Raw genomic sequence first — 240,929 nt, forward strand, 5'->3', positions numbered from 1 at the left:
AAGGGACAGTGATGTAGCCCACAGGCATGGGGGGGGGGGTGACACCAAGACCCACAGCCACCCCTGTGACCCAGGGGGGTGGGCCGAAATCCTGAAGTGGGGGTCGCATGGCACTTGTGGTCGCTACAGCACTCATTACCGAGGTGCCCCCACCCCAGTGTGCCGTGCCGGCACCGTGAGAACCACACAACTAAGATGGGACCGCGAGATGCTTGGCCAAACCCAAGCAGAGAGCCCAACCACGTCTTGCCGGTTTGCGGCTGGGTGGCCGCGGGCACCCTGCAGGCCGGTGTCCCTGCTGGAAAACCCCCATCAGTCCTTTCCCAACTTTGCTCGAAGCAGCACTGTTTCTTCCAAATACGGTTTTACCCAGCAGCCTGTGGTGGACAGAAGCAAACTGACCTTTGACCTTCCAGTCTCCAAGGTGCTTCCTGCCATCCACCCAGGCTCACTCTCCCTGCTCGAGGCAAGTTTCTCTCCCAACCAGCCCTTGTGAGGTCCAGGAGCCCGTGTCCGGGCAGTGGCGTGCACGCGCCCCTCCCGCCGGCCCAGAGGACCAGGGCTGGACAGGACAGGGCCGCTCAGCCCAGGGCCCTGCAGAGCTCCCGCCCCCGTCCCCCCCCCCCCCCACCCAGGGCTGGCACTAGGGAAGTCAGTTGAGGGAGGATCCCAGGGGAGCCAAGCTGCGTCCCTCGAGGATGCCCCGGCACCTGCCATCCTGGGTCGGGGCGGAGGAAGCCCGAGACCCCCCAGCCCCGCTCATTTGCACTGTTGCGCACGAACTTGCGTGGAGGGCCGCCGAGGCTTTGCCTCCGAGTCAGACCACCGAGCGAAAGCAGACATCACCCACGTCCGCGCCTACTGTTGTCAAAAAATTAAACCTAATGCAGAACGGATTTTACTATGTACGAATCGTAAAATAAAATTTGTAGAGGGGTGCTGGGGAACATCAGGGATGTGGCCTCTGACGAACCACAGATGCTAAAAGGGGAGGAAGGCAGCACGGACCGGACGAGATGGGGAGGCAGGCGTGCAGAAGTCTGAATGGGGGGCCACGCAGAAAGGGCCTCAGTGTCTATTCCTGTAGACGGGTCGGGGGGGAAGGTGCGCTCCACCATCCCGAGGCCGGGCTTCGAGCCTCTAGGCAGCACCACACGCACCTCATTCGGGTCTTGCACACGGGTCCGGGGTCACATCACCCCCACTGCACCCCCAGCACAGGGCCAGTGTGCTTCGGTGTCCCCAGTCCCAGACTCTTCCCCCCACTCCCCTCAGACCCTGGGTTTCCCACCCCCTACAAACACCCCCGGTGGCCATGCCTCCCCTTTGAGCCTCCTCCAGCTCCCCTCCCCCCACACTGTCCCGGCTGCAGCCCAGGGATGGCTCAGACCTTCAGGCCCCTCTCCAGGAAACCTGGCGCTCCCTGCTCCCCAACCACATCCCCTAAACCTGCTGCTTCTCCAACTGGGGGTCGGTTCAAGGCTCTCAGAGGCCACCCGGCCCTCTCCGGGAAGCTCTCCCTGCACACGCCCTCCCTGGGCGGGCACACGGACTCGGTGCCCCTAAACCTCTCTAGCCCAGTCTCTTCCGAGCGCCAGACCTACCCGTCCCTCGAGGCCCCCACCCCCATCTTCTCCTACTTCTGCCCAGATGCAGCAGCCGTTGCCATCAACCTTGGCTCCTCAAGCCAGTGACGCGCCCCTGCATCTGGCTCCGTGTCTGCAACTCTGCCTCCCTCCTCCCTCACCCACCACCTCCAACGTATCGGGGAGTCTGGGGACGGCTGCTTCTCCCACGGCCCCAGCCACACCCTGCCCAATGGACTGGCCCCGGCCCTGGCTGCCACGGCTCTTCCCGCTGCTGTGCTGGGGTGGCTGAGAGGCCACATGGCCTCACACCCTGCTTCGGGCCCCCAGGAGCTCCTGCTGCACAGGTGCCCTCCAGGCCCTGGTCCCCCACCACGCCCCACAACGCTACTCTGGCTGCTACCTCGCCTCCAGGGTCTGGTCCCTGGGAAGGGCTGCCCTCCACGTCACACGCCTCTCCGTTTGGGGACCTGCCCTGACCCTCCGTCCTGACACCCTGTCATCTCCCCCATAGCAGTGGTCACTCTGGGGACCCTGCCCCTTGACCCTTCCCCATGGGCGTGGCCTGCCTTGGCCACTGCCTCCTGGGCACCTGCTATCTAGCCTGGAGCTGGCAGGGGCACACAGGTCGCTAATGTCACAAGGGAACGAAAGGCCAGCAGTCAAGTGAGCAAGCCCCAAAGCCCCGTCTGTCCACACCCAGGACGCCACCCAGATCCTGACCCCATATTCTTCCGCTGGTCTCCCGCCTTCACTGCCCTCCGCATCTCACCAGCCGCGTCTCCCCAGAGCCAGCTCTGACCAGGTGGCGCCCCACCACGGCTCCTCGGCACGTGCGGCCCGCGGCCCACACTCAAGGTCACCACCAGACCCCATTCTCCTCCTAACCAGCCATCCACCCGGGCCGTCGCTATCCACCATCCTGCGTGACGCACGGACCATCCCCAGCCGCCCGCACACCCAGTGTGGGGGAGGGGACAGCCCGGCTCTAGGAATTGCTGGCAGACATTCCTGACGCTAGGGGTCAGCAGCGACTGGTTTCCAGGAGCCAGCAGGTCGGGTGACAGGAGGCTGCTGCCGTATCATGTGTTCCGGGCTGGCCCGGTGGGCCTACCCTTGGTCTCCCCAGGAGGGGCAGGGAGGGGCAGAGAGGGGCTCCCAGGGAGGCAGGTCAGGGCGAGGCAGTGCTGTCCCAGCTGGGATGGAACACGGGAGAAAGGCAGAAGCTGCCAGCGCGGGAGGGGCTCAGGTGAGGGGAGCACCGGAGAAGGCGGGTCAGGCAGCAACAAACGCTTCCAGAGCAACCTGGCGGGGGAGGTGGGGGGGAGATGGCATCATTGGCCTCTGATGGGCAGGGGGAGGCTGGGAGACTTTCTGTGACACGAGCAACCACTGTGCACAGTGCACACACACCCTCGGCCGGCCAGCCTCCCATCTGTCACCAGGGGCACCTCTGAACCCAGGGCCCTGGCCCTGCTGGTGGGCCTGCCCCTCACTGGAGACAGCGGCCCGGGGTTTCCCTGTGTCCCTCCCTGTCTGGCCGGAGCCAGCCTCTCCCTCCTCTGACAGCCACCCCACCACTCCTGGGGGCCGGAGAGCATCCCTGAGTCTGGAGAATACACACTGCAGGGGTCTCCCCGCCAGGCTGAAGGGGGCCCAGGCCTGGGAGTCTGGGTTTCATCAGCTCCGGGCAGATTCTTCTCTGCAAGTCTGAGAAATGCCCACATGGCAAGTGATCAGACCTGGCTAGCACCTTTCTTATTAGCCTGGTGGGGGTGGGGGTGGGGGCCTTCCTCACACAGGCAGGGAGGTGGCGGGGAAGGGACGGACCCAGGTCTCAGCCCCTCGGAAACTGGGCGGGGTATGAAGACCAGCCTGACCCCACAGAACCCATGCCCGATCGCCCACACGTCCCAGCACCCCCCCTCCGCCGCGACTACTCTGCCACTCGTCCATCCTGCGGCTGAGCCTCCGGAAGCCCAGACAACACGGTGAACAGCATGGGGGGAGCGGGGGGGACGGTGGCTCCACCCACAAACCTGGAAGGAAGGGACACCCGAGGCGGAGCGCTGCGCCCCTCCCCTCCCCAAGTACAATCTCCGCGGAAAAGAGCCTCCCAAGCCTCCAAGCATCGCTCTGGGAGCGGTGCCAGGTGCCGGATGGTGCTTCCTGCCCACTAGTGCCCCAGGGGTGAGTCCCCCGCCCCCCACGGGTGTGAGACCCTGACCCAGCTGCCGGCTGTCAGGGTAGCTAAGACGTTTGCGAGCCCTCACTGTGTCAACAGCTGGGATCTGCCAGTGGCCACGCTGCCCGCCTGCGGGCTCCCAGATCAAGGCGCTTGTACGGGGGGAGGGGGGGGGGGACAAGGAGCCTCCCCTCCCTGATGCTGGGTTTGCACGCGGCTCCAGGACTCAGAGGCAGCCAGGGGCTCGTTCTCTCTCAGAGTGGCTCCCGCAAACACAAGTGTGGCCACCGCCCACGTCCTGTCACCGCCCACCTTGGGGCTGTCACACTCGTCCCCCAGCCGTATGGGGCATCGTGACATGGACCCAAGGCCTGAGCACCTGGTGCCGGCACCACCCAGCCTGCCCCGGGGGGGGGGGGGGGACACCAAGCTCCTCGGTGCCGACCAGCCACAGAAGCGGCCTGGGCGCCTCCTCCGCGTGTCAGTGGGCCACAGCCCCAGTGGCCCTGCTGCCACCGTGCCACGGGAGGCCGACCCGTGCGGTGTGGAGAGTCCGCCACCAGGATGCCCACTGCACACCTTCACGAGGTCAGAAGTCAGATCAGTGGCGGTTAACAGAGAGCTAGAAACCCAAACTCGAAACTTTATGCAGCCTGAGACCCAAAATACTTTAAAAGCTTTGTGCAGCAGGAGGGACAAGAGGGGGCGTGTGCAACAGTCACTCACCCCACAGAAGTGCAACAATGCACCATATTTCCAAGGACTCCAAATACATAACCTTGTACAACCACAGAATCCGAGGACCAAATTTCTCAGAGACACAGATGACCCCGACGACCCGTGCCAGGGGCTGCCCGCCCCCCCGCCCCTCACCTCAGGACCCACATCGCTAAGGCAACCAGATTCAAAGCAGAGGCTACACGGTCACGGGAGAGCCAAGCCCCCTCGAGGCACAGGGAAAACCCCTTCCCCCTGCTTACGTGGACGTGTGTGGCCGATGCCAGACCCACCCCGTCTCAGCGCCGGCCACTTGGGCTCAAAGCCAACGGAAGACACAGGACGAAGCCTGGCCCCTCCCCAGGTCGGTGCGGTCCCACGGGTCTGTCACTGCTTTGACCGTAGCAACCCAGACGACCCCGACCCCATTCCCCGGTACGGAGGGGCCCCGCCAACCCCAGCTCCCAGAAATTCTCAGCAGCTCTCGGTCCAACGCTTGGAATCCCATCGTTAGCTGCTCTCTGGTCGGAGCCGCGGCAAGAAAGGCAGTGGACGTCCCCAACCTGTCCACAGTCCGGCGGAAGGAAGGCCCACACAGGTGAGGCCCAGGCACGGGCAGAGCGCAGAACACGCTCCTAAGACAGGATGTGCTCCTTTGAGCGGACTCTCGGGGCGGGAGCACCGTAGCACGAGCCCCTTGGCGCTGGGGCTGGGGCTGCGTATCCCTCCGTGTGTTTTCTGGGCGACCTGAGTGTCCCTCTCACACTCCCCCAGGGGCCCCTGCAGCGACACGGCCTTGCAGGCAGGCTTCTAACACTTACCAAGGAGAAAGCGAAAGGTCCCTGCGGCCCTGCAGCCTCCCCGTGGGCACGACGTGGGTGCCACTTATCGCGTGGAGATGCAAGCCAGGGCCAGACCAGCCACTTCGCTAGGTGGGGCCTGAAACGGAGGCGGCTGTAAGCTCCGGGGAAAACGGGGCTGGCTCTGCGAGCGAGCGCACACAGATCTCAGCAAGGCCGCCAGCGGGGAGACGCGAGGTGTGGGTTCAAGCACGAGCCGCGAGTACGTGGAGAGTGCGTGAGGGGCAGAGCGCCCACCCCAAGCTGTCGGCATCCTAACCCGCCCGAGGACGCTGCCTACTCAGAAAGGGGGAATCAAGGTTGCTGGTCGGACGGCCCTGAGATGGGGAGACCAGCCCTGAGGGACAAGCACGTGCAGTGGGCAAGGCCCGGGCGGACTGTCCAGGTCAGACTGAGGAGTGAGCCTCCGGGGGACCCAGGCCCCGCCGGGACGGGAAGAAGCCAGACACACGTTCTACCACCCGTGCACCGGGGTGCCATATCTGAGCCCAGAAGCACCCAGATTCAACCCCTCCCCGGGGTTCCCTGAGGCAGCAGCGAGCTAGAAGCCATCTGAAATCCTACAGTGGACAGAGCTGGGTCCCGCCCCCCCCCCTTCCCACCCCCCTGCAGAGCAGAGCGTGAGCTCCCCCTGCAGGTGTTTGCAGCCCCAGGGCCGCCATCCAGTCCGCATCCACCTCAGCTGGGAACACGGAGGGTGCCTCCCCCTGCAGAGGTGGGGCGGGGGCGGGGAGGAGAGGCAGACAGAAACACCCCCCAAGAGGCTCTGTGCTTGGACCGGAAGCCCTGGCCGGGGGGGGGGGGGGGGGGGTCTCAGCAGCAGGGGGCCAGCTGACCACCCGGACACTCCGGCTGCCCGACAGAGGACCGGGCGGGAAGGAACAAGGAAACACCATCTCTGCTGTGCGTTTACATCGGACTGTGCTCAGAGTGTGCTCCAGGGAACCCAGGGGAGGCCCCCAAGCCCCTTCAGAGGCTCCGCGAGATTCTGTCTTGACCCACATTTGCACGGAAACAGCGGGCGTAGCGAGCGGACCTCGGCACAGATCAAGGCCGCAGCACGGACCGTGGGGGTGCCCGTCCGTCCTTCTCCCCCAGCTCGCGCTGAAACGATAGAACCTGCTTCGGGTTGCAAAGGTCTGCGACGAAGCAGTAAAAATCACAAACCGTATCAAATCCCAACTGTCGCTCACGGGCTTTGTAGCGTTCCGTGCGATGAACCGGAAAGTGCACGGCCGCTGGCCTCGGGGAAAAGCCCCGGGAACCGGCGGAGCGCGGAGTCCCTGATGTTTGCAGGGACTGTCACTGCCTGAGCTGGGGGACAGGACAGAGGCCTGCACTTACCGAGACGTGGGGAGCAAGGAGACACTTCCTAGAACGTGAATGGCTAGGCCGCTCCTTTGATGAAAACAGGTGAGGGTGTCTGTCGAGACTGGAGCTTTCCAGGGAGAGCTCCAAGTCGGGGGAGCTTCTCATCACGAACAGCTTCTTCGTGTGTGGAGACTCCTCTGACAAGATGGGTGGGAACACCAATAAATGCTATTTTTTCTGTTTTTATGTTGTGAGATGGAGACGTTCCTCTCTGGGAGCCCAGGGGGCCCCACACGCAGGACGCCACGGAATTGCACGTGGTAAGAGAGTCACCCGCCCGGAGCAGACAGACGCGGGGGACGGAGGGACAGCAGCGTTTGTGAAGTTGTCCGGGGAAGGGAAGGGAAACCCGGGGGAACATAAAATCCAATTCTCTCCTGGCCTTAGACTTTCTGAAAGTCAAATGCCGAAATCAAAAGTGACAGTGACACGCCGGGGCGTATAATGTACGTGGGGGGGGGGGGGGGGCGGGACTGCATGCCCCCCTTGTATGAATCACCTCAATTTTAGAGCAAACGAGCCCACAGTGGGACCCTGAGGTGAACGCGGGGACACCGCCTCCCGCAGATGCTGGCTGTGCACCTGCAGTCCGCGGGGCCTCAGAGCAGCCGTCCCCGCCCTTCCCGGGTAACTCCCCTCTCACGGACAGGAGACTGGGGCCCAGGGAGGTGAACACGTACCATGTGAGCGTCCGGATGCTGCGACCCTCACCCGGGAAGAAGATAAACGTCCTTCCCACTCGAAGGAAAACGGGTGTGGTGGTACCCGGAGGTGGCTCTGAGGCAGGCTGGATTGGTAGCTGACCACAGGCCACCGGGAGCGAAGGAGTACCACATCACACGCTCGGCGGATCGCTCGATAAAAGAGAAAAGCAGACGGTCTGGTGTGACCGCCTCAGTCACCAAATTGTGGGAACTCTAAAGGGCTGACGGGCATTTGAGAAAACCGCCGGCTGCGGGAGGGACCGTCTGGGCGCTCGGCTCCCCTGGGACAGGCGTGCAGGGGAGGGCCACGGGGACTGGAGCCACGGAAGGCTCTAACTCCAAATTCTGCACGGTCCCCCGGGGATGCTGGGAGTGGGGACACGGGACCCGAAGTCAGCCCGGACGAGGAACTCTGCGTCACCTGAGGCCGAGCCCCTCCACACGAGGCCCCCTCCCCCCGATGCCGGTCGCGGGGCCAAAACCACAGAGGTGTATTTTCTCCCAGTTCTGGGGGCCGGAGCCTGAAATCAAGGTGCGGGCACGGCCGTCTCCCGCCGAAGGCTGCAGGGGAGGGTCTGCTCCAGGCCTCTCCTCCCGATGGCCGATGGCCGTCATGCCTGGTGTCTCCTGGTGTGCAGACGCATCACTCGGCTCTCTGCCTGTCTCTTCAGGGGCGTTTTCTTTCTTTTTTTTTTTTAAACTTGTTTTATTTTTTATTTTTTTAATTTACATCCAAATTAGCATCTAGGGCAACCATGATTTCAGGCGGAGATTCCTCAGTGCCCCTCCCCCATTTGACCCATCCCCCCTCCCACAACCCCTCCCGTAACCCTCCGTTGGTTCTCCGTATTTGAGTCTCTTCTGTTTTGTCCCCCTCCCTGTTTCTACATCATTCTTGTTTCCCTTCCCTTATGTTCGTCCGTCCTGCCTCTTCAAGTCCTCCTATGAGTGAAGTCCTAGGATATGCGTCTTTCTCTAATTTCTTAGCATAATACCCTCCAGTTCCATCCACGTAGTTGCAAATGGCCAGATTTCCTTCCTTTCGATGGCCGAGTGATACTCCATCGTGTATGCAGACCACATCTTCTTTTTTTTTTTTTTTTAATTTTTTTTTTTCAACGTTTATTTATTTTTGGGACAGAGAGAGACAGAGCATGAACGGGGAGGGGCAGAGAGAGAGGGAGACACAGAATCGGAAACAGGCTCCAGGCTCTGAGCCATCAGCCCAGAGCCTGACGCGGGGCCCGAACTCACGGACCGCGAGATCGTGACCTGGCTGAAGTCGGACGCTTAACCGACTGCGCCACCCAGGCGCCCCAAGACCACATCTTCTTTATCCATTCATCCCTCGATGGACACTTGGGCTCTTTCCACACTCTGGCTCTTGTCGATGGTGCTGCTATAAACATGGGGGTGCACGTGTGTCAGGGGTGTTTCCTTCTGGGCCCCTCCGTGTCTCACCCGTCTCTCACGAGGACGCTCTCACTGGACTTGGGGCCACCCTGATCGGGGACGATCTCACCCACATCCTTGCCTTAGCCTCACCTGTGAAGCTGTATTCCAAATAAGGGCACGTGCTTCCCCTAAGGACAGGGCCCCGCGGCTAACCAAGGCGGGAACCAGACGGGCTGCTCGCCGGCCGACGTCGGGTGCACGGAACGGCGGTCACTGCCGTCCGTGGGCGGTTCACGGTCTGGACCTCGGCGTGCCGTCCCGGCTGCGCCTCAGCTCGGACTCCACGTGTGGACGGACACGCGTCGTCATCCCAGCGGCTGACACTCAGGCCGCTCTCGCTCTTCAGCTGCTGGAGTAACACTGGCACAGACATCCACGTGCAAGCGCTCGTGGGCCGCGCGTCGGGTCTCTCCTGGCGGACACGCGGGGTGGGAGGCTGCTGGGCCACGTGGGGATGGGCGTCACCCTCTGAGGAGCCGGCGGGCGGCCAGGTGCGGCGGCTGCCCCCTTTCACGTCCCCAGCAGCCGCGCCTGACATTCTCTTTTCTGCACGTCCTCGAACACACTTGTCACCGGCTCTTCCTTCCAGCTGCCCTCGGGGGCGCGAGGCCGGTCTCGCCGCGGGTTTGATTTGTGTTTCCCTGGTGGCTTGTGATGGGACCATCTTCTGCACCTGTCAGCACGTGATCCTCTGCCCGCCCCTACAATTTTACGTTCATCGTGAAGGTGAGAAAACAGACGCTAAAGATGATCTGCGTCTAAAAGTTCCGGGAATGACCCCCGGCCCCAGGAGCCCTTGGCCTTCCCATCGCGGCCCCTCCCAGCCGCCCGACCTCAGGCGAACATCTCCAGGACCCTCTGTGCCCCTGCCAGCCCAACAGGTAACGAAGGAGTGACCTTGTCCACATCTGCGGTCAGAAGGGAAGTCGGGCCCCTGAAGCCGGCAGGTGGAGACCACTCAGCAACAGGGATGAACACCCTTTTCCCAAGGCGACAGGAGCAGAGCTGGGGACACACTTGTTCCCACACACAGAGGGACAGGAAAGGGAAGTCGTCACGGCAGACAAATGACCTTGGCGGGGCCTCCATGGCCCAGGGGAGAAAGCTCCGGTCCAAAGGCTGACTCCCTGAGCCTCCCTTGCCTGGTCTGCAAAGTGGGAGGGTCCCACTGGCCCCACAGGCACTGCCACGAGGGCCACAGCACGCTGGCTCCCACCACACCCTCCCAGGCCAGTGGCAGACACACCGTCACCCTCAAAGGCCGCTCTCCCCGGACAGCGCCCATCGCTTCCTGCCCCCGCGGCTACCCCAGGACCTGGCACATTCCTCCCACACAGCGTCATCTGTGGAACCCGGGACCCTCCTTTACCTCGGCTCAGAACAGGACTGCTGCTCGGCTGACCCCTGAGCCGATGTTGGGGGGTGGGGGGGGGGGCTGGCCCTGCCTGCCCGCCGCCCCGTGGTCGGGCCGCCCGACCCCGGGGCCTCCAGCCTGGTACACGGCCCACCCGCAGGGGTTGGCACTGGGTCTCAGAGTTGGGCGCTGGAAGGGAGGCTCCCAAGGCAGGAACCTCAGACTCATGGAACTTACAACCCAGAGGACGGTCAGCAGCCACCCCGGGTTTACACGGGCCCTGACGCGTCGCTTTTCTGTTTTTCCAGACCGTTGACTTCCCAAAATCACATTTTAACACTGAAAACGTCAGGAAGACATAACTCAGAACAGAAGACAGTTTCCCATAAGAATTCGGCTTCGTGGGGCGCCTGGGTGGCGCAGTCGGTTAAGCGTCCGACTTCAGCCAGGTCACGATCTCGCGGTCCGTGAGTTCGAGCCCCGCGTCGGGCTCTGGGCTGATGGCTCAGAGCCTGGAGCCTGTTTCCGATTCTGGGTCTCCCTCTCTCTCTGCCCCTCCCCCGTTCATGCTCTGTCTCTCTCTGTCCCAAAAATAAATAAACGTTGAAAAAAAAAATTAAGAAAAAAAAAGAATTCGGCTTCGTGAAGTGCCCAACCCTTCTCTTGCTCGTTTCATTGCAGATGAAATGTTCCACGGAAACACAGGTCCGCAGGTCAGAGTTTGGGAACATCTGCCGCATGTGAACGCTTCCAGCCCCACTTGGTCTTACAGAGGAGGAAACAGAGGGTCCAAGTGGCTAAAGGCGCGGTCAACGGCAACGTCAGGCGGGGCGCCCTCTATCTTTCCAGCTGTATCACCACCGGGCAGACAGATCCCGCCGCTCTGAGCTGGAGTGGTGTCTGCTCACACGACAAAGAGCAGACACCACTTGGGTTTCAAAATACGCTAAAAATGACCTGAGCAGAATAGGGTCAGTTTCTCCATCTAAATCCAGGTCCCATGTCAGAGTCAATTGCACAAAGGAATCCTCGCGCCGTCTTACTTTAACTGTCGTATCTAAAATGCCTCGGCTGTGATTTGTCAAGCACTCAACCCATGTTGGGTTGTCACTGACTTAGTTTGGGGGGATACTCGTCAAAAGGGCAGCGGGAACTTCCGGGACAGCCTGGGGGGCGAGGTGCTTCCCACGGTCCAGCTCGGGCGCCCACGGGGGCTGGGGTGCGCCCCTGCGGACGCCCCGTCCCGTCCTCTCCTGAGGCTGCAGCTGGCTCCGGGGCCTGAGTGGGACCCTGCTGTCTGAGAAGACAAAGGACTTGCTTGTGTACTGAACCCCACCACGTCCTTCCCTGTTCCCAGAAACACTTGTCCACGCGCGACCTTCCCGAACGCCTCCAACACCTGCTCGCTCCTTCAAAGCCAGCTGCGCCCAAACTCTACTCAAAGTCAAGGGACCTCCTTCCGTCTCTGCCACGGAGTATGTCCTGGATTGTGGCCTCCCTGCGCCAGCACTGTGCGTGCCTCAGGGGTGACGACCGTTTTATCCCCCCTCCCACCCGGGGCTGGCGCCCTCCAAACTCCGCTCTGCCCTCGACAGGGCGAGCACGGCCAGCTCCGACCGACTCCAGCGGGGCACGGGTCACCCAGGGACACCTGGGTAGCATCACCACCCCAGCCTCCCCTTGGAGTGTCTTTTTTTGAGGCAAAGCTGTCATGACATCAGATCAACCCCCTTCACGTGCACGATTCAGCAGCATTTAGCACATTAGCAGTGACACACGACGCCACCTCCAATTCCAGAATGTTCCATCGCCCCCAGAGAAACCCCATACCCACTAGCAGCCACTCCCCTTGTTCCCCGAATCCCCCACCCCCCAGCCGCTGTTCATCCACTTCCCGGGCCCACGGGTTTGCCTGCTCTGGACGTTTCAGGAAAGTGAGATCAAGCAGCTGGGGACCTTTGTGCCCGGCATCCTTCACTCATGTTTCCAGGTTTATCGGCGACACAGCATGTCACAGCTGCAGGCCAGGCGCTACTCTGTCGTGTGGATGGACCCCATCAGTGGACAGGCATCTTTTTTTTTTTTTTTTAACATTTATTTATTACTGAGAGACAGAGCATGAGCAGGGGAGGGGCCGAGAGACGGGGAGACACAGAATCCGAAGCAGGCTCCAGGCTCCGAGCGTTCAACACAGAGTCCCACACGGGGCTCAAACTCACAAACCGTGAGGCCGTGACCCGAGCTGAAGTCGGACGCTTAATCGACGGAGCCGCCCAGGCGCCCAGGACGGGCATCTGTCTTAAGGGTGCTCATGGGCAGCTGGCAGGGACAGCCCGGAGTCACGCGGTCGGTAGAGCCGAAGCCTGTCACCCCTGGCTGTCACCAGCCTGAACCCTGGCTCTCCTGGCTCCTGTCACCATCCCCGGGGGCAGGAGTCGCGGCCGGGCCATCTCCCTAGGAAGCAGCAAACGTGTGCAGGGGCTCTGTTGTGGGACACCCGGTCGACAGCATCCCCCCAGGGTCTAGCTCCTCTCGTGATGCACGACACCTGCTCAGCGTCACCTCCCTGCACCCACCTGCCAGCGAGGCCCTGCTCCCCACCATGCAGCCCCCATGCCTTCCTGTGTGCTGTGCCCTCTGTCCAGGGTGCCCTCCCCGGTCTTCTCCACACCAAATCCTGCCCGTTCCTCTGAAACCTCAGAGGGCTTGAACTATGTCCCCCAAAGTGCAATGTCTACGTCCTAACCCCTGGTACCTGTGAATGTGACCGTGTCTGGAAATAGGGTCTTTGCAGAGGTGATCGGGTTAAGATGAGATTATGCGGGAGGAGGAGGGTAGGCCCTGGTCCCATCACGGGTGTCCTAAGAGGACAGACAGATGCACAGAGCTCCGAGGAACAAGGGAGGCCCAGGTGGCGGCCCCGCCCGCAGGCGCTGGGAGAGAACACCTCCTGCCCTGTCACGCGGCCCCACGGAGTGGCCCCGTCTGGACACTCACCCCGGGGCCCTGTCACTGCAGACCGTGCATCAATGCTACTTATGTGCGGGTTTCACCTCCTACACCGGAGGAAGGCGGCCGCGGGGCAGGGGGCGAGGCTCGCCGTGTTAGGGCCCCCCATACCCCCACCCCAACACCGGAAGGCTCATGCTCCCCAGAGCATCACCGTTTTCCCTCCGCGCTTCCTTACAGCCACACCTGCTACGGAAGGCGAGTTAAACGCCACTCGGAGGCAGCGGTCGCGGCCCCTGGTTAGGCCAGGTCACTGTCCCTGTAGGGGTTTCCGTGGCTACTGTGCCTCCCGGGGGCCGGCCGCTGTCGCCACCCCACAGGAGCCCCTGCACCCCATCAGGTCAGCCCTCGCCCTAGAGGCTCATCTCAAGCAGGTGACAAGGTGCCCAGTGTCCCCACGCCCGCCACCACACGGGCTCCACCAGGGCAAGCGCGCCTGCCCCCTCACAGACGGCGCTGTCGTGATGAGGGAAGGACCCCCACTTTCCGCTGGGTCTGTCCACCCAAACTGGCTCCGGCTCCCTCCCGAGCGCCTGCCGCCTCTGGCCCCCCCCCCCGCTCCCAGCCCCTGTCTGACTGCCCCCACCCCCTCTGTGAGCCTCACCCCCCAGCCGGTCAGATGCCCCACAGCCTCCCTCCGGGCAGCGGGCAGCATCTCTGCCTCCTCCGCTCCTTCTACAAACACTGACCTTTTCCGTCCTGGGGCACCACGACTGGATGGAACGCGTAGCCCCTAAGCAGAATTTCGTCCCAATTTCCACCTTCCTGTTCCAGATCTAAATACCTTTCCCCTGTCCTTCTTATTCCAGTGGCTGTCTCCGTCCCTGCCTCCCATCTCCCCGTGCCCTGTGCCCTTGTAGCCCCTTGGCCTCGCCTGCTGCTGGGGGGTCCGGGAGAGCCCCGCGCTGTCTTCTGCATCGTGCAGTCTCCCCGGACCCCGGACGAGGGGCACACAGAGCTCGAACCGGAGTTCGTGGACACCTGCTGCGTCAGCACAGGGGACCCACGGGGCCACTCGGCGCCCACGGGGGAGCTGGCTCTGGCTCCACAGCACAGGAGGTGACCCGGTGTCCCTGCACGGCACATCTACTGGGCTCCCCCTTCTTGAAAACACCGTTTAGTGTAGTGAAAGGCACGGAACAAAACTGACCGTCTTAACCACTTCTGAGCGCAGTTGAGGAACGTCAGACGCGCCCTCATGTGGTCCCGCTGCCGTCCCCACGACGACCTTCCCCTCTTCCCAAACTTGCCCCATTAAACTCCGTCTGCCCCGCCCCCAGTGCCCCCACCTGTTTGTCTGAACCTGACTCCTCTAGGGACCCCGTGTCAGTGGGACCCCACCGCGGCTGTCCTACATGACGGCCGATTTCACCGAGCAGTGTCCCTCCCGGCTCGTCTACCTTGTAGCAGGTGTGAGGAGTCCCTCCTTTTCCAGGCGGAGGAACATTCCACTGTGTGCACGGACCACGCTTTCCTTGTTGATGGATCCGAAAACGACACTCGCGTTGCTTGCGCCCTTTGGCTGTCGTGAGAAGCGCTGCTGCGCACACGGGCAGGCAAACAGCTCTCCAGGACCCTACTTCCAAATCCTGTGGGTGTGTGGCCAGCAGGGGGACCGCTGGGTCACGGCAATCGTCGTTACTTTATTTTTTAGGAACCACCGCGCCGTTTTCCGCAACGGCCGTCAGGGCGCAGAATTCGCAGCTTCTCCCCGTCCTCGGCACACTGTGTTCTGGACGGCGGCCACCCTAGAGGCCGCGGGTGGTACCCGGAGAACCCGTGGTGTGCTCACTGGCCGTTGTACATCTTCTTCATAGAAGCCCATATTCAAGTCCGTCGCCCGTTTCTGCCTCCGATGTCTGGTTTTGCTGGTGGGTTTTCCTTCTTCGTGTTCTGGGCATTGATCTCCGGTCAAGTACGTGGTTTTCTCCCCCCCTGCAGACCGTGTCCCGGGAAGCCTGCCTTGGACCCTGTAGCTGCACCTGCCAGGCCTGTGTGCGGCTAAGCACGGGCAGACAGGGGCTCGCTCGGGACGAGCGGGTTTCCCAGTCACCACCGAGGCACCAGGGGCCCCTGCGGCCCCACCGTGGAGCCCCCAGCCCCACCGACAAGAACACCACGTTTTACAAAGTGCTTCACACCAGAATTTTCTCCTCTGACCTCACAAGGAGGCCACGCCTTCATTTCCACGTGGATTCTCATCCCCGTTTTAGGTTCAAAGCTCCCCGTTTTTAGGAGCTCACCACAGGCCAGGCTGCTACCGAGCAATGTGTGTGCAGGCTCTGTTTCAAGGGCACCTAGGTCAGCGTCTGCTGTTAGCCCTAGCCACGGGGGAAGGACAGTAGAGCCCACAGGGCTCACGTAGCCTGTCACCAGGCTCGTGGAGATGTGGCACCCAGCCTGGGCTAACCGCTCCGCTGGAGAAGGAGATAGTGAGGCACACGGACCCAGCACAGCCACCTGCGCGCGTGGTGAGGGCAACTCGTCTCATCCTTCCTCATAATCTCGTGACGCGGAGCACAGCCCACGGGGTGGCCCCAGATCGGGATCTCCCTGGTCATTTCACACTTGCTGTGGTCAGCGGAATAGCAGCCCCTAAAGTAGATCCTCACAGGGGGCGCCCGGGGGGCTCGGTCGGTAAAGCGTCTGGCTCTTGATTTCGGCTCAGGTCACGATCCGTTTGTGAGACTGAGCCCCACGTCAGGCTCTACACTGACTGACAGTCAGGAATCTGCTTGGGATTCTCTCCCTCCCTCTCTCTGTCCCTCCCCAGCTTGTTTGCTTGCTCACGCTCTCTCTCTCTCTCTCTCTCTCAAAATAAACATTTAAATAAATAGATAGATAGATAGATAGATAGATAAAATACATAAATAAAATAGATTCTCACTCCCAGAATCTGCAGGTGTGACGAAATCAGAGGTCTTGAGATGTGGCAATCGTCCTGGATCCTCTGGGTAGACCTGATGTCACCTCATGTCACAGGTGGCAGGGGAGACACGACACACACAGCAGCCAAGAGGCCGTCTGACAATGGCCACATGCCAGGGGACGCCCGGAGCGCCCAGGAGCTGGAAGGGGCAGGACCACCCTCCCCAGCGGGAGCTCAGCTCTGTGACACCTGGGTTTCAACCTAGTGATACCGAGGTCAGCTCGGGCCTCCGGAACGGTGAAATTCTCCATTTCGGTTGTTTCAAGGCCCCCAGTTCGTGGTCCTTTGTCCTCGTGGCCCTGGGACGGAGGCACTCACACGGTGCCCTACCACAAAATAAGTTTTTGAGGCCTGGAACCAAGTCGGCTCTGGGGGCCAGTTTGGACTCTGTCGTTAACTAAGCTTGAGCTGGAATCATCCACGGAGACGGGAGCTGGCACTGGGCCCCCAGACCCCTCCCCTCCCTGGCCTCAAAGCCCAGCTCCAGGGACACCGCAGGGCCAGGCGGGCTGACGGGCAGACGGGGGCGGCTGCACTTTGCTGACGCCAGGGGGACCAGGAGCCCTTGCTTACACTCAGGGACCACAAACCCACAGCAGACACCTCTCGGTTGCTATGGAGACACGGCGCTGACAGCATCCCGGGTTTGGGGGGCCTTGCTGTGACGGATGCTGTCCCCTGAGCCCCAGGACGGCCAGGGGCCAGTTCCTTCCTCGCCTAGGGCCTCAGTTTCCCTGCTGTGAAACGAGAACTCTGTTCTGCTTAGTGGCCCTCAGCCTCTGGGCAGGGCCCTGGGGGCCTCAGCCGCAGGCTGGGAGCCATACCTGCGTGGTGGCTGCAGACGCAGGGCTGTGTACAGGAGACACCCCTGAGCTAGGTCCCCACCCCAGCTCTCTGAAAGACAGTCACGGCGTCCCAGGAATTCTCCTCTCCCCCCAACCCCCCCGGACCCCGGAGAGGCTGAGGCTCCAGAGGCAGCGTGACCTCCCAGCCACTTTGCCCCCTAGCACAGCCCTAACCCCCCACAGCTCCCTGCTTCTCCCCAGCCTCTGTCTCCCCCAAGCTCTAACTTGGCCCCCTAGCACAGCTGTAACTTGGGGAGCCACCACTGGGGAGTCAGGAGGGATGAGAGTGGCACCCCAGCTCGAGTCCCTAGCCAGCACATGCCAGCCCCACTCAACCCCAGGACAGCCTCAGGTTGGGGTGAGTCCCCAGAGCCTTCTCCGTGGGTGACGGGGCCGCATCACCTCCCACCTCCGGGACAATTCCTGTGCAGTCACCAAATCTCTCTGCTTAAGCCAGATGGAGTCGGGGGCCCGACACGTGCAACTGTGTCCTCCCGAATAAACTCTGGGAGCTCTGTGCCCGGCCGGGTGGAGGCCTCTCAGCCCTCCCTCCCCGGATGCTCCCGCCGGCCCACGGGTATGGTCTGGGCCAGTGTCCCCACGCTCCTCAGTGCAGGGGGGGAGCCCGAGTCAGCACCTAGTCCTTGCAGGGAGGAGGAAGGAGATGCCCTCCCGCTCATAAAAGCCAACATGGGCGCAGGGGGACAGGAGCCTTCAGAAAACGCACCACCTCGAACGGACAGCGGCCCGCGCCACGGTTCTGAAGCGACCCTGGCTCGGCTCCGTGTAAGACGGAGACGACGTGTTCTGCCACAGGAGAAGGGGAGGGTGCTGTTACCAAGTGATGGCCTGAGAATGTTCCGGAACCCAGCGAGGCAGCAGGTGGGCTGGCCGCCCCCAGCCTGCCCCCGAGGCGGTTCCCTGGCTTCTAGGACAACACGGGATAATCCACAGGTGTGCAAAGCAAGGGGGCTGGGAGCCAATCAGGGGCCATCTGCATATGTTTGCATGCTAATCAGTCTCCCGGTTGAGGGTTCTACCCGGCGTTTTTCCCTGCAATTTCTTTAGTTCACGTGTCCCCAGGCCCTGGTGACCCTCCGGGACCACTCCGTTCACGACGCAGAGCAGTGAGGACACCCTAAGGCCTGTTCAGCCCAGGGTCTCTAGGGCCCCGACACAGACGAGCTTTGGCTGCTAACACGGCCCCACCTCGAGGACGGGGCGGCTTCCCCCCACCGCCCTCACCAGGGCCCCGAGGAGAGGGACCTCCTCGAGCCCTCCCGACCTACACACCGCCCGGGGTGAGCCCTGGACCCACAGGTGGGGGACCTTCAGGCCACCAGCACTAGCGCCAAGAATTCCAAAGCACAAACCGGTCACTTTCAGGCTCCAACAAGAAAGAAGCCACCTAAGACAACAACCGAGCACAAGGCGGCAAGTGTTCGGGTCTTAGGAGGGGTGGGAACAGAGGTCATGACGCCGGGGGCTGCCCCGGGGGCTTCCTGGAGGAGGTTCCTGGCAGGGACGACCCCCCAGTGGCCGCTTGTAAAGCTCCCCAAAGCCAAGAGCAGTGTCCCCTCGGCCACACAGGCCGGCCCCCCCCCCCCCTTGGGAGCACAGGGAACTGCAGACAGGTGTCTTACCTCCACGAGGGGCCACACGGTGCTCCCGGGGGGACCTCAGGCGGCTCTAACCGCCAGCGGCCCCGCCCGATCCTGTGACATCGAAACGCTGTAGCGAAAACGGCGAAACCGAGGACTCGGAGCCGGCGGGTCACGCGGGGGACTGGGCGGACCCTTACGAGGCACACCTGCCAGCCCCGCCCACCGCGGGGGAGGGCCGCGAGAGAGGGCCACGCGGGGAGCCCGCGCCTCGCGTTCCGTGGGCAGACAGGGTGGGGGTGGGGGGCGCCGGGCTGTGCCGGACCAGGGGCTGCTGGGAAAGACGCCAAGGGCTACGCACGGGACGCCGGAGACAGAACCGGAAGCGGAACCTGGGCTCCATTCAGGCCGCTGCGATAGGACGGGCGCCGTTAAGGGTGCTTAATGCGTCGGCACCTGCAGGGGATGAACGCAAGGCCGGGCCCCGGGCTTCCCCGGGCCTCACACTTGCCCCCGGGGGGCACCACCAGCGCTCTCTGGGCACAGGTTCTGGGCTGGTCCAGGGACACACACTCGCCCCTCGGGGTGGCGCGGGCCTGGCCGCCGCGCCCACGCCCATGGCCAGGAGCCCCTCTGGCGGTCCTCACCGGGACAGCACGCGTCCGAGCCGTAGCAGAGTGAACTTCGTGCAGAAATCAGAACTCAACACGTCTGTGCGGATTTCACGGCCCAGCTGAGCCCACCAGTTACCCAAAGCTTTTCCGCTTTTAGCCACTTGGGCTGGGAAACAGATCCAGAGCATCGTGCATGGTCCCTGTGGCCTTGAACAGGGGGCTTGCCCCCTAGTGGGCGCTGTCCTGTCATCCTCTGGCCTCAGGGGCTTGGCCAGCTGGCGACACTCACACCTCCTCCCAATCAGCTCCTCATAAGTGGAATTTAAGAAGCAAAACATTAACATAGGGGAAGGGAAAGAAAAAGACGATTAAAACAGGGAGGCAAAACCGAAGAGTGTTGTTATGTAAGGGACGAATCTCTGGTTTCTACTCCGAAACCAATACAGCACTGTATATTAAGTAACTTGAATTTAAATAAATTTTAAAAAAGAAAAAGAGGGGCGCCTGGGTGGTGCAGTCGGTTAAGCGTCCGACTTCAGCCAGGTCACGATCTCGCGGTCCGTGAGTTCGAGCCCCGCGTCGGGCTCTGGGCTGATGGCTCAGGGCCTGGAGCCTGTTTCCGATTCTGTGTCTCCCTCTCTCTCTGCCCCTCCCCCGTTCATGCTCTGTTTCTCTCTGTCCCAAAAATAAATAAACGTTGAAAAAAAAAAAAAAAAAAAAAAAGAAAAAGAAAATTTTCTGCTTTTAACGGACACCACAGAGGCCAGGAGGAAAGTGACCTCAGAAGGAACAGGGACAGGGTCGGGGATGCGAGCCCATCTCGGGGGTCAGGAGAGCAAGGGCTCATCTCCAGGAGACAGGCGGCTGCCTGCCTAGAGGGGTCCAGGCCTCACACACACAGGGGTGAGAGTGCCGGGCAGAGCCCGGAGCCCAGAGCCCCCCATCATTAAGGATCACCACACAGGGCTGGTCCTGCCTCCTCAGTGGCTCCCCACTCGCCCCAGTCCCGGCCCCCCCCCCCCCAGCTCCTGCTTAGCAGAGGGATCGGGAAGGGGCCAGCGGCTGGCCCCTTCAGGGGGCACACTCTTCCGGCTGGGGCACCAGGGCACTGGGGCGGTCTAGGGTGGGGGCTCCCCTACCCCATGAAGCGTCTCTGGGTATCAGCGGTGGAAGCTGGGTCCCCTCTCGATGTGGCCCCAGGTAGTCTCTATCCACATTGGAAGACAGTCCCCGGGCAGGCCGCACCCACCACTGAAGGCCATGTTGACAGGGACCGGAAGCAAGGTACCGTGACGTCCTCGGGGCATCCCCCCGGCGAAGAGATGCTCAGCGTTACAAGCTGTACAGATCTCCCACCCAGGGGCTAACGGCCCTCCGATTCCCACGTGGAGTGCAGACTTGAACATCCAGCATTTGGACCCAGGACACCCGACTGTCCTAGTTCATGGGGAAGGAAGCCATCGGCAAAGAGGGTGTCTGCCCCTGTCCTGGCCCGGTGGACAGGTGGGTGGGGCCGACGCCTGCAGGACCCAGCTCACGAGCAGAGAGAGGCAGGGCACTGGGCAGAAGGAGGGCGGCCCTCAGACGCTGCCAGAAGAAGGTTCCTGTGGCCAGGGCGGGGGCCCTGCTGCCTGAGGACCCAAGCCCTCACTCCTGTCGGCCAGCACCTTCTGGGCGGGGTCGCTGGGACCACACTGGAGCTGGTGGCTGTGCGCCGCTGTCCCTCCCCTGCCTTACACCTGCACAGGCGCAGGAAGGCTGACCGGACCTTCCGTGACCTGAGGTTGTCGGCGCTGGGGCCGACCGCACTGTTGGGGTGGACGCAGGGGCGGCACAAGGGGAGCACCCGGGGGTCCAGGAAGGGCCGGGCCACAAGGGGCTTGAGCAGCAGCAGTGTGCAGTAGGTCACGCACAGGACAACACAGAGCGGCATCTTGGTGACCTGTGGGAGACAGGCTCAGGCTGGGGGCCAGGCACACGCCACAGGAAGGTTCGGCCACAACTCCCGCCTCGGAGCTGTTTGCGGAGTAGTGAGAATATTCCTAAAACAGTGACTCAGGGGCGCCTGGGGGGCTCAGTCGGTTAAGCGTCCGACTTCGGCTCAGGTCATGATTTCATGGTGCGTGGGTTCGAGCCCTGCATCGGGCTCTGTGCTGACAGCTCGGAGCCCGGAGCCCGCTTCGGATTCTGTGTCTCCCTCTCTCTGCCCCTCCCCTGATCGCGCTCTGTCTCTCTCTGTCTCAAAAACATTTTTTAAAAAAATGAGAAGCACTCAAGACTAAGCACTAAGATCACGAAATAGTTCCGTCTCGGGGGGCACCCGGTCACTGCCCTGTGTCCCCAGGTGCACCCTGCCCCCACACCGCTTAGATTCCCAGCTGGCAAAGGCTGATGCCTGGGACGGGGCCTGGGGGCCCCACGCAGCCAGGAGCACTGGACGGGTTCCCTCGAGGTAGTGCCGTTACGGTCTCCCCTTTGGGGACCAGGCAGCAGAGCTCGGAGGGCTGAGAGAACTCACGGCACGGCATCGCGAGCCCGCCTCCCCCAAAGCCCATGGCGCTCGTGTCCGTCTGGACGGCCCCTTCCAGTGCAGCCGCCCCCCTCTGGGCGGGACCCCCGCCTGCACCCCATCCCACCCCTTCAGTTCAGGAGTGCGCCACCAGACCCAGAGAGACCTAGGGGGGTTCGAAGCCCACCCCCATGCAGCCCAGGACAGTCCAGTGTCTGAGGGAGTTGGGGTCACCGGAGAGGGGAAGGGGCATGTGTCCAGGCCTCTGGGGGACAGCCACCGGCCTGGCCCAGGTAAGGAGCCTCTGGGGGGGGGGGCGCTCAGAGCTGAGGGGAGGTCTCCAGGTGGCCCCTCGTCCGTTCTGGGGCCGGCCTCTCCCTGCCACGGTCTCCAGGACCCAGAGGTGGCAGCGGGGGAGGGTGTAGGTGCTGGGTTTGGAGGACCAAGGGACATCCCATCTCCCGGGCTCCTGCTGTGTGACCTGGGCCGCCTGCTCGCTGAGCCTCTCTGAGCCTCCCTCTCCAGGCACAGCGTCAGGACAGCAAACTCCTTCCCGAACTGTGGCGAGAAGGGGGACCATGCAGTCGGCACTGTCTTTTGCCCCAGAAAGTGTGACCACCTGTGTGACCAGAGCTCTGAGTCCGGGGCCACACTGCGCCCTGAGTATGGACACGCGTCTTTGCCACTCTGTTCACCTGGCTCTGTCTCTCCCTATCTGTGTCTCTCTGTATCTCCCTCTGTCTCTCTATCTCTTTCTGTCTCTCTCTGTATCTATTTTCTATCTCTCTGTCTCTTTCTCTCTATCTCTGTCTCTATTTCTATATCTCTTGGTATCTCTGTCTCTCCCTATCTCTATCTCTCTATCTCTTACTCTCTGTCTCTGTCTCTCTCTCTGACTCTATCTCTCTCTGTCTCTCTTTCCTCTCACATCTCTCTTGCTGGGTCACAGGTGTCCCCTCTGCTCAGTCCTCCCCCTGCCTCCGTCTTTCTGAGCACACCTGTCTCGGGCTGTCTCCCACGGCCTGTCTCAGAGACCCCCATGGCTTCCTCGCTCCCTGCAGTCGAAGTCACAAGCACCGCCGACCCCGCCATTCACGCCAGGCCAGTGCGCCCGGCCCACTTCCGCTCCAGGGCCCCCCCCCCCGCCACCCCCCCAGTGCTTTCTGGTACATGCCTCTCCCCTAAGCCCTGTCCTGCCTCACCTCCCCCCCGCCCCCCACAGGCTGTGTGTGTGTGCCTGCCCCGTGCCCTGTGCTCTGTGCCCTGTGCCCCGTGCTCCATGCCCCGTGCCCCTTGCTCTGTGCCCCGTGCCCTGTGCTCTCCAGTGCCAGGGCCCAGAACTGAGTGGGGGCTGAGCAGTCACCCCACCCGGTGAGTGAACACACGCACGCCTGGCTGCATCCTCTCTCTGCCCAGTTCTGCCTCTGCCCCATCTCCCCCCCCCTCTGCCTACCAACCCCTCCTTTCACACTGCCCCCCTCTGCCAGCTCCACTGGAGACCTCACGTACCTGCTTCCTGGAAGACCAGAAGTCTTTGGACCCGGCCCCTGGGGCCGCCTCTCCTGGGTCCCCACCTCCTGCCAGGCCTCACCGTCCCCTGTGGTGGGGCGGGTGGGACCGTGCGGTCCGGAACAAGGTTCTCCCGATGAGCCCATACAGGACCGTGGCCGCCAGCAGGGGAGTGAGGGCGAAGACGGGGAGTCCAGCAGGCAGATGGGCAGGGAGAGGCTGCCGGACTCTTTGTAGACGCACTGAAGGCCCTGCCTCTCACGGACGCTGGGGTTCCCCAGGAAGAACCAGAGAGGCAGTGGTCACACGTGCCCCCCCCCCCACCAGATGCCCACGATGATCCACTTGGCCCGGGGCCACGGTGCATGCAGTCTGCGCCCGCGTTGGGTGGCAGATGGCGATGTACCTGCAGCCGCAAGGTGGCCGTGTTGGGCCCTGGGGCCGCGGGATCAGGTGAGCCCTGCGCGTGCACGTGTGTGTGCATGACCAGCCTGGCCCGTCAGGTTCCCCATCTGGTCCTGTCGCAGAAGAAGTCGAGGGCCACGGGGATTTAGGGCGGTAGGTGGCAACCTCAAGGGCTGGCGGAGCAGGGTGCCGGTCCTGAGGGGAGGGTGGGAGGACGTGTGGGAGGGGCTGCCCCGAGGGCCGTGCCCCTGAGGCCCACCGGGCTCGGCCACGTCTGCCGCAGGCCCAGGGACCCCAGTGTCCTTTCACAGACCTCCGACCTCTGCGAGAGCTCCAGTGAGTTTTTAGTTGCCAGCCCCCAAAGGTCTCCAACTGCGGCAGCCAAAGACATCACACACCCCTCGTCCACCGGCTCAGAGCCTAGACCAGGGTCCCCGGCCTGCCATGCCTAGGCCACGGGATCAACCAGCGTGGGCCGGTGGCGGGGGCCCCTGGACCCCAGGCAGCGACAGCCCAGGAAAGTCAGGACCGGGCCAGAATTTGGATGTCAGAGGCCTCAATCGTGCCCCCATTCTGTGTGGCCCTGGACGAGCCACCTAGCCTCTGAGCCAGCCTGCCCAAGACCACGCAGCTAGGAAGGGGCGGAGCCGGGTTTGAACCCAGTCAGCGGGCTTCAGAGCCCACACGCTCAGCTCTGGGCTACATTGCCCCTCGGGGCTAACATCAAAGCTGGAAGGAGCCCACGAGAACGTCCAGTGCAAATGCCCACTTCCCAGATGGGGAAACCGAGGTCCAGGGGAATGTAGGATCGCTTGGCGTCTCGTGGCAAGTTAGCAGCGGGGTTGAGGGAAGAGCCCCTCTGACTCCGGGCCTCCCGGGGCCTCACCCCTGCTCCCCTCTCTGGACACGGGGAACAGGCCTTCCTGCTCAGCCGAGGCTCAGCGTCCAAGGATCCCGGGCGGGAAGTGCTGTGTGGGAGGCAGAGGCCTGAGGGCCAGGGAGCACCTTCTCTCCCCAGCAGATGCCAGGACGGAGCGGGAGGAGACGCCGATGCCCAGGAGCTGCAAGTAGGCGGTGCCCAGGCAGCCCAGAAGACCCACTGCCCAGCCAGGCCGCCAGCGACGTCGGGCAGCCCCCCGGCCGCCAGCACGGTGAGGTCCGCCAGGACCGGGCTGACCAGGTAGCAGCCGCTGGGGACGTGCACGCCCCAGACGGTCACCAGGACCACCACGGCGTTGCCCAACATGCCAGTCACGTGCACGAGGACCAACCTGTACTCAGTTGGGCCCGGGTCAGCCTCTCCAAGGGCCGGGGGCGCGTTGCGGGGATTGTCCTGGTGGCCGACCGGGCGCTGGAGCGGGCGAGAAGGGGGAGCTCCGGGAGGCATCCCCGGTCAGCGGGGCCGGGCCCGTGCACACGCAAGGCCCAGCCGACACCTGCGGTCCTATAAGCCAGGCCCCGAGGGACACCAGGGACCCTGTGCTTGTGAGGCTGCTGTTTGGCCAGACGAGGGGACAGAACGGGGAATACACATCCGAGTCTCCGCGGCCAGTCTGAGCCAACCGCGAGCCTGTTTCCTGGTGCACGAAGACAGCTGACAATCATAACTCACGCACAGGACCGTGGGCAGGATCGGTCCAGGTAATCACTCCCTGGGCCTAGCACATCCTGAGTGCTCAGAGGTCAGCTGGCCTGTGTCGCGAGGAAGCCACATGGCACCTCAGCCTCGGTGAGCTCATCTGTGAAGTGGGGAGACTCAGGGACACGGTGAGATTCTGGCGAAACGGCAGGGCATGGAAACTTCTGGACCTGGAGTCTGGTTCGATGTCTGCTACTTAACGTTAGCATTAAGGTTCCAATCTCCCTGAGCCTCGGCACCCCATCTGTCAGCGGGGTTGACAGCAGCTCCCTCCTCTCATGCCGCAGGGAGCAAGCTCGATCAGCACCCCGGGGTCGTGTGACGCCCACGCTGGGTCACCCAGGAGCCGAGCCAGAAGCCAATGACCGGCTCTTGCCCGCAAGCCCCGGGCCGGGGCTGTGGCACACTCTTCCTCCGGAAACGGCCCAGAGTCACTCTGCCCCTCCGCGGGAGGCCCCGCCCTGCTCCCCCGTCAGCCAGGCCGGCCCCCTCTAGGGCCCGGAGTGGGGGCAGGTGAGCAGCAGGGGAAGCTGAGGCAGACCACGTGCTGAGACAGCCAGCAGGCCGGGGCTTGGCCCAGTCCTGCCGGCTCTAAGTGGCCAAGAGCCCCCGCCGCAGCCCCCACGGGGCAGGGACCAGGGCACAGAATTGGGGCAGGGCCGGGTGTGCCCTAGGACGCTGCCCACACACCTGCACACGCAGACATGCACACACACACACACACACACACACGAGCTCTCACGGATCCTCCTCAGCAGATCCGGCACACACGGCCACACACACAGACACGACACACCCTGACACACCCACATGCAGCACACACGTCTTCCTGCACACACACGTGAACGACCCCCCCACACACCCTAACACCCAAAACACACAGACCCAAACGCACACGCACGTAGGTGAATCACAGCATAAGCTCACTCACCCCTCCGCCGCCGTAAATACACACACACTGCCCACACTCACGTGGCAGGTGCACACGTGCGTGGAACACACACCCACGCCTGTACTCATAGACGCCTGCACACTTGGATCCACAGGGGCCCCCAGGCCCATCGCTCTCCTGAAAACGAGCCCCCGTTCTGTTTGGCTGAAGAGATAGTCAGGCCCGGATCCCAGCACAGCTGCTGCCACCCCCAGGGCCTCAGCTGCCTTCTGGCAGCTGCCTTCTGGCCCCAGGGCCTGCTGGCCGCCCTGGGACTGCACCCACAGTCCTCACAGCTGCCCCTCCAGTGTGCGGCCCCCCCGCAGTGTGAGCTGGCCCGGTCCCTGCCTCCTCAGGTCTCAGAGGACCTCCCCAGGTCCCACCCCGCCTGCACGCCAGCCTTTCTGCACCAAACGTTCCACCAGATGGGCGACAGCCAACTCCCGGCCCAGCCTGGGGGAAACTTGAAAGCTCAGACAACTCCCCCCAGGAGTAGCCTTCCTCCTCCTTCCAGGGACAGGGAGGGGGAGACAGTCCCGGTGCCCCAGCCATTCCGCGCACGGAGGCGTCTCATCCCGCGGCTGCAGAGCTGTGCGCGGGCGAGCCTCCGGTGTGCGCTCACACACAGACACACGCGGCCCTGCCAACTTCTTCCCGCTCCCCCACACCGCCCCCCGCCCTCCCCCTGCAGGGCTGACTGCCAACCCGCAGCAGCTTCCCCAGCAGGAGACCTGAGGCACAGCCCCCGCTTCCCCTCCCAGGCCTGGGGCAGGGGGCTGCCCAAATTCATCAGGCCGAGAGGGACCCTGCTTAGCCAGCTGAGCCACTGGCGGCCTAACAGGAGGAGGTACCAATCCAGGGAGGAGGTGGGGAGGGCATGGACGGGCCCCCTTTTCCTGCGCGGCCAGGCTGGGAGTAACTGGGGAACCCTCAGGTGTCTACAATCTGCAGGTGACTCTGGTGTGGGGTCCACCCCCGCCCCAGCCCTCGAGGGCCCTTCACAGGGCTGTGGAGAGGAAGGAATGACGTGCTCAGTGAGCGCTGCCTGCAGCTCATTTCAGAACGGGGACTGTGGCTTGGGAGGGGGAATGGCTGGGTCAGGGGCGGGACTAGAGCCCAAGTCTGGGGACTCTGGGAGGCAGGGGTGCTGCCGTGTGCCCTATGGGGGGCATGGCTGCCACACCTCTTGGCTAGCCCTCAGGAGGAGAGCCCAAAGGGACCCCTCAGCTGGCCCAGGAAGCAGGGCTCCCAGACTGTTTCCCCCACATGGCCAGGGGCCTGGCTTTTCTGAGACATTTAAAATACAGATTTCAGAGGCGCCTGGGTGGCTCAGCTGGTTGATTGTCCGACTCCAACTCAGGTCATAATCTCACAGTTTGAGTTAGAGCCCCACGTCGGGCTCCGTGCTGACAGCTCAGAGCCTGGAGCCTGTTTCGGATTCTGTGTCTCCTTCTCTCTCTGCCCCTCCCCTGCTCATGCTCTGTCTCTCTCTCTCTCAAAATTAAACAAACATTTAAAAAACATTTTAAAGGCACCTGGGTGGCTCAGTTAGTTTAGCACCGACTTCAGTTCAGGTCATGATCTCACGGGTTTGGGCCCCGCATCGGGCTCTGTGCTGACAGCTCAGAGCCTGGAGCCTGCTTCAGATTCTGTATCTCTCTCTCTGTCCCTCCTCTGCTCGCACTCTGTCTCTCAAAAATAAATGTTAAAATTTTTTTTTTTAATTTTAAATGCAGATTTCCGGGGGCACCTGGCTGGCTTAGTCGGTACAGCATGCGACTCTTGATCTCGGGGTCGTGGGTTGTAGGGGTCACAAACACACACCTCAGAACCAAGGAGGGACCCTGTTAGTGTGTGTATTCCTGGCCACCAAATTGAATGACCAGCAGCAGTGCCCTTGAATGTGTGTTTTAATAGCCCTCTCCTCCAGAAAGTCCGATGACCCCTAGTGACTTTCTCTTTTATATTTTTTTCATTTTGAAACATAACATACACATGAAAAGGTGCACCAAACATAAATTATTGGTTGGATCAATAAAGTGATCGTGTAGGTAACCACTACCCCTGCCCTCCCTATGCAGATAGCCACCACTTCTCTGGCTTACAGCCCCAAATGCCATCCTTCATCTTGCCTGCCCGGGACCTTTCTATAACCAGAAGTAAACCACGCATAATTATTTGTGTGCTGCCTCTTCCCAGCATCACGCCGAGATCCATCCCCGCCGAGTGTGACTGTAGCTCGTCCGTTTCCACTGCTGTGTAATGTTCTGCCCTAGGATTCTCTGCAATATGTCCGTGCGTGACAGGCTGTCGATGGACTTCTGGGTGGTTTCCTGTTTGGGGGAATCACAGACGACACAGCTAGACGCTTCTGCACACAAACTCAGGCTGAGTGGCATTTTCATCAACGTGGCTCCAAAACTGTGATTTCCAGGACCTGGCTGAACTCGGGACCACAGAGATGAGTGGAGAGGGGAGAGGGCTGACGGGGAGGGGAAAGGGTGGCAGGAGACACCCATACGTGGCAGGCCTGGTCCCTCCTGCTTCTAAGCATGGTACCCCAGCTCCCCACTGGGACTGCCGGGAACGTCTGGGAAGGCTCTGACCCCGTGAGCCCCGGTCGCATGGCAGGCTCATTGTTCCCAGACGCAGAGCCTGTCTCCCGCCATCGCTGCTGCTGCCTCCTCCAGCGGCGGGCCACACCTCTCCTGCCCTCCTCCAGGGGGACCCACCCGAGATTTCAGCCCATGGACAGCTCCAGGCGCTGTCCTCCCTTGCTGGTGCTGAAACCACCTGCTGCCTTATCCTGCGTCCTTCCAGACGGAACCAGAGGCACGGTGACCTCAGGAGAGAACGGAATCAAATGGCGTGGAAGGCGGCAACACACCCATCTACACCAAGGCCCGTGGAAGTGAAATCGGACATCCAGACAGGGAGAGCGGCTCGCCCAATTCACACAGTTAACACTAGTAAATGAAATCGGCGCAAACAGCTAAGACTCGTGACCACTCACCACACCCCACGAGCTGTGCTAAGGGTTTGTGTGCAGAGTGTTTCGGGTCGGCCCTATGGGGCAGGACACCCTTCACAGTGGAGAAGCAGCAGAGCTGGGACAAGAACCTACATCTTCAGCCTCACGCCGGTCCTTTACTCCACTCCCCTTGCCCCTGATCCTGGGGAGTCCTCCCTCTGTCTAGGATAGGAAAGACACCACCAGAGCAGCAACAGCTCCAACACCCAGAACGCATGCAGAGAGTGCTTTCAATCTGCCTTGAATTCTCCCACCACTGGCTCGCCCGCACTGTAGACAGACCACGTTTGCAGACGTTTGCATCTCCGCCCTCTGTGAGTCCCAGGAAGCTGGCAGCCAGCAGCCTCCCACCACCCACAGCAAAGAAGCCTCCAGAGGCATCTCCTGGGGTCACATAGCAGTTACATAGCTTTTGTTTGTAATAAGACAACTCGCTGACAACTTAAATATCCATTCAGACTGGAAAGAATTTGATGCTGTGTTCCCACATCAGACTAACGGGCTGTCAAGACCGATGTCGTAGGAAGTACCAGTTGGCACGGAAAGGCGCTCACAACAGAGTGAGTGGAAGAGCATCTGTAAATAACCGGTGAGCATCGTCTCCTATTCTCAAATGTGTTCATACCTAACAGCAGCCATCTGCCGGGAGCATACCAGGGGCCAGGCACTGGGCACAGCCCATGGTACATTGTAGCTGTCACAAGCACCCCCCTATGGTGACAACTGTTATTGTCACCGTTTTTCAGAAGAGAAAGCAGAGCGTCAGAAGGCGAGCTAGTGGAGGGCAGAGTGGACACATGAACCCAAACCCATCCCTCTACAAAGTAGGTGTCCTCAGCCACAGCGCTGGGCGGCCACTCCCACCCCCGAGGCTCTGGACACGCCCAGATCCTGTCACATACCAGGGCCCAAATCGCCTTATTTATCTGTCTGTATCTATAAAGGTGGGTTTGTTCTGTAATTTAGAAAAAAATGACAAAAAAATGTTTGCCCTTTTCATGACAACCCTCCTACATTTGGTCCCGAGGAGCAGGGCAGGGTGTGGGCAGGAAAGGCCACTTTGCAGGGATTGGAGGTGAGCCACAGTGAGACTTCTAGAATGTCACCTCTAAGTCCTCAGACTTAGGGACTTGGCAATCAGTGAAAACATCCAGCTGGGGGTGGGGACTCAGGGAAGGAGGGGTTCCGAATGTGAGCTACAGATGGCACATCCCAGGGCATGCCCCATGGGCCCTGAGGAGGGAAGGTGTGTCTGAGTGAGCCCCCAAAGAAACACACAGGTGTTCAGCTGGTACGCATCAGTGCAGCTACCTCGGCCACTAAATTACCACGTGACTCCCATACTAATGTCAATATGTCAATAACCAAGGGCCCTCTACCTCAGCCGACTGGACCCTCCTTGGAAACTTCTGGACCTCTTCCATGGCCCAGGAACCAAAGGGTTAATGTCTGGCACCACAGCTGTGACCCTTCTGGCGGTGGAAAGCCATGCTGTCTGGTGCTAATCCTGGGTGTTTGGCAGTGGGTTCTGCTGATGGTAGGAGGTGCTCATAGAAGCTGGGCGACGTTTGTGCAACGGAAGATGGGACAAGGCTGCTGGCATAGAGACGTAGGCAGGCTGGTGCCAGAAGGAGGAGAAGTCACATTCAGGTGGTACTCTCATCAAGGGCTGGGGGCCTCATGGGTGCAGACCCCAGGTCCCAGGTGCGAGGCAGCATCTGTGGCCTTGGCTGTCTGGAACTGGGCTGCGAAGACAGTCGCTTCATTATCGTGCACACTTGAGGGCCCGCCGGGCTCCTCCGGGTGGTTCCTCTGTGCCTGATGACGATGGGACAGCGGTCGTCTGGTCTCCTGGCTGGTGCCTCGCAAGGAGGACTGGCAGGCTGGGGTTGGCTGGGACAGCAGAGCCCTGCCCTCCGTGCCATCTCGGGGCCTCTGCCTCTGCACGCGGCCACTCCAGCAGCGAAGCCGGACGTCCTACAATAGCTCAGGGCCCCCAAGAGCACAGACGTGGGGGCTCCAGGCCTTCCCAGCACACCTTGCCTTTCCCTCCCCCGCCAGCCCAAGCCGTGGTGGGCCAGCCCGGATGGTGGGGCTGCTCCAGAGCGCGAGTCCCAGCGGGCAGGGCTCCTTGGGGCCATCTTGGAGACTGGCGACCATAGTCCCCTTGTTTTCCAGAAAGGGCTTCACTGACAACTGGGGTGGGGAAACCCACTGGCTGGCTTGCGGCATGGAACCAGGGTGCCGTGCCCACCCCGCCACTGTGGGAAGAAGTCCTGGCCCTTGGTAAAGGCTTCAAGTTGGGAACCAAACTGATATCCATTCATGCAATCATTCGTTCATTTCTTCACTCGTTCAGCCACACCAGAGAGGAGTGGGCTGCAGCCATGGCTCAGCTGGGTCTGAGGTTGTCCCAGGATGTCTCAAGGGAGGAAAGGGAAACAGCTGGGTGGGATCAGTGCCAGGCACCCCTGGGAAGTCTGGAACAAAGCCTGGAGAGGACAGGGGTCCCCCAGGAGTCAGGCCCCCTGGCAGCGGAGACTTGATCTCTCTCGCTCCCACACTGGGTCTGTGTAGGGGCTGTGACAGGAGGGTGGGGTCCCCACCCAGAACCAGCGGCCCTTCCTGCAAGCCGCGTCCACAGTTGTCTCGCAGAAGTGAATTCCAAATACAGAAAAAAGCCCGCCAAAATTTGTGTGCTCCATTAATGTTCCAGTGAAGCCAGAGGAAGAGCTTCTAAACGAAGATGAAAGGGAATGTGTGTGGGGGTGCAAGCGTGCGAGCGCCCCTCCCCATGTGGGAATAGACAGCGTTTGAATATCCAGGAGCCTGAGGCCCGTCCTGCCTTCCGGCATCATCCACATGGCAGCCCAAGAATGAGAAGGGCTGAGGGGCTCTGGCAGGGGGAGCTGCACCCCCCCCCCCCACCTCCCTTCCCACATCCCATCCCCAGGCGTGCAGAACACCTGGGTTGGCGTGCCCTCTGGTGGCAGCTTGAGAAAACAGCAGAGGCTCATGCGGGCATTGCCACCTTGAAGTGTGAAAGTCCAGTGTTGCAACTCCCCGCCCCCCCACCGCCCGCCAACAACGGTCAAAGCCGGACGTACACATGCACGTACTGATATGCGCGCATATATACGTTTGGAGGGCAGCCGACGCTGGCAGCCGTGGGGCTATGACCTTGAGCAAAGAGAAACAACAAAGTGAACCCTGCGTGCACCCTGCGGCGGGGTGGGGGGGACAGACGGCAGCAAGCGAGGCCTTACTGAGCTGAGGAGACAGGGTCTAAACCATCTGGAGCTTGAGGGGAAAGCCTGGAGAAGGAGCCCAGAATCCTGAGCACGAACCCCTCAGGCCGCGGCTGCCCCCTGGGCTGTCTGGACCGGGGGAGAGTGTGACAACCGGCAGAGAAGGGCAGTGAGCGGGCGTTCAGCAGCAGCCTGGCAGTGGGAGCGACAGGTTGTAGACCAAGCCCATGGACACTGAGTCGGGCAGACGCAGCAGACGGTCCTCTGAGCGCGCAGGGGCTCCACTCAGGAGTACGAGCCACACTCCCGGAAACAAACCAGCCCTTGCGAAACCCAGCAGCAACGCTTAATTAACAGGGCCCGGGGATCCGCTGAGCCCGCTCGCCCAGAAGGCCTCACCCTCCCTGGGAGCGCATAAGGCCGCCCCAGCACCCCACAAAAATTTATCCACCATGTCCAACATCAAATAAAAAGGACAAGGCATGCTATAAAAGGGGACCAGATCACCGAAAATCAAGAGGAAAAGCAACAGAGCCACCCACAGGTGACTAGGTGTAGCAGCCGTCAGATGAGGTTTTAAAATCACTGACATGCGGCACCTGCGTGGCTCAGTCGGTTAAGCGTCGGACTTCACCTCGGGTCATGATCTCGTGGTTGGTGGGTTCGAGCCCTGCGTCGGGCTCTGTGTGGCCAGCTCAGAGCCTGGAGCCTGCTTCGGAGTCTGTGTCTCCCTCTCCCTCTGTGCCCTTCCGCTGCTTGTGCTCGCTGGCACGCTCTCTCTCTCTCTCTCTCTCAAAAATAAATAATTATTTAAAATCACCAACGTGAAGCTCTCTTCATGTCGCCCCCCTGCTCACGAGGGCACGTGGCTTCCTCCTCCCTCTTCAAAGGGGCAGTCAATGCCCTTTGTGGAAGCAGCTTCACCTGCACAGATATTAGAGGCATACACTTGACGTTCACATACTGCAATGTTTAACAAATCACAATATTATACATATTGTACGCTATTGCCAACAGCTGTAAACTGTTGTTTCTGTTTCTGTTTTTTTCCCTTGTTTTTTTTTTTGGTGATTACTGAGAAATCTTCTGTATCCTTGTTCGTGTCTCCCAGAGGCCACGGGCAAGAGTGCCACAGTCCGTGGTTCTTGTCCTCCAGGGGCATCGGATCCCCACGCCTGTGGAAGGGCAGCCTGCCAGCCCCACTGCCAGAGTTCCTGATGCAGCAGCTCGGGGCAGGGCCTAAGAATGTGCATTCCTCTTTTAAAGAGAAAACATAATGATAATGATGATGAAAATATAATGATACATAATATTAGCCTTGGAGCGGGGAAGGCTTTTTTTCCAAGCTTTTTAATTTTAATTCCAGTACAGTTAACACACAGCATCATATTAGTTGCAGGTGCACAATACACTGATTCAAGAATCCCATACATCACACAGCGCTCATCATGATAAGTGAACTCTTTAATTCCCGTCACCTGTTTCAACCATTTCCCCCCCCCCACCCCCGTCTGGTAACTATCAGTTTGTTCTCTATGGTTGAGTCTGTTCCTTGGTTTGTCCCTTTTTTCCCCCTTTGTTCCTTTGCTTTCTTTCTTAAATTCCACATGTAAGTGAAATAATACGGTATTCATCTTTCTCTGACTGGCTCATTTCACTTTGTCTTTTTTTTTAATTTTTTTAATGTTTATTTATTTTGGGGACAGAGACAGAGCCCGACAGAGCAGGGGAGGGGCAGAGAGAGAGGGAGACACAGAATCTGAAGCAGGATCCAGGCTCCGAGCTGACAGCACAGAGCCCGACGTGAGGCTCAAACTCACGAGCTGTGAGATCATGACCTGAGTCCAAGTCAGACACTCAACCGGCACCCCACATTTCACTTAGTCTTGAGTGCTTCTCATTTTTTTTTTAATGTTTTTATTTTGAGACAGAGAGGGACAGAGCATGAGCAGGGGAGGGGCAGAGAGAGGGAGACACAGAATCCAAAGCAGGCTCCGGGCTCTGAGCTGTCAGCACAGAGCCCGATGCGGGGCTCAAACCCACAGACTGTGAGATCATGACCTGAGCCGAAGTCAGATGCTTAACCGACTGAGCCACCCAGGTGCCCTAAGTGCTTCTCATTTAAAATTTTTTTTAATTTTATTTAAATCCAAGTAAGTTAACATATAACGTAATAATTTCAGGAGTAGAATTTAGTGATTCAACGCTTACATATAACACCCAGGGCTCATCCCAACAAGTGCCCTCCTTAATGCCCATCCCCCACCCCCCCATCAACCCTGTTTGTTCTCTGTATTTAAGAGTCTTCTGTGGTTTGCCTCCTTCTTTTTATCTTATTTTTGCTTCCCTTCCCTTGTGTTCCTGTTTCTTAAATTCCACCTGTGTGAAATCATATTTATCTTTCTCTACTTTGCTTAGCATCATATACTCTAGTTCCATCCACGTTGTTGCAAATGGCAAGATTTCATTCCTTTTGATCACTGAGTAGTTTTCCATTCTCTATATACCACATCTTTATTCATCAGTCAGTGGACACTTGGGCTCTTTCCATACTTTGTTGTCGACAGCGCTGCCGTAAACACTGGGGTGCGTGTGCCCCTTCGAAACAGCACACCTGTATCCCTTGGATAAATGCCTAGTCGTGCAATTGCTGGGTCGGAGGGCAGTTCTAGTTTTAACGTTCTGAGGAACGTCCACGCTGTTTCCCAGAGCGGCTGCACCAGTGTGCATTCCCACCAACGGTGCAAGAGGGTTCCCCTTTCTCCACATCCTCGTCATCGTCTGTTGTTTCCCGAGTGGTTGATTTTGGCCGAGACCGTGCGTTCCTAACAGGTCCCGTGTTGCTGCCGCCCAATGACTCTGCTTTGGGCCGCCCGCCTAGGGTCGTGGTTTTGGCCACAGAGCACTGCTCCCAATATGCCTGCGGTTCTCCAAAGTGGTTGTAGCCCAATAGAGACCACCACGCTTGAGAGGTTCAGACCCAGTGACCTCAGGGCACTGTCCCAGCTGTCCCAGCTCGGTGGTGGCAGCGCTCTCATGCGGTTAAGTAGCGTTAATGCAAGCCCGTTGGCTTTGACTGACCCGATGGCCCCGGCCAGATGGGATCCCGTGTGTTGGCGCACTGAACGTGGTGGGAGAACGCCTGCCAGTCAGGGTCAGAGGGGCTGCTAGTGACGCTGACTCCAGATGACCCGGGTGGATAAGACAGATGTTTGTGTTTCTCTCGCAGAACAGTCACACCCAGAGTAACTTCACCTGGAGACACCTCCTTTGTGATGTCACAGAACGCCTGGCATCTGCGGTCCACCTGCCGGGGTGAAACCCCAGCTGTGCGCCCCTACCCCTTCCACCTCCTCAACTCTAAAAAACAGATCACGGGGGCGGCGGGAGGGGGGGTGCCTCCCCAGGATCTCACGACAATGCCCAGCACAAGGCCAGCCGTGAGGGAAGAGCTCTGCGAACCGACGACCGTGTGTGCCCGTCACCGCACTCCCTCTTCCTTCTCTCGGGAGGAGGCGGCAGGTGTGAACAGCCCCACTTTACAGAGCAGGGAAACTGAGGCTCACAGGGACACTGTTCATATGCTGACACCCAGGGCCTCGGGCTCAAAGCACAGAGGTGCCGTGGTGTTTACATTCAGAGACGCCCGGGTTCTGATCCCACCTCAGCCATTTTCTGTCTTTCTTGATGCTGCTCCCCCAACACACACCCCCACCCCAGATGCTGCAAACGCTGTGATTAGCGACTCGTGCCTGACCAGGAGCTCATAGCTGTGCTGCGTAGACAGTCAAGGTTCTGGGAGAAGGTCCATCATCAACGAGGCCTGAAGAATGATCGTTAGGCGGGGAGACGTAGGAGCAGCGTCCCAGGCAGCAAGAATGACACGTGTAAACACCTGGTGGCACAGGAAGTGTGCTGCAAATTGAGGGCAAAGAAGGAACACACGTGCTGGTGGGACAGGCTGGGCAGGTCACGGAGCGGGGACAGCACACCCAAGGGTTCAGGTCTGATCTGGGGACGGGGGAGCCGCCGGAGGGGCCTCAGGCTGGAGCAGTGAGATGATAGGCAGGTGACTCTTGGTGTCCAGGAGAGGATGGGGGCAGGGCACAGTGACAACCAGGGAACCAGGTCTGGAGCTGCAGCATTAATCCTGGTAGGTGGTGACAGTGGTTGGAGAAAAGGGAGGGTGGTTGGAGATTCATCGAGGAGGTAGAATCGTGGACAGAGTCCACGGTTCTGGAGGCTGGTAGCCCAAGAACAGGGAGCTGGTGTGGTCAGGTTCTAGTGAAAGCCCTCTTCCAAGGTTGCAGATGCCACCTTCTTGTGCCCTCCCGTGGCGGCTGGAGGAGGAGACGGAGAACTCTTTGCTCTCTTTTCTTAAAAAGGCTACATTCCTTTATGTGGCTCAGTAATATTCTACTGGACGGATGGACCATATCTACCTAGCATCGCTTGATGAACACGCAGGTAGTTTCCCCTCGTGGCTGTTGTGAATAAAGCTGTTACCAACATCCATTCGTGTACAGATGTCTGTGTGCACAGGCCTCATTTCTCTTGGCTCAGCAACCCGGGAGTGGCATTGCTGGGTGATATGGTAACTCGTTTCTTCCCTGGCTCATTTGTTCAGATGACATGGGGCAAACATCTATGAGTTCACGCAACTTCACGGCGTGCCAGACTTATTTGCGGCTGAACAGCGGCAGACTGCACCAAGGAGGAGCTCCTAGTATTTATTGCAAATTTTCTGGAGGAGGAAGATGGCTGAATGAAGGCCTGCTCTGCTTAGCACATCCCCAAACCCTTAATTACACCCAGAACCCACTACAGAAGCTGCAGGACCCAGCGCAAAAGGAAAATTGGTTCCCTTGTTGGCAAACGATTAAAACTTCTAAGGCCAAGACAGCAGGGCATTCAACCAAGCCCAGGACCTTCCTCTCTAAAATGGAAAGTGCCTTCAGAGGGGGGAGCATGGGACTCTTGATCTGGAGGTCCTGAGTTTGAACCCCACCTTGGGGGTAGACATCACTTAAAAATAAAATCTTAGGGGCGCCTGGGAGGTTCAGTCAATTGTGCTTCCAACTTCAGCTCAGGTCACGATCTTGTGGTTCGTGGGTTCTAGCCCTTCATCAGGCTCTGTACTGACAGCTCAAGGTCTGGATCCTGCTTTGGATTGTGTCTCCCTCTCCCTCTGCCCCTTCACCGTTCACACCCTTTCAAAAAAAATTAATAAATTAAATTTTTTTTTATAAACTGCTGTGTTTGGCCCTCTGCAGGGTGGCCCCACCCCGAGGGGCTGTACCCACAGCTGGTGAGCTGCCAAAATGCTCCAGGTGCCACGTGACGTCCTTCTGATACACTGATCATTCTAGTACTAGGGAGAGCTGTTTATTCCCACGGAAATGAAGTTGTTTAACTCTGATATTTAATCTCAGTATCTGAGAAATGATTAATCTCTGCGTTGAGCTGATTATTTTTACGAAACCGGAAACGGTTACAATTTTTAAGCTTTGACATTTAAACTCAATACTCACAAAGGATCAGTTCTGTGTTGACTCGCTTACACTCAATGAACATAAGCGATGCAGTCCGACGGAAGCCGCGAAAACTGTCGGGGCTCTGCCGTTTCAGCTCAGTGCGGGAAACACGAGTAACTTTGCGCTGGGCGCGCACATCCGCGTGGCGGGAGCTCACGGGTCCGCGGGAAGAGGGCGAGGCCGCCGGAGCGGGAACCAGCAGCGCGGGGCGTCACGTGACCGCGCGGCGCGGCCAGCTCGCCCCGCCCCTCGCAGGCGTGGTCGGGCGGCCGGCCGCGCGTGGACTCGGAGACACGCCCCAGGGCGGGGGCTTGGGCGGCGCCTGCGCCGTGGCAGGCTCAGGCAGGCGCGCGCCGCGGGGGTGGGGCCGCGCGGAGGCGGCCGCGCGGAGGCCGGAAGGAAGCGGGCGGAGGGCGGGGCGAGGGAGGGAAGCCCGCCGGCCCGCAGGACGACCGTCGCGGCCTGATGACGTCGCACAATGGCCGGCCCCCGCGGGTAGTGGAGCCCGTTTGTTCCGCCCGCGTCGCGCCTCAAGCCGGAGCCTGTGAGGAGCGGAAGGGCCGAGGGACGTCTTCCCCGCGCCGCCCCGACGCCAGCGGAGCCGTGGCCCCCTCCCCGCCCTCGCGCTGAGGTAAGTGTCGGCGGCGGCGGCGGGGAGGCCGGGCCGGCGGGGAGGAGGCCGAGGCGGCCGGGCGGGGAGCGTGGCGGCGGCGCGGAGCAGAGGCCCGGGAGCTCCGGCGCCGCCGCCTCCGGGGAGCGCTCCGGGCTGCGTCCCCGGCCGAGCGTGGCTCTCGGGCCCTGGGAAGGGGTCCCTGAAACACACACGATCCCGCGTTCAGTCCGCTGCGAGCCGGCCCACGGGGCCCTGGAACCCACTCAGACCCCGAACTCCCCGCGGCCGCCTGTGCGCCCAGCGGTGGAGTTGATACTCCCGAAGCTGTCATTTCTCTTCCGGGACATTGGCGTGGCACATGTTTGCCGCCCACAGCAGGAGTAGCGGGGGGGAGGCACGCAGGTTCGCCCAGCGGAGGAGGCCAGCCAAGACCGGGGATGGGCTCTTCGGGAACTTTGAGCTCTCTGGAGCCTCGCGGAACTTGCTCCCTCAGCTTCACGGTGCACAGGTTGGATGTTTTGGCTGTGCCCCAACGCGCGCGCCACTCTTAGGAACAAACTTAACTCCTTAAGTTAGGAGCCCGGAGGATGCCCGGTCCTTTGGAAAAACTCACTTCCAGCCTTGCATCTGCTGAAAGTTAAGTTTTGTCGAATACTTTGTGACAGCTGATTTGCCGAGTAGTGTGGCCGATCATTTTAAGAGAGCGCTGTTCAACAAGGTCTTTGGCAGGAGTGGGGCAGTCTTCTGATCCGTTTGGGGAAAATGGAAGGGAGTGCTTGGCCTCTGTAGCACGGTCTGGGGGCAGAGCAGCGGCTCATCATTTCTTCTTTGAGACTCACCTCCCCTGTTGCCTGTGGATGGGAGTCTTGGCCCGAGAATTTTACAGCCTGAGCACGCGTGTGGAGCGCAGCCAGCCCTGTGTCCCAAAGGCTGGAACTCCTCCCTGGTTTGGGGTGGGAAGTGCTCACATGTTGTAAGAAAGCTGGGTGGAATCCTTTCAGAGGGCAAACAGGTAAGCTGTGGCCTTGCTCGTGTTTAAGAAGGTTTTTTTACTTTTTCACAGCTACAGATCGTCTCAAGGTGAGTGCTTCTTTCCTGAGGAGTTTTTAGTGGTCAGGCTTAGTCCGTTTGGGGGCGGTGTCTGTCACCAGTCTTGACATCCTTCCTTTAGATGTTGTGAACCTGTGACGTTTTGAATCAGGATTGTAACTGGATGAACCAGAACTTAGACCTTCAAATAGGGATTGCTCTATTAAAAGTTACCTTCCTGAAAGGTTACGCTTGTATTGCACGGGTGCTCCTTTGCCACAGCCTCCTGAGAACTCTTGTTTTGGCCGTAAGTACCTGCGTCGGGTGAGAAAATTAGTCCCATTCGATAGTCGTACTCTGCATTTAACCGGAAGTCCTCTTACGTGGCTTAGTCGCTCGTCTCCTGGGTTTCCTGCGATCTCTCGAGTGACCTACCTTGAGAGCACGAGCGTCTGCGGCCACTAGAGCGTGAGAAGAAAAGGTCCCAAACGTCGCTCAAAAAGAGAAGTTCCCAAAACGTTCTGCACTTTAGCGTTGCTATTGGAATCCGCGAGCAGCCCTCCAGAGTGGCTGCTGGGTGACGAGACTCCACTCACTGCACGTCTGAGTTCTGGCATCGTCTTCTAAAAATGAGTGCTTGTTTCCAGTTTCTGGTATGCAACAGGTAGTTTATCAAGTAACAAGATGTTGCCGTTTAGCCAACAAGCATTTATCAAGTGTCACCTGCCCAAAGCAGCCTGCAGTGGAAACACGGTGATGGACGGACACTTGTCATTCGGTTCTCTGGGCAAGTGCACCATCTTGGGAGTCAAAGGTTCTAAACTTTGCCAAGAATCTTCGGTTACAGGGTGATTGTGTGAGAAGAGCCGAGTAAAAACTCCGAGCCCAGGAGTTGGTGGAGACGTGGCAAGAGGACGCCCCGTGTCACCGTCGGCATCCGTAGGCTGCGTGTTCTTCCTGGCGTGTGGCCCGGGGTGTGCACTCACATGGCTGCCACGCCGAGTTCGTCTCCAAGCAGGACATAGGTGCCCCGAGAGACGGTGAGCCTGCCCAGCACGGGGCCTGGAAGGCAAGCCTTCTTCTGACCCCCCGGTGACACTTCTCCTCCGGGCAGCAGCGTGTGACTCGGGTTGTTTCTAATAGGCAGGTTCTTTGGCGTGTTTTTCTGTGCAGCGTGTTCACCTGTGAGCAGCCTCATACCGTAAAATCCCAAGGGGTTCCCCAGGTAAAGACGAGAGGCGACCCCTCAGGAAATTATCAGGGCCTTCTAAGGGGGATCGTACGTCCCAGTGTGCCTAGGACAGCACCTCCTAATGGCTGTTGTGATTGTTCATAGTGCCCCCCCCTTCAGTCTCAACCGTGACCCCGTTTAGACAGTAAAGTATGTGGAGCCGTGCTACTCAGTGCCAGCTGTCCGCTGGGCTTGGGGAGTAGAGAGGTGAGTCTGAACCCTTCTCCTCAGGTACTCCGTGCAGGGTGGGGGCGGGGCCCGCCGACAGGCTTTGCAGACCAACAGTTGTGGACAGCGTGGTAAGTATGGATTTGGAACACGGTAACCTACAGTATACTTAAGGCAACAGCTCTTAATCTGGGGGCAGCGGATGGACCCCAGGGGGTCTTGAACTCCCTAAAGTGGAGGATACGTTGCACATATTCTCGTTTTTCTAGGGACACGAGCCCTCCCTGCTCTCCTAAAGGCTGAGCACCACTACCAGAGAACACGGGGCTGCCCCCAAAGGGGCGGACTTTTTACTCCGCTCTTCTCGCACGGTCACCTGTAACTGAGGATTCTTGGCAAAGTTTAGAACCTTCGACTCCCAAGATGGTGCCCTTGCCCAGGGTGGCGGGTGCACAGGGCCTTAGTTAGCCCTGCTGCCTTCTGGTCAGCTCTGAAAACTGCCTTTGAGAGTCAGGAAGTTAGCTTTGTGTCCTTGGAGTGTTGGATTTATTTCCATAATTTACACCGTGGGGGGTGTGCCCTCAATAAGGACTTCTTAGAGTGACTTTCCTGCCACAGTGCTCCAGCATCTCCAGATGGTAATCTGAGTCTGCATGGCTCACGGGGCCAGTACAACGGTGTGCACCTTTGGGGGTTCTTTTCTTGGATTTCTGTTTAGCTCATGTGCCTAAGATTCAAACTGCAGACGAGCTTAAAATGGCTGGTGTCACAAGTTGGATCTTCATATGTTCATAACTGGTTTTTAACTAATGGACTATGTAAGTGGTATGTTCATTTTTCCACATATATGAAAATGTGGTTTTGTAGAAGGGCTAAGAAGTTATAGATGGATCAGCACAAAGCCTTAAAAGGGAGAAAATAAAAACAGGCAGACTCTACTGGTTCAGTAGCAGTCCCCAGTTTATGTGTAGGTTCTGTTCCCCCAAAAAAGAGTTTATAAAATCAGTTTGGAACTCAGGTCCCATTTCCTATAGAAACAGTGGCAAAACGTAGGGGTGGGTCCTCGGCGGGTAGCACGCGCTCACGCAGAGTTCGGGGTTCTGTAATTGACCACACACTCCGGGTGCAGTTCTGACTTGCGGTCTCTAGATACCCACTCAGTGGCCATGCGGCCTAGGTCTCCTTATCTGTGACAGGGAACATGGTTTATTTGGAAGGCTGACAGGGATTGGTCAGGTGCCTGACACGGGGGGAAGGGGGGGGTCATCTCTCAGCAGGCGGCGGTGGCTGTCAGCTTCATTGCAGAGTTGTTTCAGTGATCCAGTCTTGAATCGAGTAGACAGCTGTTTGTTGGATGAAACCATGAATGAATTAATTCCTAAGTGCTCACAGAGACTGGAAGTGTGTCTGACGGGTGATAGGAGTCTGGTTCTTAGAAGTTGGGGAGTACCTTTACTTCTCACCAGTTCAGTTCAGGTTCAAATGTGTGGAGTCTCTGTCAGGCACGTGATCAGGCTTTAGCTCATCTAATTGTTACAATCTTGCAAAATAGATACTCTTGTCCCTATATTTCAGGTGAAGAGACATACCGAGGTGTGGCCCGAGGTGTGCCCAAGGTCCTGACTCTAGGAAGCTGGGGTCCAGGTCTAACACAGAGGCCACACCGTTGCACTGGGTGTCCCATTAAGATGCAGCCCCCCAGCGGGTAAACTGCCCCCTTTTTGCATTAGTTCGGGTATTTGAAGTTAGGTGCTGTGTTTCTTCCATTTATTACTGTAGGATTTGATTTCAAGTTCCCAGAGTATAAAAGGCAGTCTGATTGGATCTAATCATGACAGCGAGACCAAAGTGCAAACCGGTTTGCATATGAGCCCCAGAAAAGAGCTGTTACCAGGTTAGGAGAGTTCGTGGCTGTGAACAGGATAGTATGTTGCAAGGCCAGTGGCGGGCTTGGAAGGTATTTTCTGCAGCCTGTCAGTTGTGTGATTTTTAATCTAGTTTGAGGGGACATTTAATTTTAGATAACAGTCAATTGATTTAAGTGGGAAGTCATTTTGTTTTCTGGGGTTGCCATCACATTATAAAATGTGAAAATCAGAATTTGTCAGGTTTCCGGTAGGGGCGTCTGAGGCTCAGTAACCAGCTCCGTGTGACCGGCTGCCCACAGGGCACAGGTCTAGATTCAGCAGCTGCCCCGGGTGGAGAGGTGTCTTGTATATAGCGTAAGAAGATCTGTGCAGAGATGGGCATAGGACTCCTGCACAAAGGAAAAGCTTACTGTCCACCAAGAAAGGGGAAGGGGCCCCGAGTGCTTGTTGCAACCTGGCCCTGTCTGACCGCTGAGCGTGGAAAGTCCTTAGCTTTCAGGCACCTTGCTTATCTTACGGGGGGCAGTAGGCGTGCTCTCTGGGGCAGGGGGGCCTACTTGATATTCAGCAGGGTCCACCATTTGAGGAGTGACTTTTAAAAAATTCTCCCCAATAGTCCCCAGTCATACCTCTGGATAGTACAGTTAGGAAGACTGAAAAGTGAATCATGCTCAAAACTGTGGCTATGAATGGATGATCAGGTTTGTAAATTTCTATTACCGGTGGTCATTTGGTTGATTTATAAAGTGGCAAATTTTAGGTGATTTGTCCTAACGTGTGCTCAATTGTAATAATTTCCATTAACTGCAAAAACAGTGTTTCTAACTATCAATTAGGGTACGAGCTCTTGGTATGCATCTTTAAACACAGGTTCTCCTTTCAAAAGTATAAATTTGAAAGATACGTGTTTAATTTTTAGTTATATAAATGCATAAGATAATTTCATATATCTTGTTTTTGAGAGAGAGCGCACTAGAGCACGAGTGGAGGAGGGGCTGAGAGAGTGGGGGACAGAGGATCCAAAGCAGGCTCTGTGCTGACAGCCAGCAGGCTGATGCAGGGGCTCAAACCCGTGAACCGTGAGAGCACGACCTGAGCCGAAGTCAGACACTTAACTGACTGAGCCACACAGGCGCCCCAATAATTTTCTGTATTTATTGAAGTATGCAGTCATATGTGTGTGCGTCCAGTACCAAATACCAAGTAGCATGATTGTGACATACATCATCTTAAATAATAACTTTGAAGACTCAGGTGAACGTTGAGCCCTTCGCCATTCCTGCTGTTGCAACAGTGACTGACTCCAGGTTGCGCCGGTGAGTGGTGTTGGTTTCCTGCACATATAGTCCGGTCCCACTGTGTGCAGTCTCCAGAATGGAACAGGGACGCCTGAGGGCTCAGTCGGTTGAGCATCCGACTTCGGCTCAGGTCATGATCTCACAGTCTGTGGGTTCGAGCCCCGCGTCGGGCTCTGGAGCTCGGAGCCTGGAGCCTGCTTCGGATTCTGTGTCTCCCTCTCTCTCTCTCTGCCCCTCCCCTGCTCATGCTCTGTCTCTCTCAAAAATAAACAAACAATAAAACAATTTTTTTTTTAAGGAAGAAATGGAACAGTATACTGTCGATGGGCATCAAGGTTGGAAAACCAAAAAATATACACTGTATTATTAAATCCAGATTGGTAAAAATAAAAGTGAGATCTTCTGAAATGACAGTCTTTTTACACGTGAAACTACTCAAACATGTAAGATTTTCTGCAAGAGTCCTTTTCCGTGATATACCTGTGTTAGGGCAGTGATTCTCCCCTTTGCTGTGAGGAAATCACAGGGCGCATGAGTGAGTGCCACCTTCGGAGCGTCTGGTGGTGGCTCCAACATACAGGTCTCTGAGCAGGCCCCGGGTCTGCATTTTTTTTTAATTTTATTTTTTTAACATTTATTCATTTTTGAGAGTGAGAGAGACAGAGCGTGAGCAGGGGAGGGGCAGAGAGAGAGAGAGAGGGAGACACAGAATCCGAAGCAGGCTCCAGGCTCCGAGCTGTCAGCACAGAGCCCGACGCGGGGCTCAAACTCACAGACCGTGAGATCATGACCTGAGCTGAAGCTGGACGCTCAACCGACAGCCACCCAGGCGCCCCCAGGTCTGCATTTTTAAAGCTTGTCCTGAGTGATCCTTTGGGACAGTCAGGGCCATGCTTACAGAAGCACGTTCGGGAACAGGAGCTAGCCCATGACCTGGGGACTCCCAAGGCCGGCCAAGGTTTCTGTTTCAGACCCTTGAGGGGTGCCTTCGGTTCTGCTGTCTCGTTCAGTCGTGCAACTTTTCTTGAATTTCAGTTCTTACTCTAAGAATTGAAAAAGCCGTCCCTTGCAACAGCTATCTTATTACTTTGTTTACCGGGTTGCACTTGTGACAAGAACACCAGGTCTCTGCCAGATCGCCGCAGATGTGAGGCGCTCACCCCCCAGCTTAGTACATGCAGCCTGGTGGAGACCCCGTGGGTGGTGCTGGCCTCCCGGCCTCCCTGCCGGCACAGCCAGCAGCAGTGGTCTGTGAACGGGGGGCCTGGGGTCTGGAGGAGCCGAGTACCGGGCCAAGTGCGGGTCCCGGGCCCTCCTGCCGGTCAGGACCGAGCGTGGGCCCGGGAAAACCGGGGCAGATTTGCTTTCCGTTTTGCTAAGTGCTGTGCACCTGCGTTCTTTTTCTTTTGCAGAATTGTGGGTACCGATGGATGTGGCCGAGAGCCCTGAACGGGACCCTCGCTCTCCAGAGGACGAAGAGGAGGAACAGCAGAGGCTCTCGGACGATGACATTCTGAGGGAGAGCGGGTCTGATCAGGACTTCGGCGGAGCTGGGGGGAGGGCTTCCGATCTGGAGGATGAAGACCACGCCGCCCCGGGACTGAGCCAGGAGGAGGAGGAGAGTCACTCTGACGAGGAGGACCAGGACCCAAGCAGAGGCCCCGCGAGCCCCCCTCGCGGGGAGGAAGAGCGCGCGAGCGACCTGAGGGACGAGGCCTCGTCGGTCACCAGGGACCTGGACGAGCATGAGTTAGACTACGATGAGGAGGTCCCCGAGGAGCCGGCCCCTGCCGGGCAGGAGGACGAGGCCGAGAAGGCTGGCGCCGAGGACGACGAGGAGAAGGGGGATGGGGCTCCTGGGGATGAGGGGGCCGCGGGTGCTCACGGCCTGGAAGACAAGGAGCCCCTGGAGACCGCCAAGGAGAAGAGCAAGGAGGACGATGATGGGGAGCTGGACGACGGGGAGCTGGATGTGAGTGGCGGGGCTGGCGGGGCTGGCGGGGCTGGCGGGCGGAGGGAGGAGGCGGGGTGCGGGGAAGTCATGACCGCTCTGGGAGCCGTCACCGTGGTAACCCGGGAGTGCCAGACCCGAAGAGGACCAGGCTAGGCCCAGAGAGCTTGGGCCTGCCGGTCAGCAGCTGGCACAAGTCCTGTGGACGCCCCCCCCCCCCCCCGCCACCGTCTACTGCTTTGGTGGGAGGGCAGACAGACGCCCGACCCCGATTGTTTCCTTGAGTTCTAGATTTGTGTGACAAGACATCGTTTCTCTCTCTGCTATCTTTAAATAATATTTGAGTTCACATTCAACTAAAACCATTGTGGATTTTCAGTTCCTGTTAGGTTCTTGAGACTGGTGGGCTCCGGAAGCTTCCTTCCAGTTTTGTCTGTTCTTTCAGGCCTTTTTATCTTTGCCCCCCAGCCCATCCTCTGAGGGTCCCGGCTGGAAGTGTCCCTGAAGGGGCCCTTAGGAATGGATAACAGGTGCATCCGAACACGCCAGCTTTTGATCAAGCCATCACACTTGGTTACAATTTATTTAAATAATTTGACTTTCAGGTTATGGAGACGGTATTGCTGACATATTATCTCAGACACGGATAGGCTGGGTTTTCATGATGCATAATCCTGCTGAAAGGACTTTAATCGTGATCTGTCTCTCTCTTTAAGTTTTTTCTTTAAGTTCCAGTTGGTGAACGTGCAGTGTGGTGTTCGTTTCAGTGTTCAGTACAGCCATCCAGCGTTTCCCTACATCACCCGGCGCTCAGCACGCCATGCGCCTCCTTGATCCCCATCGCCCGTTTCCCCCATGTCCAGCCCCCCTCCCCCCGGGAACCATCAGCGTCCCCGTCCCTTTGCTCTTTTGTTTTGTTTCTTAAATTCCACATACGAGCGAGATCATATGGTATTTGTCTTTCTCTGACTTCTCTCGCTCAGCATAATACACTCTAGTTCCATCCACGCTGTTGCAAATGGCCATCTTTGATGGCTGAATGGTATTCCATCGTGTATCACACCCCATCTCCTTTATCCATTCATCAGTCAATGGGCACTAGAGCTGCCTACACGGTTTATCGTAAATATGCCGCAATAAACATGGGGTGCACGTACCCCCTTGAATGAGTGTTTTTGTATTTTGAGGGTAGGTACTTAGTAGTGGGATTACTGGGCTGTAGGGTAGTTAGACCTGTTGTTAACTGTTTGAGGAAACTCCACGCTGTTGTCCAGAGCGGCTGCACCAGTTTACGTTCCCACCATCTGAGCAAGAGGGTTCCCATTTCTCCACATCCTCGCCCACACCTGTTGTTTCTTGTGTTGTTGATGTTAGCCATCCTGACAGGTGTGAGGTGGTATCTCAGTGTGGTTTTGATTTGTACTTCCTTGACGTGAGTGATGTTGAGCATCTTTTCATGTGTCTGTGAGCCACCTGGATGTCTTCTTTGGAGAAGTGTCTGTTCGTGTCTTCTGCCCATTTCTTCGATGGATTATTTTCTTGGTGTTGAGTTTTTTAAGTTGTTTTGTTTTATTTGTGTGTTGAGAGAGAGAGAGAGTGTGTGTGCGCGTGCCAGCAAGGGAGAATCCCAGGCGGGCACCATGCCTGGTGCGGAGCCCATCTCTGTGACCGTGAGATCACGCCCTGAGCCAAAACCACGAGGTGGGCGCTCAACCGACTGAGCCACCCAGGCGCCCCATAAATTTTATTTAAGTAATCTGCACACCCCATGTGGGGCTTGAGCTCACGGCCCTGAGATCAAGAGTCACACACCCTCTTCCTACTAGGACAGACATCCCTGTAAGTTCTTTATAGATTTTGGATACCAGCCCTTTATCCAATACGTCATTTGCAAATGTCTTTCCCGTTGCGTAGGGTGCCTTTTAGTTTTGTTGATTGTTCTCTTTGGTGTGCAGAAGCTTTTTATTTTGATGTCGTCCCAATAGTTTATTTTTGCTTTTGTTTCCCTTAGAAGACACATCTCGAAAAATGGTCCTATGGCCAATGTCACAGAAATTGCTGCCTGTGCTCTCTTCTAGGGTTTCTATGGGTTCAGGTGTCACATTTAGGTCTTTCATCTGTTTTGAGTTTGTTTGGTCTGTGGTGTAAGAAAGTGGCCCTGTTTCCCTTTGCATGTCCCTGTCCAGTTTTCCCATCACCATTTGTTGAAGAGACTGTCTTTTTCCCACAGCATGTTCTTGTGTCTTTTGTAATCATGATCTTTAAAAAGTTGAGTTTTGGGGTGGAAGAGCCTGAAGTCCTACCGAGTAATGCTTTTACTCAAAGGAGTCGAGAGAGGCCCAGAGCACATTGAAGTAACGGAGGGGAGGGGGGAGGTACCCCAGGGGAGGCGACGCTGCTTGTCTGGGAGTCATTACAGTGGAAGGTGTGTGGAATCTGTCAGAAAGGTTCTGGGTTGGAGGAGGGAAAAGGTTGCTGCTTAAATACCTAAGCGTAGTCCGCGGTAAGCACCCCACCTCCTCAGGTGCCCATTCTACCTTCACCTGTGCTGGTAGGCCGTGGTCGTGCCTGGTTTTAAACATCGCTTATCTCAGGCTCGTAAGAACAGAACTTGGTGGGGACGCGATGTGTGTGGTTACAAGCTCCAAATTTTAGCTCTTTTCTTGCAGCTCTGCTAATAACGTTTGCTTTACTTAAAGGGTATTGTCAGGGTATGATTATGCAGGCGTCCTTGGGTTTCCCAGCCATGCTGCCTTTCCGGTTTTGGAAAACGTACCTCTGCTACAGGCCTGTCCAAGGGAAGAGAGGTCTTGAAACCCGAGTTAATCCATTTGGGTGAAACTTTAGGCAGAAGATGAAGTTCTTGGCCGAGGCGCCTGTGGGTGTGGTTGTCAGTGTTGCAGAGCGAAAAGCCCCGTCTTTGTTCTGTCCTGAGAAGATGACGAGGGAGGGGCTGGTTACCAGGCGTGGCCCAGGGGTCCTTGGCGGCCCGTTCCCCACTCAGAGAGGGCCAGTTGCGGGTTCTTCCTGCCTCGACTGTTGAACGAGTCTTAGGGGGAAGTTCAGCTCCTTTCCTACCTTTCCATGATCATATGGGGCCAAGTGTCTCCCTGTGGGTCCCGGGCGGCCGTGGTGTCATCGCACCAGTTGGGCTTCCCGGCTGACCTTAGATGTGGTGGTGCGGGACCTTGGGTTGAACCGAGGCAGCCCTGGGAAATGCCCGTCGTCTGGCGGTTGGCTGGTTGCCCTAGAAAAAGCACGGGGAATAGAAGCCCAATTTGGCTTTCTTGCCCCTGGAGATCCTGAGGTTGGCCGGCCGGCTGGCTTGCCCTCCACACACCCTCCCACGAGGGGCCCCAGCCTAGGTGGAAACAGCGCGGCTGAGGAGACCGGGCGATGGCTTTGTTCGGCCACGCGGAAGCCGTCTCCTTCCCGCACCACAGACGGTGCCTCTGGGTCACCGCGCCGCAGGGACGTGACGGGGCAGAGCAGGACTCGTGCCCCGCTGGGAGACAGACCTCCGCAAGCGGAGGGCAGGCCCAGTGAATGGTGACAGGAGCACACGCGGCCTCTTCGATCGCCTCTGCTGGGTTCCTGCCCTTGTCCGTGTCCGGCTGCGCCCCGCCCTGTAACTGGCAGCTTAAGTGTCGCTTCCTCTCCGTGGGCTCTGCCTCCTCCCCCGACCGTTATCCCTGGCTGAGGACTTCGTTGTATTTGCACAGTCTGAATTTACGGGGTCATTCCCCCTCCCCCGCCTCCGGAAATACACGTCCCCTGAGTCCAGAAGCTGCCTGGCCGGCTCATCTGTGTCTCGCCAGAACTGGCCTGTTGTGGGCAGCCCCTAACTGCCTTCTGAGCAGAGAGGTGAAACCCCCGTTACTTTGGGGTACGTGCCATTGAAATGTATAGTGGCAGCGGGCAGAAGGAAGGTCTGCCCCGGAGAGCCGTTCGCACGGGGCGGCTCCTGTGCTGGGTGTCGGTGACCAGCCCTGCCTGAGCCCAGTTGGTAGGACCCGGTGTGGACGAGCGTCGGCCTGTCTGGGAGCCGCTGCTCCTGGCCTCCTCCTCCTGCTCTTGTCCTGGTCCCAGCCCTCCGTCACTCCCCGCTGGCTCCCCGCCGCAGCGTTGTCCCCACCAAGATGCCGCACTGGCGTTCCTGTGCCGTATCCCCTCCTTCTCCCAGGCCCGGGTCTCTGATGGAGGGGGAACCAGAGGTACGCGCTTGGATCTGGAAACAGCCTGCCTTCGCTGGTCCTTTGGCTTGGTCCCCTTTAGTCAACCCTTGCAGAGTCGCCTCTGGCCTCACAGAAAGCGTCCATCCCGGAGGGGTGTTTCTCCCCATTGCTTACAAGCCCTCTCATATCACAAGTGAACCACCTGGATGTTTTGTGAGCGGGAGATGCGTGGTTTGGCTTCTGCCTCGAGAATCTGCGTTCGCCGTCACCCCTAAGGGTCCCCGTACCCAGCAGGCTCCCTGTCCAGAGGCCCCTCCCGCACACCTGCCACCTCCTCCCTGCAGCCCTCCTGGCCTTGAATTGCCAGAACAGCTGAGCGGGAGAGTCTACAAGCCAAGTGCTCTTCTCGTCTTCGTGATGCCTTGTCCTGCCTTTTCTCCTCTCTTAGATGTCCAGTCACTGGGACTCGTGACTTGATATGCAGAGGAGTAAGCCCTTAAACTTCTTTTGCCTAAACCACACAATTTGTGCCCAAGATCTTGAATTGCCTTTATATGTGTTTGGTGTGCTCCCAAAATACCTTTCAGATGCAGATATGTTTCTGGAAATGCTGCTTTGCTCCTGTGGTAGGGGTGGGATTTTGCACATGGGCACCCTGGCTTGTTTGTGGAGTGGAGGCTGAGGGTCCCCGACGGCCAGTCCCTGGGGAGCCTTATTTCGTATTGAATCAGCAGTCTCTTACTTGCTCCGGAAGCCACGCTTAACCCCGGCCCTACCTGTGGCTCTGTCTCTGCCTAGGCGTCTCTCAAAAGAGTGGGTGGAGCCCGCAGAAACGGACCCCTCTGTGTGAGGTTCCTTCCTCCTGCGCCTGCCGAGTCTGGCCGTGACCATTCCTTCCATCAGGGTTCGAGGAGCGCTCAGATTCGTGGGTCTTCGATTTGCCTTTCCCGGCAAGTCCTCCCCTCTTGGGTGTGTCCGTCCTTCCTTCTACTCGTGTATTTGGTTCTGGGTTTGTATCTTACCTGCCATTTGGTTAATAGAATTTGGTGTCATCCATGTGGAAAAGGGTGGGCTATGTGTTTTGTTCCAAACCTGCTTTTGTCGATCCCTCTCACGCCGGCAGTGTGGCCTTTCAGACCGCGGGACAGCAGCCACGTCCCGTCCCCAGTGGACAGTCCACGGCGCTCCTCTCGGGCCCCCACACGTACAAAAATCCTTTGAAATGTTTTCTCGGCAGGTGGTATTTTATATTTTCTCCCGTTTAAATCTATCTGTTCCTTTTATATCTAGATACATAGTATCTCCTACGAAAGGTCTGCCTCTGGTGGCTCAGGCTTTTCACTCTGTAGGGGCCCGGCTCTCCTCTGCTGCGTGGCCTCACAGAAGCCCAGGAAGCAGCTGCCTGCCCCACATCTGAGGAGAGTGCACACCAGATCAGGCACATAGAGAGTGCAGGCCACAGTCCTTACCCTGAGCCAGGGAGTCCGGGAGCTCTGAGAGTGGACAGGTTTCCTCGCTCATCTGGTGGCAGACCTTGCCCGACACGAAGCGAGGCTGTTTGTGATCCTGTGTTTACCCCTCGTGTGGCTGGTCGTGCACACCCCCCCCCCCCACAGAAGGATGACCGCATCCATTCCGGGGTGCTCTTCTGACCCCTGCTATATCGCCTTCTAAAACCAAAACGCTTCTGAATTCCTAGACCACATCTGGCCCCGGGGGTGTTGGGTAAGGGGTCATAGACCAAGATTGTCACCCCCATTTTACAGATGCAGCACCTCTGGCACGGTGTCCGTGCCCGCCCCCCCCCCCCCCCCGTGGTGCCGTCACGTGGTGCCCACTCACCTGCCTTAGTGCTGGGGCCGCTGTGGCGGAAGTGGCTTCCTGTGTAGATAATATGCAGGCATTGGTTTGTTGTTGTGTTTTGTTTTTATTAAAGCAAGATAAAGACCTGCCCAGAGATGTCAAACTATGCTACCGTTGTCTACACGGTCAGGGGTTTTTTTGATGTTTATTCTTTTTCTTAGATGAAAGTCTTTTTTTTTAATTTTTTTAATGTTTATTTTTGAGAGAGAGACAGAGTACAAGCGGGGGAGGGGCAGAGAGAGAAGGAGACACAGAATCCAAAGCAGGCTCCAGGCTCCCAGCTGTCAGCACAGAGCCCGACGTGGGGCTCGGGCTCATGAACCAGAGATCATGACCTGCGCCGGAGTCGCATCCTTACCCACCTGAGCCCCCCAGGCGGCCCGTACGTGGTCATATTTGGCATATCACCTCCGAGGTAGTTTTCCGCTAAAATCATGACCCCTCATTGAGCGCTCACTGCTCAGGTTTTCTGTGAGGCACCCCACGGAGCACCGTGAGCGCAGCGCCTGGCACAGAGCAGCCTGTTCTGCTGGAGGACAGACAGGCCGGCTCGAGTGGGGCCTGTGTCCGCGGTCACACTGCCAGGATTCAAGTCCAGTCTCCCCCCGCAGTCCTATTTTGTAACGCTGGTAAAGTGCAGTGTGCCCTGTGTGTGTGTTTCCCTGAGTGGGCACTGGTAAGGAAAAACGAGCAGCCTGGTGTCCCTCGGTTCTGAAAACTCCAGAGAACCTTGCCCACCCCCTGAGTTCCACGTGAGGCTGTTAGTCTGTCCCGGGTGGGGGTCGCCGAGAGCCTCACGGGTGGTGTCCCAGGCGTGCACCCAGCAGGTTGTTTCTGGCCGGACCCCTAGGGCCTCTCCTTGTCCTCTGCTCTCCACTGTGTCAGCTTGTGGCCCTGTGACCAGGAGGTCTGAAAGACACGCGTGACGTGACAGCCGCAGACGACTGAGTGGTGTGGATTTGGCTGTAGAGACGTCGTTCTTGACCTGTGTTTGCATGAGACTGCACAGTTGAAGTCGTTTTAATTAACCATCGCTTGAAAAGCCATCGTACTAAATAAATGAATGGTTAGTTGAAATTTCAGCTGTTGGGGTGCCTGGGTGGCTCCGTTGGTTGAGCGTCTGGCTCTTGATTTCAGCTCAGGTCATGATCTCACAGTTTGTGAGTTCGGGCCCTACGTCAGGCTCTGTGCTGACAGCTTGGAGCCTGCTTGGGATATTTTCTCTCTCTCTCTCTCTCTCTCTCTCCCCCTCGCCCACTCTTTCTCTCTCAAAATAAGTAAATAAACTAAAAAAAGAAAAAAATTCACGGTATTCTATCGCTGAGCGGTCTATTCATCGTTCTTGTTTGTTTTATAATTAGAGAAGAGACCATACGTCCAGCACATGACAGGGAAGCCCTCTGTCTCCTTCGCAGGGGGTGTGGGGACTAGACAGGCGGCAGCCAGTAGGTAGATGCTGTCTTGTGTTCTCTGGGTCGACGTTGCGTCGTGTGTGCCTCACGTGAGGTTTGAGCGTTCTTAGCACTGAGCCTTCTCGGCGGCCGCACAGAGCACAGCTCACGTGACCGCTCGCCAGTCTTAAGAGGGGCGGGCCGGTCTCCTCCCTGCTCTGGCAAGTATTGAAAGTAGCAGCTTTGCAGAAATACCTCTTGAAATCTGACCCAGTGCCCTTACTGGGAGCCCTGACCCATGCAGGGCCACCTCCTGGGCTCCTCAGCTCAAGCCCTGGGCCTTGATTTCCAGGTAAAGCAGGAGGACTTGAGTGGGGTGTCACCTTGCAGAAGACTTTTGTTTTCCTAATGAGAAAGAAGAATGTGCCCTCGATTTGAGCAAACAGCACCTGAGGTGTTAGTGTAGCAGACATCGGCCTGAGAGCAGTTGCAGAGAGAAGGTGCCCGGGGCACCAGGGGGCTCAGTCCTTGAGCATCTGACTTCATTTCCACTCAGGTGGTGATCTCGAGGTCCGTGCTTCGTGGGATCAAGCCCCGCGTCGGGCCGTGCCGACCGTGTGGGGCCCGCTTGGGATACCCTTTCTTTCTCCCCTTCTCTGCCCCACCTCCTCAAAAATAAATGGGGAATCATCTTAAAAAAAAAAAAAAAAAAAAGATTCTAAAGGACCAGAGGAGAGAGGTGTTCCATCATGCCGCAGGAAGCAAACACATCTCTGAGACCTAGGAAATCCTCCTGCGGTTGGACGTGGGGAGATGGTGCTTAAAGGGTATGGACTTCCACTTAGAATGTGAATATGTTCTGGAGATCCAAAAAAAATTCTTGAGTAGATTATTTAATCTTCTATTTATCTAATTTTTAAACATTTATTCTTGAGAGAGAGAGACGGAGAAAGACAGGTCGCGAGCAGGGGAGGGGCAGAGAGAAGGAGACAGAATCTGAAGCAGGCTTCAGGCTCTGAGCCGTCAGCCCAGAGCCCGACACAGGGCTCGAACTCACGAACTGTGAGATCATGACCTGAGCCGAAGTCAGACGCTCAACTGACTGAGCCAGCCACCCAGGCGCCCCAATTATTTAATCTTTTAAAAGAAAGAAATCATTCTGTTGGCTCTCAAGGGATAGAACTTTCGGGCGTTTGTTCTTTTCACTATAAAATGCTTTTTTATTTTTATTGTTTTTAACGTTTATTTGTTCTGAGCGAGTGGGGGAGGGGCAGAGAGAGGGAATCCCAAGCAGGCTCTGCCCTGTCAGCACAGAGCCCAACGCAGGGCTTGATCCCACGACCGTGAGATCGCAGCCCGAGCCAACATCAGCGGTCAGATGCATAACCGACTGAGCCACCCAGGTGCCCCATAAAATGCTTTTTTAATAAGTAAATATTTTTCAGGCAGAAGTTATACAAATATTTACGCTTTAAAGATAAGCCATCGTAAGTCCAGGGTTTGACCTTAGTATTTTTCATTCAACACATGTTTGCTGACCATTTGCTATAAGCCCAACACTGTGCTTGGACCAGTGTCACGGTCCTGCCTGGTCTGAACCCCTGTTCAGTCAGGCGGGACTGTGGTGGCCGTGATCCATGCTGTGAGGACCTGTGGTGAAAGGAGCCGGGGTGGGGAGGTCCTGAGGCAGGAGACTCATCCGGCGTCTGAAAATGAGGTGAGTCGTGGTGTGTTAGTGTCGCTGGAGAAGGAAGAAGAATGCTGGCCGGCTTCTGAAAGGTCACTGCCAGGAGGGTCACTGCCAGGAGGGCCTGTGGAGAGTTGGGAGGGAGCGGGGCACCAGTGGGGAAGTGGCTCCCAGACCAGGCGGCACTTTGGATGAGGGGGAGACGCTTTGGTGATCCCCATGCCCTGCCCTGTGTGACCCCTTGGGTTGACTGTCCTAGAGCATCCTGGACAGGGTAGGAAGGGCTAGGACGGGCCAGGACAGGGTAGAACTGGCTAGGTCGGGCCAGGACAGGTTAGGACTGGCTGGGATGGGCCAGGACAGGGTAGGGTGGGCTAGGACAGGCCAGGACAGGTAGGACAGGCTAGGACGGGCCAGGACGGGCCAAGACAGGCTAGGATCGGCTAGGTCGGGCCAGGACAGGTAGGACGGGCCAGGACAGGCTAGGACAGGCCAGGACAGGGGGGCAGTGAGGAGCTCCGTCCTGGACCTCCCAGCAAAGATGTCAGCAGGGCACCTGCATACCCGCTTTGGGGCTGGGGGTGACCCCCGGGGATGGTGTCTCAACTGAGGGGCACAGGGGAGTGTCTGCAGGTCCGTGGTGACCGAGGCCCTGGGATAGCGGAGGCTGGACAGGGCTCAGAGCAGTAGTCCGGGTCATGGCTGTTCTTTGGAATTCCTGGGGGTGAAACCCACCCAGGCTCTGGTGTTTGTAAAGCTCCCACATTACACCAAAGCTTGGCAGCCAAGGTTAGGAGCTCTGGCCTGAGAAAGCAAGGTTCTGGGTCTGAGCCTGACCTCCCTCCTCCCCACCTCTAGACTCTTAAACTAGAGGACGTTGGTTTTGAGTTTTAAGAACAAAATATTTTGGCTCACAAATACCGTTTAAATGCACAAAGTTCTAAAAGTGTGAAGTGTCACCGTTTTCTGCCCAGCATTGCTGCCGGAGGGAGAACAGAGAAGCCTGCTTTGTACTGAGCGTTACGTACTTCACGGAGCGTTTTTACTTGGTGTTTTGTGTCACGCCTCGACCTTGTAGACGAGCTCTGGCGTATCCCCGTCGAGGTTTGGAAAACTGACCTGAATTGCCAAGTGGCCGAGACACCAGTCTCGTGAAAATACCCTTTGTGGTCTGGGGAAGCCGTGGCTGTTGGTGGACGCCCTCTACCTCCCCTCTCTCGTTAAGGTGATTGCCTTTTAAGTCCCGTTGTCCTCTGTTTCAGGATGACGATCTGGAGGAGGGCGAAGTAAAGGACCCCAGTGACAGGAAGGTGAGGCCGCGTCCCACCTGCCGATTCTTCATGAAAGGTAATTGTCTGTGGGGCCTTGTGTGGTCTTGGCTTTTCCTGGGACTGTGGTGGTGGCTCAGCCCCGCCCAGTGCCCGGAAGCCTGTCCAGGGCTGTTCTTGGGGCCAGACCGTGACCGTGGCAGGGTGGCACCGTCCTTTGCTGGTCCTTGCCTCCTTTGACTGACTTGGAAGGGCCAGCCTGGCCGTTTCCACTTCGTGGCTCCAGGCCCTCCGTGACGGCAGAGCTGTGACCATCCTGTTTATGAGTAGTCCTTGTCCTAAGGCAGACGCCCCGGGCACCAGGGGCCCTACCTCTGTACGGAAAGTCGCTGCTTGTTTGCTAAACGTATCCAAGTACATCCTTCATTTGGAATGGATTTCCAAATAGCAAAGAGATAAGGTAGCCTCTGAGTGCGGCAAGGTCGCTCCCTCCTGGAAGGTGAGTGGTGCCAGCCACGTGGCTGTGACAGGTCGCAGACTAACGCCACGGGTGACCTGGAACGGCGGCGAGAACCCCGGTCCGTAAGGGTCTCGCGGCCACGCGGCGGTAGTCGGGGCCTATTCCTGGTCGCTCCGCCTTCTCCTTGGACAGGTGGGAAGGCGTCTGTCTTGGTCTCAGCCTCGCGGGCCCCGGGCGCCCCGCCCCCTGGCCCGGCCCGCGCGTCTGCTCCGAATTTCACAAGAGCTTCCTGTACTTCTTTTCCAGATGTTGGGACAGCACTGTCCGCTCCTCTCCCACCAATATCACATCCCATACCACTCAGAGGCCAGGTTAAAGGTACAGAGTATACGCTTTTCCCTCTCTGCTCCAGAGGCCAGACTTGCTTCTCCTGGATCCAGGATACTGATGTGAAGCCAGAAGGAAGGGGGAGGCTCTGAGGGGCAGAGAGCGGTTGTGGATCCCAGTTCTTAGTGGCGCTCGCTGAGGCTCCCGGGACCTTTGCGGATCGCGGGGGGCAGCGGTGGGAGGTGGGACAGGAGGGGCACGGTGGAGTCCCATCTCGCCGAGAGGACAGGCTCTGCACTTGACTGGTCCTCGGAGGACCCTCTGCCTAGACCCCCCAGGGTGACGTGACGCAGAGGGTGCTTGGGGCCTGGGTCGGCTCACTCCTCAGGGTGTGGGCTCCTAGCCTGTGCCGTTTACCTGCACAGTTTTGTTTTATTTAAGTTTCTTGATTTTGAGAGAGAGAGAGAGAGAGAGAGAGCAGATCGGGGAGGGGCAGAGCAAGGGGGAGAGAGAGAAGCCCAAGCAGGCTCTGAACTGTCAGCACGGAGCCCAGTGCGGCACTCAGGGCTCAGACTCACGAGCCGCGAGATTATGACCTGAGCCGAAGTCGAGTCAGACGTTTAACCGACCGAGCCCCCCAGGCGCCCCACGTGCGTGTTGTTTCTGCCAAGCGGAGATTCTTGGACTCGTGAGTTAGACATGCCCGTGATGGGTCCTTTGCACAGCACGTGCTCTGTCCTCAGGAGGGTGGCTGGCGCTTGTCTCGTGGACAGCATAGTCGCCCTCAGGACACAGATGAGTGTGTGGTGTGTTTTAGAAAGTAAATTCTTAACAGTTCTTTACAAGCTTTAGTATTTGAAATATCAATATTTCAGAAAATTTTGAGCAGAAGACCTCTTTTCCATAATTATGTGGGAGTAAGTGGTGTCAGCCCGCCGAAACTCCTCATGGGGAGACGCACTTACGCACGTACGCAGATGCGAACGCAGTCATTTCCGGTTGGCACCGCTGTGGAATCGTTCCGAAGCCTGGCCGGCCCGTCGGGACTAGCCGCGGGCTTCCACGGCAGGAGGCGGCACCGTCCGTCCGCGCCGCGGAGGCTCCGGCCCAGGTGCTCCCGGGGGTCACAGCCCTGAGGTCGTTTCCGGAGTTTAGCGACAGAAGCACACGGACCGACGGAGTGGGTCCCGTGTTGGGACCGCGGATGAGCATCCTCGGAGGTACCTCGTGGCACGCACAGGGCACCGTCTCCGCAGATGACTCCGGGGCCACATGTCAGTGGGAGGGAGGTCCCTCCAGAATGCTCAGCTTGGGTTTCCGAGCCCAAGGCCAGTGGCAGGGCTCTCTGCAGAGAAATCTGAGGCTAGTGGCACCCGGCCTTCTCGGCAGCTTGGCTGGGCAGAGTCAGTAACTGGTCTCAGCCTCGGTTTTTGAGTATACATTTTACCTTTCCCCCTGGATTGTTGAGCTACTCTGCGGAGTAGCGGGATACAGCGTAGGAAGAAACGGTTGATTCTTTGGGCGTGCCGAAACACATCTCTCATTTTTTTTTTGTTTTTGTTTTTGTTTTTTTTTTGAGCAAGTTTTTGGGCGAAAATGTTTTTGCTTACCTGCAATTTTATAAGCTTGGTGTTCCATTGAGACAAATCGTGTAAGTTCCCTTCAGGAGCAGGAGAAGTCACTTTAGAAATAAAACAGTTTGTCGCGTTTGATGAAGATGGGGACAAAGGGGACCTTCACACCCTGCTGGTGGGGACGTGACCTGGTGCAGCTGCTGGAAGACAGTCTGGCGGCTCCTGAGGACACGAGCGTGTAGGACCATACGTGACCCCATCGATTCTGCTTCTAGATCTCCACCCGAGAGAGATGAAAACGTACGTCCACCCAAAAACTTGTGCGCAAATGGTCGTAATAGCAGTGATCGAAACAGCCCACGAGTGCACACAGCGCCCGTGTCTGTCAGCTCATAAATGGTCAGACAGCGTGGTCTGTCTGTACAGTGGAATATTACTCGGCCTCAAGAAGAGTGGAGTACTGGGACCACAGCACGGATGAACTGTGAGGACGTCATGCCGAGCGAAAGATGCCAGACACAAAAGGCCTCCTCGTGTGCAAACTGTCCAGGATAATCCACAGAGGCAGGAACTGGGTTAGCCGTTGTCTAAACTGAGGAGCCTGGAGGGAGGGGGAGTGGCTACGGGCAGTGGGGGTGATGGCTAATGAGTGCAGGGTTTCCTTCTAGGATGATGGTTGGACAACCTTGCGCGTATGTGCTGAAACCCGCGAAATTGTTCGCTTTAGATTGGGACATTACACGGCATGTAAGTTGTATCTTAATTTGAGGTTTCTTCCTGAGAAAGTTTGTTAGTTATAGTTCTATTAAAAGATACCCCCGGATTAATCATTCGTTGCCCAAATGGGTACATTGATATTTGTGACCATTGGCAAGAAAACACAGGAACATAGGTTGAAACGTCCTTAAGCACCAGCACTTTGTTTACGGTATGTTTTTACCTCTGGTGTATTTATGTTAAGTCATCGAGATGGGAAGCTCCCCCTACGGTGATGGAAATAACGTTTTCTTGAAACTAGGTCCCACGTTGGGTTTCTGATTGGGCCAGCTATCAACAGCGCCCAGCCCGTTCTGTGGGACAGGCCTCCTGGTCTCTGCTCCTTCCTGTTCTTTCTCCCTCTCCCTTTCTTCCCTGCCCCCCTCCCCTCGCCCCCCCCACGATTTGATAAAATGCACCTCGTGAAATTTACCATTGTAACTATTTTTATTTTTATTCTTATTTTTATTTATTTATTTATTTTTGAGACAAAGCATGAGCAGGGGAGGGGCAGAGAGAGGGGGAGGCACAGAATCTGAAGCGGGCTCCAGGCTGTGAGCTGTCAGCACGGAGCCCGATGTGGAGCTCGAACTCACAGAGTATGAGATCCTGACCCGAGGTGAAGTCGGATGCTCAACTGACTGAACCACCCAGGCGCCCCTGTAACTATTTAAACTTTTTAAATTTTTTTTTTGAGAGAGACAGAGACAGAGCCTGAGTGGAGGAGGGGCAGAGAGAGGGAGACGCAGAATCCGAAGCAGGCCCCAGGCTCCAAGCTGTCAGCACAGAGCCCGATACGGGGCTCGAACTCATGAACCGTGAGATCACGACCTGAGGCGGAGTCGGACGCTCAGCCGACAGAGCCCCCCGGGGGCCCCCCCATCGTAACTCTTTTTAAGTGTAGGGTTCTGTGGTGTTGAGTGCATTCACATCGGGGCCATCGCCACCATCATCTCTGAAATTCTTCATCTTGTACGAGGGAAACTCTGTAGCCATTAAACCATAACCTCCCATTCCTCCCTCCCCCAGCCCTGGCGACCGCCCTCCTACTGTCTGTGAACGTGACTCCTTCCGATGCCCCATATCAGTAGAATGGTGCGATAGCTGTCTTTATGTGGCTGTCTTATCTCACGTGGCAGCGTCCTCGAGGCCCCCCAGTGTTTTAGCGCGCGTCAGAATCTCCTTTCTTCCCAAGGTTTGTTCTCCGCTGCGTGTGCACCTACTCGTCCGACAGCGGACTTTCATCTTCCGGCTGCTGCGAACGATGCAGATGTTTCTTCGAGACCCCGCTTTGAAATTCTGGGGGTGTGTACGGTAGACTTGCTGGGCCGTGCGGTGGCTTTAGTTTCCGTTTCTTGAGGCGCCTCCTCGCTGTGTTTTGGGGCAGCCCCATCACGTTGTGCTCCCGACAGCCACGTCCTCCTCCCCTACGCTTGGTGTTTTCTGACTTTTTGAGAGACAGCGTCTCAGTGGGTGTGCTTCTGATTTCCATTTCCACGGTCCCGGGTGACGTGAGCATCTCTTCGTGTGCTTATTGGCCGTTCAAAGAGGATCCCCTCCTGGGAGAGGTGTCTGTTGCCCACTTTGGAATCTCTGCATTCTCCTTTATGTTTAAATTTTTTTTTTTTTAATGTTAGTTATTCTTGAGAGAGTGAGACAGAGCATGAGCCGGGGAGGGGCAGAGAGAGAGAGGGAGACACCGAGTCCGAAGCAGGCTCCAGTCTCCCAGCTGTCAGCACAGAGCCCGACGCGGGGCTCGAAGCCACGGACTGCGAGATCATGACCCGGGCCGAAGTCGGACGCCCAACCGACCGAGCCACCCAGGCGCCCCTCTCCGTTATGTTTAAAGCAGCAGGTCTTAAACTGCGGCCTGTGAACCCCTAGCATTTCTTCAGACTCTCTTCCAGGTCAAAACGACTTTTGTGATGCTGAGATTACTAGCAGTCAGGTGCTGGCCCCGTGCACTCAGAGTGACAATAGCAATTTCATTTAATGGTGTCTGTGATAGAGCAGTGAGAATTCTTTTACACTCAAGTACAGGTCTTTAAAACAAACAAACAAACAAACAAAAAAACACCTTAATTTCCGTGCCAGAAAATTTGCCTGTTCTAAGCATGCAATTCAGTGGGTTTTTTTTTTTAATTTACCAAGTTGTGTGGCTGTCACACAGTCCAGTCCGGGAACGTCTCCATCACCCCGGAAGACCCGCGGCCCGCAGCGCTGGTCTTTCGCACATTCGGCGAGACGATCTGGGAAGTACTCACGGAGCCCCTCTGCCGCAGTGAGGCGCGGACGTCATCCCCAGGGAGGGCGCTCGAGGTTCGCGCCATGGGCTGGGCCAGCCGGCGTCCCCGCGGGGACCGGCCACGGTGGTCCGGAAATGAGCAGAGCCTGCCGCTCCCCGGACAGCGGCTGACGGCGTCTGTCGCTAATGATGAGGTTTGGGCTCCCGGGCTCTCGAGTGGAGATCAGAGTTTGGGAGAGCCCGAACCTCCAGCCGCGGCGTTTAGCGACCGTCACGTGATGTCACCGACTCCCGTCTGGGCAGAAGGTCCGCTCACGGGTCGAGATAGACCGGTGGGCGCGAGTAGAACAGTCGGAAGTGCTCGGCGAGAGGGTGACGGACCCCCGCACGGCGGCTGGCGGCGAGAAGCCTTCGCCGGACCGGTCGGTGTAGTGTCGAGGGCGCGAGGGGTTCTTCAAAGCATGCTGAGTCCCCTCCCTCATCCGGCTGCATCGGCCCCTGAGGCTGCGTTTTCTTCGCCTGCTCCAACCGCAGCGACACTGCATGGCAGGGTGAACGCAGAAGCCGACGGGGGACAGGCTGCCTTCCGTTTAACGGCAGGATTCAAGCGGTCTGCGAAAAGGAGGGCGCCTGAGAGGCTCTGTCGGTCAGGCTTCCGACTCTTGATTTCGGCTCCCGTTGGGATCTCACAGCTCGGAGTCGGCGCCCCGAGTCGGACTACATGCTGACGGCATGAAGCCTGTTGGGGATCCTTTGTCTCCCTTCCCTCCACCCCTCTTCCGTCCCTTCCTCCCTCCCTTCCCCTGTCTCTCTCTCTCTCTCTCAAAATAAACATAAAAAAGAGGTTTGCAGAAAGAAAAGTAACGCTCATAGTAGTGTTTTTGAAATAGAGGTGTTTTTTTTTTTTAATGTTTTTTATTTATTTTTGAGACAGAGAGAGACAGAGCATGAGCAGGGGAGGGGCAGAGAGAGGGGGAGATACAGAATCTGAAGCAGGCTCCAAGCTCTGAGCTGTCGGCACAGAGCCTGATGCGGGGCTCAAACTCACAGAGTATGAGATCATGACCTGAGCTGAAGTCGGACGCTCAACTGACCGAGCCACCCAGGCGCCTCTTTCAGTGGCATTTTTTAAAACCATGAAGCACTTTAAACTTCTCTGTCCTTGTGATCCCTGTGTTTATTTTCTATTCTGAGTTATTCAGGCTAACAGGAAATGGGACCAGTGACTAAGGCCGCTGTCTTACTCAGAAATAACAAAGTAGCAGGACACTTTGCAGATACAGTGAGTGAGCGCAGCCTCTAGAAATGATACCAGCACTGCTTTGTACTGACACCGGTCAGACTGACAGTCAGAAATTTAAAAATCTGCTTGTGTTTCTGGGCCCACCACACATACACGCTCACACGTGTGCCCACAGACACGATGCTGTATTCGGACATTTCACACTGCGGGAGAAGTGGATTCCTCCTTGGTCAGGTGTGTGGTTGTGGCCAGCAGGGCCCTGGCCTGGGAGACGTGGCTTTGGTTTCCTCTCGTCTCGGGGTTTAGTTTCTTTGATTTCTGCAGATTTGTGTCTGTTTCGCCGATCGTGGCTTTGGTGGGATTGAACACGCAGGTTCCTTCTTTGTAGATCTGTTATTCGGGGGAAAAAAAAGCAAGGCTCAACACCAAGTGTATAAATGACCAGGAAAAAGCGGGGACGGCTACACCGTGGATTGATTGGTTGGTCCATCCTCCCCCAGTAAATTGGTGACTGGCTCTGGTAGGAGGCCCTGGAGGCCTGGAGGTGGCGCTAACTTTCAGAGTGTTTGCATATGTTTTGTGTATATGTTACTTTGATTTCATACATTTGCTTTTCAGTTAAGAACTAAAACGTCATGGGTGCCTTCAAAGCCCTGTGTAAGCCATCATGAAGAAACTCACGCCCTCGTCCTGACGGCGTGACCCGGCTTCCACTTTCCTTGTTTCTTTCTGGCCAGGGTCCTCCCATAATTGTCAGCCCGTGTATTCGTCCAGAGTCCAGTCCACACGAACTCTGTGTTCGTGAAGTTTCTTTTAGAAGTAGAAGGCCATGGGGGGTTAAAACAAGATTTATTCTTCCAGTTTCTAGAGAATATTTTCGCCTGAACAAAATGCTGGGGGTTTTTTTAAGTTCATTTCTTTATTTTGAGAGAGCGCAAGTGGGAGAAGGGAAGAGAGAGAGAGTCCCAGGCAGGTGCCACGCCACCCGTGCGGAGTCTCTTGCGGGGCTCGCCCCTACAAAGTACTTTTTTAAATTACGAAAGCGTTGTATACTGACAGAGTCAGGACAGTAAAAGATAGAAGTCTTTCTACCGTCCGACAATTCGGGGTGCTTCGTTCCAGGCTTTTTTCTACACAAAAATTCACTCTTAAAAAGGCTAGTGAGTGGTTGGCTCCGTCGGTGGAACGTGCGACTCTTGATCTTGGGGTCTTGCGTTCGAGTCCCATGTTGGGTATAGAGGCGACTTGAAGATAGAATCTTAGGGTAAAAAGGCCAGCGGGAGCACACAACTTCTGCCGCCCTCTTCCGTGGGTTGTGCCGACCCACACCACCCTCCGTGGGCACCCGTCCTGGTGGTGCGGGTAGGCCTCCCCTGCCTCCGCCCGGAGCAGCCTTCTCTTCGCCTCTGGTGGCCGGCAAGGGTCTCCGCCCACCCCGGAGCAGAGGGTCCAGGAGGACGGGCTCCTGTCACCTGCCGGAGACTCGGGGGGCCACCCGCTGCCGCTCTTCTCCCCCGTGCTCCCGTCTGATCTCTTCTCCCCCTTTTCTCCCCCTGCCTGTGGCGGTAGTAAAAGGTCTTTTTTGTCAGTAGGCTCATGGGAGACGTTTTTGATTTTCTTTTGGAAATATTTTAAATACAAAAAAAAAGAAAGAAAGAAAGAAAAAATCCCAGATTAACAAACCTATTTATCCGCCACCCAGTTACATATTTTAGGTTTAAAAAGTCATAGAAAAGCTGGCACCTATATTAATACTTTCCTGCGCCCGGAAAGTTTCTGCAGTAAGCCTGTGTTATCCGTTAGTCTAACTACAGGGGAGCGAGGATGCCGTGTGAGTTCTCACAGGCTTAAAAGGCAGAGAACTTGATAGCATTTGGAATTCTTTATTTCGATACAGGACTGCATAGTCTGTTTTCTTTAAACCTCTCTGAGACTCTGGGATTTTGAGCCCCCTGTAGTATAATATTTCCCAAACTCTGACTTCTGTGTGAATTTTAGGGGCGCCTGGGTGGCTGGCTCAGTCAGTTGAGCGTCCGACTTCGGCTCAGGTCGTGATCTCACGGTTCGTGAGTTGAAGCCCCATGTCGGGCTCTGTGCTGACAGCTCGGAGCCTGGAGCCTGCTTCCGATCCTGTGTCTCCCTCTTTCTCTGCCCCTAACCCACTCGCATTCTGTCTCTGTCTCTCTCAAAAATAAAAATAAACATTAAAAAAAAAAATTAAGAATTTTAAATGGGCAGCCCGGGCGGCTCGGTCGGTTAAACGTCTGACTTTGGCTCATGTCATGGTCTCGAGGTTCGTGAGTTCAGGATCCACCTCAGGCTCTGTGCTGTCAGTGAAGAGCCTGCTTCAGACCCTCTGTCCCCGTCTCTCTGCCCCTCCCCCCACTCATGCTTGCGCACACATGCATGCTCGCTCGCTCTCAAAAATATTTTAAAAAACAATTTTAAAAGTCATTTTCACATTTCCAGAGAAGTAATTTTAAGCATACTTTATTTCGCATTTAACTCAGATCAATTCGTTAGTAAGTTTTAATGCAAGTTAAAATATTCATGATGTTTAAAAGGTAAACGTAGCTTTTTTCTGAATACCAAACAATTAGTTCTCTGTAATTTGTACGAGGAAAACTATGTTTTGTCAACAGAAACATTTAAATGGAGCATCACATTTAGGAGTGAATATACGGGGGGCGCCTGGGTGGCTCTGTCAGTTAAGCATCTGATTCTTGAGTTCCGCTCAGGTCATGATCTCACGGTCTGTGGGATCGAGCCCCATGTCCCGCTCTGTGCTGACGGTGTGGAACTCTGCTTGGGATTCTCTCCCTCTCTCTCTCAAAATAAGTAAACGTTTTTAAAAAGTGAATGTATATTAAAAGATGGTTTAAATTTTAACTACGTGTGAACCTGTTGAAAACATTTTTAAATCACTTAGGTATTGTATGCTATATTTATTTTTGAGCTTGTGTGGATACTACCTGTTCAAAAAATTACATTTTTATTTATTTTTAAAATTTTTCAACATCCTCTTTATACCCAACATGGGGCTCGAACTCATGACCTTGAGATCAAGAGTTGCATGCTCCACTAACTAAGCCAGCCAGGTGCCCCCCAAAATTAATATTTTAAAAACTGATTCACTTACTGGTTAAATTGAAACGTGGGCTTCTTGCCTTCTGCTCTGGAAAATCAGGCAGTTTCCTTGAACGATATTGGTGTTCTGTCACCAAATAATTCTAAAAGATATTTTTTATAAGCACCCAGATTATTAGGGTTGTCTATGTGTTTTCTCGTTAATACATTTTTTAAGTCCAGAAATGTCCTGAAATGGTATGTGACGCTTTGGTGGGAGAAACACAGACGTCCAGAGCTGGTACAGACACCTGGAGACTGACTGGCAGAATTCTGGAAGCATCCTTCGATGCTTCTCTGTGATGGCTGTTTCAGTATGCGTGGTTTTTTGAGTCCGAATAAATCAGGGTCCTCCTTGCATACCTCTGAGCCTTTCTGGGGGTGCAGTGTCGTCCGAGCAGGAAACCCAGGGTCGCCTGTGATTGGGAAGCTCTCGGACTTTTTCTATTTTTAGGGGGAAATGAACTACTCACACAGTCACTTAGGAACAGGGGCCACGTTTCCTCCCCCACATAACCTCAGTCCCTTTCGGGAGCACTCAGGAAGTGCTGCTCTCAGGAAGCTCCTTAGCCCGGGGCCTGGTCCGGGCCTGCCTGCCAGGAACCGCGCACGCGCGCGCGTGCGTGAAGGTGGAGGCACGGGGCGGGGGGTCTTTGCTGTGCTCGGTTCAGGCGTGAAGGGTGAGCCCAGGCAGCCCAACTCTGAGCCCGACCCCGCCACCACCGCTGCCTGCTCCGGGCCCGTTCGGACTCGGGTTCACACGGCCTGTGGGGTGGCGAGGGCGCCCTGTGTGGCACCGCACGGGCCCCCGGTGAAGCTGCCGCTCCTGGAGCCGCTGTGGGCAAAGCGGGCAGGAAGCTGGCCTCGTGTGCTCCGATTGGCTCCCCTTTCTGACCTGGCTTTTGTCTCCACAGGGAACTGCACGTGGGGAATGAACTGTAGGTTTATACACCCCGGAGTCAACGACAAGGGCAACTATTCCTTAATCACCAAAGCCGAACCTTTCCCGCCTAATGGTGCCCCACCTCTTGGACCTCACCCGCTGATGCCCGCCAACCCCTGGGTGCGTGAACGCCTCTCTTTCTTTTGTTGCTAACGGACGGGACAGCTAAGCTCTCCGAACCTTCTGCTTACAGCCCATCGGTACACCTTGTGTAAAAGGCACTTCGGTGGCGTCACGGTCACTGGGTCGCCTTCCAGATGCTTCCGTGTCTCCGTGAGGAGGCAACCCTAGGCTCAGGGCAGCAGGTCAGGGGCCGCACTGAGGCTTGGAGTGCCAGGGGCGTGCGGCCGATAACCTTCTAGCTGGTGTCCTTGCTCCCGTCTCTTTGTAGATTTTGAAGTTTTGCTTGCTTTCTCAACTTTTCCCTTCTTGTTTCTTAATAGGGTGGGCCCGTAGTTGATGAAATTTTGCCTCCACCCCCTCCAGAGCCCCCCACGGAGAGTGCCTGGGAACGAGGACTCCGGCACGCGAAGGAGGTAACTGGAGGGCCTGAGGAAAATTCTTGAGCATGAGTAGCGTTGCTTCGATCCAGAGACGGTGACTGGAAACTCAGTGAAGTCTCTGAAGTGAGGGAGCGGTTTCCTAAGAGTTAAGAGAGCTCCGTCAGTCTGTCCGAGGCCCAGGCGCGCTGTCTTCCCGTGGCTCGGGTGGCGTCACACCGCACCCCGGCTGGTGCTGCGGCCCCCGGCCTCCTGGAGCCGTGGCCCGTGCGTGTGCAGGCCCGTCCCTTCCCGAGACGGCCGCTGTCCCCGCCCGTGCCCTCCCTCCAGGCTGTCCCGTGGCCCTGGCCGTCAGGCTTGTGGTCTGTCGCCACCAGACCTGCTTTCCAGGCCCTCACTTCACTTTCTCTCCAGTGAGGTGACAGGATAAAAATGAAACCATTCCCCTGCCTGGCTGAGCACGGAGCCCGCCCCCCACCCCCCCAGCCCTGGAACCGCTTTCTCTCCATGCTTGGGCCCCGTCACGAGCGAGTATCTGGGGCTCCCTGGCTCAGGAGGTGGCCGGCTCTGTTACACCTTTCCAGAAGGCGAGCCAGCTCCGTGGCACCATGTGGCGGGCCCGTCCTGCTGGTGCAGAGATGGTGTGCCTGGGCCTGGAGTCCCTCGGCCGCTCCCGCTGCCCTGGCTGGGGCGCCGTGGGGCCGCCTTCCCTGACAGCGACTAGCGTTGACTTCTTCCTTCTTACGACGGTAGGTTTTAAAAAAAGCAACCATTCGAAAAGAACAGGAGCCCGATTTTGAAGAGAAAAGGTTTACGGTGACCATCGGCGAAGACGAACGGGAGTTTGACAAGGAAAATGAAGTTTTCCGGGATTGGAATTACCGCATCACGAGGGATGTCCGAGAGACAGCGTAAGGAACCATCCCTCCTTCCCTTCTGAGGGACAGTGAAGCTGTCCCCAGCCGCGGGAGCCTCGCGCTCTTCCCTCAGGCCTCGGGGGGCCGTGCCTCCCTCTCCCCGTCCTCGGCTCGGAATGGCCTTCCCGAGATCGTGTCAGAAGCTCTGCAGGGGCTTTCCTGGGTTTTCTGCGCCGTGAAGGAAACGCCCCGGCTCTGGCAGGGCCGGGGGCCCGGGGAGGGCTCACCTCTGTGTGGCTTCCTCTGAGCTCTGCGTTTCTAGAGCTCTGCTCCGAACCCCTGGAGCCCCAGCGGTCTGCCTCTTCCCACCCTCCTCCCGCTCTCCCAGCGGCCAGGAAAACCCATGAAATTGTCACCAGAGTCCAGGAACTCGGCAGGTGTGACACTTTTCGTCGTAAATGGCCTTGTTCCTTCTCCGACACGTCCTGTTACTGGTCTGGTAGAGAAGTGCATGCGGTTGAAAGGCTTCGGGGCTCTCACAACATCCCCCCGCACCTCTTCCCGGGGGACAGTCGGCTTTGTCGTGCTCCCCTTGGAGGGGCAGACGCAGGCAGCTCTCCCCTGAGCAGCCACCGCAGCGTGGGCTCGGGTCACCGCGATCGGAGCCGGCTCTGGCGCCCAGGCAGCATCATAGCAGCGCTCCGCTCGGCCACACCTGCCGTGGGAGAGCATGCTCGCTGGGGTCTGGCCGCGGTGGCGGTGGCGGTGGGTGCAGAGAAGGGGTTCGCGGACGGGGCTTGCCTTTCAGGGTTCCGCCGGCCAGGCTGCTACTTGAAGCTCGAGGCTCGTGTTCCACATCGTGCACCCTGACCCCGGCTCTCTGCCTGCAGAGAAGGACGGGGGCGGGGGGGGGGGGGGCCTGTGCTCCACGCTATTGTCAGGGGACAGCTCAGAGTTTGCAGCGTAGAGATTTGAAGCTGTGGTTCGGACTCGTGTGTTTTCTGATTCTGGGTGTGGAGGCCTGTCAGATCCCGGACGGGAGTGTGGCAGTTGGGACTCTGTCTGCCAGCTCCCACGGCTCCCTTCGGGTCCTGAGGCCTCACGCTTTTCTTGGGGAAAGCGCAGGTGAGGCTCCCGTCCCGCCGGGCTCAAGGGGCAGGCGGACAGTCCCAGGGGCCGGGGTGACCGGCACAGAGGGTGTGCTCTCTGAGCGTGCTCGCTCTGAACGCTGGGCGAAGAGGCTCCGAACCTTGACACTCGGCCTCCCGGCCGCTGCTGGAGCGGGGGGGGCCTGGAGCGTGTGCCCGCAGGGGAGCCGGCCGGCGGGTGCGGCTCTGCAGGGCGCACGCGGGCCTCGGCCGAACCGGCGGCTGTGCCCTGGGCCTGCCCCGCATGTGGTGCCGGCGGGTGCCGCGCTCCCTCTGCCGAGGGTCCGTGGTGCGGGACCTCGCGCCTCTGAAGCCTCCGAGGACGGCCCTCGGAGCCAAGTTTTCACTCACGTTTGGTTTTTCAACGTCACTGCCCTAGAATTAACCGGGGGCTTCTGTGACACCCCTGTGTCGGGCCCCACCGGACCTCATCAGCCAGGGCCTCTGGGAACAGGGCCCCTGTGGCGAGTGTGGGTGAGAAGGCACCTCTGCCCTGTGAGTCAGGGTCCGCTAAACACAGGAGACCCCCTGGCTATTTTCATTTCATGTAAAGACTGTGCAAACAGAAGGCAGCGGCAGCTGTAGGAAGTCGGGGGGGGGGGGGGGCAGTTGGAAGTTCACACCGAGAAGCTGGAGGCCGGGCTGGGACTCAGGCCGCTGAGGAGGGGAGCGCTGGCCGGCTGTGCCGGCTCCCCTGTGGTGGGCGAGGAGGCCGGGGTGCCAGAGTCCTGCGGGCGGCAACGGGCAGAGGCCAGGACAGAGAGACCCTTCTGCCCCCGGGGCCCGGCCAGCCCCTGCGGCACCCGTCGTGGGCCAGCCTCGCGCGGGGCAGTCGGGAGAACAGGGTGCTCTCGGCAGAGGGTGTGGGGGGCTCAGTCAGATACCAAGCGGACAGCTTAAAAGCAGTTCAGGGCCGTTGATGTAAAACTCAGAACCACCAGCCGTGCTGGTGTTCCCTGCCCGGGACCCCGGGGCACAGCAAGCTCTGTGCCCAGGTGCTCTCCACCCGGCGACGCGGCAGGCCTGTGCGCCGGGTCCCCACGTGCGCCAGGTGAGGGAAGGTGGGGAAGAGGGAAGAGGGAAGGTGGGGAAGGGCGTGAGGGACTGGCAGCACCACCAGGGGCCGGCCAGGGTGTCCAGGGAAGGTGGGGCCCCGCTGGCTAACTAACAAGCCTTCTGGGCGATCCTCGTGCCCACCCACTGAGGTTTGAGAGCCGTGGACTTCAGTTCGGGGGCCCGGGCCCCCACCTGACGTCAGGGGCGGCGTGGTCAAGCTCTGGCAGCGTGGAGCTGGGCTCTCTGTTGTGGAACCAGTGGGGAAGGGTGCCCGCTCAGGAGCTCCTGAGGAAGTAGCCTGAGACAGTACGAAGCACAGGAAAACCGGTGTTTTCTTTATGCCATTTTTGGGAATTAACTTGTTTAGCAGGATCACTTAGTAAAGGTAGTGCTTTTCAGATGCCAGCCACCTTGTGGGACCTCATGCCCACAAGGTATTAAGAAATGTCACCCTGGGGGGTGGGGCGTTGGGGGCTCAGTTGGTTACGTGTCCAACTGCGGCTCAGGTCGTGATCTCGCCGTTCCTGAGTTCGAGCCCCGCGTCGGGCTCTGTGCTGACAGCTCAGAGCCTGGAGCCTGCCTCAGAGTCTGTGTCTCCCTCTCTCTCTGCCCCTCTTCCCCCCTGAAAAACAAAATGATTAAAAAAAAGAAAGAAATGTCACCCTGGAGTTCCCAGCCAGCTCAGTCAGTGCAAGTGCGACTCCTGACCTCAGGGCCACGAGTTCAAGTCCCGTGACTCCGATGTCATCTCTGTGCAGGAGGCTGGGGCGCGGTTAATGCAAGAACAGGCACTGAGCCCACAAAGGCGCCCTGACCGTTCCCTCCTTCACGTAGGGACCCTGGTGGCGGTGTCCTAAGACTCCAGGCCGTCCCACGGGAGAGAGGCCGTTCGTTACACGTTGCTTACCCGGTTTTCCAGAAACGAATTTGTCGGCACGGCCCTCCTTTGAGAGAGCACGCACCCTCACATCCGTTTGGGAAGGTGTTTCTCCCAGGGCCTGGGTTGGCCGGGAATGGTGCTGGGGCCGGGGGGGCCACGTTCTCTCTTGCTGTCGAGCAGCGGGCTGGGCCGCGGCAGGCCTCCGCAGCTGCTGACTGCTGTCTTACACGCGACCTGAGTGGTGGGCACTTACGCGCTTTGGAAGATGTCTGGCCACTTGGAGTGAAAGAGAGCTGTGTCCTCCAGCAGAGCCGGCCTCGGGTGAGTCAGTCTGCCGGGGTCCTGGCCCAGGCGGGGCAGACACCTCCCAGAAGGCAGCCCGCTGGAAGCCATCAGGCGACCCGGGAGCTCGGCCTGGCAGCCTCTCGAGGTTGTGGGCACGTTGGTTTCCCCCATCAGCTTACTCACAGGGGAGAGTTGGTCTGGAGCCAGGAAATCCCCGAAAGAATGCCTGTCTGTTGCCGGACTTACGTCAGGGTCCAGGGCACCCCCAGGGCAGGTCCTCTGGGTCAGTGGATAAGGTGGGATCTCCTTCCCTTCCTCCCCATGGTCAGTGGCTGTCCCTTCCCCATTGAGTACAAGTCTGCCTTGGCCCCTCGGGAGGCTCCTTTATCCTACATGCGGGGGTCTGTCCCTGGACCGTTTGTTTCTTCGTGAGAAAGGCAGGCGTGCAGTGTTGTGTTGTCTCAGGGTGTGTCTTTCTTGGCTGGGATTGCACGTCTCTGCCTGCCTGTGCATCCGGGGACCGGTTGTCGGGCTCCATATAGAAGCCCACCGGGGTTTTTACTGGGATTGCCCTCCATTTGCGAATTGACGGAGAGAGCTGACTTCTGGGCAGCGTCCAGTCCTGGCTGAAGACCAGAACCATGGTCTCGTGTGTCCACACGTCCTCCTTGTCTTTGAGGAGCACATTAAAGCTTTTCTCAGATAGCTTCTGCTCAGTTCTGGTTAAACGCACGCTGTTCCTCGGTGTTTCTTCTTTCTTGCCGCTGTAAAAGAGGGTTTCTCTGCTCCTTGTCCGGAGCGGTCATCTGTGCGCGTGGAGGCATCGGTCTCATGCTTCCCTGGGCCCTCTGGCTTCCTGGATCGGCTTTACCGTGCCTCCGGTTCTAGGTCTGGTGCCATTTCACTTGCGGGCGTGGGTCCTCTTCCTCCTCGCCCAGCCTCTGCCACGCCCGTGGATGGCCATGGAGGCCGTGGCCACCTTGCCTTTGCCCGGTCTTACAGAAATGCCCCTGTTCCCATCAGTAAGACGCTGGCTTGAGTTCCAACGTATGTGTGTGAGTTAAGTCTCGTTAGGAAGTGTCGTCTCCAGCTCCCTGCGGTGTTTGTCATCGGAGGTGCGATCCTCTGTGGTTCTTCTCTTCAGGTCTGCCATTATGTGTGGTGTGTTCACGAATTTCCTCCTTCTGACTCATCCTCAGGTTCCTGGAATAAATCCCACTGAGTCATAGCGTATTTTATTTTCTTAATGTGGTGTCGGATTCTGTTTGCTAACGTTTTGTGTAATATTTTTGCCTTAATATTCGTAAGTGATAAGATTTGCCTCTCACTCGCTCGTTTTTCAGACTGGAGCCTTACGCAGATCCGTACTACGACTATGAAATCGAGCGCTTCTGGCGTGGCGGGCAGTACGAGAACTTCCGGGTGCAGTACACGGAGACGGAGCCGTACCACAATTACCGGGTGAGTGTGACGGTCGTGCACGTCTCCCCGCGCTGGTCCGTTTCTTAAGATTACCCCCTTTTTCATCTATGGGACTTCTTGTGGTTTTAGTAGCACGGGCAGAGTGTACCAATTTCAAGTCGAGACTGACTGTTCGTGGAGAAACAGTTCGGATCCACAGGTTAAGTTGGTGGTGGTTTCCTTTAGTTGATCTGTGCCCTTGCTCTGGGTTTGTTGAAAACTAGGTTTGCCGACTGGATCATTGATACAGCTCTGCATGGGACTGTGTTCTGCCCTCCTGAGTGTGTTACTCCCTCAGGTTCCCTAGCGGTACCATTTATAACTATGCTGTCCTCACCCGTGTCCTCACCCACTTTAGTGACCCCCCCCCCCGCCCCCAGCTGTGCCTTGCTGGCCTGGAGGGTGGGCCCGGGCTGTGGGGGTACAGGTGCGGCCTGCCAGGCAGGGTCTCCCTGAAGATAGAAGTGACTTGTCGGAGCTGCTTTCCACCGCCTCTGTCCCCCACCACGTCCGAGGCTGCGGCCAGTGGCAGGGCAGGGGCGCACCTCATTACCTCACAGGCCACTTGAAACCCAAAACCCGTGTCCGTGCTGTGATTTGGGCTTTGTCCCATTTTAACTTTGAACATTAGAGCAGACGGATGGAGGAGACCTGAGCGATAATTCCGGAAGGCGCTCGAGGCCTTTGCCTCGGAAAGCAGGGGCACGTGCCCCGCGCTGTCCCCGCCCCTGGAAGGAGGGGGGGGCGGCCCCGGCGACTGGCGGACCGGGTAGCGGTGCCTGGAGGCCTGGAGGACGACCTGGGGAACAGAGCCGGCGCGGGAGATGGCCCCCCGCAGCCTGCCCGCCGGCCGCCGCCCAGCGCGTGTCTTTGGCTTCAGGACCGGGAGCGCGAGCGCGAGCGCGAGAACCGGCAGCGGGAGCGCGAGCGCGAGCGCGAGCGGGACCGAGAGCGGGAGCGCCGGCAGCGGGAGCGCGAGCGCGAGCGGGAGCGGGAGCGCGACAAGGAGCGGCAGCGGAGGAAGGAGGAGTGGGAGAGGGAGCGAGCCAAGCGCGACGAGAAGGACCGCCAGCACCGAGACCGCGACCGCGAGAAGGAGCGCGAGAAGGAGAAGGAGAAGCCGAAGCCCCGCTCCCCGCAGCCGCCCAGGTAGGTCGTGGGCCCCTGGGCTCCGGGAGGCCTGGCCCCCCGGTGGGGTCCCCGGAGAGGAGGGGGCGCGCCCGCCGGCCACAGCCCCAGAATCCTCGCTGGAGAAAGGTCGGTGTGTCGGGATGAGTGGGTGCCGGCCGTCCCGGAACGTGTGTGTCCCGGCGGGCTCGCACCCCAGCGCACCCCGTCACCACCCTGTGTCGGGAAAGCTCTGAATTCCCGGTCGCGCCGCTTTGGCACGGCGCCAGGGAGGTCGCTTCTCCGGCGGCCGGAGCGCCGGACCTCGAGCCCCCCGCCGTGGAGGGCCGGCCTCCCCCTCGCGCGTCCTCTGTCTTCCGGGTGGCGGCTGCGGTTTTGTGCCGGTCGCGGGAGCTGCCGGGGTGGTGGCCGGGCGGGCAGTGAGGACGTGCCCTCCCGGTTCAGGGTCCGCGCGTGCGTCTTTGAGGACCAGGGCAGACACGTGGTCCCCAGGAGAAGATCCCGGAGCTGGAGGGGGCTTTGTCTGTGTCTGTGTTGACAGCCTAACGGGAGGGAATCCACACACCCCGCAGTGCCTCTGCTTAAAGTGTACAGAATGTTGTAAGCTTGCAGAATATTCAGAACGGTGGCCCCGCCACAACTTTAAGGCCCTTTTGTGCCTCAAAAAGAAACCTCATGCCCATCAACAGTCGCCCCTCATTATCCCCAAACGCCCCCCGGCTCCTGGCAGACACGGGTGTGCTTATTCTGGACATAGAGCGTGCGGTCTTTTGTGACTGGCTCCTTCCGCCCAGCGTGATCTCTGAAGCGCATCCGCAGTGTGGTCGTGTCAGTGCCTCTGCGGCTGAAGACGACGCCGTCGTGGGGACCACGGACAACACTGCGTTTACCCGTCCTGTCCTGTCAGTGTACCTTTCGGTCGTTTCTCCCTTTGGCTGTCATGAATACGAGCGTCGTGTCCAAGCGTTTTTGCAGAAGTGGTTTTCGTTTCCCTCGAGTATACGCCTAGGAGTGCAATTGCTGGGTCACGTGATAGCTGTGTTCGGCCTTCTGGGGAGTTTCTGGAATCTTCCAAAGTGGCTGCACCATGGTACATTCCCATCGGAAATGTGTGAGGGTTCTACTTTTCTCCACATTATCTGCTTTTGCCCTTTTTTTTTTTTTTTTTTTTTTTTTATCGTCGCCATCCACTGGGTGTGAAACGGTAGCTCGTCACAGCTTGGTTTAGGTCTTCTGGTAACTAATGACCTGTTTAGTGATTGAAAGCCATTTTAGTCATGAAAACGCTGGGCCTCTTTTCATGTGCTTCTTGGTATATGCTCTTGGGAGAAATGTCTATCCAGATCTTTTGCCCATCTTTTAATTAGGCCGTCTTATTGAGTTGGAGGAGTTCCTCACGTTCTAGGTACAGACCCCTTGTCAGACACCTGACTTGCACGTGTGCTCCCCCATTCTGCGGTTGGTGGTTTTGCTTTCTTGATGACATCAGCCTTTTTCTTAATTTATTTTATTTTTTTAGCAGGAGCCTTTTATTTTATATTTTTTCCAGTTTTACTGAACTATAGTTGACATGTAACATTGTATACGCTTAAAGCGTACAATGTGATGACTGGATACATGCACGTGTTGCAGAATTGTTGCCACAATGAAGTTGGTTAACAGCAATATTGTTTCCCATAATTCCCTCACGTGTGTGGTGAGAACATCCCAGAAGTGTCTCGGCATCTCAGGTACACGGATACACGATACGGTATTTCAACCATGGGCCCACCGCGGTACCCTAGATCCCCAGCACCGACTCGTCTCACGACTGGAAATTTGTACCACGTGACCAACATCTTGCCATTTCCTCCACACCCTTCTCCCGTCTGTTTCTAGATGTTTGGTTCTTTTCGATTCTCCATGTAAGTTAGGAATATACAGTAAGAAGTCTTTTTTTGCCTGACTTCACCGAGCGTAATTTCTCAGGGTCCGTCCACGTTCTCGCAAATGGCAGGATGTCCCTCTTCCTCGCGGCTGAATGACCGTCCATGGCATGGCTCCACCACACCTTCTTCATCCGTCAGTGGACGCTCAGCTGGTTTCCGTGTCCTCCCTTCGAGAAGGAAGCTGCGGTGAACACGGGAGTGTGGACGTCTCTTCTGTTTGCGTTTCGTTTGGATGTTTACCCAGAAGTGGTTGCTGGATCGTGTGGTAGTTCTATGTTCAACTTTTTGAGGACCCTCCATACTGTTTTCCACAGCGGCCACACCCGTTTGCATTCCCGCCGACAGTGCACGAGGGGTCCCTTTCCCCACCCTCACTGACACCTGTTACCAGTTGTGCTTTTGATGACAGCCTTTTAAGAGGTGGGACGTGATACCTCATTTTGGGTTTGATTTGCCGTTGCCTGGTGATGAGTGATGTTGAGTGCCTTCTCACGTTCCTGTTGGCCATCTGGATGTCTTCTTTTGGAGAATGTCTAGTCAGGCAGTTGCCCATTTTTAAATTGGATTCTTTGGTTTTTGCCATTGAGTTGTAGGAGTTCCTTACATATTTTGGATATCAATCCCTCACCTGATAAATGGCTTGCAAATATTTTTTTCGCGCTCTTGTAGGCTGTCCTTTCACTTTGTTGATGATTTACTTTGCTTTGTGGAAGCTTTTTAGCCGGTGTGGTCCCACTGTTTATATTTGGTCTTGTTGCCCGTGGTGTGGGTGAGACTCACATCGAGGAGCTTTATTGTCGTGTTTCCAACTGGGAGCTTCTGGATTTCGCATCTTTAATCCATTTGGAATTATTTTTGTGTGCAGTGTAAGACGGGGGTCCACTTCTTTCTGTATATGGCTGTCCGGTTTTTCCAGCATGGTTTATTGGAGAGACCATCTTTTCTCCTTTGTGTGTTCTTACGTCCTTTGTTGTAATTGACCATATATGCATGGATTGACTTCTGGGCTCTCCATTCTGTCCCATTGATCTGTGTCTGGTGTTTGTTTGTTTGTCTGCCTTAAGTGGTCTCTGTGCCCATCGTGGGGCTTGAACTCACGACCCCGATTGCACGCTCCACCGTCTGAGCCAGCCAGGGGCCCTGATATGTGTCTGTTGTTATGCCAATACCATACAGTTTTGGTTACTAAAGCTTTGTGATACGGTTTGAAATCAGGAAGCGAGATTCTTGATCCAGCTTTGTTCTTGTTCAAGATTGCTTTGGCTGTTTGGGGTCTTTTGTGGTTCCGTACAATTGTTTTTTCTATTTCTGGTGAGCAATGCCCTTGGAGTTTTGATAGGGATTCCAGTCTGTACTTGGCTTTGGGGAGTGTGGACATTTCTTCTGCATCGGCTCTTGGGATCCGTGAACGCGGAATAGGTTTCCGTTAACTGTGGAGTCTTGGATTTCTTTCGTTGGTTTCGTACAATTGTCAGGATACAGTGCTTTCACCTCCTTGGCTACATTTATTCCTGAGTATTTTATTTTATTTTATTTATTTTTTTTTTTCAACGTTTATTTATTTTTGGGACAGAGAGAGACAGAGCACGAACGGGGGAGGGGCAGAGAGAGGGAGACACAGAATCGGAAACAGGCTCCAGGCTCCGAGCCATCAGGCCAGAGCCCGACGCGGGGCTCGAACTCACGGACCGCGAGATCGTGACCTGGCTGAAGTCGGACACTTAACCGACTGCGCCACCCAGGCGCCCCCTGAGTATTTTATTTTTGATGCAGTTGTAAATGGGATTATTTTCTTTGTTTTTGTTGTTGTTGTTGTTGTTGTTGTTGTTCACGTTGTTACTGTATAAAAATGCAACAGATTTTTGTATGTTGAATTTGTGTCCTTTGTACCGAATTCATTTACTAGTGACAGTTCCTTGGTGGGGGAAGCTGAGCTCTTCTTGTAGATCTCGTCCCCTGTGTCAGCGCAGCTGTGTTTCTGACAACGAGCATCAGGACCGTAGTCTTTGGTTTCACGGTCAACTCTGGCCGCAGCAGGACAGTCCGTGTGAGCACCAGCCTTGACTGTTCCCATCCTCCAGATGGCGGTGAATTGCCCTCACTAAATTTGCTGTATTTTTTCATACTTTCCTAACATTGGGCAAAGCGATGTTTCGACAGAATGTTCAGAGTGAATCACACACCCTAGATGCAGAAACAGTTCATTCTCTGGAAGACCGCTTTGACGGATCTTTATGTTGCCGAAACCGCCGTTTACCTCACCGTGAAGTTCATCACTTCATTTGAAGTGCAAAGCTTGATTTTGATCTTCCTGCTCTCGGTCCCTGGAAACCCCTCTGCCCACACCACCGCTGCACTCTTCGTCCAGCCTGGGCCCTGGCCACCCTCCGCCCCTGCTGGGCCCCCGGCGTCTCTGGGACTCTGCTCCGACATGGCTGCTCAGAGGGGCCTCCCCACCCACCCCTGTCTTCGCCCCGTGCTTGGTAGATCCTCACGGCTGTCGTCGCTCCCCGATGTCACATTGTTCTGTTCACGTGTCTGTTAGCCTGTGCTGCCTTCTAAAGTGGGATCCCCAAGGGGGCACCGTGGCAGCAGGTCCCGTCTCAGAGCCCAGCACGGAGCTGGAGCCCACAGGCCCTCGATGGTGCTGTGGAGTTGTTCTGGATTCGGTAGCAGCCTGCATTTTGCCCCGTCTGCCGCCGTGAGTGTTGTAAGGTGGACAAAATCGTAGGCTGAGTTCTGCACAGAGGACTAATTCAGTCTGCTTTCCAGATTCATGAAATGGCTGTTTTCGTGCACATCCACATCCCTGGTCTTAGAAGGAGAAACACAAGAAAGACGGACAGATGATGTGATGTCTAGGATGTGTGGACTCCCAGATCACATCAGCAAGTCTGTTCTCGTGGTTTGCTGGTTTATGAGCGAATTCACTCATGTTTACTCTGACGACCAACCGCCTCCCTCCACTCCCTCCACTGACACGTCCTGCTCATCTCCAGGAAGCCAGGTAGCTCTTCCAAGTTGGAGGTCTGTTCTTCCGGCACAAGGACCCCTTTATACCCGAGAGCATGCTTTTAGAGAGAGTCCGTTGGAGAACAGCTGCACCGGTGGCTGTGTCTGTCTGTGCTTGCGACTGACTCCTGGGACAGACGCCCGCCTGCCACTCATTCCCGGTCCCGGTGCTGCCCGACCCCTGCAGAGGAGGTGCCCACGCGAGTCCAGCGACACTGCGCTGACAGCAGTGGCGTGAGTCGGCGTGGCCCCCGGGCGCCAGACGCCTGTGCAGAGCAGCCTCACACACAGCCTGCGTTTGCACAACCCAGGATCTTCAGGTGAGGGCCGGGGTCAATGAGAACACGGCTGAGCCCGCAGGGCGGGTTCAGGAGGCTTGACTGAGTGGCTCCTTCCTAAAAGGAGGTGCGGCTTCCTCACCAGACCAGGCAGGCGTGCCCTCGACTTGTTTCCGCCTGGTTTGCTCCCTTCTGTTGGGCTCATGTTCCCCCCCTTTTCTTGCCTGGACTCTCACTTTCGCTCCTGCGGACCGTCCCCCACAGGACTTCTGACGGCAGGGACGCGTGCACCCTGTCCCTTGGTCAGGATTCAGCCTGTCCCGCTGGTGCCGGGGAGTCTTGCACCCCATCTTTGATCACTCTGGCTGGAACCCCGCTGGCCCTGCGACCAGCCCGAAGGGCTAGGGTTTCACCAGAGCAGAATTTCCAGCCCGGCCCTCCTATTTCCTTTTCCTGTGACCGGCCAGAGCCGGTGTGACTGCTTCTCCGGGAGGAAGCTGAATTTCCCTGCGGTCGTATGTTTGTGCGATCTCCCTGTCGTCGAAGAGTTTGTTCACTTAGCCCAGGACAGCTTGGGGATTTTGCAGCAGCGGCTGGACAGAAAGGGTTCTCCTCGCCTGAAATACGAGACAGACACGGTCACGTTCAGCGAGTCCGGCGGGAAGCTCTCGTCTGTGCAGCCAGGGGGCCCGCGTGCCGGAGCGGATGCTGCGCCGCCCCGGTCCTCGCAGAGCCCGGTGGACGTGGCGGGAGTAGGCGATGACCTCGGTGCGGTGGTGGCTCTCCCGTCTTGTCTGCAGCCGGCACGGGCGCTTTAAACCCAGAGCCCCCGTTACCCAGCAGAGGGCACGGGCACGCAGCACGGCGGAGCGAGCCGTGGGTGAGGGCTGGCCGTGGCGCTCTGGGCTCCCGGTTTCTTCCCCCCGCCCGTCCCGAGCTGGTCTGCTGTGACACGGCACCTGGTGAGCTGCCGGGGTTTCTTGCCAGCTTTACTCTGGGCCTCGTAGGCCAGACGCGGCGGCGCCGTGTGCGCAGGTGTGTCCCTCTCCATTTAGCTTGGCCTTCTGTAACTGTGCCTTTTGGGGTCCCTGGCCGCTCCTGCATCTGGGCTGTTTATAGACTAGACTGGAACCTCGTAAGCAGTCGTATGGGACGCCTCTATGTAAATAGAGGGAAACCCCTTTTGTGAAACCTTCTAATCTTTACAGCCGAGCCAGTGGGTGTGCTCTGGGCGGGGCTGAGGCGGGTCATGAGGATGTGCTTTGGCACAGGCACATTCAGGCCATCCCAGATAAAAATAGCAGCTGACCTCTTCCTGGAGGGATTGCCCAGACCGCCTGTTACCGCGAGAGCTGCGCACGGTTGAGGTGTGGTGCCCCTTGGGGTGACATGGCAGACTCCTCGTTTCCTGGGAGGGAACCTCTGCCCGCCTCTCCACGTTCCCCGAAGCCCACGCTCTCCTCAGGGGGGTCCTTGGCGTCTCGGGGTACGAGAGGCCTGTGCGCAGCCCATCAGTGTCCGGTCAGAGGCACATCGGGGGGTCTGTGAGCCCCCCACAGAGGCCTGCTCTGGACTCGCACCGGCCCGGAGCAGCTGGCTTGCGGCTGGGCCCCCGCCCTGCGTGTGTCTGAGCAGCTCAGGTTGCCCTTTATTCGCAAAAACCACACGTTGGGTTTCCCTCTGCTTTTGGTGACGCTCCGCTCCCGCCCGGCCAGCGCCCGTGCCCATCTGCCCGGCCTCCCGCCGCCCGGCCTCGGCCGCTGCGGTGTCTCCCCACCTTCCACGGCCTCCGTGGCACACTCTGTCGGGTTCGTGAATTTGAACGTGACAGGTCGGGGCCTGAGTGTGCCGACGACCACACCCGGACGACCTGGCCTCCCGCTCCGCTCCCAGCCGCGTGACGCTTCATGCTCCGCGACCAGCCCGGCGTGGCAGATTCCTCCGAGCCGGTTCCCAGGCACTTAGGCTCAGCTCCGAAACCGTCCCCGGTCTTGTCTCCGGGCAAGGCGCTCCCCTGGGGGTTTCCTAACCCTCATGTCCCCGTTCTGATCTCGTGTGGGGTATCTTTGAGGAAAAGCGTATCCTGGTTTTTAGCTTCTTGACTACCTACCCCCCTGAGTCATCCAGAACTTGCTCAGCTATTTGCTGAGTACGAAGAGGCAAATGATGGCAGTATGTCATGCTCTCAGGTGTGTGTGGATGTCTGGCGTGGGTGGGAGTTGGGGAGGTACGGATGGACGTGGGTGCGGCCGTGACACGGGAGAGGCGCTGGGGAGCCTCCTCGGGCATCGCTGTGTGCCCGCTTTGTCCTCTGCTCCCGCAGAAGTTCATGTCGGGGCACACAGGGCTTGTGTGTCCCTGGGTTTACTTGTCCCTGATGAGGTTCGAGTGTGTTTTCAGAGGTGGAGGGTGAACGTGACATCACCGTAGGCCCTTCCGTCTCTCCTCCCCTGGAAGACCGGGAGTGCAGCGGCCTGTGCTGCAGCATCCGGCAGGTCCTGTGCGGGCACCGCACTGGGGACACGGGTGGGGCGGGGGGGGGGGGGGGAGGAGACTCCCTTGCAGGCGGGCGTTCCGGAGGGAGGGAGCCCCTGCCCGGGCCAGCGCCCTCCCAGAAGCACATGCACCGCCGTGGGTGGCTTCTGCCTGGTGTTGAGGAGGGTGATCACGGCGCAGGCTTCCACAAAAGGCCCCACAGAGGCTCCGGGAGCACAGGCGTGCTGAGCATCTCCCACGGAAGGTATCGTGACCTTCCCAGACAGGGGTGTGAACAAGTTAGGTGACTTGCGGTTCCCTTTTCCCGGATCCTTGTTAGAGACTTAGCCCTTTGATTTGAGAAGAACTCCTTTCTGCTTTCACCTTGTTCCGCTTTGGAGCCCACTCCTGGCAGCCGCTCAGCTCGGAGTTTCCAGACACCGTTCCGTCACCCTCTTACGTCACCACCACCTCACACCCCTGTGGCCCGTGTGAGACATGAGGCGTGTCAGGAGTCGACCCGGGCCCCTGTGTCGTGTTGTGTTCTGGCGTGGGCATTTGGCAGTCCTGGTACGGCTGACCTTTGCTCCTTGGAGTGTCTCCCGAGGCCTTGAACAAAGGCTCTGTACCCGGAAGATAAGCTTGTGTTGTAGCTGTGCTGGGAAGGCCACTTCCTCGGCGGAGGGACAGGAGCCTGGCTTCCCCTCTCCCTTGGGAAGGCTTTATGCAAATTCCACGCGCGTTCCTGACTTGGGCCTGGCCTCCCCAGTCACCTGCTGACTTCGCTGTTCCTGTTCCTGGGCTGAGTCGCAAACTGGGGTGGGGGGGGGGGGCAGTTCCGCTGCTTTCTGTCTCCACGAGGTCCTTTGTCACTTTGCGACTTTGCTTGGTTTTCCAGGCCACGCGCGCTCTCTCTTCCGGGGTGTCGGCACTCTCTGAAAGGGGCTTCATCCTCAGGGGCCTGGCCTCTCTCTGAGAGCACAGGAGCCGCCGTGGGGCCCCGTGTCAGGGGCGCTGCTGCCCAGGGTTTCAGAGCCGGCCGCCCGGGCTCTGCCCCCTCACTGGCTGGGTTGTGTTGGACTCCTCTGCCCGCCCTGTGCTGCCCACCGCAGCCCAGAGCTCGGGGCCCCTTCCTCCTCTGAGGCCCCATGAGAGGTGAGAGCAGGGCACTGATAAAGACCCCGAGAGTGTGTGCAGGTCAGTATAGCAGACCGCTCCCTCTGCAGGAGTGGAAAAATCTTTAATACTTGGGGTTTTTCTGTAACAAATGTGAAACGTTATGGTGTAGGAACGTTTGGAAAACCTTACAAAGAATAGAGGAAATGGTGAAGGAGGAAAGACAGCGGGCCAGGTGGCTGCTGTCACCCCAGCCACACGTGCCCACCCGCTTGGGAGTCTGGGGATGCCTCGTCTGCCCTCTGCCGGCCGTCCCCAGCGTCCTGTGCACATTTGCCAGTGGGACTTCCTGTGAGCTCTTTATTGGGTGTTCCTCCGGTCATTTTCCCAGAAACACTTGCCATCAACACTGATGGTTCCAGGTTTGCGTCCAGGCCTGAGACCCTTTCTTCCCGGTCTGGGTCCCCAAGTCTGCGGCCCCTCTCGGCAGTGTCTGACTCGGGGGGTCTGCAGAAGGGACCCCTGGCTCAACGAGCTCCCCAAGCTGCTCCCTTCTCACCCCACCTGCGCGGCTTTCTGTGTCCGGGTCCCACAGGTGCTCCTTACGTTTTTGATGTCTTCGCTTTTTAAGCTTGAATACGTTTGAAAGGGGAACTTTACATCATTTCCATAAAGCAGGCCAGATCATTTGTCCTAGTGAGTCACTATAGAAATAAATCAGAAGTAAAAATGGTTGTTTGTGTGCTAATTACTTAAAACCAAGACCCCCATTGGCCACAGTTTGGGGATCCCTGGTTTCACGGGGTCACTACCAGGCATCCAGCCCTTCAGAAGCGAGGCCCCCACAGCGCCCCCAGGCCCCGTTCCAGCACTGTTGAAGGGGCGGCTCCTTGTGAAGCCCATAGTGTCACCCCAGTGTGAGTGAAAGGGTGTCCCTGGCAAGCAACACTGACTCTAGAAGAGGACGGGAGCCTGCTTTGGCCTCTGCTCGGTGACCTCAGTGCTGTGATGGGGACAGATCGGTGTTCTGTCCTTTCTCTGCTCACTGCAGCAGGGGCCCTCGGTGCAGTCACGGCAGCGTCACAGGCCTGTCCCTTTTTCGGCCGCTTTGCTGCCCCTGGTAGACGGGCCGCGAACCGGCCAAGCTGGGCCGTTCGATGACTCATGGAAACCCGGTGACCAAGGTGTTCTGTTTCCTGTTGCATTTTTAGAATGAGAGCAGCACAGGACATGGAAAGGTGATGGCAGCCTGGGACAGCTGGGACAGCTGGGACAGGCTGGAATCAACAGGTTTTTACTTCCTCCCGGGATTACTTTCCCCGGAGGACACGCTTACAAGCTTATGTGGCATTGTCTCTCGGGGTTTGGGGCCGACAAAACGGGGGTCTTACGCTTCAATTTAGTGTGTCCCTAGGGCAGTTTTAAATGTTGGTTTTCGCTTCTGCTGCGGGATCCTTCCCAAGTAGCAGACCTGAAACTCGCTGGTGGTTCTGCGGACATCGGCAGGTGACGGTTTTTACGTATCGTGATGTGATATACTGGATGCTGGTCACGGCAAAGCCAAGGGGAACCGAGAGGCTCGGATGCTGGTGGTGGAGAATCTGGTGGTGGAAAAAAGGCAGGACTTCTTATGAAGAAAACGGCCCCCACGAGGGAAGGCCCGGGTGAATGGCAAGATCCTCTTAGCTTAGGAACACGCCCGCGGGAGGCCCGGTGGGGGGACAGCGTCTGCAGGCACGAGGCCGAGCACCTTGGGGAACTCAGAGCGTCGGGGCTTCTGGACCGTGCACCTCCCGGGGGGACGATCCTGGAGGGAGGGGAGTAGCCGGGTTATGAGACAGCGGCCCCCCGAGAGTGAGACACGCACACCAGAAGTGGCCCCGCATCCCAGAGCCCCTGGCGGAGAAGCCGGCCAGCGCCGTGGGCCCCCTCCCCTCACGCCACCTTGTGCTCTGCCCTGCACGTCGCAGACAGAAACCGCAGCTCCGGGCACGCCAAAGAGTGGACTGTTAACACAAGAAAGAAAGGAAGGAACTCGAGATCACCCAGAAGAAAAACACAAGCGAGGGCGGCTCCGAGTGGAGCGGGACCCGTGTGCCGGAAAGAGAAGGAGCCCATTCGATGCCACCACCAGAGTTGAGAGCCAGTAGCGGGGGACAGACGCGGGACCGGGAAGGGCTCCCTCCCACATAAAGAACTTAGCAGAAAAGTGGCCAAGAGTGAGGCCGACCGCCAGAGTTCAGGGTGGCCAGGAGGCGCGGGGGCCGGCCTTCCAGCCCCAGCTGCCGCCACAGGCACCGGGAACCCTTTCCACATACGCAGTTGCCACGTTGAGGGTTTATCTTGTGTTTCCCTGGCAACACGGGAACCCGCACGGTGAGAACGAGGTAACGTGGGCGCCTTCATGCTGCCGAGCGAGCGCAGGCTGGTTTCGCTTTGGGGAAGATACGTAACTTGTAAAACGTTCATTTCCTTTGACCCACCGTTTTGACTTCTCAGGAGTTTGCTCTTAGAAGAAACAAGTTGTCCGTGAACATAGAAGGGGTCATTTTAGCATTATAGGTTAGAAACAGCCGATGGTGTAGGAATGTTGGAATTCTGTGGCACGTGACATGTGGCGTGGATCATCACACGGTCCGGGAAGACCCCATTTGCACAGCAGGTGCCACGGGGAGGCGCCCCGTTGCAGCCGAGCGCTCACCAGGCGGGTCGTGTGTACAGTGGGTGTGAGTGCACGCGCGAGTGTTCGTTGTGGCCGACCGAGTGCAGGGGAAGGGAGCGCAGAGGCGTAAAGAGATGCTGGCCGTCTCTGGAAAATGAGAGGACAGGATTTTTATTTATTTCCTTGTTTGTACTTCCTGTGTTTTTTAAATGAACTTTATAGTATTTAATTAGTAAAGAACTATATCCCGGGACCAGCACACAACTGCTAGTTGTCTGGGATCCTGTACTTTGGCTCCTTATTAAGGGAGGAGGTTTTGGTTTGTGGGGTGTATCTGTGGGCACAGGGCGCCCTGGCCAGTGCCGGGCCTCCTCCCAAGTTGGGCTGCTGAGGTCCCTCCTCCCACTATGTCTCTGCCATGAGCTCCTGGGTGGTGTGGACGGGCTCACCCGTCTAGGACTCATCCGCCCAGCACCTCCCACCGCCTTTAAGGAGGGCTCCCGGGTTCTTCTGCCGGAAGCCTGCCGTCCACCACAGAGTGTGGCTCTCACACTGCAGCCTTGATTCTCTTCCAGGTGACTTCTGTCCACTTGTGGTTACCACGGATGCAGCCCCGCTGAGATTTGGGGGAGATTGCTCATCGGGCCTGGCAGGGTCCCTCATACTGGCCCGCTAGCCCTCAGTCCTGACGCTTGCATTAACGGCTGTCACGGAGGAGCACCCCTCTCCGGGCCACTGCCTCCTCCCGCCACCCTGCCTCTCTGGCTTTGATCAGGATATTCTCTGGGTGAATTAAACCAGCCTCTTTAAACCTAACTCAGATGACAAACGAACCGTTTAAGGCTTGAGTTTCATGATTCATCAAATCTCTGATGCATGTGAAAACAAAAAGTGCTTCGTTACCCTTAAATTAAGTATTTGTTGTGCACCTGCGTGCTAGCTCTACAGAGAGCATGTTGGATGGGCCACCTCTGTCCCTGTCCTCCCCAGAGTTTGTAGTGTGGGTGGGGAAGATAGGAGGTCAGCAAGCAGGTACACCCAAAAAGGTAAGTACCAATGTGGTTAGGTGTCCTGAGGGAGGAAGATGGGTGTTTCCCCAGGGAGGACGCGTGCGTGGGGAGACCGTTCACGTAGGGAGCTCTGCTGTCTTGTTCGAGATGAGCTCTGCTGTCGGTGGACTGTTGCCGCCCCCATAGGCGACCCTTTATTTGTCAGGCTTCCCTTGAATAAGGCACTTAACACCATGATCTCACCTCTTATAAGGTTCCCTTCACCAAACAGCGATGCCTTCATGGAAGGGGTCCCAGCGTTGCTAACATGTCTGTGATTTTAGCCGTCAAACTGAGCCACCAAAGAAGGAGGCCACCGCTGCCGGCCCGCAGGTGAAGCGAGCAGACGAGTGGAAGGACCCTTGGCGTCGGTCCAAGTCTCCCAAGAAGAAACTCGGGGTGTCCGTCTCCCCCAGCCGGGCACGAAGGCGTCGGAAAACATCCGCCTCGTCGGCCTCTGCCTCCAATTCCTCCAGGTAAGGAGGCCGGCTGGTCGGAGTTAGCTGGCTCATCCACACCACCGGACGGCCACGCCGCCCCCGCCTGAGGATGGTCAGTGGGACCACAGGGGTGTCTGTTCCGAGATTATTGAGAAGCTGGGGTGCTAGAGCGTCAGCGGCAAACAGAACTGATGCTCGGAGCCTCAGAAAGGCTGCACGCCCCCCAAAATAGACACTTGAGACCGGCCAGGATGTTGGCGACCCAGCCGGGAGCACGGACCCGGTGAGGGCAGAGGGGTCAGCCCCTCTCTTCCTGTGAGTTGGGGCTTCTGTGTGTCCACCGGGTCTGAACAAACAGAGGAGGGTGCAGCCCCTCGTGGGGGGAGGGTGCAGCCCCAGGTGGGGGGAGCCTGCGGTGGTGGACGGAGACCGGAGGGGCCCTCGTGGATCCGGGGTTCTCGTGACGTGCGCCAGGGGCCGATAAGTACACGTGTGCATGTGCACAGGTCAGACGTGCTGTCCCGCACACATGGGCGCACCTGTGCTGGCTCCGTCCACCCGGGGCCCGCGAGCCGTCACCCGGCAATAGCGAGGCCAGCGGGCCGGCACCGGGGGGCGGGCCACGGGCCGAGGCAGACGGGCCCCACTCGCGTTCCTGTCTTCGGCCCTGCAGGTCCTCGTCGCGGTCGTCCTCTTACTCCGGCTCCGGGTCGTCCCGGTCGCGCTCCCGATCCTCCTCCTACAGCTCCTACTCCAGCCGGTCTTCCAGACACAGCTCGTTCTCAGGCAGCCGCTCCAGGTACGTCCCGGCCGCCACACGCGGCCAGTGCGGGCGCCCGAGGGCGCGGCCTCTGTCTGACGGCGCCCTTCCGGGCTGCTCGGCTGTTCTCGGACGGCGTAAGCTGTGCGTCTCACGCCGTCTTCTGAGGAAGGGCACGAGGCAAGGTGACGCGGGGTGGGTGCTGCGGGCTCGGACCTGGTGGGAACTAAGGCCACGGCCGGGCCACGGCCCGACCACCCCCTCTGTCCGCTGGGCCCACAGCCACGTGCGACGATCCTCACTCTGATACGGAGTGTTGGGCTGTGCGTGAGCCCCGTCTGGGGATGTTACAACTTTCCCGTCGTCACAGGAAGTTCTGCTGGACGTTTCTGGAAAGATCACCCAAGAGGTGTATTTTCCCCATGGAAGATAGACAGGCTCCAGAATCTTAGGGAATTTTTCAGTCATGTGTGTCGGGACAAAGTCGTCGGTCAGCATGACAAACGGGACCGTTCTGGGGCTCTGTCTCGCTGCTGCTGTTTTCCTAACCAGTGCTCATGGCACGTGCTCCAGCCGCGCCCCCCTCTCCTGCCTGTGGGCAGATGCCAGCTGCTTGAGGCCCTTTCTGCCTCATCCCGCCTGCCAGAGACGCCTGGCGGGGAAGCCCAAGCATTTCCCTTTCTTTCCCTTTCTTTCCCTTAGTCCCGTTCGGGGTTCAGTTAGGAGAGGAGGGGTCCGAGACCACAGGACAGTGGGGAGCGGAGGACCATCCGTGCAGCAGCCTGCACAGCACCCAGGGTGCGCCCCGCACCCCTGGACGGCCGCGGCCGGAGACATCGTCATCCCAGTCCTTGACCAGGACCACACACAGGCCAGACGCGTGTACACGCACACGCGCGCACACATGCCCACACGCATGCACACGCTCGTTTGGGAAGTGTATCACCATGCGTTCTTGGAATAGATTGGTCGGTCCCGCGGTGGCGCCCCTTCCTGGCAAACGGTTGCTTCGGGGCACTTACAGAGATGATTAGAGCAGCTTTAGGAGATCGCTGGAGCCACCGGACCCGATGGTCGAGATGGCAGTCTGAGTGCAGGACGGATGCAGTGGGTTACGTGGGGCCTGTTTTGTGTGGACGTCGGATCTTGTGCAGCCCGAGGGAAAGAAAAGCAGCCTGTTTCTGAGGGTGTCTAGAGGGTCAGCTGTGGGCACTGAGGCCTCACAACCTTGTGGCCAGGGGTTTTAAGCTATACTCGAGGGGTACAGAGGAAGGCTGCAGGTCACGGGGCAATCAGGGAGGGCTACCTGTGGGAGGAGAGGTAGAAGACGGAAAGTATACCAACCAGAGCATCAGTGGCAAGAGTCTGTGTGTGTGGCCTCGTTTAGGATACGTGGACGGTGAGCTGTGGGCCTGAGGCCCCGCTGAGAGATTGGGAAGTTTTGGAAATGCTAGTGGTGCCAGGAGGGCAAGATGTCGCCTGTGGTGTCTCCTCTGCGGGGCCTCGAAGGCGCTGAGGGGGATGGGCTGGAGGCCCGCGGTGCAGTGAGGCGTCCTTGTCACCCAGCTCTGCAGAGCCACCCCCCGGGACCAGCCCTGTGTCCCAGACCCAGTTTCCCTCGTCGGCTTCAGGATCTTCTCACATCACGAATGTAGACGTCTCAGCCGTTTTCACAAAATCAGCCACACGTCCTTGGCCACCTGACCTTCCTCCTCGGGTTGCCCGGACACCCCTGCTGCCCACTGCCCGCAGACCCTTCCCCCGCGCACACCCTTAGCGGCCGGGGCTCCATAGCAGCGCCTCTGAGGACGCCCCAGGCGGAGGCGCGGGGTCGTGTGGCCTCGCAAGGCCTTCCCTCGGGACTCCCACGGTGGGCGGCCCCAGCCGAGCGAGCGTGAGGACAGGAGAGTGCGGCACGTGTCCGCGCCTTTGTCTGTAAAACCGCCATGCGGTGACCTCGGGGGCTCAAGGCGTTTAGCTGTTGCTCGTTTGGCCGAAAACGTCGCGCGTTTTGCGCCACAGTCTCCAGGTCGGGAGAAATCGGCAAACCCGGAGCCTCTCGGAGGCTCCCTCCTCTGGGAGGGTGTGCTGGGTCCCGGGACGGAGGAGGCAGCCTGGCCGGCCTCAGAGCCTCCCGGCCAGCGCCCCCGTCCTGCTGCTCACGTCGGAGACTGTCTCAGACTGTCCTCCAGCAGGAGCCACCCCCGCCCCGGGCCTCCGTGCCCGGCTCCCTCGCGCAGCCGTCTGTCCCACCGCTGCCACCGGGCCAGGTCGGGCTGTGTGTGTCCTTGCTGTCCCGCCCACGCGGCTCCCAGGGCGGCAGGACCCCCGGCCTGGTGACTCCTTTTCCCGCTGCTGTTTGAGGAGAGGACCGGGAACACCCGAAAGCCGTTTTAAATCCGAGGCCAAGACTTGCCGTGACCTCTTCTGCGAAGGCAGGCAGCGTCCCTGGCCTTGGTCGGGACCAGGGCACCGCAGTGCTCCCTCCTCACGTGTCCGTTTGCTCTCTAGGTCCCGGTCCTTTTCCTCGTCCCCGTCCCCGTCCCCAACGCCTTCCCCACACAGACCTTCCGTCAGAACCAAGGGGGAGCCGGCCCCGCCTCCCGGGAAAGCAGGGTAAGTGCCCCGGGGGTCAGGCCCTCCGCGCTCTCCCTGCCTCCCTCTCTCCCCACCCCACCCCACCCCCCCCACTGTGAAGAGGCCCCAGTGAGGCCCTAGAAGGGGGGCGGCGGCGCCAGGAGACCGGGCCGTGGGGGAGGCGGTTCCATCGCCCTCCCGGGGCTGTGTCCAGGACACGCGGAAGGGGGCAGCTGCCACCCCGGGCTCGCCGTTCACTCTCGCTGCTCCCGGCGCGTGGGACTAGCGCGGGAAACGGGAGACACTGTGGAGCGCCACAGGCACCATGGCACCTGGCGGGTGGCGCCTAGCCGAACGCAGGGGGCTCCCCTCCGAGCGCCGCAGGGCCCGGGACGCCAGTGGTGGGGTCGGCCCCACGGGCGGGGCGAGGCCGGGGCGCGGCTGAGCACAGGGGCCCCGCCTGCTCGCCGCCCAACCCCTCGTTGCCCGCCGGCCGGGCCACGCCGCGCACGCTCCTGGCGAGCGAGTCCTGAGTAGCCTGCTTTTAAAGCGTTAACGCGAATGGTGTCGAGGGATAACTCACGTCAGCGGCACCACGTCCGTCCAAATTGTGCCACCTGATGTACTTGACAAACGTGTGAGGCCACCCACCGCAGTCCAGACACGCCGGCCCGTGGGAGGCTGTCCCCGGCCGGGCCCGCACCGAACCTGACTCGCCCCCGACGCTGTGCCGAGCGGCATGCTTTTTGCCCAGACTTTGTTTCCCGAACTGAGTGTTCGCCCCACCCAAACGATTGGCAGAGTATTTCCCCACACTGACGGGAGCGACCAGCCCTTGGGACCGTTTCCCCTACCGCAGCGCGGGCCCCACGCCTGAGCGGGCCGGGCCCAGGGACAGCCCGGAGATGGGCATCCCCAGCAGGCACGGCACCAGCTGTCGTTCTCGAGGGTTCCTCGAGGACCCGTCCCCGCCTGTTAGGCTGGGTCTGACCCTCCCCCCGTCTCCTGTCACAGAGAGAAGTCCATGAAGAAGCCAGCCCCTCCTCCAGCCCCACCACAGGCCCCTAAGACCACTGCTCCGGCCCCCGAGCCCGCCAAGCCAGGAGACCCTCGGGAAGCCAGGAGGAGAGAGCGGCCAGCTAGGAGCCCCCCCAGGAGGTAAGCGAACGGGCTTCTGGGTACCCTTCTGGAGATTTCTACGTCTTTGGTGCCAGAGCTGAGGGACTTGCCGGCCCTCGATTTCCCCGCGAGCGCGCTGGGAGGCGCAAGCCCCTGAGAGGGAAGGTGCGGCCGTGCGGGACACAGGCGCCCCCTCGACACCAAGGAGTCCCCCGGAGAGAGGCTGCTGGGGGGCTCGAGCAGAGGCTGGCATCTTTGTTTTGTGGAGAAGCCAGCCTTGAAAGAGCAGAGCCCCGCCCACTCGGGAGAGCAGCAGCGCCTGGGCCCGTGGCTACGGGGACCGGTGGGGGGTGTGGGGGGGCGGGGACCGGGGGGACAGGCGGCCGTGGCACCACCTCTCTGTGTTGCAGGCGGACCATCAGCGGCAGCGGCAGCGGCAGCAGCTACAGCGGCTCCAGTTCCAGATCCAGGTCATTGTCCGCGCCTCTCCAGCCCCAGCCCCGCGCGCCTGGCCACCTCCTGCCCCGGGCCCTGGCGCCCCCCCCCCTCCCCCCCGCCCTGAGGTGCTGTGGGGCAGCACGTGGACCAAGAAGACAAGGGACCTTGGCCGGCAGCCCCACGCCTGCGGAGGTGCTCAGCAGGCCTGAGGCCAGCACGGAGCCCTCCCCGCCACCCCATGCTTGAGGCCCTCGGCGGACGGCCTGTAACCAAATCCAGGAAAGAATGAGTGGGAAAGAATTCTGCTCTTAAGCTGTTGGGAGGGAAGACCGTGTGAGACCAGCGCTCGGGTTCCTGGATCGAACTTTCTCTTCCGTTTCTAGGCAGCACGTGGTTTATCCTTTTGCCCACATCTTCCTAAAATAGGTTTAAAGTCCCAGTGTTCAAGCAAAACTGGGTCCTCCCTTTCTCCCCTGATCGTTTCGGGGTCTAAGGACCTAGGAAGCCGTGGTCGGTGTTTTCTGAGAGGGACAGGACTCCGCGGCCTGCCACGTGGGGAGTCCTCGTGGCGGGAGCCGTGGGGGCAGCAGCGCCTGCGAGACAGGCCACCGGTCCCGTGCTGGGCCGGGGTGGCCCCTGCTCCGGTGTGCAGTGTGACTGCAGGTCAGAGCCCTCCCCTTCCTCGGGCCTCGGTACCTGGGCCCTCGGCCCTGCCGTTGCCGGCCTGGCTCCTGCTTCGACGACCCTGCCCGGCAAACAGGGCGGCTGAGCGTTAGTGCGAGGGGCCCTCGACTCGGGGACGTGGGCGTCCCTCCACCGGGTGGCCCCTCTAAACCACCCGAGCACCCCCTGAGGTCTCAGGTTTTGTGGGTACCCGTGCCTCACAAAGAAACTGGGGAAGGTGGACCGTCTTGCGGTCATGGCCACGGGGGTGCAGACGTGCTCGTGTGTGTCCAGGTCCCTGAGCGTGAGCAGCGTCTCCTCGGTGTCCAGCGCCACGTCGAGTAGCAGCTCGGTGCATAGCGTGGACTCAGACGACATGTACGCAGACCTGGCCAGCCCCGTGTCCTCAGCCAGTTCGCGGTCCCCCACCCCAGCCCAGACCAAGAAGGAGAAAGGTACAGGGGGCTCCTCGCGTGCTGGGCATTGTGGCTGCAGAGGCGGGCAGGCCCTTTGTGGAAAGAGGGGGTGCGCCCCGCCTCGCTCGGTTCAGCAGGAGAGCTCAGGGACCCCCCAGCTCTGACACGCACGCGGGTTGCCCGGCTGAGAGCACGTCCCTCTTCCGTGGCCCACGGGAGACTGCCGTGCCAGGATGGCGACCGTGACTTAGCGTTTGTCGTTGGCAGGAAAGTCTAAGAAAGAAGACGGGGTTAAAGAGGACAAGCGGAAAAGGGACTCATCAGCACAGCTGCCCAAATCCTCGAAGCCTTCTGCAGGCGGGAAACCCCCGCAGCCCGCGGCCCCCCAGCAGGCGCCCCCCGGGCAGCCCCAGCAGGGCTCATTCGTCGCCCACAAGGAGATCAAGCTGACGCTGCTGAACAAGGTGAGGCCGTGGGTGCTGCTGGTGGTGCTTCCGGGAGCCCTGCTCGGTGGGGCCGTCCTGTTCGCTGGGGCCGCTTGACTCCTAGGATTAGATCACCGAGGGCCTGGAGTGGTGGCCGCCCGTAGCTAGCTCGTCGTCCTGCCCCGGCCAACTGCCTCACGGGGACGGGGGGATGCGTGTGGGGATGAAGCCCGGTGGCACGTCCTGGGAGATCCGAGCGTCCCAGGGCCGGTGGGTGCTCCCCCGGCCCCTCCCCGAACACCCGGGCCTTGCCGACTCCCACAGTGCAGCCCGGGGGCAGGGAGCAAAGTGGACTCGGGCTCTGTGAGGTGACGTCCCCAAGGCTGCATGGGACTAGAAGGGCCAGAGGCCTTCCCGGGCAGGTGGCCCCCAGGAAACACAGTGTCTGTGCAGGCACCTTCGCTGCAGAGGTTGAAGGCCCGAACCCCTGGGCCTTGCCTCTCTCGGGGTCCTGTGGGCACCCTGCGTCCGCCCGGGCTGCTTCCGCGTGGTGGCCAGCAGGTCAGGCCGGGGTCCTCACCGTGCCCTTCTCTGTCTCAGGCGGCTGACAAAGGGAGCAGGAAGCGGTATGAACCCTCGGACAAAGACAGGCAAAGTCCTCCTCCGGCCAAGCGTGCTAACTTGTCCCCAGACCGAGGTGAGCCCCAAGCCCTGCAGGGCCCAGTGAGGCCTAGGGGCCTTGAAAGATACCCCCAGGAACCGATCGTGTGGGTACATCTGTCAGTATCTGACGTACTAGAGTTAAAGCTGAGAAGGAGATTTCAGCGTGTGTTTATGTTAAAACAGTAGGTTATTGTGTTTTAACATAAATACCACTTTTTATGAAAAAAATAACTAAATTGCCATAAACAGAAGTTAGTAGGTTTATCATCGTTTCGTTTTTCGAAAACGTCTTCACTGTCTGGATGAGAGGCGGTGGCTCGGTTCTCCTCTCTTGCGATGGCGCGGGCCACACGGACTCTGGGAAGCCTGGTCCACGAGCCAGCGCAGGGGGCAGGCGGGCCTCGGGGCTGCCGTAGAAACAGTCTGACCCAGCCGCCCGCCCTCAGGCGATCTCTGGAGACCGGTGCAGACTGGAGCTCTGCCAGGGCATCTCCTCCCTGCTAACCTGGGCAGGGGGGCCGGCGGGATCCCCGGGGCGCCAGGAACAGGAGGGGGGCGCCCACCGCACGTGCGCGCCCGGACCGAGAACCGACTGGTGTGAGAGCCTGTGTGCTCGGCCCGGCACCGAACCCCCCGCCCGGCGCCCTCTTGCGGGCCCTCCGTTCTCATTGGACAGCAGTGTGACGGACGCCTCCGACTTGGCGGTGTCGCTTGTGTTTTCCCCGTGTCCTGCTCTGGCGCTGGCTCTGGAAGCACAGAGCCCACGTGGGTTCCCGGGGTCTCACCTCTGACATCACCCGTGCTGCCCCGTCTCCTTCCTCTGCCCCTTGCCTCTCCCCGTGAGCTGCCACAGCTCTGGAATGGGGCCGCCGGCGTGCGGGAAGCCCACCGGCCCCGTCCGCGTGCGCCACCCCGCGCCGCTGGCTCACGTGTGATCGAGACTGAGGTCTCACCTCATCCCGTGTCGTCCAGGTTCTCGGGACCGCAAGTCAGGTGGGAGACTCGGCTCCCCGAAGCCAGAGCGGCAGAGAGGCCAGAATTCTAAGGCACCCGTGGCCCCCCCAGACAGGTGAGTGCCCCACCCCTGCCCTGGGCACACCACGTAGGTGCTGTCGCTGCAGGGTCAGCTAGCCGGAGCTTCCCTGCCTGGGTGGAGGCCGGCAGAGCCGGCCCCACAGCGGGTCCTAGAATGAGGGGGCCCCGGGGCACCAGGCTTTCTGGCGCCCCAGCTCCTCCCGCCTTCCCCGTCGTCCCCGCGAGCAGGAGCAGAGATTGGCTTCCGCCAGGAAACCGGCCGCCTAGCCCCTTCCCGCTACACCCGCAGGCCGGAGGTCCGGATGGGTGCACACTCGGTTATCCGCACAGCCCCCACCTGCCCCGGCCCTCGGGGCTCCTCCCGAGTCAGTGTGGGCTTCTCCCCACCACGAGGAGGCAGCGGTGGGACAGGTCGGCAGGTTCCAGGCGAGCCCCGGACGCCGTGTCCCCTCCACCCCACGACCCAGGGCCCCTCCCACCGCGGCCAGGCCGGAGCGAGCACTGCCGGCCGGAAGCCCACCTGTCTCCACGGCCGCCAGTGCCCAGCGGGCCCCATCCACCTTGGGAGGCCCACGGCGTGGGGGGCTGGGGGGACGGTGCTCCGACCCTCTGACGGCCTCTCCCCCCAACCCGCCCACCCCCTGCAGGAAGCGCCAGCTGTCACCCCAGTCCAAGAGCTCCAGTAAGGTCACGAGCGTGCCCGGCAAAGCCTCAGACGCCGGCACTGCCACCGCTGTCTCCACCGGCACCAAATCAGGGAAGGCCAGCACGCTGTCACGGCGCGAGGAGCTCCTGAAGCAGCTCAAAGCCGTGGAGGACGCCATCGCTCGCAAGCGGGCCAAGATCCCCGGGAAGGTGTAGGGGCCCCGCGGGCTCGGCCCCCCGCCCCCCGCCAGAGTTAGAGACTCTCGTGTTTTTATAAATAGGGTAAGCACAGCCTTCTCGGATTTTGAAGTTAACGTCTAATTTTGGCTGTGATTCTTTTTAAAAATTAAAAAAGAAAAAAAAAGTTTCTCAGCTGGAAAAGAAGCCACACACACGTAACGAAGATGATGCCGAATCGCGGTCTCCTCCCCAGCAGACCAGACCGAACCAGCCCCAGCCCAGAGCAGAAGTCCCGAGAGACAGGCAGGCAGGCCGGCCGGCCGGCCGGCGGCAGGAACGAGGACGCGGCCTCAGTTTTATGTAAATTATAAGTCCCAGGCGCCCAGTTCCGCCTGCCCGCGTCTTCCCTGCCCTCTGCCAGCCAGCCTGCCCTGGGCCGGTCCTCTGCCCGCGCTCCTTCCTGCCCCGGGGTCCCGGGAGCACCTGCTCCTTACCGGCCTCCTCCCCACCCCGCCGCCCCCAGGGTCAGAAAATAGATATATATTCTTGACTGAAGTCCGATTGGGAAATATTTCCTGTCTTTTATTTTAAGCATCAGATTGTTTTAGTTGATTTAAAAAGGAAAAAAAAAATATAGAAAAGACCAAAAAAAAAAAAAAAAAAAAAAAAAGACCGAGGGTGTTGTTGGGCGTCTGTCTAATGTGGAGGGTCTTTTTTTGAGGGGTCTCCTAAAATAAAGTATTTTGATAAGCAGCCGTCTCGCCCCGGTGGTGATTACGTGGACGCGGGCCCCCACTGTCGCCCGCCCCACGGCGCCCGCTGGGCCCACCTGGCAGGTTAGCGGCCTCCAGCTGCTGAAGGCTGGGGACACGGGGGCCCCCCCTGGGTGGGGCACCTCGTGTCCTCGGGGGGGACCTGGCCCCGGCAGGGCTTCGTGAACACTCCAGCCAGCCGGTGGCTGCCTTTCCCCAAGGTGGATCCCGGGGCGGAGAGGCCAGGAGGGACAACCGACAGGCTAGGCCGGCCCTGCCCGGAAGCTGTTGTGCAGTCGGCGGAGTGACCGCGCCCCCGGGTGCGCTGAGCTGAGCGGGAGACGTCCCGCCGCAGAGCACAGGCGGACTGTGAGGTCTGAGCGAGGCTGTGCTCACGCTCTCCCCTGGAGAGCCCCATCGGGGCCGGGGCCAGGGCCACGGAGCGCGGACGCCTTCTGGTGTGGATTATAAACTCGCAGAGGAGTGCCGTGGCCTCGGGGCGCCCCCACGTCACGGTGCCCTCCTGCCCCCAGGCTGCTTTGAAACAAGGTCTCGGGTGCTGCGCACGCCCTGGAGCCCGTGCTGCCGTCCCCGTCCTGGTGCTGGGGGGCGCTTCACGGTGCCCGGGTCGGGAGCTGGGTCCAGCACCAGTGCGCTCGGGCACCAGCACCCGGGGCTGGCTGGCTGTCAGAGCGAGGGGCCCGGTGGGGGGTGTACTGCCAGACCGGCCACGCCACCAAGCGTCCTGAGCAGGTCGCGCTCCGGTTTACGTCCACATCCTGCGGGAATTGGGATTCCTCTCCCGACACGGTGGCCTCGATTACGTGTCGCGGCAACTTTCCAAAGCTTATCTGGTTTGCCATCGGGTCAAAGCCAGGCTCGGAGAGAACTCCCATCCTCTGAGTAGGTGGCCTTCCGGGACACAAAGCCAGAACCCGGGACAGCTTGGGGGCCAGCCTGTCCCGATGTGCGCTGTGCCCCTGGGCTGCCGGACCCCGCAACCGGCCGGCAGTGATAGCCACTGTAAAGCCGGGAGCCCCCAGGGGAGCCCACCACCCAGCCGTGTGCGCTCCCCTCCTTGCCCCACCACCCTGACCTGGCCCGAGCCAGAGCCCTGGGTCCGCTCCACCCCAGCCTGGTCGAAACCGACAGTTTGGAACTTGCCGTCTGGGCTCATGGCTCCTCTTGGCTAGACTTAGCAGGTGCCTGTCCGGGGAAGGGTAAGAGCCGCACCCCAAGCCAACTCTCCCCCGCCCAGTCTGGTGGAAAGAACATTCTGGGCCGGGCGTCTGGGAAAAGGAAGGCCTCTGTTACGTAATGGGTCCTCGGGCATCCTTGCCTCCAGGGAACACGATGGCTGAGGTCCTGGCTCGTGTGGTTAACGTGTAAAACAGCGGGGATAATTAAGGGTCGTCCCTCCACTTCCGTGTCTGTCCCCTAGGCCGCCCCCCGTGTCCAGGTACAGTCTTCACAGCTAGGGGGGCCCCGCCACGTGGCACGTGCTGACCTATCCCCTCCGACGCCTGCTTGCCTTTCCTCCCACCCGAGGGCCTTTGCACATGCTGCTTCCCGTTCTTGGAACTCTGGCCTCACTCACCGCTCATGCTTCCTCTGGCCACTCAGACCAGGCCTGCCCCGTCCCCTCAGCCACCCCCGCAGCACCCCGGTGGGCCCTCCCACCTTCCTCCCCCAGCCAGCCTGCCCCTGCGCCAAGCCCCCCTGCCCTCTCTCCTCCTCTCTCTCAAATGGATGAAAGCAAGACAAATTATTTTCTAATTTGTATTTTCGTCACTGAAACGTGAAATACAATCTCCAACGTCATGAGGGAAAACGGGCTAACGTGGCAGCTCGGTCTGGTGAAAACGCAGTTTCTGTGGGTTTCCCGCTGGTCGTTCACAGCAGCCCCCCTGCCGTCATTACGTCTCGGCTGGACATGCCCTCCTGCACCCTCCCCTGTACCCAGTTCCCCCGGGCCTCCACCTCCTCCTGCTCCCGCCCCTCCCCTGCTCTCCCTACACGCAGCCTCCCCCCCCCCGGTGACCGTTGCCACCAGCCCATAGGCGGCCTCGCTCAGCAGGAGGGGCTCAGCCTGTGGTGCTCAGGGGTTTCAGAGCTGAAGGAGGCCTGTGTTCCAAGGGGCATGGTTTGAGGGCGGGGCCTTCTGGGACACCGCCTCCGGGATGCCCTCCGACTTCCTCTGGTGGTGCCTTTCCAGTCTTGCCCAACCCAGGACTTCTGTGCTTGCCTCAGCCACCCGCAGGAATGAGGTGCCACCTGGGCCCCCGCCCTGCATCCTTGCAACCTTGATGTCAGGCTGGCCAGGACCCCCGGCCCCCCCGGGCCCTTCCCCTGCCCCTGGTCCCCTTGAGCAGCGTCTACCCCCGGAACTGGCTGTCAGGACCACGGGGAACGGTGCTGGGTGGCCCTGGTGTCACAAAGCGGGGGGAGCACACAGCCTGGCCCCCGGTTCCTCCACTGGACGCGGTGCCCACCCAGCGGGCCGTTCGGAAAAGACACACAAGATGCTGACACGCATCTCGTGGGGGGCTGGTGTGGGCAGGGGGCAAGGCTGGGGCCTCGCGGGTGTGGACCCCCTGGCAGCCACGGCATATTCTCCAGTTCATAAAGGAGACCCGCGTGCGTGTGTGGCCAGACCCCCCTGGCCAAAGGGCAGTGAGAGCCCCGCACGCGTTGCGCCTCCACGCCCCCCAGCCTCCAGGCCGGGGTCAATCTGCCAGCGCCCCGCGACTGGGGCACCGTCCCCCCACTCTCCTCCCTGGGGACCCAGGCTCAGCCCCTTCCCCCCATTCTGCGGCACTTACGGGACGCCAAGGCGCCAGGGGCAGCTCTGTGCCGGGGCCGTGGCAGGTGTGCCACCCCACCGTCCCTGCCCTCAAGGGAGGAGACCCCCGAGCACCCCTGCAGGTGCAGGGGGCAGCCGTCGGCTCGGCCCGAGGAGGCTCTTCCTGGAGAGCTGGCCTGGGCTGACACACAGAGCACAGCAGCCAGCATCCGCCCTGCAGAGGCGGTCACGGGCTCAGCGGTGTCCCCCCCCAAAATATGTCCACGTCCTGGCCCCGGTGCCTTTGGAGAACGTGCCCTTATCCAGGAAAAGGGTCCTGGCAGATGCGGCTATGGTAAAGACCTTGAGATGGGATCATTCTGACTGAGGTGGGTGTCCTCACGCAGAAGGCGAGATGGGGGCACAGGGGAGGGGCCGTGTCGTGGCCGCAAGCCAAGGGACCCTGAGAATCAGCAGCAGCCAGGAGAAGCGAGAAGAGGTGGGACGGGTCCTCCCAGAGACCCCAGATGCCACTTACCCTGCCGACAATATGATTTCAGACCCCGGCCTCCAAACCATGGGAACAAATTTCTGCTATCTTAAGCCCTCAGTGTGTGTTACTTTGTCGAAGCTGCTCTAGCAAACTAATACAGGTGGTGATCTCCCCATTGCAGCAGGTATGCAAGCAGAGGGCTGGGGCGCTGGAGGGAGGACCAGCCCTGGGGACTCAATGCATCTATCCCTCCATCGGAAGCAGCATTTCCTCCAGGCCAGCGAGGGACAAGGGTCTCCCTTAACCCTGTCCTGCTCTCCGGGACACAGGCCCAGCAAGCCCACTGACAGGTGCAGACGCCAGGAGAGCCCTCCTCCCTCAAGGGGTCTCCGCGTCCCTGGAGTCTCGGGGTGGCGCCTGCCTGGTGCGGATGCTGGCCACTGCCCGCACGTGGGCAGGCAGGGTCCTGGGACGGCAGGTGACACCCTCCCGCCACCCTCAGACCCTATTCTGCTGGGGGACGCTTCAGGTTCTGATATGAGGGACCAGGACGCACAGGACCCTGGGTCTTGGTGGGTGACCAGGGGACCCGGGGGGTGGTGTCCAAACCCCAGCCATTCAAAGCTTCACCAGACCACCTCCCACTGTCCTTTCCGGGGTAACAAAGGCACCCGGCGCTGTCACCCCACAGCCCCACAGCCCAGCTCCTGGAGCGCCTTCTGGAATGTCTCCCACCTGTGCAGGAGGGAGCGGGCACCGATGCCCCTCCTGGAACATTGGCTACAAACGGGACCGACCTCGCGTCCACAACCTGGGGCACCGGCCCCCGAGGAGCTCCGTGCGGCACTGTGAGTGACGGAGGCCACCCCGGCTGCCCGGCCCGCGGCTCCCCGTGGCCAAAACATCCCAGTCCGTCCATCGGCAGTGGCCAGCCTGGGGCAGGGTCCCTCCAGGCGGGGGAGGGAGAGGAGGAGGGGGGTGGGCACGGGCCCGCCCTGGGCGGGGAGGAGACAGGGGCACCCACCGGGAGGGGAGGAGGAAGCTCAGCGGGCACTTCCCCGGGAGGAAGCGGCCCGGATTTCCCCCAGGTGTGGCTGGAGGTATAAAGGGCGCCGGGAGCCGGGAGGCTCCAGGACCGCAGCCGGTGCACCTGCCTCTTGCAGCCCAGCGCCGCCGCCGCCACCATGGTGAGCCGCCGCGTCTCCCCACGCCCCCACCTGGGCGGGGCCACCTGGCCCTGCAGGGCTGGTGGCTTCCCGCCCCCACTCGGAGGACGTCGGGATGGGGTCCAGGAAGCCCCCCAAGGCTGGGGGCAGGAGGCAGCCGGGCCCCAGGAGCTCTGGTGCTCTGGGGAGCTCGGGCTGCAGGGCTAGCCCCAACTTGGGAGAGAGGGCTGTACCCTGTTTTTCCACAGGAAATAGGGCAAGCCGGGGCGGGGGGGGGGCGGTGAGTGCCCCTTCCCTGGGCACCCCCTGACCTGACTCCCCAATGCCTACCCGCCAGCTCCTCCCTGGCCTCTTGCTTCTGTTCTGGACGCCTGCCAGCCTGGCCCGCCACGGCCCCCAGCTCTGGGGGGGCCCCCACGCCCACGGGACCCCACGCTGCTACTCGGCCGAGGAGCTGCCTCTGGGCCAGCCCCCGCCGCATCTGCTGGCTCGAGCCGCCAAGTGGGAGCAGGCTTTGCCCGTAGCCCTGGTGTCCAGCCTGGAGGCGGGGGGCCGCAGGAGGCGGCACGACGGCCCCCCCGCTGGGACCCAGTGCCCGGTGCTGCGTCCTGAGGACGTGCTGGAAGCCGGCATCCACCAGCGTTCCATCTCCCCCTGGAGATACCGGTGAGGGCCGGGGGGCGCCCTGCGTGCTGGGGTCCCCGCTCCGTGCTGTTGGGCCATCCCCGCCTCCCTCCGAGCCCCGGCGTCTCCGCCTGTTAGACGGGACGGTCACCCCCAGGCCGGGCGGGTGGGGCCCCATCAGCGGGGCGCCTCCTTGCCGCTGTGGTGGGCAAGAGTCCGGCCCGGCTCGGTGGCCAGGGACGCCCGGGAGAATGCCGAGGTCCGCGCCTGAGCCCCTGCAGGGGTGGGCGGGTGGGGGGCGCTGGGCCGGGGGGGGGGGGGGGGGGCGGGGAGGGGGCTCGCTCACCGAGGCTCTGCCCCGTCTGTCCCCGCAGCGTGGACACGGACGAGAGCCGCTACCCGCAGAAGCTGGCCTTCGCCCAGTGCCTGTGCAGGGGCTGCATCAGCGCCAGGACGGGCCGCGAGACGGCGGCGCTCAACTCGGTGCCGCTGCTGCAGAGCCTGCTGGTGCTGCGCCGCCAGCCCTGCTCGCGGGAGGCCACGGGGCTGCCCACGCCCGGGGCCTTCTCCTTCCACGCGGAGTTCATCCGCGTGCCCGTCGGCTGCACGTGTGTCCTGCCCAGGTCGGCTCAGTGAGCCCCGGGCTCGGCCGGCATCGCCTGCGCCCCCCCACCCCGCGCTGGACAGTCGGGGGGCTCTCCCGGCAGGGCCCCCCTATTTATGGGTATTTATTGCTTATTTATTTGCCCCACGGGGTCCCCGGGCAGGTACCGAGGCTCCGGGCCTCGGGGCTGAGGAACGACGGCGGACGCCACGCCCCGGAGGTTGTGTCCCCCGTGCCTGGAGGGTGACTGCTGCTCGGGCCCATCTCGAGACTCGGTTTACCCTTTCTGCAAAAACACCTGGGCTGGAAGGACTCTTTGTCTTCTTCTAGAACTTTCTTAAACAACACGAACGGTGTTCTGATGACGCCTCCGTCTCGGTGTTCCCCCGGGGCTCCCCTCACACCCTCCCTAGCCTCACGCTGCTCCCGGGCCCCCAAGCTTCCCCTCCCCAGCCCCCCAGAGGAAGAGGTACCCCTATATTTCCGAAACAACTATTTAAAGTGTCAACGCATCGCTAAATTGACAAAAGTCCCCCAGAGCACACTGTGGGAGGGCAGACGGCGGTGGTTGAAGGCACCCCCTCCCCCTCCCCCCTGCCTGGCCCTCGGCACCCGGCTGGTCCCGCGGGGGCAGCCGCCGGCCCTAGATTCTCATGTCCTCCCAGGAAGGTCCCAAGGTCGTCCACTTGGGAGATGTGCTTTGACACGGGTGTGCCCCGCTGGCCCTGGCAGGGCCTTGGCACCTGAGGGGCTCCCATTCTGGCCGTGTTGTGGCCAGGCCCTCCTCCACCAAGGGGACTCCCCCTCTGCCCCACAGACAGCGTCTGAGGGAACTCCTGGGGGAGTCCGCTCAGGGGGGACACATCTCCGGCTTCTGAACGTCCCCTCCAGCCCCGCCAGAGACCTAGGCGGATCTCGCTGCCTGGACGGCCCTGGGGCTTCGGCCCCCCAGCAGGGACCCGGCAGAGCCCGGCAGCCCTGAGGCCAGGCACCCCAGCCTCCTGCAGAGCGTCCTGGCTCACAGCGTGACTACGCAGGTCACGGCCGGGGGTGCTCGGTGTGTGGCCTCAGCAGGTGTGGAGAGGGGTCCCGGGCAGCTCTGGCTCGGCTACACCCCCCCTCAGAGCCTCAGTTTCCCCAGCCTAAGGGGTGCCTGCCGTAGGGGCTGCAGGGCTCTTTTCAGAAGCTCCCTGATGGATGGACCACTTTCACCCCCGATCAAGGTCCGCTGTGTTCAAACAAGCCCGTGGGAGGTGTTCGGGGTGATCTTTGTGTGGGGTCTGAAGGACACTCTGCCCGTGGGTGGCCACACCAGTTGTTGGCTGGTGAAGGAGTGAAGGCCCCGGGGAGGGGCTTCCAAACTGAGGGTCCAGGAGGCCCAGAGGCCACCTGAGCAGGGACCAGCCTTGCAGTAGAGGGAACAGCCTGTGTCTGGGGGGCAAGGGGCATCCCTGTGGCTGGAGTGGCAGGAGGGGACGGGGGGGGCGGCATCCGTCCTGGGCTGTGGGTTCAGTGAGGACAGGCAGGGGTGGGGGAGGCAGGGGGGCGGGGAGCGCCCATCCTGGATTTATTTATGCAGAAGGCAGAGCTGGGATTGGGTGTGGTGTGCACACGGGGAGTCAGGGAGCCTGCTCTCCATGGTTTATTTTGGGAGCCACGCGGGGGACGGCCGGAGACGCCCGTCACACGACCTCGTCGACCACCGGGACCGGGTTCTCCTGAGGGCCGCCGGAAACGGGTGCCGATGCCGCGGCCTCCTCCTCGCTGGACTTCTTTCGGGCCTCGGCCGGGGGCCGGGGCGGGGGGTTGCTGGGCGGCTGCTTGATGGTGCCCCCGACCTGCGGCCGCTCCTTGGGCTTGGGCTCGATGGGGGTCCACTGCTCTCCGTGGAAGGCTGCCTGCAACCCAGAGGAGCCGGGTCACAGATGGGCTGCCCTGGCCTCCCGGAGGCCAGCTCTGCCCCGCCCCCGGGAACTGGGCAGGACCCATGTGCGAACCCACTAAGTCCAGAGTGACAGTCAGGACCCCGGACTCCAGCTGCTTCATTATGGGGTGGGGGACCCTGAAAGCGGGGCAGGGCGAGTGGAGGCCACTCCTAGGCACACGCTCCAAGCCGGGGCTGGCCCCAACCAAGGCTGGGGCAGGGCAGGAGGCAGGCCTTTGTATCACACAATGTCTGGCAGGCCGGGCGTCTGCGAAGAGTGAGGGGCCCAGGAGGGCAGCCGAGGGGGGCGGGCCCTTTCTGCCCTGGAGCCTCCCCAGGGGCACCAGCCACGGTGAAGACCCCAGACTCTGGCTGAATGCAGACTCCTAGGCCCCGGGGCCCTACGGCAGGCCGGGACGGCCTGGGAATGTATGCTTTCCATCTGTACCCCACAATCCTCGACGGATAATAAAGTGTGGCATCACATCACTCATGAAGCAGAAGAATAAATGTCCCACCTCCGGACTTAAAACTAGCACATCCCCCCTGAAAAGTAAACCACCCTGCCGATACGAGAGAGGGCAGGCAAATGTGGTTTGCAGGGGAGGGGGGAGGGGGGGAGGCAGGGGCGGGGAAAATGCACAAACCAGAAAGCAGACACAGGTGAACCTCTGCTCGTCCGCCCAGGGAAGGATTTCACAAAGTTAACAGACCCTTAAGGGGGGCGGGGGGAGCATTCAGCGTCAGACGCTCCCTCCCAAAGCCTCCACGATTAAAACATACATAAGGTTCCCCCAAATTAGTAAGGAACAGACAAAAGAGCCATGGAAAAATGGGCAAACGACACGAACAGGCCCATTCCGAGAGGAAGGAAGGTCAGACAGGAGGCAAAAGCGGCCGTGGCCCAGCGCACCGGCTGTCAGGCGGGGTGGGCGTGTCCTGCGGGTGACCTCTGACCCAGCAGTTCCGCTGCTGCGGGTCCTTGAGGGGCCGGCCGCGTGTGGAGGGTCCGGGGCTGGATGCGGGCGACGCCACGACCGCAGTGGGGAGAGCGGCCGGCCGGCCGGCAGGAAGGGCTCTCTAGCGGGAGCACGGGGCGGGCGGGAACGGCCCACAAGGGTCAGAGCCCAGACGTCACGCCGCCCCGTCCCAAAGAACACGTGCGAACACCAGCGTAGTCATCCAGCAGAGAGATCGGGAGCACCCTCCCCGGAGCCCGTGCGGGAGGACCGTCCACGGCCGCCCGCCGCCCTTCTGCAAAGACAGCCTGACCACGGGGCCTTCGCACGCGTCCCAACCAGGCAAACCCGATGGGGCAGCTCTGGAAAATGTCCGCGTGGCATCGGCACCCCTAACGAGCTCCGAGGAAGCGCTCCTGACGGCGCCCCAAGTCGGAGCAAGGATGGTTTGGACGAGAGAAGAGTGACGATGATGCCAATCCGGTTGGGCCCTGGCTGGCCGTGTGACCCGGGCCAGCCACGTCACCTCTCTGAGTTTCTACTTCCTTACCTGTAAAGCGGGGCCCTCGCCACCCACCTCGGAGGGCCGAGGTGTAGACAAAGGAACCAGCACGCTTTATACGTGCCATACGTGGCGGCTACGGTCGTCACGACCCCGCCCCGGCACGAGCAAGGACACGGGCTCGGCCTTGGCTCTGCCTGCACAGCTGGCTTTGGGGACGGGGGTGGCACGTGCCAGGGGGCGAACCACAGGGGATGCCACTCACCAGCAGATAGATGCTGCTCGCGATGGCCAGGCAGGCTGTCCCCAGGATGGTGGCAAGCAGGAAGCCGGCAGGTACCGAGAGCCTGGGGAGGGGTGGCGGGGAGGTGAGAGGGGGTCTGCGGCCCCAGGCCTTGGCCTCAGGACGGGGCCAACTGTAGGTGTGCGGGGGCCCGGGACCCTGCACGGAGGACACACCCAGTCCTGCCCAAGGCTGGGTCCCGTAACCTGCTCTCTGCTTCCTCTTGTCCCTTAGCAACTCTTGGGGTGCTGGCGCTTGGCCCCCGCCACCATGCCGGAAGGAAGCCGTGTAACAGCGGGGGCCTGTGTTTGCAGCCTCCCCAGCGGTTAAGCCCCAGACGCTGGCGCGGGGCCGAGCGCGGGGCCGCCCGGGAGAGCCGGTCGGCTCGGACCCTAGTCTTGATTCAAGCTACGGAGGGTGGGATAAGTCCTTACGCGGCATGAGACGACACACACAGGTGTGGGGAGCCTCTGGCAGGACCCAGGACCTGCGCTTTGGTCTGGAAAAGTCTCTGACTCGGTGGAAGCCAGGTGGGTGTGGGAGCTTGCTCACCCCAGGTGCAGGACGGCCCGGATGTAGTAGTTCCTGGAGAGAGGTCCCAACACCTTCACCACTTTGGTAAGGTACTTCTGTCCGCTGGGCACACGGGGAGAGAAGACAGACCGTGTCCTGCTCAGCAGCCGCCACCCACCCCACCCCAGCGTACCCCAGCTCCTCCCCCCCAGGGGCCGAGGGGCCGCGGAAGCCGGGCGCGCTCCGGCCTGCCTGCCCGGGAGGAGCGACCTCCCCTGGTGGGGCGGGCCCGGCCCCCAGAGCAGGGCGGCACACTCACCACCTCTCCATGGTGGACCCCTTTCTCCTCTTCCCGCGGGGGTACTCCAGCAGGCAGATGAAGACACCGGCTACGCTGACGTGCCGTTAAGGAACAGCCGAGCTCAGCCCGGGGGCCAGAGTGAGGCCCCTGTGCCGACGAGAAAACAGAGAGGTGCAGCGGCTGCCTGGAGGTCACACAGCTGGGAAACAGCCGGGCAGGGTATGGACAGGCCTGGCCACTCTGCTGGCCGTCCTGAGCCCTCGGTCCCCTGGCGGCTGCCTCGGCTGGCCGGTCACAGCTGGGCAGACCCCAGGCTGGCCAAGGGGGACAGCTGATAGAAAGGGGGACACACAGGGGGTCCCCGGGATCCCCGAGGCCTCAGTGCCGGCCCTCGGGGCTGCTGACACCTGCCAGCCCTCACCAGGCCTCGGGCCTCGGGCAAGTTGCCTCCCTGCCCTGAGCCTTGGCCTCCCGCGAACCGCGCCTGAGCCGCTGAGGGGCTGAGGGCCCCAGGGCTGCGGCAGCATTCTGCAAACCGAGAAGTGCTGTGCCCCCCGGGGGCGGCACCGTCCCCACCCCGAGCCCGGCAGCACCGCCCCGGCCGTGTCCCGGCATCTGCGGAGGCAGGATACATGGAGTACGCGCCGAACCACCAACTGGTGAACTGGCCGGCAGTGGCCACGATGCCCCCCGTGATAAGGACTGTGGGCAGAGGAGAGGCAGGTCAGCGGGGCTGGCGGCTGCAGGGGCTCCGGCCGCCTCTCCCTGCGTCCCCTCCCTCGGCGAGGCCACTGGTCCGTCACCCGTGCTCTGCTCCACGACAACACATCTGCCCGTGGAGGGGACACAGGCGGGCGCGGACCCCTAGAAGCAGCATGTGAGCGGGGGCAGGGGCGACGGAGCAGCGGGAGCCGGTGGGCGGGGTCCGGACCATACCAGTCCCCAGGGCTCTGCCACCCCTTGCCACCTCCAGCGTCTGCTCCTGTGGACAGCCGTGCCCGGCTGCTCTCCACCTCGATTCCAGCTGCGGGACCCGGGCACCCTGCCCCCACCCCCCCGCAGCCGAACCCGTCAGTCTTCCTCTCTGCGGTCCTGCTTCCCGCCGGCTGCTCTGGGAGACACGACCTGGATCTTTTCTCCCCCGGAATTACTTTTTGGCACCTTTTCTATCGTGATAACATACACATAACATGAAAGGTTCCATCTCAGCCATTTTAAAGTACACGGCTCGATGGGGCGCCTGGGTGGCTCCGTGGGTTAAGTGTCCGACTTCGGCCGAGGTCTCGATCTCGCGGTTTGTGAGTTCGAGCCCCGTGTCGGGCTCTGGGCTGACGGCTCAGAGCCCGCCGGCTGCTCCGGACTCTGTCTCCCTTTCTCTCTGCCCCTCCCCCGCTCACACGCTGTCTCCCTCAAAAAAATTTTTTTTTAATTTTTTTTTAACGTTTATTTATTTTTGAGACAGAGAGAGACAGAGCATGAACGGGGGAGGGGCAGAGAGAGAGGGAGACACAGAATCGGAAGCAGGCTCCAGGCTCCGAGCCATCAGCCCAGAGCCCGACGCGGGGCTCGAACCCACGGACCGCGAGATGGTGACCTGAGCCGAAGTCGGACGCCCAACCGACTGAAAAATATTTTAAATAAACACTAAAATAAAACAAAGCACACGGCTCGGTGGCCTAAGTCCACGCACCCTATCGTGCCCACCTGCAGAACTCCAGCAGCTTGCCGAGGGACGAGTATGACGCAGGACAGTGTGCGGGCATAATCCTGACGACTTTACGGGCGCTCCCCACGTGCCCTGCACCCACATCGACGTGCCCCCCCACCCCACCCCAGAAGCCCCCCGTGCCCCGTCCAGTCAGGGCCGGTCTCTGCGTCCGGCTCCTTCCGTTGAACAGCTTGTCAAGGCCGTTCGGGTGGCTTCCTGCCGTAGGTATCGACCACGATGCATTTCTCCACTCTCCCGCCTTTGGGACATTTTGCTTGCTTTCAGTTTTGTCCCGTTATGAATAAGCTGACACAGCGTTTAATAGTTTTCAATAGTTTGTAAGAGTTTTAAGTTTCCACCAGTTCAAGCCGACAGCAAACCGACCATCCCGGCCTTGCCGCGGCCGACTCGAAGTTCCTCTTTCTCTCTAACAAGCCCCGTGTCACGTTTCCCACCTCCAGCTATCTTGCTCAAACTTTAAATTTTACAATTTCTCTTCCTGGGTCACGTGTGGATTCCAGCTTAACCTCAGCCCCACCCACAGACCTCCCGTGGTGCTAAATGATAAATCATTCACCCTTCCAACCGGCCACAGCCTGTTCAGCGTTCTGGGCTCAGCGACAACCCCCCCCCCCCGCCCCCGACGGGCATCCCTCGGGGGGTCCCCCGGGAGTCAGGCTTTCTCTGGGCACCTCAGATTTTATTCCACCGCCTTCTGGCAGTGATTCTCGATGATGAGTGTGTACTCAGCCTGACTCGGCCTGTACTTTTCTCCTCTGGTAAATGGCAAGATTTTCTTTAACCGTCTGTATTTTCATTACAGTGTGTCCAAGAAGGGATCCGTTTTCCACTATTCTGCGTTCTGCTTTCTCCTTCGATCTGAGACTCTCCGTTTCTGCAAAACGCTCACCCATTACCCTTTCGTATTGCCTCCCTGTGTCCTTCCTTCAGAGCATGACTGTCTTACCTGGGGACCTGCCGCTGCCCACGGGGCGGGTCTCCCCCCATCCACCAGACCCCTCCCCCCAACCTGCTTCCCATGGGGTCCCCTGCCCCGCCCACCCTGCCCACAGGGCAGGTCTCCCCGCACCACTACGCACGGCTGGCCTCTATTTATAACCCATCTGTGTCTCTGGGCTGCGAGCGTGAGGGTCCCCCAGCCCCGTCTTACGGGCCCCTGACCCTCTCGTCTTTAGATAGCGTTCAATTCATCCACTGACCTGTAGCGACTTTATTTCTTGACATTCTGCGTTAGCTCACTTTCTGCACTGTCCTGTTTTTGCTGTGTAATTCTCTATTCCTTTCCCTCCTTGAACAGTTGTGCCCGCAGTCGTGGGCGTAAACACGCGCTCACATTCGCGTGTCTTCCAGAAGGCACCGCAGCCCCAGCCCCTAGAGGTGTGTGTGCTGCCTCTCCCCGGGCCGGTGCTTCCTCCCACGGCGGGCGCGTGCGGGCTGCTGGCGGGGCCTGCCTTCCTGCAGCGGTCGGGGACAGACGTCCTTGCAGGGAAGTTACACACTGGCCTCTGCTGGGGGCCTCCGGGTCTCTCTAGTCCTGGATCCGGTTCATCGGACTGTCCCGGTCCAGCACAGGGTAGGGGGCACGCAGCCCTTCCCACACACAGCGCAGGCCTGGGGTTCCGGGGTTTTGCCTCGTTGGTGACTTGTTCCAGCCCTGGCTGCAGGTGGCAAGCGTCCTCGGAGGGGACCACTTCCTATTCCGTCTCTTGTGCAGGTGGGCCTCCCCAGCCGGGTCCAGTCACGTAGCCCAGAACCGCCCGTATCCACGCAGAGGCCCTGAAACCCCACCGAGTGAGAGTCGAAGCCCCTGACGGTGTCGCTGTTCTCCGGGCCCCCCCTCCTTCGGCCCCCGGACCCCACCTTGAAACCTCACTCTGCTTTTCCAGCCGCAGATTTCCTACTCCTGTGCTGAGCTTTGCTACACATTAACCACGTGTGCGTGCCCGGCAGCGTGCGGGGTGGGGGCTGGAACAGGGCACTCAGCACACTTGTCTTGGGTGCCTCGCCCCCCCTCCCGAGCTGCAGTTTCGCTGCCTGCCATCAGCAAGAGGGGGGCAAAGACACCGGTGACCCACCAGGACGGCAGGGCTGCTCCGTCACCCACCAAGGCTGAGAGAGCCCTAGTAAGTACAGGACGCACCGGAACAAGGAAAGGTGAGGCCTCGGCTCTCGGGGGCCTTACGGTCTTGTCGGGGGAACAGAAATACACATCGGAACTGGAACAGGGAACGTGACGGAAGGCCTGGGGCTACTTTACGTCCGGTGCTCCCCAAAGACTCCTCCAGGCTCGTGGCAATTTGAGCCGAGAAATGAACGGAAAAGCCAGCCGCCCACAGATGCTTCAGACAGAAGATGCCTCTTCAGCAAGGCAGTTGGATCCGCTCAGGAGATCCGGGAACAGAGAGGAAGCAGGTGCCCTCGGAGCTCCGGAGCAGGGAGGGAGCTGGCGGGGCAGGGAACGGGGCGGCCAGAAGTGGCTTCCGTTGGGCGTACCCGAAAGGCATCGAGGGCTTTGAGCAGCAGGTGACACGGTCTGGTCAGATGGGGCTTTCCACAATAGAAAAACCTGTGGGGTGTGCCTGCTGGTGGGTCTCGCCAGGCCCGAGGGGCCCCAGGGGGCTGAAGTTTATGCCGAGAAGCGAAGTCAACAAAGGGGGAGCCGGGGGACGGGAGTGCCCTGGGGGACCTTCTGACACACCGTCTCGTTTGATGACGAAGAAGGCTGAGCCCGGGCCTCGACCTCACAGTCGGCACGGTGGACGTGAACAGCGTGGGCCCCGTGGCCCCCGTGGCCCCCGTGGGCAGGTGTTAGCTAAGGCCAGGCCAGGCCAGCCTGCACGCAGTGGGCCTTCAGGGAATGGGGCCCCAGGGCCTAGCACCCTCTACTTCCCGGGAGGGTGGGAGTTGCAGGAAGCGGGTGAGGGTGGTCTGCAGTGGTCTATCTAGGGCGTCCTGCCCCACTGCCTGGGGACAGGGAGAAGCACCATCTAACTGAGCCACTCTGGAGGCCAAAAGCAGGGGTGACCTGTGTGGACGGGGAACAGACTGCTATGCCCCGGGCCCCCATGGGCTCCTACAGTGTGGGGCTGGGGAGCCTACCTCCGACCCTTCCCTCCCCGGCCGGTCCCAGATGAACGGTAGTGGGCTGAGACCCTCCTTGCGAGCACGTTCCCCCCCTGGGCACAGGCCCTTCCTGGGAGTGGCAGGTGCCAGGTGGGAGGGGCCAGGCAGGGCCAGAGCATCTGGGCCCACTCTTGCCTCAGACTCCGTCTGGGACTCCGCTTTACCCCACCCAGTCCTGAGAAGTTCCTGCTTTCGGTACAGGGCTGGGGCGCAGACCCCACCGCTCCTTAACCAGAGCTCTTGAGTACAGGGCCCGGCAGGGTGACTGGGGGCCCTGACCCCTTCCCCGGTCTCTCTGGGAGTTGAGCTGAAAGGGGGTCACTCTGGGGGTTTCCAGCCACCTTATGAAATCCCAGATGCCCTTCTGTGCATCTGGGGGCTGGGCCCCAGATGGAGAGCGGCTGCCACCCAGGACGCGAAGAGAGGGAGGCCCTCGCCATCGCTGGGCCAAAGCCCCCATCCAGGGCAGCGGCGGGGGGAGGGGGGTTTGGCGGACACCGACGTCCACATGCCGGGTTTTCCCAACCCTTGGGGGACAGTGACTCCCCGGAAACTACCAAGGACGAAAGGCCTCTTCCCCTGGCTGCAACTTCCTCTTTCAGTGTAGAGGTCCAGACGCGGATGGGGGACTGAAGAGGGTACGGCTCGGGGGTGGGTGGGGTGGGCAGGGGGCGGGGGTCTCCGAACCCCCTCCGCAGGCAGAAGTCTCTGACTGCCTGCACCCTACCCCCACCCCTGGCCCGCCCCGCCCCGCCCCGCCGCTGCACGTACCCCACCCCCTTTCCTGCTTCAGTCCCCACTCTCGGAGCCCCCGCGGGGCCGACCCGCAGCCCGAGGTCCCGGCGCGCACTCACTCAGGCCGGACGCCAGCGCCTGCTCGTTGGCCCACATGGCCCACTCGATCTGCCCCATAGCGGCGGAGGCGACGACAGCTCGGCGGACTCCGCGGCGACACTGCGGCCCGCGCTCCCGCCGCCCGCCCCTCCCGAGGGCCGGCCCCGCCCCCGGCGGCAGACCCCACCCCCGGCGGCTCCAGGCCCCGCCCCTCAGGGCCGAAGGGAGCCCGGTTGGGGCCGGACTCTTCCCCGCCCCCGGCCTCAGGCCCCGCCCCTCCAGGCAGGTGGGAGCTTCGCTCCCGCCCGCCGGCCTCCCACCGCTCGCCCCGACAGCGACAGCCCGGACCGGAGCAAAGGCGGGCCCTGCCTGTCCCGGGCCTTCCCCCTGGGGGGTGTCCCCTGCAGGCCCAGCCAGCCCGCCTTCGGGCCCAGGCCTCCCGGCCCACTTCCTCCTTCCAGCTCCTTCCGGGCGCGCGCGGGCGGGGGAGGCCACCACTTTAACCGGCCAGCTCCACGTCCGAACATCACGTGGGCTGCTGCTTATGACCAGGGCGATGCCTGGCAGGCTGGGCCAGGGGGAGCAGGCTGTGAGGTGGGTGTACCTGCGGACGAAGGCAGAGGCACCCCAGAATGCTCCGCCTCTCCTTGGAGCTTCCAGACCAAGGATCACGCAGGTGGCAACAGGGGCCTCTCCGAGACGTGTGGGCAGGCTGCGTTCCTAGAAGGGTTTAAAGGCCCAGAACCTTCACCACGCCCACACAATGGATGCCCCACGAGGGAGCAAGGCCTTCTTGGACGCCAGTACCCGCTCTAGGGACGGTGGCAGGCCCAGCCCCCACTTCCTCATCCGGCCCGGGCACCCCTCTGCTCACAGCGCTGACTGGAGGACAGAAGCCAAGCTTCCGAGAAAATCCAGATTGCAAGAGCCTGCCCCTTTGTCATCCCCTCCACACTGCCCCTTGAGGGTGACTTCAGCAGTGGCAGCCCCGGCCCCAGCCCCGGTCCCTGGTGGGAGAGGGGCAGGGATTCTCCCAGGTGCCCACCCCCTCCCAGAAGCCTGCCTGCACTACACTGACATTTTGGAAGTGGGGAAGGGTGGCATTCCTATGGTTTCATGATCCAGAAACTCCTGGGCTGAGGGGAATCATGTCCCTAACCAGCACTGCGGCCAAAAAACCCACTTCCCGCCTTCTTTCGTGGACAGGAACTTGAAGCAAGACCCGAACCACACCCCCACGCCCCGTCAGGGCTTTAAGGATTGTGTCAGCCACCGAAAATGGGCCACAGTCGTGGCCACGTGCATGGCCAGCAGGCGACAGAGGGCAGCTTCTTCAGGTGCGAGCTGGCTCCAAGCTCTGCCCATCCTGCCCACACCCTCCAGCCTCTCAGAGCAGGGACCCCAGAGCACTGGTGGAGGAATCGAGAAGGCCCCAGTCAGGAGCGCTGTCTTTCTTCCCAGCAGCCCACAGGGCTCCGGGCATCGCACTCCCACCTCGGTGCCACCCTCCCACCTCCCGCAGGAGACACAGCGGTGTCTTTTTTTTTTTAAATTTATTTTTAAAGTAAACTCTCCAGCTGCCAACATGGGCTTGAACGCACGACCCTGTGATCAAGACTCCCACGCTCCACCACTGAGCTCGCCAGGCGCCCCCAGTGGTCATTTTACACAGAAACGTTCCGTTCACACCTCGTGGCCCGCGTCTGGCAGAGGAGCCGTAGGCGGCTCTCAGGCTTCAAGTCTTCCAGAGGGTCCCTGAGGTCTGCAGAGGCGTCCTGTCTTCCGGCTCTGAGGAGGGACGCCACCCCCCCGTCATATCCGGCACGGCTGCCGTCTGGGGCGGTGGCAGCGGCCCCAGAGGGCGAGGCCAGGGAGCCCCGTGCCATCCAGCCCGGCACCCGCTGGGGGGCGTGCCCCCGACTGCCCGTGGGGCGCCAACGGTCACTCCAAGTGTCCCAATGTGGCCACAGCAAGTGGCCTGGCCTGGAGCCCGGCGGCTACCCCTCGAGCCCCCAGTGAGCACAGACTCGCGGCCGCCACACCCAGCACCCCTGTCCCGGTGAAGCGGCCCTTGTCCCAGCGGTGGCTGGGGCTCGTCTTGGGGAAGGCGGTCAAGCAGCTGGCTTCGGCAGGCCGTCGGGGCCCAGGAGGTGGGCGTGAGGGTCGTCCAGCGTTTGAGGCCCGGGGCCCACCTGTCAGGTCGTGCCAACGGGAGAAGCAGGGAAGTGCAGGTCAGAAACTAAGAGAGGCTAACAACCCGCGTGGGCCACTGCAGGCACCCGGTCACCGGGCCTCCGTCACCCAGACCTGGGGTGGATAGCACGTGCAAGGTGGAAGGTGGAGACCGTGGCCTCGGTGCTCAGGTCGCAGGACTCAAGACTCGGGCAGATCCGAGCAGAACACCGGCTCGGGCACTCTGAGCTGTGCCCACGTGGCGAGCCCCAAGGGTCCCCAGCACTTGTGAGTCTCCCTAAGTGTCCCCACTCAGCACTGGGGACGCCGGTGGTCCCAGCGTGTTCCCAAGTGCTCCCCTCGCTTGGCGGCGGGGGTGGGAGGGTCCCCAAACATCCACCCTGAGAGTAAGTGAGTGGACGGGACAAACCACACTGTACCGAACGCTCTGAAAACAGAAAGGTGGTGTCACTGTTACCACCAGCAAGCCGGCTTCCTGCCGGGGACAGACCGGGGCCGGGGAGCCCCTTCACCTGCCGGCAGGCTGGCCGTGAGCCCTCAGTGGGCCGGGCCGCTGGGCCTCACCTGCGTGGCGATGATGTACTTGACGCCGCCGGGGGTGGGATCCACATCCAGCGCGGCCCTCAGCTCGTCTGAGAGTGAGGCAGGCCTCACGGGCAGCCCCTTCAGAAACCTGGGGAGAGACGGGCCGCACGTCCTGAGCTCCTGCCGGAAGGTGTGCAGACAGCAGACTCAACACAGGAAGAGCAGCAGTGGCTGCCGGGGGCGGGGGTGGCCCTGCCGGAGGGGAGGGGACAGGTCTCCTCTGGGGACGTGCACGGGCTCGGGAACCCAATGAAATGCGTAAAGCCACCGGTTGTGCCCTTCGAGGCTGCTGACGCGGTGAGTAACGCGTGACGTGTATTAGACCTCACACGCGCAGACACGCAGCCGGGCGCGCGTGCGCGAGAACCTGGCCGCGGTGGCCAGGAAGGGGGGACGAAGCTTAAGAGGGAAACACCCCGGTGCAAGTGTGAGTCCGTGGCCGTGTTCCCAGAACAGCAAAAGCCTGCGAACCACCCACGGGGTGACGAGGGCAGTGAGTTCAGAGCCTCCCACGAGGACACCAGCCGCCTTGGGGATCGTCCTTGGTCGTGCGTTCTGTCCATCTGGCGAGGAAGTCAGTCTTCCAGCCCCGCCCCACCAGAAGTCATCAGTGTTGCCCCAATTACAGTGACAGAGAAACAACCCCGTGTATTCCCCGCAGCCCTAGCAGGGCGATCTCCCTGCACGGGGAACAGGGACCGCTGGGAGAAACGCGAAGGCCCCGTAGCCACCTCGAGGCTGGGGCCCTGCCCCACGGGAGCCATCACGCTGCGCACCCGTGCATGCGGCCCCAGGGCTGTGACCTGTGTGAGAAGCGCCTGCGGTCACAGGGAGGTGCCCTGTCCCTGTAGAGATCGACACTTGCCACGGGACCCCCGTCCGGCACCACGGCCTCAGATGCCACTGTCCCCAACCTCAGCAGGAGACCCTGCTCCTTCCCCCATGACCTCCCAAACGCAGGGGCCCCCAACTCACTTGTCTCCGTTGGACTCGGGGGGAAAGCAGTGCCTCACGGCAGCCACGAACTCAGGCACGGTGTCGTCCAGGGTAAAGACCATGGCGTTGGGGCCCGCGTCAAACGTGTACGCCACCTGGAACCCGCGTGGTCAGCGTGAGTGTCCGCGGAGAGGCCGGCCCGGCTCACACCTGTCACCCGCCACGGACACCCGTGGCCGCCCGCCAACTCAGGACCGGCCGGGGGGCGGCGCGGGCCGCGGCCCCTCGGCAGCCACGTCAAGCGGGCGCCAGGAAGCCTGGTGGCGGGCAGGCCCGTGCTGGGCCACGGCCTCGGGAACCCGCCGCAGGACTTCCGCCCCCAGCTGCCCCCCGGGCCCCCGCTAGCCTTGGTCTGCCCGTGGTGGGCGTTGAAGCAGTGCACGAGGCGGACGATGCGTCTGGAGATGTCGCTGAGGTAGGAGATGGGCGGGAAGGTGTCCAGGCAGGTGGCGTGGAACTGGTTGCTGTCCTTCATGGTCAGCTGGCCGAAACCCTGGAAGTCCCGCTCCCGGACACAGTGGGTCATCTCCGCCATGCGCCCCGGCACCACCGCCTCGGCCCGGAACTGCGAGGCACGGGAGATTTCGCTGAGCGGAGCACAGCGGCCCGGCCCCCGAGGGACGCAGGATGCGCCCCGGGCGGCCTCCCGCCCCCACCCACCCCAGCCTCACCCTCAGCAGGGGGCTGGTCTCCACGCTGGTCTGCATGCCCGCCGTGCTGCCCACCAGCTTGCGCTCCGCGCTCACCTGCACCAAGACAGACGGCCTGGACCCCAGCCTGCGGCCCCCAGCCCGGAACACGCGTCCCATCCCGTCCCGTCCCGCCCCCCCCCCCCCCCCCCCCCGCCCGGGCTCGTGTGGGAAGCGGGACAGTGGTGCCCCCGACCACAGAGGTCGCCCGCCCGGGCGGAGACGGCGCGGTCCTGGGAGCGGCAGCCCGGCAGCTGCAGGGAGCCACGGGAGCCACGGGAGCCACGGGACGCTTCCACCTCCCGAGGCAGCCGCCCCTCCCAGCCTCACTCACCACAAGTATGAGGACTCGGAGTTCGGGCCAGTGTGACTCGGGGGCCACCTGCCGGGCGACGCTGTCCTTCCCGTCGGCCCGCTCCCCCATCTGCCACTCCACGAAGCCGCCGTACAGGCTCCGACAGGCGCTGCCCGAGCCCCGGCGGGCCACTTCCGAGAGGTCGCTGTCAACCCCGTAGACCCGGGCCAGGGCGTAGGCTGCAGGCACAGGGTACGGGACACAGGGTGCTCAGATGGGCAGGCCGGGGGTGGGGGGAGCCTTTGAAAACCACGGGGAGCAGAGACCGAGGCAGAGGGACCCGGAGAGCGGCGTCAGCGAGACAGCTGGCAGGGCCAGCTGGGGTGGGGCTGGGTCTGGCCGGGGGCCCGACGGCAGGACACAGAGCCGGGGGCAAGCTCTCTGCCCCCGGCCCCGGGTGCCCTCCCGGCCCCGCTAGGCACCGAGGGCGGCTCAAGCAGAGCACACGAGCTGGCTGGGCAAGTAAGCGTCACCCCCGGCGTTCCTTCTAGGTCAGAAATCGTGAGCCCACCGCCTGCCGCTGCGGTGCCCAGCTTGGCGCGGGTGGGGAGGGCATCCTGGAGAGTGAGCCGGCACGGGGGAAGCAGGGCAGGGGTTTGGACGGAAGGAGGCAGACGGGTTCCCAGCGGGCCTGTCGGAGCACCTGGGGCCAGCTACCTCTCTTGGGATTGTGTCGGGTAAGCAGAGATACTGGCCTTCTCTTAGGCTTGAGCCCGTTTGGGATGGGTTTCTGTCACGTACAACCTGGAAGGGCCTGTACACAGAGCCCTAGGAGGCTGTATCGTTCGGACGTGTGGCGGGGACTCCCCGTAAGCTGCGAGAATGTGACAGCATTCGAAGCATGCACAGCACAGCACCCGACAGGCCCTCGGTCTCCCCACGGGCACCCACCTAGGCAGGCATAACCAGCCGCGGAGGAGGCCAGGCCCGCGGCCGTGGGGAAGTTGTTCACCGATGCGATGTGAACCTTGTAGCTGAGGCTGAGGGGTGGCGGGTCCTCGTCGCCGGTGCTCCTCCGCTTCCGGGCCAGGCGGCGGACTGAAGGTGGAGGGGACACGGCCACTGGGCAGGTGGCCCCGACCTGCTCCCGGCATCTCAGCCACCGTGAGTCAGGAAGAGGGAGCGGCACAGCCAAAAGCCGGCCTCTGCCCCCAGCTTCTCCTGCAGACGCCCTTCTCGGGGAGGGAAGGTCCCGGCCCCCGCCCCAGCCGTGCTAACAAGCAGCCCTCTCCCCCAGGGGGCCTGCGAAGCCAGCAGCACCCTCTGTGCGCTCAGACCCTACAGACAGAAGAAGGGGCAGAGGGGAAGGAAGGGCTCGGCTCAGTGTCGCACACGTCCCCCGCGGGATCCCACTCACTCTCCCTGAGGCAGGCCTGGAGGCGTGGCTGCCCCACATCTTCCTCCCGGCCATTCAGCCAAATCCGGTCCTCGGTGAAATCCTTGCTGATGGCGGCCGTGGTGGTGGTTTTTAACTGGGAGAGAAAACACAGGGGCCACCGCAGGGACGGGTGAGGGCTCAGCGCGCCTTTCCACTGGGGATGGCCCTCCGGGGTCTCCCGCTCAGGAGCAGGGACGGCCCTGCTGGAGAACTGGGCCGTTGAGGCCAAGGCAGGCCGGGCGGGCAGTGAGGAGGCCCCAAGCCAGGTGGCAGGCTTGGCACCAGGCCTGGACTCCGGAGGAGAGCTGGGAGCAGGGGCCTGCGCGCAAAGAGCAGTCCTAACAGGGGGCCGGGGAACTGTTCACCGGCCGGGAATTTATTGCTACAGTTGTTAAACAAAAGTTCAACCAAAGTGTGGTAAATATTTACGCTGTGTTCAGTGCCCATCCGTACTAACCTGGTCTTGGTGCAAGGTGACGCTCAGAGAGGAGTTGATGGGCAGGACCAGGTCCTCATCGCGCTTCCCCCCTGGAACAGACAACCCAAGGCTGGGCCGGTCCATTGCCCAGCCCTGCAAACCATCACGCTGCCCTCGCTCCTCCCCACCAGTGCTCCCCAGTTACCCTCGCTGCCAGCCCGCTCTCTCCCCTCCGCCCAGAGCCTGCTGCCTCAATGCACAGTGTTAAGTCCTCTTCCTCCTGTGCCGTGGCCTTCAGGAAGTCCTCCCGGATTTCTCCCCACTTCGCCAGGCTCCCAGTCCCAGAGCAGAGCTGGAGGCCGGTCCATCCCCTGTTTCATTGCTTGTTTTATCTTCCGCCCCTCGGAGCGGCCTTCCAGGCCCCGAGCACTCTGGGTAAGGCTCTCGCCTCCCAAACAAGGGGAGCCCTGGTTCCAGTCTCCGCTGTTGCTCCCCGGAGACACTCAGACCGGCCCCCTCCCCCCGCCCCGGCTCGGCAAAGGGAGCTTCCCACGAGTGGACGGTGGCAGAGCTCTCTGCTAAGCACCCACGTCGCGCTGCACTTGTGTGGGGCCTCGGGACAGCGGACGGTTACCGGTGGTGCTGACGACAAGCTGGCAGGGGCTCCCGGAGCGCCCAGAAAGAGACCCGCTTCAATTCACCCAACGGACTTGACCAAGGCGCGAGAGCCGTTGCAAAGAGAGAAGCGGCCTTTCCAGCAAATGCCGCCAGAACGACTGCACATCCACAGCCCAAAGCACAGACCCAAGTTTCACACCTTATACAAGAAAGCAACTCAAAACGGGAGACTTGAACTTCAAATGAAAAACTATAAAAGCTTCAGAAGATCTTCAGGTTGCAGGGCCAAGTAGGTGAGTCTCAGACTTGACCCCAAACGCGTGAGCTTCACCCAGATTTTGAACGCTACGGCTCTTTGAAAGACCCCGTTAGGACGGTCGAAAGATAAGCCACAGATGGCGGAAAACATCTGCGAACATCCGACGAAGGATTAGGACGCAGAGGACACAGCAAACTCCCAAAACTCGACGGTAAAAAAGTACACAATCCAATTAGGACACGGACATAAGACGCGGGCAAGTGTTTCACCAAAGAGGACGCACAGGTTACAAACAGCACGGGAAACGGTGTCCGGTGTCACTGGCCGGTAGACACTCATGGAGTAAACCCACGGTCGGAGGTCACCCACCGATCAGAATGGCCGAAGTAAAAGCCAGTGACGACACCAGGGGCCACAAAGCTGCGATGCCCACGCATCGCTGGTGGGAACAGAAAGTGGCAGCCACACGTCAAGTTCAACAGTTTCCTTACACAACTGAAATACGACTACTCTACGGCCCAGCAGTGACACTCCTGGACGTTCATCCCCAAAGAATGAAAACCTGTGTTCACGCGGCTACCTGCACGCGAACTTTAGAGCAGCTGTCTCCACAATACGCTGGGACAGCGACCTTTCAAAGGGTGTCTGGCTAAGCAGAGCGTGGGTGTCCCCGCCGGGAAACAGGACTCCGCGCTAAGGGAGCAAGTAAGGACCCAAGCCAGCGCCTCGGTGAATCTCCAAATCAGGGCGAGGGACGAGAGCCACTCCCAAGGCTCCACATGAAAGGAACCCGTGGACTGAGCAGTCTTGAGAACATGACGGACTTGGAGAGCAGGCTCCAGGTGGCCAGGTTCCAGGACTGTGGGAGCCAAGCCCCGGGGGTGGGTGTCCTGGTGGACACTGTCCCCCAACCCCGCGGTGGTAAAACTCCCCCTGTGGACCCTGTTCCTCGTCCCTCCATCTGGGGGGGGGGGATGTCCCCAGCGGACCCTGTCCCCCATCCTGCCCCCCAGGGGAGTGGATGCCCCCACTGCCTTGGACCCTGTCTCCCGTCCTGCTCCGGGGGGTGGACGTCCCTCGTGGACCTTGTCCCCTGTTCCTTCACCTGGAGGTGGACCTCCCGCGAGGACCTGCCCCCCGTCCGGCCCCCTGGGGAGTGGACATCCCTCGTGGACCCTGTCTCCCTGTCCATCTCGGGGGTGGAGATCTCCCGTGGACCCTGCCCCCCGTCCAGCCCCGGGGGACGGATGTCCCCTGTGGACCCTGTCCCCATCCTGTCCCCCGGGGATGAACCACCAACCCCCCCGTGGACCCTGTCCCCCGTCCCGGAGGTGGGCCTCCCTTGTGCACCTGTCCCCCATCTCGCCCCCCCCCGGGGTGTGTGAACCCCCCACATGGGCCCTGTCCCTCGTCCCTTCTTCACACGGGGGTGGACGTCCCTCGTGGACCCTGTCCCCCATCCCAGAGGTGGACGTCTCCCGTGGATCCTGTCCCCCGTCCCTCCATCCGGGGTGGACCTCCCGCGTGGACCCTGTCCCCCGTCCGGGCCCCGTAGACCGTGTCCCGCGCCCCGGTCAGGCACTCACAGTACTTGATGACCGCGATGTTGACCGGCGCGGTGCAGGTCACGACCACCAGCGGCTTCTCCTCGGAGGCCATGGCCCAGAAACACTGCGAGCTGAGCCTGCAGCCGGCCCGGCCGGCACCTCACCTGCCCGGCGATTCGCCGGCAGGGAAGCTGTCCTCGCTCCGTCCAATCAGCGGTGGGCCCGGCCACCGCTCCACTTCTCAGCCAATGAGCGGGATCGGACGATGGCCTGCTGACTCTGGGTCCGCCCCCGTGGGCTGGCGGACACGCACCTCCTTTGCGCAGGCGCAAGGATCAACCCAGACGCGGTGCACTCAGACGCCGAGTCTACGTAGGCGCTGGGACTGCGCAGGCGCTGGGACTGCGCAGGCGCGTGGCGTCGGACTTCCCTAGAGCGGGCTTGGACTCCAGCTGAACCCGGAAAGTTCCCGCGGGCGGACGCGGTAGGGGACCGCACCCTGAGGGACTGTCCGCCCAGGCTGGGCTCAGGGGGTCCGGGGGCTCAGGCGCCTCAGTAGCTCCAGACGAAAGACGGGGTGACGGCGTCAGGGGTGCCGCCGGGGCTGAAGGGCAAGCCCCGGGGTCCCCCGCGCCCCGGGACAGGTCCTCCCCACGCCCTGCTCCCAGGACAGATCCTCCCCGCCCAGGGTCCCCAGCGCCACGGGTTAGGTCCTCCCCACGCCTCGTTCCCCGAGTTCCCCGAGATATGGCGTCCCCATGGGACGCACCCCCCACCTCCGGTACTCGCCAGAGCCCCTAGGCTGGGGGGCGCTAAGGGATGAATTGCTTCAGAGCTAGGCTCCTTCAAACCTCTCCTTTTTCTGAGCTCCAGATAAGCAGGGGTCCTTTTTTCACCGTGAAGGCGGATTGTCAGATCTCTGCACAGGGACTTTTCTATTGTAAAATATTCATAAGGTAACACTTACCGTTGTAACCATTCCCAGTTGTGCGGTCCTGTGGCATTAAATACATTCCCGCTTTACAGCCATCACCACCATACAACAGCAGAACTTTTTTATCCTAAACTGAAAGTCTAGCCGTTAAACAGTAACTCCCAGTTTCCCTCTTCCCTTTCTAAGTGTTTAGTTAAAAAAATTTTTTTAATGTTTTATTTATCTTTGAGAGAGAGAGTGCGAGTGGGTTGGGGCAGAGAGAGAGGGAGGCACAGAATCTGAAGCAGGCTCCAGACAACGAGCTGTCAGCACAGAGCCCGACGCGGGGCTCGGACTCACGGATGGTGAGATCATGACCTGAGCTGAAGTGAGAAGCTTAACGGACTGAGCCACCCAGGCGCCCCCAATAAATGTTCATTTTTACCTTTAAAATGGCCCATTCTTCAGTCGAGTTTGAGTACGTGCTGTGAACTGTCCCACCCCCGGCCAGCCACCCGGCTCTCTTCCCAGAAAGGTTAGTGTGACCCAGTGCTTGAGTGTCTGTCCGGGAACAGTTTCTGTGTGATGATACGCAGGGACCTTTTTCCACTTAGATGCTTCATGGAGATCATTCCAATTCCGAACAAAAGTGCTCCCTGGCTCTGCTGTCCACATGTGCCTTAATCTTTCCAGCCCGCCCCATGTTGGTGCACAATTAGGTTGTTACCAATTTTTTTTTTTTTTTTATATAGTATAAGCTGTTTTTTGTGTGAGTGTTAGTATTCGTGTAGGAGGAATTTCAGGAATTGTAATCACCTGGCCAAGTAGAGCGTGTCAGGTATAGGTAGCTGTTGGCAAGTTCCCGGGAGGAAGTTGAATCGGTTGTTGAAGGCTGGTCCCCAAAGCGTGGGAGCGTGCTCACCCTCTCCACGCAGCCCATCGGTCTTAAGGTGAAAAACCGAATCTTACTGCTGTTTGCGTTTGTATTTCAGATGGCTGGTTTTTTTTAGTTTTTCTTGCAATCATGTTTCCATTTCATGCAAAACGGCTGAAACTTGTTTTGCAAGATTGGCGGTAGCTTGTTCCTAGCAACCGGCATAGCATATTCTCTGAAGAGAGGGTGCCTGTGAGTCGCGGTGACTTCTGTTCGCCAAGGCAGTGGTGGAGAGGACAGCACCGACATGTATTAAGTCTACAGAGTGAACCGCCTTCCCCAAATTCATCTGTGGAACCCAGCCCCCAACGCGATGCTGTCGGGAGGCCATGAGGTCAGGAGGGCGGAGCCTCGTGATGGGATTGGAGCCCCTGCCCCTTGTGCCCCGCGGGGACACAGCAAGAAGACGGCCATCTGTGCCTTGGTCTTGGAGCTCCAGCGTCCAGGACTGTGAGAAACCAGGGGGTGTTTGTAAGCCCCCCAGCCTGTGGTGGTTTCGTCCTAGCAGCCTGGATGAAGTAAGATAGTACTGTATATACGTGATTTTAAAAGTCACTTACCGGACCTCTTCTCCACTTACCCACCTCCATTTTTGGCTCATCAAAGGCAACCACTTTCAAATCTTTATTTCCCTCCATATTTCTTTTTTTAATATATAATTTTATTTATTTATTTTAGAGCGTGAATCAGGGAGAGGGCCAGAGGGCAAGAGAGAGAATCCCAAGCAGGCCCCACACTCAGCATGGAGCCCAACGCAGGGCTCAATCTCACCACCCAGGCATCATGACCTGAGTGGAAATCAAGAGTTGGATGCTCAAGGCGCCTGGATGGCTCAGTCGGTTGAGCGTCTGACTTCAGCTCAGATCATGATCTCATGGTTTGTGGGTTTGAGCCCTGTGTCGGGCTCTGTGCTGACAGCTCAGAGCCTGGAGCCTGCTTCGGATTCTGTGTCTCCCTCTCTCTGTGCCCCTCCCCCGTTTGTGCTCTGTCTCAAAAATAAACATTAAGAAAAATTTTTTTAAGTGAGATGCTCAACTGAGCCACCCAGGCGCCCCTGTTTTCTTCCGTATTTCTAAACAACTTGCTTATATTCTTTCTTTCTTGATTTCTTTCTTTTTGTTAAGTTTATTTATTCTGAGAGAGAGAGGAGGGGAGGGACAGAGAGAGAGAATCCCAAGCAGTCTCTGCAGTGACAGTGCAGAGCCCAATGAAGGGCTGTATCCCAGGAGCCATGAGATCACAACCTGAGCCAAAATCTAGTGGGGTGCTCAACTGACCGAGCCACCCAGGTGCCCCTCTTTCTTTTTCTGATTTTTTTTATTCTTTTTTTTTCAGTTTTAGAATCTATTGATTGCCAGTGAGTAGAAATAAAGGATTCTCTTCCAACCACATCCCTTCCTCCCCCGCAATCCCTGTGTAGGCACAAACGTCTGACAGCGTGCTCGTGGGCAAAGGCCCCTTTATGTAATGGAGAGCCTTGAATGAACAACGCCCGTACACAGGCTGGATGCACATCCCCACCAGCACCTTCAGCCCAGGACCCACCCACATGTATGAAATTAACTCATCGTAGGGCCTCTTGGGCAAATGAATGAAATAAATGCTTTTCTCCTACTCTCAGGTTTTGTCATGTAAGTTGTGGGGTTAATGCCTATTGGGTCGCAGAGAGGACGGTAAACCAGAGGTCACATTATTCTGATTTTCTGATTCGTTCCATTCAAGTGTTTCAAAGATGTGTGTGCAGAACAGGGACGAAGCTTGACATCTCAAGGCTCACGAGCAGGGGTGAAGAGTAGGGGTCCCTCCTCCAGGCCGGAAGCATCTTCCACGATGGTCCTCAGGTTTCCTTTTTTGTTTTAAAGCATTGTTTAAAAATTGTGCTAAAATATACATAACAAAAGTTCACCACCTTCACCACTTTTTGGCCAGCGCAGGGATGTTAGGTTCATTCGCTCTGGAAGCACACGTCACCGCCACCTGCCGTTCACCGAACTCTGCCACCTTCCCCAGCCGGAGCTCTGTCCCCACGAAGCCAACTCCCCGGCCCGGCCCGAGCCCCCGCACCGCCCATCCGGCTCCCGTCTCCACGGATCCCACTCTTCGGGGGACCTCGTACGAGTGGGCCCCTCGGAGTGTCCTGTTGTCACCGGCTTCCTGCCCTTGGCAGGATGGCCTCCGGGTCCATCCGTGTTGTGCCAGCTGCCACTACTTCCTTCCCGTCTTAAGCTTCAATAACACCCCCTCGCGTGGACGGCCCACACGGTTTCGTGGATTCATCCACCGAGGGACACCTCGCTGGCGTCCACCTCTCGGCTGTTGTGAGGGATGCTGCCGCGCGCACAGGTGCACACGTACCTGTTCGTGTCCTTTTAGTTCTTTTGGGCGTCTGCTCCCCGGATGGAGTTGCTGGGTCACGTGGTGAGGCCATTGCTGAGTTTGAGGAACCGCCGTGCCGTTTTCCACGGCAGCTGCACCTTTCACACCCCCGCTGACCGTGCACGGGGTCCCCGTTTCTCCACGTCCTCGCCAACACTTACTAACTCATCTTTGTTATTTATTTACGTATTTATATTAAAAGGGAATATTTATTTTTTTATTTAAATCCAAGTTCGTGGGGTGCCTGGGTGGCTCAGTCGGTTGAGTGTCCGACTTCAGGTCGTGATCCCTCGGTTCATGGGTTCGAGCCGGATGTCAGGCTGTGTGCCGACAGCTCAGAGCCTGGAGCCTGCTTCGGATTCTGTGTCTCCCTCTCTCTCTGCCCTCCCCCATTCTCACTCTGTCTGTCTCTCTCTGTCTCTCTCAGAAATACACATTAAAAACAACCAAGTTAGTTAACATAGAGTGTAATAGTAGTTTCGGGAGTAGAATTTAGTGATTCATCGCTTACATGTAACACCCGGTGCTCACCCCAACAAGTGTCCTCCTTAATGCGTCTCACCCTTTACCCATCCCCCCACCCACAACCCCTCCAGCAGCCCTCATTTCTCTGTATTTAAGAGTCTCCTAGGGTTTGTCTCCCTCTCTGTTTTTATCTTATTTTTGCTTTCCTTACCTTATGTTCCTCTGTTTTGTTTCTTAAATTCCACAGATGAGTGAAATCATATGATATTAGTCTTTCTCTGACTTATTTTGCTTAGCATAATACCCTCCAGTTCCATCCAAGTAGGGGCAAATGGCAAGATTTCATTCTTTCTCATCACCAACTAATATTCCCTTGTATGTATATACCATATCTTTATCCGTTCATCCATCAACGGACATTTGGGCTCTTTCCATACTTTGGCTGTTGTTGAAACTGCTGCTATAAACATGGGGGTGCATGTGTCCCTTCGAAACAGCACACCTGTATCCCTTGGGTAAATGCCTAGTCGTGCAATTGCTGGGGTGTAGGGTAGTTCTAGTTTTAGTTTTTTGAGGAACCTCCATACTGTTTTCAAGAGTGGCTGCACCAGCTTGCATTCCCACCAACAATGCGAAAGAGTTCCTCTTTCGCCGCATCCTCACCAACATCCGTTGTTGCCTGAGTTGTTAATGTGAGCCATTCTGACAGGGGTGAAGGGGTATCTCATTGTGGTTTTGATTTGTCTTTCCCTGATGATGAGTGAAGGTGAGCATTTTTTCATGTGTCGGTTGGCCATCTGGATGTCTTTCTTGGAAAAGTGTCTATTCATGTCTTTGCCCATTTCTTCACCGGATTATTTGTTTTTTGGGTGTTGAGTTTGATAAACTCTTTATAGACTTTGCATACTAACCCTTTATCTGATACGTCGTTTGCAAATATCTTCTCCCATTCCGTCGGTTGCCTTTTAGTTTTGCAGATTGTTTCCTTCGCTGTGCAGCAGCTTTTTATTTTGATGAGGTCCCAGTAGTTCATTTCTGCTTTTGTGTCCCTTGCCTCCGGAGGCGTGTTGAGTAAGAAGTTGCTTCAGGCAAGGCCAAAGAGGTTTTTGCCTGTTTTCTCCTCGAGGATTGTGATGGCTTCCTGTGTTACATTGAGGTCTTTCGTCCGTTTTGAGTTTATTTTTGTGTCTGGTGTAAGAAAGTGGTCCAGGTTCATTCTCCTGCCTGTCGCCGTCCAGTTTTCCCAGCACCGTTTGCTGAAGAGACTGTCTTTATTCCATGGATGTTCTTTCCTGCTTCGTCAAAGATGAGTTGGCCATACGTTTGTGGGTCCATTCCTGGGTTCTCTATTCTGCTCCGTTGATCTGAGTGTCTGTGCTTGTGCCAGCACCATACTGTCCTGATGATTACAGCTTTGTAATACAGCTCGAAGTCCGGGATTGTGATGCCTCCTGCTTTGGTTTTCTTTTTCAAGGTCGCTTTGGCTATTCGGGGCCTTTTCTGGTTCCATACAAATTTTAGGATTGTCTGTTCCAGCTCCGGGAAGAGTGCTGGTGTTGTTTTGATCGGGATCGCCTTCATCTTGGTTTTAATAACAACCCACCCTGATGGGTGTGAAGTTCCAGGTCTCCCTTTAAGATAAGCTCCCAGTGCTGACGAGAGTGAGTGCAGGGTGGTGTTCCTCTAGTGTTAGTGTGCACGTGATTCATCCAGGGAAGCGTGTGGGAATTCTGATTCAGGAGATCTGGGGTGGGACCTGATAGTCTGCATTTCTAGCAGGCACCAGGCATGCCGATGGTGGAAGCTGCTGGCCGAGGGCCATGCCGTGAGCAGCAAAGATGGGTGGGGGGAAGCAGGTGGGCTCGGGGTGAAGCAGACCTGGGTGTAGCTGCAGCCACCCCAGCCTCCTCCTCTATGAACTGAGAGCCCTGCTCTGTCCTGGAAGTGCCAAGTGCAGGGCTCAGACGCCAGCACAGAAGAAATGACAGCCTTCCTCAGTAGCTGCTGCTTGGCCCGTCCCTGAAGCAGAAGGAGGAGGGGGGTCCCCCTGTGCTGTCATCAGGCACGTAGACGAGATGGGGGCATAGGGACCACGGGTCACCTCCAGGCTGCAGGCTCCGGAGCCCGACCTTCCTCCAGCCATTGGTGCCTCGGAGTTTCGGGAGAGCAAGAAGGACCTCGCTGCTCGGTCAGTGAACACCGATCACGGGCCCGCCCGGTGTCACGATGGTGTGCAAAGTGCAGGTGCAGGAGTGCGGTGAGCTGAAGCAGGCGACGACGTCCTGGCCCCGGAAGGGGGGCCTTGCCTCAGGGCTGTCACACCGCTGCCTTTCCCTCCTGCCCAGTGACCAGAGCGGGACCAGAGCTCAGTGTTCCCGGGTCTCCCGCACAGTGATCCTCAGAGCCTTCAGCTGCCCGGCTCGTCCACCTCTGGCCACGTGGCCCCAGCCTGCGTGTCGGGGACTAAGTTCTTCTGTGAATTATTTCACTTATGCTCACGAGAGACCGTTGTCTTAAGCTGCCAAGGCAGCTCGATGGGGCATGCTCGGTGTCCTTCAGTTACCCTGGGAACCGGCCCAGCCTCACCAGGCATTCCCATCTGGAGAGAATGATCTGAGGCCGATGGCCCAGAGCTGGGGGCTGGCAAGTGTTTCCCGGCCCGGGACCTTTGGGAGCTGCCTGCTGAGGGGAGGGAGAGCTGGACCACACCCCGTAATCACTGCTGGGGGATACTGCCCGTCCCCTCCTGATGTCTCTTTCTTCTCCCAGGGCCACTGTTTCTTTGTAAAGTTTTTCCGTTTGTTAAGAAATGTTTGATGCACATAAAGAACACAGATCATACAGTCATTTGAAGCATCAAAATATGGCCCCGCAGCCACCACCACTCACTTGACACTAACCAGTCCTCTGACCACCGTCTCTCCTGGGTCTGCTCACCAGAATGCCAGTTGGTGGGTGGGCTGTGCTGTCCCTGTGTCCCTATCGCTGGCGGCCCTGTCATCGGTGGCCCAGTCCCTGTGGCCCTGCTGTCCTTGTGGCCCTGTCCCTGTGACACTGTCCCTATGGCCCCGTGGTCCCTGTGGCCCTGTCTCTGTGGCCCTGCTGTCTCTGTGGCCTGGTCCCTGTGGCCCTGCTGTCCCTGTGGTCCTGTCCCTGTGGCCCTCTCCCTGTAGTCCTGTCCTGTGGCCCGGTCCCTGTGATCCTGTCCCTGTGGTCCTGTCCCTGTGGCCCCCTCCCTGTGGTCCTGTCCTGTGGCCCGGTCCCTGTGGCCCTCTCCCTGTAGTCCTGTCCTGTGGCCCAGTCCCTGTGATCCTGTCCCTGTGGTCCTGTCCCTGTGGCCCCCTCCCTGTGGTCCTGTCCTGTGGCCCGGTCCCTGTGGCCCGGTCCCTGTGGCCCTCTCCCTGTAGTCCTGTCCTGTGGCCCAGTCCCTGTGATCCTGTCCCTGTGGTCCTGTCCCTGTGGCCCCCTCCCTGTGGTCCTGTCCTGTGGCCCGGTCCCTGTGGCCCTTCTGTCCATGTGGCCCTCTCCCTGTAGTCCTGTCCTGTGGCCCAGTCCCTGTGATCCTGTCCCTGTGGTCCTGTCCCTGTGGCCCAGTCCCTGTGGACCTGCTGTCCCTGTGGCCCTGTCATGTGGCCTGGTCCCTGTGGCCCTGTCCCTGTGATCCTGTCCTTGTGGTCCTCTCCCTGTGGTCCTGTCCTATGGCCTGGTCCCTGTGGCCCTGCTGTCCCTGTGGTTCTGTCCCTGTGTCCTGGTCCCTGTAGTCCTGTCCTGTGGCCCAGTCCCTGTGTCCTGGTCCCTGTGGCCCTGTCCCTGTGGCCTGGTCCATGTGGCCCTGTCATATGGCCCGGTCCCTGTGGCCCTGTCCCAGTGATCCTGTCTCTGTGGCCCTGCTGTCCCTGTGGTCCTGTCTCTGTGGCCCGGTCCCTGTGGTGCTGTGGTCTTCTGAGCCTTGCTGTTCGCACACACGCTTCCATCTCTAAGGACTGCACTGTCTTCTTTGCAGGACCGATTCAGTGTCACGGATCCAGCACCAACTTGGCTGGAGCTGAGCATCTGAAACCGCCAAGTACCTGCTGACATCCCAGGAAGGTGAGAGGGTAGCGGGGTTGGGGGCACAAATGGGAAAAGAAGCGTTTGAAGGGTGGGCGTGCTCCAGACCGGCAGAGAAAGGGGCTTGGGCCACACTTGGCTTAAGGACTGGTACAGGGGTGCCCCGGCCTCCACACTTTCACACCTTCCAAAGTTACCCTTTCATTCCGTCCCCACTCAGGAAGTAACTGTGTGACCTTCTCATCATCACAAAACAGAGGCTCTACAGCCATTGGATCTTCTAAGTTATCAGGGGAGGCAGGAGGCGACCCCATGCTCAGGAGATTGACAGCCTACCTGCGGAGATGAGGTAACTCCTAACGAGTAAACAGTGACACCGCAGAGACAGTGGCGTGCTGCTGGAGATGCTGTAAATACCGAGGTCCCACAGACCTGGAGAGAGGTCTGGCTTTCGGTCTGGAGATGACATAGTTGTAACTGTATCTTGAGCAAAGATATTTGGTGACATGGATGGATTGGAGCAGGGAGACGCCTAAGGTTATCACGGGAGTCTGTGACCACTGTTGTCTGTTGAGCCTGCACGGTGGTAGTTGGTGACATCCGTCATCTATAGTCTGTCATAGTCGATACCGTCTGTCATCTGTGCACTATGGTAGTCCATACTGTCTGATATCCATAGATGTGATACTCCGTACCGTCTGTCATCTATGGAGTGTGATAGTCCGTACTGTCTGCCATCTATAGATATGATAGTCCACACTGACTGTCATCTGTAGACTATGATAGTCCGTAGCGTCTGTGAAATAGAGAGTGTGATAGTCCGTACCATCCGTCATCTATAGAGTATGGTAATCTGTACATCCGTAGAGTACGATAGTCCGTATAATCTGTCATCTACAGAGTACAGTAGTCTACACCGTCTGTCATCTATAGAGTCTCATAGTCGGTACCATCCATCGTGTATAGAGTCTCATAGTCCGTACCATCCGTCATCTATAGACTATGATAGTCTCTACCATCTGTCAGCTGTAGAGTATGATACTCCGGACTGTCTGTCATCTATGGAGTGTCATAGTCGATGCCCTCTGTCAACTATAGAGTAGGATAGTCTAATCATCTGCCAACCGTAGAGTACGATAGACTATACCATCTGTCATCTAGAGACCACGATAGTCTTTACCATCTGTCATCTACAGAGTGTGACAGTCTAGACCATCTGTCATGTGTAGAGTATGTGAGTCCACACCATCTGTCATCTCCAGAGTGTGATAGTCCATACCGTCTGTCGTCTGTAGCCCATGATAGTCTATACTATCTGTCATCTATAGGTCATGACAATCTCTACCATCTGTCATCTATAGAGTCTGACAGTCTGTACCATCTGTCATCTCCAGAGTGTGATAGTCCATACTATCTGTCATCTATAGACCATGATAGTCTCTACCATCTGTCATCTGTGGACTGTGACAATATACACCATCTGTCACATGTAGAGTCTGATAGTCTATACCACGTTCATCTAGGGAGTATGACATTCCATGCCATCTGTCAGCTACAGACTATGACAGTCCATACTATCTGTCACGTACTGAACGTGAGCTTGTATCATCCGTGGACGCTGATAGTCTGTATCGTCTACTCTCTGGAGACGTGATCATCTGTATCCTCTATAGACTGATAATCTGGATCATCTGTCATTTATTGGCAAAGTGTGATGGTCTGTGTCATCAGATTGTAGACTGTGATATAGTGTGTCATCTGTCCTCTGTAGACTCATGTTGTATCATCTGTAGACTGCAGTAGTTTGTATCGTCTGTCTGTATACCGTGTGGTCTGTGACTTCTGTCTTCTCTTGTGACACAGACCATGGTGTCTATAATGGAAGTTCCGGACCAGTATTGGAGGGTCAGTAAAGGGAATCTGAGGCCTTGAGAAGTGTGTAGGAAGAAAGAGGACATGTGTTGAAGCCTGGAGGTAGAGACTAGGGGACGAGACACGTGAACAAGCACGGCAAATTCCACTCCTCAGGGCAAATTCCGCTCCTGAGCGTTCTAGAAAGTGCCAGTAACTGATCTGTCTGACAGAAGGCATCCCGTGGTTGCCTGGGATGGGGCTGAGGGCTGGGTAGGCAGACTGCGGCATGAGGAAGCTGGGCGGGTCGTATGTCTGCTGCATCGAGTGGGCACTGGTGTCACGGGTGCGCACAGGTGTCCCAGCACATCCCCCCGTGCACTTAACATTGGACGGTTGGCCGTGTGCCAGTCACGCCTCAGTCCGGCTGCCTGGTGACACCACCACTTTCCGTCTGAAGCACCAGGTGGGGGGCTATGAACTGAGGGGTGTGGTCACTGTCTGCTGTAGACTTACTGCCCTGAGTGGGTTCTTGCCGATGTCAGAGGACAGTCGGATGTTGTCTTTGCCAAACTGCTCATCTAAAAATATTCGCCCTTTGGTTTCCGAACCAAAATGTGCTCTTTGAACCAGGCCTAGACACATTGACCCCCGAGTCAGGTGCCGGCGAAGGCGGCACAGGGTGGCAGAGCGAAGGTGACTTTGGGGGAGGGAGGAACACGTCACCATGGAAACGGTGGGTGCCGGGCTCCGCCCGCCCGTCCGGAGGCTTATGTTTACCTGTGTCCTTGTTACCTCTCCTCAGACACAGGACCCGCAGTGACATTGTGGGGCTGCACGCAAGGTGAAAGTGTGGTCTTGTGTTCAAGAAGTAGGCAGAATTTCGAGACGAGCCCAGCAGGGCATCTCCCTGTGCACGTGGCCTTCCACGGGGTCGGCCCCCCCCGACAGAGCGCCTGGGAGGGAACGGCTTCTGCCCACGCCTTCGCCTTCGCCGCCCCTGTCTGCGTGGTCCCAGCTCCTCCTCTTGAGATCAGCGGCGTTTTCTCACAACCGTGGGGTCCCACTCATAGACACCCGTGTCAGCCGCGATGCAGGAAGAGAGATCAGGCTTGAATCTCCACCCTCCTCTGGCCGCTGGCTGCTCCATTCCCACGAGGCCCTTCCTTTGGGGCCTGTTCGAGGCGCCGTGTCTGGCACGGAGCAGGTACCTACTGTCTCCTCTCGTCCGTCAGCAGAGAGAGCACAAAACAGGACTTTACTTACAGGCTTTTTAAGTTTGTGTGTTTATTTTGAGAGAGAGAGAGAGAGGCGGGGAGGGCAGAGAGAGGAGAGAGAGAGAATCCCAAGCAGGCTCCACACTGGCAGCACAGAGCCCGACACAGGGCTCGAACTCGCGAACCACGAGATCGTGACCTGAGCCAAAACTGGGAGTCAGATGCTTAACCGACTGAGTCATCCAGGTGCCCCTATTTACAGGCTTTTAATCCATTTTTTATTTGTTTATGCTTAAGGTTTGTCTTGGGGCTACGTGAGGTGCAGGGTGACAGGGGTGCGGTGACGGGGGTGTGGTGCTGAGGACGAGGAGGGGGCAGACGTGGATTTCTGAGCCCGGTCCAGGGAAGGCCAGCGGCTGCCTGTCCTGATGTCGGGGAGACTGAGGCGCTGCCCCGACCGGTACCCCACCCATCCCCGCAGAGCAGAGCTGGGTCTCCAGCAAGAAAGGAGCGTGAGGGTTCTGGGGTCCGGGGGAGGCTGCCTGATTCAGGTCCTGGTCCCGCCGTGTTGCAGCCGGGGGCCCCCGAGCGGGTGAATCCTCCTCCCGTGCCTGTGCTCCCTGCCCTGAACCGGAGCTAGGACAGCGCCAGCCTCAGAGCCCAAAGGTCTGACTCCTGGAAGGCTGCTCACAGCACATGGGCACCTAAGGGGCCACATCTGTGTTCCACTGTTGACATCAGATTACACGGTTTTAAAAGAGGGGCTGAGTTGTCCTCTGAAAATTTGCATGTTGACATCTTGACTCCCAGGACCTTGAGATGTGACTTTATTTGGAGACAGGGTCTTTGAAGTGGCGATTAAGTTAAAATGAGGTCAGCAGGATGGACCCTGATCCCAGTGACTCAGGGAGAGAAGGAAATCAGGCACAGATGCGCTCTGAGGGAGGGCCACATGAGGACACAGAGCGACGATGCCTGTCTGCAGGCGACGGGGGCCTCAGTAGGGACATGTTCATCGCGGGCCTGTAGCCCCAGGACTGGGAGAGAAAAGGTGTCTGAGCTCTAAGCCCCCACCTGTGGGGCTTTGTTATGGCGGCCCCAGCAAGTTGTTCAGGAGCTATGACACATTGTAGTCCCCAAATACTCGGGAAGGGGCGCTCACAGGTATTCACGCATCCTTCACCGCAGACTCTGGCAGGGGCCTCCGTCACGGCTCTCACCACCTCACACACACCCCTGCACGCACCTGCCGGCATCTGCCTGCCGGTCTTTCCCTGAAAGGTTTATGGTTCCAGCCGGAACAGTGTGAGGTCTCTCAGCGTAAACCAGAAGGACCAGAGCCGTGAGCCCCAGAGTGCGGAGGGCCGTGGCCTGGGTGCCGCGCTGGGCAGGTTACCTGCTACCCGTTCGGCCCCCAAGTCCAAGTGTTAGTGGCGACGTCACACCTGGCTCCGGAGAAACCCTTTCCCAGTCTGCCTTTGGACTCGTCACTTCCCGGCCGCTGCCCTTCGGCTTCCCCCGTCTGTGTTCTTCCTGTGTTTTCCGTCTTGTTTCTCAAAGCCTGGTCAGCCCGCTGAGATTCGGAGCGTCCTGCTGTCCTCACACGGCTTTGCTGCCCCTTCTCTTCCCCTCGGCAGGGGTGAGGAGAACCCAGGGTCCCACACTCTGGTCTCAGAACCCCCAGGCGGCTCCCCTTCCTGCACATCCTGCTGGCCCTCTGACCATCTCACCCAGGCCTGTGTCCCAGTGCAGAAGACCCTCTGCCCTCCTAATCTGCCACCCTATTTCTGATTTCCAAGAGAGGAGAGCCCAGAATTTCTTACCGAGTAGCAAGATGGTTTAAGATCACGGACCGTGAAGCCAGAGTGCCTGGACTTAAATCCCAGCCTTCCACCGACATGCTGTGTGATGTGAGACACACTGCGTAGCCTCTCTGGGCTTCTGTTTCCTCGCTTGTAGGAGAGGGGTGAGCTGACCGCTCCCTGGTGGAGGACAAAGCCCTTGGAAGGGCCATGTCAGTCCACGGTGAGCAGTCGTCATCGTTAGTCGCAAACCGCTCACGTGGGCGCCGCCACCGCTCAGGAGAAAGCGTTTGCGCGGTTCAATCAGTGAGTGAGACACACAGCCTCCTCCCTGGCTTCCAGCCTCCCGCACTGTCCTGTGCCTCCGCCAGCCCGGATGAGCACAGCAGCCTGGGGCTGATCACGTTCGTCAAGTTTGTGCCGAAGGCCGCGGGTTCTTTTCCAGGGTCGAGAAAAGGCCACGATGGTGAAATAAGCCCCAGAAATGGACTGAAGAAAACAGTAAATAAAGCCTGGATTATTGCACTGCTGGTGGGAATGCAAACTGGTGCAGCTGCCCTGGAAAACAGCGTGGCGTTTCCTCAAAAAATTAAAACTAGAACTACCCTACGACCCAGCAATTGCACGACTAGGCATTTACCCAAGGGATACAGGTGTGCTGTTTCGAAGGGACACATGCACCCCCATGTTTGTAGCAGCAGTTCCAACAATAGCCCAAGTATGGAAAGAGCCCAAATGTCCCTCGATGGATGAATGGGTAAAGGACATGTGGCATATATAGACAATGGAGTATTGCTCGGCAATCGAAAAGAATGAAATCTTGCCGTTTGCAACTACGTGGGTGGAACTGGAAGGTATTATGTTTTTTTGTTTTGTTTTTGTTTTTTAATTTTTTTTCATTTATTTAATTTCGAGAGACAGTGACAGAGTGTGAGCAGGGTAGAGGCAGAGAAACAGGGAGACACAGGATCAGAAGCAGGCTCCAGGCTCCGAGCCGACAGCACAGAGCCTGACATGGGTCTCGAACCCACGACCTGTGAGATCATGACCTGAGCTGAAGTCGGATGCCCAACCGACTGAGCCACCCAGGCGCCCCTAGAGGGTATTATGTTAAGCGAAATTAGAGAAAGACAGACATCCTATGACTTCGCTCGTGGAATTTAAGATACAGAACAGATGAACATAAGGGAAGGGAAGAAAAAAACAATATAAAAATGGAGGGGGACGAAACATCAGAGACTCTTAAATACGGAGAACAGACAGGGTTGCTGGAGGGGAGAGGGGAGGGCTAAATGGGCAAGGGGCATTGAGGAGGGCGCTCGGGGTGAGCACTGGGCGTCGCACGTAGGGGATGAATCACCGGCTCTACTCCTGTAGCATTACCGCACTATATGCTAACTAGCTTGGATGTAAATTAAAAATTAATTCATGAAAAGAAGCAAAGCCTGGTTTAGACGAGCCACGCCCTGCTGTCCCCGTCTGTCCCCTCCTTCCTTTGAAGATTGTCAGGCACCTGTTGTGATCAGATACAGGCCAGCCATGCGGGGCGCCGAGCCGCCCCCGCAGGGTGGCGCTTGTGGGAGAAGGTGGCCTCCCACGCGCTGCCAAGGGTCGTGGTCTTGAACTTGAGGCTGTGGGAGCCGGCCAGGCTGGAGGAAGGTGTGGCAGGGGAGTGGGGGAGGGGGCCAGGGAGCAGGGACTCCCTCGGGGCGGACCCGGGGCGGTCTCTCTGCACGCGTGGGATGGAGTCACGTGGCCGCAGGGATTTTTTTCCGGAGTCCGTGGGCAAAGGCAGAAAACACAGGTGGTCTCAGTTACCCCAGATGGCCCCTGAACGTCACCCATGCAGCAGAGCGAGGCTCTCACTGCGCCCGGCCCAGGGCGTGTGCGCCACCGGTCGTTTGTGTCTGTCCCGGAAGGCCACGCAGCGCGTGTTCTCCAGCCTCGTGTCCCAGTGCTTCTGCGCTCCAGGCCAGCAAAGCACCTGCGGGCTGTTCGTGTGTGGGGTGCATGTTAGGGATTAAAACTGGTGGTGCGTTAAAGATTTGCTGTGTCCGTTCATTTAAAATTGTCGATAAGCCTGTCACGTGCTAACACATTTGGGTGAAAAACCACTGTCTCCTGAAACAAAGTTGTGGGAGGGTGGCGTCGCTGCGCGTGTTTGCAGATCTGGGTGTCTGGTCTCCCGGCCGTCCCTGTCGCCGCCACGGTGCGTGGCTTGGGGTGTGCGCGTCCCCTCACAGCGCTGGAAAGGTGGCCAAACAGCGCCCGTGGCTCGTCTCTGGTGGTACGCCAGACCTCAGCCTGTGGCACTGCCTCCAGCGTGGCTGTGATTGGCACGTGACGGCCGCCGTCGTGCGAACGCTGCCCGCGTCCGTTCCAGCGAGACCGCCTCCTGCCCCGGGTCTGCGGCCCAGGCCAGATCGTAGCATCCTCACGGGTCATGGGGAAAATACCGGTTTGCTGATTTATCCAGAGCTTCCACATGTTGGCGTTTCATTGTACAAGTAAAAAAATGATGTTCTCGTCAGAAAAGGCTTCAATCTTGGAAAGCTGCCCAAAGATGAAAGGCTTCCAAAATTGTCGTCGTCTCTTAAAAGTGTTAATATTACCGTGGCCGAGAAGGACCGTCACTCTCACCAGGTTCTGCTTGGAGAAGACGCCTGCAGGTGCCTGGCCCGGGCCCCCGTGGGTGTCCCGTGAGCACACCCTCCCCAGAGGGGACCTTTGCGCCCCAGTGGGAGCGAGGGGCTCTGTGGACACTTCTCATTTCTTCACTGAGAATGTTACAGGGACCCGGACGCTGGCACTTAGTAAGACCCAGGCCGGTGCTCAGCCGTATTGGTTTTCCGTGAGCGGGTGGAGGTGACGTGCCCAGGCACCGGGGCGGTGACGCCAGGCCCACGTGTGCCTCGCGGAGGGCAGGTCTGCAGAGCACTTATGTACTGTTGGCACAGGGGCATGTTCTGCGAGAGCAGGAGGGAGACAGCCGTCACCAAGGTAGCGACAGGGACCCACAGCTCATCCGATGCCCAGCAAAGGGGCTGGCAGCAGGATCCGGCCTGGGACAGTCCTCGATCCCAGCCTCTCTTTGGCCTATGTGAGACACTGGCATTCCCAAGGTCATGTGCAGATAGAGGGACCTGTGGCTCCAGGACCGCCCTCCTTACAGACTCATTTCTTTTTTGTTAATTTTTAAAAATATTTATTTACTTATTTTCGAGAGAGAGAGAGATTAGGAGTGGAGGAGACACAGAGAGAGAGCGAGAGAGAGAGAGAGGAGTCCCAAGTAGGGTCCCAGCTGTCGGCGCAGAGCCTGACGGGGCTCAAACCCACGAACTGTGAGATCATGACCTGAGCTGGAGCCAAGAGTCAGACGCTCCACCGACTGAGCCCCCCAGGCGGCCCCCGCGACTCCCATTTCTGAAATCAGTGTCACGTGTGTCCAGGGAAGGAGAGGGGCTGGCGTGTCTGAGCTCAGCAGGCAAAACAAGTGATTGCACGTCTTCCTTCAGGACCCGGGGAGGGTGCATCCTTGCAGGAGAACGGAAGAGGGGCCCATGGGGCAGAGGTGTGGGGAGGGGGAGGGGACGGATGCCCTCCGGTCAGCCTGGGGGTGGGGGGCGCAGCACTGACGGAGGTCGTGTGGGAAGGCAGCCTCCAGGTTTTGCACGTACCAGAGACACCCGCACCCAGGCGCCAAGACGGACCCTGACCCTCCGCCCCCAGCCCTCCCGCCCTCGGCCCCGCTGTGTACCTGAGCCCGGCCCAGCGTCTCCTGGGCCCTGAGGACGATCCCAGGGGCTCAGTGGGCTGGGCGGGCAGCTGGGAGGGGAGACTGGAGCCAGAACTCGGTGGTCAGGAAGTGCACACAGATTCTAAGAGGAGGTAAAGGTGGGGAGTTTCTCTAAAGTTAGCTATTCTATTTTATTTTAGGCATCCGAAGTGTCTTTTTTTTTTTTTTTTAATGTGTATTTGGCACTCCCCTGAATTCTGAAATAGAGTTTAACAGGATTCCTTTTTTTAAAGCAGTGGAAGCCAAGGCTTTCTAGTGGGACTGACTCAGCTGGGATCAGAACCCCTCCTTCGGGACCAGGCCAGGACCCCCCCCACCCCGATGGCCGGAGAGTCCCGCACACTCCCCCACTCGGGAGCAGGAAGGTGCGGCCAGCAGCCGGCGTCCTCCCAGCCTCCTCGGAGCCTCTCTGAGTCTTGGCCGAGCTGTGTCCCTGAATGTCAGGCCATCTGCAAGTGATGAAGGCCTGGAAACTTTTGTTCCATTGAACTTTGCCAGGGAGCTATACTTAGCCACCGAGTGGAGGCCAGGAGTGGGTTCTCTGAATAAAGATAGTAACACGCGGGCTATTTTCAAACTTCCAGAGAACCCCCCCCCCTCCCCAGAATATTCTGCGCCAAAATGATATTTATGGAGCCCTCTGGGCTTTTGGAAGGGAGGGTGTAACCTTAGTGTGTCTGTAGCTTTCAGGAGAGGGGTTTCTTTCAGCTGGGAGTGGGGCCAGGGCAGGGCCACCGGAGACCTAGTGTCCCTCTCGCACCTGTTTCTAGGACCTGAGCTCGCAGCGGCTGGGCGCTGGCATCTGAGTCAGAAAACGGTGGTTTTCCTTGCTGGGTATCTGGTGCTGACCCTGCTGTGGCCCTCACACCGCCATCCGGGTGCACCTGTCGTGCTAAAAGATGGGGTCCTCAACCTTGGAGGGCTGGTTACATGATTTTCCTCGTGTCCCTCATCCTCGCTCGTCTCTTAGGTTTCTGCCTTCACCAGACATAACCAGGCTGCAGCTGTGGCACCTGCTCCCAGCTCCTCGGGCCCCGGGACCTCTGGTCCCTCCTCCCACCTTGGAGGGAGGACCCAACAATGTGCTGGACCAGGACCGAAAGGCCTTCTTTAGGGTGAAGAGTAGAAATGTGGTCAGTACAGTTTGGATGGAAAAAAGATGGCCTGTAGGTGGGAGGGACCCAAACAGCAGCATCCTGAGAAAAGAACCAGTCATCCACCTTCACCCAGGGATAGACCTCCTGCCGACTCCCGTTCTGTAGGTGTTGGGAGAGGGCTCCGGAAAGCCAGCTTCTAAATGGGCGTCCCAGGTGAATTCTGATGACCAGGCAAAATAGCATGGAAAAAGGTGAGGGGGGAGCTGGGAACCCTGAGCGGCCAGGCAGCTGGGCAGGTGGCCTCCCTGGGGTCTGACTGCAGCCACCCCGCCCCTGGGGGACCGTCTCCCCCATTCATTCTCCATCAGCTCCCTGGCAGGTGCTCGGCCTTTCTTCACCCTCTCTGCCAATCTGGCTTCCACCACCCTGCGCTCTGCCAGTCCAGATATAAATATAAGAGCATTTTCCACGGGCCGGCACAGAAGGGCAAGCATTTGACTTTATTTTAGGGCCGTGAAATTCCCTCCCTTCATACCCAACAGGTGCATCGCCTCATTTAGCTATCAGGGCCCAGAAATAGAACACAATTTACAATATAGCTTCCTTTGGGCATCTGGATGCTATTTAAAAAAAAAAAAAAAAAAAAAAGCCCTCCTGTGAGATGGCCGGATATGGGCCAGAACGCTGGCTTGACCCACTCAACAGAGGAGCCCAGCTCTTCAGGAGACCGATGGGAGGGAGGACCACCCTGCTAGGGCAGGGCCCCTGGTTGGGATGATGGACAGGAAGTGGGAACGGGCACAGGAGGTGTTTGCCGGTGGGCCCGTCAGTTAAAATTGACCGCCCCCCTTGATCCTTTGTGGACCAAGGGGACAGAAGAATCCACTCTGCTGTCGTTCATCCTTCAGCCCAAGCACAGGGACCCACTGGGCATCTCTTGGCAAACTGTGTTCACATCAACTGTTGGGGGGGGGGGGTGTCCTCCCCTCTGCGGGTTCATGTGTTGAAATCCTGACCCTATTTGGAATCAGGGTTTTTTCAGGTAATCGAGTTAAGATGGGGCCATTAAGGGGGTTCCTAACCCTGTAGGACTGGTGTCTGCACAAACTGAGGAAATTTGGACACAGAGACAGACACATACGCAGGGAGAAGCCATGGGAGGTGGAGGCAGAGAAGTGTGATGTGTCCACCAGCCAAGGAGCATCAAAGATGCCCACAAACCAGCAGGAGCCAAGACAGAGAGAGAGAGAGAGGCCGGCCCCCGAGGGGACCAGCCCTGTGGCACCTGGGGCCCTGACTTCTGGCCCCCAGAGTGTGGGAGTACATCTCTGTGGTTTAAGCCGCATGGTGCATGGGGCTTTGTTATGGGAGTCACAGCCCGCTGACCTATCAGCTAAGCGTCTGGTTCGCACGGTCTGTCCCTTGAGGGATGGCAGGTCCCCGCGGAGGGGAGGCCAGGTGCAGGCCTGGGAATGTGAGCGTGGCTTCCCCAGCAAACATCTTCACTGCACCCGCTGATCTGTTCTGCTGTATCCCGGAGCTGCGGCCCTCCTGGGTGGCCAGTTTCATCGAGGCCACCCTTGGTCCAGAGAAGCCCCACATCACGGTCAGGTTTCCTCTGGGATGTCCCCAAGACCCCTCCGATGGCCATTATCAAACCAGCCACGCAGGCCCTTTCACCCCGAGGAGCCTCGGGCAGGATCTACAGGTGCCGCGTGGCCCAGCAGCGGGCTGGTGAATGTGCTTCAGTGGGTCTGCGAGGCCCAGGGCCGACATGCGGCCTCTGCCGCTTGCCCTGTGGCCCCCACTCAGGGCCAGGAACAGGAGCCTAACTTTGTCCCTCAGCCTGGGCCAGAAGTGGGGCGGCTGTCCCCTCCGGGCATCAAGAACTTAGTCAGTCCCCATTAGACTCGGGCTGCTCTCCAGGGGCAGGCCGGAGACGCTAAGACACACTAGCAAGATCGAGGCCCAGCCCAGCAGGTGACATCCCGGGGGTCTGGGGGTGGGCAGAGGCCGCACTCGGGGGCAGGATGCTGGGGAGGGGACTCCTGTTGGCATCTGAGTCGGTTCAGGAGGCATGTGTCTCAGGCAGCACCCACTCCCTCCGCTGTGGACGCCTATGGCCTCGGGAGAGGGCGGGCAGAGAAGGGGCGACGGTGCCACGGGCAGTTGTGGACACAGTCCCCCGGTGACACGGTGGTCTCGGTGGAGACGTGTGCAGACCCAGGACTGGGTTCTCTCGTGAGCACCCTGCCGACGCAGACACACACGGCCCCCGGCCGGCCTCTTCCCTGGGCCTCACTCTCCCCAGCTCTGCTCTCACAGCCTCACCCCCGGCGTATCTACGCCCCACGGCCGCTCTCCCTCCCTGTATAAGGCTGTCCCCATTTCCGGTCTCCTTGTTCCCAAAGAAGGTGGCCCTGCTCACCTGCTTGGAGTGTCGCCACCCACCTCCCCGCTCCCCGTCCCTACACTTTGCCTCCCTTGCTCCGTGGCCAGAGGCCCAAATTACCCAGGAATCTGGGTAATTACTCCGGGCTCGGCCTCTTCCGCAGACCCAGGGCACCAGGCAGGACACGGGGTCTCAGAGGACGTGACAGGCAGGGGTGCCAGGCTCCTCACTGCCCTGTGCTTGGGGACGGGGCCCTGGCTCTGCGTCGGGACACCCAGTGCCGCGTGCGTGCGCGCAGGCAGGCGGAGGTGAGCCTGTGGTGGCCGTGCCCACGAAGGCCGAGTGGCAGGAGCTGGCCCAGCTGGCAGCCACCCCCAGCGGCCTGTTCTCTTGGGAGAAGAGAACCGGAAACCAGGGCAAGTCAGGGAATGGTGGCTCACGCCGCCGTGACGGTCTTCCCTCAGTCGCCCTAACAGCCCGCGGGCGGCTCTGGCCCTGGACGGAAGTGGGTGGCCGGCAGGGAGAGGAGGAGCCCACCGAGCGAGCGTGGGGCCGGGCTCGCTGGGCATCACGGGTGCCGAGAGGGGTGAGGTCCTGTCCCTCCCGCCGGCACTGAGCCCGCACCCGTCAGGGGCCGCGGCGGCAGCCAGACTCCTCGTGCCGCGCCAGGAGCGACATGCGGGAGAAGGTCCTGGCGCAGCTGTTGCACTGGTATTTCTTGGTGTCCGAGTGTGTCTGCAGGTGGGCCCGGAGATTGGAGCGGTCGGCGAAGGCCCTGCCGCAGTGTGAGCAGGTATACGGCTTCTCACCTGGGGGCGGGAGGGCGCCGGGTGAGTGTCCGTCTGGTCCGCCCCAGGAGGTGGCCGAGCCCCCGTCCCCAACCCCCCCGCCGTCCCTGCTTATCGATGTATAAGCCCCTCCCCCTCCTCCACATGCTCACGGCAGTTCTGACGCATCGGTCTTCCCTCACCCTTCCCCAGGAGGTACGTGCCGGGGGGGGGGGGGGGGGGGGGCTGGCACCTGCCCCAGGAGGAAGGAAACCCTAGGGCCACGAGGTCCACATCCACGGTCAGGCTCAGAGCTGCCTGGGGACAGGGTGGGATGTCACCCCCGGGCAGGACTGCAGCATCTAAAGCCCTCTCCAAGGGGAAAGAGCTAGCATGGGTCTTTGCTAGATCTTTCTGTTTCTGCCAGAGCCCTCCTGGGGCCCTTTGCCCAGATCTGGTCCTGAGCAGCACTGGGAGCCCTCAGCTGTCCCTGCCCACGGAAGGCCGGTGGTGGAAAGCGGCTGGGCCCCTACAGACTCTCCCGGGAAGGCGAGCCCCGGCCCTTACGATGGAGGCAGGCATTTCGGAACAACTTAAGACCCTTGTGTCCTCTGGGCCACCTCCAATCAGGGCGACCAGGGATTTGGACAAAGCCCTTCTGTTGGGAGCTGGGCCCCCAGGACAACCTTAACAAGTGTAGAAAGATCCTTAAAGGTCACCTGTTCTCTTCCGCCCACGTGGAGTGACTTCCAGTCGTGCACCCGATAGAATCCTGAGAAACACCAGCGTGCAGTCCCCCTGGGCCCAGAGCGTCCCTGCTGCCCAACGCCCAGGCACATTCCCTCCCCCGGCCAGCCTCCTGCAGGGCCTCCCACCCTCTGGGCCCCCAGACCAGGAGCACTGAGCCCCTGGTGGTGTGATGTGGGACGCTCAGAGACATCCCTGGGGGGAGAGCTGAGGAAAACCGGCTGGAATTTCAGCCCGGAGAAAGGCTCCCGCAAAACCCTTCTTGCCAGCCTCCCCCGGGTGTGACTCAGAACAGCCCTACTTACAGAGCCCTGGCTCAGGGCTGGGGAGGCTCCAGTGACGGGGGCGTGTGTTCAGCCGTGGGCCTCAGCCCGGTGAGCCTTATCCCTGGGCTTCGGGCTCTCTGTGCCCACTGTCCCTCTCCTGGCGGGCCGGGGCGAGGTGTGGTTCAACCCCCAGCTGCCCTGGGGCAGGCAGCCCCCCTCCGCTCCTTTGGGCAGCGGTGGCTGATGTACGGACAACGCGTGCTGAGGCCCCCAGGCTCCTGCAGGTCTGAGCGCACGGCTCTGGTGCGCTCTCGCCAGGGATGGGTTTGCCCCTGGGGTCCCAGCCCCCCGTCAAGACCCAGTCCTCGTCTGTGCCCTTCGTCCGTGTGACCCCCGTGGTTGCCACCAAAGGCCAGGCCCTTCTCCCTGTGCCGCTCCTGCTGCTCCAGAGCTCAGGAAGGGCGCGCAACGTGGGAAGCCAGACCCTCTGCGGCCCCGAGCAGCCTGTGCTTTGCCAGGTGGTAGGGCCTGAATTGTGTCTCTCAAAAAAGATCCGTCCACGTCCTAATCCCCAGTACCTGTGAGGGTGACCTCACTTGGAAAATAGGGTCTTGTCATCAAGGTTACATGTCATCAGGTTAAGATGGGGTCACACTGGAGCGCGTGGGCCCCGGTCCAGTGGGACTGGTGTCCTTACAACAGAGGGAGGTTGGGACACAGACACACACAGGAGAGGCCGTGTGAGGACGGGGGTAGAGGCGCACGGACGCAGGGAGCCCCCGCGGGGTGGACGGGGCAGGAAGGACCGTCCCCTGCCGCCTCTGGAGGGAGCGCGGCCCTGCGACACGTGGGTTTCAGACTCCGGCCTCAGGAGCTGGGACGGAGGGCATTTTTGATGTTTGAGCCTCTGGTTTGTGGGACTTTGGAAACCAGCACGCAGGGAAGCAGGAGCCGTGCGGCCGTCCCTCCTCTTGTTTACAAGGCCTCCCTCCCTGCCTGACCCCCAGGTCCCGCCCTCACCCCTGCCCGGGGCCCTCCTGCCCACAGACCCACCTGTGTGGGTCCGGATGTGGCCCTGCAGCAGCCAGGGCCTGGAGAAGGCCTTGCCGCAGACAGAGCAGAGGCAGGGCAGCGTGTGCGTGCGGATGTGCATCTTGAGGGCGCCCAGGCTGGCGTACTCCTTGTCACAGAACCTGCAGGTGAAGCAGCGGGGCGCCCGCAGGTGGCAGGGCTTGTGGCAGTGCGGGCGCCCGAGGCCCCCCGGGGCCGCCTGGAGTCTGTCTGGAGCCTGGCCCCCGTCCGGGCCCGGGATCGGGGGCCACCGCGTGGGCGGAACCCGCAGCGGGGGCAGGTTGAGGTGGTTCAGGCTGTCTTTGAGGGGCTCGCTGGGGGCCCGGCCGGTCCAGGGGTCCGCCCGGCTGCCTTCCAGGGGGTCTGGCCCGGAGGCCCCCCGAGCTTCCTCAGTACGCGGAAGGGGCAGGGAGATGGGGCAGACGGCAGAGGTGCGGTCCCACGGCAGGGGAGGGTCACCAGGGGTGGAAGAGGCCGCCTTGTCTGGGAGGAGGAGGGGCACCGCCAGCCCTCTGCAGGCAGAACAGGCACCATTAATTTCTAGAAGGGAGGAGGGAGAGAGAGAGCGTGAAAGTGGACATGAGCCCCACACTCTGTCCTCAGACTTGCCCTTCTTGGCGCAGCCGCAAGCCTGTGTTCTAGGTCATCAGCAGTTCTGCACGAAGGGGAAGGGCTGGCGAGGCCAGTGTCAGCGCGGGAAGTGACCACGGGTCTAGAGGAGGGGCCTCAGTTCTTTATTGTTATGATTTTTCTAAATGTTTATTTTTGAGACAGCGCGAGCGGGGGAGGGGCAGCGGGAGGGGGGCAGAGGATCTGAAGCCGCTCCAAGGTGAGAGCAGAGAGCCAGATGGGGGGCTCGAACTCAGCAACCTGAGTTGCCCTGAGCCGAAATCAAGAGTCAGATGCCCAACGAACTGAGCCACCCAGGCGCCCCCTCAGTTCCTCTTTAAAAGCGAAGGAAATGTCTTACAGGATCCCAGAATAGCTCTCACGGGCTGACGGAGGCCCCCCTACTGGCCCGGCAGGACAGGCCTCCCTGACCCCCGCCCCGCCTCAGGCCCAGGTCACAGCAAAGCCTCACCAGCCTCCCGCAGGCGCGAATTCAGAGTAGACATTTGGCAGTGGGCCACGTGAAGACAACTGATTAGCCTCCAGTCACCCCCATCACCCCCCGCCCATGGTGATGTGAGTGCCAACGCTCCCGGGTGGCTGGATGGCTGTCCCCGGTGGTGCCACACGGCCTCCAGGGGCAGCCTGTCCCCAGGCCGTGGCTCCCGGATTTGTGGGCCAGCATGCCTGTGCCTGACCAGATGGGCGGCAAGGCCCCAGGGGAAACAGTCTGGCAGGTAGGAGTTACGCTCGGCCTTTTCCCCGAGCCCCAAATCTCCAAACAGCCCCCAACCCATTTCCTACTCCAGATGTGTTGAAATAAATCTCTGGTCCCATTTCTGCCTTCATGCCAAGGCTTTGGGTAAGAAAGAGCCCACAGAATGGGAGAAAATATTTGCACATCATGTATCTGTTAAATCGATGGCATCCAGAATATACAAAGAATTCTTGCAATTCAACGGTGTATATATATGTGTGTGTGTGTGTGTATGTATATATATATATATATATATATACATACACACACACATACATATATGTGTGTGTGTGTGTGTATAATTTTAAAATGGGCAAAGGATCTGAATACACATTTCTCCAAACAAGATATACAAATTACAAATGGCGGGATGCCTGGCTGGCTCAGTCTGTAGATCATGTGACTCTTGATCTCAGGGTTTCAAGTTCACGCACACGTTGGGCATAGAGAGTACTTAAAAATATATATATATATATATATATATATCTACACAAATGGCCAACACGCACAGAAAAGATGCTTGCCATCATTAACCATCAAGGAAATGCCAATTAAAGCCACAGCGAGATACTGCTTCGTGCCCACTAGGATGGCTAGAATTACAAATAGCCAATTACAAGTGTTGGTGAGGATATAGAGGAGTGGGGACACTTAAGGAAACTTCCCACCTTCCGCTCTATCCTGACCTCACCCCTAACCTAATCCCCCCAATTATAAAACAGCATGCCAACTTTCTGTCCTCCTGGAAAGAGGGACTGGGCAGTGTCAGGCTAAGAGACAAAGTCCAAGGAAGTTCTGGAGAGAGAGGCTTGGGATACCCAGAGAGCCTAGGACCCCACTTCACTGGGGGCTTTCTACTGGGAAAAACAGTCACCTCTCTTAAGTCTCTGAGACTCAGCCACCACCCTGGCTCCAGAGCCAAACCCGGTCTTGGGGGCTGGGGGCCACCCCAGAGGGAGGGCAGGGGAGGGCCGGCTATGCCTGTGGCCCTGAGGCTATGCCTGTGGCCCTGATCGAGTGCTTCTGCTGGCCCTTCAGATGCGTCCACACACCCTCTGGGGCTGTTGTAACTCAAATTCCTGGGAGAAGAGACTTTCAAGTCCCCTCCACTTCAGGGGCTCCCTGGGGGGAGGCCTGAAAAGGCACTTACTTGAAAAGAGAGAGGGAGGGGCCCCAGAGCCAGCACCTCCGTCTATCCTAGGGCAACATCCTGGTAGCCTCAACAAGCGGGAGCCTCGTCCCTCATCCGAAGGGGGGAGGAGAGGAGCAGAGGAAGCGGAGAGTGCTGGAGGGCTGGGCTGCTCTCTGACACTCTCTCATGTTCAAAGAGTAAAGTGGGGGGTGCACTCTGTGACTGGGCTCTAAACAACAGGTGTTAAGCTTTAACAACCAGGCTCACATAAACTCCATTTCCCATCACGTATATGTCTAAAATGAAAGTTTCCTTTACCCGAGCACTGCATTCGGATGCCTTCCGTTCTGTTTCATTTTGTGAAATTGTTTTCAAAATGCAGAGTTCGGGACCCCAGTCCTAGAAGGCATGCCCTGGAGGCAGCGGCCTCGGAAAGGATCATCGGGGTGCCCTCCACTCCTGGGCCTCCTCCGGGTCCCTTCTCCCCTCTCCCCCTGAGCTACCCAGCAGTTCCTCAGGGGGGGTCTTCACCTCAGGGGCTGTGAGATGATGGCTCTGATCACTCTCTAGAGGCCTTTGTCCCGGGACCTTCTCGTGCCTCCAGGACATGGGCAGTCCTGAGCCCTGGACCTGCGTCTCCCTGGGCCACCTGGGGGGAGGGGGGAGGATTGCAGCCCCTCAGCCCAGCCTGCCCTGAACAACCTCCACTAGGGTGAGGGGTGACGGGGGGAAGGTGACCGACGGAGCAGTGAGGAGGCACCCGAGGGGCCTGGGGGAAGGCTTATGGGCTGGGCCTTGGCACACACATCCCGCGCGTCTCTTCTGTTTCCCTCTGGATGCTCTGGAGGAGCCTTTGGACAGCAGCCCCAAGCCTCCCTCCGTCTCTCTCCCCACCCATCCCTGGGACCCCTCCCACACCTCCAGCACCAGGAAGATGGCTCCAGGGTTCCCTTAGCTGGGATGGGTGCGCCGGGCCACAGGGGGAGAGCCCCCAGACCGACTGGGGGCCTGGAAACTTCTCTTAAGTGGAGAGGGAATCCCCGCCTGCTCTTCCCGACGCGAGGCCGAGGCCCCCGACGTGGACAAGGCGCTCGCAGGCCTCCACCCACCCGGGGTCTCGTCCCCGCTCCTCTGGCTGGCGAGGTTAACTCCTCTCCCCCGGCCTGGGACGGGAGTCCGAGCCGTGGGCGGGGCTGGGGAGCCGGGCAAGTCCCTACCTCTCTGCGTCTCCAGCTGCCTGTAGTTGGAGACCCTGTGGCTGGAGTGCGTTTTCACCAGGAAGGAGCGCGGCATGGTCCCCCTGCGCGTCCGCCGGACGCCCGCGGGTTAGCGCAGCCGGCAGGTGGCCGGAGGGTTGGCTCATTAGCATAGCGCGCCGCCTGGGCCAACCAGCGCGGGGCGCGGCCGGGGCGGGGCTGCGGGGCCACGCCCAGGACAGGTGCGCGGGCCGCGGGGGAGGGAGCGCGTGGCCGCCGTGTCCTCCCCACGGGACTGCCCTGGCGCGCGCCGCGAGTCACACCGACCCCTGGGGCCTGGCGCACCCACTCGCCGTGGACTAAAGGGCGGAGGTCAGGGCTGGGTGGAAGCTGCGCCGGGCTCCAGTCCACACGGCGGTGGAGGCGCGCGCAGAGCCCTTGCCGCAGCTGGCTACACCCGCCCCACCTCCTGCTCAAACCCGCAACGGTAGGATTGGTGAGCACGAGCCCTGAACTCCACAGCCGACCCAGCTGACCGGCCAGAGTGGTGCCGGGGGCGGGGGTCAGCCGGCCTGGGGGGTGAGAGGCCTTTCCCAGGGGAAGAAGGCTGGGGAGGGCTCCTTCCCTCCCGGGACAGCGCTCCAGGAGGTGGCCCAAGCTTCCAGGAGGCTCATTTGGCGGGGAGAAAGGACACAGCGTGGAATTCTGGGATTGCAAGGGGTTCCGACCTGCGGTCATGGGAAGTTTAGTCAAAGAGGGGGAAGTGCGTGCGCTCTGCCCAGTCTGTGACCCTGGGCAGCCATGTCCCTCCTGTGCGACAGTGACGCGTTCGGGCCACGTCCGAGTTGTACGCTCCCTTTCGGTGTGGACGCTTCAGGAGTTCAGGGGTCAGACAGGGCATTCCCTGGGCGAGTGGACGCGGCACCGAGCCTGTCCCCGACAGCTGTGGGGCCTTTCCACGGCTGTGTGCTGGCCGGCCTGCCTGCCTGCCTGGCAGTGCCATTGAGGTCCAGGTGCCATGTGACTGTGGGCTTGGGCGAGGTGAAGTTGATGGGGACCTCTGGAGAAGCGGGGGACAGGGCCGTGTCACACAGTGTCCTAGGTCCCAACAGTTCTGCAGATGAGAAAATGGAGGCTCTGAGAAGTGAGGAAGCGGGGCATGGGGACCCAGGCCCACATTGCCAGTCACACACGAGACGTGTGCCCCCCTGTCTGCTGCTGGGTGAGAGCCTGGGAGGGCAGGTGGTGTGCGGACGGAAGGCACGCGTCTGTCCTGTGGGCCACAGCCTGGCACCGTGCTGTTGTGTGTGTGGATTTCAGAGGACACGTGGCTGCGTTCGGCTTATTCACCTGTTCCGTGGCCTCGCAAGCTTTCTATTTAGGCCTTCTCTTCCTTCTTTCCCCTTCCAGGCATAGATAAGGCTTGCAGATACCTGGGCCAGCCCTGCACCCACACTGTCCCTCCTCACCGGGTCACCCACTGTGTGGCCACCAGCCAAGATGCCCTCGCTCATCCCCGGAGAGCTGCTCACACTATTTAGGGAAACTGGCGCGTTCCTAATCTCATCCCGGAAATGCCCCTGGGATCCCGAGGGTCCTTGGAACAGCTTTGGGAGACGGGTTGCAATAGTAAGTGACCCCACCCACTTGTCAGCCCTCCTTGGGGTCATGCACACTCACTGGCTGGGACTCACAGTGTTGTGTCTGGGCTGGACCCGAGGAGGACCCACAGAGGAGGACCTCAGTGTCCACACCTGTGCAGTGCCGGAGAGGGGCGCAGCTGTCCCCACCCATTCTTGCTTCCCGTCCTTCTGTCCTCATCCTGGCCGCCTTACCTCCCGGTGAAGCCTCACGTCCGCCCACCCACCCACGCATTCCCCACTGGCCTCCCGGAACTGCCCCTCTTTCAACCAGAGCAGGACTTGCAAGGACCAAAGTCCTCTCTTTCCTGAAGAAATCGCTGTGCTCTTCCCTTGACTCCTAGGACCTTGGGGATGGCAGCTGGCCCAGAGCCAGGCTGTCGGCCCCGCCCACCTGCCTGAGCAGCAGCTTCCAATTAGGGTAGGCACCTCCAGGGCCGCAGATTTTATAATTCTACTTAGATAGTCTCCTTGTATGCGTGTGTTCTGTACTCTTTTTGTCTGCCTTCCAAAGAATAATTCAGTAGTGCTTGACTCCACATATGTATCTCCATTGCGAGCTCACATTGTAGCTGATTTGGTTTCCCGACCCAGTTCGGAGGGCCCCGCACCCTGTCAGACCGCACCCCGAGAAGGGGGGCCAGGTGGGAGCCAGCCCGTGCTCCTGCACAGTGCCTGCCTGTGGCACGTGTACGGTGGAGTCCCGCGGTGCCTGTTGGACTAGGTGGAAAAGCACCGAGAACCCCCCAAACAGTGCGGCCCCTGGCATGCCCATCCCTGGGGGTTGGAGGAGGGTTAGCGTCCGTGCCCTCGGGTGCCATCAGGAAGCCCAAGCCCCAGGGACCAAAACTCTCGGAGCACTGCTTGCGGCGGGACCTCACCGCTGGGGCTCGGGACAGATGGCCCCTCGCCCTGGGAGCACCAGCCCCTGCATCAGTGCATGGAGTGTTCTTTGGGGGGGGGGGGGGGAGCGTGGCTGGGACAGCCTGACCTGGGGCAACCTCACAGCCACCCAAGCTCATGGCCTTGTGGACACTCAGACCAAACGCTCAACCTCCCAACGTCTGGTTGGATCGGTGACCAACCGATTGAACCAGCGAAGGGGGACTCACAACTAGTTTTGAGGCCTGACTGTTAAAGCTGGTGGTGGTTCTTAACCTGGGGTCCGGTGGACACATCCCCTGTGAGATGAGGGCACTGAGGGGGGATGCTGTCCCTTCCCACACAGCTTATAGGACACGCAGTAGAGTCCTCGACGCCTTGGGGCGTGCCAGAGGATTGGGTGCTGGGAGGGGTCCTAGGGGCTGGGGCGGAAGGATGGAAATGAGTGGGGGGCCGAGCAGGGGTGCTGTGTCCTCACAGCCCGTGTGTGTGCGTGTGTGTGCACACGTGTCTGTGAGGCCCCAGGAGCTGTTCCCGTGTGACACAGGCATCGGGCATCAGCAGGGTGCCCAGGGCCTCAAGGGGAGCAGTCCGTGGGGTCCTCAGCAAGGTTCCCAGCTCTGCCCCCCCCCCCCACCTCCCCTCTGAGGTTCTTGTCTGTCCGCAGGTTGTTGGGACGCGGGCGGTCCTCTGTCGCAGGGAGGGTCTGGACCCCTGCCCCCCACCCCCCAAGCATCCACACGTCGGCAGGCCGCCAGGGGCAGAGGCCGGTGAGGGTGGCCTGTCCTCGGAGGCCCTCAGGAGGGACGTTGCGGGCAGCTCAAACCTTCACTGCGACTTGCCCCGAAGGCACCCAGCCCCACGGGCTGGACGTGCTGGGGGCGCCCGGAGGAGCCTGCCGGGTCCCAGGTCCCAGGCTCCCTGGATCAGGCTTTCTGGAAGCCAACAGCTGCAGGGCCTGGAGTCACTTCCAGGCACGGCCCGAAGGAGCCAGCAGTGGGTCTTTGGGGGCCGAAGCGCCTTCTTCTGCTGGTCTGGCACCCTGGCCGCTGTGTCCAGCACGACGCCTCTCTGGGCGAGGTCAGGGCAGGGGGCCCAGCTCTCCAGGGTGCTCGGCACCCTGGGACCAGGTGGTGGCTACGGCACTTTCTGGAACCCTGGGAGGCCGCCGAGGACAGGCGGGAGAAGAGTGACAGGGCTACAAGTCCCCGCCGTGTGCAGGCGGTGCTCATCCTGTCCGGGCCCGCACTGGAGACCGGCCGACGGACGCCGTGGGCGCAGTGCTTGGGCCACCGGCTCCCGCGAGGCCCGGATGAGAAGTGCGCCAGTCCCCGGGAGTGCCTTCCCGCGGGCTGCCTTCCTGACAGAGAAGGTCGTAGGTCCAGAGACGCTTTCTAGGCCACGGGGTGCGCTGGGGAACGTGCACCATGAAGGCGCGGGGGCGCCCCGGGCCTGGGGCTGCCTCCCTCTGTGTGGCAGTGGTGGAGATACTCTCCGGGGGCGGTCGGTCGGCCCTTGCGCTGATCAGGGTGGGAGGGAGACCATGACTTCCAGGAACTCTCGGCCTGAAGCGTGTGTGTGGCGCGAAAGCCCCGGGGGCCTGGCGGGACAGCCCCGCCGCACGTGGGATTCATGCAAAGTACAAGGGAGGCCGATCGTGCTGTGGACTTGAGCCGGAGCGTCCCCTCCCCGACACCGTGGGGTCTGCTGACACGGGTTCCTGTGTCCCGCGTGCCCTGTTAGGGTTCACTCTGATGCTCCCCTCTGGGCAGACTATCCTGGACATGAGTCCCTTGGTCGGTGGTGTATTCTCTGTGGTCCCATCTGGCCTGGGCCCGGGGTGGAGGGGGTTGAGAGGCCACGTGTGGACGCTGTCCTGTGGCTCCCGCGGCTGCGTGGAGGGGGCACAGCTCCACAGGTGTCCTCGGGTGGAGGCAGGGACTCGTCACCACACCTGCTCCCTGGAACCGGCGTCCTTGGCCAGTGGGGTCAAAGAGGGAAGGGTGGGGCTAGAGGCTCCTAACGAAGGAGCTAGGGGGTGGCCAGCCTGTCCCCACTCTCCTGCCGAGTGACGGTTGTGGAGGCTCGTGTGCCTGGCCCTGCTATGGCTCCAAGCTCGGGAGACCCACCTTCTTAGAAGAACAACCCAGAACCCAGCCCTGCCTGGGAAGGCAGCCTGGAAACAGCCAGGGAGAGGGAGGCAGGAGTGTGGCCGCACACCGACCACCAGCTGCCAGGACACTGGCCAGCAGGTGATATTTGTCGGCTTTCAAAGGCCCGAGTGACATGGGGGACAGCAGGAACCCGTGGCACCAATGGTGGCCCTGAGCACCGTCTCTGGGTGGACATTTCACGTTTGAAGATTTTATTTTTAAATCATCTCTACACCCAACATGGGGCTCGAACTCATGACCCTGAGATCAAGAGTCACGTGCTCCACCGACCGAGCCAGCCAGGCACCCCTGGTTCACATTTAAACGGCTCCTTCTCTGCCCTCTAGTCACCGAATGAGGCTCTGGGGCCGAGAGCACCAGGCAAGACCAGGGAAGCCACCGAGTGGCAGGAGCCAGCCGTGGGGACGGTGGCTGCTGATCAAGGGCCTCCCAGAGACCCCGTGCCGGCCACTGTGGCCACGTCCGGGCCTCAGAGCTAGCCTCGATGAGACCAGCCTGCCGGCCTCAGGGGACTGCATCTCACAACAAGGAAGGAGGTGAGACCCACCCGCGCCTAGGGTTGCCCACGTTTGTCACGGGGGACCAGACGTGGTTCAAGAACGAGCACGTGTCTGGGACAGGCCGAAACAGGCTGGTGAGCGAGCGCCTTGGGGTGAGGGAAGCCTGGGGAGGGGCCTGGAGCAGGTGCCCTGAGCGGAGCTGTGTGGGGACACACACACCCCTGCAGACCTTAAACAAGGGTGCACACCAGCCCCCCACCGCACCGTTAATGCTCCCAGATGAACCCACAGATCGAGGTTGCTATAGATGCTTTGAAATGTTTTATTTACGTTTTTTTTTTAAAAGAGCAATAATTTATGCCGTGAACCGAAAAGAGTGAGATGGCGTCTTCCAGCCCCGCCTGTCGTCCCCCGGGGTGGCCTACACGGTCCGTGGTCCGTGGTCCGCTTGGGAAGGTGACAGCGGGGCCGAGGCCAGGACCCTGGCCGGAGGAGGCCTGCACTGTGAGCAGCCAGGGGGGCACTGGGGGCTTCTTCCTGGCGACTATGAAAGGGACCCTGGCCACTGCGGTCCTGCGGGCCCCCCAGCAAAGCCCCGCGGCCGCGCTAGGGCTCCGAGGTCTGCCCGCCTCTTTCCCTCCCCTGCACTGACCCCACCACTGTTTATTTTTGATTGCTTTTTTTTTTAAAAAATATAATTCTGTAAATGTTCCATAAAAATACTATTGCCCCTGGTCAAACGCGGGATTGCGGTTTGTAGAGTAGCTGTTCTATAAAATGTGAAAAGGTTCTCACACTGGGTGACGTAGAAAAAGGCCAGAATCTCCAGGTATCACAAAAGCCGGTACCGTGCGCGCAAAGGGAAAGCGCTGCCAGATGCCGGCCAGGGCTCCCCTCCCGCGCTTCCCGTGCAGCGGCCAGGCCTGCGGGACGCAGCGTGGGCAGGACGGGTCTCCGTGCGTACGGGGAGGACATCATGGCTTTGAGACAGACAGACAGACAGTCGACTGCTCCCAGGCCCAACGAGCCGGCCCTACCAGGGCCACCTGCTCAGCTCGAAGCACCGAAGAAACCAGCAATGCCCGGCCAGGAGCACTGGTGGCCGCCCCGTGAGGACGCGGCCCGGGCGGGCTCGGGGGCCGCCCCTCCTGCGACAACGGAGGCCCCGCCTGGTCCCCGAGGCGCACTCCCACTCCCACGCAGGCGCTGGGCCTCAGGGAGCCCGCACGGCCCCGTCCCCCGAGGCGGGAGGGCTCAGGTCCCGGGGCTGGGCTGTGCCTTCAGTTCTCGGAGAGAGACAGGGCCAGGGCCGCCTGGAAGGCCGCTTCCTCATCGATGCTGTAATCCTGCAAGACAGGAAGTGAAGACGGGGGTGCAGCAGTGGCCTCTCAGGGCCCCAGACGGGACAGCCACATCGAGTCGCGGAGTCACTCTACTGACAGCCCCGAGGGATGTCAAAGTATTGCCCAGCATGGGACCCACATCTGGCTTCCCAATGTTCTTTACAGGGACACCTGACTCGGACACCTGGCTGGGACGCTGGGTGCAGGCGGGTCTGTGGGAGGTGTGAGCTCCTCCTCCTCAGACACAGGTACCAGGGTTCTGAACTGAGCAGAGGGGCAGGGCATGTCCGGGGCCCCTGGCAATTAGGACGGGGCGACAGGGCTGAGAGCAAGTAGCCCCAACAGCGGGGGTGCTGGAGGGTCTGCAGGCCGCGTGGGGGGAGGGGGCAGTGGGACAAGGTTTCTGAAATGCCACAGGTGGGAGAGGGAGGGACAAGGTCCCCGGCAGCTCTACTCCAGGCACCAGGAGGGAAGCCTGTCCCCTCCCACAGACACTCTTAGTCCCCAGGCCACCACCATGCAAAGCCTGAGAAGAGGACTGATGGCCCCAGTGGGGGGGGCGGGGTGACCAAGCAGAACAAAAGGAGGCCCTGGCGGGACTGCTCAGTGCAGCTCGAGCCCCCAGGCCCTCCAGGGGCCACACATAGGTGGCCCCCCGCCCCCAGAAGTCGTGTCCAGCTTCCTCCAAGCTGCTGCCTCAGGCAGGGGCACGGCGAGCTGGGTAAGAATGCAGGCAGGGGGCCAGGGGCGGGGCAGGGCGAGAATGGGGCGGGGCCGCGGGCAGGGGGCCAGGGGCGGAGCTGGGTGAGAATTGGGGGGGCCTGCGGGCAGGGGGCCAGGGGCGGAGCTGGGTGAGAATTGGGGGGGCCTGCGGGCAGGGGGCCAGGGGCGGGGCTGGGTTGGAATGGGGCGGGGCCGCGGGCTAGGGGCGGAGCTGGGTGAGAATGGGGCGGGGCCGCGGGCAGGGGGCCAGGGGCGGGGCAGGGCGAGAATGGAGCGGGGCCGCGGGCAGGGGGCCAGGGGCGGAGATAGGTGAGAATGGGGCGGGGCCGCGGGCAGGGGGCCAGGGGCGGAGCTGGGTGAGAATTGGGGGGGCCTGCGGGCAGGGGGCCAGGGGCGGAGCTGGGTGAGAATTGGGGGGGCCTGCGGGCAGGGGGCCAGGGGCGGGGCTGGGTTGGAATGGGGCGGGGACGCGGGCAGGGGCCAGGGGCGGAGCTGGGTGAGAATGGGGCGGGGCCGCGGGCAGGGGGCCAGGGGCGGGGCAGGGTAAGAATGGGGCGGGGTCGCGGGCTAGGGGCGGAGATAGGTGAGAATGGGGCGGGGCCGCGGGCAGGGGGCCAGGGGCGGAGCTGGGTGAGAATTGGGGGGGCCTGCGGGCAGGGGGCCAGGGGCGGAGCTGGGTGAGAGTTGGGGGGGTCTGCGGGCAGGGGCCAGGGGCGGGGCTGGGTGGGAATGGGGCGGGGCTGGGTGGGAATGGGGCGGGGCCGCGGGCAGGGGCCAAGAGCTGGGCTGGGCACCTACCACAAAGGTGTCGTAGGAGAACTTGTGCCGGTGTAGCAGGTGCTGCAGGAAGTTGGCGCTCTTGTAGCTGGGGTCCCCCCAGGGCATGGCGGAGCAGATGGGGCACACCTGGAACAGAGGGCCCTGCTGAGGCAGCGCTCGGGCGGGAGCAGCCCCCTCCCTGGGTCCCGGGGTGGGGGGGCGGGGTTCCACCCACCACGCGGTTGGGGTCGCTGCGATGGTTGTCCACACAGTGCTTCAGCAGTTCCTGCTGGTCCAGGTTTCGGGCGCCACAGTAGGGGCAAGTGAAGGTGGACCTGTTGGGGACGGCGCTGGGGCGGTGGGGGGAGGTGAGTGGGGCCACCTCACCCGGCACCTCACCCGGCACCCCCCTCCCCAGACTCTGGGTCCCCTCCCTTCTCTCAGTGTGGCTATGCCCCTGGGAAGGCATCTGTCCAGCCCTGGCCTTTCTGGGGACGGCATTCCCCTGCTGGGAGGTGCTTTGTGAGCCTGCGTGGCCCCTCCACAGAGGGGACACAACAGCCTCTTCTGCCTCCTCAAGGGACAGCAACATGGGCCGGGAGCGGCCCCCACAAGGGACAGGGGCTCTGAGCACTTGGAGCAGGGTGCTTACCTGGGGATGGGCTGGGATGTGGGCACCACGGGGACGAATTTGGGGCAGTTGGCCATTTGCTCCTGGACCTTCATGCAGGAGGAAACGTGCACCCTCATCTTGGCCAGCGTCACCTAGGAAGAGGGAGGCAGAGAAGAGGGTCGGGGTCAGGCTCCAGAGGCTGGGAGGACAGTGAGCAAGCAGGCCAGTCCCTGCCCCCGATGCTCGTGGCCCAGCAGTGCTGTGTAAGCAGCGAGAGGCTTCATTTAGGGGCCTGGTGTCTCTGCTGGAGAAGACACAGAGTCAGGACACCCCCCCAGCAGGCGCTCACGGCCTCAAGCCATCCGGCCACCAGCCACCAGTCAGGAACACACCTCAGCTGGGATCCCTTGGGGGCTGCAGAGGGGCAGGGGCAGGGGCAGTCCTTGAGGAAACCAGAAGAGCATTTATTTGGGGAAAACAGCCCTCATAAGGGAAACTGATGAACAGCGTTCTCTCACAGACAAACATGACAGAACTCCTTACCAGACTGCACCGAACCCAACCACAGCACAATCTCCTCAGCCAGGCCCAGGTCACACACTCTGGCCAATGGGGGACACCCAGCTCAGGGCAGGGAAAAGGGGCCTCGGTGTGGATTGAGCGAATGACCGCAGAAAAGGAATAAGCACGGCACCGGTAAAAGCCACCGATCGTGACACGTCGTCAATGCCCAAAGGCCGGGAGGAAAGGTTTCACAAATGGAAAGCTCGCTCACAGGACCGAGGGAGCAGCGAGGAGGGTGTGAGCACCCACCCCTGGGCCAGCATCCCACCCAGCTGTCCAGGGTAACAGAAGGGCCTCCAACGGCAGCCTGGCTCCCAGCTCTGCTCGGGCCGCCACCGTGGCCTGCGTGCGTGGACACATTTGAGAACACGGGGGCGAAGGGCAGGGCCACTGCACACTGGAAACGATGGGAGGGCCCTGCCTGCTCTCTCTCGGAGGGGGGGAGAAGGCCTACCTGCCAGGGAAGAGGCCAAGGAGCCTCACTGCAGAACCCAGGGTGGCCCCTGCGCGCCCAGACCCTGACCTTTAGAACAAAGCAACCAGGGGCTGCTTTTTGTTGTGGCAAATTGGTACAACCTGCCGAGCTGAGAGATTAAAGTCAAAATCCGTTGCTGGGGTTGGGCCGCTGGAAAGGCAGGCCAGGGTGGGTGACAAAGGCCGCCGAGTGCCCCCCAGGGCTGGGGCGTTCAGTACTAGAGATGCACCCTTCCATTAGGCCTGGGGCCCCGCCCCCCCCCCCCCCCCCCGCCTGCACTTCCCCAAATCAGCCACAGGACCACGGAAGACCCGGGGCCAGGCAGCAGGGGGTGGGGAGAGAGGTGGGGGGATGTGGCCAGGCCGCCGGAAGTGAGTGGTGCTGTGGGGGAGGGGCGGAGCAGTCCAGCCCAGCTCCTCTCTGTGGGAGAGTGGAACCAGAGCCCGCAACCGCCCCGCCCCGGGAAGGCCCTGGGGGGTTGGGAGGGGGGTACCTTCTTGTTGCAGCCCCTGCAGGGCGCCTTGTAGGACGAGAGCTGCTTCTCCACGTGGGCAGCCTTGTCCACCTTCTTGGGGTCGAACGGCAGGCGGCACAGCGGGCACAGTGGGGACGGGACCTGCAGGCACGGCTGGAGGCACTCCCCGCAGAACCTGCAGCGGCAAGGGACACCGGCCTGAGCGCGCAGGGCAGCTCCCCTCTGCCGCCAGCGGCGCGTTTCTGGCGACGGTCACTTCTGTTCCTAAATCCTACTGAGCCGACGGCTGCCCTCTGGCTAAAAAATGAGCCCAGGTCCCCTCCCAGCTGTGGGCTTCTGGGGCCCGCCGCCATACCCAGGATGCCGGTGCAGCAGTGGCCGTGGCTCCCCAGGACCCGTGCTGGCCCCGCGGCACCGCGCCCAGCAAAAGCCCCAGCCTGCCCATCTCACGGCCATGTGGTGACAGTGCCTCAGCTGCTCTGGGGACGCGGGGGCAGCGCAGAGGGCCCTGGAGACACTCCACCCACAAAATTCTCAAGAGTGAGATCATGAAAAGCTCTGGGAGAGGAAACCGCAGGGCTCCAAGGGCCAAGACTCATTGGACGAGGCAGGGCCAAAGCTGTCCAGGTTGAGTGTCACCAGCCGTGGGACGGTGCCTGAGCGTGGCGACAGAGGGGCCTTGCTTAGGCTCTTGACTGCTGAGCAGGGATCCTCACGGCCCTGGGCACGCGCTCAGGCACCCGAGGCTCTTTGCAGCCCTGAGCTCCTGGCACTGTCCTGGATGTGTCCTGATGCCACATCACGAGGACAGCCAGGGGACACAGATGTGCTTGGGCCACGGCAGCAAGCCCTCGCGCCCCCCACCCCCTCAGTGCTGCCTGTCACTCAGGCGGGAGGAAAGCCAGGCAGTGGGAACGCCGGGCTGGAAGACAGCCAGGGGGGCAGCAAGAAGGAACTCGATCGCAGGACCACGTCGGTCCAGCTTCTTAGGAAGCGCCGTGGGGACCGCTTAGCCGTGATGCCGACCTAGAATGTGCAGATGCTGACACAGAGCCGCCACAGCCCCAGGGGAGTGAGCGCTCAGCCCCGAGACGGGGCCAGGCCCACACCCACGAGAAACACTGCAGGGCATCAGGGTGAGGCCAGCTGTCCTCTCACCTGTGTGCACCCTGCAGGTGGGGTGGGAGGGACACGGGAGGAGAGGGCTCCCACTCCGCCGAGCTAAGCGGTCAGCCTTCTCCCACCTCCTTCCCAGGAAAAGGCAGCTGAGGACTCCTGCTGCCCAGGGCTGGGCCGTCCTCCCACACGCTGGCATCTGGGGCGCCCCCCACCCCCCACCCCAGCTCATCAGCATCTGCACTCACACTGTATGTGAGAAGGCCCGGCTTGGCCTGAGGCCAAGAAAATTCCCAGCAGCCTTTTCCCCACAGCACCCGCCCGTCCCTTACCTCACCCGGTGCGCGCTCCCCAGGCACCCCTGGCAGGCGTGTAACGAGGCGCCCACCCGCCCAGAGCTGGCGCTCTCGCCGCCTCAAGGGTCTGCTCAGCCTAATGGCCGAGGGAGGCCGCCCTCTCCACCCAGTCACTGGAGGAGAGCCCAGCTCCCATCCCAGTGGGGGCCACGGCAGCATCGCCACGAGAGCCACGAGGTAGAAACAAGCCATGTTGTCCGTGGGTGATGGACACACAGACCACAGACGTGTGAAGGTGAAGGAACCCAGGACGAGTGAAGGACTGGAGGACGCCGCCCCGGGGCGAGCCTCGGAATCACCACGCTCGGGACGCGTGGTGGATGATTCCGTTTGCGTGAAAAGTCCAGAACAGACCCACCCGTCACCCGTAGGCAGAATGAAGACTGGTAGTTTCTGGGGCGGGGGCGCCAGGGTCTGGTTGCTAACAGGGGTGAGGCTTCTTCCTGCGGAGACAGCAGGGATCGAGGGCTGACGGGAGAGGACTGCTCAACACCGCACACTCCAGGCACCCCTGAACTGTGCACATGAGACTGAATGTCAACAAAGCTGGGAAAACACGCGTAGAAGGCAAGGCCACGGGAGCACTCGGGACGAGCCATGACCACGTCGTCAGCGGAAGGCAGGGTCCAGGGCAGGCCTGAGGGCCACGACTCCGGCGAGAGATGCACAGGCTGTGTGAAGGGCACCTCTGCCAGCGGGAGGAGGCGGGGAAGCTCGGGTGTCTTGAGAAGGCATGTGGACCCCGTCTGAACCCGGCGGCTCTCTGTGATCAGCCCGCGGCCAGGTGTCCACACTGACTGTGGTGTGCTGAGCGGCCAGAGCCAGCCGAGGGGTCTGCTCTCCCACACCAGACCCGCGGGCCCAACTGGAGAAGCCACACGGCCAACACATGGACTCCAGCGGCACCTGCCATGTGTCACTCCCGCCCCAGCCTCCCGCACGCGCTGGTGTGCCAGGACAGGCCAGTGTCTCAGGGGCCCAAGAAGGCAGGCAGGCCGGGCCCTCAGGCACCCGGAGCTGTCCTGAGTGGCAGAGCCCAGCTTCCACAGCCTCTTCGGATGGTGTCGATGGCTCACGTCGTGGTCCCCACGCGCAGACCCAGGTAAGCACAGGCTCGCTGACAGCCAGGCAGGGACTCTGGGACTCTGCCCAGAGAAGCCTGCTCGCTGGTCTGGGTGCCGATGGGCAGGGGGCTGTAAGGCTCAGCAGTCCCCAGGGTCTCCAAGGTCACTGCTGTAAGAGCACTGGTTGGGGGGAGGGGGCGTGGCTAAGAGGCCAGCCCGGGCCTGACCGCCTGGGCACAAGCTCTGGCTTTGCCGTGACACTTGGGAACGCGGTCTCTTGTACCAAAGAAAGAATGGCAGCACCTACCCCAACAGGCCATGGCACACAGAGTACTCAAGTCTATCATTCCCTGTGTCCACCCTTAAGAGTCGGTGTTTTGCTTTTTCTAAGACCTGTGCGCATGGGCTGCTGGGGAGGACACTGAGGTGGAAGGACCGATGGACAGCGCTGGTAAGAGAATGAAAGGCGGCCAGAGGCCAGAGGGAGCCCAGGGCTGAGCTACCCAGACAGATACAGGCTGTCAGGGGACGGCATCAGAGGGTAATAAACAGCCACGTGGCTTCTGGTTCCAGATATGACGTACTGCCCAGGATGTCCCTGGGGCATGAGAAATAACCAGCTCCCTCTGGGGCTCCTGGGGAGTTCTTGGGAGCTCTGCCACAGGCCTCACTGAGGGCCTCATGACCGAGAGCCCCCCACCGTGCCCTCTCCTCTTCTGTCCGGTGCTGCCCACACACGGCCGCTCTCACCATCAGAACCTGTTTTGCGGAGGCAGACTGTTTACAGGTAGGTAGCTGTGCGGAAGAGATAACCAGACCAGCAGATCTTTTTTAAGGTGAAGCGTGAGCCTTTGAACCTGGGTTTATTTGCACATGTGCCTCCACGACACCAGAGAAGCAGCTGAAGAAAAGTCAGAGACAGAACAGCCAAGAAAACAAGCCAGCAGGGAGAGCTAGGGAGGAAGTCTTTTACGGAGAAACTGTAGAAGAGTCTCTGGCGGGACCACCTTAGACATAGGAGAGAGAGCTCAGACTCTGCCAAGAAGAACATGGGTCGGGGAGGGGGTTATAGGAGATGATGCTTCCACAGCAATCCTGTATGGGGCTGAATTCTAAAGACCACATTTTAAGAAAAGACTTACTTAGACAAAAAGAGAGAGAACACAGATTTGTGCCCACCAGGAGACTGGAATGCTGTGGCCCAGGGCTGGGTAAGTGCTGGTGCCAGGGGGATGAAATCCAAAGACCAGGAGAGGCTGTCTAAAGCTGGTTCCAGGAGAAGCCTTACCGTTCTCTCAATCATGGACTAAAAAAATGCAGAACACATCTTAAAACACCCACCAGTGCTTACAAGAAAGGAGTCCTGTCCAGAGGCTGCCTCCGACAAAATGTCACAAGTGGCATGAGAAAGTGAGGCCCGGTGCCCTTCTCCCCAAGTTGGCCGTGCTCTCCTGGTGCTGGCAGGTGCCCATGCTGCCTGGGGGGGGGGGGGGATCGTGAAGGCTTTCTGGATCCTGACACTGTCCCCAGGTGATGAGCAGGCACACACATGCCCCGCAGTTCCAGCTCCATTTTCGTGTCAGCAGCCTCCCAAGTTGGCTACCGTTGGTTACAAAATGCTCCAGGGGAACCTACGAGCCCGGTGCACCTCCGCCCAGCCCACCCCCCCCCCTCCCCCGGTGAAAGCCCCGCCTCCTCCGTAGCCCCGAGTGCTGCCAACCAAGCCCTCCTGACCTGCTCCCCGCCCTGCTAATTTCACTCAAGAGCTGTTCTATTCAGCCAGGAGAGAGTCGCAGAGTAGACCCTGATCTCGGCTCCCTTCCAACAAGGCTGGCAGCTCCGAGAAGACTTGAGCGCAGCTCTCAGCTGGGAGGAGAGCCACATCCTCAGGTTTCTGTTGCTGAAACACCCTGCAGGAGCCCACTGTAGGCCCTGGTGCAGTCGGAAACCCTGGTCGCCCAGGACGGCCTGGCTGCTCAATGACGGTTAAGACTCAAGTTCTCCATCAAAACAAAAGAAAACATCGCAGGAGTCCAAACAACCCCCTCTCCTAACTTTAGGGGAGTCCTGTCCTCTGCAGTCAAGACAAGCAGACAGCGGGTCCGAAAAGGAGTTGGTAACAGAAACCACAAGACAATTTATTTACAAATGCCAACCCCGGTCTCCGGTGGACCGGATCGAAGGCCACTGGCGCAAGAGGTCGCCCTCCGTCCTCCGAGGACCCAGATAGGTCCGCGCAAGCCGTCAGCAGCCCCCAGGGGCCCCGGGACCGGGCAGGGCTGCAGGTCGCCCAGTGCGCCGACCGGGTGGTCGGGTCGCCCGGGACTGGCGAGCAGGAGGCTGGGCCGGGGCGAACCCGGACGGCGCTGCGCAGGGAGCCCCGCGCCCCCGCCCGAGCCCTCCGCGCGCCTGGCTCCCGGGCTGCGCCCGGCGGCCGCGGGCCTCGGGCCCCTTCCGGGGCGGGCGCGGATCCCCTCCCCGCAGCGGCGTCCCGGCCCCGCGGCCTCCCGGAGGCCGGCGCACTCACGTGTGGCCGCAGCTGCCGATGGCCACAGGCCGGTGGTACACCTCCAGGCAGATCGGGCAGCTGTACTGCGCCTCCAGGCCGCTGTCACCGCCCGCCGGCCCGCCCGGCGGCTGCCGCTGCTGAGCCGAAGCCACCAGGCTGCGGAACATCGCCATCCCGGGGCCAGGCCTGCCGCCGCCGCTGCCCCTGTTCCGGCCCGGCCCGGCCAGCTCGGAGCGTCACGGCCGCGACGGCGCCGCGCTGACGTCATCAGGGCAGCGCCCCGCCCCGGCCCGCTAGTCAAGACCGCGGCGCCGCGGTGCTGGCGCCGTCAGCGCGCGCTCCGCCCCCAGCCGGCCGAGCGCAGCCCGGACGGCGTCCCGGTGACGTCATCAGGACGCGTCTCCTCGCCGCCGCCGCTTACTACGGTGGGACCCAGCGCCGCCATGTGCCAGGTTGGCGAGGACTACGGGGACCCGGCGCCCGAGGGACCGCCGCCGCCGCGGCCTGGGTGAGAGCCGGGCGTCCGCACGGGCCCCTCTCTTTCCCGGCGCCGTCTGCCCGGGGAGCTGCGCTCCGGGAAGCCAGGAGACGGCTGGGGGCCCGGAAGCCCTGGCGTCCCAAGCGGGGGCTGCACCTCGTTCCGCGGCACCCGGGGAGTGCCCGTGTAGCCGGCGGTGAACACCCCAGGAGGGGGCTCCCTCTGCCCGCTGGCACTTGTAATTCTGGCCGCCAGTGCGGACGGCTCCAGCGCTGACCGAACTTTCCGTAGTCGAAGAGGAAGTCGGCCTCCCTGTCGCTTCCACGCACTGGTTCCACTTCTCCCCTCCAGATCCACACGGGGCAAGCGGTGGTGTGTCATGCCTGCCTTGGCCAGATTGACAGGTGGCCTTTATGTGCTTTCCTGAGCTGGCTTTAGCAGACTAAGATACCCCCCACGGCCGTCGTCTTTTTTCGTACTGGTAGTTAGGGTAAGGCACAAGCCTTGGCTGGTGTGTGTACAGCTGCCCTCAAGAACTCCTCATGTGCCAGGTTGGGGTGAGAAACGGGCCGCCGCCTCCTCAGAGTCTGCCCGGAGGGAGGTCTGCAACCTGTGTTCTTGCCTCCTTCTTCCCCCAAGCCTCCGAAGCCGTGAGCTTAAGTGTGTGAAGTGCAAGGAAGGTGTACCCGTTGTGGTGATCCGAGCCGGAGACGCCTTCTGCAGGTGAGGCGTGGAGGTGGGTGGGAGGCAGACACGGGGTGACTCGGCAGCCAGGATTGCCCCCATCCCTGTGTCTTGACCTCTTGCTTTAAAGAGCATGTAATCGCCTTACTTGTACTTCTAACGTCGCTCCCGGTGACTCTGGTGAGTGGGGGTGGGGGTATTGGTTTTCTGCATGGGCACCCCATAATTCTCCCATTATCCAGCTCTGGATTCAGTGGCAGGAAGGTATCTGATGGCTCTTAAGGGGACAGTTGGCAGTGAGGGTGAGGTGAGTTACAGGCAGGATGAGCATCTCAGGGCAGATTAGAGCATCCTGGGATCTTGGCCAGCTGCTCTGAGGGATACTTACTTTACTTGTGTGGGATGGAGGGAGGTTTGCAGCTTTCTTCAAGCTCTGGGGGGGGGGGGGGGGCGGGACTTTGGAGGGGAGCAGAGGAGGCTGATTCCCAGAGGACCTTGTTATGAACATGCTCTGTTTTCTCTGAAGCCGTCTTGTGGCCCCTGACTTGTCGGCAGTGAATCAGAGCTCCTCCAACACCTATTCGCTTCCCCTGGGTTCACAGCGCCATGAGGGCAGGACCAGGCTCCTGGTTTATCTGTGTTAATTGCTGCGGACGTTTCGTGCTTTGGGTGGGAGACGAACCTTTGTCGAATGAGTGACCAGCTCATGTTTTTAAAATTAGTCTCCAAGAGTCTTAGGCTCTACTTTCCAGAATGTTCCAAAAGGGAAACTGAAGGGACTGAGCTTTTTGTGTCTTTTTTTCCCTACAACTTTCTCCTCCCCAGCCATCTTTTGGGAACCCAGTGGACTTGGTGTGTGCCACTAGAATATACATTTTAAGCAAAGAAGGCAAGCTTTAATCACTTAGAACATCAAAAAGTGACGATTGTTCCAGGGCACCTGGGTGGCTGTCGGTTAAGCATTCAACTTCAGCTCAGGTCATGATCTCACGGTTTGTGAGTTTGAGCCTCACATCGGGCTCTGTGTTGTCAGCACAGAGCCTGCTTCAGATCCTCTGTCCCCCTCTCTCTCTGCCCCTCCCCTGCTTGTTCTCTCCCTCTCCTTCTCTCTCAAATAAACTCTTAAAAGAAAAAATATTAAGAAGCGATGATTGTTCTAAACAGAGAAGAGGCCACAGCAGCTCCTTCTGGGCTGAGAGCTCCCCCTGCCTGTGGGCAGCGACAGGGTTCTCTTTGTGCCCCGTGAAGTGGGGAGTGAGTCAAGCATCTGTTGGTTTCAGGAGTCTGCCACGCCTGACTTTCTTGGGAGTCACTGCCCGTGGCTGGTCACCTAGGGTCCCAACATTTTATTAAACGCTGAGTTGAGTTACAAAGGACCCGGGGTCAACCCCTCCTTGTGGTGTCTGTTCAGCGGTGGGGGTGGGGATTGCCGTAGACACTGATGTGTCTTAATGGGAAAAAGAAAGTAGATTTAGGGGTGCAGCCCCAGGTGTGGGGCAGTTGTAACGGAGCCACCTTGCTCCCTCTTTTCAGGGTGCTGTCTTTGACCCTGACTCCCTGCTGGGCTTGCCAGGGAGCTTTCAAATGCAGGTGCCTGGGCCTCACTCTGGCACATCCTGCTGTATTTGGCCTGAGTGATTCTCACCTGTGGCCAAGGCTGAGCACTTCTGACCTAGTGAACATGAGAACCAGCTGGAAGGTTTATCATGAACACAGATTCCCAAGGCCTGTGGTTCTGAGTGCTTTGATTCTGTAGGTTTGAGGAAGCAGCCAGGACTGTGCGTTTGGCACGAGCTTCCCGGCATTTCTGGTCCAGATGGGATCAGCTCATTGGGCCAGTGTGGAGCTTTGGGACGCCCCCACCCCACAGCCTGTTCAGGGCTCCCCCTTCACCCAGAGGATAGTACTTCTCCCCATGGGGGTCCCGGAAGGGACCTTCGACTCGGCTTAGGGGAGGGTCGGGCTGGCCTTGCCCTGCACTTTCCTGTGCCCGTCTGTTCTGCCAGCCGGGCCCTCCTGAGCGTTTGGGGGTGCGGGTGGCACCGGGGCTGCGAGCCCCTCAGGCATCAGTTCACGCGAGTAAGGGTTGCTGGGGACCAAGGGAGGCCTCCCTTGCAGTGTGGGGCCGATCGCGGGGCAGACCCAGCTGGCGAGAACCCCGTAAGCTTGGCTTCCCTTGGCAGTTGCTGGGCAGAGCCTTGGTCAAGATGCTTCCGGTCAAAGCCGGAAGTTGGTAGAAGAAGGGGAACGCCAGGCAGAGTCTCGGGCCGCCTTCCCGTCTGGGCGAGGAGGTGGGCCGCCCGGGCAGTGCCACCGCAGCTGCCGCTTGCTTGTGTTGCAGGGACTGCTTCAGGGCGTTTTACGTCCACAAGTTCAGAGCCGTGCTGGGGAAGAATCGGCTCATCTTTCCAGGAGAGAAGGTAGCGTGTGGGGTGACCCCTCTGTGGGGTCCCCAGTTGGAAAGCCCAGCCCCCCCCCCCCGGACCCTGGCTCTCAATCCCCGTGTCCCTTCCCACTGTCGTGCACGGGTGGTGGGGGGGACGGTGGACACGCTCCTGTTGGAGATGCGGTGCCCTCCAGCGACGTTCCTTCTCCCTTAGGTGCTCCTGGCATGGTCTGGGGGGCCTTCATCCAGCTCCATGGTCTGGCAGGTCCTTGAGGTACATCCCTCCAGCATCTTCCAGGGGCCTTGCTGCTGCCCAGCTAAGCTCCAGGGTCGGGGGCCCTGCCCTGAGGGGCTCTTGCCTGGAGCTTGTGGGAGTGGCCCGCCAGCAGCCGGGACAACCGGAGGGTTCCTCGATGTGTGTACAAGAGGTGCACGTGCTGGGGCTGCGTCTGGAGTGACCCAGCTCTGCCTCAGTTTAGTACTTTGCTGACCGTGTAGAGTCATCATCACCAGAACGGTGTCGCAGCACGGTGGAGCATCGCTGGGGGTGTTCTCAGGTCATGGGCTTCCCCCCGGTCCTGGGTGGAGGACGAGACTGTGACATAGGAGCAGGTGCCTTGGGGAACCCAAAAGGGGTCCGGCCTGGCTGGGGACGGGCAGCCTCCTTGAGAAGTTTAAGGGGAGGCCCGAGTGAGCAGCGGGGTCCCCAGGTGGCTAAGTCGGGTGGGGAGCCAGAGTGAGGAAGGTGCTCTGGGTGCAGAGCTGGGCTCCAGGCAGTCGGCGGCCTGCGCAGAATGCTGGCCGCCTCGGGGGTCTTGACCCGGGGCTGGGACACACAGACCCTGTGCGTTCCCCTTGAGAGGCGCAGATTAGAGGGGCTGCGGCCATGGGGGCGGTCTGTCCTGGGGCCCCTGGTGTGGTGCGTCTGGTTGGTGCTCCGCTCTCACGTCACGGCCCACTGAACCTGGCCTTTTGTCTGGCACCTGGTGGCCCCCTTCCCTCTGACTGGTCGTGCCTGGATTTTCTGCTGTTCCGTCCACTCTCGGTGGCCAGAGGTGCTTGGGTAGGCCACTTCTCGGGACGTAGCCAGGAGGGAGGGACTGACTCGTGAGGAGCAGGTCGTGCGGGGGCAGTGAGAGACGCAGGCAGGCCACCTTGACCCACGTGGCCTCCCCGTGGGGCCTGACAGCACCTCCTCTGAATGGCCTGTCCACCCCAGGTGGGGGTCAGCACCGCTTCCCAGGGGGCCTCAGTCGAGGTAGAGAATGGTCTGTGCCGGGAAACTGTCCTGTGTTTTCTGACTGGGGGGCTGAGCTCCTGTCCCTTTTCTCTCCAGGGCCTGAGTCGAGATTCTGCCAAAAGACTGCGTTTCGTGCCGGGGGTCATCTACGTGGATGGTGCGTGTGGCCACCCTCACCCCTACCCCGCTGCTCAGGATGAGCCCCACTCAGACAGTGGGTGCTGTGACCTTAGCAAGGCCCTGCTGGGGGCAGTTTTTGGAGACAGCACGCGTGTCCGGCAAGAAAGGCACGGTTGTTGTCGTACCACAATCAGCTTTATCAGAGTCAGGCCGGAAGGGCCCCAAGTGAGACGGAGGGGCCCCGAGAGGGATGGGCGAGTGGGCTTCCCCAGGGCCCAGTCGCTAACCTGCCGCCCGCCTTTGCTCCCTTGAGATAGGCTCCCAGGTGGATCTCTGGCACTGTGGTCAGTCATGCCTCCCCTCCCCACACCTCCCTGTGCCATGACCGTGAACCCACTGCCCGCTCTGAAAATGCTCCCCCAGGAGAACAGGTTAGCTGTTGTTCCTGCAGAAAAGCCGCGTAGGATGCCTCACACGGCATTGGCCCTGTCCCGTCTCCGGCTCTTCTATAGCCGTGACTCCTTCCCGCCTGCCGTTTTTCAGAGGGAGCGGCTTGTGGGCAGAGCCCGGAGGACAGAGCAAAAACTGTGGCTGAACTGAAGCTGATCCTGCAGACCCTCGGCTTCCCGTGGCACATTGTCGCCTTGGAGGAGGTGGGCGGGCCTGTGTCTGATAAAGGCCCCTGGAGGGTGGGCTCCTGGGGTGTACGCGAGGGGCCTGTTGAGTCGCGGCACGCAGAGGTGGGCTGGGCCTTACGCTGTCCCCCTGCCCCGGAAGGTGTTCGGTCTGTCGCCGTCGGTGCTGCGCTGCTCTGCCCAGGAGCCGGTGGGGGCCGTGGGGACCTACAAGGTGGCTGTGGATAGTTTCCTCCAGCAGCAGCACACGCTAGGGACCGAGAGGGCAGGGGGCAGCCCCAGCCCCACCCAGGGAGAGGAGCGGCTGTGCCCGCCTGGCACCCAGGAGTCCCAGGACCCGGCGGGGCCACCGCCAGCCGCCCAGACCGAGGCTCTGTCCCGACTGTTTGGCTCCATGAAGACGCTGACGGCCAAGGAAGAGTTTCTGCACACCCTGCGGTAAGCCCCCGCCCTCCCGGGGTCTTGGCCTGGCTTCACCTGGACCCTGAGACCCTGTGCTCTCCAGGACGCACCTGATCCTGCACGTGGCCCGGACCCATGGCTACTCCAAGGTGATGACAGGAGACAGCTGTACTCGCTTGGCCATCAAGCTCATGACCAGCCTGGCGCTGGGCAGAGGGGCCTTTCTCGCCTGGGACACGGTACGTGGGTGCAGGCCTTTCAGGGACCCCGTTGGCCCCTGTCACTTGGAAGTAGTGTCGAGAGTCGGCCCCGGGGCCTCCCTCGCGGAGCAGGGAAGGAGGGACTGCGAGCCCATCTGGTGGGGGTGGTGAGGGACGTGCCCCCGTCCCCCGCAGGGCTTCTCAGATGAGCGTCACGGTGATGTGGTGGTGGTGCGGCCCATGCGCGACCACACGCTGAAGGAGGTCGCTTTCTACAACCGCCTGTTTGCTGTGCCCTCCGTCTTCACCCCCGCCGTCGATAGCAAGGTGAGCTGCAGGACCTGGGCGGGCCCCCGCCCTTCGGCATGGGGTCAGAGGTCGCCGGCACCCCTCGGTGACCTGAGCCGTGTCCACACCGGCTCTCAGACCTCAGTGTTAACAGCGGCATGCCCGGCATTCTGGGAGCAGACGCAGGGCACTCCCCCGCAGTGCAGAGGTGGGCTGCTGTCCTCCAGGCAGAGGGGGTGTGCCGGGGGGCGGTGGGTGGCTGGCCCCCAGGTGCCTGCGTCTCTGGGAAGGGCTCGCAGGTGTAGGACGGGCAGGACGGATCTTGGAGAAATCTGACGGCACGATCTGTGAGAGCCACTGCGTTCAGCAACCGGGACGCTTCAGAAGCGGGTGCTCCGGCCGACTCCAGCCCTGACGTGGTGCTCGTGGGGGCTGTCAGCGTGAAGCTGTGGCCCCTCGGCCCGGCCTGGGGTGCCACTCCTGCGGCCCTCATCTGATTCCCCTTAGGCCCCCGAAAAGGCCAGCGTCCACCGCCTGATGGAGGGCTTCCTGCTCCGGCTGCAAGCCCAGTTCCCGTCTACCGTCAGCACAGTGTACAGGTGTGTGTGTGCGCGCGTGTGCACGAACACCCGTGCTGGGGTTGGGTTGTGGGAGTGGAGCCCCAGCCTGATGGTGCCTTGCGCCCTGTCTGCCACACCCTCAGGACGAGTGAGAAGCTAGTCAAGGCCCCCCGCGACGGCTGTGCCGCTGGCCCCCGCTGCCTGCTCTGTATGTGCACGCTGGACGTCGACGCTGCTGGTCTGTGTGGAGGGGGAGGGGCCCCGGCAAGTGGGAGGCGGGGTCCGGTCCCCAGAGGATCCTCAGCTTTTCTCTGCCTGCAGATAGTGCCACGGCTTTCGGGGCCCAGACCTCCGGTTTCTCCCAGACGCAGCCTCCCACCCCGCGGGCTGGAGCACCCACAGAGGTGGGCGGCGCCCAGGACCGCTGCCAGGGGGCTGGGCCCTGCGGGAGGTAAGGCCCGCCCCGTCCTGCCCCCACGGCCGGCCCCACGCAGCTGTCCGGGGCGGGGGATGGCACTTCCAGGGCCCAACCTAGGTGGTCACGTACAGCTCTGCTCCCGCAGCGAGGACTCCCGAGCCCGCGTCATCGAGCAGCTGTGCTATGGCTGCCGTGCGAACATGAAGGATGTGGTGAGTGGTTCCCGCCCACGGGTGGTGACAGGAGAGGTCCACCCCAGGGGCTCTGTGCCTCACGGCCCCTCACCCACGGCGGTGCTCTCTGTCGCAGCCCTCCTTGGACCTCCTGCCACCCTACATCTTGGCCGAGGCCCAGCTCCGCAGCCAAAGGTACCGGCTAGCCACACAGCTGGGGGAGCCCCCTTTGTGTGTGTGTGTGTTGGGGGGGGAGGGGAGGGTCCTTCTGGGCCTCTGCACCTGGCGGCAGGTTCCCAGCGTGTGGCTTCCCCCAGGGCCTCGCAGGAGATCCAGGAGTATCTGGTGGAGAACAGTGCTGAGGAGACGCAAACCGCCGAGAGCTGAGCCTGGGGCCACCAAGAGCCGGGGGCGCGGATCGCATAAATAAAAATACTTTTAATTAGAAAACCCTACAGTACTCGTGGGGAGGGGAAGGCTGGACGCCCCAGCCCAGCGTGCCGGCCGCGTGGGGCCCTCGGGGACGAGGAGGTGCCCTGAGCCGGGCGGGGGAGGGGCCACAGCTTCCTTCCTTCGTTCCGGCAGCAGCATCGGGGCCCGGCGCTCTGCTGGGCGGCTCCTTCCTGCCTGGGTGTGGGGCCCCGGCTCCTACTCCTTCTCGCGGGTCCACTTGATCATGGTCTCGGGCGAGCGGTACAGGAAGATGAGCTTGGCGTAGAGCTCCTCCTCCAGCTCCAGCTCGCGCGTCTCCCGCACCAGGAAGATGTCCTGGCAGAGCTTGAGGATGCGGTCCACGCAGGGCAGCTCCTCAAACATGATGGAGTGGGAGATCTCGCTGAAGAAGCCACGCACGAACTTGCCGATGACCAGCACGATGGACACGTAGAGCCCCATGATCCTGCCGGGCGGGGGCGGGGTGAGTCCCGGGCCGCGGAGGCTGCAGCCGCCGCCCGTCTGCCTTCACGCGCAGCACACTCACCCGTAGCCGGCCAGGAAGCCGAGGCTGGGCGGGCTGACCTTGTCGCTGAAGATGACCATGGGGAGCAGGTTGCATTCGGCCTGGCAGTCCTGCAGCTCGATGACCCACCACTCCAGGAAGCCGGCGGCCCCCGAGCCCACGCGCTCCCTCCGCAGCTGGATGCGCACTCCGAGGTAGTCGGCCTCCTCGTCTGGGGCAGAGCCAGGGTCCGTCAGGGCCCCCACCCTTGCCCGGGGTGGCGCCAACCCCCCACTCGCATGCACTCGCTGTCACACACTCACTGGGCTGCAGCTGCTTCACGGGGTTGGCCTCGGGCCCGTTGGGAGCGCGGATGTACTTGGGGAAGAGATTGGGGATGACCCTGTGGGGAGAAGGCGGGGGAGTCAGGCCCAGCGCCGCCCCCCCCCCGTTCCCTCCCCCACTCACACCCACTGGTCCCAGGTGCCCTCCGGCAGGCCCCGCCCCCCAGCGCTCTCCCCCACTCACACCGACTGGTCCGAGGTGCCCTCCAGCAGGCTGGCCAGCTGCCTCCGCTCGCTGCTATTGGCAGCCAGGTCCAGGGTGTGCTTCTCGTTGGTGTACTCCACGGTGCCGCCCTTGGCCAGGTCCCTGCGGGCCAGGACACCGCGTGACCCACCGCGGGCCACCCCCCACCCGGGTCCCGCCCCAGCCCGGGCCGCACCTCTGGAAGTTCCAGGTGAAGCGCAGGGTGATGTCGGCCGTGCCATTGTACAGCTCCCGCTTCATCTGGGCCCGGCTGGGCGGGCTGATGCGCCACAGCGCCCCCGAGCTGCCCTCGATCTGCGCCGTGACGATGTCCTCGGGGCTGTACTGGCTGATGAACTGCATGGCCAGCTGGGCCCGGGGCGGCACTTGAGCGAGCGGCGGCCCCCTCCACCCCGCCCCCCGCCCCCGCAGGTGCAGCCCGGGGCCCACTCACCGGGTTCGGGTCGAAGTGTCTGGACAGCTCCTCGTAGGCCTGTTGCGTGAAGGGCACGATGGACGGCTGCTGCGCGCTCATGGTGAACAAGGGCTGCGGTGGGGGGACGGCGTGACGCTGCAGGGAGCCGCTCGGCCCCTGGCTGCCAGCGCCGCGTGGAACTCTAAAGACGAGTGACGTGGGGCTGGCCCGCCGTCCTGCTCCCCGGCTGGGACAGACCGGTGGCTCACCTCGTAGCCACCCAGCTTGAGGGTGACGGTGACGTCGATCGGCTGGTTGACGACGCCGACCACGGAGCGCACCAGGGACATAAAGAGCAGAGGGAACCAGATGATGGCCACGAGGAACAGGATGATGAGCCCGCCCATGCCGTACTTGACCACCTTCTTCTTCTTCTGCCCCTTGGGCTGCGGGTATTTCTGGGGGGGCGGGGTGTGGGTCAGGGCCTCAGCTCTGCCCGCCCCCCGCCCCCTGCTGCTCCGGGGGCCGTCCTCACGCGGCCACAGCCTGGAACGGCACTTAGTGTGGCCTCTGCGTGCACAGACACCGGCCAGGTACAGCCGAGAACCCAGAAACAGACCCTGGCGCCGAGCGAGGAAAGGATAGGCTCGTCAACGGTTGTGCTGGGACAAACGGACACCGACACGCCAGAGAGATGGGACGGTCAGTAAAACTGCCAGGGGCAAAGTTTCATTCCTCAGGATCTGGTGAGAGATTCTCAGACCTCACACGAGCACGAGCACCAGCCGAAAACTGGACGTCAGAAAAGACTCCTGTGTTTCAGGGGAGGGGGAGAGACCGTAGAGAGAGAGCCCGCAGAACGGGAGGCTTCGGGGCAAATCCTGCCTGAGAGGGGCTATAGCGTCCAGAACAGAAGTTCTTGTAAGTCAACGATAAGACGACAGACAACCCAGGGACGCGAGGGGCAGAGCAGACGACAGGCATGGGAGAAGAGTGTCACCATCACGAGCCATCAGGGCCACCAGAACCAAGACTGCACTGAGGCGGTCACTCTCAGTCACAAGTGCGGGCGAGGACGTGGGGAGACCAGCAGCCCCCACGCCGCAGGGGGTGGGAGCGGGGCGGCCGAGGGGCCGAGGCATCCACAGCAACACTCGCTGCGACCAACAAAACAGAAGCCCAGCCTCCTTCACAGTTTGGAACGGTGGCGCGTGATAAAAAGCTGCTCGGCCATGCAAACCCCAAGTCCTGACACAGGCCACGCGGACGGCGCCTTGAACCCCCTAGAATGAAAGAAGCCGGACCCGGGCTATGGGGCACGTGACTGCATGTGCACGAACCTTCTGGAACAGGCAAATCCCTGCAGCGAGGGGTTCTGGCTGGAGCGCCGGGCCGGGTTTAGACCCGAGGGGCCAGTGGCACAGCTCTGTGACCGTGCTACGCGTCGCTGAATTGTACAGGTGGATGGGGCAGGTTCTGCGCCCACCGTCCCCCAGTAAAGCTGCTAACGGGACCTCGGCTGATACTTGGTGCCCACCCCCTCTCCCAGCCCTCGTGCCCAAGACCAGAGGCCAGGCCTCTTCTGGGTATTTGCTCAGACCTCGGTCAGCTGCCTGTTCCCAACAGGGTCAAGTTCACCGTTCCCTATAAGAGGCACCTTCTGGCCTCATGTGGTCGTGGGTTGGCAGCCCCCAGGTGAGGGGTGGGGGGGACCACCAGCACCACCTGGTTGTCGTGTGGCCCATCTGCCCCAATGGGGAGTGACCAGTGCCCTCACTACCCGCCTTAGGCCCGGGCACCTTCTCGGTCTCTCGGCTGCACTTGATGATGAAAATGTTGGCGTAGATGTCCTCCACACACATCCAGCTGGAGAGGGACAGCGTGGTGTCCGTCCACACCCAGTCCATCACGGCCCGCAGCTCCACCAGGAACGGCACGAGCCGGAAACTGCCGGGGGCGGGCACCATCAGGACAGCCCGCAGGAGACCGCCCCGCTCCCGGCGCCCCGCGCCCGCCCACACTCACCCCTGGAAGAGGAAGAGGTTGAGGTGGTTGTACTTCTTGGTGAGGAAGTTGCCCAGGATGCGGGTGGGGTAGCCGCAGCGGATCTGGTAGGCGGACAGGGCGAAGTAGACGCACTTGACGAAGTACCACAGCTGGGCCACTGCGTTCTGGCTGAACATCCTGCAGGGGCAGGAAGGCCGGGTCAGGGCGCCCTGCCCGAGGCCGGAGCCCCAAGGTCTCCGGGCCCAGCGCCGGCCCGGCCAGACACCCACCTCTCGGTGACCGCGGGCAGAATGAGGAACATCCAGAGGTGGATGGCCAGCACCAGGACCACCTGGAAGGCCAGCTTGCCCAGCACGGTCTTGCGGAGGTAGAGGGCGCGGTCGATGACCATGGTGCTGAACTGGATGAGCAGCATGACCAGGAAGGCCTCGGGCACCTGGTCGTCTGACAGTGAGGACGTGATGTCTGTGGCTGCCGAGTGTTTCTGTGCCGGGAGAGCAGAGGTCAGGGGGGGGGGCGGGGGGCCGGGGGGGGGGGCGGTGTTGGGCTCTGTGCTCACCCCAAAGGCCCAGAAGCCAAAGATGATGATGATGAAGTCAACGACGTCGGCCAGGAACATGAGGGCGTAGACGTCGGTGGCCGCGCGGTACTGGGTGTGCAGGATGTCGTGGAAAAAGCAGTGCAGGGGCCGGTACACGCTCTGGGCCCTGCAGGCGGCGGTGGGCTCAGTGCGCCGGCGCCCCCAGCTGCGCCCTCCCACCCGCCCTGGCCCGGGGGCTGCCACGGTCACTCACAGGGCCAGGCAGCAGCTCTGCAGTCGGAGCCCCAGGGCTCTCGCCCTTTCCCGGGGGCGACTCCACCTCTCGCTCCCCGGGGCCGCCGCCACGCCTTCTGTGGGAGCAGCCACCGCTGACGGGAGCCCCGGGGGGGCCGGGCCCAGCTCCGACTCCCGGCCACCCCGAGACCACCCCCCAGGGGGCTGGATCATCCCACTTTACGGACCAGCAGGCTGGGATGAACACAGAGACGTCCCCAGGTCGCTGGCAGTGGGCCAGCCGGGGCTGCGTCTCCTGCCACGTGGGGCAGGCCGGGAACGCAGCGGGGGGCCGCGCTCCGGGTGGGAACCCGCTGGGCCACAGTGGCCGTGGAGGGACAGGGCCGTCGTACCAACGGCTGTGGGCTCCACAGGCTCTGTGCTCTCCCTTCTCCTCTTCCTGAAACGCAGGCTGATCGGCTTTGGGTCTCGGAGCTTGGGCTCCAGGGGAGGCTCTGGGGGCCCATCCCCTGCTTCCGCCTGCATGTGGTACCGGGTGAGGGCCCCAGCCACCCCTGGTGCTCCCTGGGGTCCTGGTGACGTCGGCTCCTCCTCAACCCCCTTCTTCCCAGTGCCGCGGTCGTGGTCCTTGGAGAGTTGGTCCCCTTCGTGGTCCCAGAGGCCGTAGCACTGCAGGGGGGTGGGGGCGGAGAGAGGTGAGGAGGCTGGCGTGGCCGTACCCCGGGACCCGCAACATCCAGGCCTGCCTCCCGGCAGGTGGGGTGTGTGCCGGGAGGTGCCCGCCTGCCGTCCCCGGCGACGCACCAGCAGCTGGGAGCGGTGGAAGAACAGGGCCATGAGCTGTACTAGGTCGTACTTGACGTAGCCGTCGGTCTTCTCCAGGCCCAGGATCCGTGGCGGGAAGTACGGCTTGTTCTCGTAGCGCCGGAGCACCGCGTGGGTGTTCCAGGGGAAGAAGCCAAACTGGAACAGGTACTTGGTGACCACGGTCACCTGCAGGGGAGGAGGCTCAGCATGGCACGGCCAGAACTCCCTCTCCCCCGCCCCCCTGGGCCGCGGCCCACCTCGGTGAAGACGATGGCCGTCATCCAGAAGCGCTTGCTGGGCCTCGGGATGGACAGCATGGCCCACAGGAAGACGAGCACGGGCAGCACCAGGGAGGCGGCCGAGGCGGTGACCATGTGGTTGAGGATGATGACAAAATAGCAGAGCAGCTCCGAGTGGGCGGCCACGCACTGGTAGGCGGCCCGCAGCAGCCGCAGCGCCCGGCCCTGCCTCGCTTCGAACTGCTGGGCCTCCTCCAGCTCCTGGATGTGCAGGTGCCTGCGGGGAGCCGCGCCCAGGCCCTCTCGTACCAGCGCCCGCCGCCCCCCCAGCGCCCCCCACCGGCCGCCCTGGGCACCGACCTGTTGAGGAGCAGCTCGCTGGCCGTGCGGGTCCGGGTGGAAGCCCCGGGCTCGGCCGTCGCGTCCTCGCCGCTGCTGCGGGCGTTGCACCCCGTGCTCAGGGGGCCGCCGGTGGCCTCCGTGGCGGCGCTCAGTGGCTCCTGGGCCCCCGGCCCGCTACGGGAGGCAAGGGCGGTCACAGACAGGCAGCCCGCCCTCTGCTCTGCCCGGGCTCTGGGGCCGGCAGGCCGCACGCCTCCTGGTCCGTGCGCCCACAGCGGGGCGGCTCTGCCCGAGTCCGCCGGGTCCCGGCCGCCTCCTGAGCCCCGCCAGCCCACACCCACCTTGCCGCCGCGCCGGGTGCGTCTCGGGCCCCCGAGGAGCCTGGTGGTGCGGCCTCCGCGCCCCTGGCATACAGCTGGTCCAGCAGGCCCCGGTGTACCTCTTGGCCCTGCGGGGCAGCGAGAGGCTCAGGGTGGCAGTTCCCCGGCGAGGGGCCGGCCCGGGGCTCGGGGGTGTGGGCACGCGCGCTCACCCTGAGCAGCGCCTGCGTGTACAGGTAGCGCTCGGCACGCAACACGTCACTCATGGCGCGGTGGTGCCGCGTGAAGGTGCGCAGCCAGTCCGTCAGCCCGTCCACCAGCGCCTGCCCCAGCACCCACAGAAACTGCACGGCGCTCAGCACCCGCTGCATCACGTGGCTGTGGCCTGCGGCGGGGGCAGGGGAGAGGGGCGCTGCAGAGGCTGCCGGTGGGAGGCCCCCCGCCCCCCGGTCTCTCGGCGCGCCCACGCACCAGCCGCCTCTTGGTCTGGGCCCTCCGCCGGCTCCGCCTCCGTGCCTGGGCCGCCTCCTGGGCACAGGGGTGTGTGTTGGTCAGCGCCTTGCGGCCCCGTGGCCCCCGGCGCCCGCCCCGCGCGCCCCAGACTCACCCGCGGGCGGCTGCCCTGCCTGCTCCTGCCTCGCCTGCTCCTCCCGCTGCCTCCTCAGCACCGTCTGCGCGTTGGTCACCCATGCCTGGTACGCCAGCTGTGGGCCGGGTCCTCGGGGTCAGCACCCCGCCTCCCGGGACGTCGGGTCCCGCTCAGCCCACCTCGGAGCTCCCGGGGAGCTTGGGACCAGGCCGGGCTGGGGGCCTTCGGCTAGCTCCCTGCTTCGGGGGGGTGGGAAGCGGGTCCCGTGGGGCTGTGCCGTGGGGGCAGGGCACGTGGCCACACCCTGCACGTGTGGTTGGCATTCGGTGCCAGGGCCACTTCCTGCAAACCGAGGACCCAGGGGTAGGCGAGGGACCCCACCGTTTTCCAGCAAACACGCACAACCCTTCTCAAGTCCTGGACGCTCAGCGGCGACGTCAGGAGACCGTGGACGGAGGCCCACGGAGCCGCCGCCTGTGACCTGTGCGCCCCACGGCCCGCGTGTGCCTGTGACCTGTGGGCTCTGGAGGTCTGAACGGATCTGGGCAGGCTGGCTAGAGAGGGTCTGTCCTCCCCCCGCGCCCCATGGACAGGGGACGGCAGGCAGGCGACCCTCCCGCCTCACCTGGAAAGCGCTCTGTGCCGAAGGCCTGGGGTCCTCGGGTGGGGTCTCCTCCTCCTCCTCACTGTCAGACTCGAACAGGAAGTAGTCCCCCGAATGGATAACTGCAGGCAGGTGGGGCTGAGAACTGTCCTCCCCAACAGGGGCTCGGGCTCCACACCCCCCCTCCCCAAGACTCAAGTCCTCTTTAGTTTCAGACGGGTCCAGGAATGCGCCAGGCCATGGCACCCAGCATGGGTTCCCTCGGCCTCCCACCATCCCGGGGGACAGTCACGGGAGCTGGAGGCTGGGGCCAGGCCAGAGCAGTGACGGGACACAGACGGGACAGGAAGAACACGAGGGCGGGCGTCAGCATGAACACTCAGACTCGTGACAGTCTGAGCAAAAGGGGAGCACAAAGCCTGCGTGGGGACCTGGCTGAACGGAGGCCCAGGCTGTTAATACCGCGTGGCGGGGTGGGGCCGGAGGGCCGGCTGACGGGGCACACGGGGAAAGGCCGGGGTGCACGGCCACAGGTGGGCGCGCAGCAGCTAAGAGAGGAGGGGCCCGGGCACAGCGGGTCCAAGGAGGTGGTACCTGTGGCGTGGTCCAGCCAGGGCCGCCACCACTGCCTCCGTGGCGGGGACGAGCCCCGTGGACTGCCAGGCCCTGTGGAGGGGCGAGGCGAGCGTGAGCCGGCGGGGTGAGACACGGGGAGGGCGTGGGCAGCGCCCCCCGACAGGGGGCCTCGTGGTGCCGTGGGGAGCAGAGGACAGTCCACGAGTGCAGGCAGACGGTGGCAGGCTGGCCCGCGGCCCACAGGGGCACGGTGAGCACGTGGCACAGGACAGACGGGTGCACGCGGCACAGACCAGACAGGAGCGGGTGCCGGTGGCACGGACGCCAGGACCCCGGGGCCCTGCGAGCCCCTCACACTCACCCGGCTCCTGGGGGGGGCCCTGGGGCTCCTGGGGGCGGCTGCGGCCGGCCCGGCTCTGCCGGTGCTTCTCCTGTTTGGCGCGGATGCGCTCCATCCTGGGGGGTGGGGGCGGCTCTGAGCACCGAGCCGGGCGGGAGAGCCCGGAGCCCCCCACCCAGACGGCACCTACTGTCTCTTCAGCTGGGCCAGGGACTTCTCCTCCGCCTTGCGATGGAGCTCGATACTCTTGAGGTTGGCCGCGTTGTACAGCGCGAAGCCCCTGCGGGGAGGCGGCGTCACCCTGGCACCCCAGGGGCACGGCTCCCTGACCTGTGGCCTGAGCCCAGGTCCCTCCAGCTCCACAGCCCCCCTTGTCCCCTTGTGGTGAGCTGGGATGAGGGAGAGGGCCCCCTCCTGCTGCCTCCTGACTTTCGGCGGGGGGGGGCGGGGGGGGGCCGGAAAAAAAGCCACCAAAGAGACGTCCGTGGGGGACAGGAGATGCCCGGCTCGACAGCCCAGGCAGGGAGGCCGCCCGGCGGCTGTGCGCCCTCGGGCCAGCGTGGGGGCAAAAACGGGCCGAACTGCCGGCCAGGGGCAGAGCTGGGGTGGGTCAGGCCCTCGGAAGTCGCCCGAGTGACACACAACCCGGGGGGCCGGAGGTGGGGCCTGACCTGGAGGCCTGCAAGGCGGTGGCCTGGAGCTCGGCACTGACGTGCAGGAAGTAGCGGCTGAGGAACACGCGGCGCTGGAGCAGCAGGAACAGGAAGCACACGCTGTCCCAGAGCACGCCGGCCTCCTCCACGGGCAGCAGGCAGTCCCGGTCCCGGCTCAGCATCTCCTTGGCTGCGGGGCGCGGCAGGGTCAGGGTCAGGGGGCGGAACCCCGGAAGCGGCGCGTGTCTCCGAGCCCCGCCCACAGCGCGTCCCCCGCTCACTCACGGTCATAGTAGCCTTTGACGGTGCACACGAGGCTGAAGAGCTGGATGACCCAGCAGAAGCTGCTCTGCATTTGCTCCACGAAAACGCAGGACAGGAGCTGTGGCAGGAAGGGGGGTCAGGGTCAGCCTGGGCCCGGGGGGGGGGGGGGGGGGGCGCGGGGGGCGGGCGGGGGGGGGGCGCGGGGGGCGGGACCAGGCCGGTCGGGCGCACCGAAAGCATGTTCTTGGAGATGATGACGGTGACGTTGTACAGAATGAGGCAGTCCCACAGCAGGAGGCGGGCACGCGTGTGCTTCTGCAACAGGCCGGTGCCAAAGAGCAGCAGGTAGAAGCAGGCCAGCAGGTAGCCCAGCCCGAAGATACTGATGCGGGTGGCTCCCGTGACGAACACCACCACCAGCACCAGCCAGAAGAGGTAGCGGAAGACGGCCACCTTCAGCATGTCGAGGTAGGACCTGCCAGACGGGGGCGTCACTGCGGGGCCGGCGCGGCCCCACCTCCTCCCGGCGGCCTCGGCCCAGGGGAGCCGGTGAGGCGCGCCCCCCGCTGCCAGGTCGGCGCCCGCCCCTTGGCCCGGCAGAGGGGATCCCGCCGCCAGCGCCCGCCAGGCCTGCAGGCGCGCTGCCCGTGCGGCCCCGGCCCCAAGCGGGCCGCGGGGCCGGCCGTGCCCGGGACGCACCTGCAGTAAATGAAGTTGGGCACGGGGTCGGGCTCGCCCTGCGGCACCTCCAGGAGGTCGGTGTTGGTGCCGGCCACGTGCTGCCACTCTTCCGTGTGCTCGGCTGCAAACACCTGCCACTGCTGGGAGGCGCACAGCAGCAGGAGGAAGTCACCTGCGGGCACACGGGAGTCGGCCGCTGCGCCGCGCCTCGGGGCCCGCCCGGCACCGGTCCCGTACTCGAGGCCGCAGAGGAGCACCAGTGTGCTCCTGCGGGGGCCGCATCGGGCCGAGGGCCACAGCCGAGCGTGGGCAGCGGGAGACGGGCCCGCGTGTAGCTGTGCCTCACGCACGTCAGGAAGTGTGGCCGATGTGCACCCAGCCACACACCACGTAGGCGTCAGGAGGCACGCCCGCGTCTATCCCTCCGTCCACCGGTGTCCCACCTGCCTCCACCCCCGCACCCACGCGAGCAGAGGCAGGTGTGCGTGGCTGCGTGTGCACACGGAGTCGGGCCTAGGGAAGTGGGCGCCCCTGTGGGGACAGGTCCCTCTGGGGAACCACGGGACTGGCCGCCCGTGAGGCCCGGCCACCGTGTCCCACGCTGGCAGAGGCGGGCCTACGCCTGAGCGCCGCCTGTCCCCCCCGCCCTCAGCAAAACCTCCCCGCCCTCTGGGGCCCGGCCGCAGGCGCTCACTGATGAGGTTAGTGGAGTTGGGGGTTCTGAAGAAGTCGGGCAGGTACAGCCACTTGATGAGCGCGGAGTTCATGGGGATGGCCTGGCTCCACCGCCACGGGTAGTCTGTGGGCGCAGGGTGCACATCAGGACCCCGGTGTCCCGTCCCCGCCCACAGGCCTCAGCCCTGCACCCGCCCACGCGTTCACACGGTCTCTTGGAGTCTCGGGAGCGAGATTCCAGCGTGATCCTACCTATGCATTTCTCAGGCACAGACGGGCCAGGGCCCAGAGGAAGAAGTGAACCCCAGCCTGGGAGTAACGGGCCTGCAGGGGCGGCGGACCCAGAGGGCCCAGAGCGAGGCTCCCGCACACACCTATCAGAACGGCCCAGACAAACAGCGACGACAGCGGTCCCGCGTGCATCACCGGCGGGAATGAACACCGGAACCACGCTGTGCGGTCAAATCCGCGAAGTGAGAACTATGCCCAGACACAGCCCTGCACCCCGACGCTCCTGGCCCCGCTACTCCAGAGAGCCCCACGTGAGAAACAGGCTGCCTTCCAGGGGCCGGAGGGGAGATGGGCTCGTGCAGGGCACGGCCAGTCCTCAGCGGGCAGAGAGGACCAGGAAGCACCACACCCAGCGCGTTCGCCAAGCAAAACAAGCCAGCCCCCGGCGACATGGGGTGCGGTCCTAGTTCAGCATTGGGACGGACATCGGGACTGCAAAGGGCCCGCAGGACCGCAGGGCGGAGAAGCCTGGGGGGTGGCGGGAGAGCACTCCGTGCGGTGGAGACAGGCTGGGGGTGGGGAGAGGACTCCGGGGGCGGGAACAGCTAGGGTGGGGAGAGGATGGGGGGCGAACAGGGAGAGGACGCTGGGGGCGGGGACTCCCAGGGCCAATGCGGTGCCCACATGGACGCCAGGCCTCGAGTGGAACCGAAAACAGCAGCGTCCAGAGCCCATAAGGATACACATTCGCAACTCAACACATCAGCGGGACGGAAATCTTTACGGAAGATGCCCACCCATAACTCTGAGACACAGACAGCCACCACTAGAAAACCGAGAGAAATTCCCGCAGCGGGACCCGCCGCGGAGGCTGCAGTTAGCCGGAAAGGTCCAGGAGAAACAGGCCGTGTGCCGAGTCTTGGGGGAGACACCCCACAGCCAGCCCTGCACCCGAGTGACAGAAGGGCACCGGACAGGAGACACTGGCCCCGTGTGAGGCACAGAGACCCACACGTCCCAGCCGCCAGAGGGCCCTGTCACCCGGTCTCACAAGGACAGCAGACTACCCACAGGGTCACAGCCCAGCGCCCCTCAAAAGTTCCAAGGTGCTGAAAGGCGAAGACGCGGGGAGCTGCCCGGCACCGACACACGGGCGCAGGCATGGGGCCGCGGCGAGAGCCGCACCAGCGCGCACGCCTGAGCTCCCACGCCAGGTTGCATCAGGCTCACGTCAGGGAGCTACTTTTGCCAGTCTGCGTCCAAAGTCAGAAGCCAGCACACAAAACAGGAGACAAGGCGGAGACGAGGACGGCGAGAACCTGGAATGCGTTTGGTAACGCGCCCTGTGGTTGGTTTCCGAGACATTCTGGAAAAACCAGAGTCAGGAGCGGTCAGGTCGGTGGTGGCCGCGCAGGGCAAGGATTTGGCCCACGGCCTCCCCCACCGTCACCACCCACACAACCACGGCTCAAGCCTCAGAGCGGCTTCAGGGGCTCCGGGGACCAACTGGGAGCCGCCGTGGCGGTGGAAGACGTCCCGGGCCCGCGGTCGGCCGAGGAACACGTGAGAGAAAGCCACGTGACCAGCGCGCCGGGATCAAGGGACAACATCGGTCCTGTGGGTCCCGCCCGCGGCGCACTCCGGAGCGGGCAGACGCGACACCACGTGGGCCGCAGACACGGAAGGGCCACGTGGACAAGTGCACTCCCAGGAGAGGACACAGCCACACCTGCCAAAGCAGGAACTGCCCGACAAACGTGGCTTCGGCCCACCGGCCCCCCTCCGGAAACCTCGCCCAGACCAGAGGGCGCGAGAGCAGAGTGCAGCCGAGGGCAGACGCGGGGTCCTGTATCGGACCCAGAAGCCACCAGGGCCACCCCCCGGAGGATGAGGCCAAAGCCAGGCTTGTGCGGGAGGGACTGTGGAGCGTGGCCCCTGCCCCAGGTTGCAGGGTCTGTCTGGCTGCTCCCTGCTCTCTACCTCCACCTTTTCTGATCGTTCCAAATTTTTCAAAATAGAATGTTGGGGAAAGAAAGGGAACGGATGCAAGGCGTCGAGAGGGTGGCCAGCGCCCCGCCCCCCCCCCCCCCCCAAGGATGCTGCAGCCGTCAGGGTCCATGGAAGGGGGCAGGGGAGGCCCTGGGCGGGGGGGGAAGCACCCTCGCAGCTGGCCCACGGCCGCCGGCTCACCGAGGCACAGGGCCGGGGGGATGCCCAGGCACAGCAGGTATTGATACAGGAAGAACAACGCCAGGAACAGACAGTAGTTGGGCCAGAGGCGGGCGATGGCTCCGCGGTGCCGGCGGGTAAGAATGGCCACCAGCCAGCAGCCGTGCAGGATGACCATGAAATTCATGCGCTGCCCAATCACGTTCACGGCCATCAGGAAGCAGATCTGGGGGCGGCGGGGACGGGGTGCACAGTGAGCTGCTGGGGGGGGGACCTCCTGGGTCCCACCTCCAGCCGGGAAGGCTCAGAGCACAGTGGGGGCAGCGGCCCAAGTTCACCACGGCCCACACTGCTGTCGTGGAGGCAGAGAGAGCTGGACACGTGTCCGCCGTGTTTGGGGGGGGGGGGGAAGGGCGGGAACCACATCTCAGGAGGTTCCAAGGCTCAGTGGAGACTCTGACCCAGGCTCCAGTCAGGGTCCAGCCCCCGAGCTTACTCTCCCAGGACACGCTGACTGAGCCCGGGGGTCCGGCCCTCAGAGGTGTGTGCTCTGTGCCCCTCCCGGGTGGCCCCCGAGGGCCAGCAAGTTGCAGAGGCCCCACGGAGAGGGACGCGGACCCTCAGCCCTGCCCAGGTAAGGGGTGAGGGCTGACGCTGGGCCTCACCTCCAGCCCGAATTTGTAGAAAAAGAAGTTGACAAAGTACTTGAAGCAGCTGAGAAGATCCTGGTCCAGCCGCTGGCGGGTGCCGTCGGCACAGACGGCCTGGGCAGGCAGCGGGGCTGGCTGGTGCTGCCGACGGTGGTGCTCCTGGCGCCGGTAAACAATGGCCTCGAACACCAGCAGCAGCAGGACCAGCAGGTGGTTCTGGGGAGGGGGACACGGTCAGGCCGCACCCCCCGCCCCGCGGCCCCCGGCCCCGCACTCACCTGGGGCGGGCCGCACCCGCCGCGGCCCCGCACTCACCTGGATGTAGCCCAGGTTCGGGAAGCCCTTCCGGACCCCAAACCAGTTGGCAGGGTCGACGGGCCCCCGGTACAGCAGGGACTGCTTGATCTCCGTTTTCTGCAGGTTGGTGCTGTTGAGGAGGGGCTGGGGGAGGGGAGAATCAGCACCTGTTCCCACCTGGGAGCTGACACCCACCCCAGGGACCCCCCGCCCCAGCCACAACTCCGGACGGGGCCGGACCACACCCTCCCAGGATGCGTGGGGCCTTCAGCTCTGACCGACCTCGGTGGGGATGGGGACGGGGCATCTGGGGACGAGGAGGCCACGGGCAGGGGCGAGGAGTAGGGAACAGAGAGGAGGCCTGGTGGGCTCCCCCACGCGGCCCAGCCGCCCACACACCTCGGTGCAGTTGCTGGAGTATTCGTGCGGGCTGACGACCTTCAGCTGATACAGCATCTTGCACACGATGATGATACAGGTCCACACGGTGGAAAGGCAGGAGGCCATGGGCCGGAAGCGGGGGTAGGGCAGGGCGAAGGCCCACAGCACGACCAGAAGCAGGTTCATCACCGACACCTGGAAGGCAGGGGGGCGGGGGGGCCGGGGCGGGCGGGCGGATGGAGCGGCACCTCCCCAGGGTCCCTGCGATCTGCCACCCAAGGGTCCCGGCCTCTAGGGGACCCCACTGCAGAAAAAGGAGACGCCCCTGTGCCTCCCTTACCTCCTTCAGGGCCACCCACACAGTGTACAGGGCCACCAGCTTGAGGACGTGCAGCTCCAGCAGGCGCCCCACCAACACCTGCACGCGGGTGAGGACCTCGGAGAAGCGGTCGGCCAGGTCCAGCAGCCGCTCGGCCACCAGGCCCCACTTGCTGGCGGCGGCTGTGGGAGAGGGGCCGTGAGGGCTCGGGGACCAGGGTCCCCGGGCCTGGGGCTCGCAGGGCTCTGGGTGAAGGGACCCCAGGCCTGCCGGTCTGACTCACCTTCGGGGACCTGCATGGCCTGCTGGGGGCCGGCCCCGCTCAGTCCCTCCTCCCTGGCCACCTCCTCCTCCTCCTGCAGCAGCGGGGTCCCGCTGACCGCGTCCTGCCTAGGGTGGGCCCCAAGGCGTCACTCCTCGCCCCAGGCCCCGGGGCACGCCCTCCCCGGGGCTGACAAAGGCCTCCCCCGGGGCCCGGCCGACGTGCTGCCCCCGTGACCCGAAGGCCGGAGGAACACCCGGCACCGCGGGCCCGCCGTGTCCGAGGGGGCTGCCGAGGCCGTCACCCTGCTCCGGGCCCTCCCGTCCGAACCCAGCAGCCTCCGTCCCTTCCCTGTGCGGGTGTCTGTGTGTGTGGGGGGGGTACACGCTGCAGACCCCGGGCCCCCGGGAGCCCGCACCCGAGTCCGCACGCCCAGAGGCAGCGGAGGGAGAGGGGCCGGCCGTGGAGGGCGGGCGCACCTTCGAGCCCAGCGCGGGAGGTGGGCGCCAGGCAGGGGCGCGTGCCCCAGGTCGGTGAGCCGCATGAAGGGCTGGTGGAAATAATGCAGCTGCAGGATGCAGGCCAGCAGGAAGAAGCCGGGGACCAGGATGCTGGAGAAGAGCTCGGACACGCTGAACTGCTCCAGACCCAGGTCCGCCAGCCTGGCGCGAGGGGCGGCGGTCAGACGGGGCCGGGGGGGGGGGGGGGGGGGGCTCCACGCCGGGCGCGCCCCCCCCCCGGCCCGCCCGCCGACTCACTGCTCGTCTGTGAGGCCGGTCAGGTTGCGCCAGTAGGTGGGGAAGTCCTGGAACTGGAAGGTGTAGACGGCGCTGAGCACCAGCATGGTGTAGGCCACCACGAGCCACCAGAACGCCTTGAGCAGCTTCCTCCACAGGCTGTAGTAGACCTGCCGGGCGGCGTGCGGTGAGGCCCGGCCTGGGCGCCCCCCGCCGCCCCCGCCCCCGCCCGCCCACTACCTGGAAGAGCGTGAGGCACAGCAGGAAGAGGAGCATGTACACGATCTTGTAGACGACGAGGCGGCCGGCAAAGCTGACCACGATGAACATGCCAGCGCACACGTAGATCCAGTACTTGGCGTACAGGCCCGTGACCAGCTCGCCCAGGCTCCGGAGCAGCGTCCGTGTCCGCGTGGGCTCTGCGGGCCGGGGGGGTGGGGGGGCAGCCGGGGCATGGCTTCGGGGCCGGGCGGGGGGGAGGGGGGGGGCACCGTTCCCCGACCGCCCCCCGCCCCTCACCTCGGCGGGCCGCGGCGACCCCCGCGGCGACCCCCGGCCGGCCCCTCACCTGGGTCGGCCACGGCCACCCCCAGCAGGCCGGCCGCGCTCTTGGCCTTCCTTAGCAGCTTCTCCTTCACGAACTGGCGCAGCAGAAGCCAGAAGGTCAGGTTGTACAGCAGCTGGGCGGGGCGGGGCGGGGGTGTCACCAAGGGCCGGCGGTCCGGCGCCCCGCCCGCAGCCAAGGGCCGGCCCGCGAAGACCCGGGCCCAAGGGATAGCCCCTTGGTGCCGGTGCCCGCCTCCCCGGGGGCACGGTCGGGCCCTGTCGCGTACGAGCGTGGGTGCGGGCGCGTGTACTCGAGCCCGCGTGACCTCACACCTACGTGCACGCGCACACACCTCCCGGGACGACATACGACCCGGCACAGACGTCCGGACCCGGCGACACTCTGGCGTGCGGGACGCAGACGGGGCACCCGGGGCCAGACGCCGGGGGGATGTGTGACATTAGGGGAACCCGCGTCAGGGACCCAGGGACGGCGCCCCCGACGACCAAGGGTCAGCGTTCGTCCCCCCGACACTTGTTTGGTCACCGCTCTGGACCGGCCCGAGGGGACCCCGCGCTGACAGCCGGACAGCGGACTCCGCGCCGTCACGGGGGCTCGTGCGGGAAGAGCAGGCCCCGCGCGCACTCACCATGGCGCCAAGGTCCAGGCAAGGGTAGCGGGTGTGCTCCAGCCCCAGCTGACGCAGGCTGACGGGGCCCAGGGTGGTGGGCAGCTCGGGACGCAGGTCCATGGCCCACACGTAGCGGAGCCCGCACAGCGCCAGCCCGTAGAGCAGGATGAAGGGGGAACAGAGCATGGCCAGCTGGTGACGACTGCGCACCGTCCAGATGAGGCAGGCCCAGAGCAGCAGCACGAAGGTCAGCCAGCTGTGGTAGGTGATACTCCACACCTGGACGGCGGGGCCGGGGGGCCGGTGGGCCGGGGGCACGCACCCAGCCCGCTCCCCCGCCGGCCCGGGGACGGGGCGCGCACGCGGCACAGGGCGCACGTTCCCGTACGTGCCCGCCCGCTACCCATATGCACGCGCACACGCGCACCCATGGCGCGGCTCTGGGCCCAGCAGGCCACGGCTCCGTTTCTGGCAACAAGGCACCAGGTTCTGCGGAACTCAGGCCGCCATCCGCCCCCCCCCACCCCGCGCCAGAACATCACGAGGGAACCAGCAGCAAGGGCCCCCCGGACGGGCCTGCCCAGGCCAGCCGCTCCTTACCATCATGGCGATGAGGGCGCACACGTAGCTCTGGTCCATGATGAGATGGCCCAGACCGTGCAGGGGAGACACGTCTCTAGGCTCCGACAGCCTGGGGTACACTGAGGGGTGGGGGTCAGAGATCACCAGAGGGCCGGACCCCAGCCGGGGCAGTTCCAACATCAACAGGCCGGAGCCCCTCACCCACAGGAGACTCTGCCCAGTAATTCTGCCGGTGGCCAGCGGGGGCAGAAAACGCCGGCAAAGGACCGGGCTCCCGACTGACACTGTCCCCGGCGTGTCGCGGGACCCGGGGCAGTCCTCACCCCACTCCACATCTTGGTTTCCAAGACTCTGAAAGGACAGGTCGGACAAAATGGCCCCGACTCCCGTCCGGCTCTGTGCACAGGGCAAGTCCCCGGGGAGCCAGCTGTGGAGGCCGGCGATTCCGCCTCTGGCTTCGCGCAAAATGGAAATCGAGCCTCAGGAGACAGAGAAAAGCGCCCCGCCCTCCCCACGGGGCCGCTGTGTCCACCCAGGAGGCGGCTGGCCGCCTGGACCGCAGGGCCAGCCCACGGGGTGCAGTCCAGCCCTCTGGGAACCGGGAGGCAAGTGGGGAGGGGGTGGGACACCAGGAGGTCCGGCAAGGTCTCGGGCAGCGGCCCGACCTCACATCCTGGCCCCGGATGGGGGGGGCCCCAGACGGCACTGCTGGAGAGGTCAGCAGGGCAAGACCACCCGGCGGCCACCAGGGGGCAGCACCAGCGTGCCTGCGGCAGGTGGCGTCCCAGGGCAGCCACGGGCAGTGTGGCACTCACGGGGGCGCTGCCGGACGGGGCTGTGGCCGGTCAGGTCGTGCACAGTGCAGCTGTCGGTCTCCCAGTCTGGCCCCGTGGTCGTGGGCGGCACGCGCTGCAGAGGCAAGCCGAGCCCCGGTGAGCCGAGCCTGGGGGACGGGCAGGCTCCGGCACCACGGCTGGGCGCGGGCTCCTTACCTGGGCGGCGCCCTCCTCCTTGGCGGCCGCAGCCCCGGCCTGGCCCTGGGGCCACTGATCCACGTGAGTCAGTTCCACCTCCTGCTCCTCGTCGCGCCTGGCCGCCTCCTTCCTCTGCGGGGACCGGCACGGAGCTCAGCCCCCGGCCCCAGCAAGCCGCCCGGAGCGGGGGGGACCCCGGGGGGGGCGCTGGCCCAGGAAACCCACCTGGTCCAGGGGCTGGTGTGTGCACAGCTTGAGGAGTGAGGTCATGGTGTAGTAGAGGAGCAGCAAGACGCCGGGGCTCACGTACACGGGCCAGTCGTGGCTGGTATCGAGGACCAGCACGTTGGGACTGGAGCAGTTGCTGTAGGCCACCAAGGCCTTGAGGCCGAACACCCTGCCCAGAGAAGGCGAGCCGCTGAGCCGGGCCGCGGGAAGCCAGGGCCAGGCCAGGGGAGGGGAGGGGAGGGGGGAGGGGAGGGGAGGGGAGAGGGGAGAGGGGGGGGAGAGGGGAGGGGAGGGGGGAGGGGAGGAGGGGGGAGATGGGAGGGGAGGGGGGAGGGGAGGAGGGGGGAGAGGGGAGGGGAGGGGGGAGGGGAGGAGGGGGGAGGGGAGGGGGGAGGGGAGGGGGGAGAGGGGAGGGGAGGGGGGACGGGGGAGGGGAGGGGGGACGGGGGAGGGGAGGGGAGGGGGGGGAGGGGGCCGGCACAGGCAGACCTCACCTGGCCCAGATGCCCGCAGGGGGCAGCACGGCCTGGGCGAAGGGCGTCTGGTAGCAGTAGACGCAGATGAGGTGGCCGGCGCTGAAGCAGCCCACCATGACGCAGAGCGTGCTGGAGCCCAGGGGGCCGATGGGAAAGTGGCAGGCCCACCAGGTGCAGGTGGCCAGGAAGACCAGGAAGTAGACGCCGGAGAAGGCCGAGGGCTGGGCGATGCCTGCGGGACGGGACGGGGCGGAGGCGTCAGGTCCGGGCCACGTGGCGGCCGGTGGGGAGCCCGGCGGGCTGCCGAGACCCCTCCCCGCGTGCCAGTTGGCGCCGGGGCCCCCGCCCCTTGCCCAGCGGGTACCTGCCAGCGCCAGCAGCAGGATGGCCAGCGTCCGTCCGGCGGCCACCAGCAGCCAGTGGGCCGTGACCTGGAACCGGGTGGCCAGCCGAGACCTCTGCTTGGGGGCTGGCACGGGGGCTCCGTGAGGCCCCGCCGGGGAGCCGGCGTCCGCTTCCCTGTCCTCATCGTCCTGCCGAGGTCGTGGGGGGGGGGGGGGGGCAAAGGTCAGGTGCACGGCACTCGGGCCACACAAGCGGGGAGGAGGCCTCCCTCGAGTTCACAGGCCCTCCTGGAGGTGGGGCCCGGGCCCGGCCCGTGGTGACGGCTGGCCCCGGGTTATTCCAGAACCCCGCAAGTGCCTCTTTACTTCCCTTTCTAGATCAGGGGGACCCCCAGGGCAGGGCAGGCCCCGCAGATTCCGGCACACGCCCTCGAAGCCCCTGGGTCCCGAGAGGCCCGAGTGCTGATTTTTAGGGAAAATACACCATGTCACCGCCCTTCACAGTTTACAGAGCACCTTCACGTCTGTGCCTCACGGTCCTGTGGCTGAAGCAGCACTTTCCTCGTGGGTAGAGAAACGGGGGCGCCCGGTTTGACCCCGCTCCCTGTCTGCTGCCTGTGGGGCTCCTGGAGAGCCAGGGGCAGGCGGGCCCGCCAGGCCGCAGAGACCGGGCCTCCATTCCCGGTTCCACTCAAAGGTTTCCCAGAACGGAGCCGTTTCCTGGACGCCCAGCCCCGCTCCCCCCATGTCCCACCTGCACACTGGATGCCACGCCCGGGCCTCTCCCAGGGGGTGGCACTCGGCGTCCAGACTAAGTACACAGGAGCCAGGTGACCTGCTCGTGTCCCAGCTCGTGCCTCCTGGCTGTGCGGCCTTGGGTAAGTCACCTAAACCCTCGTTTCCCGTCTGCCAGATGGGGGTGGGACCAGAAAAGTGCTGCCCTCACAGGGCAGGAAGGGAGTAGGGAGGCCATAGGGAGGAGTCCCTGAGCAGTGATCAGAAGCAGGGGCGGGGGCAGGCCAGGGGACCTGGGTCGCGGGACGGCTGGGACCCCAGAATTCAGAGCAGGGGGCACGGGGCCCTGAGGGGTGGGGGAGGCGTTCGCGGGCAGGCACAGCTGCCAGGCCTGCGTTCCCACCCGCGCACAGCTGGCCGAGGCCCTGGGAAAGTGTCCGCCAGCCTCTGAGGAGTCAGCGTCCGCGAGGGGGGGACGGAGGCAGCTGCTGGGGGGACAGGCAGGTGCTCGGGGCGTCCAGCCAGCCAGCCCTGGCTCCAGCCCCGACTCGGCAGGCCCCTCAGGCGGCCACAGGAGGCTTAGCACAAGTTTCCTCTCTCTGTCCCTCCCCCTGTGCCACCCCCTCAGAGCGTGCGTGCAGAGGCACGTGACATCGTGTCAGGATGCACGGCCGCACTCGTACGCTGTCCCGCGTACGTGTGGGTGGCTCTGGGCTTTGAGACACGCCTGCGGAGGGTACCCCCAGCCCCTCGCTCTGAGGTCTGTCTACACCGGCCACCCCGGCCAGCAAGACGGCACAGGCTCTCTCATGTGCCACCGAGGACACCCACAGGAAGGTGACCTGTCCCGGTCGCCGGGCAGACCGGAGTCCGGCCCCCCGAACGACCAGGGCAGCGCTGTGCTGTGAGGGTGTAGGCAACATGGGTGGCTGGCCCCCTCCTGTCCTACCCCAGGTTTCAGGATCGAGTCTGGCCCCTTCCTGGCAGAGCCGCTCCAGGAAGCCCTGACTCCACCAACAAGGAAAGCGGAGGCATCCACGGCTCCCTGGGGCCCACACAGTGGCTCCCACCCGTGGCTCACTGGGGCCCACGTGCCTGTGGGAGTAGAGAGGGGTCGCCAGGAGAAGGGTGACCCGAGGGCAGGCGGCAGGGCGGTCCCAACCCTGGCTCGACCGCCACCAGTGCCTGGAAAAGCGACCTGACCTCCAGGCTCCCGTTACACCCTCTGAAAGTGGGATCCTAGCCTGGCCCCGTGGGGTGGGGGCAGGGCAGCCTGGGTCACCCCTGACCTGCAGAGGTGGGTGGGAGGACCCTACAGGCCCTGGGGCCTCCCTGGCAGGGGACACTTGTGCCAGGGTCCTGGACAGTCACAGATCCCACGGAGCCCCGGGGCCTGGGCCCTGCTGCTCCAAGGCTGAGGCCATGTGTGGGAGGCCAGGCGGGGCTCGAGACCACAGCCCTCGTGGGGGGCAGAAGGGCACTCAGGCTTCAGCCGTGGGGGACATCAGGGGCCCTGACCCTCACGCCTGATGCTGAGGGAAAGCTCCCAGAGCAGGACACCCCAAGGACAGTCTCTAGATCAGGACCTCCGCCACCCCCCACCCCGTGCCTAGAGGCCATCGACACTCCCTCGGGAGTGGCATCCACCCTCGGTGCCCCCTGACGGCCAGGAGGTCGGCCCCCTGCACTGCTGACTCCCCACTGTCCCGTGGCCTCCAGGAACGGTTTCTTAAGGCACAGACACGCGTGGGGTCCCCACAAGTTCCCCCGAGATGGAACCCTCCTAGGACCGGGTCTGGCAAACACACAGGCTGAGGGGCTCACAGGGTAGCCCCTCGCCCCAGGAACGGGACACACGCCTTCTCTCACCCCTGAGGCCTCGGCTCTCCGTAACGGACACAAACCGACTCTTACAACTAAAAAGGGCACGTTTGTATAAAAACGAAACAGTCGCAGAGTCTCAAACGGCCGGAAGGACCGAGAAGGCCCTGCCCCCAGCACGTGGGCACCCGGCCCACCTACGGCCCTCACCTGCTCCCGGGCGGGCCGGCTCCGCCGGGCTTCCCGTGCCAGGCGCCCGCAGAGGCCGAGGCACACGGCTGAGACGACCAGGACACCCAGGTCAGGGGCCACCAGCCGGACGGCATTGGGGATGTCCTTCAGGTCCAGCCTGCGAAGGGGCAGGAAGTGCCCACCGATCGGTCAGGAGGGCAGGTGCCAGGCAGCGGGGGGGTGGGGACAGGCAGGGAAGGGGGGACCCCAGGGCCTGGAGGCCCCAGGCAGGGAGAGGGCTTACCTCGTCACCCCTACGTGCTGGGACAGGATCTGCCAGGGGCTGCCTGCGGAGAGAGGCACGGGGGGACGGGGTCAGGCGGTGCCCCACGGCCCTGCCAGGAATCACCGAACACCTGGCCTCTGGGCTGCTCATAAAACGCTGCCTCTACTAGCAGGGAAACTGAGGCTCAGCCAGGCAAAGCCAGGGGGCCGAAAGCCCGGAGGTCTGTCTGCAGAGTGGGGATTCGCAGCCAGGAGCCCAGGCTGGGCACTCAAAACCCCCGGCCGAGGCCACGGCTCCTCGGGGTCCGTGTGGGAGGCCCGTCTCCCAGGCAGCAGGACCGGCGCGCCCACCTGGCCCTGGACTCCGCTCCACACCCCCTTCTGGACTGCGGTGTGGACACAGTCACCCGAAATCAGGAGCCCGGGCAGGGCGGGGGAGCCGAGCCAGGCAATGCTAGCTGTGGGGACGGGGCGCCCGCGGTTCACATGTCTGGAGTCCAGGGCGCTGAGGCCACTCCTTTCCGGAGCTGGGAGGGTGGGTGTCGGCTGGAAACTGCCCACAGGATGAGGGGCCCGGGGCAGTGGGTGGGGGGGCAGGGCACTGAGGGCCCCTGGTGCCCACGGCCACGTTTCCAGGTGCCAGAGGAAGATGCTGACAGAGAGAAGGGCCTAGAAGGCCAAGGCTGCCCCGAGGGCCAGATTTCGGGGTCCAGAATTAGCACCGTGCCTCACTCGGCCCAGCCCCAGGCCAAGTGTCACTGGCTCTTAACACGGGCCACGTGGGCTGAACAGAAATCGTGGACGGGCTCAGGGGCCGGCCCATATCAGGCAAAGCCTGCTGAGGCGGGGCGGCCGGCCTTTCCTGGGGCCGCGGTATCCCCTCCCTCTCCCCTGGCCCCCAGCTAGCTGTCCCGGGCACCCCCTTCCCAGGTCCCAGTGGAAACTCACAGCTTGGCCCCAGGAGCTGGTCCAGGCGGGGCACGGTGTGCAGGCATATCTGGAAGGCCAGGTGGGCTGCCAGGAAGAGGAGGCTGAAAAGCAGCAGGGCTCGGAGGAGGCGACCAGTGTGACCTGCGGGCAGAGAGGGCAGGGGCGAGGCTAGCGCAGGGCCTTCTTCCGCCCATCCTGGGGGACCCACATCCCACCGGAGTCTGGGAGCCGGGCCAGGAGACCCCAACCCCGGGCAGGGACAGGCCCACACGAGCGCCCCGTGTGCCTTGCCCCTGGAGAGACGTGGCCCCACAACCGGGGCCGGACCCTGCGCCCAGGGAGGACTCGTGGAGCCCTGGGGTTACCCTGCTCTGAGCAGTGAGCAGCTCACCCTCCGGGCAAGGAACGGAGACCCTGAGGGCCCCACGCTGAGCTCGAGCCCCGTCTCAGGACTCGGGCTGTGTGCGGCTCGCCCCAGATCCTCACTGTGCCGCCAGCGGACCCCTGGCTCGGGGACAGAGGCGTCCCTCTCTCCTGCCCAAGGCTGGCACGCTCGGAGCCCCTGCTCGATGTGTCCCCTTGCCCAGGGGTGGCCCAGCGGGTGAGACCCCTGGAGTGCCGTGTGAGCACACGCGCCGGGGAGGTCGGGGCCGGCCCTCGCCCACGCTCTGCCCCACCTCACTTGGCTGAGACTCAGAGGGCGCGAGGGGCTCCCGGGGGGCGGCCCAGGCACGACTTGGACGGCTTCGCTGACACTCGTTTCTAGGTCCCTCCCGGCCCCCCGACCCTCGGTAGGGCAGGGGTGAGCGAAGGGGAGGGCAGGGTGGGGCCGCGGAGCACTGGGAAGGAGAAATGGAAAATGAACGGAACGTCTGGCCGTCGGCCCTGGCCGGGCCGGCTCTGCTCAGAGCACCGGGCCAAGAGCAGGGGGAGGCCACGGGCCTCCCGTCACGAGGAGGGGTCGGGCTACCTGCGGGCGCTGTGCGGGAGCCTGCGGGGAGCCACCGCTGTGCCCCCCTGCCAGGAGCCTGCAGGGGCGAGGGGCTGAGAAGGCTGAGCTTCCCTCTAGGCCAACCCCCCTCTGCCCTGCTCGCCCGGGCAGCCCCTCCCTTGCACACCTAGGAGGTCCCACCAGGAGGCAGTGGGGGAGCACCTGGCCGCCCCCGTGGACGCCCAGGCTGGCCTCGGGCACTACGGGAGCCGAAGCCTCAAGAGCCAGGCTGCTGGGCTCCTTGCACACGCGAGAACCCGGGGGTCAGAGGGGCGAGCCCAAGGCTCGAGACCCCTGGGCGGGAGGGCGCCCCCGCCCCCCCCCATCGTCCCATCCGGCCCCTCTTGGACCTCTGGCCAAGTGCCAGCTGTCACCGCTGCCCTCGTCGTCCGCCCCTCCTCATACCTAGTTCACTTCTCGGGTGGGCACACCGTGTCCCAGACCACAGGCCACCGCCAAGCCAAAGGGGCCAGGGTGCTGGCCGTGTGGCTGTAGCTCCCTGCCAGGCGGGGGCTGGCTGAGCCAGACGTGGGAGGGGCAGGAGGCCCGGCGCATCCGGCCAACACCACTGACCAACCTGGACAATCTCCCACGCTGCCCACCTGAGCTCGGCTCAGGCGGCGGGAGGACAGCACAGGGGTGGGGGGTGGGGGGCAGGGGTGGGGGGCGGGCGAGGGGCTCCTGAACCTGCCGGGGGTGGGGCGGGCAGAGAACAACCCCTGAGGATTGTGAGGTTGGGCCCCGAGAGCCGGGAGCGGGCGGGGAAGGGGCGCCGGGGGGGCCCGGAAGGTTCCGCCAGCTCCTGTCCTGGGGCCCGAACGCCACTCGCCCGGCCATTCGAGGCCTGCACACACAGGCCGCGACCCCCACCGTGTCCACGGCAGGGGAGAGGCGCGCAGAAACCACCCACCCTAAAGGACCAGGGGGTCGGGCTCTCCAGGAAGTGGGGTGGCGGGCTGTGGCCCCGGGGGGCAGAGGCAGCGGGAGGGGCTTCCCAGAGGGGGTTTGTACAAAGAATCTGACCCACAGCAGGAATCCCGGGCTTGCGGCCCACAAAACCGCCCTCATAGCGGCGGCTCCATCCCCCACACTGTGGGGCGTCCCTGCCTTCAGCAGGGAGGGTACCTTGTCGACCGCCGCCCTTCAGCCCTCTGGGCCTTCCTTCCTCACCCACCCACCCCACCCCCAAAGGCCTCACTCGCACACCCTCTTGGGGCCAGCTGTTTGCAGACGCCCCCTCTCCTGATGGGACCCGGCCCCTGGGTGCACGGGGCTGGGGGGGGGGGACCCTTGGAGCGGCTCCTGGGGATGTTCCAGGAAGTGTGCTAAGAAGCTGGGGGAGGAGTGCCCGCAGTCACACCCAGAAGGCTCCAGAGAGGTGGGGGTAGGAAGGGGACAGGACAGGGGGCACCTCATGAGCCTGAGCCCTGAGCCCTGGGAAGGAGGTTCTCCTCACAGGAGGCGGCAGGAGGGTGACAGGAGTCCCTGGGGACTCACAGCGCCATCCACCCCCAGGGAGAGGGCAGGAGTACCTGCAGGGCGGGGCCAGCCCCGGGGTGGGCTTTGTCCTGAGGCGGGACAGGTGTTAAGTCCCTAAATGTGAAGCAGATGGCCCGGCCCTGACCCCCAGGCACAGGGACAGGGGACGGGGCCAGGGGTCAGGACCCTCGGGGCCCAGGCGGCGTCAGACCTTCCGCCAGATGTCCAGCCTCCGAGCCAGCCCTAACCCGACGCCAGGCGCCCCGGCACCTCCCTGCTTTCCTCTCTCCCACTCGGAAAATCCAGGCAGCCTCCCTGCTCCTGAAGGGCCGCTGAGGGTGGACAGACGGACAGACGGAGGTCAGGCAGGAAAGTCTCCGCAGCGCTCCCTACCCCTTGCCCAGCGGACCCCTCCCCCCACTGCCCATCGGGCAGCCTGCGAATACAGGCACTGGCTCCACGGGTGGACGGATGGACGGGAGGAAGAGGGGGCTCCGGGCGGGGGAGGACCTGTGGGAGGTATGGACCCTGCGGCCTGAGCTGGACCAGATGTCACAGGCTAGGGAGGGGTGACCAGCCAGCCTGTAGGGGGCAGAAGGACACCTGCCCCCTCCCTCGATGTCCACACCCCAATGCCCGGACCCTGTGAACACGCTTCCTTACGGGGCAGAGGGGAACCAAGGCTGCCAAGCAGCCGACCTGAAAACAGGGGCTGACCTTGGATCCCCGGGGAAGGCCAGTGTCACCACGGGGTCCTGAGGGTGGACGGGGGCGGGAGGGCCAGAGTCAACGTGACGAGGGGACACTCGACGGGCCATTGCTGGCTTGGGCGACGGAGGGAGGGGCCGTGGATGCCTCTAGAAGCCGGGAAAGTTGAGGAAACGGATCCTCCCGGGAGCCTCCGGAAGGAAACGGGGCCCGTGACACCGATGCCGGCCCGCGAGGCCCGTGCTGGTCTCCCGACCCCCCGCCCGAGGGACGAGGCTGTGCTCCAGTGGCCACAAGAGGCTCAGACGCCTCCGAGGCCCGGAAGCAGCCAGCAGCTACACCCGGCGCCTCAGAAGGCGGCGCCTGTGGCCTGCCTCCCTTCACGGGGCCTCAGCTGTCACGGCCAACACGGACCTCGGCCCGGCCGGGGCTGCTTTCTCACCCATCTCTGCCGGGCGCTGGCGCTCACGCTGCTGATGGCCCGCTTCTCCCGGGGACTCTCACTCAAGCCCGGGGGCCCGTCCCCCCTCCAGCTCCGAGGGGACCTTCCCACCCACGGGAGGCAGAGCCGCCTGTGGGGCAGGTCCCTGAGCGCTGCCCTCCCTGAACAGCCGGGACAGGTATGGACACTGATGCAGGCGGACAGAGGTGGCAGGAGCCCAGGGTGAGAGTTTGGACTCCATCTGTCCCCGTGTCACCTGGCTGCAGGTCCGCACCTGTTCACAGCGGGCCTGCCTGCCCTCCCGCACGGGGCTCCCGAGACGGGGCGACGGCCTTCTGGGATGGCTCCGCGCCGTGAGCCCGCCTCCGGACCCTCCTGTGGGCACAGCCCCTGCTGGGTTCCCCACGTCTGTGTGCCTGGTGGACACAGGAGACTACGTGCCCACCCTCCAGGGGCTCAGGACCCCAGACGGGGCCTCGAGTGCCCAGCTACCCACACGACAGGGTGGCTGGCGATAACCCGAACCCCACGGAGCTCAAGTAGATGGCAGGAGCCTGACTTCAGGGGGTGGGGGCAGGGGCGGCTGGATATAAGGGGTTGGCCGCAGCCTCAATGGGCACAGTGGTTCGGGGGTGGGGGGGGGGCGTGGGAAACAGGAGAGGGAGCCCGCAGGAAGACGGCCCGTCTCACAGTGCCCGGGAAGCCCCAGGGACAAGGGGGGATCCGTCCAAGACCCCAGAACACACGGCAAGAGAAAAGATTCTGAACTTAGCCAAAGGTCGACAACGAAAAACAACGGAGCTTGGGACCACCCTTCCTTTACCCCGGCCGTTGAACTGCCCGGGGCCTCCGGGGAGCACGCGGCACCCTGGCCCCTGGAGGCCCGGCCGGTCCTGTGGACGAGTCCCCACCCCCCCCACCCCCACCCCAGCAGGAGCCACTTTGCAAGCCCTTACCTGGGACGCTGTGCGGAGAGGGGCCCGGGAACCAGGGCAACAGCAGCAGAAACAGCAAGTAGACCAGAGACAGGGCGTTGAAGCGGCACAGGCAGGCTGCAGGGGAGGAGAGGGCGGTCAGCTCAGCCACGCGGGGCGCCCAGCCCCTGCCCCGCACACCCCCAGACGCCGCCCCCCAAGTATCGCCCTGGACAGTGCCTCCCAACATCACCCCTCAAACACCATCCTTGACGTCACCCCCAGACACAGCCCCCCGAATCTCACCCCAAACTTTGCTCACAGACGTTACCCCCCAGATATCACCCCCGGACATTGCCTCCCAATGTTACCCCTCAAGTATCACCCCAGACATCACCTCCTAAGTATCACCCGGACATAATCCCCCCTGACATCAAGCCCCCAACATCGTCCCCCCCCAGTCCACTGGACATCCCCGTTAAGCGTCGCTCTAACCCCGGGCCTCGGTACGGCCCCCACACAGCATCCCCCCCAGATGCTGCCTGCTTGTCACCCTGTGAGGCCGGCTGCCTCCTTCCACACGTGAGCAACCTCACTTAGCGTGTGGCACGTCACCCATTGCTCAGGATTCACGCTGTCACACCGTGTCCAGACCACACACGTCACCTGTCGCTCAGAGCACATGTCCGCTGTCACGCCGTGTCCCCACACATGTCACCTGTCACTCAGCACACACAATGTCACACTGTGTCCTCCTACAGCTAGTTCTTTTTACCAGCGTCCCATGTTGTGATCCTCTCGTGCAGATGCTGGGGCCTCGTCCTGTCCGCCCGTGTCTCAGGGGCGCCGAGGGGTGCCCTCCCCCCACGGGCGGACAGGGACAACGTGGCTGACTTTCCTTCCTTTGGAAAATTCCACAGTTTCAGGTGCACACAGCACAACTGACCTCCGCAATCAGCGCTCAGAGCCCTAACTCGCGTGCTCATGGGGACACGCCAGCCACCCCGCGGCCTCTCGGCCCCCCTTCTCCGTGAGCGGGATCGTGGGGCTCCCAGCCGGCGGCCTGGCTCCTGTCTCCGCCTCTGAGAGCCGCGCATGTGTCCACGGCCTGTCCCCGCCTTTGCCCTCGACCCCACGCCCCCCACCCGGCACAGCTGGACGCTATCTTGACCGAGGGCGGCCGGGGGGCCGGGGGACCCGGGGCTGGGCCGGGCCCCGGGAACCAAGGCCTGTCAGGGGATGACGTCCTGATGTGGGTGTCGTCGCCAGGGAACCGGGGGCCCACTCAGCCTTTCCTGGGGTGCCCGAGAGCGGGCTGGCAGGGCAGGTGGGCACCACCGGAGGGGCCCCCGGGGCGGAGCCGTCCCTGCCGCCCGTTCCTCCACCACCTCCGGCGGCAAGTGGCCCGGGAGGACGGCACAGCCTGCCGAGGGCACCGGCGCCTACCACGAATCTGTCCCCTCCTGAACAACCCGGCCTCGCGGCTCAGACGTGTGTGGCTAAGCCGACGGAGCCCGTTCTATTTCCCACCAGAGGCAGAGTTTACAAGCTGTCCCGGGACCTACTCTCTGCCCCCCCCACCGGCCCCCAAGCGTGAGCCGCGACCCCGCAAGGACTCGGACGTCCAGGTGGCAGCCGTGTGGACAGCCAGAGCCCAAACAAGCTGACTCGAACTTGCCCATCTGGCTGCACAGACCGCCTCCTGGGGGGGGGGGGGGGTGGCGCAGGGGTGGCATCTGCTCTGGGAAAAGGATAGGCTAGAATAACAGTGCCTCGGGGAGGAGGCCACTGACCCGACCTGAGTCTCGAGCAGGGGGCCCCCTGGGGGCGTGGCCAGGTCTGCACCTTCCGGTCACCAGGTGGCGACGGAGATCCCTCCTCCCTCAGTGGGGGGTGCAGGGCACAGGTCTCCTCCGGGGTCCATTCTGCCCCCCCTGCTCTTCAGACAGGCCTTAGCTGGAGCCCCTCCTACCCCTGGAGGCCGCGACGAAGGAGGGGCTCCCAGAGAACACAGGCCGCTGAGACGCCGGGGAACCTGCTGACACGCCCAGGCTTGTGGTCACCAACAGGGGCTGCACACACCTCTGCCTGTCCCGTCCTCGCCTTGTCCCCAGGCCGGGACCTTGGGCAAGCAGAGAAGCTGCGGGGAAAGGCAGGAGGGGCCGCGGCCTGGGGGGCAGACCCTTGACCGTGCAGCCGTGGGCAGCTCTAGGCCTCTGTTCCCACGTCTGTGCGACGGGGTTCGCACGTCCTGCCTGAAGGGTCATCCGAGGGCCACACTGAACGGAGGACCAGGTGCAGGGCCGGGGTTCGAGTCCATCCCACCCACCGCTGACTAAGCCCCTCCTATCACCCCAGCCTCGCGGAGGCCCCAGGAACCCCAGGGGGGCGCTCCAGGTCACCTTCCACGCCCAGAGCCGCCCCAAGCCTGGGCACCGCCCCCTCCATCACACACCGGCCGTGGCACCGGCTCGACCAGAAATACGACGTTGTACAGCAAGTGCACATTTTCGTTAAAAAAAAAATCCATCCAACCCGGCCCAAGAGGCAGGAGGGAAATGCGTTTACGGCACAGGCTCCTCACGTTCCTCTTTGTGCCCCAAGGGCCGCCCTTCCCAGCCCCCAGGTCGTCTCTCTCTCTCTGAGCCACGGCGACCTGCCACGGCTCCCCAGAGAGGGTGGCACTCCCTCGTCCCAGCCAAGCCAGGTCCATCCTCCCGACGCCCCGGCCGCCTGCACCCCTGTCCTCGCCCCCTCCCCCACCACGCGCCCCGTGACCTCCCAGAGGCTCCCCTGCTCCGGCCCCCGGGCACGGGGCCGCGGGTAGAGGCTCCCGGGGGCAGAAGCAGTTTCTAGGGGAGCAGGACCCTGAGGCCAGGGTGGCGGAGGCGACGGTGGTGCTTCCCGGATGCGGAGTTTGGGGAAGATGGAAAGTTCTGAGGCTGGGTGGTGGGGACGGCTGCACAGTATGGAGACTGCACCTGAACCGCTGCACCACACACTTAAAAACGGTTAGGGGCGCCCGGGTGGCCCAGGTGGTTGAGCGACTGACTTCAGCTCAGGTCACGATCTCGCGGTCTGTGAGTTCGAGCCCCGCGCCGGGCTCTGTGCTGACCGCTCAGAGCCTGGAGCCTGCTTCCGATTCTGTGTCTCCCCCTCTCTCTGCCCCTCCCCTGCTCATACTCTGTGTCTCTCTCTCTCACTCGCAATAATAAATAAACGTTAAAAAAAACCAAACAAACAGTTAAGATGATCAATTTCATGTTCGGGTCTTTTTTTTTTTAATATTTATTTTTGAGAGACAAAGAGAGCGTGAGCGAGAGCACAGGAGGGGGAGGGGCAGAGAGAGGGAGACACAGAATCCAAAACAGGCTCCAGCCTCCCAGCTGTCAGCAGAGCCCGACGCGGGGCTCGAACCCACGAACCGAGAGACCATGACCTGAGGCAACTGAGCCCCCCAGGGACCCGTAATTTTTTTTAAGTCATCTCTACACCCGACATGGGACCTGAATTCACGTGGAGCCTGCTTCAGATCCTGTGTCTCCCTTTTTCTCTGCCCCTCCCCTGCTCGTGCTCTCTCTCTCTCTCTCTCACTCTCTCTCAAAAATAAACATTTAAAAAAATAAAAAAAAAAAAAGTTGCATGTTCTACTGACTGAACCAGCCAGGCGCCCCTGTGTTCTGTGTCTTTTACCAAAATAAGAAAATAAACATTTGAGTTCAGCGAAAGGATGTCAGGAACCAGAACCTGAGGGCCAGGCGGGCCGGAGCCTGAGAGTGTGGGAAACGGCCCCGGCCTCTCCCACACCAGGCTGAGCAGAAGGGAAAGAATCTCTGAGAAGCTTATCTGCCCGAAGCAGGAAATCAGAGATGGAGAGCCAGAGGCGCGGCCGGCGGGGCACTGCCGGGTGGCCCGGCCCCGAGAGGGACCCACCGCGGCCCTGGAATTCAACACGCGCGATCTGCCCGGCAGAAGGGCCGGTCTGGGCTCCGCAGACAGCCGGGTGGGAGACGGCGTCTCCAGCCACACCGACGAGGCTCCCAGGTGCCGGGAGGTCTCGGCCGGCCGCCCGCCGCAGGGTGCCAGCTCGCAGAGGCCCAGCCGCCGTCCCTCACTTGTCCGCCGAAGCTGGCACCAGGCGGGCGGGTGACGCCGGCCCAGGGGACGTGAGTGGGGGAAAGCCGGGCCCGCTGCCTCCAGTGGGCGGAGTGGCAGAGGGGGCTCGGGTCCGGGCCGGGCCGGCCACCCTCCCCTGGGAGCAGGGACCGGGGACGGGGCAAGAGGCCAGCAAGGGAGCACAGGCAAACCAGCCTCGACAGCGGAACTCGGGCCAGCGCTCGCGATGCGCTCCGTCCAGAGGAGGACGCAGGCCTCAGAGAGGAAAGGCTTCCGTGGTGGTGGCGGCCGGGGCTTAGTTCTGGACTCCTGGCTCCACATCCGGGCCTTCTGGGACCCTCCGTGCGGCCATCAAGGCTGCCGGGCTGAGTGCCGTGAACGTGGCCTCACTGTGCCTGTGCACGCGGGGGAGGCGGCCTGGAGGAGGTGGCATTTCTTTTGGCCTTGAAGGCCGGCCAAGACTCGGGGAAGGGTGGAGGAGGTGCCCGTCAGCCCCAGGCTAAAGCAGAGAAGGAAGAACCGGGTGGAGGGACAGGGCCCCTGCTCTGCCCAGGCAGCTCCCACCTCCCCAAGAGAGCAGCTCTGGCTGGCCTGTGACCTCATGGGGGAAATATGCCTTTTCCTGAGCCAGGAACAATAGGTTGGGGGTGGGGGGAAGAGAGCCCTGCCCGGCAGGAAAGGACTCCCTCCTGCCAGGCCCCCTCACCCTCGCGCCAGCGCATGCTTAACTCTTTACAGACCCTCACGCAGCCCGCACAGCCCCCAAGTCCCACCCAGCAAGCGGTCCACCAGACGCTGGGCCTGTCGATGAGGGAAGTGGGGTCTCGGCGGGTGCAGGTCAGGAAGGGGAGGGGAGGTTCGGGGCCGATCACACACTGCTCCGCTCACGACACCCGGAGGCCCACACTGGGCCCACGCTGCAGATCAGGCGCCCGGGTCTCGGGCCTCGTCCCCTGGGGCTGGCCGGTGGCAGGTGGCAGGAGACTGCCCAGACCTTCCCCGCCCCTTCCCTCCTGAGGGAGCCGGAGCTCCAAGCCTCCGTCTCCCCATCTATAAAGCAGGGTGGACGAGACGTCTGCACGTGCAAGTGGGGGCGGGGGGACGGGCGGGCGCTTCACCTGCCGGCAGGGTCCTCAGTGACCCTGCGGGGGGTGTGGCCGGCACCACTGGCGGGGAGGAAACAAACATGGCCAGGCTGAGCAGCGAGCCACAGGCCGGCGACACAAGCAGAGCGGAGCAGGGTGGGAAGGCGGTGGCCGGCGTGGGCACGGGGCCCGGGGCTCACGGGCGCCACGGCTGACACGGGGCGGGGGCCCTGACTTCCAGCCACAGCCCACACCAGTGTCACAAGCTGGAAGGACAGTGTCCCAGGGAGAGGCCGAGGGGCCTGGGCAGGGTGGACGAGCCACAGCCAGCACTGTCCCGGGCACCTACGACGGGCAGGATGGCTGCCTCTACTTTGCAGGTGAGGAAGCTGAGGGGCTCCCGGGGACCGGCGCTGACACCCTGCCACTCGGAAACGGTGCAGGCCCAGGTGACCCTAGGTGCAGGTCAGGAAGGGCCGGGGGTGGGGGGTGGGGGGTGGGGGCCGGTGCGGGACCAGCAGGTCTGAGGGGGCGGCTGCGGGCGCAGGGGCGGGCGGGACGGCAGAGGGAGGGGCACTTCCTCCTCTGCGAGCTGTGCCCTGCAGGGGTGAGGCCCTGAGCACCCGGCTGGGCTGCTGGGTCACAGGGAGAAGGGCTGAGGCTGCCAGCCCAGTGGTCTGGGAGGAAGAGCGCCATGGACAAGCAAACTCGTCCCCACCCCCCTCTGGGCCTCGGTCTCCCCCCTGGTGAAAATGGGAGCCAAAGGGCCAGGTCTGAAATCTGGTGGCTCTGCCCAGCTCTACGGGAGACAGGCCTCCCTGTGCCCGCGTCCTCGGCCGCTACGTGACAGGGATCCCGCTGTGCCCCTCCGGGGACCGAGGCAGTAGGCACGGTGCCCAGCACGTGGCAGGAGGGGGCTGGCCGGGCACCGTGGGACATGGCAGCCGGCCGTCCACGCACAGGATTCCTCTTGAGAGAAACAGAAACAGAAACCCGATTCGGGCTCGTAGATGCACAAAAAGTCCCGGAAAGGTCTATGCCCAGTTGCTGTTGGCGTTTGCCCGTGCAGGACGGTCCTTGGCCCTGGGAGTCCCCCTCCTCTTAGGGAGAACATTCTCACATGTCCTGGACTTGCTCACAAGTGAAGTGACCCCCAAAGAGAAAAGCCTGGCGGGAACAGCGTGGAAGGGGACAGACGTGTGACCCGGGCTCTCCTTTCATGCCAGGGGCTGCCGCTGGGAAGGGCCTGAGTCACCTGAGTCCCCAGGGCACTGTGGCAGCGGGCGGGACTAGACCCGGGGCTCCTGGCCCGGGGCCCACACCTCCAGGTCTGCTATCTGCGGCCAGCAGGGCCAAGCCCCTAGGAGGCCAGGTGGAGCCCAGGGACGGGAGGTCAGAGTCCCAGGTGACAGCTGTCAACCCAGGGCGGGGGTCCTGGTCCCAGCCCCGCCACCCTCCCCCTGCCTGCTGTCCCCCAGGCTGTGCTCACCCTGCCTTACTTGGCTTGGAGGAGAAGCCCGTAACACCCTGCTGGCCTGTGCCGGGGCGGGCGGGTGGGGAAGGAGGAGGAGGAGGAGGAGGAGGAGGAGGAGGAGGAGGAAGAGGAGGAGGACAGACGTGGCATAGGGGCTGTCCCTTGCCCTCTGCTCGAGCTGCCTGGGTAGCAGGGCCCGCCGGCCTCCACGGCTGCAGCATGTCCCCAAGCTGGGACCAGATCCTGACCCGGGGTGACCAAAGGTTTGGATCTTTCTGGAAGAGGAAGGTGGGGAGGTGGGCCTAGGGCCCGGGAGTGAGCTGGCCTCACCCAAGCACCCGGTACCCTCTAGAGACGAGATCTGCGGTCACAGAAAGGCCAGGAAGGCAGGGTTAGAGGTCAGAACCTCGGAGCACAGGGGCGGGAGGGGAGTGGGGGCTGTGCCCGCCACACCCGCAGGCCTCCTGGGACCAGGCTCCACTCAGACGCCCCAACACCTGCCCACCGCCCCCCCAGAGATGCTTTCCAGAGTACGCCCCGCAGCACCCCACCCAGAGAGCTCTGCTGAGGGGCCTGGCACTCTGTCCCTTAGCAACTCCAGCACTGGCCACACGCCGGCCGTTGGGGCCTCTGGCCCCCAGAGCGCCACACGGTCCTGGGGTGGGACCCGCCAGACGCCGCCCCGGGGACAGGGGCACCAGCCACGGGTGGGGTGGGGGGAGAAACGGCCACAGGAGCCCCTCACGGTTTACGAAGTTACGAAACTCAGGGACCTACCGAGGACCCTCTCCTCTCACAGGAAAAGGCTGGCCTGAAGTCCGCAGAGGGCCTCCCACAGCCTCACGGGGGGAGACACAGGGCACAGCGAGGGTCCCCGCGGGCCAAGGCCAAGAACGCCGTGTTACCTAGTTGGAGCCCAGCCAAGAGCCCAGGGCCCCGTGCCGCCGGCCGAGGTGTAATTAGCGTGGGGTCCGGGACAGTGGTTTTACGGCTCACCTGACGGCCAGGCCCCTCCCCCTCCGCCACCAGCTCCGTGAGGCTGGCCTGAGGAGCGCCTGGCGGCCACTGAGAGCCAAACACAGAGGGACCCCACAGGAGGGACACCTGCCACGTCCTCCCACGCAGTCCTCGGGTTGGGGGCGCCTGACGGCTCACGGCCCAGCTGCCCTCCCAGCCACACGCAGCCCCAGGCGGACGGCTTCAACGAGGCGAGCACGGCGTTGTGGAGTGACGGTGCAGGGCACAGAGGGACAGCATGGGTGGGGGTATGACCTGCATGGCGTCCGGGGACCTGGGGGCCCAACAGACACCACAAGAGCCCCCGCCGTGCACGGCAGGCACCTCGAAGCCAGTGGTGGGTGCACAGCGCGGGTGGCCTGGCCTCTACGACCATTCACGGGCCTTCTGACCCCAACGTGTCACAAGTGGGGCCACCTCCTGGCCCCCAGCTCCGGAGCACGTTCCTCTGCCTGGAGGGGGCTCAGCTCTTCCGTGCTTCTCCCCGGGACGCTGCCCAGACACCCACCAAGTGCCCGGTGCCACCAGCAAAGCGTCCCTTCATGTCAGACTCAGGCGGCCCCTCCCAGGGGCAGGACCTGTGTTTCCTCAGACGTCGTGTTTGTCGCGGGCTCTGTTCCCGTGAAGGGTCAGCAGCTGGCCACCCTGCCCAGAGGAACCCTCCAGAGAGGAGGCCGGACTCCAGGCACGGGCGGGGCCGCATTCCACAGGGAGGGACCTCCCGGGAGGCACAGGCCACAGGCCGCAGGTAAACAGCTGGGGGGCGGGGCGCCCAGGAACGGAGTTTAGGGACCGGGCCCCACGCGGCGCCCCCACCCACCTCTGCGAGGACAGGGTTTGGCAACAACCCCCACCGGGGCCACTCGGAGCTCGGGGGCCTGGCCTGGGAAGGGGCCCCAGGGAGGGGCGAGCTGACAACACGACGTCCCCCAGCCGGCGGCTGGCACGCGTGGGGGCTGGCAGGCTAGAGCCCCCCGGGTGGGTCTCCGCATGGGCCAGCCCTGTCCAGGGCCCTCAGCACGTCCTCAGGTCACCGCCCTCCCGAGTCCCCACTGCCGAGACTTCCCAGGGACCAGCAGGACATCCTCCAGCCACAGGGAAAGGGGCTCCGCGCAGAGCAGGGCAGACCAGGTGGCCAGGGGCCTGCGCCGGGCGCCCACGTGGAGACCCGGCCCTGGCGGTTCCCTGTGCCCCGCGGGTTCTTTCCTGGACGGCCAACTCGCACCCCACAGGTCAGGCGGCCCCTCGGGCGCAGGCCCCGGGAGAGAGCAGGCCAGCAGCTCAGGCCGGGGCGAGTGACACCTGTGACACCCAGAGCTCCGGCTTAGGGTGCCGAGCGGATGTGGCCCGTGGGGTGGGTGGTCCCGGGCCGGCGGGACCTGCTCCTCCGTGACCCTCTGGCACTTCACCCAGAGGGCGGGGGCCGCAGCTGTGACCCTGCCCTCCACGTGACCGAGGGTCTGACGAGGTGCGTGGGGGGAGGGGGTCGGCCGTGGGGGCCTCTCCTGAGGGTGAGGGGCTGCAGGAACCAGAGTCCTAACACCCGAGGGGATCCTGCCCCCCGGTCGCGGCGCCGGTTGTCCGAGTGCGCAGAGAGGCCCCGGGTCTCGGACAAGTCCCGATGCCCTCCGGCTGGCTGACCCCAGGGTCCAGAGGCCTCTCGGGCTGAGCGGACTACAGCAGACAGGGTTTGATGGCGAGCTCCGGGCGAACGGAGACCCCGCGGGCGCCGCACCCCCCACCGCCCCGGATCCCGGGCTCGTTGATGACTGACCTGCCCCTACAGGGGTGCCGACGTCACCAGGGCCACACCACACAGGGGACCCCGAGCCGTGCACCTGTCCCTGGGCCACCCGGCCCCTCACACGGGCAGAACTCACCACCCAGCAGAGACTGCCAGGTGGGGAGCCGCTCCCCTGGTCTCGACAACAGCCCCCCCGGAGCCGCTGAGGCCCGGTCCTCCGTGCAGATGCCAGAGGGGACCATGGAGCTGTGGAGCGAGCTCCAGGAGACAGGGCGGCAAGGGTCCACACCCGCCACAGACCCCAAATAATAAACACACTCGACCCGGCCCATCGTGTGTCAGCCTGTCATGAGCCCAGTGACGTGCGGAGGGCACGGGGGCCAGAGCGCCGCCTCCAGGGGCCCAGTCTCCTGGGGACAATGGTGGACACAAAGGAACAACGAATGAGTCAATGAGAACAAGTCTTGTGGGAGCCAGCCGGGAGGGGCTGCTGGGACTGGCCTCCAGGAAGCCCTCCCCTTGGGGGCAGGGGGGACCCGGGCCCGGAGATCCCACACAGGATGATCCAGTGCAAAGGCCCTGAGGCGAGCACGCTCACAGGAGACCCAGAGGAGGGCAGCGTAGCACCCCAGGAGACCGCGTCCTCCCACAGCCCCACCCAAGGCGGCCGTGTTGTCCTATCAGGCCCTCGTCGGGCCGACATTTAGCGAAACCCATCTAGAGAGTGGGGGTCCTCAAGGTAGGGGTCCCAGCGCAGGTTCTCAAGCTCGCCAGGTCACGAGGGGCCGGGCCCCGCGGTCGGTGCCGGATGGGAGTCTCTGGGGACCGGGACACGCGCCCCACAGACCCAAGGCCCTGGTGAACTGAAGGACCCAGGGGGTCCTTCCTCCAACCCAGGAATGTGACTGCATCACAACCCGGAGGCCGTCCCGTCTTCTGAGGCGGCACCCAACCTCACAGCGTGACCTGGGGCCACCCTTCAAGGACAATGAGCTTCTGCTCCCTGCATGCTGGGGTCCCTTATCCTCTGGCCTCCGGCCGCTCTCCTGCGAGTGCCTTCTCCCCGCAAACCCCAGGACGGCATCCACTGCACGGACGGCCGCCGCAGCCAGGCCCACGGACAGCCCGGGCTTCAGAGGAGTCTCTGGGCGGCTTACTGCCTTCCGGAGGCCACGCCAGCCTTTCCAGATGTGGGGGTCCACCCTGGGCAGACCAGGTACCCGCATCTCCTCCCCAGCTCTGGGCCCAGGACCCAGGGTTGGGGCACTGACTCAGAGCCCCACCCCGTGACTCAGCCAGCCCACGGCACCCCGAGTCTCAGCCTGTCCGGCGTGGCTCGTGCGCACGGCCGCAGAGTCCGGTTGGCCCTGCCGGGGGGGGCCCTTCCCGGCAGGAGAGAGGAATGCCTTCTGGCCACCTCCTGTTGGCAGGCAGGCGGGGGGCGGGGTGGCCGGCCAGGAGAGAGGCGGGGGACGCAGGCCCTTCGGAGCCCGGCCCTCCCCGGGGCTGAGGGAACTTGGGGGGCAGCACTGGAGGCTGAGGAAGGGGGCGGTCGTCACGTCTGTGTACTTCAGCAGGGGACCGTGTCAGGTCCTGGCTCCACCCCCTCCGCTCTGTCCCCCGGTGTCCCCTTTGTGAAATGGGGCACCGACGGGCCTTTGTGCCGTGACCACCTCTCTCCGCAGCCGACGCCCGCCCAGCTCAGGGCCCGTCTCCAGAAGGCACCACCCTAGTGAGCGAGTGCCGGGCCCGCGGCGACCCTGATATGTCATCTGCGCCCTGGATCAGGCAGGGAGGTCAGGGGCTGTGCCAGCTGTCAGGGCGCCTGGCGATGTGACGAGACGCACAGGCGCCGTGCGCAAAGCAGCACACCTGCGCGGTCGAGTGCCCGGTCGGGAGGGTTGGGACCGGGCCTTGGGGGCCAGGCGTGTGGTGGTTTCTGCCTCAGCCTGGCCAAGCTGCGGGGAAGGTTTGCCTTCCGAGGATTCACGTTGAAACCCGCGAACCCTAAGAGCAGCAGGGGACCCTCCGGGAGCCAACCGGATGGAACCCGCAAGAGCACAGAGCAGGCCCCTGGGAAAGAAGGCGCTCTCCAGGGCCGCCGGGTGGAATGCGGACTGGGGATTGCCACTTCCTCTCTTGCCCGAAGTCCCAGCCGGCCGCGTGCCCCACGGCCGCACCAGCCAGTTCCCGGAGCAAACGTGTTCCTCTCTCGCGTGTCTGCGCGCGGGCACATCGGTGCTCCTGCGGGATGTCGCCTCCGTCTGCGTCCCACTGGTCCCGTTCCTCTGACGGACCCACCTGGTACTGACGGTCAGCACCTGTCTCTGCGGTCCGGGCCCGGGTGGCCGCAGGCTTGGGAGGACAGGGTGCCGGGGCCCCAGGAGCTCTCTGGAAATTCAACAAGCTCGTGAAATGACCGAGGGAAAAATCAACACGGTCCGCTCATAACAACCGGCCCGGCCCCACCCCCAGGAAGCCAGCCTCCAGAGCAGGGACCCAGCCCCCACTGCCCCGAGCGTCCAGGCAGAGGACGCGAGCAGTGGGGCTCTCCCTGGCCGGAACCCGGGCCGCGGACACTCCCTTGAGTCGCCTGCGCTGTGAGCTGTGTCCGCAGAGAAGCGCCCAAGTTCCGTGCCTCCCACCAGCGCGGGGTCCACGGGGTGGACGGCGCTGAGTACGGGGCCCGTGGCTCATTTCCCTGCGATCCTCTCCCTCTGCCAGCAAAAACACGCTTGGGATTCAGGATATCCTTCCAGAAAGAACCACTTCGGAGCTCCAGAATCCCATCGGGGTCATTTCCAAGGGGACATTCCTGCAGCCATCTGGGGCCGGAGAGGACAAAAGCACGCTGGCCGAGGGGCGGGGGCCCGAGCTCCCGAGGGGCCAGATGCCAGAGGCCCCGGGGGAAGCAACGGGCGTCCCTGGAACCCCCTGCCCCTCCCCCATCCGTACGCCAGATCCCCGCCAAGCGCCAAGCACGGTGTGTGCCAGCAGCTCGGCCGAGGCAGGGCCGGCCTCCCCACACAAGCCCTTGGTGGAGGGAGGCCCCACTGCGGCCCGCTCACGGGGGAGGGAAGTCACAAGCCAAGGCCCCTCAGACAGTGAGTGACAGCACCAGGCGGGACCGGGCCCTCCTGGCCTAGCTGCGGACCGCCCGTCAGGGCCCAGCTCCCCCGCCACACGAGAGACGGCCATGCCCTCAGCCCCGGCCCGGCTCCACCCCCCCCCTCCCCCAGCTCAGTTCACCGGGCCCCCAGACCGAGGCCTGAAGTTCCGTGCGGTCGTGGGGCAGGGCCCGGGGCCGGTCAGTGGCACCGCCCCGCCAGCCTCGGACGGCGGTCCGCACCGGCTCCCGGTGATGGAGTACGCTCCCCAGACGAGAGGAGAAACGATTAAGTGGCCACTTTGATAGCAGACAGCGCAGCTCCCCACGCCCTGGGGGACACAGCGGGTGGGGACGGGGCAGGCCTGGCTGAAGCTATATGTTCAGTTCCTGGAAAAAGAGGGACACGCCGCCGGCTCACCCACGGCATCCTGTTTTTATGGAAACTAATCTAATTCCGAACGGCGCAGCAAGCAGCAGACATCCAAGGGGGTCCCGAGAGGCCGCGGCGAAGGGGCTCCCGCAAGGCGGGAGGGCTCCCGCGGCCCGGCGCGGTGGGCCCGGCCGCCCTCTGCCAGCGCCACTCCCGAGGGTCAGATCCCCCCCACTCCCCCCGGGGAGGCCGGGGACGGCGGGTCCTTCCTGGCAGTAAGAAAGAAGCAGGCCGGCTCCCGCCCCCCCCTCCACCCCGTCTCGGCCGGACTCTGTCGCAGGAAGGCTGCCTGGGGCAGACAGATGTCACCGTGGGGCTCCCGCCCACGACACGCAGGTCAGAAAGTACCAGAGATCCCACAGCCTTCGGGGACCTCCTCCCGACCTGGCAGCCCGATGGCTTCGGGCCCGAGGCTTTGGAGTCCCCACAGCCTTGGCCGGAGCCTGGCTCTGAGTCTGTGCCCGTGTGGCCCCTGAGCCTCAGTGTCCGCACCTGCTCGAGGGGGACACCAACCCCACGCACGAGAGGCTGCCCTGCGTGACGCCCGGTGTCAAGCGGCCGGCCCTTCACTAGCACCGTCTGCTGGGTTCACGCGACCTGTGCCTGCTGACGCCCACCCGGGGCCCGGGCTCCAGCCGGACCCTGACGGGAGACTCGGCCGCCTGTCCGAAGCCGCGAAAACCGGGCCTTACTTCCCGCTGCCCACCACAGCGACCTGACCGCCCTTCCAGGCCCGTCCAGCTCCTCAGGGTCAGGGCTGAACCTCTGGGCTACGCTGGCTCCAGGGGGCCTGAAGGCAGACGTCTACAGGGCACGGGCCGGCCCCGACCCCAGGCTGCCGCAGAGTTCCCACTCACACACAGAGGTCCCCGCGGGCCTCCCCCAACTGCCCCTCGGAGGCCCAGCGAGCGGCTGGCCCAGGGAAGCCTGAGACGGGGCCAGGCGGGCCTGCCGGCTCCTCTCGCACTCACTGGGCACCCGGCAGGCCCGCGGAAACCTACTCTTCCCCCCTCATCCAGGGAGGGGACCACGTGGGGAGGTCCCCAAGGCCGAGGACATCCCCGCTCACAAGCAGACATGATCTCCTCTGGCCGGGCCCCTCCCCGCTCCCACCGCCAGCCAAGCACACACATTTCCACCCTCACAAGGACCAGCCTGACACCTGTCCTCTGGGCTCTGACGCCAGCCCCACGCCGCGCCCCTCCGACCGGTCACAGGGCCCCAGAGCCGACCTCCCGCTCCCATCGCTTCCAGCTGTGGGGCCGGGAGCCTGTTCATCCTCTTTCAGGCTGATTCTTTGGCTGACGCCTCGGAGGGTCCGTGAGGACGGGGGGCTTGGGGTTCACGGCGGCCACGCAGGGCACCGCCGTCTTGCTCGTCCATCACCAGCCTGGAACCGCACCCTCAGAGCGGGGAGCTGCCTCAGGGGGCCCGGCCTCTGCCCCGGGGCTCCAGCCGAGGCTGGTGCCAGTCCCCAGCGTCCAGGGCCGGGGAGCCTCCTTCTGGGAGGGCACCAGAAAACTCCCCGGCCGCCAGTGCTCTGAGGGGACGGAGGAGGAACTGTCAGGATGGGTGCCCCGCCCCCCAGCACGGGCTCCACGCGGGGGCAGAGACGCACCGGCCCGGACCGGGGCCGGGACGCGTCCCGAGCTGGGAAGGACCCTCCTGCCGGCGGCCCACGAAGTCAGCCGCGAGCGAGGTGTCCCCGCTGTTGTCCTGGGGGAGCGCCCACCAGCCCGTGACTCGGCCAGACCAGCAGGTTCCACTGTCCCCACCCAAGGGGACAGCAGCCCCAGCAGCCACCGCCTCGGCTTCGGGACGTCCCGGAGCTGCCCCACATTCCTCCCTGGTGAGAGCACAGGCGCCCTGCGGGGCTGCAGGGAAGAGGTCCCTCGCCGGAGCGCTCGGCCCCCGCAGCTGCACCCTGGACGGCCCGCGGGACGTGGGGGGGCGTGAGCTGCTCAGGGAGCCGCGGTTCAGAGGCCCCGCCCCACCCGTGCCGGGGCAGCGAGGGCTCGGGAGGGGCGGCCAGCTCAACGAGGTCCCGGGGCCCACGTCGCCCGGTGAGTCACCCCAAGGGCCACCGGCCGAGCCGGGCAGGTGCTGACCTTACGACTGGGGCACAGGGAGGCCCCCGGAGGGCAGGGCAGCCCCACAAGGCCTCCCTGCAACACACCAGGCAGGTCTGCTCTGCTTCTCAAGGCGAGGAGCTCGAGGCTCAGAGACGCTGTGGGACATGTCCCAGGGCGCCCAGCAGCAGGGCCAGATTTGGGGTCTGACGGAGCCAGCACAGAGAAGCTTCGCCGGGCATTTCCCCTCCCACGGTCTCCGTTCCACAGGCACCCACGTGTGGCCTCATGAACCAGTGGGACTTTCTTAATATTTATTTACTTTTGAGAGAGGAGAGAGCATGTGCGCACACGAGTGGGGGACGGGCAGAGAGAGGAAGAGGGGAGAGAGAATCCCGAGCAGGCTCCACGCTGTCAGCACAGAGCCCGAGGCGGGGCCCGATCCCGCGAGCCGCGAGACCCCGACCTGAGCCGCAATCAAGAGTCGGACGCTTCACCCACTGAGCCCTCCGGGCGCCCCTAAACCACTGGTTCTGAGGACTCTTGCTGCGGGACACACACACTCGACCTGAACCCCAGCACGGCTGTACCTGGGGGCGCCCCGGGGACAGTGTTCAGGACCGGCAGAGGGCAGCTGAGGTCCCAAGGCAGCCCCAGGGGGCCCTCCACTCTCCATCCGCACACAGAGCAGGGGGGAGGCAGGACACAGATTCACAGAAGTGCCAGGAGGGAGTACAAACAGGTGCTGCCCGGGGTCGTCCCGGTGGGAGGCCCGAGTCCCCGCACGGCCACTAGTGTGACAGGGAGACAGAGGACCAAACAAAACAGGCAGAGAGGGAGAGGCGAAAACGCAGACCTTGGAACACTGCTGGGAGCGTCTGACCACAGCAAACCCCCTCGGGGGTAGGGTTCCTCTTAAGAATGTGACAGACGGCACGGAGTCCCCTCAGGTCCCCTCAGGAATCTGACAAAAGACCCGACTAGACACAAGTAGTGGACGTAAAACGTGACCCACAGGGAACGATGTGGCCACAGACCGCCCCTCGCCCGATGGAATCAAGCCAACGGGAGAGGACAACCCAGCATCCGGGCCATCAAGCCAATGGGGGTGGGACCCGAGAAGGAACGAGGGGCGGGGGGCGACCAGAACCCTGTAGCTCAAGGCCCCCGCCTACAGTCCCGGCTCTCACCTTCGACCGCCCCCTCCGGAGAGACCCTTCCTCACTGTTCCTCCGTCCTGATTCTACTCTGCCTGCGGCTCGTTGACCCTGTGCCCACCTCTTCATGCTTCGAGGCGGGTGGCAACGAACCCCGGGGACCGAGGTAAAAAATCCTGCGCTAGGGGCGCCTGGGTGGCGCAGTCGGTTAAGCGTCCGACTTCAGCTCAGGTCACGATCTCACGGTCTGTGAGTTCGAGCCCCGCGTCAGGCTCTGGGCTGATGGCTCAGAGCCTGGAGCCTGTTTCCGATTCTGTGTCTCCCTCTCTCTCTGCCCCTCCCCCGTTCATGCTCTGCCTCTCTCTGTCCCAAAAATAAATAAACGTTGAAAAAAAAAAATTTAAAAAAAAAAAAAAAAAAAAAAATCCTGCGCTAGGGTGACTCGGCCCTACCTCAGGGCCTTGCCACGTGCCGGCAACACCGCCTGGAGACGCAAAGGGAGACTCAGTGGCTCCGGACCCTCGCGACGCCTGGGGTGTCCCCCAGGTTGGAGAACATGGTGCAGCCGGCCTGGCCCAGAAGCTTCTCAGGCCTCCTCTGGAGACAGCAATCTCCACGCCATCCGCTTGGGGGGCCGGGGTCTCCACTCAGAGCGAGCCTTCAGAGGAGCGCGTCCCCTCTGGCACATGCACGTGACTCTGCTTCCAATCCTTGTCCCTTGCTCGACACACAGGGAACCTAGGGGTACAGACCGAGTGGATGACATGCCCTCTGACAGCGGAGAGCAGGGAGCCATGTGGCAAGCGCTCTGCCCGGCCATTTCGGGGGGGGGAGACGGGGAGGGCGGAGTGCGTGGCAGGGGTCTGGTGAATGGAGTGCGGACCCCTCCCCGTGCGGCCTCATGGCCTGAGGACAGCCCCTACCCCTTAGTGTCTCCACCCACAGCCTCAGAGGGCAGGACCGATGGGCAGGGAAGAGGAAGGCCTAGCGTCCCCCCAGCTTCCTCAGGCACAGGACACAGAGACACGGGATCCGTGGCTCACCCCCCCCCCCGCCCCCAATGTCCAGGCTTCTGCGTGGAGCCAGCCCCCGGCCAGACGCGGCTCCTGCACGTTGTTCCCGTGCTGGCTGGAGTCATTCTGTCCACGGGAGGTCACGCTGTCCACGGCCAGGAAGGGACCTGGAGCAGGAGGGTCCTTGCCGAGGTCAGAGCAACAAGGGCCCGCGGCCGAAGAAAGGAACTGTTCGGTCCCGAGGACCCCGTCTGGTGCCAGTCCTGGGCCCACGGGGCACCCCCCCGAGCCCCTGCCCCTAACCATCCTGACCATCTCACCCTGGGCTGGTGAGGTCTGCCCGCAGGACCGTGTCGATCCAGGACATGGGGCCGCAGGGACTCCCGGGTGGCCGGTCTGCGGGGAAGACGCGCGAGGACCTCACGGGGCCCCCGGAGGACCAAACGGGGCATGCTATGTGGGACACTTACGGCCCTGAGCCTTCCTGCCCTGTCCCGGACTCGACCCGTGAGGCCAGGGAGATGGTCCCGGGGGGGGGCAGTCGGTCGGGAGAAGGAAAACCATGCAGGCGTCCGCTGCATCCTGGGAACACGGGCCGGCGGGCCGGGAGGCCCAGACATTCACGTTCACCGTCACTTTCACAACAGGCCGGCCAGGGCAGCGCGAGAGGCCCGGCCACGGCAGGCGGCCCCTGGAGACGGGCACAGGGGCCCCGGGGGAGGCTTGGGCAGGCACGCGAGGGGCGAGCACAGCAGGAGGTGCACGGGGAGCTGCGGGAGACGAGTCAGGACACCGGTCAGGACACGCCGAGAAGCCTGCCACGTGGCCGGCGCCCAGGCCGCGGCCACAGCACGCACGACGGAGGTGGGAAGCTGACCACATAAACAGGGCACGGCGCGAGCTACCAGGGCTTGGAATTACACACGCTGGCTCTTTAACAGACCTCGTCAGGGGCATGATTAGAGTCGGCAACCGGAGGCAGGGAAACCGACCAAGACCTTAGAATCCAGGCCCGTAAAGAACAGCCACGAGTCAAACGTAAAAGACAGACCCGCAACCCAACGTTTTCAAGCAGGTGACTGTTAGACGCACGTCACAAAGGGAGACCTCGAAGGTGAGGGGCACCGTTTCGTGTCAGGGCGGCGCGCGCTCCAAAGCCACGGGACCCACGTCACGCCCTCGAAGCGGGGACAGCCCGAGGTCAGCACGCGCTGGCGAGGGCGCCCGGCCCGGGAGCGGGCACCACGAAACGCCGGGACGGCGGCGGCTCCCCGGAGGCACCCACCGCCCCGTGCCCCGCAATCCCACGTCCGTGTGCGCGAGCGAACGTAACCCACCCGGAGCAGAAAGACGGTGGGGTGGGGGGCGTCCACGTCGGGGACCCGCGGACGGAAGCAACGACCAGCGCCGGGCTGCACTCACAAAGCACAGGCGGTCCCGCCGACGCGAGCCCCAAAGGCAAGCAGAAGTAACCTGGGGGACAGAGGTCAGTCGTGGAGGGTGACCGCCAAGTGCCTCTGGCACAAGCACCAGCTGGGTGGGGGGGCGCTCACAGGATCCGTATTCAACTGTCAAACGCACCGGACGGACACTTAAGCTCGCGTCCTTGGTCACATGACGCCTCAGTGAAAAACACAGGCGTGGACCAAGGACCGTCCTCCGCTGGGGCCTCGTCGGGACCCGCGAAGCCAGCCACGGAGCAGGCTCTCCAAACATACTTGCCGAGTGAAAGACTGAAAGATGGTGGCAGTGACCCAGTCCCTGGGGAAGGGCGGCCACAGGCACGTGGGGGCAAAAGGAAAGGACGGGCAGGGCCTGGGGCGAGGTCCGCCCCAGGAACGGGGGAGACACGTGTGATGCACTAACAGGCCGAAGGCACGGGCCCGAGGGTCGCGGCTCCAGGGCGGGCTGACCTGTGCCAACGGCCACTCTCCCTCCACAGCGGCACCCCCAGGGCCCCCTGTCACGAGTGAACACTGAAATCGGAGAGATGACACAGAGGTCCGTGCCCAAGTGACCGGTCAGCGGGAGGGGCGGCCACCCAGCCTCAGGGTCGGGGCCAAGGAACAAGGTCTGTAGGCCAGGGGGCAGTTCAGGAGGGGGCAGGGCTGCTGGCCGCGACGTTGGCACCCGTGAGGGCGGCTTGTAGGCCACGTCCCAGCTGCACCTAGACTGGAAGTCACAAGGGCACAAGTACCAGCCTGCCAGGAGGAGCCCAGCACCTCGGCACGGGTGACCGCGGCCAGCCTGGGCAACGTGCTCCTTTGGGGAGTGTGAGAAGACCCCCACACCCCCATCCAAGGGAGACAGACCTGCCTCGGTCCACAGCCCGGCCCTCGGGAGTTGCCAGTGGGAGCTGTGCCCGCCCCCCCTCGGCCACCGCACGCAGGAAAGGAGAGCAGAGAGAGGCAGAGACCAGCTCGGCGGGGCCCCGGGATGGACCGTGTGGTTTCCCCTTAAAACCCCCTTTAGGGGTGTTACAGTGATGAATTCTTTCTCGTTCCTTTATTTATTTTGAAAGAGAGAGAGCAGGGGAGGGGGCAGAGAGGGAGAGAGAGAGAGAGAGAGAATCCCAAGCAGGGATGGGGCTCAAACCCACAAACTGTGAGATCCTGACCTGAGCTGACATCAAGAGTCGGACACTCAACCAACTGAGCCCCCCAGGCGCCCCGGTGAGGCGTTGCTTTCGACGCTGTTTCAACCGTGAACAGAAATCAATGAGCGGGGCGGGGGTGGAAACGCCCTCACAGAGGCAGGACTGGACCCTGGGCTCAGCTGACAGTCACAGGCCCTGCTGATTCCAGCGGATGACAGATCAAGACTCCTCCTCAGGGGCCACTGGGGACCCCCTGCCTGGCCCTCCTCTGCCCTGCCCCTCTGTACCCCCCCACCCCCCTGCCCCGCAGCAACTCTGCTCTTTCCCAAGCTGGGGGAGGGACCGGCCAGCTGACACCCCCCAGATGCTGCCGGGACACAGCTGCACGGGGAGCCGTCTGAGGACCGTGCCCCTCACCCAGCCACAGCACCCCCCCCCCCCCGCCTGCCGTCCACGAGGCCCCTGTCCCTCCTGCGGAGCCGGCTGGCTCTAGGGCCATCTCAGCCGCCGCTCCGCTGGCAGAGGAAACCACAGGAGGCGGCTGAGGCGGCCTGGTCCCTCTTTAGCCTGAGCCCGAGGAAGGAGCAGTGGCCTGGCTATATATACTCGGGGAGAAAAACAGTGTGCAGGTCGAGCCTGGTAAACAGCTAGCCCGTTAGAGGGAACCTAAAAATACTCCCTATAATTATGTTATTAAAACACACCAGAAAAATCGACCCACCCCACTCAGCAGAGTCCCCGCGAGACGGCTGCACGGAGGCAGGAGGCCACGCACGTCGGCCTGAGGCCGGCCTGGCGTCGCCCAGGGGCCGGGCTGGGCTGGCCCGGGCGCTGCCCCATGGCGCAGGGCGGCTGGCCTCGGCCTCATCTGCCGGGGGACGAACAGAAACCCCTGGGTCCCCATCCCCTCCTCCGTCCTCACACCTGAGGACAGCACCGATGTGGTCCCGGAGACCTGGGAGCAGCCCGGACTCCCAGAGCAGGGGCCACAGTAACTGAGGGCCTCCCTGACGGGGAAGGACGGAAGGGGAGACTGAGTCACAGCGCTGCGCGGCCCCCGCGGCGGATCTGCTCGTGCTTGGATGAGAGCAGACAGCACACTGCCTGGTGGCTTCCCAGGCTCAGAGGCCAAGGGCACTTTACCTCATCTGACTGAAATTTCACCGTTTCACGGAAAGCATTCATCTATTACTTGCGTAATGAAAACGAAGCAGGAAATCAAGACGGGGAGGCTCCACCTCAACCGTGCACTCTGCAGTTTCCACCCCCACCTCCTACCAGCCGCCATCAAGGGATTAGAGCCTAGAAAAGACGCCCCCCTCCCCGCACCCCTGTCCTCCAGGCCGCGGCTCAGCTCCTTCCAGACAGGTGCCCCCTCCCCAGCCTGGCCGCCAACTTCTCCCCCAGCAGGTACTCAGCCCCCCCAGCCCAGCCTTGGCTCTGTGCCGCGTTACTGGGGGGTGCGTCCTACAGGCGTTATTTGGGGGCTCCGTTGCACTGCGTTTCCCCCCCCATCTGTGATTGGCCCGGCGCCACAGGAACAAAGCCAACAAAGGCACTTACGGACCAGAGTGCCAGGCGCTGGGGGGGCCCCAGGTGACCTTCACGGCCAAGGAAAGCAAGCCTGGTCAGAAAAGGAGAAGAATGAACCCCCCCCCCCCCCGCCACACACACACACACACCCACCACTGGCCCCAAAACAGAACTTAGGCTCCTGCCCAGAGCTCTGTCCCACGAGAGCTGGATGAGGGAAAGTTTGAATGAATTTGGGAAAGACTCCGGAATCTGCGCGGGTGGGCGTCGTGCGCGGTGGCCGGGGGCCAGGCTGCAGACACCCTCCGTCCCTCAGCCCACCCAGGACACCACACCGCCCCCTCCCCGGGCACCGCCTGTGGCTGGCCGGCAGCCTGGAGCGCACGGGACCCTAGTGGCGGTGGCCCCTCCCACCCAGCTCCCCGGACACCCGACCTGGCCGCTGACCGCCAGCACTCAGCCTGCGAGCCGCACATCTGGAAAAGCGCTCTGGGGCTCCCGGCCCACCAGGACCGTGTGGGAGGCCTGCCCCGCCCCTGCTCCTAGACACCACCGAGATCAGAGACCTGGGTGCCGCCTTTCAACTTTTATTAGCCGGTTTACAGGCGAGGAAACTGAGGCCCAGGCAAGTTCAGAGCAGGACATACCACCCCCCCCCCCACCGCCCCAGCGAAGTCAGCCAGGCCTCCCCTCCCGGTCCCAGAGACTTTCCGTCCTGGTTCCCCTGCAGGCATAACATCAGGCCAGGACACAAGAAGCTTCATCCTACCTGCGTGACCTCAGGTGAGTAAATCAGGCTCCCCAACCCTGAGGTTCCTCATCCGGAAACCACCCAAAACTCAGAGAAGTGCAAAGGTGAGGGTAGGGACAGAGCTCAGGGGAGAGAAGCTGGTCCCGCCCCGCCCCACCTCTCCCGGAGGCTCCAGCCACGCGGCTGCTCCCCTCCAGGGGCAGGAGGCAGACATTCTGCATGGGTCCGCACAGCGGGCGTGTGCGGCCCTGCCAGCTGCCCCCGTAGTGCTCGAGCCCCTCGCCACGCGGAGGCACGAAAGTGCCCTGGGAGCCAGGAGGAAAGAGGTCTCCGTTACGGAAGAACCCTACGTAAGCAACGCCTCCGCATCTCTAAAACAGGTAGCAAAGAGGGGCACCTGGGTGGCTCAGTCGGTTAAGCGGCCGACTGCAGCTCAGGCCATGATCTCATGGTCCATGGGTTCAGGCCCCGCGTCGGGCTCTGTGCTGACAGCTCGGAGCCTGGAGCCTGCTTTGCATCTGTGTCTCCCTCTCTCTGTGACCCTCCCCCATTCATGCTCTGCCTCTGTCTCAAAAACAAATAAACATTAAAAACATTTAAAAAAATAAATCAATAAGACAGGCAGCAAAGAAAAACGCCGCGTTCTGCTGACTGCTAAGTCAGAGGAGACTCCTGAGGCCCAGAGTAGTCAAGGGTGGCTTCCTGTAAGAGGAAGCTCACGCCGGGCCCCGAAGATGGCGGCGGCAGCAGCAGGGGTGTCTACGGCCCTCTGGTGGGCTGGCCCTGTGTCAGCACCGCACCACGGAGGGCAGTCCCCTGCAGCTGCGCTCGGAGCCCCCGGGGCCCATCAGGGCAGAGTCCCCAAGGCCCACTCTTCCTCCCCTCCATCTTCCGAGCCCCAGAAGCAAATTTAGTGCTGGGTCAGAAGAGCAGACACCGCCCAGGAAGCAGCCCTGGGGCCGGGATCTGAGACCGGGGACTCCTCCCACCCCCAGCGCACACACTTCCTCTGCAGGACCCTTCCTGGCCGGCGGGGTGCTCTCCGCATCCCGCCGCCAGTGGGACGAGCGCAGGTGACCCCTGGTCAGCTCCCCCAACACGTGTGCGCACACACACCCGGGGTCCTGTCACCCAGCCTCCTCCATCCTGCTGACTCACTCAGTCTTCCCAGGGCCAACCCAGCTCCGCGGCCACCTGGCTCCGGGCGCTTCCCTCCCTGGCGGGACCCGCAGGGAGCCCGGGCCTGGGAGCGGGTCGGCCCCAGGCTCCACACTGGCTCTGAGCGCAATGACTCACTGCGAATCCACCCCTGTCCCTGCCTGCCTGGTCACGAGGGGGTCGGGACAGTGACGGTGAGAAGGAGGAAGTGTCCCCATTCTGAATGGCTAGGCTTCTCGGGGACCGGGTGGCGCAGGTGACGCCGGGGGCAGGGGGAGGCCGACAGGCAAGGCCAGGCTGCCGTGCCACGTGGGTTTCCCGTAGTTGGTGAAGAGTCACCATGGTGTAGCCACCTTCCCTGCAGACGGCCAAGTGTGTTTCTGGCTGCCCCGGTAGGACCGGGCCAGGAGGCGTGGCCTATCCTACGGGAATCACAAAATGTCCTGCCCGGACATCTCTCTAGAAGCTTCCAGCTCTGGGACCCCCCCCCCACCCCAGAGCTTCAGGGCCAGCAGAGGAGCTGAGAGCCGGGGAGCATCTGCCATGGTGCACGGGCAGAGTCAGGCTGTCCAGGGAGTGGCGTGGGGTAACGGAGGGGCACCCCAGCACGGCCCAAGCCCTCACCGTGGCCGTTGCCCGAGCCGGCACGGGGCACACGTGACCAACATCCAAACGCCTCACCCGGCATCCGCACACACACACACTTCCAGAACACCGCGGAACCAACCATTTCCAGCCAAAGCCTGGCAGAGGACGAGGAGGCACACAGAAAAGCAGCAGAGCCAATGGCAGCCGGTCTTGCCATCAGAGGGACAGCAGGAGGGTCCCCGGGGAGCTGCCCACGCCCAGGACAGGAGACCAGCCTCCAGAGTCTCAGGTATCATCCGCAGGGCTCTCAGTCGGTTCCACAACACCCTCCCCCAGAGCTCAAGAAAAAATCCTGAGGCCCAAGCCCTACACCCAGGCACAGAATCGGCGTGGGGCACGGCTTGGGCGTCAGGGGTTTTTTTCTCAAGTAGACTTTATTTGGAACTGAGAAAAGGGCGCCATGAATTCACCATCAGTAGTTGACAAGCTCCCCAGGTGACTCCAGTACGGCCCAGGTGGGAACCCTGAGCCAGAGCCAGCATCCATCACCCACACGGGGAACAGCCAGGAGCCAGGCAACCCAGGAGCCCTGACTAACTATCAGGCCAGCAGGCTCTGGCCCGTGGGCCGAAATCGGGCTCCCAGGAATGGTTTTTACAGGTTTCAATGGTTGGAAAAAATATCAGAAGCGTTCATGATGTGAAAATATTTACTCTGTGGCCCATTCCCGGACCAGTCTGCCATCGTGCACCAGAACGCTCGCCAGCTGGGGGGAGGTGTGTCCTTCAGGAAGGGGCCCCACCTCCACAGTGCCCCCCCCCCAGGCCTAACGGGTTCCTTTCCCAGCTGGCAAGGCCAGACGGAGAACGACACAGGTGCGCTGCAGGGCGATCAGAGATAAACCCGTCCTCGGAGAAGCTTACCTGTCCCCCCCACCCCTCACCCCTTCTAGCTAGGTCTGGTCTGTTTGTTTGTGCGTCTGGCTTTCCAGAGGCAAGAGGAGGAAAGCCAGCCAGTATGGCGTATAGGCCAGGTGACCCTGAACTCTCTCCTGAGCAGACCCCGAGCTGCCCTGTCCACACAGGGCTGACTCAAGCTCTCCTCTCCGACCTCAATGGTTTCCATTGATTCCTGTCCTCAAAATTCCCCTGTTTCACGGTCTCCCTCTGCGACAAATCAAAACACGGTCTGTTTGGGAGCCCGAGTGCAGTGCAGGCGGCTGGGCTCTAGTTCCCGCACATTCCCGGCCCCAGGGGATCCGCGCCCCTACCTAGAACAAAAGTTGGCAGGGGCCTACCTGGAGCGATTGAAGAGGCCCTGGAAGGACTTTCAGAATCAAAACACCCCACCCACCACGGTCGGACAGATTTCCACCCAACAGACAGACTTTCACAATGCACATCATTCCATGTTTCCGAGAACGAATTTAATCAGACTGCTTTCCAGCTCACACCCGTGCAGATGGCCTCATGTGGAGGGGCCTCGGGCCAATGAAGGGTGGAAGGAGTTCCTGGGCACTCTGCCCTGGGCACAGAGAAGGCAGGGGGGGCCTTAGGGGCACCAAGAACCCAGTGACCTTTCCGGAAGGGACACGGACGCCAGGGTGGGGGACCCTCAGCTCTAATACTAAGGCCGGAGCCTTCTGGGGGGTGTTCCCCCTCCGGCCCTAGACAGACCCTGGAGAGTAAGCCAGGGCGCCGGGAAGGGCAGGGAGAAACTTACAACTACCGTTCCCAAAGCAGAGGCCTGCCCCAGGCCGCGGGGGTGGGGCCGGGAAGGGGAAAGGGAGCCGATCTGAGCGATGGGAACCGTCGGGAGGTTAGCTGGGCTCCGGGAGGCTCCAGATTAAACAGCTCCAGGCAGGAAGCCCGCCTTCTCCCAGATTGGTCAGGAAGTCGTGATGCAAGTTTGCGCGTTTTTTGTTTTTTTTTGTTTTGTTTTTTTAACGCGAAACAGGGAAAGAGATCGGTGCCCCCTCCTCAGCGCTGCGGCCCTCCCTCGTGAGCACGCCCTCGCCCCGGGTGCCCGGAACTTCCCCACGTCGCGGCGGTGGCACCAGCCGCCCCCCGTGCGCTCGCCGGCGGGCTCCCCCGGGCGCCACCTCCGCCCCCACCCGCCGACCCCGGGCGCCCGGTGCCACCTCCCCCCGACACCCCTACCCCGACCCCCCGGTGCCACCTCCCCTCCACCCTCCCGGCTCCCGGGTGCCACCCCCACCCCCCCCCCCGCCGCCGCCCTCCCTCCCCGGCGCTCTCATGCGTCTGGAATGCGGGCGCCGCGGGCCGCGCGTCCCGGGGAATCTCCTCGCTGGGCGTCCGCGCCGGGAAGGGGGAGCGGGCCCGCGGCGCCCTCCTCCGGCCCGGAGCCCCCGCGCCCCGCGCGCACTCACCGGCCAGGAGCGCGAAGGGCAGCAGCAGCCAGTAGAGGACCGGGCCGAGCACGTGCCGCCCCATGCCCGGGGGGCCCGCGGGGCCGGCCGGGGGTGGTCGCTCCGCCGCCGCGGCGCTAGGGGGACATGGCGCGCAGGGCGGGGAGGCGCACGTGCCGCGCGCCGCGGCCAGGACCCCCGGGGGGGCGACCCGAGCGCCGCCTCCTCCGCCTCCTCCGCGTCCTCGGCCCGCGGCCCGCGGCGCCCGCTCCGGTGCCAGCCCTGCCCCGCGGAGGAGCGCAGCGCGCGGCTCTCGGCGGCGGCGGGTGGAGGCCGAGCAGGGCCGGACGGCGGCTTGGCGGCGCGCTCCCTCCCCGCCCCGGGCCTTTATAAGCTCGGCCCCCGCCCGCCGCCCGCCCTCCGCGGCGTGCCCGCCCCCGCGCTTCCCCGACGGCCCGCGCGCCGCGCCAGCCCTGCGGCCCGGACACCCCCGTGGGCAGGCGCCCCGGGAAGAGCCCGCGCCCCGAGAGCCGCGGCGTCGCCTCTCGGGGCGGGGGGGGGGGGTGGGGCGCGCGGGGGAAAGGGCCCCCCCAGCGCGCGGCTCCCCGGGCAGCGCCCCACGCGCCACCGGGCCCCGCGTGGCCGGAGCGACTTTCGCTTTGCTCCCGGGGACGGGAGCGCGCAGCGCCCCCTGGGGACCGCGGGGTGGCTCGGGGCCGCCACCGGATCGCTGTGCTAAGGCGCAGGGACGGCCGCCTGGTCCCGCAGTCCCCGCGGGTGGAGAAGCCGGGGTCAGAGTCCAGGGCGTGCGGGGCACGTCGGCCAGGCCACCTCACTTTGGCCTCTGCCGCCGCTGAGGTGAGCTCGGAAAGGAGAGCGGAGAACGGCCCACATGAGTGTGGCTGGACCCGGGTCCTGAGTCCCAGACTGGGCGGCGGGAGCGGGACCCGTGCGTGTGGTCGGGAGCCAGACAGCCTGCAGCCAGCACTGGCCGGCTCCGACTCTGCCAAAGCCAGGGAGCCCGACTTTGGGAAGGCCGCTGTTTATCGCTGCCTGGTTTTGTCCCCCGCCTCGCTTCTGCCCGCTTGTTCCTGCCCGAATTCCTGCTGGCCTCGCGTCTGACCCTGGCCTTTTTCTAGAACCCTGTGAGATTGGGAGCCCTGGGGTTCCTCCCCAAGGCCAGAGCCCCAAGGAGGCTGGGGAGGTATGGGGTATAGGGCCCAGCGCTTTGGGAGTCCCAGACCCCGCCTGCAGATGCTGGCTAGTCCCAGCCTCTAGTGGAGACAGCTGGAGCCACCTTCAAGGGCAGCCAGAATCTGGCCACCTCGGCTCACCCCATGATGGGGGGTGTGGCCAAGGTCTCTGAGCAGGCATCGAGATCAATAGAGATGACCAAAAGGCTAGCCCACACGGGCATCCTACACCGGGTCGTGGAGGGGGGACGGGAGGGCAGGTGGACAGCGGTGAGAAATGGGCAGAATAAAAGGGCGGGTGACGCCTTCCCTCGCCCTTTCCTCAGCCTGGCCAGCGCTTGGGGCGATCACGGGGGCAGATGGGGGCAGATGGGGGCGGGGCTCCACACTGAGGACACTGATGTCCTCCATCAGTGGAAGGGATGGTCTCCACGTCCACTGGCCACAGCCCCAACCTCCGAGCTCCCCCCACCTTCTAGGGGAGGATTCCTGCCCCAGTGTGCCACCTTCTAGTGAAGGTGTCAGAAAGTAGCAGCACAGAGGGCAGGCGCCCCGGCCTCGTGTGAGTCCTGGCCCACCACTGCCTTTCTCCGGGCTCTGCCCGCAAGAGTAAAATAAGGGCAGTGAGGTCAATAATCTGAGGGTTCTCTACTCTGGCACGAGAGGGTTCTAAGCACAGAGCCCGACGCGGGGCTCGAACCCACGAACCGCGAGATCGTGACCTGAGCTGAAGTCGGACGCTTCACCGACTGAGTCACCCAGGCGCCCCTCTAAGGAGCCCTTTAAACCAGTGGCTTTGAAATCTGTGCGTGGGTAGAAAGACCAGCGTGCCCCCACCCCCACCCCAGGGCTTCAGTGGGAGCCCACAGTTTCATATGTGGGGTCAGTGGAACCTCGTTTGTATAAAGGGTTTAAACGCAAGGGGAAATAAGTTGACTCCTTTACAGTAAGTCCTCCTAAGGCTTAGGATACGGGGCTTTAAGACCCTTCCTCAAGAGCAGGGTGTGAGGTGGGGTGAGGAGAACACCGAGGATGGGGGTGGGTCCCAGAGCGGGCAGGGCCACAGCCCCCGCACAGCTCTGGGAACCTGGCTCCCAGCGCTGACCCTCCCGGCTGGCTCCCGAAACAGCAGCGCCGAGGAGAAGGGGAAGCCTCAGAACTGCCAGGACAGGTGTGCCCCGCATGGAACAGAATGCCTGCGCGCCAGACTGGCGGGTTGCAAAAGACTGGACCGAACCTAATTATCCGCCCTCGGGAGACACTCCGCTCCGTAGGTTACAGCGTATCCTGCAGGAGAGTAGCCCCTCTGCCTCCGCAGGCCCGTCTCTCAGATACAATGTGACAGCCGAGGAAGGCGGCGGTGGGGAGCCCAGGCTACACTGTATCCCTGGAGAGCACGCAAGGTGCAAGGAGGAGCCAGGCCCAGAGACTCACCGAGACAGAGATGCAGAGACACACAGAGAGAGCATAGGGGCGAGGCCACGCTATCAGGGCGGGAAGGAAACAGAATGGCCACTGAAATACTCTTGCGGGCCGTTTAGACTCCTTGCTGTATACATACAGTATCACATTTCACAAAAGAAATTTAAATTGAACACAGCGGGGACAGATTCTCAGAAAAAGAGCTTCCCGGCCCGCCTGCTTGCCGGCAGGGGAGCGTCTCGGGAACACGCGTCCCCCTCCTTTGCCGCTGAGGACACGTGGGTGTGGGTGGGAGGGCCATTTGCCACCGAACAAGCCGGGCCTTGATTCCAGCTTTCTCATTCCAAGTCCAAAGCCATTTTTGTCCTACCACCTCACAGCTCAGAGCCCTGCTACCCTCACTGTTGAGACCGTGCACGAGTGGGAGAGGGGGGCAGAGAGAGAGAGAGAGAGAATCCCAAGCAGTCTCCATGATCAGTGCAGAGCCCCCTACAGGGCTCAGTCACACGGCCCTGGGATCATGACCTGAGCAGAAATCAAGAGTTAGACGCTCAACCGACTGAACCACCCAGGCACCTCTAAAGATTTCATTTCAGGAGGAAACAACCCCAGTGTCCCTTGATAGATGAATGGATAAACACAGGCGGCCCGCCTGCACACCGGTCGCCTTCCAGCCGCGAGGAGGAACAAAGCCCCGCGCGCGGCCGTGCGGACGCACCATGCACACGGCGTGCCCAGGACACAAGTCAGACACGGGCGACGTACTGCGCGATCCCACTTGCGTAAAACACCCAGAGGAGGCCAGTTCGTAGGCACAGAAACTAGACGAGAGGTTCCCGGGGGCCGAGGGAGGGAGGGAGCGGGCAGTGGGTATTTAACGGGGACAGAGTTTCCGTCTGGGAAGATGGGAAAGTTCAGGAAACAGTTGTGGCGATTGCACAACACTGTGAATGTACTCGCTGCCCCGGATCCGTCCACTTAAAAGGGCTGCAGTGAGGGGCGCCTGGGTGGCTTGGTCGGTTGGGCGTCCGACTTCGGCTCAGGTCATGATCTCACGGTCCGTGAGTTCGAGCCCCGCGTCGGGCTCTGTGCTGACAGGTCGGAGCCTGGAGCCTGCTTCTCCTGTGTCTCCCTCTCTCTCTGCCCCTTCCCTGCTCATGCTCTGTCTCTCTCTGTCTCAAAAATAAATAAACGTTTAAAAAAAAAAAAAAAAAGGGGGGGCTGCAGTGAGGAGTCTCGTCTCACGGGTGTTGACCACCATCAACAACCGAAGAAACACAGGCAGGGGCAGGATGCCTTCCGGGCAGCCCACCCCAAGTCCTCCGCCCGGGAGCCTCCCCAGCAGCGCCAGCCACCTTCCCTCCTCCTTCTGAATATTGTTTTCCTGACTCCCAGCCAAGGACTTGATGAACTTTGGGGGAGTTATGATTTCTTTTTGTTTCTCTGAGAACATCCCCATTCAGTTTCCTCCTTCCCGGAAACAGAGAACAGGGGCCGATCCAGGGGAGGAGCGGCTCTTTGTCCTGGCTGGGGACGCGACTGGCCCAGAGTCAGCAGTGGCACCGAGTCGGGTCTGGACCTGGCTGCTGGCCCCCCGGGCTGCGGCGGAAGGGCGGGAGCCGGGGCCCACGACGCACAAACGTGCCCACAGGTGCCTGTGGCCGGGGGCCCTTGGCGCGTTTCTACCGGGAATCCAGTGGGGCCCGAAACCCACACCTGCTGGTGGAGAAGGTCACCGGATGAGGAATGGGCATTTTCCACGTGAACCCAGCTTTTAGCGGTCTGTCAGCAGTTTGCCACCAGCCCGCCCTCCCCCCACCTCAGCAGTAAAGGCGACTGCAGCTGCAGGGGCCGGCGGGAGGGACCGAGATGAGCGAGGAGCAGGTGGCCCGGACCCGAGCAGCGGACTCCCCAGGCCCCCAGCAATGAGTGGGACCAGTGTCCGGTGTCCCCGCGGCTGACAGGCCCACGGGGCAAGCAGGGGTGAGAGGCTCCAGGGAAGGGGCTGAGGGCTGTGGCCAGGCCTCCACGGCCGGCCCCACATCGGTGCCTGCTGCCCTTCCCGCTCTGCCCACGAGGGCAGGAAGGGTGACGGTGCCCGGCAGCCACGGGGACAGGGTGAGGGAGAGAGGCTGGCACGGAGCAGCAGAGGCCGGTGGCTGCGTCGCAGAGGGCGCCTGACCTCGGGGAGCGCGGTTCCCCCTGGGAAATGGGGTCGTTTCCAGCATCCAGACAGTTTTTGGGGTGAGAGGGGGAGCTGTGGAAAATCAAAACCTGCACAAAGCAGGTGAACGAGAGACGAGGGAACAGGTCAAACGTGGACAGACCCCTTGTCTGGCGAGAGCAAGAGGCCGCCACGGGGCCGTCCGCACGGCGGGCGGGCTCTGACCACCCCGCGGCCCGCGCCCGTGCCCAGCACGCGCCGTGGGGGGCCGCGAAGACTGAGTGAGACGGGTCATCACATTCGTCGGCTGGGATCTGAGGCCGGGGATCGACGCTGCACCAACGGTTTTCAAGAAAAGAAGACGGGAGGGTTTCTGACACTTTAGGGGACGGGGCCCGGAGAGTGGTACCGGACCCCGCGGCCGAGGGCGCGCCCTTGGCGGGGCCCCGGGGGGCCCCTGCGGCAGGGAGGCCGGGTGGCTGCGAGGACTCGGGGCAGCTCTGTGCAGGGGCGTGGTTCCTTCGAGGGGAGCACCGGCCAGGTGCCAAGACACAGAGGAGAGGAGGTATTTCTTCACGGCCAAGAGGCCGGCCCACGTCTAAGTGACCCGCTTCCCTCTGGTCCCTGGGGGAGATTCTGAGACCTTTTGCCCCTAGCAACACCCTGAAGGAATCCAGGGACAGAAAACCCAGGCGGTCCGGACAGGGCAGGCTCAGCAGTCCGCCTTCCAAGCCGGGCCAAGGTGGGTTTCGCGGCGCGAGCAGGGGGAGGTCCTGGCCCCAGTCAAAGGCGCGGTTTCCCAGCCCTCCCTCGGTGCTCCAGGGCCTCCTCCAGGCCTGCTGACTCACGCGCCTGCGCCCGTGGGCCCCCTGGCTCTCCCAGGAGCGTGGGGGAGGGGTGCCTGGCCCGTGCGCAGACTTGGCTGGCCCTGGACGGGGCTCTTTCCCTGCCTACACTTCTGGGCTGGGGACGGCAGGGCCCGCCTGAGCGGGGAGCAGGTGCGGGGCAAGGCCACGCCTCCCTCACTTGCAGGAAGCTCCCCGGTGCAGGGTTAACTGTCCGTCCTGAGTGCTTTCCAGGCTCGTGCAGGTGCCTGCTGGCCCTTCCGCGTGACTGGGTTTCCTTAATGTCACTGGTTTGGCATTGACCTATGGCCCCCGGCTGTGGTCCTGCTGGTGGAAGTCACCCGCCAGCTTGCTCAGGTGCAGGGAAGGGAGGAAACTTCCGCGTGCCTCCAGCAAGTAGACGGTGGGGAGCAGGGCTCCAGCGTTTGAGAGCAGAGCATGACCAAAGAAGAACGGGCACGATGGTGTCCTCTCCCACCCCGGGGCTCTGGCGGGACCAGAGAAAGGAGACGGGAGGTCCTGAGGACTCAGACCCACGGGCCAAAGGCCAGCTACACTCCCCTTCTGCATTGCGCACGCGGTCAGGGTCAGGGGTCAGAGCTCTGGGTGGAGGGTGGGCACGGGAGGGGCACCATCAAGGTTGGGGGCCCGTGTGATTCTGTCGTCTGTGGCCACACCGAGCCGGCTGCCAGCGGCCACAGTTGATGGTCAGTGCCGTAGAACGGCATCCGAAAAAGGCGCTGACCTTGCACCCACTCTGGAGGGCTCTGTGGCCCTCCACGTGCAGGCGACGTGTCGATCTCGGGGGTGCAGAGTCACCTGAGCCAGAGCCCTGGGGACCCCAGGCTCGTGGTCACAGGCAGTTACATCCCAGGGGGGCCGGTGCAGCGGGAGCAAGTTTGCTAACCTCCTGGACGGTCAGGAAGGGCTGGCAGGCGAGGGGGCTGCTCAGGTGTCCCACAAGATCAAGGGGAGGTTTGCCAGGGTGGGGGCGATGGCCTTCCCAGCAGAGATGTGACAGAGAGCAAGGCATCTGGGGGCCCCAGCAGGCCTGTGTGCTTCACACAGGTGGACAGGCAGTGGGGCACTGGGACAGGGTGCCAAAAACCCTGTGGGTGACCCAAGCCCCTGAGGGGAGGCTCCCTGAGCCTGCCTCTTGGGTCTGAATGCTCAGGACCTCCCATCCTATCATCGGGTCCTATAGGGTCCCCTCACCGCAGGCCAGAGCTGCTCAAGGCCCCACGTGGTCACCTGGCGGCCCCACTGGGCTGCACTCAGCCCTTCCTCCCTGCCCACGTCTTTCCCCGCTCAGCAGAGACCACAGCCTCCTCCAGGCCTCTGGCCCCACATCTGTCCTCCGCGGCCGTTAACACAGATCTGCTCACCGCTTCCCTTCCTGAGAGCCTCAGGAGGAAGTTCAACCCGCTCTGTGGTATCACAAGCCCTTGGTGGTCTGCTGACCATTCCCGTCTGGCCGCACGGTGCTCCTGTCCACCCTCCGATCAAGGCCCAAAGCCCCGGGTCTGGGCCTTCCGTACTTGGGTCCATCCTGCTCTGAGGCTGTTACTTGTGACCATTCAGTTCTCGCTCCTTGAGGGCGGCCCTCCAGGCAGGCACAGGCGCCACTGACCCTGGCAGCCAAGTGCGGCCACGTGCCCACAGCCACACACACACACAGGTCGGGGGACAAGCCAGCATCTGACCTGAGCCTGAGTCCACCCGTTCCAATCCAAAGTCATAGGCCTTTTTTTTTTTTTTAAGATTTTATTTTTAAGTAATGTCTGCACCCAATGTGGGGCTCGAACTTACTACCTCGAGATCAGGAGTCGCACGCTTCGCCGAACGAGCCAGCCGGGCGCCCCCAGAGTCAGAGGCTCTGCCCAGGTAATGGCCTCAGCCTCTGGCTGCTTCCCACCTCTCAGGCTTCGGCCTCGGCTAGGACAGTCTTTGTTTTTTAGGTTTTAAAAATAATTTTTACTTATTTATTTTGAGAGAGGGAGAGAGAGCAGAGCAGGGGAGGAGCAGAGAGAGAGAGAGAGAGAGAGAGAGAGAGAGAAAGGGAATCCCAAGCAGGCTCCGTGCTGTCAGTGCAGAGCCGGACTCAGGGCTTGAACCCATGACCTGAGCTGAAATCAAGAGTCAGACACTTAACCAACTGAGCCACCCAAGGCTCCCCTGGGACAATCTTTCAAAATACAAAACCTGGTCTTGCTTCTCCTGAGCGCAGACTTCCGTAGCCCTAAGAGAATCCCAAAGTGCTCTCTGCGGCCAGAACCACCTTGCAGGCGCCCCCTCACGGCCAGGCTGCCGGAACCGGCCCAGCCCTGGCTCCCCGAGAGCTGCCGTGCAAGTTCAGGTCCCAGAGGAAGCGACGCCCCCGCCCAGGGGGCTTCTGCCAGCTGAGGCTGGTGCAGGGGAAGGTGGTTGACAACACCTGTCTGAAGACCTGGTCATGTTCACCTTAGAAACAGAGCGTGCCAACTATGTTACCAGCAAAAGATGGACACATCAAGGAATAAAGCAGAATTACAGTCCGGGACAAACATGCTGCGGCCAAACCAGAGGCAGGTGTGGGGACAAAGGAAAGGCAGGCGGTTTCAAAGAGAAAAGGGTAAGCTGGAAGGGCTGTGATGAGCTAAATGTGTGGCGGTAAGCTAGGGGTGGACGTGTGGCTTCTCCCTGGCGCGGCTGTTCGGAGGGGTGGGGAAAGGTCCTTCCTCAGGCTGGGGCAGCAGAGGAGCGTCCACGTGCTGGGCGAGCCCCTCTCTTCCTGTTGGGTCTGCAGGTGGCAGGCCGTGAGAGCGCCCCCTGCCCACCTCCCGACTCCCCTTGTGAGGTTTCCCAGTGGACACTGGCCGTGGCCCCCGCCCCCGCGAGGTCACCTAGTCGGGGCCGGGCTGTGCGCTCCCCGCAGGACACATGGAACTCACCTGGGTCGGGAGTGGCTTGTGGCAGGGCCCCCCAAAATCGTTAGGTGACACAGGCCCCTCGAGGGCAGTCTCTGCACCGGAGCAGGGAGGCGCGGCGAGCTCGGCCAGGTGGGCAGCTGCTGGGGGCGGGCCTGGCCTTCCCCGCGGAGCGAGCCCCCCACCCCCCCAGGGTTCAGGCGCGGCCTGTGACGGTCCCGCAGGGTCCTCGTGCGATTCCAGGCATTCTCCCCGGGGCTCTTCTATTCACGACGGTCGCCTTCCCACGTAGGGCAGGGCAGCAGAGCTCAGGGCAGGAGGAGCGGGACCTGCCGAACCCTCGGGCTGAGGTGACTCACGCGACCCCGGCGGCCTCCAGGGGCCCGCGCCGCAGCGGGGCCAGCACCCCAGGTGCCGGTGGAGTGGGAAATCGCTATGCGCGCCCCGGTCCCGGCCCCGCCCCCACCAAGCCCCGCCCCGCCACTCCCTCCCGGCCACGCCCCATCCGTGAGCCACGTCCCGAAGTTTCGTCGCCGCTGTCAAATTGCCCTCCCGGCCCCACCCAGCTCTGGAGCCCCGCCCCTAACCTGGTCCCCGGAAACGCGCCACCGGCCGCCTCGTCTCCGGCCCCGCCCCTTCTGGCGCGAGGCCCCGCCCCGTGCCTCCGCCTCCCGCCCTCGCGTGGTTGACAGCGCAGGGCTGCACCTGCGGGCCAGTCTCGCGGTTGCGCGTTCTCGCGCCGCCTGGGGCTGGGGGCCCGGGGTCTTCCGCCGCGTCCCGCTCCGCGCTTTCCCGCCCTGGAGGGCCGCGCGCCGGCTCTACCCTGCCCTGCGGCCTCCTGCCCGCGCCGCTCGCCGCTGCTGCCCTGAGGATTGGGACGGGGCCGCTGGGACCTGAGCTTCCCCCCTGCACTCGCTGTTGGTTAATTTCAGACGCTCCGGTCGCTAATTGGAAAACTGGAGTCTATTTAGAACAACTTGGGCACGTGAACCCATCTCCAACTGTGAATTTCATGAAATCTAGATAAAGATCAAGTATTTCCATGAAAATTGAGCGCGTTCCAAGTTGAGATGGGCTGTAAGCTGTAAAACGCGGACTGCACTTCGTATGCTTAGAACTAGGACGTAGTGCTGACTGCGATGTCGATGGTGGCGAACACTGAGAACCAGCCCCTTGAAAAAGTTTACACTGGTTACCTGTCAAAATGATAACATTTGAGATATAATGGATAAAACAAAAAAATATATATTTACAAAAATTTTAAATTACGGTCACCCGATTTTTCATTTTCTTCATGTAGCTACTAGAAAATGTAAAATTACACCTGTGGCTCCTGCTACATTTATTAGAGAGAGGAGAGAGAGCGAGCACGTGCGCCAGCGAGGGGCAGCAGAGGGAGAGAGGAAGGGCGGGGAGAGAATCCAAGCAGGCTCCCTGCCCAGTGCAGAGCCCAGTATGGGGCTTGATCCCGCAACCCTGGGGCCACGACCCCAGCCAAAATCAAGTCGGAAGCTCAACCCACGGGGCCACCCAGGCGCCCCTCCCACTACCTTCCTGTCTTGCTGTGCTGCTCTGGACGCTCACCTGTGGACCGGGACACAGTGTGCCCTACCCCCACCCTGACATCCTCTGAAAGCAGGTGTGCTGTTGCTGGTGTCTGTCACTATCATACGGGGGCTTGAAGCTTCGTGTGCTTTCCCAGGGCTCTGCTGAGAGCACGTTCTGCATAAGGTCCCCCGCATAAGGATGAGGCACGCGAGGCTCAGGGAGGAGGGGAGACCGAGACCTCCCAGGTCACTCGACCAGCGGGCAGCAGTCCCCTTTGCCCGATCACGTCACGGATTCCAAGGCTGGCTGTCTGGTGGACAGTGAGCCAAGTGCAGGCTGATCCTGGCTGAGACCCAAATGCCTTCAAGGAAGGTGAAGTTGCCTCCAGACTTGGTAAAGGACGATGCATTATAAGCCAAGACCATGAAAACCTTGCGGGGTTTTCTGCAGGGTCCAGGGGATCACTGAAAGCCTGAATTCCACCATTACTCTCCAGCCCCGTCTGGTCTCCTGGGGAAGAGTGGCGGTTGAGAGGCGGAGGAGGACGTGGGCAGCCGGCTCCTTGGTGCCCCAGCTTTATGCCCTGCAAGTCTATTTCTTCACCCAAAGATGGGGTGTGGCTCGTAGGTTCGCCGGGAGGGTGAGACAGATAGGTTATTCCAGGTATGGGGAACAAGGCCTGCGCGCTGCACACAGCTGAGTCCGGCTCTTCCTGTTCGGTGACACTGCTTTGAAAACCGTCAGGCACCACACACCCCTGGTGGTGGCTGTAATGTGCAAATGGCTCCGGGGCAGGCAGAGCAGAGGAGGTGAAACCATTCATGCCATGCGTGTGATGTGCTGACAGACCAGGGGGTGGGATGGGCTCTAGGGAAGTTAAAGGTGGTCAGCCGTGGCTGTAACTCAAACTCAGAACTTAGTGCAACTCTGATCATTTTTTGGAGTGTGGTTAAAATGATGACGGTGGTGGCCCTCTGGACTCTATTCTCAATTCTGTTCTCTCATCAGATATTCCTGTGGTCACTCCTTGCCATTCAGGTGTCATCTCCAAGAGGCCTCCCGAAAGCCTCAGATCTAAAGAGGCTCCCCACTCAATCTCATGACTGGGTTTTAAATTCTTTATCTGAAATTATTATTATTTATTTGAGAGAGAAAGAGAGAGCACAAGCAGAAGAGGGACAGAGAGATAGAGAGAACGCGTGCGGGAGAATCCCAAGCAGGCTCCGCAGTCAGTGGGGAGCCCGATGTGGGGCTCGAACTCACGAACCGAACAGTGAGACCATGACCTGCCTGAGCTGAAACCAAGAGTTGGACACTCAACCGACTGAGCCACCCAGGCGGCTCTGAAATTATTTTAACAAGACTAATTTCTCTACTAGTCTCTGTCCACTAGAATGTGAGCTCCTTGAGAGCAGGGGCCTCATCAGTCTTGGTCTCAGCCTGGCACATAGGGGACCCTCATGGCCCAGCCTGTAATGGGCTTTCAGCAGCCAGGCTCCCAGACGGCACTCAGTAAAAACTGGCTCATCACATGAACGGAGGCATAGCGCCAATGTCCCAGTCTCTCTAGGGTAAACATCCACAAACAAGGGTTCTAGTCCCTTGTTATCTGATCTGCTCTGTCTCTTGGCATTCTAGCCAGGCTATAACCTCTTAGCATTCCATACCTATAGACCAAGGTGACATTTCAGGTGGAGCCTGGACAGAACTCAGCAGAGAAGGGCTTTCACTACCCTTATTCTATTTTTCTTTTTTATTATTTTTATTATTATTTTTTTTAACGTTTATTTATTTTTGAGACAGAGAGAGACAGAGCATGAACGGGGGAAGGTCAGAGAGAGAGGGAGACACAGAATCTGAAACAGGCTCCAGGCTCTGAGCTGTCAGCACATGGCCCGACGCGGGGCTCGAACTCACGGACCGCGAGATCATGACCTGAGCTGAAGTCGGCCGCTCAACCGACTGAGCCACCCAGGCGCCCCTCTTTTATTTTTTAAATAATATTTATTTTGAGACACAGAATGCCAGCAGGGGAGGGGTAGAGAGAGGAGGAGAAAGAGAATCCCAAGCAGGCCCCGCACCATCAGCAGAGCCCGACGCGGGGCTCGATCTCACAAACCACGAGATCACGACCTGAGCTGAAATCAAGAGTCAGACACTTGACTGAGCCACCCACGTGCCCTTCGCTTCCCTTATTCTAGCCTCTATGCTTTTATTAATGTAGCCTCATATGGATCAACTTTTTGACCAGGCTTTAGTCAAGCCTCCTTGGGTTGGAAGAAACAGAAATCCACGCAGAGGCACTTTAAGCAAAAGAGGCAAATGTTCGGGAAGGGCTACGGGCTGCTTCATAAAAACCTGGGCCGTCGCGAAGGGCAGTGGGTCTCCCAAGAGAGCGCATTGGAAACCATTACAAACCATCTGATTTAGCTGTGTGTGGCTGCCTGTCCCTGGGCCACACGGTCCCTTGCTCACTCTGTCACCACACACATGGTGGCGGTGGCCGTCCTACTCCATCTCACTTCCCACAACCAGAGGGGAGAGAAGGGTGAGCTCTCCCTGCAGAGTCTTGGGTCCCAGGAGAGGATCTGATTGGTTCAGCTGTGCACCTCTTGTCCAATCAGCTGTGACCGAAAGGTAGGGGTCATACCTTGCAGAGGTGGCTGTGGACTCCATTATTGTAGATGGGTGGGCAATTTCTTAAGAAGGAGCTGCCCCGAGCCTTAAGTCACCCCGAAAGGCCTAGTCTCCAGTAATGACATTAAAAGCAACAGAGGCACAGCCAGACGCAGCGCCATGGCATGGACACTGGCCACAGCACTGGAGGTGGTCCCCAGGCCCCTGCTGTATGGCATGTGTCCCTCCGGCTGCTGGCTGGCCTTTGAAGACCATGTGTCCCTTTGCTGCTGGCAGTGCATGCAGACAGCACTGTTCAGTCCCCAGACTCCCCCCTCACACGGGCAGACACATTTTCGATTCACGTTCCTGATCCCACAAGACCCTGTGAAGGGTCCTTTAGGACGCAGCTATCCCCAGAGCCATTCAGGCCTCCCACGGCCTGCTTCTGCCTCTGCTTGTGCCCCAGGGAGCCGGCCAGAGCACAGCAAGGCCACGCATGTCCCTCCCAGGAGTCCCCCTGAGGAGAATGTGCCTGGGGGTGCGTGGCCGAGTCACGCAGCCATGTGGTGGCCAGGCAGGCAGGGAGTGCTCTCTTATGGGGGGGGGAGTTCCCGGATTTGTCACGACCCTAGGGCCTGCCTCCCATCCCCTCACACAGCTCTCTTGGGAAGCACGAGCCTAGCCAGCACGCTGTGGTTCCAGGCCGGTGGGTAGGCAGGTGCAAGACAAATGAAATGCTGGCAGAAATCCCTAAGCATTCTGGAGGCTCTGGGAAGGCTCCTGCTTCTCAGCTTATCTACGGAGGGCGGGGACTGGGCCAAACCGCTGGCTGGGAGCCAGATATTGGAGTCACTGCGGTTAGATTCAGCTGCCTGTACCTCTCCAAGACCAGGATTGTTTATCTTCTAAACGTGAAACAGAGCATAGAGAACCACAGTGTATCTGGGGGAGAAGACAGCTCCCTCCCTCCTGATGAGCAGCTATGAGCAGAAATATTTACAAAGTCCCCTTATGACCATTGGTCTGAAAAAGAGGCTGTGCCTAGAATTCGTGATGCCATTACAGTCCCAGAATCCTACGCTCTCCCTCTATAATGCATAGCAAGCTTCCATTTGGAGTGTTCCCTTCTGACTGAGGTCAATTCTTTTTTTTTTTTTTAAGTTTATTTATTTTCAGAGAGACCGCGTGAGCGGGGAGGGGCAGAGAGAAAGAGACACAACATCCCAAGCAGGCTCCACACTGTCAGCACAGGGCCTGAGGTGGGGCTCAAACTCACAAAACCCTGAGATCGTGACCTGAGCCGATACCAAGAGTTGGATGCTTGACTGACTGAGCCACCCAGGCGCCCCTCAAGTGAGGTCAGTTCTTGCCTCTAACCCCCAACCACTGTTTTGATTACAAAATCTATTTCACCAGGGCGCCTGGGTGGCTCAGTGGGTTAAGCATCCAACTTCGGTTCAGGTCATGATCTGGTGGTTCGTGGGTTCCAACCCCACATCCGGCTCTGTGCTGACAGCTCAGAGCCTGGAGCCTGCTTCAGATTCTGTGTCTCCCTCTCTCTCTGCCCCTCCCCTACTCACGCTCTGTCTCTCTCAAAAATACATAAACATTAAAAAAAATTTTTTTTAAATAATAATAAAAAAAAGAAACCTATTTTAGAGGACCACCGGGGTGGCTC

The 240,929-nt window shown here is 61.9% G+C and overlaps 8 protein-coding genes and 4 long non-coding RNA genes across 24 annotated transcripts; 5 read left to right on the forward strand and 7 right to left on the reverse strand.

Annotated features, from left to right (window-relative positions):
• Positions 1-12,471: 12,471 nt before the first annotated feature.
• On the reverse strand, positions 12,472-18,778 carry LOC123578427. Its single transcript, XR_006702389.1, has 3 exons — positions 18,659-18,778; positions 12,988-13,093; positions 12,472-12,686 (listed from the first exon to the last, which is right to left on the reverse strand). It is a non-coding gene; the product is annotated as an uncharacterized LOC123578427 (long non-coding RNA).
• A 9,394-nt stretch (positions 18,779-28,172) lies between these two features.
• LOC123577763 lies at positions 28,173-38,254 on the reverse strand. Its single transcript, XR_006702074.1, has 2 exons — positions 38,034-38,254; positions 28,173-28,556 (listed from the first exon to the last, which is right to left on the reverse strand). It is a non-coding gene; the product is annotated as an uncharacterized LOC123577763 (long non-coding RNA).
• Positions 38,255-38,461: 207 nt separating this feature from the next.
• Positions 38,462-97,201, forward strand: ZC3H18 (zinc finger CCCH-type containing 18). Of its 2 annotated transcripts, XM_045439970.1 has the most exons (19): positions 38,485-38,667; positions 45,656-46,215; positions 56,573-56,657; positions 57,345-57,416; positions 67,224-67,372; positions 67,696-67,788; positions 68,506-68,663; positions 73,322-73,439; positions 74,320-74,588; positions 87,372-87,563; positions 88,201-88,326; positions 90,799-90,903; positions 91,879-92,022; positions 92,394-92,453; positions 93,379-93,539; positions 93,768-93,964; positions 94,526-94,622; positions 95,561-95,657; positions 96,271-97,201. In XM_045439970.1, exons 2-19 carry the CDS (start codon positions 45,670-45,672, stop codon positions 96,482-96,484), a joined length of 2,883 nt encoding a protein of 960 aa, XP_045295926.1. In that variant the 5' UTR covers positions 38,485-38,667; positions 45,656-45,669; the 3' UTR covers positions 96,485-97,201. The 2 variants fall into 2 exon arrangements, with proteins under 2 accessions (XP_045295927.1, XP_045295926.1); XM_045439971.1 differs by lacking the exon at positions 57,345-57,416 and having other exon boundaries at positions 38,462-38,667.
• Positions 97,202-101,137: 3,936 nt separating this feature from the next.
• Positions 101,138-103,234, forward strand: IL17C (interleukin 17C). 2 transcript variants are annotated; one of them, XM_045439987.1, is made up of 4 exons: positions 101,138-101,323; positions 101,541-101,662; positions 101,979-102,307; positions 102,640-103,234. In XM_045439987.1, exons 2-4 carry the CDS (start codon positions 101,660-101,662, stop codon positions 102,899-102,901), a joined length of 594 nt encoding a protein of 197 aa, XP_045295943.1. In that variant the 5' UTR covers positions 101,138-101,323; positions 101,541-101,659; the 3' UTR covers positions 102,902-103,234. The 2 variants fall into 2 exon arrangements, with proteins under 2 accessions (XP_045295943.1, XP_045295945.1); XM_045439989.1 differs by lacking the exon at positions 101,138-101,323 and having other exon boundaries at positions 101,491-101,662.
• A 1,261-nt stretch (positions 103,235-104,495) lies between these two features.
• Positions 104,496-113,190, reverse strand: LOC123577770 (cytochrome b-245 light chain). The gene is made up of 6 exons (XM_045439986.1): positions 113,058-113,190; positions 107,984-108,053; positions 107,370-107,444; positions 107,090-107,173; positions 106,520-106,601; positions 104,496-104,767 (listed from the first exon to the last, which is right to left on the reverse strand). Exons 1-6 carry the CDS (start codon positions 113,113-113,115, stop codon positions 104,552-104,554), a joined length of 585 nt encoding a protein of 194 aa, XP_045295942.1. The 5' UTR covers positions 113,116-113,190; the 3' UTR covers positions 104,496-104,551.
• Positions 113,191-114,587: 1,397 nt separating this feature from the next.
• MVD (mevalonate diphosphate decarboxylase) lies at positions 114,588-123,526 on the reverse strand. 3 transcript variants are annotated; one of them, XM_045439976.1, is made up of 11 exons: positions 123,434-123,526; positions 123,043-123,141; positions 119,691-119,761; positions 119,213-119,327; positions 118,747-118,893; positions 117,835-118,034; positions 117,483-117,557; positions 117,158-117,376; positions 116,791-116,906; positions 115,795-115,903; positions 114,588-115,229 (listed from the first exon to the last, which is right to left on the reverse strand). In XM_045439976.1, exons 2-11 carry the CDS (start codon positions 123,086-123,088, stop codon positions 115,149-115,151), a joined length of 1,179 nt encoding a protein of 392 aa, XP_045295932.1. In that variant the 5' UTR covers positions 123,089-123,141; positions 123,434-123,526; the 3' UTR covers positions 114,588-115,148. The 3 variants fall into 3 exon arrangements, with proteins under 3 accessions (XP_045295932.1, XP_045295931.1, XP_045295933.1); XM_045439975.1 differs by lacking the exons at positions 123,043-123,141; positions 123,434-123,526 and adding an exon at positions 122,115-122,274; XM_045439977.1 differs by lacking the exons at positions 118,747-118,893; positions 123,043-123,141; positions 123,434-123,526 and adding an exon at positions 122,115-122,275.
• Positions 122,377-137,725, forward strand: LOC123577773. 2 transcript variants are annotated; one of them, XR_006702076.1, is made up of 3 exons: positions 122,377-123,523; positions 130,767-130,852; positions 131,034-137,725. It is a non-coding gene; the product is annotated as an uncharacterized LOC123577773 (long non-coding RNA). The 2 variants fall into 2 exon arrangements; XR_006702075.1 differs by having other exon boundaries at positions 122,377-122,559.
• Positions 125,167-125,536, forward strand: LOC123577774. Its single transcript, XR_006702077.1, has 2 exons — positions 125,167-125,211; positions 125,343-125,536. It is a non-coding gene; the product is annotated as an uncharacterized LOC123577774 (long non-coding RNA).
• Positions 137,726-139,610: 1,885 nt separating the features above from the next.
• Positions 139,611-149,714, reverse strand: SNAI3 (snail family transcriptional repressor 3). Its single transcript, XM_045439978.1, has 3 exons — positions 149,535-149,714; positions 145,802-146,359; positions 139,611-143,777 (listed from the first exon to the last, which is right to left on the reverse strand). Exons 1-3 carry the CDS (start codon positions 149,608-149,610, stop codon positions 143,596-143,598), a joined length of 816 nt encoding a protein of 271 aa, XP_045295934.1. The 5' UTR covers positions 149,611-149,714; the 3' UTR covers positions 139,611-143,595.
• Positions 149,715-155,017: 5,303 nt separating this feature from the next.
• RNF166 (ring finger protein 166) lies at positions 155,018-165,043 on the reverse strand. Of its 6 annotated transcripts, XM_045439980.1 has the most exons (7): positions 164,725-164,957; positions 159,680-159,836; positions 158,497-158,589; positions 158,187-158,299; positions 157,770-157,884; positions 157,574-157,681; positions 155,018-156,055 (listed from the first exon to the last, which is right to left on the reverse strand). In XM_045439980.1, the coding sequence occupies exons 1-7, from the start codon at positions 164,877-164,879 to the stop codon at positions 155,990-155,992; spliced, it is 807 nt and encodes a 268-aa protein (XP_045295936.1). In that variant the 5' UTR covers positions 164,880-164,957; the 3' UTR covers positions 155,018-155,989. The 6 variants fall into 6 exon arrangements, with proteins under 6 accessions (XP_045295936.1, XP_045295938.1, XP_045295940.1 ...); XM_045439982.1 differs by lacking the exon at positions 158,497-158,589 and having other exon boundaries at positions 164,725-165,043; XM_045439984.1 differs by lacking the exons at positions 158,497-158,589; positions 164,725-164,957 and adding an exon at positions 160,017-161,044.
• Positions 165,044-165,107: 64 nt separating this feature from the next.
• CTU2 (cytosolic thiouridylase subunit 2) lies at positions 165,108-175,683 on the forward strand. Of its 3 annotated transcripts, XM_045439972.1 has the most exons (15): positions 165,108-165,214; positions 165,824-165,907; positions 168,210-168,288; positions 168,469-168,528; positions 169,591-169,651; positions 170,158-170,267; positions 170,392-170,687; positions 170,755-170,890; positions 171,047-171,178; positions 171,647-171,738; positions 171,843-171,937; positions 172,021-172,150; positions 172,263-172,329; positions 172,427-172,485; positions 172,608-175,683. In XM_045439972.1, the coding sequence occupies exons 1-15, from the start codon at positions 165,150-165,152 to the stop codon at positions 172,675-172,677; spliced, it is 1,536 nt and encodes a 511-aa protein (XP_045295928.1). In that variant the 5' UTR covers positions 165,108-165,149; the 3' UTR covers positions 172,678-175,683. The 3 variants fall into 3 exon arrangements, with proteins under 3 accessions (XP_045295928.1, XP_045295929.1, XP_045295930.1); XM_045439973.1 differs by lacking the exons at positions 165,108-165,214; positions 165,824-165,907; positions 168,210-168,288; positions 168,469-168,528 and adding an exon at positions 168,540-169,317; XM_045439974.1 differs by lacking the exons at positions 165,108-165,214; positions 165,824-165,907; positions 168,210-168,288; positions 168,469-168,528; positions 169,591-169,651 and adding an exon at positions 169,660-169,781.
• PIEZO1 (piezo type mechanosensitive ion channel component 1) lies at positions 172,709-227,372 on the reverse strand. The gene is given in 50 exon segments (XM_045439990.1): positions 172,709-173,188; positions 173,270-173,459; positions 173,551-173,630; positions 173,756-173,878; positions 173,952-174,124; positions 174,210-174,302; positions 174,440-174,628; positions 175,970-176,117; positions 176,196-176,354; positions 176,447-176,661; positions 176,737-176,884; positions 176,972-177,621; positions 177,757-177,945; positions 178,017-178,275; positions 178,359-178,514; positions 178,682-178,788; positions 178,873-179,045; positions 179,132-179,188; positions 179,268-179,364; positions 179,875-179,975; positions 180,448-180,519; positions 180,791-180,885; positions 180,960-181,049; positions 181,441-181,612; positions 181,708-181,804; positions 181,918-182,161; positions 182,386-182,539; positions 183,062-183,166; positions 185,464-185,668; positions 186,108-186,308; positions 186,408-186,533; positions 186,789-186,965; positions 187,111-187,271; positions 187,373-187,479; positions 187,831-188,013; positions 188,110-188,258; positions 188,329-188,507; positions 188,657-188,768; positions 189,285-189,545; positions 189,867-189,967; positions 190,664-190,757; positions 190,841-190,954; positions 191,048-191,219; positions 191,545-191,758; positions 191,891-192,059; positions 194,637-194,775; positions 194,902-194,944; positions 195,831-195,953; positions 200,389-200,484; positions 226,576-227,372. Coding segments are annotated over 50 exon segments (7,776 nt in total). The 5' UTR covers positions 226,640-227,372; the 3' UTR covers positions 172,709-172,938.
• Positions 227,373-240,929: the final 13,557 nt, after the last annotated feature.

The sequence above is a fragment of the Leopardus geoffroyi genome, chromosome E2 (assembly GCF_018350155.1).
Source record: "Leopardus geoffroyi isolate Oge1 chromosome E2, O.geoffroyi_Oge1_pat1.0, whole genome shotgun sequence".
Taxonomy (NCBI): Eukaryota; Metazoa; Chordata; class Mammalia; order Carnivora; family Felidae; genus Leopardus; species Leopardus geoffroyi.

Excerpts from the sequence above, each read along its gene's own strand:
- ZC3H18 (XM_045439970.1), top strand. The coding sequence starts at position 45,670 with ATGGATGTGGCCGAGAGCCCTGAACGGGACCCTCGCTCTCCAGAGGAC. Across the intron at positions 90,904-91,878 it reads CCGCCTCCCGGGAAAGCAGG|AGAGAAGTCCATGAAGAAGC; the intron begins GTAAGTGCCCCG and ends CTCCTGTCACAG. Across the intron at positions 93,965-94,525 it reads AGCTGACGCTGCTGAACAAG|GCGGCTGACAAAGGGAGCAG; the intron begins GTGAGGCCGTGG and ends TCTCTGTCTCAG.
- SNAI3 (XM_045439978.1), bottom strand. The coding sequence starts at position 149,610 with ATGCCGCGCTCCTTCCTGGTGAAAACGCACTCCAGCCACAGGGTCTCC. Across the intron at positions 146,360-149,534 it reads GCAGCTGGAGACGCAGAGAG|AAATTAATGGTGCCTGTTCT; the intron begins GTAGGGACTTGC and ends CCTCCCTTCTAG. Across the intron at positions 143,778-145,801 it reads CCACATCCGGACCCACACAG|GTGAGAAGCCGTATACCTGC; the intron begins GTGGGTCTGTGG and ends TCCCGCCCCCAG.
- RNF166 (XM_045439980.1), bottom strand. The coding sequence starts at position 164,879 with ATGGCGATGTTCCGCAGCCTGGTGGCTTCGGCTCAGCAGCGGCAGCCG. Across the intron at positions 158,300-158,496 it reads TGGCCGGATGGCTTGAGGCC|GTGACGCTGGCCAAGATGAG; the intron begins GTGAGCGCCTGC and ends CCCTCTTCCTAG. Across the intron at positions 157,682-157,769 it reads GCAGCGACCCCAACCGCGTG|GTGTGCCCCATCTGCTCCGC; the intron begins GTGGGTGGAACC and ends CCTCTGTTCCAG.
- MVD (XM_045439975.1), bottom strand. The coding sequence starts at position 122,187 with ATGGCCTCCGAGGAGAAGCCGCTGGTGGTCGTGACCTGCACCGCGCCG. Across the intron at positions 118,035-118,746 it reads GGCTGGTTATGCCTGCCTAG|CCTACGCCCTGGCCCGGGTC; the intron begins GTGGGTGCCCGT and ends CTGTGCCTGCAG. Across the intron at positions 117,558-117,834 it reads TCCGAGTCCTCATACTTGTG|GTGAGCGCGGAGCGCAAGCT; the intron begins GTGAGTGAGGCT and ends GTCTTGGTGCAG.
- LOC123577770 (XM_045439986.1), bottom strand. The coding sequence starts at position 113,115 with ATGGGGCAGATCGAGTGGGCCATGTGGGCCAACGAGCAGGCGCTGGCG. Across the intron at positions 106,602-107,089 it reads CGGGCCGTCCTGCACCTGGG|GCTCTCGGTACCTGCCGGCT; the intron begins GTGAGCAAGCTC and ends ACCCCTCCCCAG. Across the intron at positions 104,768-106,519 it reads CGAGCAGCATCTATCTGCTG|GCAGCCTTCCACGGAGAGCA; the intron begins GTGAGTGGCATC and ends TCTGGGTTGCAG.
- IL17C (XM_045439987.1), top strand. Across the intron at positions 102,308-102,639 it reads ATCTCCCCCTGGAGATACCG|CGTGGACACGGACGAGAGCC; the intron begins GTGAGGGCCGGG and ends CTGTCCCCGCAG.
- CTU2 (XM_045439972.1), top strand. The coding sequence starts at position 165,150 with ATGTGCCAGGTTGGCGAGGACTACGGGGACCCGGCGCCCGAGGGACCG. Across the intron at positions 172,330-172,426 it reads GTGCGAACATGAAGGATGTG|CCCTCCTTGGACCTCCTGCC; the intron begins GTGAGTGGTTCC and ends TCTCTGTCGCAG. Across the intron at positions 172,486-172,607 it reads GCCCAGCTCCGCAGCCAAAG|GGCCTCGCAGGAGATCCAGG; the intron begins GTACCGGCTAGC and ends GGCTTCCCCCAG.